This window comes from Euleptes europaea, chromosome 4 (genome assembly GCF_029931775.1).
Source record: "Euleptes europaea isolate rEulEur1 chromosome 4, rEulEur1.hap1, whole genome shotgun sequence".
Lineage (NCBI taxonomy): Eukaryota > Metazoa > Chordata > Lepidosauria > Squamata > Sphaerodactylidae > Euleptes > Euleptes europaea.
Window position 1 is genome coordinate 9122118 of NC_079315.1, and position 284547 is coordinate 9406664.

Here is a 284547-nt window from a genome sequence, read left to right on the forward strand (position 1 = left end):
ACAGGCTCTGCTTCTGTTTTTTGAGGGGGTTAACCTTCCCCCTCCCATGTTTTTTGTTTTGTTTTGTCTTTTTTAGATTTCAGATTTTTCTGCAAACCTGGGGCTTTTCTTAGGTTTATAGAAAGAAATTCCTTTCTGTTCATGGCCTCAGTCTCTGGATTTAAGTATGCGTAGATGGGACCATGTTGAGAATGAGATAGGATGATGCTATAAGGATGCTGTTATCCTGTCTACTTGCCCAGTGCTATTCATAATTTTATAAACCCCTGTCTTGTTCCCATTTCTTCCTAATGAGGTTTCTAAAGTGAAAAAAAAGTCCCCATAGACCAGTGATGGCGAACCTTTTAGAGACCGAGTGCCCAAACTGCAACCCAAAACCCACTTATTTATCGCAAAGTGCCAACATGGCAATTTAACCTGAATACTGAGGTTTCCTCCCAGCTCGGCAAGGGGCTGCAGGGAGTCCAGGGAGGGGGGGGCTTTGAAGGGCTAGGCAGCGTGGAGCTCTTCAAAGCCTGGGCGGCGTGGAGTCCAGGGAAGGGGAGGCGGCTTTGAAGGGCTAGGCAGAGCGGAGCCCTTCAAAGCCGGGCAGCGGGGAGTCCAGGGAAGGGGGGGGGCTTTGAACAGCTCCGTGCTCCCTTCAAAGCCCCAGCCACCCCCGCCCACAGAGAGGGCTCGACGTGCCGGACTTGGCACGCGTGCCATAGGTTCCCCAACACGGCCATAGACTGATTTTTTTTTTGTCCGATAAGAATGTGCTTCAACCCCTTAAATACCAAATCACCAGAAGCTTCTTCTCCTAAGCACAGATAATTTAGATCCCCACCCTGGGTGGGTAAAAAGCAGATGCTAGGATAAACCATAGTTTGTGGACAACGGCTTCATTAAGCTCTTGTTTTAGTACAATGTTTAAATGCGGGCTGACCAGCAAGCTGTGGTTTGTGATGTTGGACTGCAGAATTCCTTGTTTGTTCAATAGCGCTGCCCTTCTTAGGCTCCTAGAGAGAGAGGCAGCAGAAATTGTTGCCTCTCCAGCTACTTTCCAGCGACGCTCCATCCCTCTCTCCTTCCCTCTGCCTTTTCTCCACGCCCCACCCACTAGTGAAGACTCACCAAGCAGGACTGCATTTCAGATGCTTCGGCCTCCCCCATGGGAAAATTTTTAAAAGGTAGCTAGGCTAGGCCCTGAATCGGATGTTCCAAGCTAGCCTGATCTTGTCAGATCTCAGAAGCTAAGCAGTATCGGTCCTGGATAGTACTTGGATGGGAGACCTCCAGGGAAAACCGGGGTCGCTGTGCAGAGGAAGGCAATGGCAAACCACCTCTGTGAACTCTCTTGGCCTTGAAATCCCTATGGCAGGGGTGTCGAACTCATTCGGGAGGGGCCGTGGCTCAGTGTTGGAGCATCTGCTTGGCATGCAGATGGTCCCAGGTTCAATCCCCGGCATCTCCAGTTAAAGGGACCAGGCAAGTAGGTGATGTGATAGACCTCTCTGCCGGAGACCCTGGAGAGCCGCTGCCGGTCTTGAGTAGACAATACTGACTTTGATGGACCAAGGGTCTGATTCAGAATAAGCCAGCTTCATGTGTTACAAGGGCCAGGTATGACATAAATGTCACTTGGTCTGGCTGGGTTATGCCTCACCATCCCAGATCAGGACATGGTGTGTGTGGCTGTGTTGGCTGGCTTGCAGGCCAGATAAAAGGTCTCAAGGGGCGCATCCAGCCCGTGGGCATTATGTTTGACACCCCTCCCTACGGGGTCGCCATAAGTTGGCTGCGACTTGTCGACACTGTACACACACACACACACACAGTCACACTAGAGATGTAACATTTCTGGAAATCTTTAATTGGGGGGAGTTCCGTGCAGGCGGGAAAAAGGGAAATTTGGGGGGGGAAATAGAAATATATGCAGTACTTTTCTATCAAACCTAAGCTTCTTTTACTGTTTGATTAAAAATGCATCGTTTGTAACTTGGCATATAAAACTGTACAGTTGGGCGTATTTATGGGATTAAAAAGTATAGATCTCTAAATTTTCTGTAAGCAAAATTGCAGGCATGCTCAGTACGTGAGAAAGAATTGCAAACTGCCGCACCCTGTCCTACCGTAGCACATTCAGATTTACTTTTTGCTGTCTGAGAAGTAGGAAAAAATACAGTGCTGAAGGTAGATGAAATTTTTTGTCATAAACAAAAGAAAGTGTATTAGTTGGGCAGAAACTCTCTGAGCCACAATAGGCTGCCAGCATTTTTGGAGATAATTCACAGTGGGTAGCCGTGTTAGTCTGTTTGCAGTAGTCAAAAAGGGCAAGAGTCCAGTAGCAGCTTAAAGACTAACAAAAATATTTTCTGGTAGGGTATGAGCTTTCGTGAGCCACAGCTCACTTCTTCAGATACTACATGATACTACATGAAAACGCTGAACTGTTCAATACTGTGTTATTATTAACCGTATTATAGTATATTGTTGCCAAAACTTAAGTTGAAACAAAAGCATTTTGAAAATATTGTATATGTCTAGTGTAAGATTTTTTCCCCCTCCTGTTCCTAAAAATTTCAAAATTTTCCATTTAAAGTGTCCTTCCAGTTTTTCATGCTGTACATTGGGAATGAGTGAAATGTTTGCAAAATAGTTGAAAAGAGAAAGCATTTCATGGGAAGGGGCCGTGGCTCAGTGGTAGAGCATCTGCTTGGCATGCAGAAGGTCCCAGGTTCAATCCCTGGCATCTCCAGTTAAAGGGACTAGACAAGTAGGTGATGTGAAAGACCTCTCTGCCGGAGACCCTGGAGAGCCGCTGCCGGTCAGAGTAAACAATACTAACTTTGATGGACCAAGGGTCTGATTCAGTATAAGGCAGCTTCATGTGTTCTTGTGTTCCAGTCCTCAAAATTTCCAAATTTTTCCAATGGAAAAATTTAAAACAAAAATTCTCAAGCTTTTTCATACTATTTAGAGTGTGAAGAACCATGCCATAAAAAGCATTTTACTCTTAGTATCTGGGAGGATTTTCTTTTAATTATTCACTGTGCCAATTTACTTTCTAATGAAGGACGACTCTTTCGCCCAGTAATTACACTCCTTGCTTCTGGAAAGTTCTGGGGACTTGGCGCACAGTCCAGTGTGCTTCACACTCTCTTGGACTGCGGCCTTTGTCTTTCTAAGTGATCTTGCTTCGTGACCTGGCATGTGAACACTGAACCACACAGAAATGTCCTCATTTAGTAGTTACCGCTGGTATCTCTAAGCAGGAGTAACTGAGCTGTTCAAAAGCCATAAGGGCTGAATTACCAGACGTTTTTGATTATGCCCCTGGATTTTACAAAGGCTGCATTTAGCCACAAATAAATAATTTGAATTGTTTTATGTCAACCAGCTATTATTGTTCACATGTGCAGAAACTGCATGAATTGGAAATTTTATCTGAATCTAATTTAAATGGGTCTGGACGATTTAAATGAATCTGCCTTGCCCCATCAGGATATATGTAGTTCAGTTCTGCATCCCTATATGTGGTTTTCTGCATTTATTTGTTTTACAGAATATATACCACACTTTTCTGCCCTCATCAGGGCCATCGAGGCAGCGGCAAAATTAAAAACACGCATAGTAAAATCACATCTTAAAAAAACCATTAAACCCAACAAAAACATGTTATTAAAACAGCCAGCTTGCATTTTGATGACACATGAACACATGAAGCTGCCTTGTACTGCATCAGACCCTTGGTCCATCAAAGTCAGTATGTCTACTCAGACTGGCAGCAGCTCTCCAGGGTCTCAGGCAGAGGTCTTTCCCATCACCTACTTGCCTGGACCCTTTAACTGGAAGGGCAGGGGGTTGAACCTGGGACCTTCTGCATGCCAAGTAGATGCTCTACAAATTGAGCCACGGCCCCTCCCAAATGAAGGAGGGCACTTTTACAAGCACATGAACACATGAAGCTGCCGTCTACTGAATCAGACCCTTGGTCCATCAAAGTCAGTATTGTTCACTCAGACTGGCAGCGGCTCTCCAGGCTGGGGTCTTTCACCTGCCTAGTCCCTTTAACTGGAGAAGCCAGGGGTTGAACCTGGGACCTTCTGCATGCCAAGCAGATGCTTTACCACTGAGCTCCAGCCCCTCCCCATGACCACTCACTCGGTTTGGAAGGATCCGTTTGATCCTCTATACACCCAACTTCAATTTTTCATCATCAAAAATTTGATGTCATCCACAAACTTGGCTACCAACTGCTTTATCTCTGGCACCAGATCAAATGAGTTAAAATAAATAAATAGTATTGGTTTCAGTACATGCCCTTGGGGAAGCCTACTGATTTCTTCCTTCATTGTGGAAACTGTTAATTCAACCTCAGCTTCTTGAACCAATTTTTGCTGTGTCCTCTTATCTCATGGATGCTGGATTGCTCCTAGCTATAAGTTTGTTTGTTTGACAGACTTAAAGGATGTTTAAAGTTTGCAGTGCAAGATTCACCTTTGCAAAGCCGTGCTGATTTTCTGCATTTAGAAGTGGGAGAGAGTGAAACCAACACTGGAGGTGCCCATGGGCACCATGTTGGGGACCCCAATCTAGTTTGTACCTTCTGATACAGATTACCTGTCTATGCAAATGTGTTTTTTTTGGGGGGGGGGGGAAGCTGAGCCTCTGTTTTGCCTGTCTACTGCCCTTGTATAGTTCTAGAGATGCAACAGTCACTTGAGTTACTTACTTATCACATGTTTTCTCGATTAAAATTTATTTTAATGTTCCCTGCACTTCCTCAAAGGTGCTTGGGATGACAATATTATTCTCCTGTCAGGAGCTGGCCATGAGGATGGTATGCGGTAGTGCAATTGTGCTGCTTCCAGGTGCTGTTGTGCTATTCTGTCCAAGGCCAGTCTATGCCCCGTGTTTAGTCTTCATAGATTCCCATACTGTGGGAATCGCCAAGTACTCCTTCCTGCCTCTGGGAGGGGGGTTGCCTGGGTTACCAGTTATCTCCTTTTGCTCTTCCATATATGCTGTGTACCTTGCCTTTGCCCCTTACTAGTGTCCTTTTGAATATGGCTTCTGAAACCTGTCAATTCTAACCAATAAAACTGCTTTCGTGGATTTGCTGTCTGCTGAAATCTGTTTATGGGTTTGCCGCAGGGCTAGAGCTTACATTAGGATACTAGTCCTATCCTTACTTGCTGACCTTGGCTGGAGCCCTGGAGGGTTCGCCTAGACACTCGTCTCCTCGGTTTGGGGCACAGGACGAGCTCCCCGAGGACCCCGACTTTCTGCATGCCGTCTTGGAGGAGGCGCAGCGGACTTACGCGGAGTCCACCCGGCTGGTTGGGCTGGTGATTGATCAGAGGGGTCGCCTGGCAGCGGCCACCCCCTGGAGGACTCAGGACGCTGATGTACGGACCCACAACGATCTTTTGGGACTAGATACTTTGCTGGAGGAGGCCCGGTTGGCGCAAGAGGACTTTGCTCTCCTAACTCGGTTATTGGCTTAGCTTGCGCTCCGCGGGGCACAACAGGAGTCGGCCGCCTCAATCCAGGGACCCGAATTCTGTTTCCCAATGGTGGGAGCTCAGGGGGGTGACGTTCCACAAACTGTTCCGGATCCTGCCCTATGCCGCCGGGAAGCACAGAACGCTGCCGCCAGGAGAGTCCTGGTTCTTGTGGATTTCACGCCGACCACGGCAACGTCAGCCGACGTCGAAAAGATACTAATTCCTGAATTCGGTCCTGCCTCTGCGGACCTGGCTCAACAGGTCCAACCGCTGTTGGGCCAGCACAAGGAAATCCAAATGCTCTTGGAGCAAGCGGCCGAACCAATTGTGACGGCTGCCGCCGCCGCCAAACTCGAGGCGGACCGAGCGCTCGCTGATCGGAGGCGGGCGGAGGAGCAACTGGGCGACGGCAGGAACTGGAGCATGGTTGAAAGTCAGCGGGGGACTGGACTGGTCTTTCCCCTCGTTTTCTTTGTGCTCCCCGGAACCTGGCCTGCCCCGGGAAGTGGCGCGCAGGCAACTGCTCACCTTTGCTCCTGATGTACAGGAATATTCAGATGAGGAGGACTTGTATGCAGAGGAGGGCGACTGGAATACGAACTACCGAGTCACCCAAGCCCGACGGACTGGGGGGGCTGAGGAGGAGATCCATGCCTTGAGGTTTCAAAACCGAGAACTGTTGGATCGTATGGCCCGTATGCAGGACCAAATGGACGTGTTCATGTGTGAGTACGGTCGCCTACAGTGAGCTCAAGTGGCGCCTGCACAGGCACTGGTCCCGGGCCAACAACCCCCCCTGGCCAGCAGCCTCTGATGCAGCCGGCTCCAGGGCAACCTGCGGCGCAACCGCCTCCGGGGCAGCCGGCCCCGGTACAACCGGCTCCCAGGCAGCCGGTCCTGGGCAACCACCGGCACCACCCCCTGTGGTCCCGGTCGTGCAGTGGAAGCAACCCCGTTTGCGAGTGACATTCGATGGCTCCGCGGACGCGTTGCCCTGTTTTCTACACCAAGTGGACAGTTACATGAGAGAACAGGGGCATACCTTTCCCACGGAAGACAGCCAAGTAAGGTTTGTTTCCTCACTTTTGGCTGGAAAGGCTGCAGAATGGATGGTCCTCCAGTTTGATACCCGGGCCCACTCCATACGGTCGCTTAATGAATTCATGCGACCGTTAAGGAGACTTTTCGAGGATCCGTTTCAAGGGGAAAAGGCCAAAGCGGCCCTCCTACAACTCCGTCAAGGATCCTCCTCAGTCCCCCTCCTCCATTTTATCATCATGATAGGTAGGTGAGGATGGGGGAGAATAAATGGATGCCAAGGTTCATCCAGTACATATTACAACTATTAGTTTATTATTTATTTAGTACATGCTTCCCCGCCCTTCCTCCCATGAGACAAGTGGGGATTTGAACCTGGCTGTCCTTAGGCCAACACCCTAGCTACTGCACCACACAAACAGTTCCTTGAAGGGATGGAAATTGCTTGTTAAATGTGTATTTGGGGGTATATAAAATTAAAATGCAATCGAATTTTGTGTCCTGTTGCTGTGTTACAAGTGGGGTGCCTTTACCCTTCAGCTGTGACATGTTAGACAAGGGACTTGTCTTGGGTTTAAATAAAAATAAATAAAAGGCTGTCTTCCTGCACACAAGGCTGTGTGCCTGGCTAATGCAAGCCGGTGTCGGTCCCGGTTTTTAAAATCACCCCAGTAGCTGGTGTGGATTTCATTTCCTGGTGCGAACAGGAGGGAGTCTCTTGGACATTAAACTCACCCCGCTTGTTCATTCTCTGCATCTCTGCAACTCATGTGACCTCAACTGGGGTCGCAAGGGTAGGGAGTGTTTAGCTGTTCCCTGTAATTAAAATTGGCCTTCTCGTCATTTGCCATAAAGTTCTTACTGTGTACAAGTAAGACCTGATAAGGTTGTTCAAACAGTGCTTTGCAGCTCTGAAATTCTGCTTCTTTATCAGTACTTCAGGGCAAGTTACAGACCAGCGGAGCAAAGGCGGAAAGAGTATCCCTGGTCAACAAAGGAACTTGGAGTACATAAGCTTCAGAGGGAGGAGTGGCAACTTCTGTTAGACTGGAGTTCAGGTTCACTGTGCTGTTCGCCACTTATTACCCCCTGAGGCAACTGGAGAGGTTTAAGAAAACAAAACCAAAAAACTCCCAAGCGATCTCAACATACGGCCAGTGCTTGATAAGCCATGTAATGAAGGACAGGTCCAAAGCTATAGGCCTGCTTCAACAACAGGCACCTCTAAGGGGCTGTAGCTCAATGGCAGAGCATCTGCTTGGCATGCAGAAGGTCCCAGGTTCAATCCCTGGCATCTCCAGTTCAAGGGACTAGGCAGGTAGGTGATAAGACCTCTGTCTCAGACCCTGGAGAGCCATTGCCGGTCTGAGTAGACAATACTGACTTTGATGGACCAAGGGTAAGGGTCTGATTCAGTCTAAGGCAGCTTCATGTATTCATGTGAACCCAGAGAATTCCTAGCATAACAGGTATTTGTAGTGGGCTCGTATTTGGATCTGCCCTCTAGTTCCTAGAATTCAGTGTTGATCAACCTGTACGGATGGTGAGACAAAATTTCAGGCCTGAAATGCCTGAGAGAATCGACTTGAGCTCTAGTGTCCAACTCTTAAGATCTTACTGCTGGTAGATTTGGTGGGATACTTCAAGCTTGGATTTCCACCACATACACACACTAGTTTTGTGTAGCAATTAAGAACATAAGAAAAGCCATGGTGGATCAGACCAAGGCCCATCAAGTCTAGCAGTCTGTTCACACAGTGGCCAACCAGGTGCCTCTAGGAAGCCCCCAAACAAGACGACTGCAGCAGCATTATCCTGCCTGTATCCCAAGGCATCTAATATAATAGGCATGCTCCTCTGATCCTGGAGAGAATAGGTATGCATCGTGACTAGTATCCATTTTTGACTAGTAGCCATGAATACCCCTCTCCTCCATGAACACGTCCACTCCCCTCTTAAAGCCTTCCAAGTTGGCAGCCATCACCACATCCTGGGGGAAGAAATAGACACCACTGTACTAATGTCAGGAGGAGTACAGGAGCGAAGTGTATACAAAGTGCAAAAAACTTTATAGACTACCAAAATGACATAACATTACAGCTATACACACTATATAGCAATCTCTATACTATACTATTGAGATTGCTACACTATAATCCTGACCCCATGTGGGAAGTGATATCTCTTACCCTTTGTGGGAAATAATAATGATTTGGCACTTTTTGAAATCTTACCCGTTATGGGAGAATATTTCAATGAATGAATGTACAAGAGGACGTTGAAGGACTGATGAAGATCTGTTCATTGTAAACTCGAAACGATCGTCTCCTCGTTGGGAACCTCGTTGAAAATCCTTTGGATACCATTTCTCCTACAGTTAAGAGAGACTTTATGAACATTAGCTGTGACACTTTTTTCCACCTTGTACAATCACGTTGTTTGTCTTAGTTTGTATGTTTCTATTTAGTAGTGTATATAGTGTGTATAGCTGTAATGTTAGGTCATTTTGGTAGTCTATAAAGTTTTTTGCACTTTGTATACACTTCGCTCCTGTACTGAGTTCCTCATCACCACATCCTGGGGCAGGGAGTTCCACAATTTAACTATGAACTTGAGGGAGTTGATGAACACTGCCTTCCACTCAGTCAAATCTCTGTTCTGTCGTAAGAACATAAGAAATGCCATCCTGGATCGAACCAAGTCCCATCAAGTCCAGCAGGCTGTTTACGCAGTGGCCAACCGGGTGCCTCTAGGAAGCCCACAACCAAGACTGCTGCAGCAGCATTATCCTGTCTGTGTTCCACAGCGCTTAACATAATAGGCATGCTTCTCTGATACTGGAGAGAATAGGTATGCATCATGACTAGTATTCATTTTATCTAGTAGCCATGGATAGCCCTCCTCCATTCCCCTCCTAAAGCCTTCCAAGTTGTCAAGGTCAGTATTATTTATTGTGATCGGCTGCAGCTTTCCAGGGCCTTAGGCAAGAGGTCTTTCACATCACCTACTGCCTGATTCTTTTTACTGGAGACGTGGCCTGGGATCGAATCTGGGACCTTCTGCACGCAAAGCCAAGTTCTCTACCACTGAGCCGCAGCCCCTCCCCATGGTGTTAACCTTGTAAGGCAGAACCGAAATGAAAGCTGCTGACTTTTGTTATAGTAACAAAGAATTGAAATTATAGGACGCTTACCTAGGAGGAAATCTCCTTTTTGACTCCTGTCTTCTTTTCTAAAAACCTTGTTTAGAAACCATGACGACTTCAGGGAAAGAGAACTTCCGACTGAAGAGCTATAAAAACAAGTCTTTGAATCCCGATGAAATGCGTCGCCGGCGGGAGGAAGAAGGCCTTCAGCTACGGAAGCAGAAACGGGAAGAGCAGGTAAGCCTGAGTTTTTCTAAAAAGGTTTGGCTGCAAAGAGATGACTAACATTAGGCTCCAAGGTAGAGTGGAGATTTTGTTGGTGTGTGCTTGCAGCTCTACTGTGCTGTGGGTCCCCTGACTTAGGGGACCAGATGTGTTGTTCCGGTGTGTATCGGCATGTGTATCGGGCAACTCGGTTATGGTCAGAGCACTTCCTTTTGGAGTCACAGATCCTCAAGGCCTCTGGCGCGGTGAGGAACCAATTAGTTCAGTCCGCTTCCAGGTACTTGCGGAGCAAAACAGATTCCAAACCCCTGTGGGTTTTGTCCTCTGACCAGCAGTGTGGTCGAATTGTAACAGCAGCAGGTTGATTTGGGTGGTCGATATGGTGGCAGTCCCTCTGCCGCTTTGGCGCGGGCAACTTTTCCTAGTACAGACACTGCAGCCGTAGTCTCTTAAGTTCAGAATTGGTTGACTGTGCATTTATGGATTTGTAATCTTTTTATTATTATTATATAGAAGGGGGTACAGAAGGGATAAAAGGAAAAGTAGGGATATCAACAGTGCCATTAATAAGACAAGAAGGCAAAAGCAAATCAAGCAGACTGCATTGCCATGTCAATTAGTAGCCCAAGTTATTGAAAATAGCTTTGACATTGCTGATCATATCATCGAAAAATAATCGCCTTATTGTGTCCATCAAATATATTTACTATCTCTGCAATCAAAACAATTATCTAGTTAAATTTCACTGAGGTTAGTTAGCATCTACTCTTTTATTGTTATTTTGGTTAAAATTCAACCTCAACATATTTATAAAATAGTTTCCTTATTTCATAGAACTGCATGGAATTTGTAATCTTGAGATCGATCTGTGGCAATGAGATCCATCTATGTGTATTTCACACCTTCCTTTCCCTAGATTTAACAGCCAATGGATATTAATCTACCATTTAAAAAGGGGGGAGATGAAAATTAATTTTTTTCTTGACACCATAAAGAGAAAAGTTGCCACATCTCTCATGCAATTCACTGATCTACTTGACAGCAGATAATGCAATACCCGCTTCTCATAAAGTGTCGTTAGCTGTTTTATCCAGGGAGTGATATGTTTATTTCATACAGTATTATTTTGTGGACATGCTAAAATAATGTGGGCTAGGGAGTCTACTTGATCCGGACAAAACAGGCATTTTGCGTTCTTCTGTGATAATGTTATCGAATCTCCTTTGCGTCTCAGCTGACTCTAAGGAATTATACCTTGCCAATAAGAAAGCTAGTTTAAATTTATGGATTTCTCACCAGTGGAAATAGTCTGGCAAGGAAAAGGTCCTGTTAAAGGGGATGTGGAAGAAGCGAGGTGAACATTTGCGATTTGCATCCTTAAACACTAAGGACCAATCCTCACTTAAGATCTCGTTTTGCAATTGTTTACAGCTTGCTTTCTGAATACTAGTCCTTGCGGCTTTCAGTCGCTCTGTTTGAAGGGGGAAATGTGTAATTGCTGTAGACCTGTGCTTCTGAAACCTGCTTACCTTCATGGAGTGATTTGCTTTCTGAAGAGTTCCTCTGCATAGCAGGAGATTCTGGGGAATGTTTGAGTGTGCCCTAAAATGCACTCGGTATATTTCACGTGCAGATGAGTGTGGGTAGGCTACATGCTCTATGTAACTCTGCTTCCTTCATTGTTTAAGTGGACGTCCTTAATAAGCGCTCACAGCCACTACTTTCTTTTTTCTCCCCAATTTTTTTTAATTAAAGTAAAAAATAAAACACGTACATACCCATACACGCAAAATATCATATCTTCCAAAGGGAATATATATTCAGAGCCATTCGTTATGCTTCAAATATCAAATTGATTCTTTCTTCCTTTTATCATTACTGCCTATATACTGTTGATTATTATTTTATCAATATTTTAACACAAGTTAAAATCGATCTATCTGCTGCTTGCAAGCATCTGCTTTATGCTACCCCTCTGGTTACTGCATTCTCAATGAACTACTAATATTAACCTTCTAATTATCTAACACCCTACAACAGTAGTATAATTAGACATAATCAGTATACGGTTTCCGTTTTCTCCTAAACTCCTCCTCAGGTGTTCTGTTCACCAAATGATTCCATTTTGCCATCGCTGTATACTCTGAGCAACTACTTTGTTCTGTATCCCTGCTCATTCGGTTAGCCCCCCAAAATGAGAAATGTGTAGTCTGTATGCTGGTTGTTAAATTCTGATCCTCAATTATGACCTGCAGTTGTAAAATAACCCTGGTTCTGCTTCTCTCCCTCTCCCCTTCCAGTTGTTTAAACGCAGAAATGTTGCTACGGCTGATGAGGAAGCGGAGGAGGAAGTGATGTCAGATGGCGGGTTCCACGAAGCCCAGATGAACAACATGGAAATGACTTCTGTGAGTGGGGCAGATGGATGCCCAGCAACTCCATTCGGGGCTGTTTTTAGGGGGGCGAGTGTTTGTCGAATGCCGCGAGATTGCTTTATTTGTTTGCCAGATTTACGAGCTGCTTTTCAAAACGGAAGGCCGCAGATCAATTATATCCATAAAAACCTCAAGTAGCGAGCTGAGAGCCACTGCATAAAACAAGCAGAGTCGGAAAGCTTGGTCAGCAGCTCGGTAGATATCAGTCCTGTTAGCGGAAAGACCCAGAAAGCAGAGAAACTTTCACTCCTTGACAGAATTCCGATAGAAAGAGGTCAAAGGATCCTTTTGGGCCAAATATTCCAGAGTTCTGGAGTGCCTGCAGAGAAGGCCTTGTGATATGTGGTCATTAGCCTGACCTCTCAAGAGAGGTACAGTGGTTAGGAGCAGTGGACTTCAATCTGGAGGACTGGGTTTAGCTCCCCCGCTCCTCCACGTGAGCGGCGGACTCTAATCTGGTGAACCGGGTTGGTTTCCCCGCTGCTCCACATGAAGCCTGCTGGGTGACCTCGGGGTAGTCGCAGTTCTCTCTGAACTCTCTCAGCCCCACCTACCTCACAAGGTGTCTGTTGTGGGGAGAGGAAGGGAAGGCAGTTGTAAGCGGGTTTGAGTCTCATTAAAAGGTCGAGAAAAACTGAGGTATAAAAACCAACTCTTCTTCTTCCTCTGCGAGCTTGAACCTATAGCCGGGCCTATCCAGGTCATTTCAGTGGACCGCGGTGAAAGTGGGAATAGTCCTTCTGCGAGAGATAGCTAGTTGGCATCTCTGGTCCTGAGATGCTTTGATTCAGTAGCAGTGATGCTGGTATCGGCCTGGAAGTGCAAATATTGGGTCCGGTTTTTAAAGTGCAAAAATGTCTTTGGGACAGTGTTGCTGTTCTCTCTGTTTATCTTAAAGAACACTGCTTTTGAACCTATTCATATAAAGGACCCACCCCCCATCCCCCTGCCTTCAGAGGTTAGGTGGTGGTGACTAGAGACAGGGCATTTTCTGTGGTGGCACCTCGCATTTGGAATTCCCTCCTCCTTGAGGCTCGTCTGACGCCTACTTTACTTCCTTTTAGACGCCAGGCTGAAGCACATCTTTTCCCCAGGGGTTTTATCTATTTGAATTAAAAAGCTGATACAATATCCAAATTCAAAAAGCCAATAAGATAATTTAATTATCGTATCAGCTTCTGGAATTAGGGGTTTTATCTTATCAGCTTTCTAATGGCTCATGTTTTGATGCTGTGGTTTTAATTATAAGCTGCCCCTAGCAGGACTCTGAAGAGGCGACGTAGAAATATTGTAAATAAATAAATAACCCTTGCCCTTGGACGCTGAGCAATATTTTTGCCTTTGAATTTGTGACAAGAGGGTCTTAACTTCCCCTTCTGTGATTGCAGAGCGCAGTGATCACCGCTGATATGACCGAGATGATTTTTTCCAATAGCCCCGAACAGCAGCTCTCGGCTACCCAGAAATTTCGAAAGCTTCTCTCCAAAGGTGAGCGTTGCCCTTCGTAAATTCTGCCATCGTCTGTGGGCCATAGAGTTAGGCCGGGGTGGGGGGCAGGTGCCGGCGTGCCTGTCCTACTCCTCAGCTCTCAGTTTACGACTGCAATCAAGAACCTGTGCACAAGAGGAGCATGGCCACCCTACCAGGTTGGGTTGTGGGAGGAGGGGGGTTCAGTATGTTTGCTCCCTCTCCGCGTGCGGAATACATCAGATATACAGACACGTTCTGACCGCTTAGGTATTTTCCATGTCCTTTTAAGTATTTTCCCCAGTAGAAACAACTAAGCTATTATTTATTTAAGCCTGTACGAGGAGTCCCGTGGTGCAGAGTGGTAAGCTGCAGTACTGTAGTCCAAGCTCTGCTCACGACCTGAGTTTGATCCTGACGGGAGTCAGTTTCAGGTAGCCGGCTCAAGGTCGACTCAGCCTTCCATCCTTCCGAGGTTGGTAAAACGAGTCCCCAGCTTGCTGGGGGTAAAGGGAAGATGACTGGGGAAGGCACTGGCCAACCACCCCGTAAAAAAAGCCTGCCTAGTAAATATCGGGATGTGACATCACCCCATGGGTCAGGAATGACCCAGTGCTTGCACAGGGGACCTTTACCTTATATGCACAGGGACCCATCCTGCACACCCAAGGATGATCAAAGTACTTTCGTGTTCCTTACCCCCTTGTTCGATACATTTGACAGAATGACAGAGAGTGCAAGAGCCCTTTCCCATCAAGGCTCCAGCTCTGTGGCATGGGCTTCCTGAAGAGGTGAGGGGGAGCCCTCATTGAAAATCTTCTGCAGGCTCTGCAAGGCTTGCCTGTTTGCCAGGGCTTTTGCGGGAGCTTCAGTTGGAAGGCATCTTTTAATGGAGAGAGGGGAGATTTAGGGTTTGTCATTTTATTTTTGCTTTTACACTGAAAATGTTTTTTAACTGTTACTGTCATCTACCTTGAACCACAAGGAGCCCCGTGGCGCAGAGTGGTCAGCTGCAGTACTGCAGTCCAAGCTCTGCTCGTGACCTGAGTTCGATCCCGATGAAAGTTGGTTTCAGGTAGCCAGCTCAAGGTTGACTCAGCCTTCCATCCTTCCGAGCAGTGCCAGATTTACATATAAGCTAAACAAGCTATAGCTTAGGGCCCCACTCTCTTGGGCCCCCCAAAAAAATTTAAAGGGAAAAAAACCTGGATGTACATTTCCAAAATCAACAATTACTTTGATAAAATACATATTTTGTTATGTGCAAATAGCTTTAGATACCTATTAGGTCCATAAATTACCATATAGCATATATTCAACACAAAAAACAGTGACAATTTGTTGTTGACAAAGGACAGCTGGACATATAAAGGGCCCCATTACCTTCAGTAGCTTAGGGCTTCATCAAACCTAAATCCGGCCCTGCTTCCGAGGTCGGTAAAATGAGGACCCAGCTTGCTAGGGGTAAAGGGAAGACGGCTGGGGAAGGCACTGGCAAACCACCCCGTAAACAAAGTCTGCCTAGTAAAGGTTGGGATGTGACGTCACCCCATGGGTCTGGTTCTTGCACAGGGGACTACCTTTACCTTTGCCTTGAACCACAAGGAAAGGCGGGATAGAAATGTTTTAATAATAAAATAAATCCATTGATAGTCCCCCAACTTTGTATTTTTGCTTGAACCCACCTTTCGGATTCTGGCAGGCACGCATTTTCTGCTGCGTGTGCCGTCTCCTGAAGTCACTTCCTTTGGAAGGGTTGCTGAGTGATCTGTGCCTCCCTTAGAATAAGCGTGGCAGACACCGCAGGAAGGCCCTGGGCCAATAAACAGGGCATAGAGGCCTCCAAGGGTCACCACTGGCCAGTCACTGTGTGAATCAGGCCGCTGGACGAGATGGAGCCCTGGTCTTATCCAGCAGAACGGCCCTTCCTGTCGTCAAAATACTTGAAGTGCTGACGCTGATTACTCGGTGGTTACTTCTTCTTATGCAAGAATTACTTCTTCTGCAAATGCATAAATCCATTAAAAGGGTGGGAACCGTTCTGATAATATTCTTGTTTCGTCCCTTTTTAACAGAACCGAATCCTCCCATAGACGAAGTGATCAGCACACCGGGGGTCGTGGCCCGGTTTGTGGAGTTCCTCAAACGAAAGGAAAACTGCACTTTACAGGTGTGTCATATGTAGACACCCCCCCAACAATTTGTTGAATGGACTTTGGTAATGAAGAAGTTGGTTTTTATATGCCGACTTTCTCTGCCTTTTAAGGAGAATCAATCTCCTGCCTTTCCCCTCCCCTTACAATCTCCTTCCCTGCCTCTAAACCACAACAGACACCTTGTGAGGTAGGTGGGGCTGAGAGAGTTCAGAGAAGACTGTGACTAGCCCAAGTTCACCCAGCTGGCTTCATGTGTAGGAGTGGGGAAACCAACCCTGTTCACCAGTTTAGACTCCGCCACTCATGTGGAGGAGTGGGGAATCAAACCTGATTCTCCAAATTAAGAGTCCACCGCTCCTAATCACTGCACCACAGCAAAGAGGGATTGGCTTAAGTAAAGACTGTGGGATCTTGCAGGGAGGAGTCTGTTTGTCATTTTTAGTCCCTCTTCCTCTGCTGAGCTCAGGATAGCATCGCTCCACTCTTGTAGTTCAACTTAAACTAGACCATGTTTGTTGGAGAAATTCTGTGCAGTAAGGCCTGTTGTTCTTTGGTCATGGTCAGGAGCAGGAATCCTTCTGTGAATGTCTGTCTGTTTTTATTCCTTCACTCAGGGGATGGTGGTTTAAAAAACCCTCTCTCACTCCAGTGTGGTGTAGTGTTTAAGAGCAGTGGTTTGGAGCGATGGACTCTAATCTGGAGAACCGGGTTTGATTCCCTACTCCTCCACATGAAGCCAGCTGGGTGACCTTGGGCAAGTTACAGCTCTGTTAGAGCTCTCTCGGCCCCACCTACCTCACAGGGTGTCTGTTGTGGGGAAGGGGAGGGAAAGCTATTGTAAGCCGGTTTGATTCTGTCTTAAGTGGTAGAGAAAGTCAGCATATAAAAACCAACTGTTCTTCTTCTAAATAAATATTGTCTGGAAAGGACACACGACAGTGGTGTTGAATGCGCCTGCGGAATGAGAGTTTGGCCATCCATGTGGCCTGGGCATTAGTTACAGCCAAGTTCCCTTATGCCTTATCCTGCATCCACCGCTCAATCGCACAGACCTTGGAATGGAAGCCGCATGTCCTCTTGACAGTTACTGAAGGATGGTGTGGTGGTTAAGAGTAGTGATTTGGAGCTGTGGACTCTAATCTGGAGAACCGGGTTTGATTTCCCCACTCGTCCACATGACGCTAGCTTGGTGACCTTGGACTGCAACATCTTACCCCCTCTATTGCAGTAAGTCTTACAGACAGCTCACAAGCCGGCGTGGTGTAGTGGTTAAGAGCAGCGGACTCTAATCTGGAGAACCGGGTTTGATTCCCCACTCCTCCACATGAGCTGTGGACTGCAGTCTGGAGAACCGGGTTTGATTCCCCACTCCTCCACATGAGTGGTGGACGTTAATCTGGTGAATCCGGTTTGATTCCCCACTCCTCCACATGAGTGGCGGACTCTAATCTGGAGAACCTGGTTTGATCCCCCACTCCTACATACATGAAGCCAGCTCGGTGACCTTGGGCTAGTCACAGCTCTCCTGGAGCTCCCTCAGTCTCACCTACCTCCCAGGGTAGGTGTCTGTTGTGGGGAGGGGAAGGGAAGGTGATTGCAAGCCATTTTGATTCTTCTTTAAGTGGTAGAGAAAGTCGGCATATAAAAACCAACTCCTCTTCTTCTCTTGTGTCTGTGTTTCCAGTTTGAAGCTGCCTGGGTCCTGACGAACATCGCCTCTGGGAATTCCCTCCAGACGCGGATTGTGATCCAAGCCGGAGCAGTCCCTATCTTCATAGAGCTGCTGAGCTCAGAATTCGAGGATGTGCAGGAGCAGGTCGGTAAAGGACACGATCTCAAGCGAGCAAAACTTTGGTGGGGAGACAAGGGCTGTTTATGCAGGACTGTTTCCCCACGGTCACCTCCGCCAACTGCTCCAGTGCTTCGTTTTGATGATGTATGCCTTTCCTGACCGTCAGAGGTCACCTCGCTTTCCCCACGTTTTCCGGATTCTGGCTAAAACAGCATCCAGAAAACAGGCAAAATGTGCAGAAAAGCATGGGGAGAGCACTGACGGTCAAAAGGAATAGGAAGCCCCGAAGCAGTTGGCAGGGGTGACCGTGAGGGAAACAGCCCTGCATAAATGGCCAAGGATAAAATAGGCCTGGATTTGCGTAAAGCCCTTGTCCGTCAGAGGAAAGTAAGAATGAGTGCCTGTTATCGTTCCTCATTGAGCACAAGTCATTGGGCTTCTTCCTGCCCCTCGTTTCCAATCTGATGAGCCCTGTCCTTCTGGTCATCTGTTTGGAAAAGCAGACTGTACGAAGCCGGTCTGGTTTTTTTGATTTTTTGTGTGTGTTAACGTTTCTGTGCTATGATTCTTTAAGAGTGATGCTTGAAGTGGTGCACCAAATCAGAATCTAAAGCGACAAAGTTATCATCACGGAAGTTCTGGCAGGCAAGCTGTGCTCGTATCCTGCCAAGAAAATGGCTTCTGTGAGGATTCCTCAGTATTAGGAAAGACTGGCCCTTGAAGGCCCTGTGACGGGTTTCTGCTACTGCATGGCCCCTCTCCCAACCCGAAGGGCACAGATGTTGTCCCCAGCTGTGGCTGGTCCCAAGATAGCTCTTTAGAAAGCCCCAGGCGTTGTGTAATCTTCCCTGTATCATAAAGTGTCTTGGCTGGGGGGGAAGGAAGGGGAGGCCAGCATTCCAATGGTTCCATTGCGATCCTCAACCATAGGCCTGGCAGAACATCTCTGCCTCTTCCTTGGGAGGTGGTGAGCTCTCCTTCCCTGGAGGTTTTTAAAGCAGAGGCCAGATGGCCACCTATCAGCGGTGCTGATTCTATGACCCTAGGCAGATCACGAGAGGGAGGGCATCTTGGCCATCTTCTGGGCACGGAGTAGGGGTCACTGGGGGTGTAGGGGGAAGATTATTGTGAATTTCCTGCATTGTGCAGGGGTTGGACTAGATGACCCTGGTGGTCCCTTCCAAGTCTATGATTCTGTTATTCTAGCTCTACCGTTGATCCTAGGTGTTTTGCCATGCATTTGGCTGTGTAAAAACAGTTTGCTTGAGGGTATTCTCAACTTTCCCAAACTCGTAAACTGTTTAACGCTGTTCTGGCTACCACAGAATCCTCACAGCGATCGGAAATAGACCCAAGAGTTGCTACTGCAGAAATAGCTGTTGGGTGTACGGGGAGATTTCCCCCATCCCTTCCTCCTCCCCAGCCCCCAAATTCTGCAGTACTTTGAACAAGAAGCCGTGCTGACCTGTCGGGCAGTTCCCGTGCCTTTTGCTGCTTGCGGGACTGCACAGAAGACTCCGGATGAAGAGCAGTTACTGGGAAGCGCAACTCTGTTTTACTTCTGATACCTGTTATGCTGAATAGATTCAGGAGCAACTGACCTGTGTTAATGTTTGGCTTGCAAAGAGTTGGACAGAGGAGGGAGAGATTGTGCAAGAAGGGGCACGCCGGAGACGCCGGTGGTGTGCAGGAGTTATCATTAGTTCTGGCGTACAGTGGGCGGAGGCTTCAGTGTTGGGGTGCGGGGATGCTGTTGAGGTGTGCTCTGTTTCAGCGACTCTGTCCCGTCTGCTTCTTTCGACAGGCCGTTTGGGCTCTCGGCAATATCGCAGGCGACAGCACCATGTGCAGAGATTACGTCCTGGATTGCAACATCTTACCCCCTCTATTGCAGTAAGTCTTAACAGACAGCGTACAAGCCAGCATGGTGTAGTGGTTAAGAGCGGGGGACTCTAATCTGGAGAACCGGGTTTGATACCCCATTCCTCCACATGAGTGGTGGACTCTGATCTGGTGAACCAGGTTTGATTCCCCGCTCCTCCACATGAAGCCTGCTGGGTGACGTTGGGCTAGTCACAGCTCTCTTAGAGCTCTCTCAGTTCCACCTACCTCACAGGGTGTCTGTTGTGGTGGGCGGGGAAGGAAGGTGATTGTTGTGGGGGGTGGAAAGGAAGGTGATTGTAAGCCGGTTTGATTCTTCCTTAGAGAAAGTCGGCATATAAAAACCAACTCTTCTTCTTCTTCACTGAGGCAATGTACACGGGATTGCTGTTTGCCGCTACAGCCCTATCCTGATCTGGAAGGGTGCATGTGTGTTTTCTGTGTGTTGTTCCTTCACAGTACGGTACAAGCACTGAAGAACTGGGTACCATGTGCAAAGTAATAGAGCCAGGCACAGACAGGCGTGGCTGTCTAGTCAGCTTTCCATAGGCTCTTTGCTGGAATACACGCCATTGGGAGGAATTTAGGTGGAGAAGTATTTGACCAATTACCATTCCTCCCCAGTGATTTGCTGCAGACTTAATCATGCAAATAGGGTTCTCACTAAACACATTGGGCCCCCACCTACTCTGGGTTGTTTTTTTATTTAAAAACTGCTGCTGATGGGGGGGGGGATGCAAAATGTTGAGAAGAGCGTATCACTATGCAACCGCGAGAACCGTATTGAAACTTCTTGGGAATTGTATCTCACTCCGTCTTCTTAGGGGAGGGGCTGTGGCTCAGTGGTAGACCATCTGTTTGGCACACAAAAGATCCCAGGTTCAATCCCCCGGATCTCCAGTTAAAGAGACTAGGCAAGGAGGTGATGTGAAAGACCTCTGCCTGAAACCCTGGAGAGCCACTGCCAGTCTGAGTAGACAATACTGACTTTGATGGACCGAGGGTCTGGTTCAGTGTAAGCAGCTTCATGTGTTTTCCGTGCCTCTTGAAACTCGGGCGGACGAGTGCTTCCGTAAAGGCCAGTGCTCCCTGAAGCAGCACATTCCTGCAACGCTTATCTGTTGATTCAGCAGATGAGTGGTTGAGCCAGCTGCTTTACTGCATGACTTAACAAGGTTCACAACAAAGCACCAACTTTGTCCTGTTCGTTGCGGAGCTTTTCTGCTGGCGCAAAAATGGGGGTATCTTTGTGGGGATCCTTTTATGTGATGAGGCAAGCATTGCTTATTTAAACATCATCTTACAAAATGAGTCTGGGTTACTAAAACACTTGAGTAGGAGAGAAAAGGATGGTTCACCCTCCGATTCCATCCTGACTAGCTTGTTTAAGCTATTCTTTTAAGCACAATTTCACATCAGAAAGTAGAGAGATGGTACAGAAGAAGAGCTGGTTTTTATACCTCAATTTTTTCCCTACCTTTAAGGGGTCCGAAACCAGCTTACAATCACCTTCCCTTCCTCTCCCTACAACAGACACCTTGCAAGGTAGGTGGGACTGAGAGAGTTCAGAGAGAGATTGTGACTGGCCCAGCAGGCTTCTTGTGAAGGAGAGGGGAATCGAACCCGGTTCACCAGATTAGAGTCACCTCAGTTCTTCTCCATTCGCACAATGCCATTCATCTTGCCGTGGTTTTGCTGGAAAGCATTTTCTTCTCTTTTCAGATTGCTTTCAAAACAGAATCGTCTTACCATGACTCGGAATGCAGTGTGGGCGCTGTCTAATCTTTGCAGAGGGAAGAATCCTCCTCCAGATTTTGCCAAGGTGGGAAATAATACCTGTAAGGAGCTGAGAAGCAGAGATGTCCTGTTGTAAGGGGGTGGGGATTGTAAGCAGCAAAGTCTCCTTACGTCCCAACATCAAACGGGATTTAATCCAGGCTTACTATTTCGAGTCCTGATTTGTAAGCGAAAGTAGCTTGTTATTCTGTTCGAACCTAAAACTATGGTTTGCCTTGAAAGTGGGAATTAATCATTAGCTCAGGGGTGTTGAACTAATTTGTTACGAGGGCCAGCTATGACACAGATGTCACTTGGACGGGCTGGGCCATGCCTTGCCAGCCCAGACCAGGACTGGGGTGTGTGTGGCTGCCTTGGATGGCTCACTGGCCGGATAAGAGCTCTCAAGGGGCTGGATTAGGCCCCTGGGCCATATGTTTGATGCCCCTGCATTAGCTAGTTGTAGGACGAAGGAGGCGCTCGCGAGCTTTGGGGATCCTTTCAAGCTGTGGCCGTGACAGAACCATTATTTGCTGTTATGTCTGACCCATGTCATTGCGTGTTCTAGGTAAAGTAGCATACTCTGTGTGCTTAAGAATGACCCACTCCTCCTTTCCTGGCGGGAAACCGGTTCAGGAATATCCTTTGAGTAGAATCATGCTTTCTGGGTAGAGCATCTGCTTGGCACGCAGAAAGTCCCAGATTCAGCCCTCAGCATTTCCAGCTAAAAGGGCCAGATATTAGGCAATGAGAAAGACCTGTCTGAGATCCTGGAGAACCACTGCCAGTCAGCCTAGACAAAAAACTGACCTCGGTGTTAAAAAAAATGCGTAACTTGGATAAAAATGCTAGTAAATGTTGGTATTGTGATTCAGCTGGCGCAGATTTTCTACACACTGGTGGTTCTGCAGTAGAGCCCAAACATATTGGATAAAAGTGATTGAAATCATATCCAACGGTCTTGATATTGCTATTACAGCAAGACTGGAAACAATTTTATTAAATTGTTTTCCAGACAAACCAAAGGATATTCAAGGTATGTTTCTCCATATGCTAATGGCTTCTACAGTAAATCTAGGGAGATATTGGAAAAGCAATAAATTCCCTGTCTTAAATAATTGGCTTTGCCAAAGAAACCTGTGTTTTAATTAAGCTGACGTATTATAATAACGACAAAAATACAGAAGAACTGGACGCTTGCTGGAATTCAACAATTTCAAGGATGGAAAAAACACTCCAGTGTGTAAATTGTAGAGAATTAGTGATGTAATAATCATGTGGATTTTAGATAATAGAGTATTACTTTGTTTTTTTGATAATTTGTATCATTAGTATTCAATTATTTTAGTAATGTTTTTTCCTTTTCTTTTATTGTAAGATTAATGTTTATAATAATTTTTTTTTAACAAACTGACCTCGGTGGGTCGAGGGTCTGATTCCATACAAGGCAGCTTTGTGTGTACCGAGTCCTCTGATTCATCACATCTCTCCATTCCTTGCAGGTGTCTCCCTGCCTGAGCGTGCTGTCGTGGCTGCTCTTCGTCAACGACACGGATGTCCTGGCCGACGCGTGCTGGGCACTCTCGTACTTGTCCGACGGCCCCAACGATAAGATCCAGGCCGTGATTGATGCGGGAGTGTGCCGGAGACTCGTGGAGCTGCTGATGTAAGGACTTCGGGGCCAGGCGCATTGTGTCCCCTCTGCCTTGAAGGTGGTGGCCTCTTCCTTGCTAAAACGGGATCGGCCGCCACCTTTGTCGCTCGCTTCAGCGGCTGGAGCACGTATCGTTCCTCCGGGCCAAAGTCTTGTTGCTTGAAATAGCTTTTTCACTATACAAACCTCTCTTCAGGCAACTTCCCCCCCCTTTCTCTTTGATTGTGTTTCCAGCGTGCGTTTCTACTAGTAGTCAGTAAAAAAAAGGATGTAAAAACAAGAAACTGTGGCTCTGTCCAAAAGCCAAAAACTTACCATTCCTGAGGGCTGTTTTACTGAAACATAATATTTGGAAAAAACCCTGTCCTGCTTGCCCGCCAGGTCTTGCCTCTGTCCAGCTGAGCTTGCAGAACAGGTAGTAGGTGATATGAAAGATCTCCACATAAGAACATAAGGAAGGCCCTGCTGAATCAGACCAAGGCCCATCAAGTCCAGCAGCCTGTTCACACTGTGACCAACCAGGTGCCTCTAGGAAGCCTGAGACCCCGGAGAGTTTCTGCCAGTCTGAGTAGATCCTACTGACATTGACGGTCTGATTCCATAGAAGGCGTTTTCACATGTTCAGCGCTTGCATTGGACGAGACCCAGAAAAGCAGAAATACGAAAGGGAGGCAGAACTGAGGGGAAAAGACATGGTGAATACAGAACATTGAGAGGAGCATGCTAGTGGTGAGGGGCAGCGACCGTCCCAAGAGAGCATCCCACTCTGCAAATAATAACTTATTGATGGTCCCCAGCCCGAAGAGTGTCCGGCTGTCCTGACGTTTGGAGCCAGCATGGTGTAGTGGTTAAGAGCGGTGGTTTGGAGCGGTGGTGTCTGATCTGGAGAGCCGGGTTTGATTCCCCACTCTTCCGCATGAGCGGTGGAGGCTAATCTGGTGAACTGGATTTGTTTCCCCACTCCTACACATGAAGCCAGCTGGATGACCTTGGGCAAGTTACAGCTCTCTTAGAGCTCTCTCAGCCCCACCTACCTTACAGGGTGTCTGTTGCAGGGAGGGGAAGGGAAGGTGATTATAAGCCGGTTTGAATCTCCCTTAAGTGGTAGAGAAAGTCAGCATATAAAAACCAACTCTTCTTCTGCCCTTTCCCCAGCCTGGTGGAACTCCCACTTCAGCCAAACGAGGGCCCTGCGGGATTTGATACAGTTCCGCAGGACCTGCAAAACCGAGATGTTCCTCCAGGCGTACAGTTGAGGGCAGCAACGGTGTCTGATCACAGCTGGCCTTCCTCCCCCACCCCGTTCTTTTGTTCCACCTATTGAATCTAAGGGGGGGTGTCCCGATTGCCACCCCCTGGCTCTTTATGGACCAGCGCGCAAATAATAGACGCAAATAGGTTGCTGATAATCTTATGTTAGATTTTTATTGAGTTTTGTTGGATTTTATGTTTTGTGCTGTATTTCTGGTGGACGTGAGCTGCTCTGAGCCCTGCCTTGACCGAGAGCAGGGTGACAAATTCAGTAAATAAATTAATAGCTGGCTTCCTGCTCCATCCTACTCCCATCTTATTGCAGCCTGCCTCACCTTCTCACCTGACTGCTAGTCATCAGTACTGATAATGTAAACGCCATCTGGATTATTGGTCTTAAGCTGTTTGATTTTGGGATATTATAAATTTTCATTAGTAACTATTTTATTATTTTGATATTGTTTTAACTAGAATATTGCTGGATGTGAGCCGCCCTGAGCCTGATCTCTGTCGGGAAAGGGCGGGATAAAAATCTAATAAAATAAATTTAGACAAGCTTATTTATTGGCAAGGTGTAATGCCTTACACTCAGCCGAGACACAAGGAAGATAACAATAAAATTATTGCAGAAGAACGCAAATGCCCATTTTGTCCAGATCAAGTAGACCTGTCAAGTAGATCCATGAATTGCGTGAGAGATGTGGCAACTTTTCTCTTTATAGTGTCAAGAAAAAATTAAATTTCATTTCCCCCCCCCCTTTTTTTTAATAGTGTGAAATGGTAGATGAATAGCCAATGGCTGTTAAATCTAGGGAAATAAAACAAATAAATTGTCTACAACAATGAAAGGGAATGGTCCTGTTTTCTACATCTTGTAAAACGGGGCCGTAATTTTTTGCACAGCGTTTCTGGTTTGTCGGAATCTGTTTATTCCGGCCTGAAAGGTTGCTATGGTGCGTGAGTCCCTTGGGCTGACGCCCTCGTTCCTTTTGTCCTTTCAGGCACAACGACTACAAGGTGGTGTCTCCGGCCTTGCGAGCAGTCGGGAACATCGTGACGGGAGACGACATCCAGACCCAGGTATTGACCCCAATGAGCGTTTGAGGGTTTTGGAATTGGCAAGTGGTACTTGGCTCGCAGCAGGAAAGGGGCTGTGGCTTAATAGTTGAGCATCTGCTTGGCATGCGGAAGGTTATTTCTCTGTTGCCTCAGGTATCACTAGCAGTCAAAGGTCTTGACGATCCTTTCCTTTTTCAGTCTGACCTCTTTGGGGATCTGCTACTGTGTGCCCCCAGTGATTCCTTTCGGCTTTCTGCTCCCCCCCTCCCCCCCTGAGTTTCCTCTTTAGGGAGCCTTTCTGCTCCCGTTGGTTTCCTTTTCCTCTGAGGCCAAAGCGTGCGGGGGATTGGGGGGGGGGGTAGACCTCCAAGCTCAATCTAAACTCTTTCTTTCTTTCAGGTGATCCTGAATTGTTCGGCCCTGCAGAGTTTATTACATTTGCTAAGCAGTCCTAAAGAGTCGATTAAAAAGGAAGCCTGTTGGACAATATCAAATATCACAGCTGGAAACAGAGCCCAGATCCAGGTAACTGAGCTGGTTTGCTTGAGCGTTTATCTCCCCGGCCCCCACCCAAGGTTAAACTCAAACCCTAGTCCTGCATTCAGTGTGATAGCTTGAGAGACTTTAAACATTTTTTTATTTAATAGTATGTTGCATCCTTTTTTGTTGTTACAAAATCCATATATCAAAACAAGTAGAAAAAACATTATTATAAAGCATGTCCGAATCTCTGAATTGAAGCATAAAGTCTCAAACTGATAATGCCCAAGGCTGCATTGATTCCTTTGGCTTGATGTGATTCCAATAAATTCTATAAATAGGGGCCCATCTTTGTGTGAATAGTTTCTGTGCGGATAATCTCTTCTCTTTGCCTAAATGTTGTGATCTTATCTATTAACATAATATGCCAACACCTCCAGAGCCGAGACTCGACAAAAGGGCTAGTCTTTTGATTCCAGTGCTCGGCCGCCAACTTCCTTGCTGCTAAGATCAAATTATTTTAAAAGTACCCGTGTTTTTTCTCCAGCTTGCAGGCCCATCTGACCAAATAAAAATGAGCACCAGAGTACATTCCACCTCCTCTTTTCTTATGTCACTCAAAATGCTACAAATCTTTTGCCCAAAACTAGAAAGTCGCCAGTCAGTTGCACCATAAATGGATAAGGCAGGGGGCGTCGAACTCACTCTGTTACAAGGGCTGGATATGACATAAATGTCGCTTGATTGGGCCGGGCTGGGCCTCACCTGCCCAGATTGAGAGCGGAGGGGGGTGTCTCCCTCGGTTGGCCAGCCTGCAGTGGGCTGCCCAGCCCATATTGGGAGTGGGAGGGGTGGCTGGCTTGCGGGCCGGATAAGGGCCCTCAAGGGGCCAGATCCAGCCCTCGGGCCTTATGTTTGACACCCATGAGATAAAGGATCTGAGCTGAGAGACTTTTCATGTGTCTTAGAATCATGGAGTTGGAAGGGACCACCAGGGTAATCTAGTCCAACCCCCTGCACAATGCAGGAAATTCACAACTACCTCCCCCCACCCCACCCCCAGTGACCCCCTACTCCCTGCCCAGAAGTAGTACAGTTTTCAACAAACATGAAAAACTGAAGCTCTAAACTGAAAAGCTTCAGGAGAATATCTTTTATTCCCACAAAAAATATATTAGTTAGATTAGAGAGAGATGTTCAGGAGAATTCTCCTGTGGTCATGGTAATCTGTGCTGCATCCTTTTCTGATGGGCTGGAGGGTGTGACTTAAAGGTCCGGGGATGGAGAAGGGCTTTCTGAAGCTTGTGGCTCAGTGGTAGAGCCTCTGCTTGGCATGCAGAAGGTCCTAGGTTCAATCCCCGGCATCTCCATTTAAAGGGACCAGGCAAGGAGGTGATGTGAAAGACCTCCGCCTGAGCCCCCGGAGAGCCACTGCCGGTCTGAGTAGACAATACTGACTTTGATGGACCGAGAGTCTGATTCAGTAGAAGGCAGCTTCATGTCTGTGTTGAAATGAACTCCAGGGAGGGAGCAGCCTTTAAGTGAGGAATCTTTAAATTTGTGTTTGGACTGTGTCTTACTTTTCAGACTGTCATAGACGCCAACATTTTCCCAGCCCTAATAAATATTTTACAAACTGCTGAGTTCCGGACAAGAAAAGAGGCGGCATGGGCCATCACCAACGCGACCTCTGGCGGCTCTGCTGAGCAGATCAAGTGAGTAGGTAGCAGAGCTGTCCGGGAAGGGCTGGATGGGAAAGGTCTCAGGAGCTACTTGCTATTGCCGTCGGGTGTCTGAATTCACTCTGAATTCACTCTACTTAAGGAAGGATGGACTCACATTCTAGCTGTATCTGAAGAAGCGAGCTGTGACTCGCGAAAGCTCCGTCCCCTGCCAGACATTGTGTTAGTCTTTAAAGTGCTACTGGACTCTTGCTCTTTTCTACTGCTACAGGCAAACACAGCTCCCCGTGGTGATCTAGCAGTGGAATGGCACTGTGCCCAGCATTCATAGAATCATAGAGTTGGGACCACCAGGGTCATCTGGTCCATCCCCCTGCTCAATGCAGGAAATTCACAACTACCTCCCTCCCCACACACCCTCAGTGACCCCTACTCCATGCCCAGAAGATGGCCAAGGTGCCCTCCCTCTCATGATCTGCTTAAGGTCATAGAATCAGCATTGCTGACAGATGGCCATCTAGCCTCTGCTTAAAAACCTCCAGGGAAGGAGAGCTCACCACCTCCCGAGGAAGCCTGTTCCACTGAGGAACCACTCTAACTGTTAAAAAATTCTTCCTAATGTCTAGACGGAAACTCGTTTGATTTAATTTCAACCTGTTGCTTCTGGTCCGACCTTCCGGGGCAACAGAAAACAACTCGGCACCCTCCTCTATATCCAAGCCCTTCCAAGGACTTGAAGATGGTTATCATATCCCCTCTCGGTCTTCTCTTCTGCAGGCTAAGCATACCCAGCTCCTTCAGCCTTTCCTCATAGTCTCCAAACCCCTCACCTTCTTCGTTGCCCTCCTCTGGAGACGTTCTTCCCGGTACCCCCGCCCCCCAGCACACCTCCCTTGAGCCGCTGCCCTTGTAACTGTTCCAGATTCTGCATGCTCTGAAACGCGATGTCACCAAGAGGTCCATCGCCAAACCTTCTAATTAGTCCGCCTTTCTTGAACCCCTTGGCGTTTACTTGACACTCTGCGGTCTCTTTCAGGTACCTGGTAGAGCTCGGCTGTATCAAACCCCTCTGCGACCTCCTAACGGTCATGGACTCCAAGATTGTGCAGGTGGCACTCAATGGGCTGGAAAATATCCTGAGGCTTGGCGAACAAGAAGCCCGGCGCGGTGGCACTGGAATCAACCCATACTGTGCTCTCATTGAAGAGGCCTATGGTAAGAAGGGGTGGGGGTGGCAGCCGTGGGGCCGAGAGAACATCGAGCAGATTGGCTTTTATGTCGGGGGCCCGAGGGTCTGTCGGCGTTCTAATTATTAGAATCGTAGAGTTGGAAGGCACCACCAGGGTCATCAAGTCCAACCCCCTGCATAATGCAGGAAATTCACAACTACCTCCCCCCACAGACACACCCCCAGCTACCCCTACTCCATGCCCAGACGATGGCCAAAATGCCCTCCCTCTCATGATCTGCCTAAGGTCATAGGATCAGCATTGTTGACAGATGGCCATCTAGCCTTTGCTTAAAAACCTCCAGGGAAGGAGAGCTCACCACCTCCCAAGGAAGCCTGTTCCACTGAGGAACCGCTCCAACTGTTAGAAGATTCTTCCTCATGTCTAGGTGGAAACTCTTTTGATTTGATTAGTCCTTGTTCATTATCCCGAAGCTGAGGGAAGCGTGTTTCCCAGCAAACGCCGGCTCAGGTGGAAGCAACGTATTTCAAAGCTTTTCATCCATAATGTTTCGCTTCCCTTTGTGAAAACTGGTGGTATAGACTCGATCACCTTTTATTTTACAGTTTGTCGTAGCCTGTGTGCATTTCTGGGGTTTTTTTTCTCCCCCACCCCCCCTCAAAACATGAGCAAGTTGCTGATTGAAACCTGGAAAGGACAATAATGCTAGGAAAAGCTGAAGGCAACATGAGATGGATTGACTCAAATCAAGGAAGCCACGATTCTCAGTTTGCAAGAACTGAGCAAAGCTGTCCATTTATGCAGGGCTATTTCCTCACGGTCACCCCGCTGACCACTTCGGGACTTTGTTGTGATTGTGCTTGCATTTTCCAACCATCAAAGGTTGCCTCGCTCTCCCCCTGCGTTTCCGCCGTTTTGCCCCCGTTTTCTGGATTCGTGTTTAGCCAGCATCCAGAAAACGCGTGGGGAGAGCGAGGCGACCTCTGATGGTTGGGAAATGCAAGCATAATCAAAGCAAAGCCCCGAAGTAGTCGGCGGGGGGACCGCGAGGAAACAGCCCTGCATAAATGGCCAATGAGGATGTTCTGGAGGTAATTAATTCGTAGCAGCTTGACAGCACGTAACGCACACAATTGTGGCTGCTTATGCCCTTTATCACACACAGATTTTTTTATCTTTAATCATTCTGCTGGCTGACAAAGCATAAGACCCTCGGAATGCATAATAATAATAATAATTTATTAATACCGTCACTGACCAGTAAAAACAAACAACCATACAAGGAAACAACAACAGCCACAATAGATAATATGAAAACCACAACAGGTACTACTGTGACTACAAATAATTTAGGACCCTCGGAATGCATTAGCGTTGGTTGCAATGCTTGAGGGCTTGCGGGGTGTGTTCTCTTGTGCCTCCTTTTTGGAGCCTTAAGTAGCACCTGCAGTGCCTGGAGCCACGGAGAGGTAGGGATACGTGGCTGCTGTGGGACCTTTTGCCTCTGGAATCTAAACTGGATTGTCCATGGACAGATTTAGGCTGTGTCCTTGTCTGCAGCGAGAATGGGGCGTACGCAGGGCTGATTCCTCTGCGTTTCCCTGGCTCATCCACACACACACATTCCACTGTAAGGTTTTCGGAGCTCAAAAAAGTAATTGACATAAATGCTGTAGTGACCAGCTGCAGTGATGTGTCAGTTACGGATGCTGAGCTAGGATCGTGTTAATTACACTTGGTAGTTGACATATCAGTAGGGCTCAAAACTGGTAATTGATATGGCAACTTCAGATGACTGGAGCAAGGAAAATGGCACCAATGTGGCCGGGGCCTTCAAACAGACACACCTTCATGCCCATGCACGAAGAAACCTCCAGTTTACAGCCCTGCCCCAGGATGTGGTGATGGCTGCCAACTTGGAAGGCTTTTAGAAGGGAGTGGATATGTTCATGGAGGAGAGGACTATCCATGGCTACTAGTCATGATGAATACCTATTCTCTCCAGCATCAGAGGAGCATGCCTGTTATATTAGGTGCTGTGGAACACAGGCAGGATAGGTCTGCTGCAGTTGTCTTGTTGGTGGGCTTCCTAGAGGCACCTGGTTGGCCACTGTGTGAACAGACTGTTGGACCTGATGGGCCTCGGTCTGATCCAGCAGGGCTTTTCTTATGTACTTATGTTCTAGATAAGAAATTGGAGGGAAATGTCTGTGAGGAAGGGGCTTCTATTGACCATACAGGTTCAGGCAGCCTTTATCCCCCCTTTTTTTGGGGGGTGTCGTCTTGTTCTAGATTTGAGAAGGCTTTTGTGTTTCCCTTTCAGGCCTGGATAAGATTGAGTTCCTGCAGAGCCATGAGAACCAAGAAATCTACCAGAAGGCCTTCGATCTCATTGAGCACTACTTTGGGACGGAGGAGGAAGACAGCAGCATTGCCCCACAGGTGGATCTGGGCCAGCAGCAGTACATCTTCCAGCAGTGCGAGGCTCCCATGGAAGGCTTCCAGCTCTGAGCTTGCCCCACCCCGCTCTGTGTTGCCGTGCCCGGCCAGTCCGGTCGTAGAGCCCCCAAGTTGCCCGTCGAGTGGCCCCGTTTTCCATACACCTGTTTGCGCTCTCTTGCTTGCTTTTTTGCGCACACGCTTCCTTAAACACATCTGGGAAACAATTTTTTGGCTCTTTTTGTCACGGGATACCACTTTGGGTCAGGGCTCACCGCAGTTGCTCTGTTTTCCATCTCTCTGGAGCCGGGGGCACTTCCGTGAGTGACAGGATGTCCATCTTTCCCAGCAGAGTACACACTAAAGCGATGTAGTTCCCGTTTCCGAAGCGAGGGTTGGAGTTTCTCGTGTGTGTGTGTGTGTGGTGCAGTGTTTTTTCAGTCAAGACGGGGAGCTTTGAGAGACATCTTTCCCGCGCCCTCTCCCGGGTGCCCGCTTCATTTAGAGGGGTTTAAGAGAAGTCTGTCGATGCTGCCACGGGAGGTTTTGGAGGGTGGCTTTTCCCTGTGTGCGTGCGTGTGCGTGTGGCAGCCTGGGAATCCTGATAACATATAAATATACCTATGATAACTTCATGGATATTGCAATGAGCTCTCTGTTCTGACGTTTGTGGCCACCACAAAAGCAGCTGCTCCGGTTATTCGGAAAGCCGAACGGTTGAAAACTGTTCTCTTGTAAGCTGACTCTTGCGTGCCACTGGTTTGGCTGCACAGGATTTGTGCAGTCTCTTCAGACTGCCCGAGGAACTGAAAACTGGTCTCTCTTTTCCTTCCTGGTGGTGCCAGCCCCCTTTCCTCTTACAAGGGGTGCCCTTGATCAATTTGGGGCGGAGGAAACGTCCTCCTTGTTTCCCACGACGTGAAGCAACTCTCCGTGTGCTCAGATTGGCTCGCGGTTTCAAAAGTCCTCCTGGGGAACGTCATTACAGTCGAGAAATCTCCCCCCTTGAGGTCTGCACCCAGCTCGATAGAACAGGGCTCTGTACATCACCGTTTGTTGTAAACTCTTAATATACTAAGTGACGGAGGGCGAAGGCGGCTCCCCTGGGTTGCATCCGCTTCTGTGGACTGTAGTTCTTAAGTTGGGTCAGAAAGGACACCGGAGCATTGTGCGCTGCAAAGCCCCTCTGATGGAATCTAACCCACCTAAGCAAGGTCTGCCGTTCCCATCTACACTACAAACATTTCCCCTGAAATGGGCCCTTCTAACCTCCTATAGTACACGTGATTTCTGGTAAAACGTCCACACTTCAGTAACTTCTTCCCACAACCAACAGCGACACGGCATTTCTTCCGTGTTATCTGGAGAATGCATCGAGTCTGCCAGCCCTCCATGTGCTTGCGGTGAAGGCACTGGATACAAATTCTGGTCGTTTCAGTCTACTCTCACGCCAAGGCCAGCTGACCTTGGCGGCATAGTCTTAATTTGACACGGGCACCCGCCGTTTCAGCAAGATGATCCGTTCTCCTGCAAACACGCGAATTCGGTGGAAGGTATTTGAACTTCTTTCGCCAGCTGGACCTTCCAGAGCAAAGACTTCTCCGATGCGAAATATCGGACGCCCATAATCAGTTCTGTTGTCAGAATTGCTGGAGGGATCCTCCCACGTGACAGTGAACCCAACAAGCCAATCGGGAGAGTGACGCCTGCAGGAAAATCCACTTTGTCGGACATTTAGAGAGTCCTGTCTGATCAGACAAGAGTCTGGTCTGATCAGCGTCCTGTGGCCTGGCTCTTCCGTTCTTCCCGAACAGTTTGCATCTGCGTCTGTGCACCGGGGGGATGGTTTCATGGGCGCCCCCCTTCCATCCACTGTCATTGAGCAGCCTCCAAGAGACTTTCTTCAGTGCGACTGGATGCTGAAGAAACACCTTGGGGGCGTAACCCGTTGTTGGCCTCTCAAGCGGACTTCAATCCTTTGTGAATTTAGGGTTTTGAAATTATCGCTGAACAGAAACAGGAGGGTTTGGGGGTTTTTTGTTTTTGTTTTTCAAAATACCGCTCCCAGTAAGTTGGGGGGAGGGGGAAATGTTCTTGCCCCCACGTGTGGGCCAGAAGCCGGGCTTTCATTTCCCAATTTTGGCTTTGGTGACGCAGCACGACGTATAGCTTATGTGGTCCCTGATGGGCTGGGATTGGCTTCTGGTGTGTGTGGGAGGGAGAAGCCCCCCGTTTAAAAGAAGAGGTGTCGAAGGGTCAGAATGGGGGGGGGAGAAGCAGTGATAAACAGGGTGTAAACTGCACGAAAAAGGTAAGCGGGGGGGTTGGAGGGTGGTTTCACAAAAACGTTTGCTCCGAAATTTGTTGTGGTTGACCGTTCGGAGCAGTACTATTTAAAGCTTAGTTGGGTAACTTAAGAAAAGAATCTCAATGTTGCCTTTACATCCCATAGTAAATAACCATGTTTCTTTCTTGAAGGCTGGTAGAAGCACTGAGGAGTAGCGATCTTGTTTCAGCTTCCAGATTAATTTTTTTTCTTGGCTGGATTTTTTAAAGTGTAAATTACCGATCTATGACATGTCATTTCTATATAAGATTTGTTTTAAATCATGTACTTTATTGGATAGTATTGGGGAGGGTGGGGGAAAGCTACATATTTTGTAAGCCAGCTTCAGTGAAGTGTGTGTATGTGTGTGATATAGAAATGTCTCACATACACAACCACTGATGGGTGTGTGTATATGTGTGTGCATACATAGAATATATATGCACATACACACTCCAGTGTGTGCGCTAATGTGTATGTATATATGTATATTTACACACATCCTATATCTTTCTCACACGGAAAGTTGTTTTCTCCCAGGCTCGTGAGAACGTGGTGCGTTTGTGTTCCTGCTAGGAAATAATTGACAATTCTCTCTTAAAGGGGTGAATTAAACCGTAAACACATTCAAATGGAATGGCATCTTCTCTTTTTCTGAATGGAGACCTCCTGTTGGTGCTCTGTGTGGGGGCGTCAGTGGCGTAGGGTGCAAATTGGGAGAGTAGCCCATATAGCCAAAATCTGCATTATATGGGAAACTGATGCAAGAGATTTCTGGTTGGTGGGTAGGCCCCAGGGCAGGGGGTCCCCAACCTTTTTGAGCCTGCAGGCACATCTGGAATTCTGACACGGCGTGGTGGGCGCAGCAACCAAAGGACTGCCACAAAACGGCTGCCGCAGGAGGCGGAGGTAGCCACAAAAATGATTGCCACTGCTTAACTTCAGTAATACAGCGTAGATCCTTGTTCTGCAGTGGCAGCTGCTGACAAAGCAACATTAAAAAAAAATCTGCACAGCCAATCAGAAGCCTTGCTGAGCAGAAGCCCTACCTGGCCCCAAACCACTTCCTTACAAGCACTCGGCGGGTGCCAGAAAAAGGTGTCTTGTCACTTGTCAGGGATGCTCTAGGCTGATCCTGCATTGAGCAGGGGGGCTGGACTAGATGGCCTATCATGGCCCCTTCCCACTCAATGGCCGCCAGAGCTCCCACAGGCACCATGTAGGGGATCCCTCACCTCAAAGAACGTGGCATGGGACACTGGAGGTCTTATCGATGGGGATAAGTACAAATCTTGAGTTCTGCCTTCAGGCTGATCAGATTGGCTGCTGGGATGGATGAGAAACTAGTCTTGGCACAACAGAGGGGTTGTGTATCCTGCTAACGTTGCAGACTGCATGGCGGATAATAGTTGCTCACTAACGTCACTACTGCCCGTTGGGGAGGGGCCGTGGCTCAGTGGTAGAGCAGGGACTTGGCATGCAGAAGGGCCCAGGTTCAGTTCCCAGCATCTCCAGCTGAAAGGACCAGGTAGGAGGCGATGCGAAAGACCTCTGCCCGAGACTCTGAAGGAGCCGCTGCCGGTCTGAATGGGCAGTACTGACTGATGGACCAATAGTCTGATACTGAATCTCCAAAAAAGCAGACAAAAAAAACAGCTGATCTGTGACACCACGATGCAGTCTACGGATTAGATCAGTGGTTCTCAAACCTGAGCGGCCCAAATAACCCAGTTTAGCCTGAGCTTTTCAGAGCTTGGAAGCTTAAGCAGAGTCGGACACAGGCTAGTATTTGGATGGGAGACCGCCAGGGAAAGACGGGTTGCTACGCAGAGGAAGGCGATGGCAAAACCACCTCTGCTCCTCTCTTGAAATACCCTGTGGATGGGATCGCCGTGAGTCAGTTTGTGACGCGGGGGCACCTCCTCCTTCTCAAACCAGTGCCAACGTGGTATAGAGGTCAGTTTGCCAGGCTAGGTTCTGGTAAATCCAGATTCGGATTCTCACTCTGCCATGGAAACTTGTTTGTTGGGTGACCTTGGGCCAGTCACGCTGGGAGCCAGCGTGGTGTAGTGGTTAAGGGCAGTGGTTTGGAGCGGTTGGACTCTAATCTCGTAGCGCTCTCTCAGCCTCACGGTGTCTGTTGGGAGGGGAAGGGAAGGTGATTGTAAGCCGGTTTGATTCTTCCTTAAGTGGTAGAGAAAGTCGGCATATCAAAACCAACTCTTCTTCTAACTTCTGCATAGTGTAAATAATCTCAGCTGCTAGTGAAAGAGTTGCTAATGCTGTTTAAAATGAAGCATTCTTTTTAAAAAACTTCATTTGTAGGCCATCTTTCGCCCCAACAGGGACCCAAAGCGGCAACACTGTTCACATCTCCTCCGATGTTTAATCTCACAACAACCCTATGGGGTAGGTTAGGCTGTATGTGTGAGAGAGACAGGCCCAAGTGTCTATTGCAGAGTGGGGATTCGAACCCGGGTCTCCCAGATCCCAGTCAGACACTCTTAACCACAATCAGGAGTATGTGCCCTGCCGTCCAGGTTGCGTTTCCTTCCTCTTGCATGGCAATTAACATGCATGACTACAGGCATGCTTTGGTAAGACAATAATAGCTGGAGGAATATGCAGAAAAAGCAACCAAAATGATCAGGGGGCTAAAGAAACTGCCCTATGAAGAGCGGTTGAAACGTTTAGGGCTGCTTAGCTTGGAAAAGTGGCTAAGGGGAGACATGATAGAGGTCGAGAAAATTATGCACGGTATGGAGAGTGGACAGGGAGAAGCTTTTCTCATCTCATAATACAAGAATTTAGGGTCATCTGCTGAAGCTGGAGGGTGAGAGATTGAAAACAGATAAAAGGAAGTATTTTTTCACACAATGCATAGTGAAATTGTGGAACTCCCTGTCCCAGGAGATGGTGATGGCTGCCAACTTGGAAGGCTTTAAGAGGAAAGTGGACATGTTCATGGAGAAGAGGGCTATTCATGGCTACTATTAAAATTAAAAATGGATACTAGTCATGATGCATACCTGTTCTCTTCAGGATCAGAGGAGCATGCCTATTATATTAGGTGTTGTGGAACACAAGCAGGAGAATGCTGCTGCAGTGTTCGTTTGTGGGCTTCCTAGAGGCACCTAGTTGGCCACTGTGTGAACAGACTGTTGGACTTGGTGGACCTTGGTCTGATCTAGTATAGCCTTTCTTATGTTATCTTCTTTCAGGCAAAAGTAAGACTCCGTGCACTGGCTGCTGAAGCCATCCTTTAAGGCTCTGGTTGTTCAGTGGAAGCTGCCTTTCAAACCACCACTTCCAAGGAGTTGTGGCATTGGTCCAGTGCAGTAACATCTACCCACCAGGTCTGCCAGGGACTGATTTCCAATCTGAATTGTCACATGGGCTGCTAGCTGTAAGAACTGGAGCAATGTGAGATCCAAGTCTCAGCAAGGAGGCAGTTTAAAAAAATAATCTCTTCCAGGACTGCAAATCTCTAGAGAAATACTACGGTGAGGTGATGGACGAGAAACCAAACTGTTACTTGCAAATGAGAAGTTAACCTGATCTACCTAACAGCAAAAACATTCCACTGAACCAGCATGTCTTCCATGCGGTACTAATCCTGAATTAACTCACTCTTTGGGAGGGACAGTGGCTCAGTGGGAGAGCATCTGCTTTGCGTGCAGAAGGTCCCTGGTTCAATCCCCAGCATCTCCAATTAAGGTTCAGGTAAGTAGGTGATGTGAAAGACCCTGGAGAACCCCACTACTCTGAGTAGACAGTACTGACCCTGATGGACCGAGGGTCTGATTCAGTATAAGGGGCTGTGGTTCGGTGGTAGAGCATCTGCTTGGCATTCAGAAGGTCCCAGGTTCAATCCCCGGCATCTCCAGTTAAAAGGGCTAGGCAAGTAGGTGATGTGAAAGACCTCTGCCTGAGACCCTGGAGAGCCGCTGCCGGTCTGAGTAGACAATACTGACTTGGTTGGACCAAGGGTCTCTATCAGTATAAGGCAGCTTCGTGTGTTCATGTGGGTTTGCATTTTCTCAGCCTGCACAGGTAGCTCTAACATTAGGCTATCCCGCTACAATTTTGAAACGTAGAGCAGTTTCAACATTGGCATTGTGAGGACTTCCTTTTCCCCCAAAGCTCAATCATAGCCCCTGGCTGAAGAAAGATGTGGGGTACAAATGGAGGTAAATAAATAGCTGCCAGCTATTTCCTAAAGCAAGGGCTTCTGAAAATCTCAGGGTTAACAGCAAGGGCTTTTGGGATTCTTACCCTCACCAGAGTAAAGCGACAATTCACCATTGCAACCTATTGCAGCGTGGTGTAGTGGTTAAGAGCGGTGGACTCTGATCTGGAGAAGCGGGTTTGATTCTCCACTTCTCCACAAGAGCGGCAGAGGCTAATCTGGTGAACTGGATTTGTTTCCCCACTCCACAAGAAGCCAGCTGGGTAACCTTGGGCTAGTCACAGCTCTCTTAGAGCTCTCTCAGCTCCCCACCTACCTCACAGGGTGTCTGGCGGGGAGGGAAAGGGAAGGTGATTGTAAGCTGGTTTGAGTCTCCCTTAAGTGGTAGAGAAAGTCGGCGTTGAAAAACCAACTCCTCTTCTACTGTGCAAAACATTTGCTTCTATGGGTAATATTGTATGAACAAGCAATAGAGCAATATACATAAATATTCCTTTACTGTTGCCACAGTGCATGTTTACATAACTGGATTAAAGTATGAGAGGAACCACATGGTGTGAAGATGTCTCCGCTTCTCGCTCAAACAAACCAAGCTTAAAAACATTTTTTCCTCCAGTCCAGAGCAATTCAGTACCTTTTGCAGGCCTGCCGGGTCGACAAGGCAATGTTTTTTTTTTTACGAGCTACTCGAACATTAATACGCTTGTAAGTGAACATAAGGGCAGTGGATTTAATGCCTGAGCTCAAAGCCCGGCTGCCTTCACATGCTATTAAGGGGTGCCTGACACATCCAAACTATGAAGTCCTCAAGAAGGGATGGGACTTCAGGGCTATTACAAAATAATTTCTGTTTCTGCAGTACGGGAAGCAGCAGGTTATGCCCCAGCATTCTTGGTTAGGGCTTTGCCGCTGCGCTCTCGGCCTCTTGTCTCCAGCGAGCTTTCTTCTCCAAGTTCTGGCTCGTCAGGGATTCGTGTCTTGCAACAGCCTGCGGGAGAACGGGCAAGTAAGACTATGGAACTTTGCGGGAACGGCATCTTGATCGCAGGGCATTTCGGCTCAGAACCCACCCTTATGCTAAGCAAGTCTATGGTGGGATAACGCTATCAAGCATTCCAAGAAGAATAGTTGGTTTTTATTATGCTGACTTTCTCTACTATGGAAGAATCAATCTGACTTACAATCGCCTTCCCCTCCCCAAAACAGACACCCTGTGAGGTAGGTGGGGCTGAGAGAGTGTGACTAGCCCAAGGTCACCCAGCAACCTTCATGTGGGAGGAGTGGGGAAACCAACCCGGTTCACCAGATTAGCCGCCGCTGCTCGTGTGGAGTGGGGAATCAAACCTGGTTCTCTGGATCAGACTCCACCACTCCAAACCGCCACTCTTAACCACTACACCACGCTGGCTCTTTTAACAAGGGGCATTCTAGCCTTACATCTTTTTGATTTTGCAGCTACAGACCAACACCACCAGGAACATCTAGGGAGGTGGTGGCAGAAATAAGAACTAAACGGGATTCCTACTTCATAGCCCAGTCTCCTTAGCTGCCATATTACATCAGCTCTTTTGATAAAAAGGCAGATATCCCGCCCCCCTTAAGCCAAAACGCATTCAGTTTAGTCGGACAGGTTTATTGCAGACACTAGAACATGTTGCATCACGCTTCAAGCGTTCTCCTTGCCCCCGGATATGCTTTAAAGAATGTCACAGAACGGGGGTCGTTGTTGCGCGCAAGAGAAGGATAAATTCCGGCTCTTGCCGGTTCATCAGTCTTTTTGTACTCGCCTGTTTTCCTGAAATGACCATGACTATGCAGCCCACGATGGTCAACACGATCATCACGTAGCCCATCCTCACACGCATCTTGTTCCTTGCGGCGTCGATGATTTCGAACCTGAAAAGAACCAAGACGACGTCAGGCCCCTGACTGCTTAGGCAACCGTGCTGGTTTGCTTACCTTAGGAGGAAGACCCCACCTAGAATCATAGAGTTGGAAAGGACCACCAGGGTCATCTGGTCCAACCCCCTGCACAATGCAGGAAATTCACAACTACCTCCCTCCCCACACACCCCCAGTGACCCCTACTCCATACCCAGAAGATGGCCAAGGTGCCCTCCCTCTCATGATCTGCTTAAGGTCATAGAACCAGCATGGCTGACAGATGGCCATCTAGCCTCTGCTTAAAAACCTCCGAGGAAGGAGAGTTCACCACCTCCTGAGGAAGCCTGTTCCACTGAGGAACCGCTCTGACTGTTAGAAAATTCTTCCTAATGTCTAGACAGAAACTCTCTTGATTTAATTTCAACCCGTTGGTTCTGGTCCGACCTTCTGGGGCAACAGAAAACAACTTGGCACCATCCTCTATATGACAGCCCTTCAAGTACTTGAAGATGGTTATCATATCCCCTCTCGGTCTTCTCTTCAGGCTAAACATACCCAGCTCCTTCAGCCTTTCCTCACAGGACTTGGGGCGAAAACGCATGGTCGCTTTAGCCTCCTTTATTCCGTTTCAGCCAGGATCAAATGCACGTTTGGCGAAACGCATGCGTTCGATCCTGGCTGAATCGGAATAAAGGAGGCTAAAGCGACTATGCATTTTCACCCTTGGTCTCCAGACCACTTACCATCTTCGTTGCCCTCCTCAGGACACATTCCAGCTTGTCGACATCTTTCTTAAATTGCAGTGCCCCAAACTGAACACAGTATTCTGGATGAGGTCTGAGCTGCAAGTTAAAGGCTAAAAAAAAAAAGGGGGGGGGACTTTCCTAATCCATCCCTGGGCAACCGCGTTGGCCAAATAGGACACACAAGCAGGGGTATGGAACAGAAGACTTGGGCCAGGAACCACTCACGCTCCTTGCTATACGCACATATAGACAGCAATTATTTTGGCATTTCATTCTCTGACCATAAGGAAATGGTGTGTGTAAATGTAAAGGCAATAGTAGGACCCCGAACCCACTCCCTCACCTTTACCTCTCAACAGCATCCTTCTTGTGGGTCCGTCTCGTTCAGCAACCTGCCTCCCACAATGGCCAACGTGGTGAAGAGTTGGTTTTTATAGAGTCAGAGAGGAAGCCTGTTTGCCTATTTGATGCATCAGCCAGCGTGGTGTAGTGGCTAGGAGCGGCGGACTCTAATCTGGAGAACCGGGTTTGATTCTGTGACTAGCCCAAGGTCACCCAGCTGCTCATGTGGAAGAGTGGGGAATCAAACCCGGTTCTCAAGATTAGAGTCCACCACTCCTAGCCACTACACCACGCTGGCTGATGCATCAAATAGGCAAACAGGCTTCCTCTCTGACTCTATAAGCCTAAAGGTCAAAGGGCGGACAGGCGCAACGTTTGGCCCACTCCCCATAGGTGAGATGAATCAATAAGCTGGGGTGTGTGTGCTGAGCCTTGAGGGCATCTAGGGCAGTTTGTCCCTGTCCCCCCCGCCCCCCGCTTTCAGAAACAGACACATCTGGGGTGAGTATGAAAGCAGGCACTTACGACATGGTTTCTGGTATGTCTTCTGCTTTCTTGTAACGGCCCGTCCATAGCAAAAACCTCTTGTCCCATTCAGAGGGCTTGTGTCCAGGCAATCTGAAGGAGGGATCTGTGGAAAGCATGGGGTGGAAAATAAACACCTGAGTAACACCACTCTGTGCCAGGCTTGCGCTGCAATTGAACATATGACCACATGAAGCTGCCTTATCCTGAACCAGACCCTCGGTCCATCAAAGTCAGTATTGTCTACTCAGACCGGCAGCAGCTCTCCAGGGTCTCAGGCAGAGGTCTTTCCCATCACCTGCTTGCCTGGTCCCTTTATCTGGAGATGCAGGGGATTGAACCTGGGACCTTCTGCATGCCGAGCAGATGCTCAACCACTGAGCCATGGCCCCTTCCCCTATTTTGCTGGCAATGTTGCCCAGGCACAGGGACGCAACTGGCTTTGGATTCAGAGAGTACAACTTGTGCCGCATGTCACATTCAAGAGGCTGGAGAGGAGGTGGTGGATACAACAACTGCAGCAAACTGCCTGGGTTTGAGAAACCAGCATGGTGTAGTGGTTAAAGCGCTGCACTACAATCTGGGGTAGGTCACAATGGGTAGCTGTGTTAGTCTGGCAATATCAGTCGAAAAGAGCGAGAATTCAGGAGCACCTTAAAGCTAACAAAATTTCTGGCTGGGTAGGAGCTTTCCTGAGCCACAGCTCACTTCTTCAGATACAGCCAGAATGTGAATTATTACAATGAAGCTCAAGACAATGCATTCTCCTGGATTGAATAGAGAGCTGTGATTCCTGACCTGTTACCAATGCTGATATCTCCGCGCCCACTACCCCTCTGCATTCCACACCTAATCCAATCATGCCTGCTAATGTCATTTACTTGCTTTTGACATTTTACATTGCCATTGTGTGTCTAATTCACTCTTCTGTACTTAAGGATAGACCGACTCACATTCTAGCTGTATCTGAAGAAGTGAGCTGTGGTTCACGAAAGCTCATACCCTGCCAGAAATTTTGTTAGCCTTTAAGGTGCTACTGGACTCTTGCTCTTTTCTATTGCTATTGACAGACCAGCATGGCTACCCATCGTGATCTACTTCACAGGGTTGTTGCGAGGATAACACAGAGGAAGGGAGGAAAATGTTGTAAGCCACATTGGGTTCCCATTAAATCAATAAATATCTAAATAAATAAATCTGAAGTGGAGGGGCCATAGCATCTGCTTGGCATACAGAAGGTCCCAGGTTCAATCCCCGGAATCTCCAGTTAAAGGGACTAGGCATGTACGTGATGTCTGAAAGACCTCTGCCTGAGAGCTGCTGCCAGTCTGAGCAAATAATACTGACTTTGATGGACCGAGGGTCTGATTCAGTATACGGCAGCTTCATGTATGTGTCCCCCGCCCCGCCCCCCAGTATTAAGCAAAATGGCTTGGGTAACACAATGCCAATCAACGGGGAGGGGGAGGTGATGCAAAAAAAGAAGGAAAAGAGACAAGGGCATACACAAAATGAGCAGGCATGAGCACTATTACCAGGCTGTTGCCCTTAAGAACTATCAGCTATATAACAATTAAAAAAGGAAAGTTTATGATAATAAAAGCGGCACTCGAAGAATGCATTTAAAGGCTATTTCTGGCTGGAGTGATCTGAAGAGATCTCCAGCTGTGTTGCTTTGGGAACCGGAAAGATTTATTTTTTTTAATATGAGAGAAAAGGGACTTCACCGGATGGAAAAGCCAGTAAAATTCCCATAGCAGCTACTTACTGTGTTACAAACGGCCTTTTTGCTATTTTTAAAAAAAATATTAAGAAAATGCTGGTCTACGACTGTAACAACAATAAACTAAACTATTAAGCACAAAAACATGCTTGTTAATTGTTGCTGCAGGAATCCAGCCTGTGGTTTTGAAGGAATACTCAAAACACTTTCGGAGTAGCTCTAAGCAGAGTGAAGCACTTCTAAGTCCGTCGACTTCACTGGACTGAAAGGTGTCACTCTGATTAAGATGGTCACCCGGCGAAATACCATTTTCCCACCCAGTGGGTGTATATTTTAATCCGGATTACGACTGTGGAGCGTTGCGCAGGCATTTGCCGAGTGACGCAACATCTGACCCGCTCCGTCGTCCCTGCGCCTGTAGGCCTCACAAAAGTAATCCACGGCTTTGAGCAACAGGGCAGGACTGTGGACGGAGAGGAAAGTACAATGTCCGGAGGCAGCCAGAGGCCGGGTGCAGGGGCCTGGGGGCACAGAAACACTTTCCCCATCCTGCACATTAACCAAGTCAAAGAATGCTGGCCAAAAGAGCTTCAAAAACTATCCAGCATAGCGAGACCCTTAAATTCACTGGCTAATAAATCTTCCATGAATGAGTTTTGAGTGGCTGGCGTACAGCGGGGAAGCCCCACCCCCAAAGGATACTGCCAAACATTTCAGGAGCACGACGCTTACCAACGACAACAAAACCCCTGGATCTTTCAAAAGGGAAGGAGTTCTCATACATAGCATAAAGCCCTGCGAGGAAATCAAAAACCCCACGTATATATTTGTATGATTATCATTGTAAGAATTAATTTAAGGTCTGTATGAGTGTTAGAAAGCTTGAATAATCATGCAAATTAAGGGTTTGTAAAGTTAACCTATTAAAGGAGGGAAAATAGATCGGTTGCACTGGTCCCTTAGCCTGGTTAGAGAAGAACCAATCAGACAGCAGGGACAACGTAGCAATCCTACTGACCCTTTTAGGAAACTCCAATAAGAGCCAATCAAAAGTTACACTTTTCAATTCCCCTTCAATTTATAAGTAGAACTAGGGTAGCCAGCTAAAAGGAAGACTCTGCAAACCCCACCCCGAGAGACAAAAATATTCCAAGCAGCAGAGTGTACTGGGGTAAGGTGGGGAAAGGGACCGATTTTTGCTCCATTCACCCTTGAACTCCTTCCTTTTTTTGAATGAATCATTTAGCACATCATCTTAGAAACTGAGCCTCCTGACCTCTTTCTGCAATATAACCCCCCACTGTTTGCAGCTCTGGGTATACATACCTCTGCCAACTGAATTCAGAACTTCATGCACCTGACGAAGTGTACTGCAGATCACAAAAGCTTCTGCCACAATAAATGTGGTTCCACAAAACTCTGTTATTTTGGCTGCTGACATCTAACGCTGCTAGCCCTCGGGAATAGACCTCGATACTTGGATCAAGCAACGCAAGGTTGGTAACTGCACAACCGCAACCACTTCCTGAGTGATGAAATTGGCAGACCCGAACACAAGAAGCTTCCAGTCCACAAAATTTCACTCACAGGGAGAATTTTAAAGTAAGATGCCCAGAAGCTACATCCTGCATTTATATGTATATGCAACCCTCCTGCCATATGCAAATATAAAAAGGCCAATTTGGGGAGGGGTGTGTGTGCAAAGTTTTTAGAAAACTACCTAGGGGTAGGTGGCACACCTCAACAGATGCCTGGGGCAATTACAACCAAAATGTTTACAGGTCTGTTTTCTAGTGCCCTGCCTCAGCCAGTGCGGCACAGTAGACTAGGGCAGGGGTCTGCAAACTGCGGCTCCCGAGCCGCATGCGGCTCTTTGGCCCGTTGAGTGCGGCTCTCTGAACATGGTTTGGAGCCCCTGCTCTTGTGCCCGCTTGAGCCGGCAGTCGGGCTGCGGAGCCAGCATGCCTGAGAGAGCGAGCGCGAGAGAGCAGGCGAGCGGGCGCGCTGTCTCTCCCCCCCCCCCCGCCGTGGAGAATGGCCAGGTCCCCCTTTCCCTTGCCCTCAATAGTTGGGAGGCTAAAGCCTCCCCTCCCCTCTAGCTGCGCGATTGCTGGGCGGGCGGCTCGGCAGTTCCTGCCCCCCCCCCGCCTATCAGCTGTTGGGCGGGGCAGGCTTCCTTTGGTAGACCTAGCCTCTGGCTGAGTCCCATTGGGAGGCCATGTCTACCCACTGGCTTTCTTGGCGGTAGACCTGGACTCCGAGGAGGGGGAGGCCAGGTCTACCAATTGGCTTCTATGGGCCTCCGGAGGCCAGGTCTACTGCCAAGAAAGCCAATGGGTAGACCTGGCCTCCCAATGGGACTCAGCCGGAGGCCAGGTCTACCAATAGGCTTTTATGGCGGTAGACCAGGCCTCCAGGCAGGGAGGGGGAAATGGCAGGGACTTACAATTTAATTTTTATCAATAAATAAGATCACTAAGTATGATATCAAGTTTTATTCAGTGTACCTATAGTTTAATTAAGGCTTAAAACTTTAATTCAAGTTTATTAAGTTAATAAACAGTGTACCTATCTATATAGTTTAAGTTTTAAGAAATTTGGCTCTCAAAAGAAATCTCAATCGTTGTACTGTTGATATTTGGCTCTTCTGACTAATGAGTTTGCCGACCCCTGGACTAGGGAGAAGCGGGTTCAAATCCCCACTCACCATGATATTTACTGGGTGACTGTAGATCAGTCATTCTCTCTCCACTCAACCTACCTAGCAAGGTTGTTGTGCAGATAAAGTAGCGGGGGAGGAGAACCACATACACCGTGCTGAGCTCCTTAGACAAAAGGCAGTTTAAAAAACACTCTAACTAAAATGCATTAATGTTCCCCAGGCCAGAACATTAAAACCGGCAAAGCCGGTTAAGCTAGTGACCGTGGTGGAATGGGGGCAGAGGGCTTACAGTGCATTCCTAAGGAAAGTTACTCCAGTCTAAACCCATTCATTTCAGTGGGGTTACACTGGAGTAACTCCCCTTAGAAATGCACTGAAAGTGTGTCTACCTGGCTAATGGCAGATTTCCAACAAGCTCTTATCAACACAATGCCGCCTAGGGCTGAAATCCTATACAGACTGAGTTAGGGATAGACCCCCTGAACCCAGGAAGTCTTACTTCAGAGTAAACCCTTAGTTTGATATTATGCATATTATCAAGGGCAACTTATTCTGGCTTACTCGAAGTCCCACTGCTTGTCTTTGGAGCTGCACCTTCCTGAGGTTTACTGCACAGCCTTCTGTTGATCGGCCAACGCGTTCCTTTAGTCATCCGCAGAAGAGAAAAGGCGTGTTTGTCCAAAAGCCTAACAACTTTACCTAGGGAGGGGAAAAAACATATAAAAGCTTTGAGAAGTGGAGAGAAAAAAATGCAAACCCTGCAGAGAGGTATAGTGGTTTGAGATCGTAGACTAGGATCCGGGAGAGGAGGCCCTGCGCAAGGGCAGAGAATCTACTTTGGAAGCCAAGAGTCCCGGGTTCAATTCCTGCCACGCAAAAGGTCCCAGGTTCAGTCCTCAACATCTCTAGTTTAAAAGATTAGGCAGCAGAGCTCAGAAGAGCTTTTACTTTGGCAAGAAGGAATGCCCTTCCTTCGGCTGTTTTGGAGGGCAGAGATAACAAAGGGCCACACTGAAATAGAACATGTAGATGCTCACGTGACAACGCTGAACCTCTTGAACATATTATTGTGGAGCGCCCTATATTTATTGAGCTAAGGGCCAATTTAATTACGTCTTTATTTTAAAATCTGGAAATGTCGAACTAGGCATCTGGCGGTACGACGCAGGTGACGTGACTATTATCGGATATAAATGATCCTGTTAACTCTGTCTGGCAAAATTTATAAGGGTAATAATAGAAGAATAACACGAACTAGACATGTTTTTGTTCCTTTGCTTTCTGCTCAAGGCTATAGCTGTATGAACAGAGATAACTAGATAACGCAGAGCAAGAATCCAGTAGCACCTTAAAGACCAACCAAGCTTCAGCTGTGGCTCACGAAAGCTCATAACCCTGCCAGAAATTTGGCTAGTCTTTAAGGTGCTACTGGACTCTTGCTCTTTTCTACTGCTATTGACAGACTAACACGGCTACCCATCGAGATGGGTAGGTAGACAGGTAGGTAGGCAGGTAGAACAAGTGAACAGAAGGGAAAGACCCCCATATCAGAGGAGAAAAGACTGGGAAGGGGCTGTGGCTCAGCAATAGAGCATCTGCTTGGCATGCAGAAGGTCCCAGGTTCAATCCCCGGCATCTCCAGTTAAAGGGACCGGGCAAGGAGGTGATGGGAAAAAACTCAGCCTGAGACCCTGGAGAGCCGCTGCCGGTCTGAGTAGACAATACTGACTTGGATGGACCAAGGGTCTGATTCGGTATAAGGCAGCCTCACGTGTTCATAAACCAGGAGTCCGGCTCAGCAGAAATTTCACGCGGCTTCATGCGAGGCCTGAGTTCAAACAGCCCTTGTGGCTAGGAAGCTGGCTGGGGGCCCTTGGAGGCCTGTCTGCCTGCCTCTCTTTCTCACTCTCGCTCGCGCAGAGCCTCACCTACCTCACAGGGTTGGTGTGAAGGGCAAGCCAAACATCTCGCCTTGAGCTCCTCGCCGGGAGGGGCAGGGTTCAAAAGGCTGAGCATGCACGCGCTCTGGATCCTTAATCTGGAGCCCCCATGCAGAGGCGGATCTGCTGTGAAACTAATGAAGCTTAAACTTCAGGGGCCCCCGAAGCAACTTTTTTTTTATGAGTGAATTTCTCAACAAAATCAATGGAGTTTTTGTAGCGATAGAATCATAAGCCAATGGGTGGAAGTCCTTAATATTGACCTTAGAATATGCTCCAACACCCGTTTCGTATGGTCTCAAAACGTCCCTGTAATTGCCAGAAGCTATTCACAGCCTACATTTGGGCAGCGGGATCCTCAAATCCTTCGTTGGTGCTCGGCTTAATAGTTCTGCGGTTTTATTTCATCGCCGTATGGCCCCATTTTCAAGGACTCCACCCCACCACCCTGTTCTCCACCATTTGGATCATTCCCAGTGGGTAGCCGTGTTAGTCTGTCTGCAGTAGTAGAAAAGGGCCAGAGTCCAGTAGCACCTGAAAGACTAACACAAATATTTCCTGGCAGGGTATGAGCTTTCGGGAGCCACAGCTCACTTCTTCAGGTACAGCTAGAATGTGAATTCATACCCTGCCAGGAAATATTTTTCAAAAAGGGCAAGAGTCCAGTAGCACCTTAAAGACTAACAAAAATATTTTCTGGTAGGGTATGAAATATTTTTGTTAGTCTTTCAGGTGTTACTGGACTCTTGCTCTTTTCTGATATTGGATCAGACCCTCGGTCCATCACAGTCCTGTTCTTATCTGCATACACCTGTTGGGTACACCAAACTACCGGTCGGACTGGTTAGCTAGAATGTGAATCCATCTAGAATGTGAATTCACATTCTAGCTGTATCTGAAGAAGGGAGCTGTGGCTCACGAAAGCTCACATCCTGCCAGGAAATACTAACTAACTCATACCCTACCAGAAAATACTCTGCTAACGCTGCTGCAGTCGTCTTGCTTGTGGGCTCCCTAGAGGCAATGTGGCAGTGTTTTGCCAAGATAGCTAACCAATCCAACCGGTAGTTTGCTATACCCAACAGCTGTATGCAGATAAGAACAGGACTGTGATGGACTGAGGGTCTGATCCAATATCAGAAAAGGGCCAGAGCCCAGTAGCCCCTGAAAGACTAACGAAAATATTTCCTGGCAGGGTGTGAGCTTTCGGGAGCCACAGCTCACTTCTTCAGATACTGCTAGAATGTGAATCCATCTGTCTAAGTAGAGGAGAGATGGATTTACATTCTAGCTGTATCTGAAGAAGTGAGCTGTGGCTCACGAAAGCTCACACCCTGCCAGGAAATATTTTCGTTAGTCTTTAAGGTGCAGATAGAGATCAGTTCACCTGGAGAAAATGACTTAACAGAACTATTTCCTGGCAGGGCAGGAGCTTTCGGGGGCCGCAGCTCCCTTCTCCTCCACCGCTGGGGCCTCGAGGTCCTTGCAAGGCCCTTTGCACCTTGCTGGAGGCGGCCCTGTCGTTGCTGGTTGCAGGGGGGGGGGCCAGAACAGCGCCAGGCTGGGGGCCCCCGTGGCGAGCCGGGCCCCCGTGGCGAGGGGGCGGGGAGGGGGCCGGCCCTGGCTGGGAAGGGCCCCAGGCCGCATCCCCCTCCCAGGCCCGCCGTGGGGGTCGCTCAAGGGCGGAGGGGGGAGGAGGGGGAGGAGGAGGAGGAGGGGGGAGCCGAGCACTCACCGGCCGCCGCGCGCCCCGCCATGGCCCCGGCCGCCTTGGCGCAGGCGCGCGCGGGGAAGGGACGCGGGCCCGGGCCTGGGCGGCCTTCCCGGCTCGGAGGGCGGAGTCTGCGGCGGGCCCGCCCACGAGCGCGTGTGGCGCCGCCCCTTTGCTTGCTGCAAGGAGCTCCCGGCAGGGGGCGCGCGGCGCGTCTCCCCTGCAGTCTCATCATTAGGCGCAGGCCGAAGAGACTGGTGGCCGTGGGAGGCTGCTGCATTGGATCTGAAGAAGGGTGCTGTGGCTCCCGGAAGCTCACACCCTGCCAGGGAATATTTTCGTTAGTCTGTCAGGGGCTACTGGGCTCTGGCCCTTTTCTCTGAAGAAGTGAGCTGTGGCTCCCGAAAGCTCACACCCTGCCAGGGAATATTTTCATTAGTCTTTCAGGCACTACTGGACTCTGGCCCTTTTCTACTACTGCAGGCCGACTAACACGGCTACCCACTGTGAATTAAAGACAGATGGATTCACATTCTAGCTGCATCTGAAGAAGGGAGCTGTGGCTCCCGAAAGCTCACACCCTGCCAGGGAATATTTCCGTTATTCAGGCGCTACTGGACTCTTTGTTGGTGTTTGGAAGAAGTATCAGACACCCCAGAGGCGAGTGAATACCGCAGAGTCAGCACGTATACAAAAGTGCTATTTTATTTCACAGTGCCAAAGTGCTTCGCAAAGCATCCACTTCTCACAACCCACACACAAATATATACATGATACACTTATATACATAACTGGCACAACCTGCCAGCCAATCAACTGTTGGCTGCCTTGTCTCCAGGACCGTCTAGCTCAGTCCAGTGCAAGCCAGTTTTTCTGCTCAGTCATGAGCTGTCATGTGACATCACCTGGCTGTCACTTAGATTTTTTCTATCTGCTTCCCATGTGCAGTCTTACATGTCAACACTCTTGCCCTTTTCTACTACTGCAGGCCGACTAACACGGCTACCCACTGTGAATTAAAGACAGATGGATTCACATTCTAGCTGTATCTGAAGAAGTGAGCTGTGGCTCACGAAAGCTCATACCCTGCCAGGAAATATTTTTGTCAGTCTTTAAGGTGCTACTGGGCTCTTGCTCTTTTCTACTACAACAGACTTTACTATAACTTTTATTATAACATCATCAATAACATTGACAAGCACATACAAAAAGGCCCATTTCTTCCAACAGGATACCTGAGAAGGAACATGTTGGAAGCCTGTTAAGAAATAAAATTGTTGGTATCCTGGGAAGGAACCTTATGAAGGATCCTTGGATATGGATTCTTTAATGTGAACTAAGAGACCTGGAGGGCCCAGGCTGGCCTGATCTTGTCAGATCTCAGAAGCTAAGCAGGGTCAGCCCTGGTTAGTATTTGGATGGGAGACCGCCAAGGAAGTCCAGGGTTGCTGTGCAGAGGGAAGGCGCAGGCAAACCACCTCTGTTAGCCTCTTGCCATGAAAACCCCAAAAAGGGGTCGCCATAAGTCGGCTGCGACTTGACGGCACTTCACACACACACAAGGTGCTACTGGACTCTTGCCCTTTTCTACTAACGCTGCTGCAGTCGTCTTGCTTGTGGGCTCCCTAGAGGCAACGTGGCAGTACTGCCTTGTCTCTCTTTCTGTTCTGCCCGTAAAAGCGGCGGTTCAGGCCCTTGCTGGAATGTTGGTTCAGGCCTCCACTGGAGTATTCCTTGAGTAGGCTTCGGCTGGAATGTTCTGCTCGCTCTCCTCTCCCCGTTTCCCCCTCCCTCCTGACCTTGGCTTCCTGGCTTCTGCTAATGAGCTCCTTTGATGTATGTTCTCTAGTCTAGCCTGGTACTGTTATCACCGCATTCCCAAAACTTGAAACTGACACCTGCAATGTAGTACTGTTTATAGTCGTGCACTTTTGTAATGGTAAGCACTTGCAGCTCGGACCGTGTAGGGGGCCTAGCCATACCTGATGCTTCTCAATAAAGTTACCTGCTTCTCAGATGGTCGTCTGAGCGAGTGATTTTGTGGGGATTGCCCAGGGAGGCTGGAAAGCCTTACATTGAGTCCCTTGCTCCAGCTCCTGCTCCTGTACCACGTTTGGACAGCTATGGCAGGAAACGGGGATGACAAGAAGGATGGAGACAACACTGTGCCCGAGAAGCCCGATCCTGACCCTTCGGAAGGGAAGTCGACTGGGAAGACGCCCAGTGGAGCTGGCTCTGGATCGGGCCTGGGTACAAAGCCCAAGACGAGCCCGTTGAGTACCTGGCTGGAATCCCCTCGAAGTTGGTCGCTTTCGAGGGACAAAACGCGGTCTCGGAGGACTGCTTTTCCTGGGGGTTGTGCATTAGTCACTGTTTCTGAGCCTAGCCTACCTTACAGGGCTCTTGGGAGGATAATAAAGATGAGAAAATCATGTAACCTGCTCTGAGCTCCTTGGAGGAAAAGGCGGATAAAAACGTACTTGAATAAGTAAAATCAGAAATATGGCTATGTTCAATCCCTTACTCTGTTATAGCAGAACACAAGCAAATAAATTGGGTGAAAACACATGGGAGGTTTTGCCTTGGATTTTCCACTCTCTAGATGCTATATATAATTATATTAGGTGCTGTGGAGCACAGGCAGGGCAATGCTGCTGCAGTCGTCTTGCTTGTAGCTTCCTGGAGGCGCCTGGTTGGCCGCTGTGTGAACAGACTGCTGGACTTGATGGGCCTTTGTCTGATCCAGCGTGGCCTTTCTTATGTTCTTATGGATGGGGAAAATGTGCACCTAGAAAGCGGCAATGCCTCCCATGCTTAAATGGCCTTACCCTCTCATTGCTTCGGGGAGTCGACACGTGTGAATGGCATAGTGGGGGTAGACCCGTGTCTGTTTTGGAAGGGGCCACAACCTTCTCCCTGAGAGAGCTGGCCTGTCTGCAGAGAAGGACAGAAAAGGGAGGCTCCTCAGCATCCTTGAACACGTGAAGCTGCCTTATATTGGATCAGACCCTAGGTCCATCACAGTCCACAAACTGGACTGTTCTTATCTGCATACACCAAACTACCGGTCGGACTGGTTAGCTATTTCGGCAAAACACTGCAACATTGCCTCTAGGGAGCCCACAAGCAAGACGACTGCAGCAGCATTGTCCTGCCTGTCTTCCATGGCAACTAATATATTCGGCATGCGCCTCTGATCCTGGAGAGAATAGGTCTGCATCATGACTAATATCCATTTTGACAAGTAGCCATGAATACCCTTCTCCTCCATGAACGTGTCCACTCCCCTCTTCAAGCCTTCCAAGTTGGCAGCCACCACCACATCCTGGGGCAGGGAGTTTCACAGTTGTGTGAAGAAATACTTCATTTTTGTCTGTTTTGAATCTCTCGCCCTCCAGCTTCAGCAGAGGACCCCACATTATAGTATTATGAGGGAGAAAAGCTTCTCCCTGTCCACTCTCTCCATACCATGCATAATTTCAAAGACCTCTATCATATCTTCCTGGAACAGATCAATTCCAAAATGTGATCTGTAGTCTGATGTGTTGCCGTCCATTCTAACCACTTGGCATTTTACGACCTCATTCTCTTGTCAGGCCCAGTTCCCATGGAAGACTTCCAAATTAAAACATGCAGGATCATACACAGCTCTGCAAGAAGAAACTATTTAGACCAGTGTTCAGTAGCAGGAGGGCCAGAGGTCTAGCCAGCCCTACCTATGGCTCACCTACCTGTCTGACCAAAAAACCCTGGAGCTACAGTGGGACAGGATGAGGGGTAATTGCTGTGCCTTTCTGTAAGCAAGAAATATGATTTCACAGGAACAGAGAAATACAGGTCCGGTCTACCTATCTCAAGCCTTTTCTTAAAAGTTTAGAAATAAATATGTCCAAAACCAAGCGACAGTTAACAGGAACAAAGGAAAAAGATCAATACAAGCCGACACCTGCCTCCCCCTCCGGAGATTAAGAGCCGGCCAGTATTTAAAATGTATCTCCAACACATCAGAATGTACAAGATGTACAAACAGACAGACATCCAGCAGAATGAAGCAATAGGGGTGGATTGAACCACTTCAGACTGCAGTGAGGGGGAGGTCACATTTCCCCTTCTCCCTTACATAGGGAAAAACACTTGTCTACCTTTATGCACAAAGTTGGCAAACTAGAATCGTCGTCCCAGATGTGCTAGCTGTCGGAGGGGGGAGTATGTACAGGGATTTTTGTTCCCCATGGGGACATTCAAAAATTGCCTCCCACACCCATTCAGTCTGTAGTACCATCCATTCATTTACTGTGGCTGGCATGTTCTGGATTTGCCGGCAGCAATAAAGCTGCAATGCTCTTGGCTAGAAGCTGCTGGAAGGCAGACTCTGGCGGCTTTCCAAACAGCCTGTGACAGCTAGCTGCTCTTTTGCTCTTTCTCCTCTTTGGGGGTGTGGGGGAGGAGGTAGTTGTGAATTTCCTGCATTGTGCAGGGGGTTGGACTAGATGACCCTGGTGGTCCCTTCCAATTCAATTGGAGTGGCGGAGTCTGATCAGGAGAACCGGGCTTGATTCCCCACTCCTCCACACGAGCAGCAGATGCTAATCTGGTGAACTGGATTTGTTTCCCCACTCCTACACAAGAAGCCAGCTGGGGGACCATGGGCTAGTCACAGCTCTCTTAGAGCTCTCTCCGCCTCATCTCCCTCACAGGGTGTCTGTTGTGGGGAAGGGAAGGTGATTGTAAGCTGGTTTGATTCTTCCTTAAGTGATAGAGAAAGTCGGCATATAAAAACCAACTCTTCTTCTATGATTCTTCCATTCCCATACACCACTCAGGCAAAAGGACTCAACCGTGGGACTGCGTGGTCCAGCGTTGTTTCTTTTGTGCTGAGATGCCACTCCTGGGAAGCGGCCCGGCCACCTCCAGAGCAATATCCTCAAGCACAATGGAATTCCAGTGTGCCACCTAAATACACGCAGCTTCTTTCACGGGATGCAGCCGTTTACAAGAAAACCTGAGGAGGGCGGGTTTTGGAGAGGGGAGAGACTTCAATGCCGTAGACTAGAGCCCAATTGCCAAAGCTGCCATTTTCTCCATGGAACTGATCTCTGTTGCCTGGAGATCACTTGTAATAGCAGATCTCCAGCCAACACCTGGAGGTTGCTCCAAATCTAACACAGATCAACCATACAAAGTGTAGCTAAACAACAGACTGTATTATACAATAACATTGACAAGCACATACAAAAAGTCCTATTTCTTAAGCATAAAGACACAAAGTTGTGGAAAGTGTAGAATTTGCATCCAACAAAGTCACAATATTCCAAGGTTGATTCCAGGTATTACTCAGTCCCAAGGCAGGGGATCAAAAGTGAAGAGGAAGACGGCCGTTTCAGTTCTTCATCAGTTCCGCTTCACCAGCCTTATACATCCCGTCTCTTGTGTGTGTGTGCGTTTGTGTGTAAAGTGCCGTCAAGTCGCAGCCGACTTATAGCGACCCCTTATGGGGTTTTCAAGGCACGAGACTAACAGAGGTGGTTTGCCAGTGCCTTCCTCTGCACAGCAACCCTGGTATTCCTTGGTGGTCTCCCATCCAAATACTAACCAGGGCTGACCCTGCTTAGCTTCTGAGATCTGACCGGATCAGGCCAGCCTGGGCCCTCCAGGTCTCTTAGTTCATATTAAAGAATCCATATCCAAGGATCCTTCATAAGGTTCCTTCCCAGGATACCAACAATTTTATTTCTTAACAGTCTTCCAACAGGTTCCTTCTCAGGTATCCTGTTGGAAGAAATGGGCCTTTTTTGTATGTGCTTGTCAATGTTATTGATAATGTTATAATAAAGTCTGTTGTTTAGCTATACTTTGTAGGGTTGATCTGTGTTAGATTTGGAGCCACTACATTTATACTCGGGGGTGTCTATTTTGGCTTACCACCAGGAGGTTGGCAACCCTAAAATACTAGCCAGGGCCGACCCTGCTTAGCTTCCCAGATCTGACCGGATCAGGCCAGCCTGGGCCCTCCAGGTCAGGGCACGTGTGAACCTCTCCTTTGGCTGACCTTGCGCCCAGTTCCCTAAAGCGCCATCCGGGCAGGGACGAGGAGGCCACGCCCCCTTGCCCCGCCCCGCCCGAACACGCCGCACTCTGCCCTCCCGGAAGTCCCGTTCCCCCCTCTTTCCCGCCCTTTAATCCGACCCCCCGGGTAGGCGGAGCTTCCGGCCCGCCGCGCCTCCTGATTGGACGCCGCCGGGGCTCTCCGGCCTCGCCAAGATGGCGGCGCCCAGCACCCACCTGAGCTGTGAGGATTTCGCCGAGTTCCAGGTAGGGGAGCGGGAGACCGGCGCGGCCTCCCGCCGGGGGGCCCCGCGTTGCCGGGGGGCCGGGGCTGCCCTCCGCGGCCCGCTTTTCCTCCTTTCAGGCTGGAGGTCGCGAGAGGGAGGAGAGAAGCCGCCTGAACCGGGGCCGGCTGAACAGCATCATAGACCCCCGGGCAAGGCGGTGCACTGAGGCCCTTCCCCACACAACCCCTCACAGGAATAAAAATGGAAATGCTTGATAAAATTGAAGATATATTTATTGGTACTTCCTTTTTATATATATATATATATATATATATATATATATATATATATATATATATATATATATATATATATATATATATATATATATATATATTATTACTATATATATATATATATATATAATTTTCATGATATTAAACAAAACAAATACAGTAATAGCCAAAAAAATAAAAAATAAAATACAAAAGAGTATCAATTCTAGTTGTACAAAGTTATAAAGTTCAACAAAGCAAAAATACCCTTTTGACCCTCCACCCGCCTTAAAAAGTGACCCATCACCTGACCTCCGCAGAAGTGCCTAAACAGTTTGGAAAGTTGTCAATAATAATAATAATATAAAAGTAAATAAATTTGTTTCTATAACTCACTAACTAAAATAGTAAAATCCATTTTTGCCAGTTTGTCCCAATATGTGATGGCCTTTGCCCAAGTTTTTAAAAATTCTTCCATATCTTTACCATGTAGGAATTCTGTTAATTTGGCCATCCTCATATACATCCATAGTTTCTCTCTCCAGTCACGAATTGAAGGTTTATTCATTTGCTTCCAAACTTTAGCTATTACAATTCTTGCAGCAGCAAAACTATATTGACAAATGACCCTATCATTTCTACCCATTTTTTCTTGTGGGATTTCCAATAAACAAAATGCAGGTTTTCTTTTTACTCTCATATTAATCAAATTATTAGTTTCTATAATAACTTTTTTCCAATTTTTTTTATTTTTTTTACATATCCACCATGCATGCATAAATTTATTGGTACTTCCAACAAAATCAGTGTTTAGTGAAACACATGCTAAATATGTGAGACAGCAAGGTAGACTTTCTCAGAATGTGGAGGATCCACTTAAGTATTTTGGCTTAGTAGTTTGTGATAATCTTTTCCCTTTTCTGTAAATGCACTGTACATATATTGAGATAGCAAGGGAAGTCTGTTGCTGGGCAGGATAACTGTGTGTGAAGGCAGTGGGTGAAATGTCATGGAGTGTCAGAGTGAACAATAAACAATGATGGGAGAAACTGGATGAAACTGCAACTGTACTGAGTTGCCTTTCTGTCTGAAATACAATCAGATATGCATAACTTGTTGATGTATCGTCATAACTTGAATTCGGATAAATATCTCTTCCCCAGTATAATCGGGACTCAGAGATTTCTGCCCATTAGGGCCTCTAAGTCAGCAGCTGCAAATAAACTGTTTTTCTTGATAATGGTCTTGGGTCTCTCTCCCCTCCGAACCCCCGTTTACCACATCATATGCATTGCCCAATAACAAATATTTATAGTTTAGTATAGTATTTATTTATTCACTGACAGCAACTAACAACATACATAGATTAGCATGGGCCCCTGTGCTTGCAGGGCCCCCGGGCAACTGTCCAGCGTGCCCATGCGTTCAGATGGCCCTGGCCTGCGTTAAGATGGCCCTGGCCCTCTCAGGGAAGGGCGGGAGCCGAAGCGCTGCTTCTACCCCATCTTGCTTTCCTTCCTTGCTTCCTTCCTTCGTGCGGACTTGCAAGGGCTCTTTCTCTCGGTAGCCGCTCTCCAGCCCCCCCCCCCAAACTAAGGAGATGAATGATGAATTAATATATGGATGAGGATCGCCATGCTTACTTCTTTTCGTTTGGTTCTGAGACAGCAGTGAAACTGGAAAAATTACGGGTGCAAAGCGGGGTCAAGTGAAGGAAGAGAAAATGATTAAATCCATGCTTGTAGGCTAAAATATACAGGATGATAAAAAAGGAATGTTAATTGGACAGCAAAGCAAGGAGAGTCCAGGATAACAGTTAATTGGGAAAACCAGAGCAAGAGCCTCAAAGGAGGAATGTTGATTAATAGTGGTTAAACACTAACCTGCATGCAAATGATGGGCTCCAAACAGAACTGTTTGTAACCAATAGTATTGCTTCGAATGTAGTGTAATAGAGCCAATAAGAAATAAGTAACATGTTGTATAAACCAATAACTAATAAGTAAATGCTTTGTAACCAATAGCAAGTAAAATTAGAGGATGAATAGTTAATGCATCCAAGAAAATGAATAACGAGTCTGGCAGCTGCAAATAAACTGATTTCTCGAACTCCGGTCTGAAGGGTCTCTCTGTTCTAGCCCCATTGTGCCGTAACAGTTCATTTATGCACGCGAGTTTTTGCCTTGGATCTGCCATTTTCTGGATGCACATTTCCCCCATCTGAATTCCCAAAACTCAAAAAATAAGCCCCGCCCCCATGCAGAGTTTTGAGAAGTCAGATGGGGGGGAAAGTGCATCTAGAGAGCGGCAGATCCAAAGCAAAACCTCCCGTGCATAAATGGCCGTAAAGGTCCCCTGTTCAAGCACCGGGTCATTCCTGACCCATGGGGTGACGTCACATCCCGACGTTTACTAGGTGGACTTTGGGGGTTACCGCATTATGTATTCCCAGCGATGTATTAAGAGTTTGAAAATGTTATAAAAAATACTGTTCGCACTTTGTTTGGCCCCTTTAGCTGTGAAGACATCTTCCAACCACTTTTTAGCCGTGCCATCCAAAAACCCTTTCAAAGCGATGTTTTTTATAACTCTTACTACATCACTGGGAATACATAATGCGGTAACCCCCTTTGTTTTACGGGGTGGTTGGCCAGTGCCTCCCCCAGTCATCTTCCCTTTACCCCCAGCAAGCTGGGTCCTCGTTTTACCGACCTTGGAAGGATGGAAGGCTGAGTCAACCTTGAGCCGGCTGCCTGAAACCAACTTCCATTGGGATCGAACTCAGGTCGTGAGCAGAGCTTGGACTGCAGTACTTCCACTTACCACTCTGCGCCACGGGGCTCATAATAAATGGCCTTACACTCTGGTATTCTCTCCAGTGGGGGAACAGAAGCTGTTTATATCGGCCTCCTCCATTTTATCCTCACAACAATCCTGGGAGGGAGGGAGGATAGGTTGAGAGTGTGTGCCTGGCTAGGGTTGCCAGCTCCCGGTTGGGAAATACCTGGAGATTTTGGGGGTGGAGCCTGAGGAGGGCGGGGTTTGGGGAGGGACTTCAGTGGGGTATACCGCCATAGCGTCCACCTTCCAAAGCAACCATTTTCTCCAGGTGATCTCTGTCGCCTGGAGATCAGTTGTAATAGCAGGAGAAGTGGGGAAACCAATCCGGTTCACCACATTAGCCTCCGCTGCTCATGTGGAAGAGTGGGGACTCAAACCTGGTTCTCCAGATCAGAGTCCACCGCTCCAAACCACCGCTCTTAACCACTACACCACGCTGACTCTCTATTCCTTTATTAGCAACCCTATTCCTGGCCCAAGTCCATCCAGTGATCTTCCATGGCAGAGAGGGGATTCAAACCGTGCCCCTGCCCCCCAAGATCCTAATAGGGCACTCTAAACACACGTTTCTAATAGTAAACTGCCTGGCCCTCAAAAGCCATCCAATGGGCCACCCATATATGACGAAGGGGTTCCCTATCTAATAGGGTGGGTAGGGAACTCAAGTTTGCAGAAAAATGGGACTAGGTATATTCAGTGGGAAAAGAACTAACTTCTTCCTCTCTCGTTCTCCTCCAAAGCCTGATGAGAGTGGTTGAGTGTTAAAGGAAAGGGGAGGGTTTGGAAGTACTAGCTTTCTTCAGACCTGGCAAACAAAAAGAATGCTTGAGGGTGAGATTTTGTAGAACAGGAATGGGGTTTTCTAAACTTGCTGTCTCCACACACACACACACAGTTCTTTGTTGGATCCCAGCTTGATATTTATGATAAATGCCATATATGTGTCACATTTCATATATGTGAAGTAACATGATCTTGTTGGATTTTTTTTATATGCTGACTTTCTCTACCACTTAAGGAAGAATCAAACCGGCTTACAATTACCTTCCCTTCCCCTCCCCACAACAGACACTCTGTGAGGTAGGTGGGGCTGAGAAAGCTCTAAGACAACTGTGACTAGCCCAAGGTCACCCAGCTGGCTTCATGTGTAAGAGTGGGGAAGCCAACCTGGTTCACCAGATTAGAGTCCGCCGCTCATGTGGAGGAGTGGGGAATCAAACCTGGTTCTCCACATTAGAGTCCTCCGCTCCTAACCAATGGTCTTAACCACTACACTACGCTTGCTCTCCATGTTGCATTCCTCACAGCTGCCCTGTAATGTAGATCAGTAGTTGTTTCCCATGTGGTGGGTGGGTATCTTGGATTGGGGTGGCTGAGCCTGAAAAATCGTGGTGTACTAAGGCCATGGCTGAGGTGAAATTGTGGAAGACATAGACATCTTGCATTGCTCAGCATGGTGAGCAAAACCACTGTATTACTGCTCAGGCTAGTGGTGGCTTGTTGAATATCATTTTCTTTACACAAGGTTTCCTGTTAATCCCCTGGATAGTTTGGGATTTTTTAAAAAGTGTCTTTGGGTTGGACCTTCTTCACACATGCATGCACACCACTTGACTTAATTCCCAGTAACATGCCAGAAGGGTAGGTGCATTAGTCTGTAGTAGTAAATAGGCAAGCTGTTCAGTGGTTCCTTTAAATGCTAACAAAAGTTGTTTCCGCCTAAGCTTTTGTGAGTCAGCTCACTTCATCAGATGTGTGGGATGATATAAACTCTGACTTACAAAAGAATAAGGTGTCTTTAAGGTGTTAGTGGACTCCTTGTTTTATTTTCCCAATAGCATGCAACTCAGTGGGAACTGACTTCACGGACTGTGCACACCAGGGGGCATCAGTTACGTGAAAAGTTCTTTCTGTGATGGCGCATTTGTAGTTACGAGCAAAAGAAAAGGGTCTATCTCGCTGGCAGGGAAAATGTGAATTAGGTGTGACTGTAATTTAATGCATTAAAATATTCATTGATGAAACTTCTCTGCAGCAGTTTTGTTACTGACGTCAATCCTCCACCCTTCCAACGTGCTGTCCTTTTCATTCCTTGTGGTGCAGCTCTGTAAGACTCAGAGTTGCCTATTCCTTCTTCATTTAAGAGCAAGCGCCCCTGCCTGTCAGCTCTCTTCAGAAAGCTTCTGCCCTTTCCCCTTCTCTGTTTAGCTGAATCACTTGGCTTTTGGACTGGTCTTGTGCTGAGAGCACAGATGTGATTAAACAGCAACAACATTAGCCAGGACAAACAGCTGTATAGCTTAGAGGAGGGGAAGGGTGAAATGGCGCCTCCTGATACCTCTACCAGCACATGAGAGGGCTGTTGTTGGGCTACCCTCTTCTTGCCCTTCACTGCATCCCCCAACCTGTGCATCAGTTTGTACATGTGGATCCTTCAGTTGCAGAAATAATATTTCTGGGAGCTGACTGCTAGGGGAAAAGGACTGTGAGGAAAATCCATGCATTCTGTGCCAATGGCTGGATCCATCCCCTTGTTTTGGTAATCATTGCGATTCTCTTGCAGGTTTTGTTGTTTTTTTATGTTAATATTTTTAATAGTTGGCTGTTCAGGTGGTCAAGAGTTTGTTTGTCTCTCTATCTCTGGCTCTCTCTTTGCTTTTTACTGGTCATGTTTCAGTCTGAAACACAAGCTGCTACAACTTTATTGAATGGTTTCCTAACTAGTCCCCACCCCCCTTCAAGGCTTAAGTTCTGGTTCCACGAAGGTTAAAAATAACATTTGTTACTCAAGTCTTAGAAATACTGAGTACAGCTTTTCTCCCTTTTTTTCCTATTCATTCTCAGCTTAAAAAATAATATCTTTCTCCCCCCCCCCCCCATAGGAGCTGCTCAGGGTGATGAGAACGATTGATGACAGAATAGTTCACGAGTTAAACACGACCGTTCCAACCGCTTCTTTTGCGGGAACAGTTGACGCTAGCCAAACTTGTAAGGAACTTTACCAGTCTGTAAGTATATTGGTGGCATTTCCATCCTGGGTGTTTGTTTAGTGAGCACTATCAGACAAAGGGCAGGGTTTAGCATCTCCATTGTCCCTTTTTGTCCTTGCCCTATTCTCTTATGTGTCTGCCCTTTGCGTTCCCACATTACCAGGGTTAGCCTAGTAGCACTGCACACAGGTGAAGCGGTGGGTTCTCTTGCTTGCATTTGTGAGCAGGAAGGGAGAGAAAAACGGTGCAGAGTAAGGAGACTTGCACCGTATTAATTACATCAGGGGTGTCAAACTCAGTTGTTACAAGGACTGGAAATGACATAAATGTCACCGGGCCATGCCTTTCCAGCCCAGATTGAGATGGGGGTGGGTGGCTTCCTCGGCTGGTTCATGGGCCGGATAAGAGCTCTCAAGGGGCTGTATCCAGCCCGCGGGCCTTATATTTGACACCCCTGACTTACGTGTTTGCGGAAAGCTGTAATTCCTGTGCCCTTGGAAAATGCAGCCTTCATCTATTTATGGCTTTATTTAATTTTGATTAGGATGATTGCATTACTTGTTTGTGATTTCCCCCCCCCCCCCGTTTATTTAGTTGGCAGAGGCTCACACGAGTAGAGAAAGACTCATCAAGAATTGCATTGCTCAAACTTCTAGCATAGTAAAATCTCTCCAGGAAGAGAGGAAGTCGTCTCTGGAGGACATAGCCTTATTAAAGAAGCTCAGGAAAGAGCAGACAAAAGTGAGTAGAAGAGTTCTATGACTTTATTTTTGAATGTTGCATGTGAAAAGAACACATGTGATAAAAGTAATGAGAAAAATACCAAGTAGTGGCTTCAGATGAACATGACCATAATTCCTTGAGGCAGGGGCGTGGCTAAGTGGAAGAGCCTCTGCTTTGCATGCAGAAGGTCCCATGTTCAATCCCCACCATCTCTGATTAAAAGAATCAGGTAGTAGGTGACGTGAAAGACCTTGGGACCCTGGAGAGCCGATGCCAGTCTGAGTAGACAGTACTGACCTTGATGGACCAATGGTTTGATCCAGTATAAGGCAGCTTAATGTGTGTTCAGTATTGGGCCTTGAAGATACCCTTGAAGATAATTATCCTTGAAGATAATTGGCAAACTCCGTTATTTCCATCACTTTCCTGTTTCTAAGTAAACAGTCACATGAAGCTGCCTTCTACTGAACCAGACCCGTGGTCCATCAAAGTCAGTATTGTCTACTCAGACCAACAGCAGCTCTCCAGGGTCTCAGGCAGAGGTCTTTCACGTCACCTACTTGCCTGGTTCCTTTAACTGGAGATACCGGGGATTGAACCTGGGACCTTCTGCATGCCAAGCTGATGCTGTGCTACTAAGCCACGCCCCCCCAAAGCAAAGTCCTTGTTTGTTGGGTTAAAGTATATTGACAGGTGACCCACCAATTTATTTGGGCATTTATACGCTGCTTTTCTCCTCACCGGGGGCTTAATGTGACTTACACAAAGCCAGAAAAATATAATTTAAACGAAGAGGAAACAAAAATATACAAGGCAAGCTCTTGGACTGGTCTTAGATCCACTGGGCAGCTAACTCATGGCAGCAGACTAAGGGCCAGGAATCCTTCGCATATTGCTTGGGTATCAGGGAGCCCAGAATTCATTGGACTGAATAAGGCATGTAGCAAGGGAGCAGAAGAAGAGCAGGGCCTGCCGCTTCTGAGGTCTTCCTGGTTCCCTAAGCACATGACGTCAGGAGGAAACGGCTGCTGGGTTCAGAAGAGCGGCGGGCAAGCAGCAACACAATAGGAGCTTCCACTGTTCATTTTAAAGCAGAACGCTTCTCTCTCTCCCACAGTTGAAATTAATGCAGTCAGAGCTGAACGTTGAAGAAGTGGTAAATGACAGAAGCTGGAAGGTATGGAGGTCTCGTGGCTTGGGTTTTGGGTGTTGGGTTCATGTGTTGCAACACTTTAAGAACGTGGTGCTTCCAAAGGAGACAGTGGTGGTGGTACAGTCAGAACTGGGTTGCATATTGTTTGTTTCTTTAGACAATTTATTAACCTCCTTCCCCCCCCCCCCAGGAAGACCCAAAGCAGCATGCAAAAGCACTTACACATAATTTGAGTGAATAGTTTAAACAAGCAAATGATAACTATATAAGGAAAACATCTCCTGAGTTATAACACTTCTGGCAGGGTGTGAGCTTTTGTGAGTCACAACTTGCTTCTTCAGATACCTTTAACCTTATCTGAAGAAGTGAGCTGTGACTCACGAAAGCTCATACCCTGCCAGAAATTGTGTGAGTCTTTAAGGTGCTACTGGACTCTTGCTCTTTTCTGCTAATACAGATAGACTGACGTGGCTACCCATCGTGATCTATCTCCTGAGGAATATAATTATATAAGGAAAACTCCTAAGTAAATGTTGAATGCCACATAGCAACTCAGCAATGGCTGTAGACTGCAAGCCTCAGGCATAAAAGCCCTTTGGTTTTAAATTGTGGAACTCCCTGCCCCAGGATGTGGTGATGGCTGCCAACTTGGAAGGCTTGAAGAGGGGAGTGTTCATGGAGGAGAGGGCTATCCATGGCTGCTAGTCAGAATGGATACTAGTCATGATGCATACCTATTCTCCCCAGGATCAGATGAGCATGCCTATCACATTAGGTGCTTTGGAACACAGGCAGGATAATGCTGCTGCAGTCGTCTTGTTTGTGGGCTTCCCAGAGGCACCTGGTTGGCCACTGTGTGAGCAGACTGCTGGACTTGATGGGCCTTGGTCTGATCCAGCAGGGCTTTTCTTATGTTCTTATGAGGTCCTGGCTTTGCTTAGGTTATAAGCATCAGCAGACAGGAAGAAGACAGACATTCTGCGGCTGCTAATATGCTCCTCAAAACTCCCTTCCCTCCTGTATTTGAACAGATTTCTGTCTTGCCATTCTGCCAAAGTGTCCAAGGTAGATAAAGCACTGGATTAAAACAAGAGCGCGTGCATGATCAGAATGTTAAATAAACCCCAGTTCAACCTAACAGCAGCAAGAAGTGATCACCAGCTTCCTTCTCTGCACTCCCCTGAGCAAGGCTGATTTAAGTGGCACTAAGACATAAGAACATAAGACGGCATTGGGCTGATCATAAAAACATAAGAAAATGCTGGATCAGACCAAGGCCCATCAAGTCCAGCAGACTGTTCACACAGTGGCCAACCAGGTGCCTCCAGGAAGCCCCCAAACAAGATGACCCAAGCAGCTTTCTCCTGCCTGTGTTCCACAGCACCTAATATAATAGGCATGCTCCTCTGAGACTGGAGAGAATAGGTATTCATCATAAGAACATAAACAAAAACCTGCTGGATCAGACCAAGGCCCATCAAGTCCATCAGCCTGTTCACACAGTGGCCAACCAGGTGACTCTAGGAAGCCCACAAGGAAGACAACTGCAGCAGCATTATCCTGCCTGTGTTCCACAGCACCTAATACAATAGGCATGCTCCTCTGACCCTGGAGAGAACAGGTCTGCATCATGACAAGTATCCATTTTTACTGAAAAAACAGAAGAGAGGATGCTAAAGAAACGTACCCAGGAAGACAGTTTCAGAGGGTAACTATGTTGGTCAGTGGTAGAAGAGCCAGATTCGAATCCAGGAGCACCTCAGAGACCAACAAGATTTTCGGTGTCTAAGTTTTCGAGAGTTAGAGCTCCCTTCATCAGGTACCATCTGACCAAGGGAGCATTGACTCTTGAAAGCTTATACCCTGAAAATCTTGTTGGTCTCTTAAGGTGTGACTGGAGTCAGACCTAGGAAGGGCATTCAAAAGTCTGGGTGCCATCACTGAGAAGTCCTTGTCTCATCCTTCTTGGCAGTCCATGTTAGGGACCTCTGGGTGTGAAGAAGAAGAAGAGTTGGTTTTTATATGCTGACTTTCTCTACCACTTAAGGGAGGCTCAAACCGGCTTACAATCACCTTCCCTTCACCTCCCCACAACAGACACCTTGTGAGGTAGATGGGGCTGAGAGAGCTCTAAGAGAGCTGTGACTTGCCCAAGGTCACCCAGCTGGCTTCATGTGGAGGAGTGGGGAGTTCACCAGATTAGCCTCCGCTGCTCATGTGGAGGAGTGGGGCAATCAAACCTGGTTCTCCAGATCAAAGTCCACCGCTCCAAAGGCCAGCACACATGTTTAGTTAAAGCTCAAGGAAATATCTTCCTGGGATCACCCCACTTCTGATTGCAGCCAGAGGAGTGTACATTTGAAGCTTTCCCCGGGTCGAAGATCCAGTGCCTATGGAAAGCTATCAAGTTAGGAAAGAGGTTTGCAGCCCCTGTTCTTCTCCAGGCTTGTAATTGACTCAAATGGATCTTTTACTTGATATTCTGTTACTAAGTTTGTCTGCAGAGTGAGATACCCAGCAAATTTTTCACTTATGTTAACAGTGCTTATTTCAAGACCCCCATTTTGTCTTGGCTTCTTAGGTATTTAATGAACGCTGCCGAGCTCATTATAAGCCTCCGAAGGGTCAATGAAGCAAGTAGGGAAGCTTCCCCAGAAAGTAAACTTCAATCATGCCAAACATACTGGAGAAGAGATGCGGAACAAGCTACATGGGACCTTTTAAGAAAGAAACAAAAAACAGACAGAGCAACTGGATCCATGGAGTTCATCCCAGTGATTGATTTTTTGTGTGCTAATTAAGATAATCTAATTGCTATTTTGTACAAGATGTATGGGAAAAACATTTATTAAAAAAATCAGAGGGAATGTGATGTCAGCATATTTTGTTCCACATTCCCAGGTATTTATGAAGAAGAAGAAGAGTTGGTTTTTATATGCCGACTTTCTCTACCACTTAAGGAAGAATCAAACCGGCTTACAATCACCTTCCCCTCCCCACAACAGACACCCTGAGAGAGCTGTGACTAGCGCAGGGTCACCCAGCTGGCTTCGTGTGGAGGAGTGGGGAAACCAATCCAGTTCACCAGATTAGCCTCCACTGCTCATGTGGAAGAGAGGGGAATCAAACCCAGTTCTCCAGATCAGAAACCACCGCTCCAAACCACCGCTCTTAACCACTACACCACATTGGCTCACTTACTATTTACTTCATTTATACCCTGCCTTTCTCCACAATAGGGACCCAAAGCAGCTTACCTTGTACTCCACTCCTCCATTTTTATCCCCAGAAGAAAAAGGTAGCAAGAAAAGATGGAGAACTGCTCCATCCTATCCTTGGCCTAAGAAACTGCCACTGCTGTAGTTTTGGCCTGCAGAAATGCACAGTGGTTGAACATGGCTCAACTCTAGTTTTAACCTAGCTAGGCTTTAGAATCAGCAAAGGTTTTAAGAGATTAGTACAGTGGAAGGCTATCATATTACAGTACAATCTAAAAAGCAGGGATATGTTGTACCTATGTTCCAGTAATGATCTATGAGCCAGCCATCCTGACTGGCAGCATGCACACAAATTCTATATAAAGGATGGTGCCAAATAGTTTTCTGTTGCCCCAGAAGTTCGGACCAGAACCAACGGGTTGAAATTAAATCAAAAGAGTTTCCATCTAGACATTAGGAAGAATTTTGTAACAGTTAGAGCAGTTCCTCAGTGGAACAGGCTTCCTCGGGAGGTGTAAGTGCTCCTTCCCTGGAGGTTTTTAAGCAGAGGCTAGATGGCCATCTGTCAACAATGCTGATTCTATGACCTTAGGCAGTTCATGAGAGGGAGGACATCTTGGCCATCTTCTGGGCATGGAGTAGGGGACACGGTGTGTGTGTGGGGGGGGAGGTAGTTGTGAATTTCCTGCATTGTGCAGGGGGTTGGACTAGATGACCTTGGTTGTCCCAACTATGATTCTAGTTCACATCTAGCGTTTCAGATGATGCAGTTGTAGGTGTTTTGACGTTGGATACTTGCTCAGTTGGGACAGTTAACCAGGTAGGGGGCACTTTAAATGAGTTGATGTGCTACATGAAGAAATACTGATACTCTGGCCACACCCATTCTTTTATATCTGCAGACAGGAAGGAGACAGAAGCTGTTCTGCAGCTGGCAAGATTAATTTTCTGAATCAATTGTGGCCTTGCGATGGCTCTCTTTAGAATGTTGTTTTAGATTGTCTGGTTAAGAGAGGCGTGCCCAATGGTCTTGAAGCAGAAAATTTGGTTTCAAAAATCACTTAAAAGTATTGCAATCTTTAAAATGGCAACATGGGATTGAAACGCTACATGAACCTTTGAGCCTTGTGTGGTTTGATTTTGGCAAAGGGTGAAAATGTGTCTTCCCAAAGGCCAGTAATAACCAGTAACCTGAATTGCATTTGCATTTATTTATTTAAATCCCACTTTTCTCCCCCACAATTGGGACGCAAAGTAGTTTAATTAATTTAGTTAGTTAGTTTTAAACCCCGGCCAAGGCCAGGCTCACGGCAGCTCACAACAAAAAATCCATACTATGAATACAATAATACATTAAAATAATTATAAATCACCAAATTTAGTCTAAAACCAATAAAATTCCAGTCCTGAATTTATATAATAATAATAACAAGTGGCGTTCATTTGTAGCATAAGCTCACAACAGGGCCTACGAACAGCCAGAGCCTCCCAATATAAGAACATCGTTCTCCATTTTCTCACAACAACCTCCCTGTGAGGGAGGCCAGGCTGAGAGTTTGCCGCAGGCCCAAGGTCACCAAGCGAGCATCCGTAGTGGAAGGGGGGATTTGAACCTGGATCGCCCAGGGTCCTAATCCATAGGGTTGCCAGGTCCCTCTTTTTCAACAGGCGGGAGATTTTGGGGGTGGAGCCTGAGGAGGGCGGGGTTTGGGGGAGGGGAGGGACCAATGCCATAGAGTTCAATGGCCAAAGTGGCCATTTTTCTCCAGGTGATCTGATCTCTATCGGCTGGAGATCAGTTGAATCAGCAGGGGATCTCCTGCTACTCCCTGGCAGTTGGCAACCCTACTAATCCACCATTCTATCCACTACACCGCCCTGACTCAGCCATGCCCGTGCAAAGGGAGACGTTGCTCAATTCTGTTTGAGAAAGCAGAACTTCAAGATATAACCTCTCCCAGCTGTGTGTTGAGCAATGTCGGAGGAACTGCTATCCTGTCCCAAAAAGCTGCCGTCATGGGCCTGGTTGTTCAGGTGAAGCTAGTGGGTGAGTCAGGAGGACTCCACACCCTCTCTTGAGTGCCGCGCACCACAAAATAAAAATTGTCATGTTGCATATTTTCCTATTATCTGCATGTTCATCCAGAGACAATTATTATTGTAAACCAATGCAGCAAAAAACATCTGTTCTTTTTACTGTCTACCTGTGCGGTGGACTTCCCCACCCCTGGATGAGTTAAATTCAGAGGTCACATGACGTGCGTGGGAGTATATAATACCTGATGCGTCGGACGAGTTCCCGAAACAAGTTTTGCTGCCGACTTGACTTCTTCGCAGGGCTTTCCAGCCACCTCGGAAAGCAGACGCTCTCACCATGATGCTTGGAGGTTTAACCCCTACCAAAGCAGCGACTCCGGAGATTCAACAGCTGGCGGACGAGGTGAGCAAAAAAAAAAAAAAAAACCCTGGAAAAAGGCTCGGCAGAACGGAAGATAATGACTTGGTCTTTCGACAAAGCTGAATTCTGAAAAGAGCAGCAGTGTTTATTTCACACTGTATCCAGGAATTGCCAACCTGGACACACAGGGCTGCCTAGGGTTGGCAGCCTCCAGGTACTAGCATGAGATCTCCTGCTATTACAAGTGATCTCCAGCCAACAGAGATCAGCTCACCGGGAGAAAATGGCCCCTTTGGCAATTGGACTCTATGGCATGGAAGGCCCTGGGGTACTCTGGAGGGCTCAAACAGGTGAGACAAAAATCCTTTAAAAAGATGCAATCCCCCCTCCCATCTAAAAAGGCCAATAACAAAGCTAGGAGTTTGAATAGGGTTGCCAGGTCCCTCTTCACCACCGGTGGGTGGTTTTTGGGGTGGAGCCAGAAAAGGGTGGGTTTTGGGGAGGGGCGGGACTTCAATGCCATCGAGTCCAATTGCCAAAGCGGCCGTTTTCTCCAGGTGAACTGATCTCTATCAGCGGGAAGATCAGTTGTAATAGCAGGAGATCTCCAACTAGTACCTGGAGGTTGGCAACCCTACTGACAAGTGTTTGCACAGCCTCTGCTTAAAAAGCAACACCGTGACAGCTTTGGAGGGCAAAGCTGTCCCCACTGAATTCAGTCCAGGAGGGGTGTGTGGAAGACAAGAAAAAACAGTATAAAAGGGTGCTCCTTAGGTTTGTAAAAGAGTAGGAACCAAGTACATTTTGAAGTACACAGGCCAGTCTTTCATGGGTAGGGTTGTCAGTAGGGTTGCCAACTGCCAGGTAGTAGCAGGAGATCTCCTGCTAATTCAACTGATCTCCAGCCGATAGAGATCAGATCACCTGGAGAAAAATGGCCACTTTGGCAATTGAACTCTATGGCATTGAAGTCCCTCCCCTCCCCAAACCCCGCCCTCCTCAGGCTCCGCCCCAAAAATCTCCCCTTGGTGGTGAAGAGGCATCTGGCAACCCTAGTTGGGGAGGGGAGGGACTTCAATGCCATAGAGTCCAATGACCAAAGCAGCCATTTTCTCCAGGTGAACTGATCTCTATCGGCTGGAGACCAGTTGTAACAGCAGAACTCCAGTTGGTACCTGGAGGTTGGCAACCCTACTCCCACATCATCATCCCAGACTCTTAACCATTACACCACACCATATCCTGTCTGTATATCTTTTTCCTTTGGCTACGGTTTTCTAACAGTTCTGCGCTTTTCTAAGAAACTAAGACAAGGGTTGGTCTCACAGTTCCAACCCAGTATTATTGTCAAACTCTTCTAAGTTAATTTTAATTTTTAATTCCAGGTGAAACCTCAATTAGAAGCAAGGGAAAACAGGAGCTTCCCTATTTTCACCGCTGTCGAGTACAGAACACAGGTGGTTGCCGGAACAAACTACTTTATTAAGGTTAGTGCTGTAAGGGAGGGATGACTGGGGGTTTGAAATGGGCTTCTATAAAAACAAAAATTCATGGCAGAAGGGGGGAAAAAACATTCTAACTTTATTTATTTGTGCATCTTTATACCTGCCTTTCTTCTACAGAAGGGCCCAAAACAGTTTGCAGAAAAATACTAAAATATATTGGAACCCATTTAAAAAGTTAAAGCAAATACATCTTGGGCTGGGATCTGGTCTACTAGGCTGCCTAACCCAGGTCTCCCTGGTAGGGTTGCTAGGGTTCCCAGGTCCCTCTTTGCCACTGGCGGGAGGTTTTTGGGGTGGAGACTGAGGAGGGCATGGTTTGGGGAGGGGAGGGACTTCAATGCCATAGAGTCCAATTGCCAAAGCGGCCATTTTCTCCAGGTGAACTGATCTCTATCGGCTGGAGATCAGTTGTAATAGCAGGAGATCTCCAGGTGGGGGTTGGAGAGCTCCCAGAATTACAGCTGATCTCCAGAGATCAGTCCCCCTGGAGAAAATGGCTCCTTTAGTAGGTGGACACTATAGCATTATACACCGAGGTCTAGGGTTGCCAACCTCTAGTTAGTAAGCAATCAAAAATCAACACCTCTGCACCATTACCTAAGGTTAGAAAATTAGTACAGAAACAGGCTGATAACAATGTGTAATAACAATAGTATATTGAATGTAACAACGTGCTACCAAGCCAACTGCTACAACTTGTATCCCATTTGGGAACGTGGAAACTGTAAATTTGTCTGTGCAACCTTTTTTCAACGGATATCCTGATGTTGGAATAGATAAGCTAAGAAATACACATGGTTGCTATTTTGTCCCTAAAAGGGTGATGCTTAAAAGTCTAAAGAAAATTTTTGAAGCTACAGAAGCTTATATTGAAATGAGTACATTTTGACATCAATATATAAACGGGACTGAGGAAGAATTGAAACGATTGTATCCCTTTCTACCCTTCTTCACTTGAAGACGTCGACCTCGGATTGATTGTTACTGTACCAGGACTGAGAAATGCTGGCTTGTCAGCCCGTTGTTATATACCCAGGACTGAAAAATACTTTGTTGTATATATGCAATTGGCTTGGTAGCACGTTGTTACATTCAATATACTATTGTCATTACACATTGTTATCAGCCTGTTTCTGTACTAATTTTCTAGCCTCTAGTTAGTAGCTGGAGATCTCCTGCTATTACAACTGATCTCCAGCTGATAGAAATTAGTTCACCTGGAGAAAAGGGCCGCTTTGGCAATTGGAGTCTATGGCATTGAAGTCCCTCCCCTCCTCAAACCCCGCCCTCATCAGGCTCCGCCCCAAAAACCTCCCGCCAGTAGCAAAGAGGGACCTGGCAACCCTACCGAGGTCCCGCCCCTTCCTAAACCCTGCCCTCCCCAGGCTCCACCCCCAAATCTCCAGGAATTTCTAGGGATGCCAGCCTCCAGGTGGGACCTTGGGATCCCCTGGAATTACAGCTCATCTCCAGACAACAGAGATCAATTCTGTTCCATGAAAAGCTACCCATTTCCACACTCGAAGACTTTATTAAAGGGAAAGTACAATTGTTTTCTCCAGGCCTGTTGGCCGCCCTGGATGAAAATGATAGACCGTAGATTCAGGATACATAAAAGAAAGCACTTCTTCACAAGACGCATAACTAACTGGTGGATGACAAGAGATGCCAGCAGCCTAGGGTTGCCAACTTCCAGGTGGTGGCTGGAGATCTCCCACTATTACAACTGATCTCCAGGGTTTTGTTGGGAGCGCAAATGGTGTAGGAAAGAATTATGATGAAATCCATTAAATTGCAGACTTTGTTAGTAATTTGTCAATAGCAATGGAACATTTGGCTAATGAAACCACAGGCATAACCACATTATTGCACCAAGAGGTATCCTCTATTAAGACCGGTTACAAAATAGATTAGCTGTAGACATGCCTTTAAGTGAGCATGGTGGAAACCTGTGTATACATTAATCAGATATGCTGCTCCTTAGCTGACAACCAAGGGAAAATTGGAAGGGACCAAGAGAAAATAGCCAACCTGGTACATGACCTACAAACAGACAGGTTGAAATTAAATCAAAAGAGTTTCTGTCTAGACATTAGGAAGAATTTTCTAACAGTTAGAGCGGTTCCTCAGTGGAACAGTCTTCCTTGGGAGGTGGTAAGTGCTCCTTCCCTGGAGGTTTTTAAGCAGGCTAGAATTGTGCAGGGGGTTGGACTAGATGACCCTGGTGGTGCCTTCCAACTCTATGATTCTAGGATTCTAAAGCTGATAGAAGATCTCACCCCAAGTTGGGACTTGTCTTGGATGACTTTTTGACTACCAAATATGGGTCGGCTCAGATCATTGTTCATTATTATCTGTTTTATTGCAGTTATAGGCTTTATGGTTTGTTGGTTTTTGCAGTGCATGCCTGTAATTTCAGTTGCCTGTCGCTTACTCCTTCGAGTATTCAAAGAGGATAATATCACGGTATCGCAAGCATCTCCCAGAGAACAATGAAGGATGAACCAATAGTTCATTAGTTTTGAGATATGGTTCAAAGGGAGTGGGGCTGATACGAAAGGCACCCGAGCCCAGACTTTTATTAGTATATTAAATCAATGTTCTTTAAGCTTAAAAGAAAGACTTTTCCCATTCTTAGGGGCTTTCTGGTAGATGTTAGTATATGATAGGCAATAAAGGCTAAGATGTGAATTGGGAAATCGCCATGGGCAGCCAGACAAGTAACAGAAAGAACAAGAAAACATTGCATTTCAAAGGAAAACATAAAAGCTCCAGGGTTTTTGAGAGAACATTAGAGATAAGATAACCGGGAGCCCAGAGCTACCCAGAATGTACAAGACAGAAAGTCTTCTGATAAGGAAGTCCTTATTATTTTATTACAGAACCTTCCTGGGATAATGCCAGAAGGCTGCTTCTCAGAGCTATTATACCAAAAGACCCCATATCGTGCCAAAGTTCCCATTCCCGTCTGTAATGTTAAAACTTTGTATGTTTGTGTAATGGCACGCAATGTTGTAAACGCGATAACGTGATGTGAATGTGATAACGGCTAGATGTAACTAGTGATGAAAGGATGTACCAGTATATGTCATAAGTGCCTTATTTGGACAAATCAATAGGGTATATTGTGTGTGTTAAGTGCCGTTAAGTCGCTTCTGACTCAAGAATGATAGAATCAGAGTTGGAAGGGACCACCAGGGTCATCTAGTCCCACCCCCTGCACAATGCAGGAATTTCACAACTACCTCCCCCACACACCCCAGTGACCCCCTACCCCGTGCCCAGAAGATGTCCAAGATGTCCTCCCTCTCATCATCTGCCTAAGGTCATAGAATCAGCATTGTTGACAGATGACCAACTAGCCTCTGCTGAAAAACCTCCAGGGAAGGAGCACTTACCACCTCCTGAGAAAGCCTGATCCACCGAGGAACCGCTCTGTTAGAAAATTCTTCCTAGTGCCTAGATGGAAATTCTTTTGATTTAATTTTAACCCGTTGGTTCTGGTCCGACCTTCTGGGGCAACAGGAAACAACTCGGCACCCTCCTCCGTAGGACAGCCCTTCAAGTACTTGAAGATGGTTATCATATCCCCTCTCAGTCTTCTCCTCTTCAGGCTAAACATACCCAGCTCCTTCAACCTTTCTTCATAGGACTCATGGCAACCCTATGAATCAATGTCCTCCAAAATGTCCGATTTTTGACAGATATTAGAAAGAGCCAAAGTAATGTTTGGGGCTACTGCTTTGTGCTGCTACGCAGCAGTCAGCCTTTATTTGCGCAGATAAATCTTTTTCTGTTTCACCTCGGTGGTGTTATTCATTTGGGACACAGCACCAAAGCCTGAATCCTCAACCCCCAAATTAGTGTGGTGCAGCTTACATACTTAAGAGATCACTTCTCTTTGTGACTTATGATGTCAGATTGTAACTGATCCTGGCTATACATCAGACTAGAAAATTGAGACTAGACGTCTGGGCTGATGGTCTTTTGCTGAAACCTCTGATTCTGAGACTGTTTAAAAGAGATCTGCACCAGACATCTGGTGTAGTGGTTAAGAGCGGTGGTTTGGAGCGGTGGACTCTGATCTGGAGAACCGGGTTTGATTCCCCACTCCTCCACGAGTGGCAGAGGCTAATCTGGAGAACCAGGTTGGTTTCCCCTATCCTACACATGAAGCCAGCTGGGTGACTTTGGGCTAGTCACAGCTCTCTTAGAGTTCTCTCAGCCCCACCTGCCTCATAGGGTATCTGTTATGGGGAGGGGAAGGGAAGGTGATTGTAAGCCGGTTTGATTCTCCCTTAAGTGGTAGAGAAAGTCGGCATATAAAAACCAACTCCTCTTCTCTGATCATCAGACATCAGAGGCAGAACGGACCTTTAACTTAGCGGAAAAGTTCCCATTGGGCCACGAGCGAGTTCAGCCAGGTTCAATCTCCTCCATCTCCAGTTAAAAGGATCAGGTAGTAGTAGAATAGTTGGTTTTTATACCCCGCTTCTCCCTACCGAAAGGAGTTTTAAAGCGGCTTACAATAATCTCCGCCCTCACCAAAACAGGCACCTTGTGAGGTAGGTGGGGCTGAGAGAGTTCAGAGAGAACTGTGACTGGCCCAAGGTCACCCAGCAGGCTGCATGTGGAGGAGTGGGGAATCAAACCCTGTTCTCCAGATTAGTCCACGGCTCATGTGGAGTGGGGAATAGAACCCGGTTCTCCAGATTAGAGTCCACTGCTCTTAACCACTACACCACGCTGATGGTGACTAGACACACCTCTGCTTGAGACCCTGGAGAGCTGCTTCCAGTCAGAGTGGACAATACTGATCTTGATGGACCAATGGTCTGATTTAGCATAAGGTTGCTTCCGATGTACATATATGTATAATTTTGAATAATCCCCCAAACAGGCTACTCTCCTGCTTTTTTTCTACTCCTGAGGAAATATTTTGAGGTTTCCACATACACAAAAAATAGGCAAAGTGTTTGAACCTCAAATATGATGGTGTAAATGAATCCCTCCTAAAAAGATACAGAAGACTTGTTAAAACTTTAGTTTCTTATCCAAGCCAGTCAGGTTAATTGAAAACTCTTCATAAACCTTTTTTTAAAGATTACACATTTAGCCAGATACATCCGTTTTTTCTTTTTATGTCACCCCTGTTGCTGATTCTCTCTCCTGCTCTGGACATACTTGAAGCTTAAGTCATGGTCTGATAGGATTGTTAATGTGAAATCTGCTTAATTGATTAAGAACACTAAATTCATTCTCTCCTGTACAGATTGACGTGGGTCACGGCGTTTATGTCCACGTGCGTATATTTGAACCCCTTCCATGCAACGATACGGAAGTCTCCTTGACTAGTTACCAGACTGGCAAAAAGGCAAACGATCCCCTGGACTACTTCGGCTAGGAATCCTCTCTTGTCTTACGCTCTTCTTTATGTGCGGAACAAAACTGCCGTGACAAAGTCAGCAAATGCTTAAAAAAATAAAACAAACCAGATTTTGAAAAACGTTGATTTATGATTGTTTTCTATTCGGCAGAAGGACTTCTCTTAGCACGTTAGTCACAGGGTTGTGAGTGGGAAAACGGGGAGGGCTGCAACGTTCTCTGCGCCACTATGTTATTCCAGAGAAAACCTGGAAGTAACATGGGGTAGGCGGAAGGAATCACTGGAAACTCTATGGCAATCATAGTTTCCAGCGATTCCTAGAGCTACCCTCATGAGAAGTGACATAGTGGGACAGAGGACTTTGACAGGGATTTTAACTTTTTTGTCCCACCACCTCTTGGAGCAGTGATGGGCAACGGGGGTGGGATATCCCCCAGCCCCATTGGGGAGATGGTAAGTCTTGTTAGTATAATGACTTTTGTTTTAAGGGCTGGAGAATGCCTGTCTTAATATGCATTCTCGCATCCCCGGCTTGAACCAGAGGGAATCACATTCATTTCTCAGTTGAACTGCCTGTCCAGTTCTTTTACTTGGATCAAACAGTGCAACTCTACTTAGACGGCTTCTGATCTCTCCCTGTCTTCTTTTACAAATTTGTCAGCCATGGTTTCAGCCATTTCTGAGAGCCAGCATGGTGTAGTGGTTAAGAGCGGTGGACTCTGATCTAGAGAACCAGGTTTGATTCCTCACTCCTCCACTTGAGCGGCAGACTCTAATCTGGATTTGATTCCTCACTCTTCCACATGAGTGGCAGGTGATAATCTGGTGAACTGGATTGGTTTCCCCACTCCTCCACATGAAGCCTGCTGGGTGACCTGCTAGTCACACTCTCTCAGCCCCACCCACTTCACATGGGGGTCTGTTGTGGGGAGGGGAAGGGAAGGAGATTGTAAGCGTGGTGTAGTGGTTAAGAATGGTGGTTTGGAGAGGTGGAGTCTGATCTGGTGAATTGGATGGGTTTACCCACTCCTACACACGAAGCCAGCTGGGTGACCTTGGGCTAGTCACACTGTCTCAGCCTCACCTACCTCACAGGGTGTCTGTTGAGGGGAGTGGAAGGGAAGGTGATTGTAAGCCAGTTTGATTCTTCCTTCAGTGGTAGAGAAAGTCGGCATATAAAAACCAACCCTTCTTCTTGTAATAGGTATCTTCTCCGTTGCTTGAAACAAACCTTTCAAAATCACTCACTGCCAGGGGATGGAATGATAGCCATGAGCTTTAAAGGAGATTAGACAGATTTGTGGAGGACAGGTCTATCAGTGGCTCCTAGCCAAGATGACTAAAGGGAACCTCCATGTTCACAAGCAGTAAACCTCTGAATCCCAGTGCTAGGAGGCCGCATCAGGAGAAGGCCTCGGCCCCTATGCCCCATTTCTTGGCCCCTCAGGCCATTGTGTGAGGCAGGATGCTGTACTCAATGGACCACACGTCATTCCAGTTTCTTCTCCTTTTCACTGCACATACACAGCAGAAAAGCCGGCCCTTTTATGCAAAAGTGTATAAAACACAGCCAGCGTAGTGTAGTGGTGAAGAGCAATGGTTTGGAGCAGTGGAGTCTGATCTGGAGAACCGGGTTTGATTCCCCACTCCTCCGCATGAGCGGTGGAGGCTAATCTGGTGAACTGGATTGGTTTCCCCACTCCTGCACATGAAGCCAGCTGGGTGACCTTGGGCAAGTTACAGCTCTCTTAGAGCTCTCTCAGCCCCACCTACCTCACAGGGTAGGGTGTCTGTTGTTGGGAGGGGAAGGGAAGGTGATTGTAAGCAGGTTTAAGTCTCCCTTAAGTGATAGAGAAAATCGGCATATAAAAACCAACTCTTCTTCTTAAAAACCAATTAGGGTAAAGGATTCCGCTCCCCCAGGGATGCCAGAGACAGCCCCCCCCCCCAAAAAAATAACACACAGAGAATAAATGCAAATCAAACGTAAAATCATTATTGTGAATATAATTATTACCGTAGTTTGCAGAATCAGTACCATCAGTACATAGCTAAGGCATTTCAGAAATAAATCATAGCTGTAACATGATTGTATAGGGTTGCCAACCTCCAGGTGGCAACAGATCTCCTGCTATTTTAATTGATCTCTAGATAACGGAGATCGGTTCCCCTGGAGAAAATGGCTGCTTTGGAGGGTGGACTCTATGTCGTCATTCCCTGCTGAGGTCCCTCCCCTCCCCAAAGCCCCAGGTCCCACCACCAAAACTGGGGTTTTCCCAACCCAGAGCCGGCAACCCTAGGAATGAACAGTAATTTTTGCTTTGGCAAAGTAAACATTGCTTTGAAAAGACAGACAGCGCCCTAGAAGTAAGAGAGTTCCTCCTGCTTTTCTTTGTTGCTTTGGTAACTGGTCAAGGCCGGAGGTTTCTTTTCATGAGGGAGGCTTTTGTGAATTCTTAAGTGAAGGTACTCGTCTTTGCCAGTTTGGACCTGAAAGGGAACAAAAGGAACCCGTACATCATGTGGAGCGAAACAGAAGAAAGTGGAGAGGGCGTCCTCAAATGGTGCAGGTCTCATGAACGCCCAACTTCCTCCGAGTTTTAATGTGGAGAGTGTGAGAGGTGTCCAGTCTTGAGGTTTCCCTCCATTTATTTATTTATACCCTGCCTTTCTCCCCAACATCATTCTCTCCTCCATTTTATCCTCACAACGGCTCTGTGAGGGAGGTTAGGCTGAGAGTGTGTGACTGGCCCAAGGTCACCCACGGGCTTCCACAACAAGAGTGGGGATTTGAACTTGGGTCTCCCAGACCCTGGTCCAACTACTACAACACACACCTATAGGCCTTGTACGAGGGGACCCCGACAGGGGCATGTGAGGCCTCAGTACTGGAAAAAGGGGGGCTCCACAGCACTTTGTTGCTCCTCGTAGAAGCACAGAGTTGGAAGGGACCACCAGGGTCATCTAGTCCAACCCCTCCACAATGCAGGAAATTCACAACTACCCCCATACCCCAATGACCCCTACTCCATGCCCAGAAGATGGCCAAAAAAAAAAACCCTCCAGGATCCCTGGCTAATCCTCTTCTATCCCAAGCGAGAGAAGACAAGTGTCACCTCATCAGCCCTTTCCTGTTTTCATTCCACTAAATAATGGCACAAATGCCTATTTAGCCACTGCTATCCTAAGCAGTGTGTGAGAGATCCCCCTCTCTGAGTTTGCTTCTCCAAATCAGTTGCTCAGACGTTGATACAGAAACAATAGATTTATTGAAGCCTTCAGGAGATGAGACAGGCACAGGTAGAAAGTTGCAAGTGAGGGGCTATACGGGTTTACAGAATATATTGACTCCAGGGCACTGGGGCACTGGGGTTCACACTTATTGTTATGGGAAGTTACAAGCTTGGCATAATACAAAACATCAGACGGATCCCAGGAAGTCTGGTGCGGCTATCACACTTCCAAGGCCGCACCGGCCTGAGGGAGTACTGGCAGGAAGAACAGCGGGGGGGGGAAGATACATGGGCCATCAGGCCTGGCGCCTGAGACCAGAAGGTGTGAACTGCTTTTACGAGTTCACTGATAACACCGCAGGTGATGGAAAGCAGAGACACAAAGACAGAGACCCTCACATTCTGCCCCCCTTAAGGCCCCCCTCCGAGAGGACGAGGCTTATCGGGATAAGCGAGGTGGAATTCTCGGACCAAGCGAGGAGCTGCCATGTGGGGTGCGGCCACCCATTCGTCATGAGCGGAGCCAAGGTTTTTCCAGCGAACAAAGTAAAACAGTTTCCCTTTCTTCCATTTGGAATCTAAAACCTTGGATATTTCCAAATGGGTATCCCCTCCTACTACGGTAGGAATCTCATGAGCGGGAGGGGGGTGGAACTGGGGAGCTGCTACATAAGGTTTGAGGAGGCTTATATGGAAGACTGGATGAACTCCCTTGAGAGTCTTAGGGAGACTCAGTTCCACGGTAACCTCGTTGATCACTCTGGTAATGGGGAAAGGTCCTACATAACGGTCGCTCAGTTTTTTGCAGGGGCGAAGAGAGCGGAGGTTTTTGGTGGACAGATAGACTTGCTCCCCCACCTTGAGTTCCCATCCCGGAGACCGGTGTTTGTCTGCTTGTTCCTTGTACTTGCTTTTTGCCCTTTCCAGATTTTTGAGCAACCATGGCCAGGTGGATTTAACCACCTGAATCCACTCCTGAAGATCAGGGGTAGACTGGAGCTCTGGCGAGACGGGGGCAGAACCGAAAGGGCCAAAATCCGTCCCGTATATAACTTGGAAGGGACTAAAGCCGGTAGAGGAATGAGGCGCATTGTTGTACGCATATTCGGCAAATGGCAGCAGGTCGACCCAGTCGTCCTGGTGGAAATTTACATAGCAACGCAAATAACATTCTACTACCGCATTTACTCGTTCCGTTTGACCATCCGTTTGGGGGTGATAGGCGGAAGAAAGGCCCTGTTCCTCCACTCCCATTAACTTTAGGAAAGCCCGCCAGAATTTGGCAACAAACTGGACCCCCCGGTCGGAGAGGACCTTCCTCGGGATCGAGTGTAGCCTGAGGACGTGCGTGATGAACAGTTTAGCTAAGCCCTGGGCTGAAGGAAGACCTGCACATGGAACGAAATGAACCTGTTTGGAAAAGAGGTCTGTGATAACCCAGAGAACCGTTTTCCCCCGACTTGGAGGTAGGTCGGTGATAAAATCCATGGCGATGACTTCCCAGGGACGGGAGGGGTTCTCAAGCGGTTTGAGAAGCCCCGGGGGTTTTCCCATCCGTTTCTTGGCTGTGGCGCAGGTGGGGCAGCTGCGCACATACAACTCAACATCAGATCTCATACCGGGCCACCAGAATTGCCTTCGAACCAGGTGAAGCGTTTTCACGAAACCAAAATGACCCGCTAGCCTGGCCCCATGTACAAGCCCCAATACTTCTTTGCGAAGGGAAGATGGGACATATAGTTTCCCCCCTTGCACCCACCAAGTGTTGGTTCGTTCCAAGCCAGTGGGGAGGAGATGGTGCTCCTCCTCCTGTAAGGAGGCGTCCCGGAGTCGCTGTTGGAATGCTTCCGGGATACCTTTGAGCGTAGGGGGGGTCTCCGGTTGGCGGGCTTGGGATCGGGTGGTGACGGCCAAGCCAGGGACTTCCCCTCGCTGTTCGGGAGTGAACAGGGAGTCGACGGGGCGATCGAAATCGTTGCGATACTGGGGAAGTCGTGACAAAGCATCAGCTAGGGCATTTTCTTTGCCCGGGACATGTTTGAGGGTGAACCGGAATTTTGCAAAAAATTGGGCCCACCGAATTTGTTTGGCATTGAGTTTTCTAGCTCCCTTGAGAGCCTCAAGATTCTTGTGATCTGTGCACACTTCGAACGGCAGCTCGGCCCCCTCCAAGAAGTGTCTCCATATGGTAAGGGCATGTTTGACCGCTGCTGCCTCCTTCTCCCAAATGGCCCAGTTGATTTCGGACTGGGAGAACTTCTTGGAGAAGTAGGCGCATGGCCTCAACCGTCCCCCCTCATCCCTCTGCAATAGGGCCCCGCCCATGGCTACATCCGAGGCATCCACCTGCACCACGAAGGGCTTGGTGCAATCCGGGTGAGCCAAAACGGGTTCGGATGAAAAAAGTAGCTTTAAACGTTCAAAAGCTTGCTGGCACTGGGGAGACCATTGCAGACGGGCTGAGGGGAGTGCGGCGCTAGCCCCCCTGTCCTTGGTACGCAACAGGGCAGTGAGGGGAAGCGCAACTTGGGCAAAGTTGGGAATGAAATTCCGGTAAAAGTTGGCAAACCCCAAAAACTGTTGAAGTTGGCGGCGGGTAGTGGGGGTTTCCCAGTCCCGCACCGCCTGGACCTTGGCGGGGTCCATTTCCAACCCTTGGTGGGAAATCACATACCCCAGAAATGTAATAGAAGGTTGGTGGAATTCACACTTGGACACCTTAGCATACAGTTTGTGCTCCCGCAGCCGCTGGAGCACTTCTCGCACTAGGCGCACATGTTCTTCCATGGTCTCAGAGTAAATAAGAATGTCATCGAGAAATACCACCACCCCCCGAAACAGTAAATCATGCAAAACTTCATTAATTAATTGCATAAAGACACTCGGAGCCCCCGAAAGTCCGAACGGCATGACCAGGTACTCAAACATCCCAAAACAACTGGAAAAGGCCGTTTTGGGTTCGTCTCCTTCTTTGATGCGAATGCGGTGGTAGGCTTCTACCAAGTCCAGTTTGGTGAAGATTCGGCCCTCCTTTAATTGTGCTAGAAGGTCAGGAATAAGAGGGAGGGGGTATGCATTAGACTGGGTGACTGCGTTCAGTCTGCGAAAGTCAATACACAGTCTTAAATCTCCCGTCTTTTTCTTTACAAAGAAAGCTGGGGCTGAATAAGGAGCCTTGGAGGGGCGTATGAAACCCCTCGCCAGATTGACATCCAGATAGTCTCGCAATACAGTCTTTTCACTAGGGCTCATGGGGTAAACCTTTCCCTTAGACAGTTTGCCTTCCCCTACAATCTCGATGGCACAGTCCGTTTCTCTGTGGGGAGGCAGTTCGTCGCACTCTCTAACATCGAAAACATCAGTAAACTGCGAGTACTCAGAGGGTAATTGAGGAGAGACTGGGGCGGGGGACCCTACCAGTGCGGCGGCTGGAGTTCTGAGTACCCGTTCCTTGTCATGCAACCCACAGGGGTTTTCGGGGAAGGAAAGCACCCGTTTAACCCAATCAATGGAGGGATTGTGTCCCCTTAACCAGTTCATCCCTAACACCACAGGGGTTACAATAGGGGCGATGGTGAAATACAACCGTTCCCAATGTTCCCCCACGGACATAATCACGGCTGCAGTTCTGTGGGTCACAGGGCCCCGTTTAAAGTCACTCCCGTCCATTTGGGAAAAACGGAGGGGTCCCGGAAGCCGCTTGCGCCGGACACCCAACTTCTTGGCAGTTTCCTCATTTATCATGGTGCGGGCACACCCCGAGTCGACCAACGCGGGGACCTCTAACGGGGGACCCCCTTTGGGTAGGGACAGATGAACACGCACAAATACATTGTCCTCTTGGGCGCTTACCATCGGTGGAGCTCCTTGCACAACGATAGGGACGGTCTGCTGCGGAGCCCCCTCTACAGCAGACCGACGGCGTTTTGTGCCGGCTGTTCCCACTCTTCCTCCTCGCTGGAAGAGGGGGACGGGGTGGTGGCTTCCGGGGAGCCGTCCGAATCAAAGACGGTATTTGTAATCCGGGACCCCGATGGGACCGTAGAGTCGGATGCCCCATCCTGGGGGCGCGCGTGGAGAGCGGAGGGTGCGCCGGAGCGCCGGCTCAGTGGTCCACTTCCGCGGCGAGGCTGGCTGTCGGCGGCCGGTTTCGTCGGCTCGGTCTGGGTCTGGCGGGGGGGGGTCGGACGGCCTGAGCGAGAGGGGCATTGCGATGCAAAGTGACCCTTCCCCCCGCAGATCAGGCAGACGCCGGCCTCGAACCGCTTGCGGCGTTCCGCGGCCGAGAGACCCCCGCCACCCCCTTGCCGGAGTTCCCGGCCACGGTCACCTCGGGGCCTGGGGTCTCGCCCAAGCCGTTGCTTGGACAAGTTCAGGAGTTGTTTGCGATTCTCGATGTCAGCAGCATGGCGAACCCAACCTACCACATCCGGGGGGTTCCCTTGCATGAAGGCCCAATGTTGGAGGTCTGGGTTGAGACCCTCCCTGAAACATTGTACTAAGGTAGCTTCACTCCAGTCCAGAATTCGGCTAGCCAGTGACTGGAACTCACTTGCATACTGCGCCACCGACTTAGTCCCTTGGCGCAGTTGCATCAGGGAGGCTTTAGCCCGCTCACCCAGAGTCGGGTCCTCAAAACGGTTTCGGAGTGCTACCATGAACTCGTCCAGGGTTCGCAGCACCGGCGAGCGGAGTTCATACTGCAACACCATCCAGGCAGCCGCCTCCCCTTGCAGTAAGGAAGCCACGTACTGCACCCGGGACTCCTCAGAAACGAAGGTTCGGCCTTGTTCCCGCATAAAAATGTCTACTTGGACCATAAAAAAGGTCAACTGGTCTCCCGACCCGTCATACGTGACTTTCAGGTCCCGACGGGCCGGGGGGGCAGGGGTTGCGGGCGGAACTACCGGCGCCCCGTCTGGGGGAGCACCGGCTGGAGGTTGCAACTTCAGCGCAACCAGGGCCGTGGCCATCTCACCCATTACGCGTTGCATGGTCTCCATCTGCTCCTGCATAGCCCGGCGGTCTTCCTGCCACTGCTTTCGTTCTTCCTCCATGAGGGCCTCTTTGCGGGCCGGGTCCCCTTCGAGTCCCGTGCTGGGGAAGGCCAACCGGCGATCCTTCGCCGCAGTCCGCGAGAGCGACCAGCCCTTGGGGGAGTCCAGCCAATAAGTAAGCCCCCGGGGACGTTCGTCCCGATCTTGGTCGGGGGCGCGACCCTTCGGTTTCTTTGGCTTGGCTCCCTCCTCCTTCGGGTCCGGCTTCTCCGGCTCGTCCGGTTCCTTGGGGGCATCGGGGTTAGGGGTGGTGTCCTCGTCGGCTGACATTCTGTCCAAGGCGGTACAGCTGCAGTCCGAGAGGCAAGGACTTGCAACTTAATGTGAGAGATCCCCCTCTCTGAGTTTGCTTCTCCAAATCAGTTGCTCAGACGTTGATACAGAAACAATAGATTTATTGAAGCCTTCAGGAGATGAGACAGGCACAGGTAGAAAGTTGCAAGTGAGGGGCTATACGGGTTTACAGAATATATTGACTCCAGGGCACTGGGGCACTGGGGTTCACACTTATTGTTATGGGAAGTTACAAGCTTGGCATAATACAAAACATCAGACGGATCCCAGGAAGTCTGGTGCGGCTATCACACTTCCAAGGCCGCACCGGCCTGAGGGAGTACTGGCAGGAAGAACAGCGGGGGGGGGAAGATACATGGGCCATCAGGCCTGGCGCCTGAGACCAGAAGGTGTGAACTGCTTTTACGAGTTCACTGATAACACCGCAGGTGATGGAAAGCAGAGACACAAAGACAGAGACCCTCACACAGTGCTTCTTCACCGTGTAATTTTAGGATCAGATCTATGAAGGGAGGATGTCAGATCGTCACATTCCCCGGGGTGACAAATGAACTCACAGGAGGCAGTACTGGGACTCTGGCACAGAGGCTGTACTTCAGAATTGCCCAAGAGCTTTCACACATCCTGAATAATGCACTTTCCATCCACTGTAAGGATCGTTTGCAAGGGGATTTTGCTGTCAAACCTTGCTGCAAAGTGCCCTGAAAGTGGACTGAAAATGCATTGTTCAGGGTGTGTGAAAGGGCCCCAAATGAAAAACGGGTGATGTAAGCATGAGTGAGGCCAAGTTCTCACAGAGGTGGTCAGCCTGGCTTGGCTTTATGACTTTAGGTTGCAGCCAAGAAGCCACATGAATGAGCTGTGTGGATCACACTGGTGCAGAATTATTTTGCCCGAGTGTTTTCATGGTTGCCATCCACAGGGAACTTAATTTTCACAGCGGTTCTCTAGACCGACTCCACTGAATTCACCACGGATAAGAGCAACGTGGAAGACAGAACCTCAGGTAGATAGTATTGGTCAAAGGTGGTACCTTCACGAAGTAGTTTATTCCAGCGACCGTCTGGGTTTTATACTCCACTGCGTCGAAGACCTCGAAGCTCCTCCCTTCTTTCTTTTCCACCTCTTCCTTCACCTGAGGAAACAGACAAGGGGGAAAGGGTTTTCTTTGCTTATCAAACTATTAATACCTGGAAACTGGTTACCTGTTGGTTTCTGGGCTCAGTACGTAATCCTGATTTTTAATGCCTTAATTGTGTTTTCCCACCTACAGTCCACCCCACTTTAAGACCATTTGGGGATGACGGACGCTGTTGTAGGTACCCCCCATTTGGTGGGCAAATTCATTATTATTTACTTCATTTATATCCTACCTTTCTCCCCACATCAAGGACTTTTGCTTAATACTACTGGCTGTATTGAATTCTTTCCTGCAGAAGGGGCGTGTGGCCAGGTTGCTTCAAGTTTTTAGAAAACGAGCGGTAAAATCCTCCCTTTTTATTATCCAATAAACAATTAAAGCAACAATTAGCAGTAAAAGAAAAATCAGTAAGAATAAAAAGCAGCAGCAGAACAGGTCAATTCATGTATCAGGAGCTGGAGGTTATTTTAGGAGCCAGGTTCTGGCAAAAAAAAAAAAAAAAGTGGAGAAAAGAGATATAATAGTAAACTGCCTAGCTCCTGAACAGATGACCAAAGCTACCTAGTACGGCCACACAGAGACAAAGGAAAGGCCTAGAGCTACGGTAGTTTCCCAGGTATGCAGAAAAATATGACCTTGTAAATTAATCAGAAGAGGGAAAATTTAGTAAATGGGCCTGATGAGGCCTAAATATGCTCCAGAAGGGCTGGAATATTGAGAGCAGCCAAGTCAGTTAAAGGGAACCAGGAGAAATGTTGGGGATGAGAAATGTTGAAATCTTGGAGATGGGAGTTCCAAATTGTTTTTTATATGCCAGACATTAAACCCTAAATACGCTTGAAAATAAACCTCCCCATGTCGACGGTGTTTAAAGCAAGGAATTTTAGCACCGGGTCCTAAAATTTAGATTCAAACAAAATGCTGCTTGCACTTGACAGAAGCAGAATTTCCGTATTAGCTGACAGGAGTGCAAACGCAGCATCTTTCAAGAAAGACTGTCCACGTGTTCAGAGTCATGGGGAAATGGAGCTGGGGGCTGAGTCATGGAGAGAGCCGGGAAAATGAGTCACGGAGAGAGCCGGGATAAATAGGGAAATGAGAAATAATTTCTGCAAATGGACTTGAAGACCACTTTGTAAATGTACTGGCCGATCGCCTTGGCTCGGAAGAAGTTAGATATTCTGATGCAGAAATTCAGATGTGGAGAAAGCGAGGATGGCAACGGCGTCTGCTAATTTCATCCGTGTCTAGCGAAACGCCCCAAAACAAGACAAGCCTGCTATGACAACTGATCTCCGGCCGATAGAGATCAGTTCCCCTGGAGAAAATGGCCTCTGTGGCCATTGGTCTCTATGGCATTGAAGCCCCTCTCCCAAACCCCGCCCTCCTCAGGCTCCGTCCTAAAAACCTCCAGGTATTCCCCAACCGGGAGTTGGCAACCTTAATGCTTCTCCTTCCGAACTGACAAGCTCCCCGCTTGCAGAAAGCCAGCAGGTCAGGCCTTGCCCCTTTAGGAGAGACTTAACGGGGTGTGGTTGACCTTCCCGATCCTCCAGGCCACCAAACGTTTCAGCTGTCCATTTCCACAAAGTCTCCATGAAAGGGACAAAGGCGGGTTTCCCCCTCCTCCAGGCCTGCTGGCAACCCTATTTGCATGCCTTGCCCCTTTTTTCCCATTTAGAGGGCATTCTTCTTCAGGGAGGGGCTGTAGCTCAGGGGTAGAGCCTCTGCTTGGCATGCAGAAGGTGCCAGGTTCAATCCCCGGCATCTCCAGTTAAAGGGACCAGGCAAGGAGGTGGTGGGAAAGACCCCGGAGAGCCGCTGCCGGCCTGAGTAGACAACACTGACCTGGATGGACCCAAGGGTCCCCCCCCATCTGACGTGCCCACCCCTTTGCACGCGTGGAAGGGGCTTCAAGGCGACCTGGGGTCGTTCCCCGGGGAGGGGAGGGGAGGGGAGAGGGCGGCCGTCCCTCCTCCGCCCTGCTCCGGGCGGCCTTGCCCGGGCGTGCTGGGGGCTCACCGCTTGCACCAGCTGCTGGATCTCCGCCGTGGCCGCCCTGGCCTGGCTGCTGATCCCCCCGCACAGCATCGCGGCCGCGCAGCGCTGCACACGCCCAGCAAGACCCCCGGGACAAAAGCAGCGCGGCGGTGGCGGCGCGTGACCGTCGGCGGGCCGGGCGGGGCTGCGGGCGGGGACAAGGAGGGACGGAGGGGGGCCGGCGGGCGGGCGGGCGAGGGGGCGTCGACGGGGCCGCCTCTTCCTCCTCCCAGGCCGGCCTTGAGGAGCGGAGGGGCGGCGGCTCGCTTTGCTCTTTTGGCAGAAGTCCCAGAACAGACAGACAGACAGACAGACAGATGGCTGGCTAGATGGATGGCTGGCTAGTTAGACAGACAGACAGACAGACAGACAGACAGACAGACAGACAGACAGACAGACAGACAGACAGACAGATGCTGGCTGGCTAGATAGATAGATGGCTAGATAGATGGCTAGATAGATGGCTAGATAGATGGCTAGATAGATGGCTAGATAGATGGCTAGATAGATGGCTGGCTGGCTGGCTGGCTGGCTAGATAGATGGCTAGATGGCTAGATAGATGGCTAGATGGCTAGATGGCTAGATAGATAGATAGATAGATAGATAGATAGATAGATAGATAGATAGATAGATAGATAGATAGATAGATAGATAGATAGATAGATAGATAGATAGATAGATAGATAGATAGATAGATAGATGGCTAGATAGATAGATGGCTAGATAGATAGATGGCTAAGATAGATAGATAGATGGCTAGATAGATAGATGGCTGGCTAGATAGATAGATGGCTTGCTAGATAGATAGATAGATAGATAGATGGCTGGCTAGATAGATAGATAGATGGCTGGCTAGATAGATAGATAGATGGCTGGCTAGATAGATAAATGGCTGGCTAGATAGATAGATAGATGGCTGGCTAGATAGATAGTTAGATAGATGGCTGGCTAGATAGATAGATAGATGGCTAGATAGATAAATGGCTGGCTAGATAGATAGATAGATGGCTGGCTAGATAGATAGTTAGATAGATGGCTGGCTAGATAGATAGATAGATGGCTAGATAGATAGATGGCTAGATAGATAGATGGATGGATGGATGGATGGATAGATAGATAGATAGATAGATAGATAGATAGATAGATAGATAGATAGATAGATAGATAGATGGCTAGATAGATAGATAGATAGATAGATAGATAGATAGATAGATAGATAGATAGATAGATAGATAGATAGATAGATAGATGGCTAGACAGACAGACAGACAGACAGACAGACAGATAGATGCTGGCTGGCTAGATAGATAGATGGCTAGATAGATAGATGGCTAGATAGATAGATGGCTAGATAGATAGATGGCTAGATAGATGGCTGGCTGGCTGGCTGGCTGGCTAGATAGATAGATAGATAGATAGATAGATAGATAGATAGATAGATAGATAGATAGATAGATAGATAGATAGATAGATAGATAGATAGATAGATAGATAGATGGCTAGATGGCTAGATGGCTAGATGGCTAGATAGATAGATGGCTAGATAGATAGATGGCTGGCTAGATAGATAGATGGCTAGATAGATGGCTAGATAGATAGATGGCTAGATAGATAGATGGCTAGATAGATAGATAGATGGCTAGATAGATAGATGGCTAGATAGATGGCTAGATAGATAGATGGCTAGATAGATAGATGGCTAGATAGATAGATAGATAGATAGATGGCTAGATAGATAGATGGCTGGCTAGATAGATAGATGGCTGGCTAGATAGATAGATGGCTGGCTAGATAGATAGATAGATGGCTGGCTAGATAGATAGATGGCTGGCTAGATAGATAGATAGATGGCTGGCTAGATAGATAGATAGATGGCTGGCTAGATAGATAGATAGATAGATGGCTGGCTAGATAGATAGATAGATGGCTAGATAGATAGATGGCTAGATAGATAGATAGATAGATAGATAGATAGATAGATAGATAGATAGATAGATAGATAGATAGATAGATAGATAGATAGATAGATAGATGGCTAGACAGACAGACAGAGACAGACAGAGACAGAGACAGAGACAGACAGACAGACAGACAGACAGACAGACAGACAGACAGACAGACAGACAGACAGACAGACAGACAGACAGATAGATAGATAGATAGATAGATAGATAGATAGATAGATAGATAGATGGCTAGATAGATAGATGCTGGCTGGGTAGGTAGGTAGGTGATGGATGTATAGCTGGCTGGCTGGATAGATAGGTAGATGCTGGCTGGGTAGGTAGGTAGGTAGGTGATGGATGGATAGCTGGCTGGCTGGATAGATAGGTAGATGCTGGCTAGGTAGGTAGGTAGGTAGGTATGGATGGATAGCTGGCTGGCTGGATAGATAGGTAGATGCTGGCTGGCTGGCTGGCTGGATAGATGGCTGGATGGATGACTGGATGGATAGATGGATAGATAGATGCTGGCTGGCTAGATGGATGGATGGGTGGCTAGATAGATAGATGGCTAGACAGACAGACATAGATAGCTGGCTGGCTAGATAGATGGCTGGCTAGATGGCTGGCTGGCTAGATAGATAGATGGCTGGCTAGATAGATGGACAGATAGACAGACAGACAGACAGACACAGATGCTGGCTGGGTAGGTAGGTAGGTAGAGGCTGGCTGGCTGGCTGGCGCCAGTCATTTTTGCTCCCTAGGCAAGGCTAACTACTTGTGCCCCCCATTGGTAACCAATATTTAAAAACAAATGTCTTGTAGAAAAAATAAAGCACAAAAGTTTTTATGAGACATTATAATTCATTATATTCCATAGCACTGTTGTGGTACTTACCTTAAAATAAAAAATATATATAAATTGTCGGTTGCATTTCCCCCCAGGTTTAAAACTGTGCCCCTAAGGCCAGTTCTGCGCCCCTCTGAGGTCTGTTCCCTAGGTGTCCGCCTTGTTCGCCTAATGGTAGCACTGGCCCTAGATAGACAGACAGACAATAGACAGATACACAGGTAAAACAAAGGTTAAACGGCAGAACTCCCAGCCCCAGGATGTGGTGATGGCTGCCAACTTGGAAGGCTTGAAGAGGGGAGTGGACATGTTCGTGGAGGAGAGGGCTATCCATGGCTGCTAGTAAACATGGATACTAGTCGTGCTGCATATCAAGGGTAAAAGGGTGTTAGCCAGATGCCAGCTGCAGCTCTAGCCTTCCCCCAGGAGCCTAACCCAAAGCCAAACTCACCCTCGTAGGTGATGCTGAGCTTCCTCTCGTCCTTCGTTTCCTGCCCAACAAGGCCTCGGCAGAGAAAAAGAAATACTTCCCGGTTGAATCTGTTCTTCTTCTGGGGGTGTGAGACAAGTTCACATATGCTCTCACCAGTCCTTCACCCTCCGCCGGTCCCTGAGCAACCAGTTCCCATGCGGCTTTTCTTACTCCCAGTTCCCATGAGGTGAGCCAGGACTTCTACAGCGTAGAACGACCAGGGCACACCAGGATCCTTCGCGTGGTGGACTCCAAGCTATGCATTGAGAGGACCAGGGTCTTTTCAGGGGGCTTGCTTTTGAATATGCCCTGAAGAAATCTGTTAGTGAGTGAGCTGCTTCCGTTTTGATTAGGCGGCGACACCTCCAGGAGGCAGGGGTGGTGGTGGGCTGAAACAGGTAACCTGTGGCTGAATCCACCGAGAAAGAAACCTGCTATCTGCGTAGCCACACCATCATATAAGAACATAAGAAAGGCCCTGCTGGATCAGACCCATGCCCATCAAGTCCAGCAGTCCATTCACACAGTGGCCAACCAGGTGCCTCCAGGAAGCCCACAAACAAGACGACTGCAGCAGCACCATCCTGCCTGTGTTCCACCACACCCAAAATAATAGGCATGCTACTCTGATACTAGAGAGAGTAGGTATGCAGCATGACTAATATGCATTCTAACTAATAGCCATGAATACCCCTCTCCTCTATGAATATGCCCACTCCCCTCTTAAAGCCCTCCAAGCTGGCAGCCATCACCACATCCTGGGGCAGGAACTTCCACAAGTTTATACAGGCGTCTAGTTGGCTGCTTTAGGACAAAGCTTCTTAAACTGTGGGTCACGGCCCTAACTGAATGCGGGGGGGAGGGGTGTCGCGAAAAATTTGGCGACGGTAAAAGAATTGTTTTAAAATAACTTTCTTTATGATTTATTATCTGTATACCTATTTTATATCCCCGGGTTCACGTAAAAATTTCTCGGGCGGAAAGGGGTTGTGAGTGGGGAAAAGCATGAGAAGTCCTGCTCTAGGAAATTGAACACGGGAATAGATGGTCCTTGGTCTGATCCAGCACATCAGTTCTTATGGAACGTTTTCCTAGGGAACGCATTGACCTGTTGTTGGGTTATTTTTAACCCAAAAATGGGGGTACTGTCGCGAGAATTTTTTTGTATTGAACATTAGTTCATATTAAAAATATTAGTTTATATTAAATGAGTTTGGGTTAAAAATAACCACACTTATATCTTAATATTATAACCTATAGCCACACGAAGACCTGACTTTTTAGCTGACCCCAGTTTCCAATTTAGGGCCTCTGATCTTAAAGCAAATTGCAGGCTAGAGGCTAGTTACCCAAAAGAAAACACACCAGGATGCTTGTAATTGTTTAAGGAGAGAACGAACATTTGGTCCGGCAGCAATCTATCTGCTAAATTGGGGGAACTTGTCACAAACAAACAAATTGTCAGAGACCCTGTTGAAAATAACATTCTGGGAACAGAAAGCTTCAAAGCAAAAACATGGCAAGCCTATCTCCGGGAAAACATGAAAGGAGGGCTGTTGTAAAAATCTTTCTCCCACAGTTTTACCTATAAAAGAGCCTCCCAAAATCCTGGTATTTTGTCATTCTAGGGAAAGAGATCAGGCTTCCCAGTTGTTGCCATCTCTCTCTCTGGAATTGACCCAGAGGCCTCTGTAATTGTTTGTCTGTAATTGTTTGTCTTGCATGTGTGTAAGTTTTGTTATATTCTGTCATATATATATATATATATATATATGTGTGTGTGTGTGTGTGTGTGTGTGTGTGTGTGTGTATATAGTTAAGTATTGCTTTTTCTCTTTGCTTTATATTTCCTTGTAAGTATAATAAAGCTGCATGATTTACTTTATCTGTTCTGTGTGCTGTGTAAGAGTGTTTCTCCAGATCTCTCTGGGTTGCTTTTTGGTAAGTGAAGCAGGCAGAGAACCATGCACAACGAACTAAGGTTTTTGCTAAGCTTTGGTGAGTAGGCTAGCAGAGATTTTCCATTTACATCAAGGACCGAGGGAGAGGGCAAAAGGGAAAAATTCTTCCAACACCTGTCCTTAGAATTCAGCTTATGTTTCATGGGTAGACTTACCTTATGGTTTGCTACAGTATATAGCTGCATTGCAGAACACAGAGAAGGGCCTTCCTCCCTCCACCCCCGCACTACCCTTTTCTCAACTTGAAACAGTCAGGGGGCTTTGCCATCGGCCGTCCTAGAAGGCAGATATAAAAAAAAATTCCTCTTTCCGAGAGAGTCTGCCCGTGCAATGGTGAAGAAATTGAGACCCGTGAACACGTCTTCTTATACTGCCCTCTCCATCATGAGTCTAGATCTAAGACTATTCAGGAAACTCTAAGAAAGAATTCAGGGCTACCTGATAAAATCTGTGTCCAACGACGACTGGAAGATAGTAACACGCAAACTTCGAGATGTGTGGCCAAATTTTGTGCTGCTATATATCAGGCCCGAAAGGATGTAATGTACAAATAGGTACAATTTGATGGATAAACGTTTTAGAAGCTAGCTTGCTTACCTTTTTATTGATATATTTTATTTTGTGGACTTTTCGATTGACTGATACTGTTTTATTACAAATTTATGTTACTCTTGATTAGATGTGTTTTATTTTTGGTCAAATGACCGTAAAATAAAGATTGATTGATTGACAGTCAGGGGGCACTTTTTGGAGGAAGAAGAAGAGTTGGTTTTTATATGCCAACTTTCTCTGCCACTTAAGGGAGAATCAAACTGGCTTACGATCACCTTCCCTTCCTCTTCCCACAACGGAAACCTTGTGAGGTAGGTGGGGCTGAGAGAGTATGACTAGCCCACAGTCACCCAGCTGGCTTCGTGCGGAGGAGTGGGGAAACAAATCCACTTCACCAGATTAGCCTCCGCCGCTCATGTGGAGGGGTGGGGAATCAAACCCGGCTCTCCAGATTTAAGTCCTCCACTCCAAACCACCGCTCTTAACCCACTGCACCACGTCGGCATACACTAATGATCCACACGGAGCCCCCAAAGTAGGATAAAAGGCACTTCTTTATTTACTCTTGTATCCTCTTCTCAGCAAAAAGGCAGCTTCTTGTCGGCTGAGGCTTTGCTGCCATGAGAAAAAGATGCCCACCCCACACACACACACCCACACACCAGGTCCACCAAGACCTCCCCCTCCTCACAGCACCACCGTTCTGAGGAGGCTCCGCTGCAAGGGATCCTCGCGGGCCGGTTTGATGGAGCACTCGGACGCTTCCTCTACGTTGCCGCAGCACGACCAGTGGGGAGAGCCCGGGTGGCCTTTATGCCCGTGACCGCAGCCTTGGTAGCCTCCTGCCCCATCAGAAAGAAAGAAAGACATTTGCTGGAGACGGTAACCACTGTTGCCTGGAGACAGACTTATGAAGAAGAAGAAGAAGAAGAAGAGTTGGTTTTTCTATGCCGACTTTCTCTACCACTTAAGGGAGGCTCAAACCGGCTTCCAATCGCCTTCCCCTCCCCACAACAGACACCCAGTGAGGCAGGTGGGGCTGAGAGAGCTCGAACAGAGCTGTACCTTGCCCAAGGTCACCCAGCTGGCTTCGTGGGTAGGAGTGGGGAAACCAACCCGGTTCTCCAGATTAGAATCTGCTGCTCACGTGGAGGAGTGGGGAATCAAACCCCGGTTCTCCAGATCAGAGTCCACCCCTCCGAACCACCACTCTTAACCACTACATGCTAGCTCTCAAACATGCAGTCAGGGGGCCGCATCCCGCTACTTTGTGCATGGGATGTGGAGTTTCCCTGCATCCCTCTCGGTTCCAGCTCTTCCGACACGCGGAAAGGCCATTTCCAGGTCCGTGGACCTGTGTGGAGGAACAGCCACGAGAGTTGTGGGGGCCAAAGTGGGAAAGGACATGGGGTGGAATTGTTTCTCCCTCTTCTTGAGCAGCTGTGTAGGGTTGCCCATTCTGGGTTGGGAAATTCATGGAGATTTGGAGGTGGAGCCTGGGGAGAGGAGGGGGCTGTGGCTCAGTGGTAGAGCATCTGCTCGGCATGCAGAAGGTCCTAGGTTCAATCCCCGGCATCTCCAGTTAAAGGGACTAGGCAAGTAGGTGATGTGAAAGACCCCTCCCTGAGACCCTGGAGAGCCACTGCCGGTCTGAGTAGACAATACTGACTTGGATGGACCAAGAATTTGATTCAGTATAAGGCAGCTTCATGTGTTCATAACCATGACGAGATGACAGAATCTGCCCTCCAAAGGTGCCATTTTATCCTGGGGAACTGATCTGGTTTTGGAGATCAGTTGTAAATCCAGAAGATCTCCAGGCCCCACAACCCCAAAGGGGTTGATTTCGCCCCCTTGCCCCTCCTCACTCCAGATCACCCAACCCACGTGGTCATTCCTCTCTATGGATCCCAAAAGGTCAGAAATTATCTTTTCGGAGATCAGAAGGCGCTGCGGAAATGGAGAAGAACATGGGGGAAAACCTCCATGCACAAGAGAGTTGGATACTGCCCAGGAGCTGGACCAATAAAGGGGGAAAGGAACTAAATATGTCTCTTATCTGTGCAAGGACAGGCAGAAAATATTATGATAATAGTTAGCATTTATGTAGTACTTCAGAGTGTTCAAGCAGCTTCACATTCAGGTTAATTTCTCTGAGACACGAGCATTGTAGATCAGTATTTTTATCCCCATGTAACAAAGAGAGGGAAGTCTTGTAACAGACAGCATTGTGGATGCTGGACAACGCGCACAGAAAGGTAGTGAGACTAAGCATGGCATCCCTGTCCACCACCTGTGACCAAGTGTGCTGGCCCTGCCCAAAGTATGTGCAGTCTGTACATGCACAGACGCTCTGCCAACATGAAGTGAATGGGCTTAGGCATGGGTTATACAATAAAAGGTTATACAATATAAAGGTTATGTCAATACAAAATATGTATATATTTGTGTTGTATGTTTACATGGGCATGCTGGTTTGGTAGGCTATTGCAGGGCCTTATATATGTTATTGATTTTAACCTGTAATAAATATAGACATATTTTGTATTTATATAATCTTTATATTGTATATCCTTTGGCATTGGATGTTGATTTTTTTCTTGACCTTTGGGTACTTAATTCTGTTGTTTTTAGGGTTAGGTTTCCCCACCCCCCTTTTTTGTTGGTGTAGCTTCTCCAGGGAATATGCAGTTATTTCAGAAGTCCTTCAAATGTGCACAAATTCTGTAGCCTTGGGCGAAACGCATATAGAATTTCTATTCTGAGAAATAAAAATATATTTTTACCTATTTTGCGCCACTGGCCTTGGCCTTATCTTTATCTCCTCAAAAAGGTTGGGGACCGATACTATGAATGATACTAACAAATACTATAAACAGCTATCGGTGATACCTCCTTTTTGAGAGGATTTCTATTCCTACCCCCTACCCTGTTTTAAACAGCAGTCTCTGTTGTTACCAGTTAGCAGTTCTCTTACAAAGGGACTGCTGAATTACAACTAATAATGAAGCTCTAGACTATGCATTCTCCTGGACTTAATAGAGATCTGGGATTCCTGTCTCACTACCAATGCTGATTTCTCCACACCCAGGGCCGGATTTAGGTTTGATGAGGCCCTAAGCTATTGAAGGTAATGGGGCCCTTTATATGTCCAGCTGACCTTTGCCAACAACAAATTGTAGCTGTTTTTTGTGTTGAATATATCTATATGGTAATTTATGGACCTAATAGGTATCTAAAGCTATTTGCCCATAACAAAATATGTATTTTATCAAAGTAATTGTTGAACTGAAATACAATTAAGAAGAAGTATATTAATAGTGAAATAATTATTATTTCCTTTAAAAAAAATTTGGGGGGCGGGCCAAGAGAGTGGGGCCCTAAGCTATAGCTTGTTTAGCTTATACTTAAACCCGGCACTGTCCATACCTACAACCCCTCTGAATATCACACCTAATCCAATCATGCCTGCTAATGTCATTGACTTGCTTTTGATATTTACATTGCCATCGGGTGTCTGAATTCAATCTTCTCTACTTAAGGACAGATGGATTCACATTCTAGCTGTACCTGAAGAAGCGAGTGGTGGCTTACGAAAGCTCACACCCTGCCAGAAATGTTGTTAGTCCTTAAGGTGCTACTGGACTCTTGCTCTTTTCTACTGCTAGTGACAGACTAACACGGCTACCCATCTTGATCAGTCTTCATTGTTACTGATGTCTAATGGCGCCGGAAGAACTGACATGACATTGCTCACAGGCCAGGCAATTTTTCCAGTGGGGTAGGGGGAGACTTACCAGGCATGGTCCCCCCGCAAGCGCACCGTGCCGCTTTTTTCCCGCCGCTGGAGCAGAATGTGCAGCAGTGGAAAAGGCCGAGGTGTTGACGGAACTTGCTCTTCACCGCCATGGTGAACGGGGATCCCTGGGGAGGACAAGTTGCCACAGGGACAGGTTTGCATCCCACAAGCCACGCTGAAGGATGACTTCATCGACTGGGACAGTTATTATTGCAAGTAAGCCTCTGCAATCATCTTGAGAATAAAGACGGCTAAGAGATAAAATTAGCTGAAAAAACATTTGCTAGCCTTAAGCAGAAAAGTGTATATAGAAAGACACCATAGAGCCATTGTTCGAAGAATGCATAGGACATAATCACTTTTTTTTTTCAGCCTTGATTTTATTTCCAGCCTTTGTTTTCTTGAAGTATAGTTACCTGCACGTGTTGCCCTCTGACAAAGATGCTGATGGTGTATTTGCCTGGCTCCTCGGGGGTGTAAGAAATGTGGTATGTCCCATCTTGGTTGTCACGCACGACAGCCTTGGCCACACTGGAGAAGACAGAGAGGAAGCCGGTCATCGGTTTTCCATGCAAAAAGTGGGTTTGTTAAGCCCCACGTGCAGGAGGTTTGTTTAGATCGGGATATTGGCCCAACACAGAGGGCAGAATTCATGGGCCAAAATCTTCCCATTCATTTGACACATCTATCAGGGAAGACCCAGCAGGGAATCTGGGAAACCTGGGTTCAAATCCCCCCTATAAAAGGAACCCCATGGGTAACCTTGGGCGTTGGGTTCTCCACTGGTAACAACAGCAGGGTATAAATGTCTAAATAAATACAAGATAGCTAGATGATGCCAGTGTATACAATCTCATCTGCTTATTATGGCAAGGTCTGATGCACAGAAGGAGAACACAATTTCAATCTGCCCCCAGCTTCCCCATGGGGGAAGCATTGACAAACATGACTCTTCCTTAAATGGTTCAGCCCATTCTACCACCTCATTCTCTTGCATGAGCCACGCACCCCCCAGGTGCGCTTTGTTGGAAGCGTAATACCCCAGACGGCTGTTATTATCACATATGGTGGACCCGTCCGAAGCTACGGCTGTATTGGAAAGCTATTTATCAAGAACGTCAAAAGATGTTTCAACAATAATTTCCCTTAGATCCCAAGTATATGCTGCTCGGTATTATACCATCAGAACTATCTCCGCAACTTAAAAGATTTATTTAAATATGCTTTCACGACCGCCAAAACAGTTTTAGCGAGGAAATGGAAACAATCACTTCTTCAAGATATAGCAGAATGGAAGGAAAAACTGATGGAGTATGCTATTATGGCAAAAAATGACCTTTATGATCAATACAAGTAACGATGTGAAACGTGAGCAGTTTACTGCAAAAAAGGAAACTGTTATACTGAAGGTTGAAACTAACAATAATAATATAATGAAATAGACACTAACAAATGTTAACTGATGGGAGTATGCTACTATGGCAAAAAATGACCTTTATGATCAATACAAGTAACGATGTGAAACGTGAGCAGTTTACTGCAAAAAAGGAAGGTTGAAACTAACAATAATAATATAATGAAATAGACACTAACAAATGTTAACGGTATTTAGGTTGAATTTAAATCTAGAGAATATCATTGAGATTAGAAAAGGGTGTAGAATTGCAGGGCAATGTAGTCTGTATGATTTATTTTGGTATTCAATTTTCTTTTCCTCACACATATAATTGTAGGTTGGATATATTTTCTTTCTTCTTCCCCCTGTTCCCTTTTTGTACGCTTCCTTTATGTAATAAAATAAAATTTAAAAAAAAAACCACACAAAATAAACAAAGAAGGTGCGAAAAAGGCCAACACTTTGCATACAAACACGAACACCCCAGTGGAACAAACTACCAACCCGTCTTTTCCGTCTTTGTGGGAAACGGTCACTCGGACTGGCTCTCCTCCTCTCTCCAGCTGTTCGCCTGACCCATCCTTACACAGAAGGGTTAAGGCGACCGGCTCACTCTGACGGGTGCCGCCAACATCTGAAAAAAGCAGAGCAGAAGGGGAAGATGCATGCCCAGCAGCAACTGACCCCTCCACCTCCCTGCACGACCACGTCCAGCCTGCCTTCAGACTCTCAAATTGGATGAAGAAGAATCCACCGGAAGAACATGAACAGAAATGGCAAAGATTTTACAGAAGACACACAGTGAATCGAAGTTAGAACTAAACTGAATATAGTTACGATCTCAGAAACCAGTAAGACTAGTAAGAATAGTTACTATGAAAAATGTTATTGTGATATTTTGATTAATAAGTTTTGACATAGCCTAAAATAGAAACTAGATCAATAGAACAGAAATCAAAATTTATTAGACAGCGATAACACAGTGATAAAAATGTACAAGACCTGTCCAAGACGCCAACCCAATAAGATATTGTATCTGTTCCTCACCCCTTTTTTTTCTTCCCCATTTCTGTATACCCCCAAAAATAATAAAATATTTATTAAAAACAACAACAACTCAACAGCACATCCGGTGGGAAGATTGGCCTCAACAGTCCCCTTGCCTGGTATTAACTTAACGTTATCAATATTTATGTTAGATGATGAATAGAATCTAGGGAATTTAAAACAAGCTAATTTCTTGAATGTTTGCTTTGCTGGTCAATCACCGTAATAAATTGAAATTGAATTGAATAGAATCTAGGGAATTTAAAACAAACCTTTTTTATCAGAATATATGGAATTGAAGAGGAATCAATAATCATTAATCTTGATATAATACTTTGCATTATCTGTATTATAAAAACAAAGTTTGAATAAAAGAGTAAGTAATCCATTTGAAAAATAATCTAATGTGGCTAATCCTTGATAGGAAGTATAAGGTAGATAGGAGGTAACAAAATTGTATGGCATTTGACCTTTGTCAGCGTGGTGTAGTGGTGAAGAGCGGTGGTTTGGAGCGGTGGACTCTAATCTGGAGAACCGGGTTCGATTCCCCACTCCTCCACATGAGCGGCGGAGGCTAATCTGGTGAGCTGGATTGGTTTCCCCACTCCTCCACACGAAGCCAGCTGGGTGACCTTGCGCTAGTCACAGCTCTCTTAGAGCTCTCTCAGCCCCACCTACCTCTCAGGGTGCCTGTTGTGGGGAGGGGAAGGTGATTGTAAGCCGGTTTGATTCTTCCTTAAGTGGTAGAGAAAGTCGGCATATCAAAACCAACTCTTCTTCTTCTTCTTTTCCTCCTCTCCCCAGAATATGAATAGCTTGTTTTATGTTAGGGAAGCATATTGTAATGTATTGTTTAATATTGTGTTATGTTGTATGATATTTTTGTATTGTTTTGTCTTGTATTGTACGTAAATGGGAAAATTTAAAAAAACCTAAAGAACAAACAAACAGTCCCCTTACCTTTCCCTTGCAAGACACACTTGGTCGGGTCAGCAGCTCGGTTGAGAACGGCCCCAAACATCTCGTAGCCGTGAACCAGGCCCGCCTTCTCGTGAGGAGAGAACTGGATCTTGTCGTCGGAAACCGGGTGGGGGTGGAAGTCCACGCTATTGAGCCTCCGCAGCCGGTTCTCCACCACTCCTTTGGTAAGAAGGATCTCGAGGTCCGAGCCGCCGGCGAGCAGACGCTGGGTGAAGTCCACTCCGGTCTGCATATCCAGGAGCAGCTGTTCCAACTGGGCTTTCTGCAAATGCAGTTGGGTCTCCCGCTGGACCTTCAGCTCTTCCAGCGACCGCAGCAGTCTATCCCGGTGCTCTTCGACGGCCCTCGCATACCCGTCGGCGAAAGCGCGGATCTCCAGAGCCACGGCTTCCGCTCGGCGACCGAGGCTCTCCCAGACCCCTTCGATGCGGCTCAGGGCCCCCCGCAGGGCTCCTGCGTGCCCCTGGGTGGCCTTCAAGAGCTCCCGGATTGAGTCCCCGTGCTTGTGGACGACGTTGGCGGCCAGGTTGCACGGATGCTGCCGGTGGGCCCCGACCACGCACTCCTGGCAGACGGGCGAGTCGCATCGCTCACAAAAAAGCTTCAGCTCCTCGGAAGGGTGGGAAGGGCACTGGATGGGCTTCTCCAGGCGGGTGAAGCCCTTCAAATCCTGCAGCTCCACGATGGCGTGAGAAGCGGTCTTCTTCTGCCTCCTAAACATATAAGATATCAAGCTGAGCTTAGAAGGGTACAGGACTGCCCTAGGTAGCAAAAAAAACGTCTGAGGTTCAGGACAGACAAAAGAAAAGACTTTCGTACCACAATGGGCAATTAAAATAAGAACGTTAAGAACATGAGAAAGGTCATGCTGGATCAGACCAAGGCCCATCAAGTCCAGCAGTCTGTTCACACAGTGGCCAACCAGGTGCCTCCAGGAAGCCCACAAACAAGACGTCTGCAGCATTATCCTGCCTCTGTTCCACAGCAACTAATATAATAGGCATGTTCCTCTGAGACTGGAGAGAAGAGGTGGGCATCATAAGAACATAAGAAACGCCCTGCTGGATCAGACCAAGGCCCATCAAGTCTACACAGTAGCCAACCAGGTGTATCTAGGAAGCCCACAAACAAGACGACTGCAGCAGCACCATCCTGCCTGTGTTCCACAGCACCTAATACAATGGGCTGGCTCATCTGATCTTGGAGGGAATAGGTGTGCATCATGACTAGTATTCATTTTGACTAGCAGCCATGGATAGCCCTCTCCTCCTTGAACATGTCCCTCTTAAAGCCTTCCAAGTTGGCAGCTATCACCACATCCTGGGGCAGGGAGTTCCACAAATAAATGAATGGATAGGATAGGATAGGATAGGATAGGATAGGAGGATGGATGGATAGGAATATCCCTGCTGGATCAGACCAAAGCCCATCACGTCCAGCAGTCTGTTCACACAGTGGCCAACCAGGTGCCTCTAGGAAGCCCACAAACAAATTCATGAAGGATAGGTCGGTCAGTGGCTACTAGCCGATAGTGACTAAAAGGAACCTCTAGGGTTGCCAGCTCCCAGTTGGGAATTACCTTGAGATTTTGGGGGTGGAGTCTGAGGAGGGCGGGGTTTAGGGAGTTCAATGGGGTATCAAGGTGGGGCTGAGAGAGTTCAGAGAGAGCTGTGACTAGCCCAAGGTCACCCAGCAGGCTTCATGTGGAGGAGTGGGGAATCGAACCCGGTTCTCCAGATTAGAGTCCGCCGCTCTTAACTACTACATACACACTGGCTCTCGTGAACATGGAGCCTCTCCTGGGTATTATCTCATTTGCCAAAGAAGTGGGCGTTAAAGGCAGAAAAGCCACCCACACTGGAGCTGGCCCTTTCATGCTGGGAGGGTCCGGGGGGTGGGACACCCACTTGTGAGCCTGGCAGCAGAACTGGCAGAGGCACACCCGGCAGGCTTGGCACCGCTTGACGGCCTCCCCGTCGACGCAGAGGTCGCAGGCAACGCCCAGGCCCGCCCCCTGCAAGGCCTCCAGCAGCACCCCGTTCAGGGCCAAGTGGTCCGTGGGCAAGCCTTCCACCCCGCCCGGCGGCAAATCGACTTCGGCATCGCAGACCGGGCAGAGGATGCTGAGCGCCGGCGGCGACAGGTGGTTCTGCTGCTGGCCCCAGAGCCACGACCCATCCGAGCTGGAGTCGGAGTCTTCGCGGTGCCAGGCCAGGTCGGAGAAGGGCTCCAGCCGCCCCAGGCACGCGGTGCAAAAAGTGTGCAGGCAGGGCAGGATCCGGGGCTCCAAGAACAGCTCCCCGCAGAGAGGGCACCGGCTGCGAGACGGCACCTTTGGCGCGGCGGGAGCCTCAGGCGAACCGTCCCGCTCGTCTTCGCCCCGAGAATCTGACATCTCCTGAAAGACAAAGGGTGTTAAAAAATGGAACCCCAAGGAATTGATTTGGGATATGACCTGAAAAGGGTTATGAAAATAATGCTGTTTGTTCTGCACCAGACAAAGTGGCTTTTCTTTGGTTGACCGCCATTCTTCTATCACACACATGAACACATGAAGCCGCCTTATACTGAATCGGACCCTCGGTCCATCAAAGTCAGTATTGCCTACTCTGACCGGCAGCGGCTCTCCAGGGTCTCAGGCGGAGGTCTTTCCCACCATCTACTTGCCTAGTCCGTTTAACTGGAGATGCCAGAGACTGAACCTGGGACCTCCTGCATGCCAAGCGGAGGCTCTACCACTGAACTATGGCCCTTATCCATCACAGAGACGGTAGTAACATTTCTTTTAGCTGCCATGAGAATTCGGGGAACTAAGGCCATTTATGCAGGGTCATTTTGATGCTCACTCAAAGCTCTTTTTAAAATACGACCTTTAAAATGCCTATTCACAGTGCCAATGCAAATGGAGAAATTCCACCACCACCACCACTCGCCTGCTCCTTCGTTCCTTCCATTAGCAATAGACGTTTGCATAGCTAAGCAGCGGCTGTGATTCTTCATGCTTCCTTGAGTGGATGCTTCGAGGCAGGGGCGGAGCAAACACAAAAGGTTGCGTTAAAGGGGCTCTTAAGAAATGCGAAGCAGCTATGCGCCAGCTTCGCAGTCACTTCCTGAATGGTGGCTCAGCATGAAAAAATTATATACACACACACACACACACACACACACACACACACACACACACACACACACACACGGGGCCTTCAGCCTAGAACACGCTGCTAATTACCAAGCATAAATGTCCCAAGTGTAACTTACCCTATAGCTACCATGAATGGATTTGTCAAGGGAGTTTTGTCACCCCAAGCAAGATAAACTCTTGCTTGGTCCATGGCCATAGGGTTGCCAACCTCCAGGTAATAGCTGGAGATCTATTACAACTGATCTCCAGCCAATAGAGATCAGATCAGTTGGAGAAAATGGCTGCTTTGGCAATTGGACTCTATGGCACTGAAGTCCCTCCCCTCCCCAAACCCCGCCCTCCTCAGGCTCCACCCTCAAAATCTCCCAACCCAGAGCTGGCAACCTTAATTGGTTAGCTAGGCCCAAGCCAAGCCCTTGCTGCACTGGGAGGCATAGTCTGGACCCGGTGGCCGGCAGGCTGGGCCCAGGAAGGCTCGCCGGTCGCCTGTGGTGCCTCACTGCAGCCCCAAGGAGTCGCTTTTTCATCCGCGGCTGATTTCAAAGCCACAACATTTTTAAAAGACTTCAAAGGGAAGCTTCAACGTGAAAAGGCTGAAATTGATTTTATCGCCAATGTTGATTCCACGAAACTTCAACTCGCTTGGGCTGGGATTGCCTACTAGACTAGAAATAGGGCCAGTGACTAGAAATAGGACCAGTTCTAAGTATTTTTGTCTTCCAAAGCCAGCCCCCTCCCTTCCGCTCCCGGGTCAACCCCTGTGGCAACTGGGTTGCCAACCGCCTGGAGGTGGGGGGGGGGCAAAATTCCCATCCTTCTGATAGAGCACTGGTTCCCAACCAGGGGTCCGTGGACCCCCAGGGGTCCACGAGAACTAAGTTAAGGTCCGCGAAACAAAGTTCTAAACCCATAATAAATTAACATTTTCAATTAAAACTTCTCTATTATAAAAATATATATTCAAATATTATTCTAAGTTTAATGTTTAACTAACAGTTATGATTAAAGTTTATTTTCAAATTCCTGGAATTTTTATTTTGAACCTTGGGGTCCCTGCACCGAACAAAAAAGTCCTAGTGGTCCCTGGTCAAAAAAAGGTTGGGAACCACTGTGATAGAGGCTTCAAGGGACGTCATTTGCCAGGTTGGGCAATTCGCCTCCCTGTTGTGAAGAGCCTCCCCTGCCCATTTCCATGCAGGGCATTTTTTCCCAGGCCTGTTGGCAAACCATAACCGGCAATTCAGTTGGGACCCCGCGAGAAACAGGGACCCTCTTGGCTGGCGCTCCCCCCAAACAGTCACTGCTGGTGGGGGGGAGGTGTGGTCCAAGAGAGGAGGAGGAGGAGGAGGAGGAGGAGGAGGAAGAAGAAGAAGAAGAAGAAGAAGAAGAAGAAGACCCCTCTCCTTCCAGCCCAGCAAGGCCGGATCGGCCAGACCCCCCCGGCCTCCACCCGGTCGCGCCTCCGCTCTCCTCCTGGCCGCCGCCGGACTCCCTCCAGCCCCCGCCTGCAGCGCGCCCCTCGCCCCGGCGCCGGGCTGCTCCAGCTCCGGTTGCTTCGGCACCGCTCACCCTGCGGGGCTGCAAACCAGCTTTCCCGGGCGCCTCCGTGCAGATCGGCCGCCCTCCCTCCTCGGAGGCTCCGGCCGCCCCCTTCTTGCCTCCCGTCCGTCCGCCCCTCCGTCCTTCCCGGGCTCGCCGCAGAGGGCGCGCCGCCCGGCCAGCTGCGCCCTGCTTTACGCACGGCCGCCGGGAGCGCCTGGGAGCGTCCGCCAGCCCTGCCCATTGAGGCCTGGACGGTGGCTGGGTCAAAAAAATAATAAAATTAAAAGCTTTTGGAGAAAAAGTTATTGTGAGGGTCCCTGACCTCCCTGTGCAAATCCCATAAAATCACTTGTTCAGCCAGGCATATAGAAACAAGGTTCTTTTATTGGAATCTACAGAAGATACAGTCCACACACTGATAAAAGTTGCAAGTAAGCCAGTCTGCTCAACTACAGAATTATATCCCCTACAGGGGAGCAAAAGGTCACACCTATGTTATGGGAAGCTACAAGACAGATGGGCACGGTACAGACATCAATCGTCCCCAGAGAGCTAGTTAGGGTTATCTACTTCCCAAGGCCGGAATTGGCAAGAGGGAGTGAACCAAAGCGCGGCCAGGGAAACACAGCAGGGGAGGCACTCGTGAGACATACCAGCCAGGGCTTGACAGATATGGTGCCTGACACCGGGGAAGGCCAAATGGTCTGAACTGCTTTTACGAGTCCAGTTGGGAGGGGGGAATTGGGATAACAGCACACAAAGACATACAGATCCTCACAGTTATTAGGGAAACTAATAATTGGATTAACGGGAGAGTGAAAAGAGAACCTGCCTTCTGTCTAATGGGAGTGCCGCAAAAAAAAAAAAAGCCTAATAATGATAGGGTTCTTTGTCCATATAGTTTTGCTGCTGCAAGATGGCTCAAGTTTGGAAGCAAGTGAATAAACCTTCAATTCGGGCAAAGAGAACCTGCATTTTGTTTATTGGGAATGCCGCAAAAAAATATGAGCAACAATGACAGGGTCCTTTGTCCATATAGTTTTGCTGCTGCAAGAATTGTAACCACTCAAGTTTGGAAGCAAGTGAATAAAGCTTCGATTCGGGCAAAGAGAACCTGCATTTTTTTTAATTGGGAATGCCGCAAAAAAATATGAGTCGCAACGACAGGGTCCTTTGTCCATATAGTTTTGCTGCTGCGAGAATTGTAATCGCTCAAGTTTGGAAGCAAGTGAATAAAGCTTCGATTCGGGCAAAGAGAACCTGCATTTTTTTTTATTGGGAATGCCGCAAAAAATATGAGTCGCAATGACAGGGTCCTTTGTCCATATAGTTTTGCTGCTGCGAGAATTGTAATCGCTCAAGTTTGGAAGCAAGTGAATAAACCTTCGATTCGGGCAAAGAGAACCTGCCTTTTGTTTATTGGGAATGCCGCAAAAAAATATGAGTTGCAATGACAGGGTCCTTTGTCCATATCGATTTGCTGCTGCCAGGATTGTAACAGCTCAAGTTTGGAAGCGAGTAAATAAAGCTTCAATTCGTGACTGACTGGAGAGAGAAACTATGGATGTATATGAGGATGGCCAAAATAACAGAATTCCTACGTGGAAAAGATGTGGAAGAATTTAACAAAACTTGGGCAAAGGCTGTCACATACTGGGATAAATGGGCAAAAAATGGATTTTACTATTTTAATTAGCGAGTTATAGAAACTAGTTTTAATATTTTTATATTTTGCTGTTAATAGATATTTTTAAAACTGTTTAGACACTTCTTCGGAAGTCGGGTGATGGGTCACTTTTTAAGGTGGGTGGAGGGTTGAAGGGGTATCTTGGTGTTTTTTTTTTTTTGGAACTTTATAATTTTGTAACCATGAATGTATTAATAAGTATATATAGGTACTCTTTTTGTATTTTCTTTTTTTAATTTTCTTTTTATTATTATTATTGTATTTGTTTGTTTTGTTTGTTATAAAAATAAAAAAAAATATTAAAAACAAAACAAAACCCAGCCCTGCCCAGAGACCTGCTGCGGCCTCTGAGCGGGGAGGGGTGGCAGGCAGTGGCGGACCCACATTTCTGGGGCCCTGAAGCTTGAACGGTAACGGGGGCCCCTTTGCAACCAGCAACGATAGGGCAACATCCACTTGGGGGTTACCACACTTGTTTTCCCAGCGATGTATTAAGAGTTTGGAAATGTTATAAAAAACACTGTTCGCACTTTCTATGGGGGTTACCGCACTTTGTATTCCCAACGATGTATTAAGAGTTTGAAAATGTTATAAAAAAATACTGTTCGCACTTTCTATGGGGGTTACCGCACTTTGTATTCACAGCGATGTATTAAGAGTTTGAAAATGTTATAAAAAAATACTGTTCGCACTTTCTATGGGGGTTACCGCACTTGTATTCCCAGCGATGTATTAAGAGTTTGAAAATGTTATAAAAAAATACTGTTCGCACTTTCTATGGGGGTTACCGCACTTTGTATTCCCAGCGATGTATTAAGAGTTTGGAAATGTAAAAAAACATCGCTTTAAAAGGGTTTTTGGATACCGCAGCTTTGGTCGGAAGACGTCTTCACAGCTAAAGGGGCCAAAAAAAAGTTGCTTCGGGGGCCCCTCCGGGATTAGGGGCCCTGAAGCTTAAGCTTCATTAGTTTCACAGTAGATCTGCCTCTGGTGGCAGGAGTTGGTGGGCCTGGGGTTGGCAGCCTCCAGGTGGTTAGCCAAAATTAGACACTTCTGTGTACAATGTAGTTACAACCAAAAGAACACAATCAGGGAACCCATGAATCTCAGGGAACCCTACTAGCCTTGTGAAGGCAGAAGGACTTTAATACTACCCATGGGGAGTTTGTGAAATGGAATTCTGTAGAACTGAGAACCAATACCAACTGGAGAAATCAGGTGGCAGAAGAGGAACTGAAGAAGAACAGAAACGGCCGTCTTCCTCTTCTGCCTGACATCTGTGAAAAGAAAAGATGAAAAATTATATAACAAATTAGTACTATAGATATGGCATAGAACTGACAGAGAATACTTTCTGTATCTCTTTATTGGATGTACTTACCTGCAATATTTAGCGTTTAAACCTGTTGGTTTAAGAAGAAGAAATTTCACTGGTTGGAGTGTTAGTATATGCTATTGTTAAGATTAGATAGATATAGGATTTGTGATATTGAACTTTGTTGAATTTTGAAAATTGTGTCTGTGTTTTTTTGGTTGTAACCTCCAGGTGGTGGCTGGAGATCTCCCGGGATTACAACTGATCTCCAGGTGACAGGGATCAGTTCACCTGAAGAAAAATGACCACCATGGACTTCATTGCCATAGAGTCCAATGGCCAAAGCGGCCATTTTCTCCAGGGGAACTGATCTCTATCGGCTAGAGATCAGTTGTAATAGCAGATGATCTCCAGCTAGTACCTGGAGGTTGGCAAACCTACCTGGAGAAAATGGCCCCTTTGGAAGGTGGACTCTATGCCCTTATACCCCATTGAAGTCCTTCCCCTCCCCAAACTCCACCCTCCTCAGGCTCCACCCCCCAAAATCTCCAGGTATTTCCCAGCCTGGAGCTGGCAACTCTAGGTGGGCCCCAAACCCCAACCACCAGGTACTGTAACAACTACTCACTGTACTAGTAGCAAAAAGCTGAAGAAGAAAGAACTAGCACAACTCAATTATAAATCAACAATTCATTAACAAGTGCTACAAATGAAGCAAAACCACCACTAGGTGTACAATATATACAATTATTTACAATGGAAGTACAATAAAGGTACAAAGAGCTGGATAGAAAAGTCCAAAAGTCTTATCCAGGGCAATTCTTCTGATCCAAAGTTGATCAGTAGTTTCAATATAGTTGGCACGAAGTCCAAACAATTCCAAAGCAGGAGGAAACGCTATTCCGGATATTTTTTAGCGCTTTCACCAAAGCACAGCTTCATCAGCCTCTCAGTGTGTTTGAAGCATACCAATAGGGAGATATATAATCCAATCTATTTTTTCTTTTTCTTTTCAATTCGTTCAAACAGATTGAACGTATTATTATTTATAAGTTTCTTTTTGCAATTTTTAAGTTTTTATAAAGGATTTATGGCTCCCAAAGAAAGGGCTGCTAAACCTTCTGAGTCAAGTAGTAGTAGTCATTTAGGATTTGTAGTCTCTGTTGATAAGTTTTTGTTGATAGTTGATAGTTTTTGTTGATAGTTAAGGCAGGGGTGGGGAACCTTTTTTCTGCCAAGGGCCATTTGGATATTTATAACATCATTCACGGGCCTTACAAAATTATCAGCTTCAAAATTGTGTGTGTGTAAAGTGCTGTCAAGTCGCAGCCGACTTATGGCGACCCCTTATGGGGTTTTCATGGCAAGAGACTCACAGAGGTGGTTTGCCAGTGCCTACCTCTGCACAGCAACCCTGCTATTCCTTGGTGGTCTCCCATCCCAATACTAACCAGGGCTGACCCTGCTTAGCTTCCGAGATCTGACCAGATCAGGCTAGCCTGGGCCATCCAGGTCAGGGCAGCTTAAAAATTAGCCTGCTACATTTGGTCAAACATTTAGCCAAGAGGCATGACCAGAGATGGCTCCGAGTGTCTGCCACATAGTTTCTCCACAGCCAGGGTGGACAAGGGTTAACACAGTTTCTTGGGTGGTCCTAGCGGCTCCATAGACTCTTCTGCAAGGGTGGGGGGAAGGTTCCTTTTCTCTGCAAAACAACTCACATCCACCTTGAATAGAGGCTATTCTTGTCTGCGGGAGGGGGCAGATCTCCAGTCTTAGATCCTTCTGAGCGAGAGATCTGCCAGGACCCACGAAGGGCCAGACCAAATGATTTCGCGGGGCCTTATCTGGCCCCCGGGCCTGACGTTCCCCACCCCTGATTCAAGGCATCAATATTAAATAATAAATATAAGTAAGACATTCATAATAAACAAGATGTTCATAGATGAATAGGGAGCCAGCGTGCCGGATATTGTCTCAGCTTTTCCTGATTATTTCAGCAAAGGTTATTGTTTAGGGTCGAGCCACCTGGGGGTTGGCAACCGTAATCGTAGCGGGAGTGGGGGCTGGCGTGCAGGGCCGAGGCAGGGCTCTGGGGAGGGGGCTGCAGGTCACACCCCGTAGGCGGATCAGGGTAAAAGAGTCAGGATTTTTGTTCAGCCTTCGGCCGGCAGTTTCTCCCCCTTCTTTTTTTTCCTGCAGTCAACAGGTGACACACCTGAGCTCAGCCCTGCTGCAGGGTAAGCTCATTATTTCTCCTCTCGGAATCAGACGTGCTCTCCTGCAAGAGGCTCGGCAGCGCAGTTGTTAGTGGAGTGGGGCAGCGCTTGCTGGGGTGGGATTCTGGAGCGTCAGGGTAGGGATTCTCGCTCCACATCCAGATGGCTTCCCTCCTGGTCCTTCTCTGTCCCTTGCTTCTCATGTTGCCTACATACCATGCAGGTAAGCAGCAACAAAAGGGATCTTTCCTCCTTCTGTTCTCTAAATCAGTGTGCGTGTGTGTGGGTTAAATAGGAAGTAGAAGAAGAGTTGGTTTTTATATGCCGACTTTCCCACTTACGGAAGAATCAAAGCGGCTTACAATCACCTCCCCTCCCCCTGTGCGGTAGGTGGGGCTGAGAGAGCTGTGACTGGCCCAAGGTCACCCAGCTGGCTTCGTGTGTAGGAGAGGGGAAACCAACCCAGTTCACCAGATCAGAGTCGGCCGCTCTTGTGGAGGAGTGGGGAATCGAACCCGTTCTCCAGATCGGAGTCCACCGCTCTCCACCACTTCGCCACGCCGGCTCTGTTCCTGAACTTGCCCCCCCCCCCAAGCAGCTACCTGACCTTAAACTGTGTTCCCTTTCCCACTGACGACGAAGTACATTGCTCTCCAAATATAGCGGACGTGACGGGACTCCTCAGCACTCCGGGTGTGTGGAAATCAAAACCCGGAGGAGGTTGAATCACTCAATCGACCTTTATTGGCATATACTCAGAAACACGATGTAAGCAGAACACAAAATTCACTGTCCATACATTTTTGATTTAAATATGGTTTAGACTTTAGTCCTTTTATTGACAACATCCATCAAAAATTCCGCCCCCTTTAAAGTGACTTCAGGAATAGTATCATGCCACAAAAACCGGCATACAGAGAGGATTCTTGGCTAGATTTCATTTTATCAGTCAAGGGTAGTTTTTTTTTTTTTTTACGAGGGCCGTCATGCAGGTGTCAATTTATGATTATATGCTGTAGCGTATCGTGTTGTCTCAAGCCACAGACACATAATCTTTTCTCAAAAGTAATATTTTTAAACCCGCCATTTAGTACCGCCGAAGGGAAGGCATTCAGCCTGGCGAGCATAAATGCCTTCCGTTGAAGGGGTCCCTCAAGTATATCAGCTGTAATCCCCCATATTTAACTTGTAAACCGAAATTAAGAGGGGAGCATGTAGGTGGAGTAAATGGACACATTTTCTTGTTATTCATGGTCTAAAATTCTTTGTTTGATAGTATTGAATGCTGATTTTTCATCTAACATTGACAGGTCCTCTAAGGCAATTCCCAGGTGACCAAGTTTGGTTAAAATGGTGGAGAACCAGTTAGCTTTATAAGTGTCTTTTAGCAGGTGGGACATAAGAGTTGCTTGATTTACCCTGAAATGGATTTTCAGCCAATATTTAAAGGTTAAGATCCAAGCTCTGTTCTCCACTCAATTCTGGCCTGTTTCTAGGCATAAAGTCATTTTCTTTCATGGGGCTGAACTTCTTGATGAGCCTTCCATCCCGAGTATTACTGGGACTTTGGCTGTGACTAGGGTTGCCAACTGGCTGGAGATCTCCTGCTATTGCAACTGATCTCCAGCCGGTAGAGATCAGTCCCCCTGGAGAAAACGGCCGCTTTGGCCATTGGACTCTATGGCATTGGAGTCCCTCCCTTCCCCAAACCCCGCCCTCCTCAGGCTCTGCCCCAAAAACCTCCCGCTGGTAGTGAAGAGGGACCTGGCAACCCTAGCCATGGGGTCCCCAGGCACCACTTGGGGGAACTTAAGTTTTCAGCTATCTAGTAAAGTCAGGGCGCAAGTGAGATTCGAACCGGGGCTCCCCAATTCAAGCGACTGAATTTTCGGCCGGCCGTTCCGTTTCCTAGACGCCATGCCTGAAATAAAGGCCCGTCCCTTCGACAACATCACCCTGCCGTGCCGCTTCTCCTTCGTGGACGGCATCGACGGCTTGTCCTTCACGTGGGAACGGGAAGACATCAAGGAAGAGCACGAGGTGGAGGATAAGGATTTTTACAAGTTTTTCGTGGCCCTCCAAGACTTCTACCAGTTTTACCCAAAGATGATATACAGCTTTGCGGAGAACACGGAGCAGCCGGACGAGCGGAACTCTCTGTACGAAGGGAGAATCTGGGTGGACGATGACGAAATTTCGGAGGGCAACCTGGACCTCGTATTGGAGCAAGTGCAGTTTTCGGACGAGGCTTTCTACATCTGCAAGGCCAAGAACTCCAGGGGGGCCGGGCAGAGGAAGGTGAAGCTCATTGTGGAAGGTAGGAGGAACCTTTGCACGCTCTTCTGGCGTTGAACGGCGCGATTCGAGACCGGTAGCACCTCCGAGATCGGCAGGACTTTTGGGGCATAAGTAGAGTTGCCAACCTCCAAGTAATAGCTGGAGATCTCCCGCTATTACAACTGATTTCCAGCCGATGGAGATCAGTTCCCCCGGAGAAAATGGCCACTTTGGCAATTGGACCCTGTGGCATTGACGTCCCTCCCCTCCCCAAACCCCGCCTTCCTCAGGCTCCTCCCCAAAAACCTACCGCAGGTGGCAAAGAGGGACCTGGCAGCCCTAACCATGGTGCCCCATCCTGAGTATTACTGGGACCTTGGCTGTGACTAGGGTTGCCAACCTCCAGGAGAGCTCCAGCTGTTACAACTGATCTCCAGCTGATAGAGATCAGTTCCCCTGGAGAAAAATGGCCGTTTTGGCAATTGGGCTCTATGGCATTGAAGTCCCTCCCCTCCCCAAATCCCGTCCTCCTCAGGCTCCACCCCAAAAACCTCCTGCCGGTGGCAAAGAGGGACCTGGCAACTCTAGGTATAAGCCTTTGAGAGTCAAACTTGCCTTCATCAGTAGGGTTGCCAACCTCCAGGTAGTAGCAGGAGATCACCTGCTAATTCAACTGATCTCCAGCCGATAGAGATCAGTTCCTCTGGAGAAAATGGCCACTTTGGCAATTGGACCCTGTGGCATTGACGTCCCTCTCCTCCCCAAACCCCGCCTTCCTCAGGCTCCACCCCAAAAACCTACTGCAGGTGACGAAGAGGGACCTGGCAGCCCTAACCATGGTGCCCCATCCTGAGTATTACTGGGACTTTGGCTGTGACTAGGGTTGCCAACCTCCAGATCTCCAGCTATTACAACTGATCTCCAGCTGATAGAGATCAGTTCCCCTGGAGAAAAATGGCCGCTTTGGCAATTGGACTCTATGGCATTAAAGTCCCTCCCCTCCCCAAACCCTGCCCTCCTCAGGCTCCACCCCAAAAACCTGCTGCCGGTGGCGAAGAGGGACCTGGCAACCCTAGGTATAAGCCTTTGAGAGTCAAACTTGCCTTCATCAGTAGGGTTGCCAACCTCCAGGTACTAGCTGGAGATCTCCTGCTATTACAACTGATCTCCAGCCGATAGAGATCAGTTCCCCTGGAGAAAATGGCCACTTTGGCAATTGGACTCTACGGCATTGAAGTCCCTCCCCTCCCCAAACCCCGCCATCCTCATGCTCCGCCCCCCCCCCAAATCTCCAGGTAATTCCCAACCCAGAGCTGGCAACCCTAATCATGGTAGATGCAGCTGGCAGAAACCCTCCCGTACCGTTAGTACTATTCAGGAAAAGGGTGAAGTTATTGCAGCGTACATCTTTCAAGCAACTCTGCTCCTTGCTTCAGGCCTCCCGGAGCGATTCATCCCCAAGCTGCCGTTAGGGAATCCCTAATTGTTTTGTTTTTTTCCTCCCTCCCCTCCCACTGAAGATGCAGAGGAGCCGCAGGTGCAGTTCAGCACCGTCAACGACACCCTGGTGGCCAAGTGCATCTCCTCCGGCTGGTACCACATGCCGAAGGTGACCTGGCGCAACCGCCGGGAAGAGAACATCTCCAGCTACGCCGTCACAGAGATCCTGGAAGAGAAGCAGGACGGGTCCCACCGGGTGGTTTCCATCTTGCACTACCCCGTCTTGCTCCATGAGATCTATACTTGCCATATCGAAGAGGAAGATGTGCTCAACAGGCCTGTGAGGTCTATCCACAAAGTCCCGAGTGAGTCCTTTGGCTCGGCAGCGTGGTGTAGTGGTTAAGAGGCAGACTCTAATCTGGAGAATCGGGTTGGATTCCCCTGCTCCTCCACACGAGCGGCGGATGCTAATCTGGTGAACCAGGTTGATTTCCTCACTCCTCCACGTAAAGCCAGCTGGGTGACCTTAGGCTAGTCACAGCTCTCTTAGAGTTCTCTCAGCCCCACCTACCTCACAGGGTGTCTGTTGTGGGGAAGGGAAGGGGATTGTAAGCCAGTTTGATTCTTCCTTAAGTGGTAGAGAAAGTCGGCATAGAAAAACCAACTCTTCTTTTTCTTCTACCCCATAAGCCAGGCAGGTGGAGTATACAACCAGGCTGGCTGGCAGAGGGAATTGGATAGTATTCCCCCCACCCTGGAGTCTAGCAGGTCCCCTGCTTGTTTGTGTATAACTATACTAGTTAACTAGTTGCTAACAAGCAAGGGTCCCATGGAGCAGAGTGGTAAGCTGCAGTACTGCAGTCAAAGCTCTGCTCAGGACCTGAGTTCCATTCCCAACAGAAGTAAGTTTTCAGAGAACCAGCTCAAGGTTGACTCAGCCTTCCATCCTTCCGAGGTCGGTAGAATGAGTACTCAGCTTGCTGGGGGTAAAGTGTGGACAACTGGGGAAGGCAATGGCAAACCACCCTGGAAACGTAGGCCATTTGTGCATGGGAGGTTTTGCCTTGGATTTGCCCCTCTCTAGATGCAAATTCTCAAAACAAAAATATGCCCCCATGCATACATGGGAGGTTTTGCTTTGGATTTGCACCTCTCTAAGATGCAAATTTTCCACATCCAAATGATCAACACTAAAAAATAAGCCCCCATGCAGAGTTTTGAGAATTCACATGGGAAAAATGTACATTTAAGAGAGGGGCAAGTCCAAGGCAAAACCTCCCATGCATAAATGACCTTAGTCTGCCTAGCAAACGTCGGCATGCGACATCACCCCATGGGTCAGGAATGACCCGGTGCTTGCACAGGGGGACTACCTTTGTTTAACAAGCAAGATATGCTAGAAAGATACAAAACAACAACCAGGCAGGGTGGTACTTCTGTAGACGGTGTTCCAAGACTGCATTTTCTTCTTCTTGTTTCCCCCAGAGAGAAAATACCACAATATGTACAACCATTAGAAATTCAACAGCTGGGATCCGCCGAGGCAAGATACTGCTGCCGCTTCTGTCCCATGAATTCGTCAGCTTTGCACAGCATATGGATGTAGCAGAAGAGGGGAGGATAAACTAGCGTAGATAATAGACAGGGCAGAAAAAAATCTCCCTGGTGAGGGGGAACAGATCATTTGAATGCGAACGTGAGCTTGGATAAACACCTGGAAAAGGAAATGCTTGCATCAGCGTCCAACTCTGCATCCCCAGTTTTGCACATCAGAACAGCCAGCGTGGTGTAGCGGTTAAGAGTGGTGGTTTGGAGCAGTGGAGTCTGATCTGGAGAACCGGGTTTGATTCCCCACTCCTCCACATGACCAGCGGAGGCTAATCTGGTGAACTGGATTTGCTTCCCCACTCCTACACATGAAGCCAGCTGGGTGACCTTGGGCTAGTCACAACTCTCTCAGCCCCACCTACCTCACAGGGTGTCTGTTGTGGGGAGGGGGAAGGTAAGGTGATTGTAAGCCGGTTTGATTCTCCCTTAAGTGGTAGAGAAAGTCAGCATATAAAAATCAACTTTTCTTCTTCTAAAAAAGTCTTTGCTCCTAAGACCAAATAAAGCCAAGCAAGTCGGCGCTGCCAATTTCAAAGATTCTTTTCATCCACATTTGTGTGCCTGGGGAGCTGTTCATGCCCTGGGGCTTTGGTTTGATGTGCTGGCTTATTTGTGAAGCAGCATCCTTGTGAACTCATAGGGGCGATGTTGCCCTAGCGTCGCCTCCCATAAAGCAGAATGTGACATGGCCCTTCTCTTCCCTAGAAGTAAACACAAATCACACACCTGCAGTTTACATTCGGAATGATTCAAAATAGATAAGCCACAGCTCATCACTCATACCTGGTTGTATTAGGATGGGTCAAATCAAGGTCACTCCGATAAGACTTTTCATACAACTGTATCAGCTAAACCTAGATGTCTAAAACTGAACATCTTTGAAACGGGAAAAGGAGCGTCTCCTTCTGCTCTCCAATTTGTAAAAAAGGTAAAGGTCCCCTGTGCAAGCACCGGGTCATTCCTGACCCATGGGGTGACGTCACAAATCTATGGTGACACCACACTTGGAATATTGTGTACAGTTCTGGTCACCACAGCTAAAAAAGGATATTACAGAGCTTGAGAAGGTGCAGAAAAGAGCAACCAAAATGATTAGGGGACTAGAGCAACTGTCCTATGGGGAGCGGTTAAGATGTTTAGGGCTGTTTAGCTTGGAAAGAAGGCAGCTGAGGGGAGACATGATAGAGGTCTATAAAATTATGCATGGTTTGGAGAGAGTGGACAGGGAGTTTTTCTCCCTCTCCCATAATACTAGAACACGGGGTCATTGCTAAAGCTGGAGGGTGAGAGATTCAAAACAGATAAAAGGAAATATTTTTTCACACAACGCATAGTTAAATTGTGGAACTCCCTGCCCCAGGATGTGGTGATGGCTGCCAGGTTGGAGGGCTTTAAGAGGGAGTGGACATATTCATGGAGGAGAGGGATATTCATGGCCGTTAGTTAGAATGGATACTAGTCATGCTGCATACCTATTCTCTCTAGTATCAGAGAAGCATGCCTATTATTTTGGGTGCGGTGGAACATAGGCAGGATGGTGCTGCTGCACTCGTCTTGTTAGTGGCTTCCTAGAGGCACCTGGTTGGCCACTGTGTGAACAGACTGCTGGACTTGATGGGCCTTGGTCTGATCCAGCAGGGCCTTTCTTATGTTCTTATGTCTCATCCCGACGTTTCCAAGGCAGACTTGTTTACGGGGTGGTTTGCCAGTGCCTTCCCCAGTCATCTTCCCTTTACCCCCAGCAAACTGGGTGCTCGTTTTACGGACCCTGGAAGGATGGAAGGCTGAGTCAACCTTGAGCCGGCTCCTTGAAACTGACTTCAGTTGGGATCGAACTCAGGTTGTGAGCAGAGCTTTGTAACACGATGGTAAAAGAATAAAATCAGATACACACTGGTACATCAGAGCAAACTGGGCTGTTGTTTTACGGTTTATTTATATTACTGTCCAAAGATACAAACCCTAGAATATTACAAATAAAGAACAAATCAATTTCACACCGCTGCAATATCATTGAATCCAAGAGATACGAACTTAAAACGATGGATTTACTATGGACTTCCTGCTTCTTAGTGGAAGATTCTCTCCTTGGAAAAGTATGTAGAGAGTGCATTCCATTCAGGCCCCCCACTAGGAAAACAGGAGTTTAGAAACATTTTGCTTGGTCTTTGCCCAGCTGATACAGGGAAGTTGGAAAAATTCCAATATAATGGCAAGTAGATCCTGACTTGGCAATCCATATGCCGCTCCCAAAAATTAGAATGTTCTTACCTACAATACAGAACACAGCTGCTTTAACTTGAGAGAAGATGAAGGAATTGGAGGTTTCCCGACTCTTTGTCTTAATGGGAAATGTTGGCCCCAAAACCTATTATAAGGAGAGATCTCATGTACACAGATGTGTTCTAGGCAAGGGCTATCTGGAAAACAGACGCCAGTCCTCCCACAGAAATTTGGTTTGCCTGAAATCCCAAGGAGAATTTGCATAAGAGCATTCCCCAAAGCAACCCACAGCCTATAAAATGGGGGAAAATAGGGACGGTTGTAGGTATTCATGAAGCGCTGGTGAATCAGGCCAGAAATAAGCGACGCTGTCCAAGGCTCTGCCTTGTGTGGAAGAAAGTCACCTCCACAAGCCATCTGGAGCTCCAGCATGAACCCTTTGCCCCTAAAATCAGCTTGCCCTCCAATGACGCCACCGTTAAAATAATCTTTGGCCCTTCTAAAAACTATTGGCTTCAATCCACAGAAATCTCCACGGATGGATTTCCACACACGAAGCACCACTTCCTCACTCCTGCTGCAGCCCAAAATGCTGCTTCCGGAGGGTCAGGAGAACCCTTCCCCGCCAGGAACAGAATGAGGGGTAGTTAGAAGTATGCAGCAGGGTGGGAGAAACTGGCAAAAATCCCCCCTCCCCTGGAAATCCTCCACTGGATCCAACCTGCTAACTGCACACAGTAGTTTTCAACTGCAGATGTCTCCATTTTGTGTTCCATAGGATATGTCAGAGATGAGTCTCGAAGAACAGTTCTAGGAACTGTTTTCTTTGGTATTCAGCTCAGAAGCTGAATCTCTTGTGGGCATCCAGGCCCGAGTTAAACAAGTCTGCGGCCTCCTGTGGGGCAGCTATTCGCAAGCACAACAGAACAGAGAAAGTGGCCCATGGCGAGCCATTGGTATGAGAGGTGCCCTTAATGCCAACCGGATCAACTTCAACGGGGCGACGTTAGGAAGTGTTCACACAAGCTTGAAGTAGGGAGCCGAATTCATACTGCTGCACTCCCAAGCAGATACCCATGTTGTTGATTACAAATATTGAATTGGGATGGAGACATCCAAGACTTCAGTCTCCATTCGCTGGAGATACGGACAAAAACTCTGACCGAGAAGCACACAGCGCGGATGCAGAGGACTCCCGACATACCAGCAGAATGCGCCAAGAGACGTTTTCTAGATTCTAGCACAAAAGGGCTGGAGAACTGCATGAGAATGTTATAAAAACCCGTTGAACGCCGAGATGGTCTTGTTGGAAGTGGGGCTACCTGACGTGCATCGACAAGGCAAACCAGCCTTCTTCTCTTTGCTTTTCGGCCTGCGGGAATGAACAGAAAGAGGGCAAGGTCAGAGGCATTCCCAGGACGGCTTCTTAATGAATGAGTTAGGTTTTTCCAACAGCCACGTACGTCAATACTTAGCCAGTGCTGCTGATTGTACAATATGGAATACCGGCGTGGATCAGCAAGAGTGCAGGAAACCTAAAGAAATGACTTCCCCGAAGGCGTAGATGTCGCCATCTCAGGTCACATGAAACATGAAGCTGCCTTCTACTGAATCAGACCCTCAGTCCATCGAAGTCAGTATTGTCTACCCAGACTGGCAGCAGCTTTCCAGGGTCTCAGGCAGGGGTCTTTCACATCACCTACTTGCCTAATCCCTTTAACGGGCGATGCTGGGGATTGAACCTGGGACCTTCTGCATGCCAAGCGGATGCTCTACAACTGAGCCACACCCCCTCCCCAGGGTCCATGACAACAGAGGCAAAGCCAAGACCCAGTACTTGGGAAAGGTGCTACGTCTTGCAAGTTGTATGCGATTGTACTAGTTCTTACCACTTGTCCCTGTTCAAGTGTGGCGAGATTCTTCGTCTGCGCCACTTGGTTTCTTTGTGTATTGTTTATATTTCTTGCTCCCTGACCTGGATGGCCCAGGCTAGCCTGATCTCATCAGATCTCAGAAGCTAAGAAGGGTCGGCCCTGGTTAGTACTTGGGTGGGAGGCCACCGAGGAAGCCCAGGGTCGCCACTCAGGGTCAGGTGACAGCAAAACACTTCTGAACTTCTCTTGCCTTGAAAAACTCTACGGGGGTCACCTTGCGTGGGCTGAGACTTGAGGGCACTTTCCACCACCATCACAGTGTGAAAACCTGGCAATTGAAGAACATACCGCCAGGCATCAGGACTCCACGAAGAGCGAACCCTCCTCGCTGCCCTGGGCAACCACATGCAGAAACTTCCCACCGCAGGAGTAGGAGGAGACACCTTTGTTCGCAGCAGACTTACCTTCACCCTGCGACTGTCAGGTATTGGTGGTGCATTTCCCAGAGCAGCACTCTGCGGTAGGCTCATCTGGCTTGAGGCGCCTGAAGACCTGTAGGCACAGGGATCAGGAAGGAAAGGGAAGAATTTGATCTTTCCTTGCAAACCCCCTTCCTGTTCAGTAGCCCGAGGAGAGAAGGTGGGCCAGGTTGATCCTGACCTCACCCAAAGACATAGCTGGCCAGCCTCAGAAGTACAGGCCCAGATAGACAACAGCAACGCAGTAAAGGCCGGCAGGGTCAACCTTTATTCAGTTACAGGAATGGAAAGGATCCACAGCGTTGTGAAAGAGCACTGGCTCAGCATGCCAATGAGTTCAGTCCCTGCTCTGGCACAGGAGTACAGGAAGGAAGTCTGGAGGAGACCTCTGCTTAGAGAACAGGAGCATTCCGCAGGCAAGGTGCCACCACGGAGAAAGCCCTGTCTCTGGGTCTCCTCCTGCCTCACCTGTGCAGGTGGGGGAGGGGTACAAAGAGTATGAAAACATAATCTTAACTGGGCTGGCTGGACGATACCGGGGGAGGCGGTCCAAGCAGGTTTAAGGCTTTCAAGGTAAGAACCAGCACTCTTGAGTCGTGCCCAGAAACGCACGGGTGGCCAGTGCAACACAGAGGTGACACAATATGCCTGAAACCAGCCTCCCCAACAACAACCCAGCTGATGCATTCTGGAACAACTGAGGTTTCCAGACAGTCTTCAGTGGCAGCCCCATGTAGAACACATCAAGTAAATTCTGTGTTATAGGGGGAAATGTTTTAACATATATGAAAACAATTATGCCAGATAATTGCCAAGTGAACGTTGTGCCGAGTGGGAATCGCAGCCGGGGTCTCCCGGTTCTGGACCAGCATTCTAATTCCGCGCCAGACTGGCTCTAAATGGAGTTTAAAAAGTCGTCACCTAATTAAAAGGCCTGCAGACGGCTCCAGGGACCTTCCATCGGCCTCCATAAAAATGTTATTTTTGTTGGTTTCTGCTGCATTAATGACAGAATTAGCAAGCAGCTCATGTGGCCAGGAGGAAATAGGCATAGGAATCTTTCCAAGACAGACAGGACTTACAGAGGACTCTCAAATGGGAGGAAAAAAGTCCTGCCTGCCATGAACCCACGAAGCTGCCTTATACTGAATCAGACCCCTGGTCCATCAAAGTCAGTATTGTCTACTCAGACTGGCAGCGGCTCTCCAGGTTCTCAGGCGGCGGTCTTTCACATCACCTTACCTCCCTAGTCCCTTTCACTGGAGATGCTGGGGATTGAACCTGGGACCTTCTGCACGCCAAGCAGATGCTCAACGAACAGCCACATCTCAGAGTGGCAGTCACTTTCTGTTTGGACAGCCAAAAGCCGTGATCATTCACAGCTTGTAAAAGCCAAATGAGGGCTATAAATAGAACATTTCACATGTTGGCTTATTTTTAAATGGTTGTGTTCTTTTGCCTTGTCTGTCAAGGTACTTCTCATCTTACGCAACTAGACTTTACCTTCTTGCACTGGTCCCACTGGCAGGGGAAGGAGTATCTTCTTTAGAACTGTCCAGAGTTTCTGCCACTGGAATGGTCACCTCAATTTTCCTCTTTCCAGTTTCTTAAAAGCAAGCAAAAACAAACAAACAAACCATGAGTCTCAACCACTGGCTACTGAATTACTAGAAGGCAGTTAGTTGCGGCGGCGATGAGAACACGTCACAAACCGTTTAGAATGTTTTAAGAATGGAGTACTATTCTGGGATTTTTACAAGTTGAATGACTGCCAAGTGAAGACAGCCAGCATTAGAACATAAGAAAGGCCCTGCTGGATCAGACCAAGGCCCATCAAGTCCAGCAGTCTGTTCACACAGTGGCCAACCGGGTGCCTCCAGGAAGCCCCCAAACAAGTCAACTGCAGCAGCATTGTCCTGCCTGAGTTCCACAGCACCTAAGATAATTATATATAATTATCATAAGAACATAAGTAAGGCCCTGCTGGATCAGACCCAGGCCCATCAAGTCCAGCAGTCTGTTCACACAGTGGCCAACCGGGTGCCTCCAGGAAGCTCACAAACAAGAACATTAACAAAACAAGCCCTTATGTTGGCAACTGGTAATACTGAGGGGTCTTTCATATGGTTTATCTGCCCTGAGTTTGATGCTGTTGCGAAGTGGTTTTTTTTTCTGGCTTCTCCAAAGCATCATGGTGTATTCCTGTACACTCCCCCCCTGGGTGGATTTCCCCAGCTTTTCTCCTATCTTTCTCAAACCTGCTTTGCTGTGAAGTTTTGAGAAAGACTGCAGACAAGCCTGGGTGGCTGATATGAGGGTGGATACATTTAGATTTTTCTGTCCTCCGTGGAAGCCATTTCCTCCCACCACCACCAGGGAGCTTTTCATTTATTTATTTTTGGGTCAGCACTAGAATATCATTTTATCAATATGCCATTGTAACACTAGATGTAGCATGTTCTCTGAATTTTCAACCTTGTTTTTAAAAAAACTTTTTACTTCACCTTGTGAGGTCATGCATTCACCCTTATATCTCCACAAGGAAAAGGGCTACAGACATTCCTTCCCACACCCCGAATCAAAGCTGGGAATTCAGAGAATCTGATATCAGCGCAACAATATATTAGTATAATGATATTCGTGTGCTGATTTTTTAAAAATACTGCAAAGGCCCTAGTGGCTTAGGGAAGAGAGGTTGGCCACTTCTGGGGGACTGGGGCGGGGAAACTATGGGGAAACCTGCCATGTGGAAGCCCCACTGCTGCCGTGCTTTATCTGCAGCTGCACCAGCAACGGGCAAACCACAAAATCCCCTCCTTGCGTAGAAGACACCTGGTCTGTGCCTCTTTCAGTGTTGGGTATTTACCGCTCAGGTTTGTGGAAGGCGACGGGATCGGTGAAATGGGTGGTGAGACGGAGACGAGCGTGGCCAGTTTCTGCTGGCTGATCAGCTGCAGCAGTTTGCTGCGCGCTTCGGCGCTTTGGCGGTTCAGCTCTGCTATTCGCTGGTCCAGGCTCTTTGGGGGTGCTTTCGAGCTGCTCGCAGCTTGGCTGGCTTCCTAAAGGGACATTCAAAAGGATGACTGAAGACACATTTTAAACCGGTTAGCCTGTACACTTATTTCTTTGCTGTGGTTGGCATGCAGAGTGCATACAAAGAGACTGCTAAACGATCTCTTGTGGATTGAGACAGCGTACAAAACATTAAGTACAGTAATGAGGAATTATCACCAGAACGGGAAAAGATAGGTATTAAATTAACAGAATGTTTCCATTTCAATTTGTGTTTTAATTTTTGTTTGTGAAGCATGAATTAATCTGCAAGTGCCCCAACTCTGCCTTTAAACCGAACGTCTCTCTCAAGATGGCTTTGCGCTTGCGGCAGGGAAGCCATCAACATCGCTTGGACGTGCGAGTGTGATGGAATATCCACAAAAAGTCCAGCCTCAGGAGATATATGTTGCCTGACCATTTGCCATACCAGAGAAGTGGTCAACCTGACTGGGAGCAGAACCTCACAAAAGCCCCACAGGCAGGCAAACATTGTGGGGCAGGCCAAAGACTGGGAAGGGGTACTAAAAGATGAGGATGCTAAAGGGAGTCCAGATGCAAAAAGAAGAGAGAGCATTATGTGGGAGTGTTCAACAGTTTAATTCGAGCCAGAGGGCCAATTCATTGCCTGTAGTTTAAGCACACCTAAGGCTAGCCTGATCTCGTCACATCTCAGAAGCTAAGCAGGGTCAGCCCTGGTTAGTATTTGGATGGGAGACCACCAAGGAATACCAGGGTTGCTGTGCAGAGGAAGGCACTGACAAACCACCTCTGTTAGTCTCTTGCCATGAACACCCCAAAAGGGGTCGCCATAAGTCGGCTGCAACTTGACGGCACTTTACACACACAATTTACTAAGGCGAGCCTGTAATACCAACAATATTTTCACAACAACATATCCAACAGAAAAACTAACATAGCTCTGTTTTTGACATTCTTGTAGGAAATCAAGTAAATGTAGATACCATTTTGACAAAGAGTTAGTGAAACCAGTTACCAAAGCAGGGCATCTCATCCCACAGCTGTATTATTAATGATAAGATTGCTATACTTTTATGATGTGCTATTTATAAACTGTGTTATTTTGAACCCTGGGATTCAAAACCATTACACACAGCCATATCATTCAGGATAAGATTGTTAAATCTATATGGTATTTATTACTCTGGAATTTTGGAACTCACTACAATTGCTTTGAATGATACAATGATCATTAGTGTGGATGATATAGTTTACAGTAAAAAGCTTGTTAAACCAGCAAGTTAATCACCTTACATGTGCCTCTTTGTTACACGGTGATTGTGCATTGCAATTACGTATGGTTTTCTCCAACCGTGTAAATCCCTTCGTATGTTCGTGTAGTTTAAGCACAACGTGGCAAAGAAAAAATAGGAAGTGCTGGTATTCTTATACAAGGCACCACATCCAGAACAAAGGATCCAGCCTGGATTATCCATTCAAACTGGATCAATTCAGACTAGCAGAGATGCCACAAAATAATCATCATCACAGGATGATTTATTTAATGATGAAGTATTCTCCGTGTGATAGAATAGGGAAATGAGGATGGCCCTGCCTAATTGACAAAAGACAATTCCTCTTACAAAAAGGACACAAACATGGGAGAGCGCACGCACATTTACAGCAACCAAGACAACCACAACTCTTCACCCGCCAACCAGTGGGGCAACATTTTAACCTTCCAGGACATTCAGTTGCTGATTTAAGAGTTTAGCAGTTCTCTTACAAAGGGGTTTCAGAGGGAGATTTAGAAAGCGGGACTGCTGAATTACAACTAATGATGAAGCTCAAGACAATGCATTCTCCTGGACTGAATAGAGACCTGGGATTCCTGTCTCATTACCAATGCTGATTTCTCCACGCCTACTACCCCTCTGCATATCACACCTAATCCAATCACGCCTGCTAATGTCACTTACTTGCTCTTGACATTTACATTGCCATTGTGTGGCTGAATTCACATTTCTCTACTTAAGGATAGGTGGAATCACATTCTAGCTGTACCTGAAGAAGTGAGCTGTGGCTCACAAAAGCTGAATACCCTGCTGGAAATTTTGCTAGCCTTTAAGGTGCTATTGGACTCTTGCTCTTTTCTACTGCTATTGACAGACTAACACGGCTACCCATTGTGATCTTCATCCTTTTCTTATCGAGACTGCAGCAGGATTTACATAGCCAGCTGCACCGCCAGGTACACCTTTACCTGCCCTTCTTTGCCTGGGGCATTCCACATCGGGCCTGGCTGCTCCAGACTATCTCCTGCCTCTGGTTGAGGCTGCTGGAATCTGCTCAGCTGAGCTCGGATCACGGAGTTCTGGAATGTGAGCTCGGCGATCTGCCTCTGCAGGTGATCATCCTGTGGACATGTCGTGGGCGGGCCTGGATTTAGCCTCTCCGCAAACCCACCCGGGCCTGGACTTGCCGCTGCTGAGAAGGCGCTCTTAACAGGCTGGCTGTCGGCCTGTAGAGAGATCTGCGGGGCTCTGGCGGCGACGGGAACTCTGCCCTTCTGGGGGAAAAGGGCAGCGTCCTCCTGCATCGTTGGTGGTTGGCCTGAGCAGTCGGCCCGTAGAGAGCTCTGCGGGACTCCGGTGGCGACAGGAACTCTGCCCCTCTGGGGGAAGAGGGCATCGTCCTCTTGCATCGTCGGTGGTTGGCCTGAGCAGTCAGCCCATAGAAAGCTCTGCAGGGCTCCAGTGGTGATGGGAGCTCTGCCCCTCTGGGTGAACAGGACACCATCCCCCTGCATCATCAGTGGTTGGCCCGAGACAGAAGACCTTTCTTCTTGGTCTGACTCTCTCCCAGAGGATTCTGTGGGGAAGACAAAAGAGGTAGGAAACACCTCGACCATGTGGTCTTTAATCATACACCAGGGTTCTTTAACCAGGCTACATAAAGGCCAAACCGGGTGAGATGCTGGCATCCTGTGAGTGGTGAAGAAGAGGGGTGTTTCTTACGTCATCAAGTCCACAGACTACTCTGAGGATATGTTAATTAGTGGACTCTGTAATTCTCCAGAGCCTTTCTTTGTTTCCCCGTTCTTACAATAAAACCACAAAACTTAAATATGACCCATATGACTCATATTTATGACTTAAAATATGAGTCCACCGCGCATGTGGAGGAGTGGGGAATCAAACCCGGTTCTCCAGACCAGAGTCCATCGCTCCTAACCACTACACCATGCTGGCTGAAGTACCCTGACTTAGTAGGCCGAACGAACTGCACTGAACTTCAAAATGGGTAAGGGCTACAATCATCCACTTACAACTGCCCAACTGACTTTAGGACTAGATGCAACATTAAAGTGGCCCAAAACAGTTATTTATTTAGAGAATTTATATATTTGGACCCCCCCAGGGAGTAAGATCAATGAAGGTTTACCAGGAACGGTCATGCCATCCATGCAGCCTTCTTACCATCCTGAAGAGGCAGCAATGCCTGGCTGCTCTTCTGCTGTGGCAGAGATAACAAGATGGCTGGCCGGATTAGAGGAGCCGATAAAACCTGACCGACCCCTGCGCCGTCTGGAGGATTCAGCAACGTTGGGCCTTTACTGGGAAGGTCTCTTTGCGAGAGCTCGGGCATCTTTTCCCCTCTGAAGGTATCTGTCTTGGGTCCAAAATAATTTACAAGAGGTTTTCCTGGCAAAAGAGAAGGATGATGAAGAAGAAGAGTTGGTTTTTTATATGCTGACTTTCTTTACCACTTAACGGAGAATCAAACAGTCTTACAATCCCCTTCCCCACAACAGACACCCTTGTGAGGTAGGTGAGGCTGAGAGAGTTCTGAGAGAGCTGTGACTAGCCCAAGGTCACCCAGCTGGCATCATGTAGAGGTGTGGGGAAAACAACCCGGTTCACCAGATTAGAGTCCGCCGCTCATGTGGAGTAGTGGGGAATCAAACATGGTTCTCCAAATTAGAGTTCAATGCTCCAAACCACTGCTCTTAACCACTACAACCACACTGGCTCTCAATGTGCTGCATTGAATCAAAAGCCTGGGAAAATTCTAGGTCAGATCCTATACAGCTGTGGTTGGGAGAGAGGCCGTGGTGCTGAATTTCTGCTTATCCCCCTTTCTGCTGCAGCCCCTAAGCTGCAAGTTTTCAAACAGCTGAATTAGGCTGATTCTCAAAACTCTCTCAAATGCAGCGAAACAGACTCCTACCCTGAACGGCCTCTGGGCTCCGGATCGAGAGCCCTCCAGTCTCTCCAGGGCTTCTCGTTCTGTTCGATTCTGCAGCGGGGAGCCCTTTAAGCGCACGGGTGAGTGAAGTCAGCTGCTCGTCTGTTACGAACATGTACTGCAGAAGCTTGCTCTAGAAGGAAAAAGGAGTGAAACAGACTCTGATCTGCGTTCGTTTGATTACAGGAAGCGTACAAGTAGCATGGCAGGCATCTCCCATCATCTGTTATTTCCACAAACCTTAGAAAAGCAGTGATTTTTTAAATCTAATGGACAGTCCCAATACATACATACGTTTTCTTCTGCTACGCTACCAGGGGTGTCAAACATAAGGCCCGCGGGCTGGATCCAGACCCTTTAGATCTCTTATCCAGGCCGTGAGCTAGGCAAGGCAGCCACATACCCCCACTCTCAGTCGGGGCTGGCAGCCCAGCCCGACCAAGTGACATTTATGTCTTATCCGGCCCTCATAACAATTGAGTTCAACACCCCTGACGTAGGCGTATCAGACAGACTTTCTGGACTGTACCTCTAGAAAGCAAAAACAATTATCAAACTCCTTCTTGGTCCCCGTAGGATAGGATCATGTAAATCCTGGAGCTGGAACGTACAGCTCTGATTGGAATGTCAGACTCTACCAAACCAGAAAAAGCCCTTTTTACCCCTAGAGGTGCAGGGAAAGAGTGCCCGTATTGTCAGCCACAGAACCCTGCTGCACCTGCCACCCCCAGATTTGGCCTTATTAAAGTCTGTAGTCCTTAATAAAAACATTACACTGGTAAACAAAGAGATCCTAATAGAGGAAGAAGAAGAGTTGGTTTTTATATGTTGACTTGATAAAGGTCTATAAAATTATGCATGGTTTGAGAGAGTGGACAGGGAGAAGTTTTTCTCCCACAATACTAGAACGCGGGGTCATCCGCTGAAGCTGAAGGGTGAGAGATTCAAAACAGATCAAAGGAAGTATTTCTTCATGCAACGCACAGTTAAATTGTGGCACTCCCTGCCCCAGGATGTGGTGATGGCTGCCAACTTGGAAGGCTTGAAAAGGGGAGTGGACATGTTCATGGAGGAGAAGGGTATTCATGGCTATTAGTTAAAATGGATACTAGTCATGAAGCATACCTATTCTCTCCAGGATCAGAGGAACATGCCTATTATATTAGGTGCTGTGGAGCACAGGCAGGATGGTGCTGCTGCAGTTGTCTTGTTTGGGGGCTTCCTAGAGGCACTTGGTTGGCCGCTGTGTGAACGGACTGCTGGACTTGATGGGCCTTGGTCTGATCCAGCAGGGCTTTTCTTATTTTCTACCACTTAAGGAAGAATCAAACCGGCTTACAATCACCTTCCCTTCCCCTCCCCACAACCGACACCCTCTGAGGTTGGTGGGGCTGAGAGCTCTAAGAGAGCTGTGACTAGCCCAAGGTCACCCAGCTGGCTTCATGTGGAGGAGTGGGGAAACAAATCCAGTTCACCAGAGTAGCCTCCGCTGCTCATGTGGAGGAGTGGGGAATCAAACCTGGTTCTCCAGACCCGAGTCCACCGCTCCAATCCACTGCTCTTAACCACTACACCACGCTGGCTCTCTAATATAGGTAGCACAGATTTCCTGGTTAAATCTTCACTACCTGTAAAGCGAGGTTCTCTTCTCTCACGAGGAGGATTTCTGCCGTCAGAGCATCGATGAGTGCTCTCTGTTCGCTCACTTCCCCTTCGAGCTGTTGCCTGTCCAGCGCTTCTTGACGCAGCCTCCCCTCGTTCTTTTGTGCATGTGGAAGACAGAGGGTGAAATTGTATCTTGAGACACACACCAAAGTTTTAGCGGGATAGATAAGCTCTCGAGTGGAGGTCAGCTCCCAAAGCTAGAGGTGGTGGCTTCCCCTCCTGCGTTTCTAGAGTCCTGGCTGGGGACTCAAAACATTACAGTACTTAAAGTTGAGCACTTGGGTCACTTGCAATATTCAGAAAAATCATTATCAGAAAAGGAGCTAGGCCAATTAAAAAAGCGTCAGCAGACTCACCTTTCAAAAGTCATTCAGTCAAAGCACCCAAATTCAAGCAGGAAAACAAAAACTTAAATCAAAGATCCAAACTAAAAGAAACACTAAACGCAACTCAATAAAAGCAGCAATTTTAAAAAAATCTTATTAAAATAGCAATCATATCAACCTGGAAATGCTTTCGACCAGCCATCCCTCTGACAGACAAAGCAAGTAATGGGAACTGGAAAGTTTACATTGGGCGAAAACGCACGGTCGCTTTAGCCTCCTTTATTCCCTGTTTCAGCCAGGATTCAGCCAGGATCAAATGCACGTTCGGCGAAACGCACGTGTTTGATCCTGGCTGAATCCTGTCTGAAACAGGGAATAAAGGAGGCTAACGCAACCATGCTTTTTTGCCCAATATTGTATGACAATGTGGACGCCACTATTACTAAGAACACCCTGCTCCATGGATCGTATGTTTCTGAATAATGGCACAGAGAGCAATCGAATTCACTGTATCTAAAAAGACAACTTCAGGAGAATTACACATCTTCAAGGTTGACAATGAGGAAATTGTCGAACGCTTTCTATTCCTTGGCTCCATCATCAACCAAAAGGGAGACCGCAGCCAAGAAGTCAGAAGGAGATTGAGACTGGGAAGGGCAGCCATGAAGGAGCTAGAAAAGATTCAGAAGTGTAAGGATGTGTCACTGGCAACCAAGATCAGGTTAATTCATGCCATCGTATTCCCTATTACTAGGTATGGGTGTGAGAGCTGGACGTTGAAGAAAGCGGATAGGAAGAAAGTAGATTCTTCTGAAATGTGGTGTTGGAGGAGAGAGTTACGGATACCGTGGACTGCCAAAAAAACAAATCAGTGGGTTATAGATCAAATCAAGCCTGAACTGACCCTAGAAGCTAAAATGACTAAACTGAGGCTGTCATACTTTGGACATATTATGAGAAGAGTCACTGGAAAAGACAATCATGCCAGGAAAAGTTGAAGGCAGCAGGAAAAGAGGAAGACCCAACAAGAGAAGGATCGATTCTATAAAGGAAGCCACGGCCCTCAATTTGCAAGATCTGAGCAAGGCTGTTAAGGATAGGACGCTTTGGAGGACATTGACTCATAGGGTCGCCATGAGTCGGAAACGACTTGACGGCACTTTACACACACAAAAAGACAAGGCCGTGACCTGGAGAGCCCACCTAATCTGGTCTCAGAAGCTAAGCAGGGTGGGCTTTGGTTAGTACTTGAATGGGAGACCCCAAGGAAGTTTAGGGCTGCAATGTAGAGGCAGTCAATGGCAAACCACCTGTGTTCATCTCTTGCCTTGACAACCCTACTACAGGGTCGCCATAAGTTGTCTGCAACTTGACAGGGGGGAAAAAAGACAAGCCGGTATCTCAGGGGTGGGGAACGTCAGGCCCGGGGGCAATTTAAGGCCCACGAAGCCATTTGGTATGGCCCTTCGTGGGTCCTGGCAGATCTCTAGCTCAGAAGGATCTAAGACTGGCGATCCGCCCCCCTCCCACAGACAGGAATAGCCTCTATTCAAGGCGGATGTGAGTTTGTTTTGCCGAGAAAAGGAACCTTTCCGCCCCCCTTGCAGAAGAGTCGTTAGCTATGGAGTTGCTAGGACTGCCCAAAAAACTGTGTTAACCCTTTCCCACCCAGGCAGTGGAGAAACGTGTTCCCTCTCTACTACAAGAGGGCTGGGGGCAGAAGTGGCTACAATGGAGGGGTTAAAGGAGGCAGGGCCAGAATGCGCACGGGGGGGGGGGGTGTTCTTAGCCAGTGTGTCCTCATTTCATCCCTGCAGGCGGAGGTAGCAGGAGCCGGCTGTAGAATCCGGCCCCGACCATGCAGAGCAGGAGCAACTCTGGCGTGCAGCTGGAAGGCTACTGCTTGGGGCTTGGTCGGCTAATTTTTAAGTTGATAATTTTGTATGGCCCGTGAATGATGTTATAAATATCCAAATAACCCTTGGCGGAAAAAAGGTTCCCCACCCCTGCTGTATCTGATCATTAATCTTGTGAACATATATTTAAATTTCTCCAAATTAGATGCTTCTCCCCCAAATCAGTGTAGTGCTAAAGCACAGTGGCCGGCCAAGCAAAACCAAGGCAGCTTGCACACGTCGTTTTTGCAGCACCGAGGCAGCTTGCACACGTTGTTGTTGCAGCTACACGCAGCAGGTCACGCGGTCTCCCCACCTCTTTCAAAAAGCGCATGACTCGGCACAGGGCGTTCACCAGCGAGTAAGTAAATCCAGAGAGTCCGTGCCCGTTGGGGGCTTGCTGGAGCTCATGCCCAGTCCACTGGGCGTAGTCGTCCATTTCCTGCTCCACATTGCGCATCATCTGGTTCAAGACATCGAGGCTGGACATGCGGCCACTCGAAACCGGGGCTGCGTTTGAGCGATTCTTCTTCTGTCGGGCTGGTGTCAGTGTGGTTTGCGCTTTCTTTACTGGGTGGAGGGAAGCATTTTTATTCTCATTAGTGCTGTAGACATCAGTAGCTTATTTGCAGCATTTGACAAATTTACAGCCACCTCTCCGGAGACCTGCTCGAGGCAGCTTACAAGTAAAACAATAGCACCATTAAAAACAGGTTGGGCTCAGGGCAGGTAACCTTTAAAGAACATCACAAACTACGAAATCTAAAAAGCTTGTTTAAAGTTCCAGCGGACAGTTTTTGTGTTGCCAAGTTCAGTGTTCATATTGCAGTTGCATACTACAGTCACACTGAAATAACAAATCATTTGAAACAGAACTGCAAAGAGAGCCGGTGTAGTGCAGCAGAAAACAGCGTCAAATCTAGGATCCCGGAGACCTAGGTTTGAATCCCCACCCTACCGCGGAAGCTCACTGGGTGACCTTGAAACATAACATAAGAACACAAGAAAGGCCATGCTGGTTCAGACCAGCTGGATCAGACCAGGCCATGCTAGATCAGACCCGAGAGTCAGTGTAGTGTGTAGTGGTTAAGAGTGGTGGTTTGGAGCAGTGGACTCTGATCTGGAGAACAGGGCTTGATTCCCCACTCCTCCACATGAGTGGCGGGTGCTAAACTGCTGAACCGGGTTGGTTTCCCCACTCCTCCATATGAAGCCAGCTAGGTGATCTTGGGCTAGTCACAGCTCTCTTAGAGCTCTCTCAGCCCCACCTACCTCACAGGGTGTTTTTTGAGGAGGGGAAGAGAAGGTATTTGTAAGCCGGTTTGATTCTTCCTTAAGCAGTGGAGAAAGTCAGCATATAAAAACCAACTCTTCCTTCGTCTTTTTTGGCAACCGCCAAGTGTTCTTAGGAAGTGGGCGGAGTCGGGTAGGGCTTTTAGCCCAGCAAGTGTTTGAATGGCTATTGGAGGTGTTTTTTTTTTAAGTGGCAGCAGCTGCCACCAGGCACAAGAAATTTCACTGTGTGACTGAAATCAAGATATGGCAACCATTTTGTGGCTGGCTCCGCCTCCTGTGGCAGCCATTTTGAAGCAGCTGCGCCCACCATGCAGCGTTTGAATTCCAAATGTGCCCACAGGATAAAAAAGGTTGGGGATCCAAGGACTATACCATATTGCCTTCCCTCCAGTGCCTAGAAAATTAGCAGAAAGAAGGCCGAACCCTTCTCCCTGAAAGGCTTACTTTCTGCAGGGAGGTGCATCTCAATGGAAATAACAGAAAGGGGGGAAAAACTCAACCTTAGCAAGACCGAGAACCTAAAAGTTGAGCTGCAAATATATACAAAATACTGATATTGTTTATTATGAGGTGTACACTCAGTTAAAAATATTAGGCCCCCAAATTAGGCTGAATTGCTAATTTACGAACATGGCTGATTATAACTATATGTAAATGACCAATAGGCAACCAGACGCATTCCGGCCTATAGGGCCTTCTTCAGTGGTCATACATACATTTCCACATTTTAGAAACACATCCTGAAATACATATAAAGCAGGGGTGGGGAACGTCAGGCCTGAGGGCCATTTAAGGCCAGCAAAATCATTTGGTCTGTCCCTTCGTGGGTCCTGGCAGAAGGATCTAAGACTGGTGATCCGCCCCCTCCCACAGACAGGAATAGCCTCTATTCAAGGCGGATGTGAGTTTGTTTTGTCGAGAAAAGGAACCTTTCCCCCGCTTACAGAAGAGTCATTAGCTATGGAGTTGCTAGGACCGCCCAAGAAACTGTGTTAACCCTTTCCCACCCAGGCTGTGGAGAAACGTGTTCCCTCTCTACTACAAGAGGGTTGGGGGCGGAAGTGGCTACAATGGAGGGGTTAAAGGAGGCAGGGCCAGAGTTCTTAGCCAGTGTGTCCTCATTTCATCCCTGCAGGCGGAGGTAGCAGGAGCCGGCTGTAGAATCCAGCCCCGACCATGCAGAGAAGGAGCAACTCTGGTGTGCTGCTGGACTGCTATGCCCGGCTGGTGCAACCGACCATCCTATGCCACCAGGTGGGCGAGTGCCTACCTGGTTGCCCACGCGGGGGGTGGGTTCATCTGGGCAGCTGCTTGCTTGGGTCTTGGTTGGCTAATTTTTAAGTTGATAATTTTGTATGGCCCGCGAATGATGTTGTAAATATCCAAATGGCCCTTGGCGGAAAAAAGGTTCCCCACCCCTGATATAAAGGTACGCGAAAAAGTAATTGTCTTCTATATTGTGTGGCCCATTGTAACTTATTGGTGTCAAGACTGGAATAGTCACCATTTAAATTGTCTCACACTAAGGTCTCGTAATGTATTTCCTGTCTCATCAGGATGTGTCTATCATCAATTAATGATAAATTGATCAGCCTAATTCTCGGGAGCCCCGTGGCACAGAGTGTTAAGCTGTAGTACTGCAGTCAAAAGCTCTGCTCACAACCTGAGTTCGATTCCGACGGAAGTCGGTTTCAGGTAGCCGGCTCAAGGTTGACTCCGCCTTCCATCCTTCCCAGGTCGGTAAAATGAGTCCCCAACTTGCTGGGGGTAAAGGGAAGACGACTGGGGAAGGCACTGGCAAACCACCCCGTAAACAAAGTCTGCCTAGGAAACGTTGGGATATGACGTCACCCCATGGGTCAGGAATGACCCGGTGCTTGCACAGGGGACCTTTTCCTTTTACCATAATTCTCGGGAGGTGCATTTCATCCTGAGATCCCCCAACCTGCACCCCAGTATGAGGCTCACCACCTCAGTACGACAGAGGCCTCAGCCATGCCCGAGACCTGGGAGAAGGCAGATAACGCCTTCTGAAACCCAGATCAGCCGGGAGGGAGGAGGGCCGTTTTACCAGCACGCTACCTTTTGCTGAAAGCTGCTTCTGCTTCTTCAGGTTGGCATTCAGCACTTGCTGCACAATGTATGTGATGTCGGCAACTTGGTCTTCGTTCACAAGTCTTGAATGGACTCTCCTCACGACATTGGTAGCGTTAAGGGCTAAAGGAGACGAAAAGGATGCAAGAAATCTCCATTAGAAGGCCACAACACTGCAACGTGTCATGGGGGAGGAAGTGTTTTGCTCAGTTTAGTGTACAGCTATAAGAAGTGTTGGTTTTTATATGCTGACTTTCTCTCCCACTTAAGGAAGAATCAAACCGGCTTACAATCACCTTCCCTTCCCCTCCCCTCCCCTCAACAGACACCCTGTTTGGTAGGTGGGGCTGAGAGAGCTCTAAGAGAGCTGTGACTAGCCCAAGGTCACCCAGCTGGCTTCATGTGGAGGAGTGGGGAAACCAACCCAGTTCACCAGATTTGCGTCCGCCGCTCGTGTGGAGGAGTGGAGAATCAAACCCGGTTCTCCAGGTCTGAGTCCACTGCTCCAAACCAACGCTCTTAACCACTACACCACGCTGGCTCCAATCTATCCTTTCCCTTAGATCAGGGGTGTCGAAGTCATTTGTTACAAGAGCCGGATTTGACATAAATGTCACTTGGTCGGGCCAGGCCATGTGTCTCATAAAATTTAATGCCATGTACCGGAGATACAAACTTTATAGAAGACCCAAGCAAAGCAAATTAATGATTTTTTAAAAAAACTTAAAATACGAAATGCTTAAAACAATAACACTCTTAAAGTATTTTCTTTTTTTTTAAACAGTTGCGATCATTGACACCTTGGAAATGGGGTGTGTGTGGCTGCCTCGTGGGCCAGATTAAAGCTCTCAAGGGGCCGGATCTGGCCCCCAGGCTGTATGTTTCACACGCGTGCCCTAGATCATCTAACCACTGAAGTTTTTGGGGGTGGGGTGGGTGGAGAGGGGTTAGAGTTAATTAAACTAGAGCGAACCTGTACAGTCCAGTGATGAAAAGTCTCTTGTTGGAGTCGCTAACAAGTTTGGTTCCTGCGATGAGGTAGTGCTTGTTTGTTGTTTAACGGCTGTTTCTTGGCAATCCGTCACAGAGCTCTTCTCCTGCGGAAGGTGAAGCACCCTATGGAAAAGGATAAAGATGCAGAGCAAATTTAGGAAGATTAACTGCCAAGCATAGAAGAGGTTATTACCTAAGGGATGCACCCCTTTTCAGGGGGCCCCACTATTGCTTTTGCCCCATAAATAGCTATGCACAGAAATGTGCAACAAGCTTGTATTAGAACAAATGGAAATTATTAAATAACTGCTCTGCCCAAACCCATCCAAAATGTTAAAACCAGCACCAAAACTAGATTCAAGGTTAGAATCAACACACATTAAGCAACAAAAAGACCCCCACAATAAAAGCAGAAAGCTGTAAAACTACAAAATAAGCAACAAAAACAACCTCAATAAAAAGTGCACATGAGCATAAGAAGCTGTCTCATACTGTATCAGACCACTGGCCTATTAAGGTCAGGACTGCCTAATCAGACTGACAGCAGCTCTCCTGGGTCTCAGGCAGAGGCCTTTCCCATCACCTACTACCAATCCTTTCAACTGGAGATGCCAGAGATTGAACCTGGGATCAGACCAAGACCCATCAAGTCCAGCGGTCTGTTCACACAGTGGCCAACTAGGGGCCTCCAGGAAGCCTACGAACAAGATGACTGCAGCAGCATTATCCTGCCTGTGTACCACAGCACCTAATAAAGTAGGCATGCTCCTCTGATACTAGAGGGGATAGGTGTGCAGCATGACTACTATTCATTTTGACTAGTAGTCATGGATAGCCCTCTCCTCCATGAACATGTCCACTCCCCTCTTCAAGCCTTCCAAGTTGGCAGCCATCACCACATCCTGGGGCAGGGAGTTCCACAATTTAACTATATGTTGTGTGAAGAAATACTTCCTTTTATTGGTTTTGAGTCTCTCACCCGCCAGCTTCAGCAGATGGCCCTGCATTCTGGTATTATGAAAGAGGGAGAAAAGCTTCCCCCTGTCCACTCTCTCCAAACCATGCATAATTTTATAGACCTCTATCATGTCTCCCCTTAACTGCCTTCTTTCCAAGCTAAACAGGCCAAAGCGTTTTAACCACTCCTCATAGGGCAGTTGCTCTAGCCCCCCTGATCATTTTGGTTGCTCTTTCCTGCACTTTCTGAAGCTCAGGGGCATAAGGAAGAAGGGACTCTCCCAGATACTCTGCACTGCACAGCTTAGGCAGAGAACGGGGTTACTTTACTTTTATTTCAAGCTCATCTGACCAAAGATCTTGAGCGCAACATACATAAGATAAAAACAAAATTCATAACATTATAGAATGTTAAAATATTGTAGACAATATAACTTTAAAATCTTGGGATTCATAAATCATTTCAAAATTACAAATATAACAATAAATAAACAGCTTAAAAGGGAAGAACGGGTTTACTGTAGTGGTATCATGGAGATTTCCAGAGAATTCCCAGGCATGAGAGAGGGAGCACAGAGGGAAAGCAGGAGAGCTGAGTCAACAGATGAAGTGTTAAGGAGCCACTGGCAAAGTATTTATACAAGAGTATACAAAGTATTTATACGGATGCCAAAAAGATGCACGAGACCTGTTTGCATCAATGCTGGATCCAGAGTTGAAGGACGTGTCTTGGATGTCCTCACCCCCGAGCGGCAAGCTTGAAGAGCCTTCCTCTACTTCGTTGAGAGCCTTCCGGAAAACAGACAGAACATCTCAAACACCACAGGGGAGCATTTCAAATGTAACATATTCCATGGCTGTATTTCATAAGGTGAAAAATGATCTGGGTCACCCTACATGTAGCCCAGCTGATGTGGGGGGGGGGAGCTATCTTACCTACTACGAAACTGAAAAGAGAGAAACCAGTCCAGTGCTAGAATGAACTCAGTGTCTAAATATTGCTTTTTAAAATATTTATATATTTTATTATCTTTATAAAGGGATACAAAAAGATTTAAAAAAAGGGAATGAAGGGAAAAGGGTCAAATCTATTTCTTCTTCCGAACATTACACAGTCTAAACTGTCGTCAAATCAAAATAACATCAATCGTCATAAGCATATAAACATTACTATAAACATTTGTTGAGTGGTTTCTAAAGTAATTCTCTAAACTCATTATTTTTTAGTAAATATTCATGGTACGTGAATAATGATCATACAGAGGTTGCCATTTTATTTTAAACTCGTCCATTGAGTTCATTTTTTACAAGTGAGTTAATCTAGCCATTAATGCAAAATCAAAAAGTTTACTGCTCCATTCTGTAGTTGCTGGTATTATATTAGATTTCCAATATCTAGCGTAGATGATTGTGGCAGCAGAAGTTGCATATTGGTCTAAATATTGCTTCTGATGGATTCAGCCTGAAAAAAAGCTAAGCTTGCATTAACTGGGTTGTCTGACCACTGATAAAGATTACAGACGCTATCTGCATCTTACGGGTAATGCCCCGGCACAGTCTTGTAAGGATCCTTTTATTATTATTATTAATATTAATATTAATATTGGGATACAAAAAAAGAGAAAAAGGGGGAGGGGAAAAACAGAAAGAAAATTCAGCAGATATATCAACGTGTCTGTGTCCAAGCTACAATACAATAATACGTTTTTTGCCCCCATCGCTAATGTTAAACTTATCGGAAGGATCATTGGATGGTACTTAATATTCAAGTCATTCAAATCAAGTATTGTAAGGATCCTTGAATGCATTGTACTTAAATCCAATGTTACATTTGGTTTCGTGATTGGTTTTAGCTGGTTTGTGAGGAGCAATTTTTTGTTATGTCAGATTCAGACACCTTTATTGACATAGTAAAATAGCAACGAGGGAGATATGTCATTTTCGAGGGCTGTTCCCCACCCCTCACTTGGCTGGGAGACAGGAAGGACTTAATAAATCTCTAAAGAGAAAGAGGAAGGTGTGGATTTTATCGAGTCGCGGCCAACTGACACAAGCATTTCAGTGGGCTTTGACTGGAGCGGCGGCAGCAGAAGATCTTATCGTTAGACCCACATTTGATGGCTCATACAGAAATCACATTACCTGGGGATCCATGACAGACTCGCTGAGAATGGAGAGCTGCGTGGGGGGATCCAATTTTTGCATGATGGGTCCTTCAGCGGATTCCGTGTCACAGTCAGGAGCCACCGTCACATTTGGGAAGCCTGGGAGATGGTAAAAGAAGGCTGTAAAACACTGAACATTTACTGGACTGGGGACTTAACTGGGGTCCTTTTAGGGCACAGTCGAAGTTATGCTTATTACATCGGATCGGACATGCAGACCGCTTCCATGGAAGCCCCAGCTATCTTCCCCAGATGCACAGAGAAATACTGTGTCGAATTCCAGAGGGGCAGCAGTGTCTTGTGGCACATAAAAAGCAGCACATTTATTGCAGGGTAAACCCCACTTCCATCAGACACATGAACAGACAGGCACCTCTTGGGGGTGGGGAACGTATCAAGGGCTTTATTCTGTTGATTTTAATGTTTTAACAAAACTGCACTGTGTTAATGGCCAAGCCTCACTTCACTTAGCAAATTTCACCTAAATGCCTGCGAGGAGCATCTCCAAACAAGTCCTTCACCACAGCCATGGCCTGGTCAGATCTCTCAAGGACATCCTGCAGATGGTACTGATCAGAGAGGATCTGAAAGGGACAGATCACAGGGTGGAAAGTCATACATTGTACTTTCAGCTTGTTTCCCTTTTACTCAAATACTGTTATCATGTTAGGAGCATCAATATCAATATATTCAGCTGGCAACAGCATCCATGAAAGGTTACAACATTAAAACAATCATACAAAAAGCCATAGTACATATACATTAAAACCAATACATATCAAACCATATTTAACAGCGTAAAATGACAGATGGCGCTCAATTAGAGAGTAATAGCTGCTGAGAAGCACAGCAGTCAGACGGTCCCCCCTAAAGTTCATGAAGTGGGCAAAACAGAAAAGGGGGGAAGTAGGGAGGCCAGGGCAGATGACACCCATGGCTGTCCTCAGTTGTAGCCCTGGTGGAACAACTCCATCTTACGGGCCCTGCAGAACTCTTTGAGATTCAAAACTGATAAAAGGAAGTACTTCTTCACACAACGCACAGTTAAATTGTGGAACTCCCTGCCCCAGTATGTGATGGCTGCCAACTTGGAAGGCTTTAAGGGGGGAGTGGGCATGTTCACGGAGCAGAGGGGGAGAGGGGTATCCATGGCTACTAGTCAAAATGGCTACTAGTCATGATGCATACCTATTATCTCCAGTATCAGAGGAACATGCCTATTATATTAGGTGCTGTGGAACACAGGCAGGATGCTGGTGCTGCAGTCGTCTTGTTTGTGGGCTTCCTGGAGGCACCTGGTTGGCCACTGTGTGAACAGACTGCTGGAATTGATGAGCCTTGGTCTGATCCAGCAGGGCTTTTCTTATGTTCTTATTATAATTACCTTATAGATAATTATAGTAGGTGCTGAGGGACACAGGCTGGATAATGCTGCTGCAGTTGCCTTGCTTGTGGGCTTCCTGGAGGCACCTGGTTGGCCACTGTGTGAACAGACTGCTGGACTTGATGGGCCTTGGTCTGATCCAGCACGGCCTTTATTTTGTTCTTAGGTCCTGCAGGGCCTTGAAGTTACTGGGAAGGGAGTTCCACCAGTCGAGGACAGCCACACACTCCTAGGGCTGGGGACCACCAAGAAGTTGTTATCAGTAGAGCGCAATGTCCTTTGGAGGTGTACATGCCATCTTCGGTTCTTCTGAGAGCTGTTCCCTATGGCTGATTCTGTGAACTTCGGCAGATCATGAGAGGGAGGGCAGGAAGGTTTGCATCAATGTTTGGCTCTCATGGCCCTTTCTTACATGCCCAGGGAAATGTCAATCGCCACTTTGGGGTCAGGAAGTAATTTTCCTCCAGGCCAGATTGGCCAGGGATCCTGGAGGATTGGGGGGGGGGCATCTTCTGGACATGGAGTAGGGGTCACTGTGTGTGTGTGGGGGGGGACGTAGTTATGAATTTCCTGCACTGTGCAGGGGGTTGGACCAGATGATCCTGTGGTCCCATCCAACTCTACGATTCTAAGATTCTGTGATTCTAGTTGGTGATTGTGGAAAGTGGGGTCCAGTCACAGCTAACTTACAGGAACCCCTGTGGGTTTTTCAAGGCAAGAGACAATCAGACTTCCTTGGTGATCCAAGTACTGATCAGGGCCGACTGTGCCGACTGTGCTTAGCTTCTGAGATCTGATAAAATCGGGCTAGTCCGGCCCATCCAGGCTGTTACATTATAATTAGCTTAATTATGTACTTGGGGAAGTAGGCAAAGTATACAGTAAGTAAGTATTTATTGTGGTCCTAGACCAGAATGCTATTATATACATAGAATTAAAGGGGTTACATAGCTTGTAAATATAAATGTCATGACCTCAATCAATCTCCATATGATCGATGATCATTCATCATCGCTAAAATATATAGTAAAATAAAACTAAAACAGATAAAAACAAGTAAAAGGAAGATAAACAATATTATCTGCTTATGATCCTTCTTGAACCTGTGCAGACCACAGATTTCCTGATCTTTAAAACCAGCCAGACAAGGTATACTATAGCCACGTGGCACTTTCAGTTGATAGGAACTGCCAGCATGGCTCTCCACAATCCGTGGAGTGAGCACAACGAGAGACCCACATGATTGTGGTGCACAGAAAATACACTGCGCACTTTGAAAGAAGCTGCTAACTGTGAAAGCCGCAGGGCATCCTCCCAAACCTTACCTCTCTCATTAGGGCCAGCTTTCTTTTTTCCAAAGACTCGGGAACTCGTGGTCTCTGCTTCTTCCATTTGCTTTTTAAGGCATTCTCTTCCAATTCCAAACGTGCCAGGGCCTTGTTCTTGGACTTGTGCATCTCATGGCGTCGTACCTGGTTGGGGTAAAGGACATTCTCCTCAAACGTCCGACCTAAGGGACATATTATAGCGATGCTACAGGTGGCACACGATGGCTAGGTGGCTTCCTACGCTGACTGCCTGATATCTTAGGAACGAGAATCAAGTCAGCCAGTCGCAGACATAATTTCAGTGGCATTAGAAAGCAAAAAAGCTCCCCATCACCGGCCAAGGAACAGACAAAAGAGCCTTTCCCATCATCAGACCATTACTCAAAATAAAGGGAATTAAAACAAAAACCAAGTTGACCTGTAGCTGATAAAGAGGTTAAGATTATGCTTTAAGTAAATCCTATGTAGTGTGCTAAAGCTTTCCAAGTTGGCAGCCATCACCACATCCTGGGGCTAACTATGCGTTGTGCGAAGAAATACTTCCTTTCATCTGTTTTGAATCAGATAAAAACATTTAGGAAGATTGGCAGTAGACATGGGGAAGGCTCATTACAAAGGACCAGGGCAGACTCAGGTTTAAATAAACGATAAAGCCATTGCTACAGACAAGCCCAACTGCATCATTCTACCTAGCACATTACCAAGGCGCTCCAACTTACCAGTTCCTCAGGAGTAGCACGGTGCACAGTGAGGTCGTGAACAGTGGCCTGCGACAAAATACATCACACGTAAGAGCAGAAGGGCCCAAGAGCAACCAACAAATAACAGTTTCTAAGTATTCACCTAAGTGCTGGTTCCCGACAACCCATCGCACTCCGAAAGGATTAGAAAGTCAGTTGTAAAATCACCTGACCAAAGCAAGGCTTCTTTCCAAGCAAACATCACTGCGCTACAAGGTTTACATACTTTTCAGCAAGCAGTTTTTAAAAATACAATATAACTTCTTGCTCTGTTGCCTTACTATTCTGTTTCAGGTGTTATTTTGTCAGCAGTGATGGGTGGTATGTGTCCCAGCCCCTTCCTCACAGACCTGTGTATGTGTGTAAAGTGCCATCAAGTCACAGCCGACTTATGGCAACCCAGTAGGGTTTTCAAGTAGGGAAAACCAGTAGGGTTTTCAAGGCAAGAGACTAACAGAGGCGGTTTTGCCATTGCCTTCCTCTGCATAGCGACCCTGGTATTCCTCGGTGGTCGCCCATCCAAGTACTGACCCGGGCTGACCCTGCTTAGCTTGAGATCTGAAGAGATCAAACTAGCCTCTGGCCTGACAGACCTAGGGGTTTTTAACCACCCGGGAGCCTTATTATGTGGGAAGCATTTGGAACTCCCTGTCCCAGGATGTGGTGATGGCAGCCAACTCGGAAGGCTTTAAGAGGAGAGTGGCCATGTTCATGGAGGATAGGGCTATCCATGGCTACTAGTCAAAATGAATAGTAGTCATGATGCATACCTATTCTCTCCAGTATCAGAGGAGCATGCGTATTATATTAGGTGATGTGGATCACAGGCAGGACGGTGCTGCTGCAGTCGTCTTGTTTGTGGGCTTCCTGGAGGCACCTGGTTGTTCAGTGTGTGAACAGACTGCTGGGCTTGATGAACCTTGGTCTGATCCAGCATGGCTTTGCTTATGTTCTTATGATCAGGCTGGAAAGTTGGAACTTTGTGCACATTTACTTGGAAATCAGCTTCCCCAAACTCCATTGGGAGGCGTTCCAAATAAACATGGACCGGAACACGCTCCAAAGACACCCATATTGGACTTGAATCTAACTATTTTGATTTGAAACCCTCACCTCTTTTATACTTTTGGCTCTCAGGGAGAGAAATTAACAAGATACTCCAGATCATAAACAAACAGGCACCATATAGACTAAGAAATATTAATTCTGGGACCTCGTGTTGCATCTGAAGAAGCTGAGCGGCCAATTATCACTGTTTATTTCACATCCAAACAGGCGCCTCTTCTTCCAAGGACAGTCTTCATTAGGTCTGTCCTCTAGTCTGGTTTCTGCTTGCATCCAGCCATTAGCCAGAAGCTCAATTCCTGAGTAGCCACAGAGAGCTCCCCGCAGCCGGAAAAAGGGCTGCTCAACGAAACTAGGCTATCCAAGGTGAATTAAAGGGGGTGAGCTGGAAAAAGGGAGAGCAGGGGCACCCCACCCACACATGAAGCTGGATAACAAAAAGTGTTGGGTTACCGCTTGGGAGAAAATTGCATTTTTGCAACTATCCCCTCTCCTTAGGATTGAGCTGCGAGTGACCTTGGGCCAGTCAATGTTTCTGAGCGGAGCCTACCTTACAGGGCTCTTGGGAGGATAATACAGACGAGAAAGAAACTTGTACACTACTCTGAGCCTCTTGGAGGAAGGGTCGGATAAAAACGTACTGAAGAAGTAACATCAGAAATATGGCTCCTGTTCGATCCCTTACTCTTGAGGGTTGCCTGCTCCAAGTTGGGAATGACCTGAAGATTTTGGGGTGGAGCCTGAGGAAAGCGGGGTTTGGAGAGGGTAGGGGCTTCAATGCCATAGAGTTCAATGGCCAAAGCCGCCATTTTTCTCCAGGGGAACTGAATCTGTCGCCTGGAGATCAGTTGTAATAGCGGGAGATCTCCAGCCACCATCTGGAGGCTGGCAGTCCTCCTTACTGTTATTGCAGAACACAAGCAAACAGCATCTCCCGCTCCACAAACCTCTGGGCACAAATGCAAGCAAAACGCCTTTGCCTCTACGGAGGATCTGCCCATTAGCAGCCAAATGCAGCCACTTTTGCATAGATCCCTGCTCGTTCCTAGCCTACCTTACAGGGTTCTTGGGAGGATAATACAGATGAGAAAGAAACTTGTACACTGTTCTGAGCTCCTTGGAGGAAGGGACGGGTAAAAACGTGCTGGATAAGTAAAATCCGAACTATGGCTATGTTCAATCCCTGTTATGGCAGAACTGAAGCAAACAGCATCTCCCGCTCCACAAACCTCTGGGCACAAATGCAAGCAAAACGCCTTTGCCTCTACAGAGGATCTGCCCATTAGCAGCCACTTTTGCATAGATCCCTGCTCGTTCCTAGCCTACCTCACAGGGTTCTTGGGAGGATAATACAGACGAGAAAGAAACTTGTACACTGCTCTGAGCTCCTTGGAGGAAGGGACGGGTGAAAACGTGCTGGATCAGTGAAATCAGAACTATGGCTATGTTCAATCCCTTACTCTGTTATGGCAGAACTGAAGCAAACAGCATCTCCTGCTCCACAAACCTCTGGGCACAAATGCAAGCAAAACGCCTTTGCCTCTACAGAGGATCTGCTCATCAGAAGCCAAGTGCAGCCACTTTTGCATAGATCCCTGCTCGTTCCTAGCCTACCTTACAGGGTTCTTGGGAGGATAATACAGACGAGAAAGAAACTTGTACACTGCTCTGAGCTCCTTGGAGGAAGGGACGGGTGAAAACGTGCTGGATCAGTGAAATCAGAACTATGGCTATGTTTAATCCCGTACTCTGTTATTGCAGAACACAAGCAAATAGTATCTACCGCTCCACAAACCTCTCGGCACAAATGCAAGCAAAATGCCTTTGCCTTTACAGAGGATCTGCCCATTAGCAGCCACTTTTGCATAGATCCCTGCTCGTTCCTAGCCTACCCCACAGGGCTCTTGGGAGGAGAATACAGACGAGAAAGAAACTTGTACACTGCTCTGAGCTCCTTGGAGGAAGGGACGGATGAAAACGTGCTGGATCAGTGAAATCAGAAATATGGCTAGGTTCAATCCCTTACTCTGTTATGGCAGAGCTGAAGCAAACAGCATCTCCCGCTCCACAAACCTCTGGGCACAAATGCAAGCACAACACCTTTGCCTCTACAGAGGATCTGCCCATCAGCAGCCACTTTTGCATAGATCCCTGCTTGTTCCTAGCCTACCTCACAGGGCTCTTGGGAGGATAATACAGACCAGAAAGAAACTTGTACACTGCTCTGAGCTCCTTGGAGGAAGGGACGGGTAAAAACGTGTTGGATCAGTAAAATCAGAAATAATGGCTATGTTCAATCCCTTACTGTGTTATGGCAGAACACAAGCAAATAGCATCTCCCGCTCCACAAACCTCTGGGCACAAATGCAAGCAAAACGCCTTTGCCTCTACAGAGGATCTGCCCATCAGCAGCCAAGTGCAGCCACTTTTGCATAGATTCCTGCTCGTTCCTAGCCTACCTTACAGGGTTCTTGGGAGGGTAATACAGATGAAAAAGAAACTTGTACACTGCACTGAGCTCCTTGGAGGAAGGGACGGGTGAAAACGTGCTGGATCAGTAAAATCAGAAATATGGCTTTGTTTAATCCCGTACTCTGTTATTGCAGAACACAAGCAAATAGTATCTACCATTCCACAAACCTCTCGGCACAAATGCAAGCAAAACGCCTTCTTGCAAATGCACAAAAGGCTCTTGCTCACGCGCAGCCCCTTCTGCACAGGCCCGCTGCTTGTTCACGTGCAAAAGCGGCCAGTGCACACGGGGCAGGGATTCCGACACGGGGCAGGGATTCCGACACGGGGCAGGGATTCCGACACGGGGCAGGGATTCCGACACGGGGCCCCCCTCCCCCTCCCCCTCCCCCTCCCCCTCCCCCCTCGACTCACGTCCCACTCCTGCCTGGCCGGCGGCTTCCTCCTTCGGGCCTTGGGGGGCTTCCAGCCGGCCGCCGCCGGGAAGCGGCCTCCTCTTCGCAGGGACATGTCCGGGCCGGGGGTGGGGGAGAAGGGGGTCACGGGAGAAGCGCGGCGAGAGCAGGCCTCAAGCCCGCCGCTAGGCCGCGCGCGCGTCGCCTTGGCAACCCCGCCTCGCCCGCGGAGGCCCGGCTCAGCCCGGGGCCTGGCCCGCCCGCAGGCCCCGCCCTCCCGTCGCCTAGCCCGGCCTGGCCTCGGCCGAAAGACCGCGGCTTGGGGGTGGGTGGGTCGCATCGCGTTCTGTGAATACCGTGGAAATAATGGGAACCCAGGAGGCTGTGTGTCTTGGATCCATGTTTTGTGCCCTGGAGATCGAGGAAGGGGGTGATTTGACAGTGGATGGTGGGGGATTCCACGGGCAGGCCCCCAAGGCCTGGGGAGCGCCATGTTTTGCCCCAGGGTGGCATCATAGAGTCGGAAGGGGACTGATAAGCCCGTATTATTGTATCAGTTCCCAATGACAATAACACAGTAGGAGGTTGAGAGTTCAAAGCAGTTTGTTTATTAGGCCCAATATTATACACACCGGGTGAAAATTGCCCCAAAGGCGCAGGACAATTCACACAAACATCAAAGGAGTGCAAGCACGGATATAATCTTTGGTAATGGGAGGTACAAAAGACATGGCGTCAATACATATAACCAATAATAGATATTTAAGGATTTGAATACCCTATTAGAGATTCAGAGGCGTTACATAGAAATGGTGATCTCATTCTCACTAATGAGCAGTGAAGACCCTCATGGTCAGGTGCTTCTCTATTTCATCCTAAATTACTTCAGTTCTTATCTTGGACCCTGGCAGCTGCCAAGGCTAACTAAGAGGGTTCCTAGCTGGTTCTTATCTCTGAAAAACAAGCTTATGCAAGCATACTAAGGCCATCTATGGATTCTTTAATTAGCTTCTAACTAAGGAGCAACAGTGGGCCTCTTATACTTGAGGCCTGTAACATATGCAAGTGCTTGGTGTAACTATACAAGCCACCTCTAATATGCTGAGCGTGGCATGTTCATGAGTGCAGATATACTTTGAGTACAAAGAATATATTTCAAATCAAAGAATACATTTCCAATACATACATTTCCCATAGCATATAATGATTTCAGGCATTACAGGACCACCAGGGCCATCTAGTCCAACCCCCCCTGCACAATGCAGGAAACTCCAAACTACCTCCCCCCTACACCCCCAGTGACCCCCCCCCCGCTCCATGTCCAGAAGCAGTGCCGGATTTACGTCTAAGCTAGACCAGCTATAGCTTAGGGCCCCACTCTCTTGGGCCCCCCCAAAAAATTTAAAAGAAAAAAAACCCTAGATGTACATTTCCAAAATATAAGCTAAAAAAACAAATAAAGTAAAACCTACATACAGCAACAGTGTTATCATTTTAAGTTAGAGCTTAATAATTATTTCACTATTAATATGTGTGTTAAGTGCTGTCAAGTCGCTTCCGACTCATGGCGACCCTATGAATGAAAGTCCTCCAAAAATGTCCTATCTTTGACAGCCTTGCTCAGATCTTGCAAATTGAAGGCTGTGGCTTCCTTTATTGAGTCAATCCATCTCTTGTTGGGTCTTCCTCTTTTTTTGCTGCCTTCAACTTTTCCCAGCATGATTGTCTTTTCCAGTGACTCTTGTCGTCTCATAATGTGACCAAAATACGACAGCCTCAGTTTAGTCATTTTAGCTTCTAGGGTCAGTTCAGGCTTGATTTGATCTATAACCCACTGATTTGTTTTTTTGGCAGTCCACAGAATCCGTAACCCTCTCCTCCAACACCACATTTCAAAGGAATCTATTTTCTTCCTATCAGCTTTCTTCACTATTAATATACTTCTTCTTAATTGTATTTCAATTCAACAATTACTTTGATAAAATACATATTTTGTTATGTGCAAATGGCTTTAGATACCTATTAGGTCCATAAATCACCATATAGCATATATTCAACACAAAAAACAGCGACAATTTGTTGTTGGCAAAGGACAGCTGGACATATAAAGGGCCCCATTACCTTCAATAGCTTAGGGCCTCATCAAACCTAAATCTGGCCCTGCCCAGAAGATGCCCAAGGTGCCCTCCCCTTTATGGTAGTGTTGTGCCTAGAAAAATGTCACCCCGGGTAGATCTGATCAAGGATAACGCATTGGAGATCAGGAATTACTTTTACAGCTTTTTACTATTTAAAGGTACCAGTTTAAATATACAAGCTGGGGTCAGATCTCTCCAGCCGAGACCAAAAGACAGTCACACTGCAGAAAGAATCACCTTTTCATTTTGAATTGATCAAGCTTTATAGACTTCTAACAATAAGGATACATTTTCCTTTTTCCCATGGCATCATTCTTGGCTATTAAAGTGGGTTACCGCACTTTGTATTCCCAGCGATGTATTAAGAGTTTGAAAACGTTATAAAAAACATCGCTTTAAAAGAGTTTTTGGATACTACGGCTTATAAATGGTTCAAGACGTCTTCACAGCTAAAGGGGCCAAACAAAGTGCAAACAGTATTTTTTATAACGTTTTCAAACCCTTAATACATCGCTGGGAATATATAGAAAGTGTGAACAGTATTTTTTATAACGTTTTCAAACTCTTAATACATTGCTGGGAATACAAGTGCGGTAACCCTCAAAATCAACAAGTCAGCAACTTTGGCAGCGAACGATTCTCTAATTGTTCATGCGTTAGGTCCGAACAGACAGTTCCCTTTCAGGGAACAGCGAAGGTCCCTTTAACGCGATAACAAGCTGAATGCCAGCAACTGTTACTTGCTGCAGTTAGAGGAATGTGTGCGTGCTTTTATGCAGACTGAATGAATAGAAAGCAAGAGGAAAAGAGAGGAAGGGGGCGGTTCTTGACACGCATTTATCTACATGGGTGTCATGTCTAAAAAGGAGGATTCCTGCACCTGTTTATGTACACAGGGGCAGTTTATAGTGCCACAGGTAAAATACCTTTATTGTGGGCACTTCAGTAGTGCCATAAAGCAGTGGATCTCGGTGTGTGTGTGCTTTTCCCCCTGGTGTCATCCTGATGTCTGCGGACATCTCTCAATGTGTGAGCATCTGCTTTTCATGCAGAAGGCCCCGCTTTCAGTCCCTGACGTCTCCAGCGAAAAGGATCAGGTAGTAGAGGAGGGGAGGTCAGAAGCGGAGTTTGCTGGGAGACTGAAATATCCTCACACTGGTTTTCAAACATTGAGAGTTTAAACCGCAGATCACATGAAGCTGCCTTATACCGAATCAGACCCTCGGTCCATCCAAGTCAGTATTGTCTACTCAGACCAGCAGCGGCTCTCCAGGGTGTCAGGCGGAGGTCTTTCACATCCCCTACTTGCCTAGTCCCTTTAACTGGAGATGCCAGGGATTGAACCTGGGACCTTCTGCATGCCAAGCAGATGCTCTCCCGCTGAGCCATGGCCCCTCCCTCTCCTCCAATGTGATCTGGCCTTCATGCATCAGCAGTGTCATTCTGCTCTTTACACGGGACAAACAAAGCAGCCAGACTCTGCGTAAAAGAATAAATGGACAGAAGTCTGAGATTAAAAATGGCAACCTTTAGAAACTTGCGAGAGATGGTTTCGGTCTCCTGGGACATCCTGTTTGTGACCTGAAAGTCACAATTCCTCTTCTATGCAACTGGAAAGGCAGATTCCATCCTGAATGTGCTCAAATGGGATTTGTTGAGATGCTTCAAATTCTCTCCCCCCCTCCCCAGTTTGACCAAAGATTTGGGATTTCTCACTTATCACAAGTGTGACCTACCTAAGCTAAACTTGGGACTCTGACGCGGAAGCCAAGCGGATTGGCAGCCTGTCCAGAATAACCATCAGAAAGTCCTCTGCTACTTAGAAAAGTTTAGTTTATTTTACAGTGCAAAGATATAATACAGATACTTCTTTCACACACTCCGCTCATAGCATCCCACATAGAACTTTAGTTTCACTCCAATATATACACCTGGTGGACGCAGCCACCAATCACAGTAGATACCTAATCATCCTGACATTGCTACTGCATTGCATCAGCCACCTGGCTATAACTGGATCAGGCCAGCTTTCTCTAGCTCCCCAGGGACTTTCCAGGCTGATTGCATCATCATTAGATCTAACTGATCTAACCTGCACCTGTCAAACTAAACTGACAGACTTGTAATCTTACAGCTGTTACGTTGTGAACAGTCTCTGGGGGTCAGGCGGGGGCATCCTGCCAGCAGTGGCAGGCAAGATGGATACGGAAGAGGAACCCCCATGCAGAGTTTTGAGAATTTGGATGGGGAAAACCTGCATTGAGAGAGCGGCAAATCCAAGGCAAAACCTTGCGTGTATAAGTGTACACAGTAAAATCCACCTTCAAAGTGCATCGAAAGTGGATTGAAAGGGCATTATTTGGGCTGTGCGAAAGTGCCCTGTGGAGGCCATTTATGCAGGGTCACTTTTGAAGCTCGTTCAAAGCTCTTTTTAAAAATGAGACTTTAAAAATGCCTATTCACGGCCCCGACACAAAAAGGGGAAATTCCACCCGCCCCCCACTTGCCTGCTCCTTTGTTTGTTTGCATAGCCATTAGCATGTGCATAGCTAACGGCACCGCTGCTGTTTTGCATGGTTCCCTCTGGTTATTCTTTGCAGGGGGATTAAGTGGTCTCTTTTGTAATGCGAAGCAGGTCTGCTCCCGGCTTCCCAGTCGCTTCTGGAATGATGGATCAGCGTGCAAAATTCAAAAAAATCTGCGGGGCAATTCAGGCTGGAACGCACTGCTAATGACCATACAAAAATGGCCCAAGAGTCACTGGAAAAGACAGTCCTGCTAGGAAAAGTGGAGGGCAGCAGGAAAAGAGGAAGACCCAACAAGAGATGGATTGACTCAATAAAGGAAGCCACAGCCTTCAATTTGCAAGATCTGAGCAAGGCTGTCAAAGATAGGGCATTTTGGAGGACTTTCATTCATAGGGTCGCCATGAGTCAGAAGTGACTTGACGCTGGCACTTCACACACACACACACCTGCAAGGCACGGGCCGAACTCTCCTGAGATGTCTCATGGAGACGTTTGCAGGAGGCTGTGTGGAAATCAGGACAATCCAGGAGGATCCGTGACTTGTTATTGAGCCATGGAGGTGGAAATTGACGAAGTGGGTGATTTTACAGTGGATGGTGGAAAAGTCCATATACAGACCCTCAAGACCTGTGGGGCTCCATGTTTTGTGCCACGGTGGTGCACTAAAGCGCTGGATCTCTGTGGGTTTTTTCCTGGTGCCATCCTGATCCCTGGGGTCACCTCTCAACGTGTGAGCATCTGTTATTCATGCCGAAGGCCCCGGTTTCCACCCCTGACGTCTCCAGCGAAAAGGAGCAGGTGGTAGAGGAGGGGAGGTCAGAAGTGGAGTTTCCCGGGAGACTGTTAGATATCCTCACGCTGGTTTTCAAATATCGAGATTTTAAACCGCAGACATTCTCCAATGTGATCTATGCCTTCAGACACCAGCAGTGGGATTCTGCTCTTTAACACGGGACAAACAAACCAGCCAGTCTCTGCATAAAAGGATAAATGGCCCAAGCCTGAGATTCATAACGGCAACATTTAGAAACTTGCGAGAGATGGTTTCAGTCTCCTGGGACATCCGGTTTGTGACCCGAAAGTCACAATTCCTTTTCAGTGCAGCTGGAAAGGAAGATTCCATCCTGAATAGGGATTTGCTGAGATGCTTCCAATTCTCCCCCCCTCCCCAGTGTGACCAAAGGCTTGGGATTTCTCACTTATCACAAGTGTGAACTACCTGAGCTAAACCTGGGACTCCTAACCCATTATCTTGTGAACAGTCTCTGGGTGCCAGGCAGGGGCATCCTGACAGCAGAGACGGGCAAGACGGATACGGAACAGGCATCCCTGTATGTTTAGTTCTGTGTCAGGCTATTTCTTCTCTTGTGGCAGGTGCCAAAGACCAGAGCCAGGGAGGGGTCACCACCACTGCCCCCCACCCTCCCCTGGGGCCTGGCCTGTCACCAGGTGGAGGAAACAAGATGGGTTCTTGGGGGGGGGGAGGAATATCTGGTACTGAGAGGTGCGTGGTTATCTCCGTTCTTGATCGCCCTGACGGGTAAAGATATCGGTCAGCAGAAGTGCACCGACCCACCAGTTTTACTGATAAAAAACAGCTGACGGAGGCACTGTGAACAACACAACACAAGGCAGGATAAAATTAAACACATGGTAAGATGCCCCTTACTTGTTGTCATTTCTCACGCCTTTAGTTTGATCACAGCTTGTTAGTCATAGTGCCTCAATAAATTCACAGCCCCGGACTTCCTGTAGAGCGTTTGGTCCGAGCGCCATTGTTTCCTGGGGGCTCCCAGGAGACACCAAGAGTCGTTTAGATTTGGAGTGCAAAAAGCACTCCAACTCGGTCCTAAATAGTGGATCGGGAAGCAGGAAATTCCCCTGCAGACTTCAAGAGCGGTTTGGACTCCCATATTCTCTGAGAGAGCTTTTATTAAGCCTCTCGTAGATTTGGAAGTTGTCCCCGCCGGCACATAGGGGCTACCATTGCCACGGACGACTCTTTGGATTATAGGCTTTGACCTCCTCTATACATTAACATCAAATAATCTATGAAAAGAACAAGAAGCCTCACCTTTGGAAGTCAGAGTGAGTAAAAAGACACTTTTTGCCTTTATCTTGATTGAGAAGACCTGAATGACGATAAAAACACCTACGAAAACCGGCGACTCCCTGCCCAGCGTAACGAGACTTTTAAAATAAACAAATGCCATTAAATGAACTGACTAAGACCTTATCAACTTGATCAGTGAGTAGACGCAATAAAAAGGACTTTTGAATGACTTTACAACTACCAATTAAATGCTTTGAGGGGAGGGAGGGAGACGAAAACCTCCCTCCCCCACTTCCGGCTCTCTTTGATTCAATGTCCAGCCACGTCGCCTCTTAAGACCGGAAGATAACAAGAAGGGCTTTGTTACCATCGAAAAGACAGGGCAGATTGGAAGACTTGAAGTGAATCTCCCCGGTGTAACCATCAAATCGTTCCTACCACCTAACCACCGAGAGGAGACGACGCAGGGTCTATGATACTGCAGTTTCCTGTCTACTTTCTTTTCTTTATCTGTGCTGCTTTGAAGCATAATTGAGGATATCTTGAAAATTACAAAGCCTGTTTATATATAAGAATACAAGCAGATATGTCAAACAAGAGGATGGAAGAGATGTTACTCAAACAAATGGACATGTTTGCAGTGCAACAAGATTTAGTCTTTGAAAAACAACAAGTGCTCTTACATCAAGTATTTCAACTAGCTGAGGTGATGAATATCCTATTTAAATCAATTAATGGAAAACTGGACACAATTATTGAGGAGATCCACGATATGAAGACCCAAGATATGACAACAATTATGTCAATGGAAAAAAAAGATTCTACTAAGGAGATGACGATTGAATGCTATGTGGAAATGGTGATAAAATCTGGAAAAAATGACAATGAATTAGAACAATTTATTTTTAAAGAGGTAGCTGCAAGTGACCAGCTGGCAATGAGAGAGAGCAACATGAGAGAATTCAATACCTCTACAATCTACTTGTCTGAGTTACTGCTGACAGGAGGAACATTATTATCCCAAGAAAACACTTCCTGGCAGCCAGCGATGGAGGGAGACATGACGAAGGATTTTACCAAGAAGCTGCTGGAAATTTTAACAAGAAGCCAATGGATACAATCACTGGGATCTTCTTTTACATTTTCAGAGGCCAGAATTGCAGCTACTATACTGAAAAACGGGGGGTGGGGATTGTGAAATAAAGAAGGACTGGCAGATCCCCTCCCAAAACAAGATAATGGCTAAAATGATGCTTATTTTTGGGGTGTAAGGGAGGCACGGTGGATTTACTTTGATGAATTTCTAATGGGAAAATTTGTTTATGTATTGATCTAATCCCTTTATTATAGAATAATAGAATGTTATATAGAGACAATGATGATAATATTATAACTAGGTAGGACTTGAAATTGCTTATAGAAGTAGTATAGATAGCTTAAAGCAAGTCTGTATGAGAGAAAATAAGGATTAGAAATTAATTTGAAATGCAAAAGTGTTAACCAGTAGAATTAGTGACTGAAGAAGATGCGGGGAAGTCACATATAGCAGATAGCATTGAATATTATAGATAACATATTCTCAGTAATAGCAATGAACTTTTTTTTGTTACAAGCAGTTACAACTGAATACATTGTTGAGATATGTTTATTTTTGTTGAATTGTAGAAAATAATAAAAATAATTAAAAAAAAAATTCACAGCCCCCACCCCTCTATTCGCTCAGGTGAATGAAAACCCCATGGCTGTCCCGAGTCTTTGGTGACACCACTCCTTTCCTTCCCTTCCCAGGGTAAACTGGTATTGTTGGAGAATTATGATTGCCAGGTTTGACAGAGCTAGAGCCTCACCCAAACAGACGCAGAGAGAGATCCTCTTAGAAAAATTAGATTTTTATGTATCGATACAGGGAGAAGTCAGTTTCCTGAGTTCTCAAATCATTTTAGCTCTTGTAAGACTTATATAGACAGTTAAAGGTTACATGTCATTTTCACAAAAATCCTGACGACGTGTGACACGTGCCATTTTGGCAAAAGTCATTTCTGTGTCTGTAAAAATCAATATTTTTCTAATGTTTAAACAGAAAACTATTTACCTTTCATGTATTTACTCAAGAGGTTTAGGGTACAGAGTACACTAACCCCTGTCATGATTATCTATTGAAGCAAACTTGTGTTTTCTTTAGAAGTGTATTTTTGATGCTAAGCTGTATGTGTGCCAATAGCTAATGGCAACTAATATCTGATTTTTGGAGCAAGACAGCGAAACATTTTTTTTTTTTGCTTGTGTGTGTGTGTGTGTGTTAAATGCCATCAAGTTGCTTCTGACTCATGGCGACCCTATGTATCAATGTCCTCCAAAATGTCCTCTCTTTTACAGCCTTGCTCAGATCTTGCAAACTGAGGGCTGTGGCTTCTTTTATTGAGTCAATCCAACTCTTGTTCCTCTTTTCCTGCTGCCCTCAACTTTTCCTGGCATGATTGTTTTTTCCAGTGACTCTGTCTTCTCATAATGTGACCAAAATACAATAGCCTCAGTTTAGTCATTTTAGCTTCTAGGGTCAGATCAGGCTTGACTTGATCTATAACCCACTGATTTGTTTTTTTGGCAGTCCAGGGTATCCGTAACACTCTCCTCCAACACCACATTTCAAAGGAGTCTACTTTCTACCAGCTTTCTTCATCATCCAGCTTTCCCACCCATACCTAGTAATAGAGAATAGGGTGGCATGAATTAACTTAATCCTGGTGGCCAGTGACACATCCTTGTACTTGTTTTAAATTCCTTAATTTTCTCCCAACAGTGTCACCAGCTGCCACCAGCAACTCAGAGTATACTTCTTGCTAACTAGGGTGGCACACTGAGCAATCTACCTGCCCTGCCAGGTACAGACTCCACCTAGTTGCAGCACCTGTCCACTTTCAACCACGAGCTCAGAAGGGGGCAACCCCTCCCAACGGCACCATTTCGAGCTTTCGTGCTCCAGGGATGGTGGGCTTTCCCCCGCCCCGCCTCTCCCCATTACTACAATTAAGGTGGCAAGACCCAATAGGAGGGGCTCCAGAGATCAGGATCTAACCATCCAAAGTATAAGGACGTCTAAAAAACGAATAAAACGAGTACCCATGGTCTGTCCAAGCATTCCGGCCGAGCAAGGGAACAAAGAAAAGGTGAAAAAAGGACATCCCCTTTTTCCAGTTGACACTTATCTGTGGCAGTTTAAAGTCCAGCGTTATCTTAGTTCTCATGTTTGGGACTTCTGCATGGACAAAGTGGAGTCCCTAGGTAAATGTTTCGTCCTTCATGGCTTGTGCTTCCTTGGTCAGAAGGTGGAAACTAAAAGGAATTTCTTCCTCGTGTGCTGGGAATTTGTAATCTGCTCTAGGGAGTCGATCCTCCCTTGGGGTCATATGGATCTCTGCATTATAAAGAACTGGGGTGTCCCCATCAGGGCTGGACGGTGCTACTTTTCACACACGTATGACATACTGCCATGTCTGGCCAGAAGGCAGCCAGAAACGAAAGGTAAACAGACACCAGATTCTCTGTGCCAGAGAGAGTTTCTCTGGCACAGAGAAACAAACACAGGGAAGTGTTGGAAGCATCATGAAAAGAATGAAATGCTTCTGTGCCAGAGAAGATTCGGTTTCCCAAAACGCAGGTCTCATCCAGGCATCTTTCCTGATGCTGTTTTCTGCCTACAAAAGAGGACGGCTTTCAGAGTTGGGACTTTCAAGAAGAAACCACATCACAGCCTTTCTGGAAAGAAATAAGCACCCTCCCCCAGGAGCGAATACCTTTATGTTTACAGACTTTCAGTGCTAAGACCTGGGTCTCCGGGCAAGGATATGGTATTCAGAGCAAATGCAAGCAACTGTGAAAACCCACTTGGCTGAAGCCCAAAGACGGGTGTCCTGATTTGGAGGCAAACTATCTCCAACTCTACTGGGCACGGGTGAGAGGAGCCCCGGATTCTGAGCTAGAAGAAGAAGAGTTGGTTTTTATATGCCGACTTTCTCTACCACTTAAGGGAGACTCAAACTGGCTTACAACCACCTTCCCTCCCCTCCCCTCAACAGACACCCTGTGAGGTAGGTGGGGCTGAGAGAGCTATGACTAGCCCCAGGTCATCCAGCTGGCTTCATGTGCAGGAGTGGGGAAACCAACCCGGTTCACCAGATTAGCCTCCACCGCTCATGTGGAGGAGTGGGGAATCAAACCCGGTTCTCCAGATCAGAGTCCACTGCTCCAAACCACCGCTCTTAACCACTACACCACGCTGGCTCTCGTGGAGGGATACACAATCATCGACTCATAGAGCTGGAAGGGGCCAGCCAGTCCAACCCCCTGATCAACATAGGATGAGAACAGCCATCCCTGCACCGAAGGCCAGTGTCAAGGCCTTTCTTGCCTTATGGTTGGGGCCAACCCCCAGCCTCCCCCACCCTCCCCCACCCTCACCTGGGCCCAGCCTGTCACCACCATGAGGAACTGGCTGAAAAAAACAAGGAGGATTGGCAGGCTTAGGGGGTTCCTACCTCTGGGCCGCTAAGCCATACTCCGGAGCACATCGAGGACAGGCAGCTCATCCGGCTTCTTGATCACCCTGGGGTTGGGGGGTAAGGGGTAGTTGTGGGATGGAAGACACAGAGAGTCACAGGAGTTAACAGATAGGAATCAAACACTCTGGGTACATAAATAACCCATTACAAACACATTGTAAAACTGAGTGCATGTTACATGAATACATGATGAGATGACTATGTGCAGACTGCTGTAAAACTGGCAAGGGGGTCCTCCCCAAAGCAGACCCCAGCCCACGAGGAGAGAGGTCCCTCGTCTACAAAGCCTTCCTGGAGTCGCCACGACACCCTTTCCCGGACAACCAAGGTCAGTGTCCAGCACGAACATCCTTGAAGTGCCTGGCATGGGGTGAAAGGGAAGAGAGGAACCAGCTGGGGACAAGGCAGAGACCGTCTGTGGCTTTTCCCAACTCAATGGAGCTCTTCCCCCCTCCCCTTTGGGGCTGAGCCCCCAACCCTCAATAGAGCAGGCCCTGCTGCACACTGCCGTCTCTTGGACTGCGATGCCAAAAGCGTACTGCTCTGCTTTTTGCCTCTGCAGGGTGCTGCCCACAGCTTCTTGGGAGGGGTGGGGAGGAGAAGGCATGGGGCAGAGAAAGAAAGCCTCGAAGATGATCCTGGGCGAGCCCCTCGATCCTCTGAACAGTATACAGGGGACCACTTCAAAGGGGCCGAGGAATAAGGGGGCTGAATGTGGCCATGGAGGAACTCCTTGTTCTGAGGGGAGGGGAATAGGAGGAAGGAAGGTCCTTGTCAACAAAAAAGAGCAAAACAGGAGACCCCACAAGGCACTGCCACTCTGGGTTGGAGACTCACCAGCGAAAGGAGCCTGGTTCCTCTCACTCTCTTTGCTCTGCTGGAAGCTGACCGGGCCGCACCTGAAATTCTCGTGGACCAAGTGGCTGCTCACCACAGAGTCGGACGTCTTGAGGCTGCTGTGGTTCCCCCGTGATGCTGTGAAGGGAACAGAAGAGGCTCCAGATAAATCCTTTGAGGGCACAGGAGACTCGCTAGCCCACTTGAGAGCTTCCAGAGAGGCTTCCAGAGAGCTTCCCAGCAGACAGCCTCCACATTTATAGGGGGAGCAGAGAAAAGATGCACAGGATCCACACAGCAAGGGCAACCTCTCCCTCTAGCTGTGATGGAGCTACTCAGCCTGGGAGGCAAGGACTGGAGGGAGAGCATCAGTGGAAGGCAGGAAAGGATTCACCCCCGGCCTTGTGCTGGGTGGTCTCTCAGCTGCCTTTAGAGCCTGCCCCCCCTTTCCCTCTGTTCTGGCTGCTTGTGTTTCACCTCACAACATGCACAAACTCTACACACACACACCTTTCCCTGGTCCTCCCAATCCCTCACCTCAGAACTGTCAAAGATGAGTTAGTAGCAGGGAATCCAGTCTTCGCTGAAGCTCTCGTTCTCCTGAATGTCTGGCCAGAGGGGGAGTGGAGTACTAAAGAATCTACACTTCCAGTTCCTTTATGCCTTATCAAATATGCTGTCATGCGTGAGTTTGAAAGGTTGCTATCATGATTCTGACATGATGAGGGCCCACTACGAATCCAGTAATCTATTGTGTTAGTATCATTAATGTTCCATAGCCCCGGACCTGTGTCTTGGATTGCAAACTCCTTTACTGTTACAGATTTGGGTATTTCCTCTTGTAAAATGTCACCACCAGCAGCAACAGGCAATGATGGTATGTCTGCTGAAACTGGATGATTGGTAGCAGGAATGGATGTAGATGTGGATGCTATATCTGAAGGAATGGTATGAGTGGCTGTTGTTGCACCTGAGTTGAGCCGCGATGTTAATTTTGGAAGTTTTCCTATTTTCTCCTTCTCCTCTGCAGCTCTCTTCCTCTTCTGTGCTCCACTCAAAACATTACGTTTCATTTCTGCTGAAAGGGTTATTCATCTGGAAATATATATCTTAAATATTTAGTATTTAGTCCCACACCAGTCCGATGTAGGGTTATATTATATAAGTGTGCTTGCAACAAGACCTAAATATTTAAACATTCTGCTGCCATAATGAACGTGTCATTCCTTTAATTGTACGAACAGTCTTTATTCTTAATACAAACTCTCTACTGTGTGCTGATTCACAAAAGTGCTGGACAAGACCTAGATCTAGCTTACTGGCATAGCTAGGGTGTCTGGCACTGATCTAGCCTCATCTATGTATAGGTCTACCAGACTACATTCAACAGTTTTCTCAACTTGCACAATTAAAAAGCTTATCCATTCATATATTCACAAACTATCAATACCTGGTTATTAGTACTGCACCATAAATTCATAATCTTAAATAACCACTACATGATTACCATACAAGTGTTCAATGTTGTGATTGAATCTCAGGTTCAATCACTAATAATTTATGCATAGCCCTATACCTGGGTTCATATACAATGTATAAATATATCCAATAATCATGTCATTGCTATTAATAGTACTACAGTAGGTCTAACGTTACTAATGTTAACTGAGTTTAAGTGACATAACATATACGCTAAATTACGTTATACAGCACGAGATCCATACACATAGGCCTACATGCAAGTGAGGTGGCACTGTGGCAGAGGTGACTGCAATATTAACCCAGGGATACTAAATCAGAGACAAATCACAATGTCCATTTGTAACACAATAACATTGCAGCAAATATTATTTTATAGTTTAGTATAGTCTAGACTACTGTGTAGTAGTATTTATTTATGGCAAGTCACTTAACATACACAGATTAGCATAGGGCCCCTATGCTTGTGGGGCCCCCGGGCAAGTGCCCATTGGGCCCATGCATTAAGATGGCCCCCAGCTGCCCGGTTCCCATGCGCCATTCTCTTCCTCACCTGTAAGCTGCCGGAGGGGGGCAGCATCCATGCTGGGTGGGTCAACGCAGGCCCTGCTGAACCATGCCTTGGGTTGTCTCGCATCTGCAGCCAGTCAGGGGCTCCGTCGGTTCTGCAACAGCTGGCCCAAAGCCTTCTGGGACAGTGACAGGAACGAAGGGCCACGGGGGGTGGGGCAAAGCTGGCCCCCAGGTGAGATTGCGAAGCAGCAGCAGACGGGAACATTAACCGTCAAGGTGAGCTGGGACGGTGCTTGAGGGGTCATTCCCCCTCATGCACTCACAGCCCAGCCACAGATTGGCAAAACCTGTGCCAATCTGAGCTCTGTGCCACCTGGAAGGGCACCCTCCAATTCTGACTTGGCCCCCCAGAAACTTGTCACTCTTTGGAGATACTGGGAGAAATTTCTTTAAGGAAGGAAGAGCTGGGGGGGGGGCACGAAACCAACTCTAAACTGATCACCCTGGAATTGACTACTGATCGCCCCCCTACTCGACCCCCCCCCCCGAAAACTTCTCCATTCCATCTCAGCTTTCAGTTGCAAGCCCCAGAGTGCAACAGAAGCTTTTCCCGTGGGAAGGGTCAGAATGGGTTTTGAGTGGAACAGTTTTCACAAAGGAAGAAACCACCTTCAGCAGCTCCAGGGGACCCTGAGCCGAGCTGTGGCTCTGTTTACTTCGCTGCTCTCTGCTTGGAGCAGCTGCTGAACAGCTTCGCAGCTGCGCATTAATTCTGCTGCTTCCGTTTCATTTCCTTCTCCCTTTCAAGGCGCTTTTGCATCTGTGAGGAAGGTGAAGCTGATGCTGCTCCACACAGTTAAATGACATGGAGGGAGGAAAACAACTCCCATCAGGCTGGGTGAACGTGTGCATGTGCAAAGGATGAGTGAAATACTGCCGATTTCACTGTGTTTTTGAATATGCAAAAACGTACCTGGCAGATAGTCCTGAGATGCTCGTGAATGGCCGAACTGCTTGGCAATCCATCAGCTCCCTGCTCCAATGACCAAGCAGATCACGAGCTGAACTAGGGAGCGTCAGAGCCTCCCTACTTAGGGGTGACCAGCCCAGCAGACTGGAACCACCGCTTCAAGCCGTGGAGCATGGGTGAAGAGTGGGCACATGGAACGCCTGTCGCAAACCAGAGAAAACTGGCCATGCTTCCCTTGCGGATCTGGATTTGCCCAGTGTGCTGCTCTGAAAACAAGTGGGTCAAACTGGCTGAGTCGAAAGAAGAACTCATTGAGAAGCCACCGAAAAGCAACTCACGGGTGGGGCGGAGAAAGGGGCACCAGCTGGGGAGCTTCAGTTTCATTTCTGTCCCCCTTTCAAGCCCCCTTTGCATCTGTACAGAAGGTGAAACTGAGGCTCCTGCATATGATTAAATGACATGGAGGACTACAATTCCCATAAGGCTGAGCGAAAAGGCGCATGCGTGAAATACCCTTGACGATAACACAGGATGAAACGAACACCAAATGGTAAGCCGTTAAAAAATACACTATTCACCATTACTGTCTGACAGATGTTTTCTGTATACTTATAATATTGGCTGCTATACAGTGAGCAGTGACGACAGATCTACATGAGAGGAGGGAACCAGGACTCCCATTCGGATGTGTGAGAACATGCCTAGGTGAAATACCGCTGACCACATTGTCAGAATATGCAAAAATCTTACCCAAAGAAAAGGTGCCAGCAGCCCATGAACAGCAAAACACTTTGGTGGAGACTCTGCTCAAAACCAGGGAGCAAAAGAGAACTGAACACCCCCACTCTTACCACAGGAGGGGTCCTCCATGTCGAAGACGCAGGGCGGGTTGTCGAGAGGAGGCCCCCCCTTTTTCCAATGGATGGGCCTCGTCCACTTGATCCGCTGTTCCGATCCCAGGTACTGACCCACCACCTGTGGGAAGAAGAGGTTGGATTCAGATCACAGATCCGGGGTGCCCCTTCCTCCACATGTGTTGCAACTCGCCAGAATCCTAGACAAACGGAAAGACTCGGAGGCCCAGGTGTTACATCTCCCAGGTCCCCCAATCCCACTCAGGGCTCTCCGGGGCATCTTCGGTGCACCCAAACTGATGCAGAAACCAAATGGTCTGCTTGGGGGCCCCTCCCCACTTACTATGGCCAGTACTTTGCCCCCCACACACCTGGTATTCTCCACTCTCCACATCCGCCATGCTCCACAGGTCGAAATCAATCCCTCGGTCATTTTCACTGTCAATGCTCACTGTCCCAGTGACGCCTGGATGGGCAGGAGAGGCACATTGTTTCCACGACACCCCGGGCACCAGTGGACACCCATGAACCATGGCTGAGATTCCCTGGCTGAACAGGCTCTGGGGCATTTCTTCTATGAAGCCAGCCCCCCTCCCGCCTCCCCCCTCTCCCACTTTTTCCTGGCGTGTCTTAGCCCACTTGCTGCCTCCCACCAGCCCCCCTCCCCAATTTCCTTGCAGTAGCTAACTCAACCTCCCCATTTTCCACCCTCTCTCCATCCCATACCCTGGATTTTCAGGCCCCTCATCTTTTCCAGGATGCGGCGGGTATCCCGCTTGTTTCCACCATCACGCAGCGTCTCGTTCAGGGCCCTGAGATAAAGCAGCAGCCCGTCGTGGAAGCAGGCGGCCATCATGCGCTCCTTCTGGGGTGGGACAGCGAGAAGGAGAGAAGCATTAAGGGAGTATCCTGTCCCCCCACCCATCTCCCCTGTCCTGGGGGCATCCACGACCTTGGGCTGGGAAGTCCCAACCAGGGGGACCCTCTAGACACAGCTGTGGTGGTGAAGCCACGAGAAGTGCCACGTGGTGGCCCCCGATGAACTCAGGGGCATGATGAGAGTCATTCCACGGGCAAGACAGCTGGAAGGGAAAGGAGCAAGTGAAGGGCGGGCTCCCCTGGAACGAGAGCTCTGGCAAGCTCAAGCCATCACTAGTCCTACAAGAAGGAAACATGGTGGGGATCCAAGAAGCCTGTTTGGGTGAAGAGAGAACGCCATAATGAATGAAGGAAGAAAAAGGAAGTGTTCAAGAAATTGAGGGAAGGAAGGACATCTAAAGAAGAGTATCTGCAGGTTGCCAGGCACTGTAGGTCAGCCATCAGAGAGGCCAAAGCTCACAGTGAGCCGAGGCTGTCCAGGAAGGCTCACTACAACAAGAAAAGCTTCTCCAGGTATGTGAGGAGCAAATGCAGTGTAAAAGAGGCAATAGGCCTCTTGTTGGGTGAAGATGGAGACACTCTGATAGTCAATGTCCATTTTGCCTCAGTGTTTTCCGTGAAGAAGAGAACAGGCTCGTCTACAGATGGCAGTAAGCAAGGCACAGCATTCAAACTGCCAGTGTGCATGGACAGAAAGGTTGTTGAGAAGCACATGGCTGCATTGGATGAATACAACCCCCCCCCAGCCCAATTTTATGCACCCAAGAGTCCTCAAAGAACTTTGTAGAGAGCATGCATCATCTTCCAAGCCTCTTGATTAACAGGAGATATGCCACAAGACTGGAAGAGGGCAAATGTTCCCCCAATTTTCAAAAAAGGAAGGAGGGATGACCCTGGGAACTACAGGCTAGTGAGTCTGACCTCTGTCCTAGGGACAGAGGAACTTGAGCCTCCGGAACCATTCCAAGCCAGGGGACAGCGGGTGGAGGAGCGAAAGGAGCACCACCTACCAGCGCGGCTTCTTCATCTTGGCACCGGCGCGTTCAATTTTTCCAAACCGGAATTTTAAAACTTGGGACAGCACAGGGTTAAATGGAAGCAAACTAAGCCATACGTTTAAAGCCTATGCTTCTATGATGGGTTTGCTCGAACATCTGGGAGCCAGAGGGCTCCTTAGTGGGTCCAAATGAGAATTTTAAATTGTGGAACTCCCTGCCCCAGGATGTGGTGATGGCTGCCAACTTGGAAGGCTTGAAGAGGGGAGTGGACATGTTCATGGAGGAGAGGGGTATTCATAGCTACTAGTTAAAATGGATACTGGTCATGATGCATGCCTATTCTCTCCAGTCTCAGAGGAGCATGCTGAGTATGTTTGGTGCTGTGGAGCACAGGCAGGATGGTGCTGCTGCAGTCGTCTTGCTTGTGGGCTTCCTGGAGGCACCTTGTTGGCCACTGGGTGAACAGACGGCTGGACTTGATGGGCCTGGGTCTGATCCAGCAGGGCTTTTCTTATGTTCTTGTGTTCTTCATTTTCTCCTTGGCTGGGGCAGGGGTCAGATGTTGGGAATCAGGGGGTGTCTCTTTTTCCATGGCGGTCTGGCAAACACGAAGCCTCAGGCAAGCTCAGATCTGGCACCCCCCCCCCCCCGAGAAAGGAGGCCTGGGATTCACCCTCCTTCACTTATTTTTATATGGGGGAAAGTCCTGGACTACAACGTCTAGTTGGGTGAGGGATAAAGGAAGGAAGGCCAGTCCAGACCTTTGGTGAGAAGAGCGAACCCTGCACCACACAGTGAAGGTAGAATAGTGGGGCAGTGTATGGGGGGAGCGGCAAGGGAACATATGAGCATGGGGGGGCCAGAGGTCAGCCACAAGGCTAAAACACACAGCGCAGCAGGCACAAGGGAAAACACATTCAGGACAATAACCAAGAAAGCCAGATAGGAAACAGCAGGAGAGGTTTCCCAGAACACACAGCCACCAAGGAAGCCACTGCAAACCCCCTGGGCGATCAAGGACTAGGCAAACGTTTTGAGCTTAGGGCTGTTTAGCTTGGAAAGAAGGCGGCTAAGGGGAGACATGATAGAGATCTATAAAATTATGCCTGGTGTGGAGAGAGTGGACAGGGAAAGGCTTTTCTCCCTCTCTCATAATACCAGAACGCGGGGTCACCTGCTGAAGCTGGAGGGTGAGAGATTCAAAAGGAAATATTTCCTCACGCAACACATAGTTAAATTGTGGAACTCCCTGCCCCAGGATGTGGTGATGGCTGCCAACTTGGAAGGCTTTAAGAGGGGAGTGGACATGTTCATGGAGGAGAGGGGTATTCATGGCTACTAGTGAAAATGGATACTAGTCATGATGCAGACCTATTCTCTCCAGGATCAGAGGAGCATGCCTGTTATCTTGAGTGCTGTGGGACACATGTAGGATCATGCTGCTGCAGTTGTCTTGTTTGTGGGCTTCCTGGAGGCACCTGGTTGGCCACTGTGTGAACAGACTGCTGGACTTGATGGGTCTTGGTCTGATCCAGCAGGGCTTTTCTTATGTTCTTATGAGCCGGAGCCACCAAGCCAACCCCAGGGACCCACCTGCAAAACAAGGACATGGGTGCCCCCTCCAACCCCCCAGCAGAGGAATCTCCTGCGTCGTTTCTTTGTGTTGAGAGAAGATTCCCAAGGCCAAAGGTGAGGCATGATTCTGGTGCCAGAATGCCAGCTGATCTCTCTCATCCCGCTTCTGACACAGGGCCTGGCATTCCATCCCATAATAACACAGAGCACAGAAGAAGGTAGGCAAGAAGGCACAGGAGGAAGGCAGGGTGGGGTGTATGGAATTACCCATGAGTCATTGAGCGCCACACCGAAGTCTCTCTGGGTACGGAGGACCCGCTGGCTCTGGAAACGCCAGTATTCAGGGGTTTGGGGCTCATGGGGAGTGATCACCAGCACCGTCTGTAAGAAAAGAAAACGGTCATGGGCCCTCTGGGGGAAGGGTCTCTTTCGAGAGTCCCAGGGCAGGTCTGGCCAGCTCGGAAGACACACCAGAAGTTGTGCCAGGCCGGGGTCCTGTCAGGGCTGGTCTCTTAGGAGGCAGCAAAGACTCTCCCTCTCCGAACGGCAGCCCTCTATGTCCTCCTCCCACCTCCCTTTGGGCCAAGAGAACCTGAGCCACATACTGTTGTATCAACGCACAGAACATAGGCCAGAAGCTCCACTCGGCTTCATCAAGGTGGGACCCTCTCTTTTCCTGCTGGCCTTCTCCAACGCCCCCTCCACAGGCCCATCCAAGGCAGATCCCAAAGAGCCCTATCTGAAGGTCACACACCCCCTCCTTATTGAGGGCGCTGAGGCTCCGTCTGAAGGAGCCCAGAAGCAAACTGCCCCATGTTTCAGGGCAAAGAGCCTGGCCATGGTGAGCTACTTGCAAGGAGAAAGATCTCTGCACAAGCTCAGATGTACAGCTGGACTCATTCTTGCTGCATATCTCCTGAGGGTCCTGGCTCAGCACATTAAGCTGTGACCCTCCCACATGCCCTCAATCTTGCACTGCAACACAACCAGGGAAGGCGACGTTCTTTGGGAAGATTCCAGCCCCCATCCTCAGCTCTCTTGTTTTCCTCCCCTTCTCTTCCTTACCTGGAAGGCCTCTCGGAGGTCTCCCGCATCCTGGCCCTCCTTGCTCTGCCAGGGCTTGGGTGCCTGGTGATGCCCCTCAGCTCCCAGGCTTTCCCCAAAGAGGTCCAGGTGGAAGAAGACGTAGTCACCATTGGTCATGTCCTGAGCCTGCGCCAGGCGCATGATCTGCCACAAGTTCTCCGGCGACCCAAGGATGAAGACCACTGAGGAGACACCACACCGGCCAGAGGAGGATGTGTCAGACTCAAGCAAGGAATGGAGGCCAAGAGGCCGGAGAGGGAGGGGGAACATGCCCCCATCCGCACATGAAGCACAAGGTTTGACTGAAGCAAGATGTGGTGCAGGGATGTCCTTCCTTTGGCTCCTCGTTACATGGGCATTGCAGAGCCATCTCCCTTCTCCAGTCCTGGCAGCCCGGTGCCCATCAGTATGTCCCCACCCCCACCCGTCAATGAAAAAGAACATTTCCCCAGACTGCACTTTAAAACTCATGGACCGAGCAGTTCATGGTGCTACCACGGAGAGCTCCTTGCGACTTTTATATGGACTCCACTGAAATTCATTGCAAAGTCACACATCTCAATGCCCACAGACTTAACCTGAGAAAACAAAGATCCAGTGCTTCGTGGCGCCACCATGGGGCCAAAAAACATCGACCAAAGGCACAAATCCTCATGGCTCTTCATGATTTTTACACTGAGCCCCACAAGATACACAGGAAAATTACAGCTCACACGGATGGCCACAAATTGCACAATAAAAACATGAATTGGATTCTTTGGCCAGGGCCTCGGTGCAAAAAACATGGATTCCAGTTGTTACAGGCTCAGAAACCAGAGAGTGTGTATTTCCTTCTTTACCTGCTCATTGACTGAATTATTAACTGCACACTGTCTGAATTATTAAATGCAAAAGTGGAGTTGAAAGCTTTGGGAAACCTCCCGGAATTATATACAGGGCAATATGATGCCTGGAAAAGCTGCTCTTATCTGCAAGGACACTTCTGGGAAGACTGCCAGAGGTTCTGTACTCAGTCAAAGTGGCAGGACGCCACTGTTATAGAGGGGGAAAATGTATATTTTTGGTCAGACTCAAGCCTCCTGATACAAAATAGCGATACTGAGAGTTATAATTGACTGTGTAAATAACTTTATAATGTTATAATTAAACTTCAGTCTCAGAGATGAGATACACTCAACATTAATGTCTTTATGGCCTGAGCTGTCAAATCTTCTCAAGAAGCTTTTGCTTTGTGATTTTGTGATTTGTGCCCTGCTATGCAATACTTTATGTTCATTTAGAACAGTGGTTCCCAACCTTTTTTTGACCAGGGATCACTAGGACTTTTTTGTTCGGTGCAGGGACCCCAAGGTTCAAAATAAAAATTCCGAGAATTTGAAAATAAACTTTAATCATAACTGTTAGTTAGACATTAAACTTAGAATAATATTTGAATATATATTTTTATAATAGAGAACTTTTAATTGAAAATATTAATTTATTATGAGTTTATAACTTTGTTTCGCGGACCTTAATTTAGTTCTCGCGGACTCCTGGTTGGGAACCAGTGATTTAGAAGTTATATTAAGTTAAGATAGTAGACCTTAAGTCAAAATTGTCAGTAAGATAATAGTTAAAAAAGATGATAACAATAAAAGTTAGATTAAATTTTTAAAAAGGTAAAGGTCCCCTGTGCAAGCACCGGGTCATTCCTGACCCATAGGGTGATGTCACATCCCGACATTTTCTAGACAGACTTTCTTTACGGGGTGGTTTGCCAGTCTCTTGCATGAGATTAAGGGGTCTCGAAGATCTATTAACTTGGTATGTATAGGTAACCGCATTATACATCAGATAAAAGGTATTTGAATCAAATCTATATCCATGTTTTTAAATAAAACTTGGAATCACTATGCTAGAGTTAATTTGTATCCTGCTTTGCTATTTGTTATTCTTGTTTCCACAACTAACATATTTTTTCTCTTATATTCTGCTTACAATAAAAATAATTTACTGTACTGTAGTTTAAATTCAGAACTTTGTGTCCTGCTTATTGTAGGTGATTAAGCGGAATAAGATAACTTCTCTTCTCAGGAAGGGGTAATTCTAAGAGCTTAATCACTGGGCAGCACAGACCGCTTCAAGGTCATGGAGCCTCATGAATTCACACTATTTTTACACAAGCCCTGTTCACAATGGATACACTTACATTCCAGGTGCACAATGTACCTCATTGTTCTTTGTATGTGCGTTGAGTGATTCTTATGGTACAGACAATGCATGTACAGCTGAACGTGTGGTACAAACAGGGCTGGTGCCAGTCACTTTTGCACCCTAGGCAAGGCTAACTACTTGTGCCCCCCCACACCCCATTGCTAACCAAATTTCAAAAACAGATGTCTTGTAGAAAAATAAAAGCACAAAACTTTTTATAAGACATTATAATTATATTCCACAACACTGTTGTGGGAAAGGTAGTCCCCTATGCAAGCACTGGGTCATTCCTGACCCATGGAGTGACATCACATCCTGACATTTACTAGGCAGACAATGTTTATGGGGTGGTTTGCCATTGCCTGTCATTTACACATCACCCCCAGCAAACTGGGTACTCATTTTACTGACCTTGGAAGGATGGAAGGCTGAGTCAACCTTGAGCCAGCTGCCTGAAACTGACTTCCGTCGTGATCGAACTCAGGTCAAGTCGCATGAACATATGAAGCTGCCTTATACTGAACTGGACCCTTGGTCCATCAAAGCCAGTATTGTCTACTCAGACCGGCAGCGGCTCTCCAGGGTCTCAGGCAGAGGTCTTTGACATAGGCCATTTTTGCATGGTAATTAGCAGCGTGTTCCAGGCTGAATTGCCCCACATATTCTTTTGAATTTTGCATGCTGAACCGTCAGTCCAGAAGTGACTGCGAAGCTGGCGCATACCTGCTTCGCATTACAAAAAAGCCCATTTAATGTGACCTTTGCTGTCTGCCCCAAAGATTCCCCCTCAAGGAACAATGCAAAACAACAAATGTGCATACTTCTCCTTATGAGTCGGCATTTTTAAAGTCGCCTTTTAAAAAAGAGCTGTGAGCGAGCATCAAAACTGACCATACAAAACTGGCCATCACCTCCTTGCCCAGTCCCTTTAACTGGAGATGCCGGAGATTGAACCTGGGACCTTCTGTATGCCAAGCAGATGCTCTGGGGACAGGGGGCCACTGGTGGCCTCCCAGAGCTGACAGGGGGAGGGAAGTGAGGTGGTGCCGTTGAGGCGAATGGCTGCACGCTCCCCTCTGGGGATTGAACATGGGGCCTTCTGCATGCCGAGCAGATGCTCTGCCACTGAGCAACGGCCCCTCCCCATGAGCAGAGCTTGGACTGCAGTCCTGCAGCTGACCACTCTGTCAGTTGCATTTTTCCAAGAAATGAATCTGTTTAAAACTGTGCCCCTCGGGCCAGTTCTGCGCCCCTCTGAGGTCTGCGCCCAAGGCGACTGCCTAGTTCGCCTAATGGTAGCACCGGCCCTGGCCGTACCACTTTCCTTTAACTACTCACCCCAGCCGATGTCAGCCATGTTGCCAACCTCCAGGTACTAGCTGGAGATCTCCTGCTATTACAACTGATCTCCAGCTGATAGAAATCAGTTCCCCTGGAGAAAATGGCCACTTTGGCCATTGGACTCTATGGCATTGAAGTCCTTCCCCTCCCCAAACGAGGCCCTTTTCAGGCTCCGCCCCCAAAACTGATCTAGAGAACCGGGTTTGATTCGCCACTCCTCCACATGAATGGTGGACACTAATCTGGTGAACTGGATTTGTTTCCCCGCTCCTCCACACGAAGCCAGCTGGGTGACCTTGGGCTAGTCACAGCTCTCTTACAGCTCTTTCAGCCCCACCTACCTCTGTTGGGAGGGGAAGGGAAGGTGATTGTAAGTCGGTTTGAGTCGCCCTTAAGTGGTAGAGAAAGTCGGCATATTAAAGAAAACCCCAAAACCAACCAACCATTGGTGGGAGGTTTTGGGGGTGGAGCTTGTGGAGGGCGGGGTTTGGGGAGGGGAGGGACTTCATTGCCGTAGAGTCCAATTGCCAAAGCAGCTAATTTCTCCAGGGGAACCGATCTTTTTCGGCTGGAGATCAGTTGTAATAGCAGGAGATCTCCTGCTCGCACCTTGAGGTTAATGAAATAAATACGTATGCTGACTCAACAAAGTTAATGTAACAACAGCACCGGCTCTAACTTCTTTAAAATAACTTAAAGTTGCAATTCACCAAAAATTCAATATCAAATAATTAAGGTCAGTTCTTAATTACTGTATTGTTATGCTTAAAGAAAACCAGGTTACTTCACCAGTGGTATTACAAATTTCCGAAATCGGGGTACAAATCCCAGATATGGTTCCAACTCAAAATTATTATAAGGTTGCTACACCAAAAGCTAACAGTATCAGAACTGAATCAAATTCAAAATAAATTTCAAGTCCATGGACGTCTCGGTCCAAAATCACAATCCAGGTTCAATGTAACAGTCCAAAGCACAGTCCAGTCCAAAACGGCACTTCTGGATAAGTGGACGTTTCACAATATGAAATTGCTTCTTCAGTTGTTTGTTCCTTTCATCTTTGCCCCGCAGGGTTTTCGTAGTGCAGGGGTCTCAAAACTGCGGCTCCAGAGCCGCATGCGGCTCTTTGGCCTGTTGAGTGCGGCTCTCCGAACGTGGTTCGGAGCCCCTACTCTTGCGCCCGCTCGCTCCGGCAGCTGGACTGGGAAGCCGGCGCGCCTGAGAGAGAGCGAGCGGGTGAGCGGGCGCGCTGTCTCTCCCCCCTGCTGTGGAGAATGGCCGGGTCCCCCTTTCCCTTGCCCTCAATGGTAGGGAGGCTAAAGCCTCCCCTCCCCTCCCCTCTAGCTGCGTGATTGCTGGGCGGGCAGCTCAGCGGTTCCTGCCCCCCCCCGCCTATCAGCTGTTTGGCAAGGCGGGCTTCCTTTGGTAGACCTGGCCTCCAGTTGAGTCCCATTGGGAGGCCATGTCTACCCAATGGCTTTCTTGGCGGTGGACCTGGACTCCGAGGAGGGGAAAAAGTCCCTCTTCAGAGGCCAGGTCTACCGATTGGCTTCTATGGGCCTCCGGAGGCCAGGTCTACTGGCAAGAAAGCCAATGGGTAGACCTGGCCTCCCAATGGGACTCAGTCGGAGGCCAGGTCTACCAATAGGCTTTTATGGCGGTAGACCAGGCCTCCAGACGAGGACTCCGGACGGGGAGGGGGAAATGGCAGGGACTTACAATTAAATTTTTATCAATAAATAAGATCACTATTAAGTATGATATCAAGTTTTATTCAGTGTACCTATAGTTTAATCAAGACTTAAAACTTTAATTAAAGTTTATTAAGTTAATAAACAGTGTACCTACCTATATCGTTAAAGTTTAAGAAATTTGGCTCTCAAAAGAAATCTCAATCGCTGTACTGTTGATATTTGGCTCTTGTGACTAATGAGTTTGCCGACCCCTGCCGTAGCGGATTGTGATTTTGGACCGGGACGTCCATGGACTTGACATTAATTTTGAACTGGATTCAGTCCTGATACCGCACCTGGAGGTTGGCAACCCTGGCTGACGGGGGAGGCGAGGCCGCGCCGTCGAGGCTCCCCTCGGGCCGGACTCACCTCTCCCGTCGGCCCGGACGAACCGGACCGCCTCGTCGGGCCGCTCGTAGAAGAGGCTGCAGCCGGTGAAGTCGGGGCCGGGCGGGAGCCGCCGGGAGCCGTCGAGCAGGGCGTGGCGGACGAGCCGGCCCCGGAGGCCGGGGCTGAAGGCGAAGGCGGCGCGGGGGCCGCCCAGCTGAAGCGCCGGAGCAGCTCGGGCCCGAAGGCGGACAGCTCCCGCCCCATCGGGGCGGCGTGGAGGAAAATCGACGGCCCCGTCCTCCGAGGGGTGGAGGTCGGCGGTGAGCAGCAGCAGGCGCCGGCGCCGGGCCACGTCGTCGTCGGGGCCCCTGACCGCCCCGCAGCCGGGGCCGAACAGCAGCGCGTCGGGGGGTGGGAGACCCGCAGCTCGACGGCCCGGAGCAGCGGCAGCTCGTCGCCGCAGGCGCCCTCCTCCTGCTCCAGGGAGGCGTAGACGGGGCGGACGGCCAGGCGGACGGCCCGCCGCCGCCTCCAGGGCCAGCTCCACGACGGGGCCCCCGCGCGGCCGGGCCCAGGGGAAGCGCAGGGGGTCCTCGGGCAGCAGCGCCCCCAGGGTCACCTCCGTCGGGGCGTCGGGGGGCAGCAGGGCCAGCAAGAGCAGCAGCGGCCGGGCCATGGACGGGGCGGGAGGGCGGACCAGCTCTCGCCGGGGACCCCCTGCGCCCCTCCTTCGGCTGCAGCGGTCCAGTGGGGCGGCCGCCCTGCGCCCCGTCGGATAAAGAGTCTCCCTCCGCCCCCCAGCGCCTCCCCCTGGATTCCTGGCAGTGGGGGCGGCACGGAGGTGGGGGGAGCCCGCCCCCTCCGCCTCCAACCGCAGGGCGCTCCCAGGCGCAGGCAGGGGACGGGGATCGGTGTTTTACCTTCTCTACCTACCTACCTACCTACCTACCTACCTACCTACCTACCTACCTACCTACCTATCTGCGGCAGGTGCCAAAGACCAGAGCCGGGGAGGGGGCGCCACCTCGGACCCCCCTCCCCACCCTCCTCTGGGGCCTGGCCTGCCTCCAGAACAGGCAGGGGGGACAAGATGGGTTCTTGGGGGGTGGGGGGAGATATCTGGGACTCCGAAGCGCTTGTTAATCTGCCTTCTCCATCGCCCTGATGGGGAAAGATATGGGTCAGCAGAAGTGCGCAGGCCCACCGGTTTCACTGATAAAAAAAACAGCTGATGGAGGCACTGTGAGCAACACACCACACAGCCGGATAAAACGAAATATGCGATAAGAAGTTCCTTCCTTACCTGTCATCATTTCTCCAACCTTTAGTTTGACCACAGTTTTGCAGTGTGTTGGTCATAAAAGGTAAAGGTCCCCTGTGCAAGCACCGGGTCATTCCTGACCCATGGGGTGAGGTCACATCCCGACGTTTTCTAGGCAGACTTTGTTTGCGGGGTGGTTTGCCCTTGCCTTCCCCAGTCATCTTCCCTTTACCCCCAGCAAGCTGGGGACTCATTTCACAGACCTCGGAAGGATGGAAGGCTGAGTCAATCTTGAGCCGGCTACCTGAAACCGACTTCTGTTGGGATCGAACTCAGGTCGTGAGCAGAGCTTTTGACAGTACTGCAGTTTAACACGCTGTGCCACGGGGCTCCTATGTTGGTCATAGTGCCTCAATAAACCCTTAGCGACCTCGTGGCCCCTAGGGATTGGTCTCCCCAAACCCCTTCCAGAAAAGTAGACTGGGGTGTTTAGTGCTGCCTCCCGAAGTAGGGGAGGGGGCTGGGACCCCCCCAAGACCTCTGCCCAAGCCTCTTTCCATTGGTTGCCGCAGGGCATCCCCTGCCACCGCCACCCTCGCTCCTGAGTTTCTCTCCCTATTTCTGGACTTGCTCCCCTCCCTCCTTGGAGGAGGCTTCTTGATATTCAAGTAAATGACGGAAGAATTGGAGCAGCTCAGGGGCTTTTTTCTAAGATTGACTGGGTTCAAATGCCTGCTTAGTCATGAAGCTTCAGCTAGTCACCGTCTCTCAGCCTAGCCCAGTGGTCGGCAAACTCATTAGTCAACAGAGCCAAATATCAACAGTACAATGATTGAGATTTCTTTTGAGAGCCACCTAAAAGCAGATGCTCCACCACTGACCCACAGCCCGTCCCAAACGGTGCAAGTGCAGACTTCCCCCCCTCCCGGTTCCCAAGTCCCCCCCCAAATAAAAGGGCAACCGAGGCTGGCTGCCCAACCCTTGTAGCCCCCCCACTGCTGCCACCCCCAGGAAGGGGGCTCCTCTCTGCCCCCCCGCCCTCCCCCTGGCGCTGGGCATTGGCAGGCGGTCGGCCTCCTCCTGCCTTGGCCCGGGCAGGGCTGGGCAAGGGGGCAGCAGCGTCCCCTGGTGGGAGGGCAAACGGGCTGGGGCTCCTTCCGACGGCGCGTCCTGCCGCGGGGATGGGGCGCCGCGGCAGGCGGGCGAGTGGGCCCTTTTCCCCACTCCTGTCCGGCTGGGGCCCCTGCGGCCAGGAGGGTGTGGAGGGGCAAGAGCCCTGTGACAGTACCCCAGAGATCTCCCGGTAATAATTGGCTTCCAGACTGCCAGGGAAGGAATTTCTGCCTAGCTACAAGCCTGCTCTGTGTACTGGGTCACTGGGCTAAGAGTCATGGAGTGTCAGAGTGAACGATAAACAATGATAGGAGAAACTGGGTAGAACTGAACTGTACTGCGCCGCCTTTCTGTCTGTAATGCAATCAGATATGCATAACTTGTTGATGTTGAATATGCAAGGTTGTCATATTAGCTGTGGCAGGCAGAGTTAGATGTAGGGGATCTAACTCTGCCTGCCACAGCTAATATGACAGCCTTGCATATTCCAACAGATGTATCGTCATAACTTGAATTTGGATAAATATCTCTTCCCTAGTATAATCGGGACTCCGAGATTTCTGCCCATTAGGGCCTCTGAGTCAGCAGCTGCAAATAAACTGTTTTCTTGATAATGATCTTGGGTCTCTCTCCCCCCACCCCCGAACCCCTGTTTTACTGCAACAGCCCCCTCCCCACTGAGCATCAGGGCCACCTGGGGCTGCACCCCTGCCCCCTCCAGGAAGGCCTGGCCAGCCTGGGAGGCCTCCCTCCCAGGGCTTTGCTGGGCCTCGGCGGAGGGTGGGCGGCTGGCCGGCAGTGGTGGGAGTCGTCAGCGCCTCCTGCGAAGAAGGGCCAGCCAGCCAGCCGAGGAGACCTTTCCTGAGGAAAGGCACGGTGGAATGCAGCTGACCTGAGCAAACGGAGGCTGGGACCGACCCGCTCCACATGGTCAGAGGCCAGTTGCGGGGGCGGGGGCTGCTCCAGGCCCCTCCCGGGAAACGCCGCGTCTCTTGGCCCCGGCGCAGAAACAGCCCGCGTGGTGGAGGAGGAGGAGCCCAGGTGTCCCCAATCAGGGGTGGGGCGGTGGGGGGAGAGGAGCCGCTGAGCCTCTGGACGGGGGGTGGGGGGAGGCGGGGAGCCGCATTCAAGGTGCCAAAGAGCCGCATGCGGCTCGGGAGCCACGTTTTGCCGACCACTGCCCTAGACTGCACTTTAAAACTTTTGGACTCTGCAATTCATGGTGCCATGACGGAGAGCTCCTTGTGACTTTTATATGGACTTCACTGAAATTCACTATAAAGTCACACATTTCAATGTCCATAAACTTAACCTGAGAAAACAAAGACCTAATGCTTCCTGGCACCACCATGGGGCCAAAAACATCAACCAAAGCCGCAAATCCTCATGGCTCTTCATGAATTTAAGCCCCATAAGACACACAGGAAAATTACAGCCCACATTGATTTCCGCATATCACACAATAAAAACAAAAACATGGATTCCGGTCATGGATCCTCAGAGAATCATAGAATCATAGAGTTGGAAGGGACCACCAAGGTCATCTAGTCCAACCCCCTGCACAATGCAGGAAATTCACAATTACCTCCCCCCCTCCCACACCCCCAGTGACCAAAAGATGGCCAAGGTGCCCTCCCTCTCATCATCTGCCTAAGGTCACAGAATCAGCATTGCTGACAGATGGCCATCTAACCTCTGCTTAAAAACCTCCAGGGAAGGAGCACCTCCCACCTCCCAAGGCAGTCTGTTCCACTGAGGAACCACTCTAACTGTTAGAAAATTCTTCCTAACATCTAGACATTAATTCATACTATTTTTACACAAGCAGATCTTCGCATACAGCCCCCAAAGTTAGGCTGTTATATCTCCCCTCATCTCTGGGGACATTTCCGCGCATTTTTCTCAACCAAATCAGACTGTCATACTCTTCCAACGACCCAATTACAAAGTCAGAAAACTAATAAAACAATTAAGATCTGGTAAGGCCCCCAGTGGTGACATGATAACCCCAGAGATGATAAAGACCAATATAGACTGGGGGGGGGGGGCTGAAATGCCTGCAGGCCTCTTTACCCACATTAACCAGATAGTCTTCATCCCCCCAAGTTTAGGAATTTGCAATTGTTGTCCCAATATACAAAAAAGGAGACCCTGCACGTTATTGTCCCATTAGCCTCTTCGACATTGTTAGTAAATTCCACTCAAGACACTTTTACTGGAAACGTCTTGACTGGTTTGACAGAGAAAATGTATTGATGGATGAGCAAGCAGGGTTTAGAGCTGGACGTTCTACGATAGACCAGTGCCTAATACTTCACCACCTGATTTGTTGGTTGCATTTAATGTATACATAATGCCATTTTTTTAAACAGAAGAAACCAACCTAGGTCACTCAACCAAACAAGCCAAGAATGGAGGGCATGGAGGACAGCTTGCCTGCTTGACAGGCAAACCGCAACATGCAGAGCTACAAGTAGCATTGCCAACCTCCAGGCACTAGCTGGAGATCTCCTGCTATTACAACTGATCTCCAGCCAATAGAGATCAGTTCCCCTGGAGAAAAATGGCCGCTTTGGCAGTTGGACTCTATGGCATTGAAGCCCCTCTCCTCCCCAAACCCTGTCTTCCTCAGGCTCTGCCCCAAAAATCTCCAGATATTTCCCATCCTGGAGCTGGCAACCCTAGCCCGGCCCCCTCCCCTCTTGCTGCCCTCCTAGGCCGCCTCCTCTGCCTTTCCCTGCCCATGCGCACAAGGAGGGGGAGGGCAACAGGTTGCAATGCCCCAGAAGTGCAGGGTGGGGAGTGGGTAGGGTTGCCAAGTGCCCGGTGGTGGCGGGTAAAATCCCGCCAATCCACCGGGCTGCCCGCCGACCAGCTGAGGGCCGGCAGGCAACTCCTGCATGCGCACGCACATGACGCGCCCACGTCACTTCCAGGTTTACTCGGAAGCGACGCGCTTTAGCAACCTCTACGGAAACTCTATGGAAACCACAGAGTTTCAGCAGAGATTTGTAGAGCATCCGCGTTGCTTCCGAGTAAACACGGAAGTGATGTAGGCGTGTTGTGTGGGCTGTGCGAGTGCATTGCGCCGAGCGCGGGGGGTGCATTGCACCAAACGCGGGGGTGCATTGCACCAAACGTGGGGGTGCATTGCGCCAGGCGAGCGTGTGGACTGCGCCATATAGAAAGGCTCCCGCCGATGGAGCCACGCCACCTGGTAAGCCTAGGAGTGGGGACAGGGTGCTGCTGCCAACCTCCCGGGGCTGATGGGGGAAGCAAGTGGGCCGAATTACTGCAGGCTCCCGTTGGGTCAGATTCATTGGCCCGGATGAACTGGGCGGCCCTGTCCGGCTGGTCGTAGATGTGAGTGCTGAGGGTGAAGTTGGTGTTGGCCCACAGCCATCGTTTAAACTCCGGAATGAAGCCAGTTGTGATCCTTCCATAGAGCTCAGGACTGAAGGCCAGGGCGGCGCGGGAGGCCCAGTTGAAGCGTCGGAGCAGGAGGGACACAAAGACGGCAAGCTCGGGCCCCAGCGGGTCGGAAGACACCCTGGTGATGAAATGGATGGCCCTGTACATCGAGGTGTGGACGCCGGCCGTGAGAAGTGGCAGCCCCAGGTGATGGGCCAGACCAACCACTTCGGCCATGGCCTGCTCGCAGCCGCTCTCAAACAGCAGCACGTCGGGGTTGTGCGAGATCAGGAATTCGATGGCCTTGCGCTGCGCCACATTTTTGTCACAGGCGGCCTTCTGCTCAATGGACGGTGTGGACGGCCAGGCCGGTGCGGAGCAGCTCCGGCTCCAGCACCTCCAAGGCCAGGCCCAGGGCATAGCGCAGGTGGTCCTCCGGCAGCAGCACGCCCACGGTCACCTCCGTCGGGGTGACGCTGCCGTTGGGGGCTGCGGGGACAGGAAAGGCTCCAGAGGGCCGGAGGGCGAGAGCCCCGAGGAGCACCAGCAGCGTGGCCATGGACGGGGCGGACGGGGGAAGCTCTCAGCTGGGGGGCTCCGTGCTCCTCCTTGGGCTGCAGCCACCAGCTCTGTTCTGTGGGGCAGCTGCGCTGCGCTCCATCTGATAAGGAGCCTCCCCGCCCCAGCGCCTCCCCCTGGATGCCTGGCCAGGGGCGGCACCGAGGTGGAGGGAGCCCTCTCCCTCCGCCTTCACCCGCACTGCTCTCCCAGGCACAGGCAGGGAGAGGATCTGTTCTTACCTCCTCCTCCTGCAGTGTAGAGGCCAACCTTGTAATGCCCAGATATAAGGGCTGGTATAAAATACTATGTACTCATATGCACACACATGGAAGCTTTGGGGAAGTTGGCACCCGGGAGCCATGAACCAACAAATCATGCTCTCTGTGCCTGGTACGGCCTTTCACCAGTAGAAAGCTCTGAATTACCTTCATCCTTAGGAATGTGTTTTCTACTTCCAAGATCACTTGCTTAGAGACGCCTTCGGGCAATATCTATAGGCTATGCTAATTAGAGTGGAGTAGACACCTAATGTGCATTGGTGCTTTTGCGTATCAATCTGCTTGTCAGCAGCCGTGGGCCTGCCCCATGCGAATGCATAAATGATACTAAGCTTCCTTTGTTTCTCTGATGAGTAACTCTGCATCTTATTTGTGGGTTATTTTCACCCCAGGTCTGTGTTTAGCTAAATAAAGAACTGTTGCTTTTAACCTCCTCCTAGTTGTCTTTATTGGACTCTATAAGACAACCAGGCACTTCAACCTCTCCTGAGATGTCTCATAGCTGTGCTTGCTGGAAGCTATGTGGCAATCATGGGAATCCAGGATGATCCATGCCTTGGATCCATGTTTTGTGCTGTGGAGATGGCCCAGCTCATGGAAATCAATGAAGTGGGTGATTTTACAGTGATGGAGTTGTCCCTATACAGGACCTGCGGGGATCCATGTTTTGTACCATGGTAGTGGATCTCTGTGTGTGTGTGTTTTCCCCCTGGTGTCATCTCGATCCCTGCGGTCACCTTTCAATGTGTGAGCATCTGCTTTTCATGCAGAAGGCCCCGGTTTCAATCCCGGATGTCTCCAGCGAAAAGGATCAGGTAGTAGTGGAGGGGAGGTCAGAAGCGGAGTTTCTTGGGAGGCTGAAATATCCTCACACTGGTTTTCAAACATTGAGATATCCTCCAATGAGATCTGTACCTTAATATGCTAGTAATGTCCTTCTGCTCTTTACACGAGACTAACAAATCAGCCGGACTCTGCATAAAAGAATAAATGGACAGAAGCCTGATTAAAAACGGCAACATTTAGAAACTTGCGAGAAATTGTTTCGGTCTCCTGGGACATCCGGTTTGCGACCTCACTGTCACAATTCCTCTTGAATGCAACTGGAAAGGCAGATTCCATCGTGAATGTGCTGAATTCGTTGAGAGGCCTCAAATTCTCTCCCCCCTCCCCAGTTTAACCAAAGACTTGGGTTTTCTCACAAGCGTGAACTAACTTTGGGACTCCCCACCCATCACAGCTGCTGTCTTGGGAACAATCTCTGTATTTTTTCCCCATCACAGTTTAATTTTGTATAATTCCTCCTCTACTTTCCGCATTTCATGACCCTCCTGTCTGTTGCTTTGTTTCATATTACGTAAGATGACTGCAGAGTGAAGATCCCCTCATTGCCTCCGAAGACGAGGGCTCCAGTCCACAAACACTCAACACAGCAATAAAATGTTGTGCCACAAGTGAAACGGATGGACACAACCACCCACTGGCAGAAATAAGCAACCCCCCACCAAAGAACCCCCCACCTTCGTGTTCGCAGACTTTCATATTTAAGGTTACCTTTGGACCAGGGATTTGCTTTTCAGGGCAAACTCTAAGGAATACTTTGGAGTTCCCCCTGATGAAGGCAGGCGGTATGGGTTGGGGTTTCCTGCCCTGCACAGATGTGAATAATCATAGAATCGTAGAATCATAGTTGGAAGGGACCACCAGGGTCATCTAGTCCAACCCCCTGCACAATGCGGGAAACTCACAAGTACCTCCCCTACACACACCCAGTGCCCAGAAGATGGCCAAGATGCCCCCCCTCCCATGAACTGCCCAAGTTCATAGAATCAGCATTGCTGAGAGATGGCCATCTAGCCTCTACTTAAAAACCTCCTGGTAAGGACATTCTCTTCCTTTGTTAAGACAGACCCTCTTGCGTGTTGGGGGTGGGGGGCTATGTGCAGGAACTGCTAAATGGACGCGCAAAAGCTTCACACACACAACAGAGACTGGGAACACTTAATGCTGGAGAAGCTTTACAATTTGGAGCCCCTCCCCCAAACCTCCTGCCCCTTTCCTAGTGCAAGCAGGATTAGGCCCCCACTCTGCCCATGGCAAAGGGCAGAGGAGTGCCGGAGGCTGGCTTAGCTCCCCCCATCTTATAGCAAGAGAGTAGATGTGTGCGTGTGTGCAAGAACGGCCTCTGGCTGTTGTACACCTTCTGCACCATCTTAGGGGGGAATGGAGCAGGCAGGGAGGTGCAGAGGAATGAATGGATGGTGTGTGTGTATGTGTGTGGGGAGAAGAGGCTGAACTGGCAGTGAGGGGGCAGAGAATGCCAGAGCCTGCAGAGCGTGAGTGAGACGATGTGGGTGCCAGGCCAGGGGCATCCTGCCAGCAGAGGATACAGAACAGGCATCCCTGGGTGGTCAGCCCAGTGTCAAGCTATTTCTTCTCTTGAGGCAGGTGCCAAAGACCAGGGCCAGGGAGGGTCCACCCACCCTCCCCTGGGGCCTGGCTTTTCACCAGGACAGGCAGGGGAAACAAGATGGATTATTGGGGGGGGGGTATCTGGGACTCAGAGGTGCGTGTTAATCTGCGTTCTTGATCTCCCTGACGGGTAAAGATATCGGTCAGCAGAAGTGCACAGACCCACCGGTGTTACTGATAAAAAAAACAGCTGATGGAGGCTCTATGAACAACACACCACAAGGCAGGATAAAACTAAATACACGATAAGAAGTCCCTTATGTGTTGTCATTTCTCACGCCTTTAGTTTGATCGCAATGTGTTAGTCATCATAGCGCCTCAATAAACCCTTAGAGACCTCAGGGCCCCTAGGAATTGGTCTCCCCAGAACCCTTCCGGAAACATAGACTGGGGTGTTCAGTGTGACCTCCCCAAGTGGGAGAGGGGGCTGGGACCCCCCTCCGAGAGCTCTGCCCAAGCCCTACTCCCTTGGTGGCCACAGGACATCTCCGGCACCCCCCAAGTCTCGTCTGTTTCTCTCCCTGTTTCTGGACTTGCTTCCCTCCCTCCTTGGAGAAGGCTTCTTGATATTCAAGTAAGTGACGGAAGAGCTGGAGCAGCTAAGGGGCTTTTTTCTAAGATCGACTGGGGGAGGCCTGTGTTCAAATGCCTGCTTAGCCATGAAGCTTCAGACAGTCACCCTCTCTCAACCTCGCCTACTTTACAGGGTTGTTGTGAGGATAAAATAGGGTATCTCCCCGTGAGTTCCATGGAGGAAGGCAGAGTACAAAGGTGAGAAACTGAAGGAAAGACAGACAATTCTGTATCTTTTCTCCTTGGAGAATGCTTTTCTGTTCTCTGAGCATCCAAGGTTTTTATTAAAGATATTACAATGGATAGCAAAGGTCAGTCAGTGATTACTCAATGGAACTAAAACAAGGCATACCAAGATTAATGATTAATGAGATCAAATGGAAAGAAAGACAATGATACATTCTATCTTGGAGTCAGCATCCTTAGAGCAAACATCTGGTTGTCTGGAACCTTAGAATGAGTGGATTAAAAGAAGCTAATCCTTTTAAGGTTGCTACACTGGGGTGAGGAGGTGACCAGTACAGAAAGTGGACTTTGACCGGGAGCTTTCCATAGACCTAGAGTTTGTTGTAATCAGTATTTCAATGGCAAGAATCAGGGTTCTGTGGAACCAATATTAAAACGGCGAGGGTGTGCCCTGCCGCCAATTAATTAAGTTTCAAAAACCCCCTACAAGAAATGACTCACAGGATTAAGGCACCGGCCAAGAAAACAAGGTTCTGTTTCAGGGGGGCTTGCTTCTGGGTCTGCCCTGAAGAAATCTGTTGGTGGGTGAGTTGCTTCCATTTCCCTTAGGCAGAGAAATCCCCTTTCCTTAGCATGAGGTAGGGGAGCGGGTCGGAAAAGGGTAACCTGTGGCTGAACCCACTGAGAAAGAAACCTGCTATCTGCCTAGCCACCCCCCTTCATTAGCACATTTGGGCCCAGGCCTCCCTGAGTCAATCTTAGAAAAATCCCCTGTGCGGCACTAATTCTTCTTTCCTTTTCCTTTCCTTTTATCCCTTAGAAGCTCCTTGATCAATTGATCTTGAGCAGCATATATCTAGTGTTGGAGGGATATAAGGATTGAAACAAATCTTGCCACTGACAAAGTAGCCTTGGGGTCCCTATCGCTTAGTAAAAAAGGCATTATGTCGGTCACAGAGGCATTGGATTTGTATATTAAAAGGGGGGACATATAGTGCGATCGAAGTTCCTCGTAAAAGCGGCATTGCAAAAGTTCATGGGCTAAGGAGTCAATAGAGCCAGAAGAGCAAGGGCAGATCCTGTCTGAGTAGGGTATATTCAGAATTCTGCCCTGCATTACCATAGAAGGGTTAGCATTCAATCTAGCCAAGCAAAAAGCTCTGCAGAGACGAGGAGTTGTCAGATAATATGTATAGGCAGGCAGACCACGTGGAGGGGATATTCCGAAGAACTGGGATGAACAGACGCGACGAGCACGAAAAGTAGTGCTGTTATAATCGAGCTCTTTAATGCACTTTTTAATTTTGGCAAAAGCTTCAGTTTTCCCAAGATCTGATAACATATCCTGCGAGAAGCCCAGCAACGCCAGTTTCTCATCTAAGATTTTTTGCCATGAGGATTTGAAAGGGTCATGCTTCAGAGAAGCTAGGAACCCCTCAGTGCTAAAGCACAGTTTAAGGCAGTGGTTCCCAACCTTTTTTTGACCAGGGACCACTAGGACTTTTTTGTTCAGTGCAGGGACCCCAAGGTTCAAAATAAAAACTCTGAGAATTTGAAAATAAACTTTAATCATAACTGTTAGTTAAACATTAAGCTTAGAATAATATTTGAATATATATATTTATAATAGAGAACTTTTAATTGAAAATATTAATTTATTATGGGTTTATAACTTTGTTTCATGGACCTTAATTTAGTTCTCGCGGACCCCTGGGGGTCCACGGACCCCTGGTTGGGAACCAGTGGTTTAAGGTGTAGTTTAAAGGCGGCCAACCACACCCTAGCTTCAAGAGACCTTTGGCCAAACTCGGAACGAAGAGTGACGCCAGCAACACATCGAGGGGCATTTAGGGGTTTTCGTAAGAACTGAAGCAGTGGACGATCTATAGATTCATTGATGAACTGTGATCCAGATGGCCACACCAAAGAGGACAATTGGGGTAATTGTCAGGTTAAAAACCTGAATACCCCTGGGATATATTTGCCACCTTTGGTGTGAAAAAAGTTGACGGTAGCACCAACCCCAGGTTTAATTTTGTTGGGCACTGCACTAATTCTTGTGTCACTTATTTGAATCTCAAGAAGCCTCCTCCAAGGAGGGAGGGGAGCAAGTCTAGAAATAGGGGGAGAAACAGCTGGGACGCAGGTGGGGGGTGGGGTGGCAGGGGGTGTCCTGTGGCCACCGATAGAGAGAAGCTCGAGCGGGGGTCTCAGGCGGGGGTCCCAGCCCCCTGTCCCACTTGTGGAGGCGGCAGCGGCACTGAACACCCCAGTCTACCTTTCTGGAAGGGTTTTGGGGGGAACAATTCCTAGAGGCCCTGAGGTCTCTAAGGGTTTACGAAAACAGTGTTGCTGTATGTAGGTTTGATTTTATTTTTTTATTTTTTTAATCTTATATTTTGGAAATGTAAATATTTGAATTAATTGGTTCTATAGAATAGATACATATTGTTTATATCATATAATTGTGAGAATGGATGATGGAAACTATTGTACTATAAAAAACAATAAAAACATGTTATAAAAAAAGAAACTTGCTCTAACACAAAACACTGGCTGTATGGAGGTTTTATTTTTATCTTATGTTTTGGAAATGGAAATATTTGAATTAATTGGTTCTATAGAATAGAGAAATATTGTTTATATCATATAATTGTGAGAATGGATGATGGAAACTGCTGTACGATAAAAAACAATAAAAATGTTATAAAAAAAAGAAACTTGCTTTAACACAAAACACTGTGGCTGTATGTAGGTTTGATTTTTATTTTTATCTTATATTTTGGAAATGGAAATATTTGAATTAATTAGTTCTATAGAATAGAGAAATATTGTTATATCATATAATTGTGAGAATGGATGATGGAAACTACTGTACGATAAAAAACAATTAAAATGTTATATAAAAAAAGAAACTTGCTCTAACACAAAACACTGTGGCTGTATGTAGGTTAGATTTTTATTTTTATCTTATATTTTGGAAATGGAAATATTTGAATTAATTAGTTCTATAGAATAGAGAAATATTGTTTATATCATATAATTGTGAGAATGGATGATGGAAACTACTGTACTATAAAAAACAATTAAAAATGTTATATAAAAAAGAAACTTGCTCTAACACAAAACATTGTGGCTGTATGTAGGTTAGATTTTTATTTTTATCTTATATTTTGGAAATGGAAATATTTGAATTAATTAGTTATACAGAATAGAGAAATATTGTTTATATCATATAATTATGTGAATGGATGATGGAAACTACTGTACTATAAAAAGCAATTTAAAATGTTATAAAAAAAGAAACTTGCTCTAAGACAAAACACTGTGGCTGTATGTAGGTTTGATTTTTATTTTTATCTTATATTTTGGAAATGGAAATATTTGAATTAATTGGTTCTATAGAATAGAGAAATATTGTTTATATCATATAATTATGTGAATGGATGATGGAAACTATTGTACTATAAAAAGCAATTAAAAATGTTATAAAAAAAGAAACCTGCTCTAACACAAAACACTGTGGCTGTATGTAGGTTTGATTTTTATTTTTTTATCTTATATTTTGGAAATGTACATCCAGTTTTTTTTTTCCCCCTTTAATTTTTTTTGGGGGGGCCCCTAAGCTATAGCTTGTTTAATTTATACGTCAATCCGGCACTGCCAGGACGCGAACCCGCGTCCCGCTGGGGCTTCCGAAGCCGCTGGCCGGCGGGGCGGGGTCGGGCTGCGCGGCCCCCGCGTAAGAGTCCTTCCCGGCGCTGCGCCCGGCGCCTGGCCCTTTAAGGCTGGCTCCGCCCCCTCCCGCGACCGGCTTTAGGGGGCGTGGCGCGATCCCGGCAGGGGAGAGGCGGAGTCTTCGCGCGCCTCCATTGCTGGGCAGAGGAGGAGGAGGAGGAGGAGACGCGGCCTTGCGAGCCTGGGAGGCGCGCAGGAGCTCCGGGTGGGTGGAGGGGGACGCGGCCCCGATCCGGGGGTCGCCCTCTGCCCGGGCTCCCCCCCCACCCCCGCCGCCGCCTTCCTCTCCGGGGTTGCTGGGCTGCAGCCCCGCGACTTGTTTTGCAACGCTTTGGGGACGCGGCCGAGCCGGGGAGCGCTCTGAGCACGTGCAGAGTGGCCCTTTCGCTCTTGCGGACGGCTTTCTTCACGCCAGGCAAGGGCGAAGGGCCACTCTGCACATGCTCAGGGCGCTCCGGAGTGAGCCTCAGCCGCCATGTGTGTTGTCATGTGTGTGTTTGCTGCGTTCGCCAGCTTCGCTTTTAAGGCTGTGCTTAAGCACGTAGTGGGGGGGCCTGATCCATTATATTAGGTGCTGGGGAACACCGGCAGGATGGTGCTGCTGCAGCCGTCTTGTTTGGGGGCTTCCTGGAGGCCCCTGGTTGGCCCCTGTGGGCACAGACTGCTGGACTTGGTCTGATCCAGTAGGGCTTTTCTTATGTTTTTATCATAATTATAATATATATAATTATATTAGGTGCCGTGGAACGCAGGCAGGATGGTTCTGCTGCAGCCGTCTTGCTTGTGGGCCTCCTAGAGGCACCTGGTTGGCCCCGGTGTGGACAGACTGCTGGACTGGATGGGCCTGGGTCTGATCCAGCAGGGCTTTTTTAATGTTCTTATCATAATTATAATATATATATATAATTATATTAGGTGCCGTGGATCACAGGCAGGATCATGCTGCTGCAGTTGTTTGTGGGCTTCCTGGAGGCACCTGGTTGGCCCCTGTGGGAACAGGCTGCTGGACTGGATGGGCCTGGGCCTGATGCAGCAGGGCTTTTCTTATGTTTTTGTCATAATTATAATATATATATATATATAATTCGGTGCCATGGAATGCAGGCAGGATGCTGCTGCTGCAGCCCTCTTGTTTGGGGGCTTCCTGGAGGCACCTGGTTGGCCACTGTGGGAACAGACTGTTGGACTGGATGGGCCTGGGCCTGATCCAGCAGGGCTTTTCTTATGTTTTTATCATAATTATAATATATATATATATATATAATTAGGTGCCATGGAATGCAGGCAGGATGCTGCTGCTGCAGCCCTCTTGTTTGGGGGCTTCCTAGAGGCACCTGGTTGGCCCCTGTGGGAACAGACTGTTGGACTGGATGGGCCTGGGCCTGATCCAGCAGGGCTTTTCTTATGTTTTTATCATAATTATAATATATATATATATATATAATTAGGTGCCATGGAATGCAGGCAGGATGCTGCTGCTGCAGCCCTCTTGTTTGGGGGCTTCCTGGAGGCACCTGGTTGGCCCCTGTGGGAACAGACTGCTGGACTTGATGGGCCTCAGTCTGATCTAGCATGGCCTTTCTTATGTTTTTTATCATAATTATAATATATATGAATGCAGGCAGGATAAATGCTGCTGCAGCCCTCTTGTTTGGGACTTCCTGGAGGCACCTGGTTGGCCCGTGTGAGCAGACTGCTGGGCCTGATCCAGCAGGGCTTTTCTCATGTTCTTATGATGCACACCTATTCTCTCCAGTCTCAGAGGAGCATGCCTGTTATATTAGGTGCTGTGGAGCACAGCCAGGATGGTGCTGCTGCAGTTGTCTTGCTTGTGGGCTTCCTGGAGGCATCTGGTTGGCCACTGTGTGAGCAGACGGCTGGACTGGATGGGCCTTGGTCTGATCCAGCAGGGCTTTTCTTATGTTCTTATCCAGCCTTTGTGTTTGTGGGGGGCGCATATTCCACTTGGCTTGGGAGCCAGTGGGTCGGTAATGGCTGCACTGTCGGAGCATGACTTAACCCCCGCCTGCCCTGAAGCTCACTGAAAGCATTGGAGCAATTCTGTTTGCTGGGTGTTTTTAAAACCCCCGCTGTTTCGCCTATGAGTTCAGGGTAGCTTGTGTGAGTTGCATCTGTTTTATCCTCCCTGCAACCTGTTGAGGTAGGCTTGAGCGTGAGAGAGAGACCGGCCTGAGGTTACGCAATGTTTAATTGCAAACAGGGACTCGAACTTTGCTCTCCCTGGGCCTAGTCCAAACTGCTGGACCATGCTGGCTTTTTCTTCCAGCCTAGCCTACCTGCCAGGTTTATTGTGGAGGTAAAAGACAGGAGACCCAGCAACTAGGTCCCGGGGTCCTTAAAGCAGGGGTGTCAAACTCATTTGTTACGAGGGCCGGATACAACATAAATGTCACTTGGTCTGGCGGGGCCATGCCTCGCCAGCCCAGATCGAGAGTGGGGGTCTGCCTCGCGAGCCGGATAAGAGCTCCCAAGGGGCTGGATCCAGCCCACGGGCCTTATGTTTTTTTAAATATATATTTTATTAACAATTTTAAACATTGCAAACACTTAAACACACATCCACTTACAGATTAGAACTTCTTCCTAGGAGATTGGTGAACAGTTATGAGTAAACCAATAAGTGATCAAGAATACTGAATTATACCATGTTTTACTTAATAATTAACTGTTCTAAATTGCATATAAATCATATAAGCCTTTTAGTCTTCTATTCTACCAGTCTTCTGATTCATCAAAGCTCTAACTTCTAACATTACAAGCCATCTCTAATACTCCTGCTTTTAATCTTCTCTCCCTGCTTTGGCTCTACTAAAATTTCTTATCCACAATTTACTACCTACTTTCTCCATCTAACCTTAAAACCCACGACACCTCATGTACAGATATTTTATACTTTCAGATGAGCATAATCCCACGGGCCTTATGTTTGACCCCACCTGCCTTAAAGGATGAGTGGGATAGAAAATGTGACCAACTTCATTTTTCCCTCGTTCCTTAAGGAACTAGTCGCTACCCTAAGCAATTGCGGCCATGTAGTGCAGAAGTGTGGTTATTCTGGATTAATTCACTGTTTAAATGTGGCATCGTGCTGGGAAACGAGGGTTGATCTGCACCTCCCTCATTTTGTGGGTTCCCCTATCGCCTTTTGGAAATCTGCCCGGTTGCTGGTTGGAGCAGAAACCTGTCGGGCCGGGTTGTCTTACCCAGCGGGCAAAAGAGAGACGTCATCCTGGGCTGGCTGGGAGAAGCGGCAGCCCCCGTCGTTCTAACGATCCTGTGTTGGCTTCTTGTGTGCCCAGGGTGAAGGCGGGTTCCGGCGCGGCCTTCTCCCGTCCCCCGCCATGGCGATGAGGGAGCTGGTGGAAGCGGAGTGCGGGGGCTCCAACCCCCTGATGAAGCTAGCTGGCCACTTCACCCAAGACAAAGGCCTGCAGCAGGAGGGGCTCCGGGGACCCCTGGCGTGGCCCCCCGCGGCTCCGGCACATGAGGGGGTAAGTGGAACTAGGCGGGAGAGCCGGATGGCTTTTGGAGCCGGAGAGACTTTGGGCGTTGCCTGACCATAGGTGAGGATAGTAATTCCAGAGAGGGTGTTTCTGTTTGCCACTGCTCTTCGGTAGTTACATTAGGACAGCATGATGCTGCCTGATACAGAATAAGACCATTGGTCCCTTAAGGTTAGTCCTGTTTACTCTGGCGGGCAGCGGCTCTCTGCAGTCTCAGGTTATGATCTTTCACATCTTCAGCTGGGGAGGCGCAGTGGCTCAGAGGTAGAGCCTCTGCTTAGCATGCAGAAGGTCCCAGGTTCAATCCCCGGCCTTTCCAGTTAAAGGGACTAGGCAAGCAGGTGATGTGAAATACCTTTGCCTGAGACCCTGGAGAGCCGGTCTGAGTAGACAATACCGACTTTGATGGGCCAAGGGTCTGATTCAGTATAAGGTAGCTTCATGTATTCAATATGCCCAGGCTGGGTTTTGGGGAGAGGCTGTGGCTCAGTGGCAGAGCATCTGTGTGGCATGCAGAAGGCCCCAGGTCCAATCCCTGGCATCTCCAGTTAAAGGGACTAGGCAAGTAGGTGATGTGAACAGACCTCTATCTGGGACCCTGGAGAGCTGCTGCCGGTCTGAATAGACAATACTGATTTTGATGGACCAAGGGTCTGGTTCAAGATAAGGCAGCTTCATGCGTTCATCAAGGGTTGCCAGCTCTGGGTTGGGAAATACCTGGAAGTTTTGGGGGTGGAGCCTGAGGAGGGCGGGGTTTGGGGAGGAGAGGGACTTCAATGGGGTATAATGCCATAGAGTCCACCTTCCAAAGCAGCCATCTTCTCCAGATGAACTGATCTCGGTTGCCTGGCGATCAGATGTGACAGTGGGAGATCTCCAGCCGCTACCTAGAGGTCACAACCATGGTAGCACTGTAGCTAAATGAAATTAACAATGAAATTGACAGTCTCTTCATATAAACAATGATGTGATATTCCACTACAAAAATGACCCTATAATAACACACATGTTTCCTGACATACAGATTCCTATGTGCTATGTAGGGTTATGTGTGTGAGTTAAGTGCCGTCAAGTCGCTTCCGACTCATGGCGACCCTATGAATGAAAGTCCTCCAAAATGTCCTGTCTTTGACAGCCTTGCTCAGATCTTGCAAATTGAAGGCCGTGGCTTCCTTTATTGAGTCAATCCAACTCTTGTTGGGTCTTCCTCTTTTCCTGCTGCCCTCAACTTTTCTTAGCATGACTGTCTTTTCCAGTGACTCTTGCCTTCTCATGACGTGATCAAAATACAATAGCCTCAGTTTATGTACATAGTGTAATATACAGAGTTATGTACATAGTGTAATATAAAGAGCTACGCTGATGCAAAAGAATCTATGTACATAACCCTACACCGCACGTAGGAATCTGTATGTTGGGAGACTCTCTTGCGTGTTATAGGGTCATTTGTGTAGTGGAATATTACACCTTTGTTTCTCTGAAGAGACTTTGTCAATTTCATTGTGAATTTCATTTAGCTACAGTGCTAACCATTGTCGTAATCACCTGGAGGTTGGCAACCCTGTTCGCATCACTGACTACCAGATCCTTTTTTTTGGCTGGAGAGGCCGGGCATTGAACCTGGAACCTTCTGCATGTCGAGCAGACGCTCTGCCTCGGAGATAGAGCCACACCTCCCCTGAGACTTATGAGGGATTACTGGCAAACGTTAAGCATCGTGTCTATTTTTATAGTTCCGGAGCTTTGGTTTAAGAGCAGAAATAGCCAGCTGCACGCCCGCAGGTGTGCTGGAGCGATGCGTGCCTCTTCTAGCCCAGTGGGGCCCTCCGCACATAAAAAGCGAGAATGTGGCAACCGGGGGGGCCTATGGAACATGGTTTTGTTTTGAGGGGCATGTCCTTCTTCTCTACCATAGAAAGAGTGCGGTTCTGCCAAAGCCAAAGCACTCCTTCTGAGCTAGCAGCGCTTCACCTGGGGCATCATGGAAAGGCACCCCTAAGATTTCTGCAGTGATGCTCAGGGTCCAGCGCTGCCTGGAAGAAAAGCCCACATGTCTGACGGATGGTGCTGTGGCTCAGTGGTAGAGCATCTGCTTGACGTGCCGAAGGTCCCAGGTTCAATCCCCGGCATCTCCAGTTAAAGGGACTAAGCAAGTCGGGGATGTGAAAGACCTCTGCCTGAGACCCTGGCCAGTCTGAGTAGACAATACTGATGGACCGAGGGCCTGATTCAGAATCAGGCAGCTTCACATGGGGAGGGGCTGAGGCTCAGTGGTAGAGCCTCTGCTTGGCGTTCAGAAGGTCCCAGGTTCAATCCCCGGTGTCTCCAGTTAAAGAGACTTGGCACGGAGGTGATGTGAAAGACCCCTGGGTACCACCAAGGGTCTGATTCAGTAGAAGGCAGCTTCAGGTGTGTTCTGACCTGGCAGGCCCACTTCCCAGCTCAAGTGGCGAGGCCCCGGAGATCGTCTCTTTTGGCACTGGGAAGGAGGCCTGCCCGCTTAGCCCGGGTGGGCAGTGCTAGGACTTCCCTGGCCGAGATATTTATGGGTGGGATATGAAGTGATGTCCTAGGCGGGGGTGGGTAGGTGAGATATTTAACTGGCGTTGCAAGCTGCCATGAACCACGGGGAAAGGAGGGATGCAAATGTTTTAATAATTAAAATAAATAAACCGTGGTTTTAGCCGAAGGGTCTGCCTTCTCCTCCCTTCCCGGTCTGACCAAGTTAGTAATTGCTCATTTAAGTAATGAGTGCTTTTAGTATTGAGGGTGGGAGAGCTGCCAAGTTGGAAAGCAGCACAAAGGATTTCCATGCATCTTTGGGCCCAAAGTAAAATCTTTCATTATGAGAAGCCTAGTTCCCTTGAAAGTTCCCCCCCTCCTCATCACGTGCTGCCAGATCCTTTTCACTAGAGATGCCAGGGATTGAACCCTGGATCTTCTGCATGCCGCTCCCTGTCACCCCTCCTCCCATCCTGCTGTGTACACGGGGGCAAGGTATTGCATAATAGGCAGGAAAGAAGATTGTGTGGTTTGTGCCTGTTATGTTGTCCTGGAGGTATTGCAGTAACTCCAGGAACGGTGTGCTGGGAGGGGCTGTGGCTCAGTTTGCAGAGCATCTGCTTGGCATGCAGAAGGTCACGGGTTCAGTCCCCGGCATCTCCAGTTGAAGGGACTAGGCAAGAAGGTGATGTGAAAGACCTCTCTGCCTGAGACCCTAGAGAGCCGCTGCCGGTCTGAGTAGACAATACTGACTTCGATGGACCAAGGGTCTGATTCAGTATAAGGCAGCTTCATGTGTTGTCAATGCTATGCAAATCTGGCAGGACAGGAAGCTGGAGGAGATGCGCAAGAGGAGATGCGCAAGGGCAGTTTCAGACAGGATGGAGTGGCATGGAGAATAGAAAGTGAACCCCTGTTGTCTCTCTGTCCTTTGAGATGGCTGTCCTAACTTCTGCTAACGCCCCCTGTTTCTCTTCTGTAGGTGTCTAAACCTCTTGGAAGAGCCTCAGAAGATGAGGTAAGATTTTGTTCTCTGCATTTGCTCTTTTCCCCTTTTTCTCCTCCCTCGTCGTATTCTGTATGGACTCCTACTGCCATCTCATGCGTGTGCACACACATTCCCTCTCTCTCCTCTCTTCTCTTTCTCTCTTGTATATTATTGAAAGTATTTCAGGATCTCATAGAATCATAGAGTTGGAAGGGACCACCAGGGTCATCTAGTCCAACCCCCTTCACAATGCAGGAAATTCACAACTGCTTCCTCCCCCACACCCCCAGTGACCCCTACTCCATGCCCAGAAGATGGCCAAGATGACCTCCCTCTCATCATCTGCCTAAGGTCATAGAATCAGCATTACTGACAGATGGCCACCTAGCCTCTCCTTAAAAACCTCCAGGGAAGGAGAGCTCACCACCTCCTGAGGAAGCCTGTTCCACTGAGGAACCGCTCTGTTAGAAAATTCTTCCTAATGTCTAGATGGAAACTCTTTTGATTTAATTTCAACCCTTTGGTTCTGGTCCGACCTTCTGGGGCAACAGAAAACAACTTGGCACCCTCCTCTATATGACAGCCCTTCAAGTACTTGAAGATGGTTATCATATCCCCTCTCAGTCTTCTCCTCTTCAGGCTGAACATACCCAGCTCCTTCAACCTTTCCCCATAGGACTTGGTCTCCAGACCCCTCACCATCTTTGTTGCCCTCCTCTGGACATGTTCCAGCTTGTCTGTTAACATCTAGATCTGTTAACATCTAGGCCGATCCTTCCGGCAGATGGCAGAGATGACTTTGTCATCATTTTGAGAGGTGTTGTCTTCCTTGACTTGGTTGCTGGCATTCTCTGTAGCGGCCCTGAACCTCTAGAACGGCCTCCCCAAAAAGGCCATCCTTACATCTGTTTAGATTGCTTCTTGGTTGAAGGTTGTTTTTTTTTTTAAGTTGCTCTGGAGGCCGCAGAACGCTCTTCTGTTTATTGAGGCAAAGATTTCTCCTCTTGGGATTGACAGACTGGTTACTGTTGACTTCACTACAACATATGGTTCTGGCGGATTGTTATATGCCTCACAGTCTATGTTTTGTAAGTCTTCTTGAGCTTGGAGAGAAGGCAGGAGGTCGATGCTTGAAAACGATAATCGCTTCTCTTGCAGCTGGTGGCGGAATTCCTTCAAGAGCAGAATGGCCCGCTGTTGTCTCGCGCCCCACAGACGTTCAAGATGGACGATCTCTTGGCTGAGATGCAGGAGATTGAGCAGTCCAGTTTTCGGCAGGCCCCTCAAAGAGGTGAGATCCTAGTAAGGTCAAGGTGTGAGTGTGACAGAACCTCCCTCAGGAGAAGGGGGGTGGATCAGTCATTAGCCATATTGTCTGTTGTTGTTTCTTGTTGAGGCGTGTGTGTCTTTCAGTGGGGTGGGGGGGCGCTTAATGGGTTTGGGAAGAAAGGTAGGAGAAGCAGGTTCTCCTGCGCAGTGGTGGTTTTCTCATCTTGGCAGGTAAAGGGATGCTTGCGACCTAACACGCCCGCTCTGTCCTCTTGTCTCCTGTTCCACAAACACCAGCGTGGTGCTGTGTTTAAGAGCGGTGGTTTGGAGCGGCGGACTCTAATCTGGAGAACCGGGTTCGATTCCCCACTCCTCCACATGAGCGGGTGACTCTAATCTGGTGAACTGGGTTGGTTTCCCCACTCCTACACATGAAGCCAGCTGGGTGACCTTGGGCTAGTCACAGTTTTCTCCGAACTCTCTCAGCCCCACCTGCCTCATAACGTGTCTGTTGTGGGGAGGGGAAGGGGAAGGTGATTGTAAACTGGTTTGATTCTTCCTTAACTGGTACAGAAAGTCAGCATATAAAAACCAACTCTTCTTCCTCAGCTCCAGGGGTGGCGGCCCTGGCTCTGTCGGAGAACTGGGCGCAGGAGTTCCTTGACGCTGCTGACAGTACGGTTGACGTTGCGGCGGATTATAATGAAGCTGACTGGTCTCAGGAATTCATCGCGGAGGTTACAGGTGAGTCTGGTGTGTGGTGCACTGTCAACCCTGAAGCTGTTACTCGCAGTGGAGTCCTAAGCAGAATTAAGTGTGTTGACTTCAACGGACTTGGAAGGAATTTAGCTCTGCTTAGAGTTGCCCAGTCATTGCCTTTATTTCTCTTCAATGTGCCTTAAAATGCGTGAAGACCCTGTCCCCCACCTTCTCAGTGTATTCGGTGATGTAGGTGTGGAGAGAGCCAGTGTGGTGTAGAAGAAAAGTTGGTTTTCATGTGCCAAATTTCGCTACCACTTAAGGAACAATCAAACCGACTTGCAATCACCTTCCCCTCCCCGCAACAGACACCCTGTGAGGTAGGTGGGGCTGAGAGAGCTCTAAGAGAGCTGTGACTGGCCCAAGGTCACCCACGTGGCTTTATGTGTAGGAGTGGGGAAACCAACCCCGGTTCACCAGATTAGCCTCTGCTGCTCATGCAGAGGAGTGTGGAATCAAACCCACTTCTCCAGATCAGAGTCCACCACTCCAAACCACTGCTCTTAACAGCTACACCACTCTGGCTCTCAGAGTACCGGAATAGACTCTGGGAGACCCAGGTTCGAATCCCCACTCTGTCATGAAAGCTTGCTAGGTAACCTTGAGCCAGTCACACACTCATCTGCCTAGCCTACCTTACAGGGTTGCTGTGAGGATAAAATGGAAGGGAGAGCAGAATACTGTGAACCACTTTGGGTTTCCATAGGGGAGAAAGGCAGGCTATAAATGAAGTAAATAAATAAATAAGATGATACTGATGGGGAAATGCCATGAACTTAACAAGCTGCCTTATACTGAATCATACCCTTGGTCCATCAAAGTCAGTATTGTCTACTCAGACTAGCAGTGGCTCTCCAGGTCTCAGGCAGAGGTCTTTCACATCACCTACCTGCCTAGTCCCTTTAACTGGAGATGCCAGGGATTGAACCTGGGACCTTCTGCATGCCAAGCAGAGGCTCTACCACTGAGCCACAGCCAGATCCTTGCGGGTGCATCATTGGTGGTGTGAGAAGGTTCACTTTTATTGCCCCTCTGCCTTTTCTTAGTTCCTTTTTTGAGAAACCTGATCTATTCCTTGAACAAAGCTGTTGCTGACCAAATATATTTATATAGCATCCTTTTAAACATTCAGCATGTACAGGGAAATAGCTTGCTTTAATTTCTCAGCCTTTTTAAACTCTCGGATGTCCCTGTGACCCCAGTATCCCACCTGAATCTGCTAGTGCAACTTGAACCAGTTGGTTCTTGCTCTTCCGCGGTGGCTGGCTGCAGCAAACCGTTGCTTTCGTTGTTCTTGACGGCAGTCTTCTCGAAGCCCCAATAACCAATGTGTCCTTGCCTTAGTGTTGGCCTGGTGTTATCTTCCTCCACAATCAGAGGGGATATAATAAACATCTTCAAGTACTTGAAGTGCTGTCATACAGAGGAGAGTGCCATGTTGTTTTCTGTTCCCCAGAAGGTCGGACCAGAAACAACGGGTTGAAATTAAATCAAAAGAGTTTCGTCTAGACATTAGGAAGAATTTTCTAACAGAACGGTTCCTCAGTGGAACAGGCTTCCTTGGAAGGTGGTGAGCTCTCCTTCCCAGGAGGTTTTTAAGCAGAGGCTAGATGGCCATCTGTCAGCAATGCTGATTCTATGACCTTAGGCAGATGATGAGAGGGAGGGCATCTTGGCCATCTTCTGGGCATGGAGTAGGGGTCCCTGGGGGTGTGAGGGGGAGGTAGTTGTGAATTTCCTGCATTGTGCAGGGGGGTGGATTAGATGACCCTGGTGAACACATGAGCACATGAAGCTGCCTTATACTGAATCAGACCCTTGGTCCATCAAAGTCAGCATTGTCTACTCTGACCAGCAGCTGCTCTCCAGGGTCTCAGGCAGGGGTCTTTCACATCACCTACCTGCCTAGTCCCTTTAACTGGAGATGTCGGGGATTGAACATGGGACCTTTTGCATGCAAAGCAGATGTTCTATTACTGAGCCACGGCCCCTCCGTGGTAAATGAATCTTTCAATCTTCCTTTAATTTGTAAATTTACTAATATTCCTGTAGTGTCAATATGTGCCAGATTGGATCATCATCCTTGGAAGCTAGAGCTTGGGAATTGGTTTGTTAGTTATTCCGGATATTAGCTCTAATAAAAGCAAATCCTTTCAAATTTTCCTCGTCTTTTTTGACTCCAAACTTCCTCTCATCGGTTTAAGTCCTGACATTATTCAAGGACTTGGTCCTACAACTGTTTCCTTAATTAGGAAACGTGTCCAGGAGATGGATTATTTGAGTACATGTTTTTGTGCCTGCAGGGTTTGTTTTTCCTTCCCTTCCAACTCAATGATTCTGTTCAGCCTTGTATTCCAGGCCCTTCTGATCCTTATTGCTTCACTGTGACTTCCATTCCAGTGGCTTTTCATCCGTCTGAAAATACGGAAAGCCAAACAAGGCGCAGTTATCTCTGCCAAATTGCTAGCCCAAATCACTTGGAGCTGTACTGTCCTGTGTTGGATTTTGCATTTTCTGGCCCTTTGTCCCAGCTGTAGATTGTTGGGAAATAAGGCATCCTGAAATAACTAGCCGTGTTGTGTGACCGCTAACTTGTTCTGTTTTAAATGGAACTTTGAACCCCAGTGGACTTTGAGTAGATCCATGCCACTGTTTTTGTTGAAGTCTGCAAAAATAGCATTTAGCATTGTTCTCATCGTTTCACTTGCGAACTGTCTTAACCAGGTGTTTCTCTCTGACGGATGATAGTGGATAGGACATTCTCCCCCCTCCCTAATTTGGGATATTCAGAAATGCCCAGGTTCCTATGAGATAACATTAAAATATGATTAAAATAACTTTAAAACAGTCTGACCACCAAGAAGCTAGTAATTAAATACGTTAAGCTCCCTTATTAAAAATAGCTTTAGCTCCGATTTTCTTGGCCGCTAAAGTAAAGAGTGACACTTTGTAGTAAACATCAGGGTTGGCATCTGATAGGAAGAAAGAGCAGCTTCTCTGGATCCAAAAAAAGATTTAGGCCCTTTCAAAACGCTCTGAGAAATTTAGGTCTCGGCTCTGTGTAGAGAGGATAGTAAAAAGGTGCAATGAATTGCAATGCCCAGGTACCTCCCTCCTTCCGTTTCAATTATTCTCCATTTCCCCAAAGATCCCTTATCGGAGTCGCCTGCCAAGTGGGCGGAGGAATATTTGGAGCAGTCAGAGGAGAAGTTGTGGTTGGGCGAATCGGAAGACCAAACGCTGGCCGATAAATGGTAATTTCTTTCGGCTTCTTCTCACACCGGCATGGTGAGGTTTGAAATGTGATGGAATCCCATTCTGACGCTAAGGCGGTCCTCTCCTCTAGAGTTGGTAGGTAGAGAGCAACTAGGAGATCTTCAGTGGCCAGAACTGCAAAGGACGGGCAAATATTAAATAATATGTCCTGAGATGCCGATAGAACAGCCGGGACATTTAGGAGAAGCATTGCTATGGTGGATTGACTCAATAAAGGAAGCCACAGCCTTCAGTTTGCAAGATCTGAGCAAGGCTGTCAAAGACAGGACATTTTGGAGGACTTTCATTCATAGGGTCGCCATGAGTCGGAAGCGACTTGACAGCACTTTACACACACACACACATTGCTGTGGTGACAGATCTGTCCCTGACTGTTGTTGGGTATGGGGAGGGACAAGCAGCCCCATATCTCTTGCTAAGAATGTATATATCCAAATGTTAATGTTTTGTTTTCCTTCATACTTGAGTACTTATTTTTTGGGTTTTTTGTAAGGGTAACCTTTTTTCCTTTCCCTCCCGTCATAATGTTAAAGCAGGTACGCAGTCAGTTGGCAGGATCTGGCTAGTCAACCACTGTTCCCAATACAGTCTTAGGATTTTTTTTTCTTTAATAGAAACTTAGAATCTTTCCACTTTCTTCCTGAACCGACTTTGCGCTTTCTGATTGCAGGTACGAGGAATACCAGCCTGAAGATGACCTTAAGAAAACAGCCAACGATTTTCTGGCAAAAGTGGACGACCCCAAACTGAGTAATTCTGAGGTAAAACACACACACCCAAAAATGTCTTTTTTTTTACAGCAAAGTTGACATACTTGTTAAGCCAATGTGCTGAGTGTGAGAACAAATGTTATTTTTTTCCTCACTTTATGGGTGTGTGAGAAGATGTGGTCCCTCACTCCTGTGCTGTGGATGTTGGCGACATGCCAATCCCACCGGTTATTTTCTTTTCACTCATCTTTTGAACGAGGGCAGGGTGTCAGGTGATGACTTTATCACATCCTTTCCCTGTAGGCAGATCAAAAAGACAACAGCCCCCCACCGAAGAATAATAATAATAAAAAGGATGGTGTAAATTTTCCCTTGAAGGTGTATTCCCCCCCCCCACAGAAGTGGTCACTCACAGACATATAGGCCTCCCTATGTAGAAGGGGGGGAAAGATACAGTAAATGTACTGTGTATTTTAATTTTTTTTTAAATGTACTGTGTAAGGGCTTCACAGTGTCATGCAGTTACACAAAATGGCATCCTGTGAAGGATGCCAATTGCTTTAGGTATGGAGAGACGGTGAGGTGAAACTGCTTGGCATGCACTGAGCTTCAGTCTAGGGCCCCGTTTGACTTCGGCGTGGGTGCTAGATTGGTATAAAAGAGGGCCAGTGGGAAGCAGCAGACTGAGGGCTAGCTTTGGGGCAGGAAGGCCTCGGTTTGAATTTTCATACTCCGCCCCGAAGTCCACTGGCTATCTTTGAATTAGCCACTCTCAACCCGATCTATTTCTCAACCCGACCTGTTATTCAGTCTCACCCCGATCTGTGTTCATGGGGATAAATGTACGGCTGTGCCATCTTCCTTGGAGGAAGGAAATGGGCGATAGAAATCTGGCCATCTGTACATTGGGAGCTTGCCACCTACCTACCTACAGCAGTGAATCTGAGATGGGCAGGCACACGCTGGCTTGGATCGAGCCAGCTTCTTTCACTCCATATTTGCCCAATTTTCCTCCTCACCGCAGCCTGGATCCCACATGGTGTTTATTCATATGGGTCCCATGATCCCCGTCGTAGCCTCTTTTTGGTGGTCAAAGAGATCCCTTCCTCTCTTTTACACCAGCAGGAAGCCTGGCTAGATGCAACCCACCCCTTCATGGAAGGATGGGTATCGTGTGTTAAGGGGTAGAAATTGGAGACCGCTGGATCCACTTGACACACCTCTGCCAACCCCTGGAGGGGATGAGAAAAGTTGCTGGCAGGCCACGTCTGGGCCCTCCAGCATTACCTTGTTTGCACAATAAACCTCCCCAATTAAGAACATAACATAAGAACATAAGAAAAGCCATGCTGGATCAGAACAAGGCCCATCAAGTCCAGCAGTCTGTTCACACAGTGGCCAACCAGGTGCCTCCAGGAAGCCCACAAACAAGACGCAGCAGCACCATCCTGCCTGTGTTCCACAGTACCTAATACAATAGGCATGCTCCTCTTTTCCTGGAGAGAATAAGTGTGCATCATGACTAGCATCCATTTTGACTAGTAGGCATGAATACCCCTCTCCTCCATGAACATGTCCACTCCCCTCTTCAAGCCTTCCACGTTGGCAGCCATCACCACATCCTGGGGCAGGGAGTTCCACAATTTATGCGCTGTGTGAAAAAATACTTCCTTTTATCAGTTTTGAATCTCTCACCCTCCAGCTTCAGCAGATGACCCTGCATTCTAGTATTATGAGAGAGGGAGATAAACTTCTCCCTGTCCACTCTCTCCATACTATACATAATTTTATAGACCTCTTCTCATGTCTCCCCTTAACCGCCTTCTTTCCAAGCTAAACAGCCCTAAGCTTTTCTAGCTGATGACCATATGCCTTTAAGCACCCGCCACTTCCCTCCATGTTCCTTCTGCCCCAGTTCAGCTGAATGTCCGTCTCCTGCCTCGTTGGCTCGGCCCAGTCTAGGGTCCAGGCTTGCCCAAAGAGCAACGAGAGCGTCACAGTGTCTCTTTCTTCATGCAGTTCCTAAAGTTTGTCCGCCAGATTGGAGACGGGCGGGTGTCCATCGAGGCCAACCAAGTGACCATTGCCCCCAGAGACCAGGATCAGGCAGAGCAATGGGCAACTGAGTTTATACAGCAGCAGGTAGGATTCCCTGGCTGCGTGGTCTGCGTAGCCAATAAGCTAGTTCCTTGACAGTGCCCAGCCAAGGAGGGGGGCAGTGTGTTGGGGTCCGGAGCCACGAGCGTGTGCAGAGCGCATGCACAAGCGGGTGCAGAGCAGTACCTCGGAGCACAGGGGAACCTGCCACAGCACAAGCTTTCCTGTAGCAGTCAGTCCTAGTATCCTGAATCCAGCTTCCAATAGGTGTGTGGACAGTCCGTGCCTTGCTGAACAAGAGCCAGCTGAAGAAAAAGGGGGGGAAACTCAACCTGAAAGTTAGGGGAAACCAAAAGGGTTGAGCTAAACACTATTTAATAAAACAACAAATCTGTTTTTATTATGGAGTGTGCACAATTGTATTTAAAAACACGAGGCCTAAAAAACACATGCTTCCTAAAAAGCTCAAACTTAGTACAAATATTGCCAACATATGCACAGTTGATGTTAGTACATAAAAGGACTAAAATCTGACCAGACCCGTTTCGGCCTTTTAGAGGCCTTCCTCAGTGGTCGTACATACACAATTTTGCAATACACGTCCGGACATATACACAAACATACAAGGTAAAAAATATGTACAAGCCTTCTATTCTGTGTGGCTTTATGTAAAAATGGTTAGTCCGTGTATCTTAAAACTTGGCTCACGGCTCACACCTTGTCCAGTGTTTCAGGATGTGTATTACTTCAACGCTCTTGTGAAAAATACATAATAAAAACAGATTTGTTTTATTAGATAGTGTTTAGCTCAACAAGAGCCAGATCGGAAGGTGTGTTTTGCTTTCGAAACGTTGTCCATTATTCGGCCGTGACACTTCTGACCGCCTTCTGCCATGTTCTCCCTGTAGAATGCGTCTGAAGCCTGGGTTGATCAGTTCACGCACGCCGGGGACACGTCGGGCCTGGACGCCGAGTTCGAGCAAGCCAAGACGGCTGTGGAGGTAATTTGCTGTCAGGCAGGTGGGGCATGAAACCCCCCCTCCCCGTTTTTTAAAGAATTTTTATTATGTTCCATAAAATCATATATAAGCTTTTCAACAAATACTTAAAAGTAACTACGTAAATAATATCATTCTTCTTTTCCCTATTTTTTCCTTACTCTAAAAGGTGGTAGTGCTAAATATACTAAAACGGCTTAATATTTATGTATTTAATATATTTTCCTATGTATCCCCCACCCCTCTTTCCCTCTGTATCCCACTTATGACTTAAAATCAATAAAAGATATTTATAAAAAAAAAAGTAACTACATAAACATTCGTATCAAGATATATGTTTGTTGAAAACACATTATTTATAAAAGATTAAATAAGTAAAAACTTCCCCTTCATCCACCTCCACCTTTCTATTTGCTTGTTTGGTCTTTTGCAATTAAAATTCTAATCCTAATGTTATTTTATATTATGTCTAACAATAACTTTCTTATTGCATACTAATTTCATTTTAACCCAAGAAAATAAAAGGAAAAACATAATATATTGTTTAAAAACTTTGGTTATTAAATATTATGTGTAATAATAAAAAAACTTAAATCCCATCTTTATACTGAATAGTTTGTTTTAAGTATTGCAGTTTTTTACCAATACCCTATTGATCAGTGGATTAGAACAAAGAATAACCTTGCAATTTCCCCATGTAAGTTTCAGTCTCACAGTAAGCCCTCCATACCTCCCATTCGCCCATAAACTTTGTCTTTTTGGTTTACCAAAGCTGTAAGTTGTGCCATTTCCGCCATTTCTAACATCTTTTGTATCCAGTCATTTTTGTCTGGTGTCTCAGTTGATTTCCATTTAGCTGCATATATCAGTCTGGCGGCTATGGTTGCATAGTGGGTCATGAAACCCTTCGAGAGCAGTGGGGGGCATCGCTCGCTTTCCTAGGCAGGGTCAGGCACCGTGATAAGGGACCAGGGCAGGGCTGGCAGGGATCGCGGGGGAACGAGCAGCCCTGTTGAGGGAGTGGCAAGAGGGCGTCCAGTGTCTTCCTCCACTCCTGCTGCAGCCACCCCAGATCATTCTCTGACGGCCTGATCACAGTGAAGCCCTCAGGCGGTGAGCTGCATGCCGAAAGTGGAGGCTGCGGAGGAACGATTGAGTGGGAGCCAGGTGAAGGAGCTGGGTGACCTGAGGCCCTTCTCTTCGATGAAGGCCAGAGAGGAACACTCCCCCCTCCTTCTTCACAGGGAGATGTCTGCTCCACGAATTTTGGAACTTTGACTCTGAGGGGATGGGGATAGGGTTGCCAGCCTCCAGGTAATAGCTGGCGATCTCCTGCTATTACAGATGATCGCCAGCAGCTCCCCTGGAGAAAATGGCCTCTTTGGCCATTGGACTCTATGGCACTGAAGTCCCTCCCCTCTCCAAACCCCGCCCTCCTCGGGCTCCGCCTCCCCAAACCTCCCGCCGGTAGCGAAGAGGGACCTGGCAACCCTAGATGGGGACCTTCCTGACACTTCTGTTTTCCTTCAGTCGGATGTGGATTTCTGGGACAAACTGCAGGCCGAGTGGGAGGAGATGGCCAAGCGGGACGCAGAGGCCCACCCTTGGCTGACGGATTACGAGGACCTCGCCAGCTCCTCTTACGACAAGGTACCGGCGCCCTGAGAATGCTGTCTGCAGGTCTCTCGGCCTAACCTCTTTTACAAGCAGCTCTGTGAGTCTCATGACTCCAGCATGGTGTAGAGGTTAAGAGCGGTGGTTTGGAGCAGTGGACTCAGATCTGGAGAACCCGATTCGATTCCCCACTCCTCCACATGAGCGGCGGAGGCTAATCTGGTGAACTGGATTTGTTTCCCCGCTCCTCCTCATGAAGCCAGCTAGGTGATCTTGGGCAAGTCACGCTCTCTCAGCCCCACCTACCTCACAGGGTGTCTGTTGTGGGGAGGGGAAGGGAAGGTGATTGATTGTAAGCCGGTTTGAGTCTCCCTTAAGTGGCAGAGAAAGCCGGCATATGAAAACCAACTCTTCTTCTGATCCGGGCCCTTCCTCCAGTCCTTGAAAAAAGTAGGAGGTGTTGTTGGTGGGCAGGGGGTCAGTCTCTTCTGACAGGGCTGCCCCTGATATGTTTAGAAAAATAAGACAAACTGTTGCTCCCCTTCCCTGATAGGGATACCAGTTTGAAGAAGATAACCCGGTCCGTGACCACCCACGTGCCTTTGAAGAAGGCCTGAAATGCTTGAAGCAAGGGGACCTTCCCAACGCCGTGCAGTTCTTTGAGGCTGCGGTGCAGCAGAATCCTGAGCATATGGAGGTGAGTGAGGAAGGGGAGAAAGCTCCCTACTAGGGCTGTGCACCATTCCCCCCCTCCCTCGGTCCTTTTTGGGTTTAATAGACCCAGAAATTATCGAAAAATCAGAAAAAAGCCAAATCGGCATATCGGCTTTTTGGAAAAAAAAATTTTGGGTTTATTAAACTCAAACCCAAAAAAATTCCAGCCGCCTCCAACTCCACGTGGGTCTCGGAGGTGGCAGGTGGAGGAGGATGTTGGGATTTAAAAGCCGCCTGTTCCCTCCACCCCCACCCCCCATAACATTTTTTGTGTTAGGCCTGGCAGTACCTGGGAACGACGCAAGCAGAGAATGAACAAGAACTTGCAGCGATCAGCGCTCTCAGGCGGTGAGTCTTCCGCTTTGGGTGGGCTGGCGTAGGGCAACCGTGATATTGTGCCTTTCTTTGACCGCCATATGGCAGTTGTCTCCGCTCTTGTCCATAGAAGAGTCTGAAAATGTAATGCCTCCGTCTGGACAGCGACACTGGTCAAAATCCCTCAAATCCACCTTGTAAACCTGCCGTTCCCATGAAGCTTTTGGCTTAAGCGTCTCAGCCCTCCACAACAGAGAGCCAGCGTGGTGTAGTGGTTAAGGGCGGTGGACTCTAATCTGGAGAACCGGGTTCGATTCCCCACTCCTCCACATCTGGAGAACCGGGTTGGTTTCCCCCACTCCTCCACATGAAGCCAGCTGGGTGACCTTGGGCTAGTCACAGTTCTCTCCGAACTCTCTCAGCCCCACCTGCCTCACAAGGCTGCCTGTTGTGGGGAGGGGAAGGTGATTGTCAGCCACTCCGATTCTCCTTAAAAGGTAGAGAAAGTCAGTGTGTAAAATCTAATTATGTTTCTTCTCCTCCTCCTCTAACTATCTATGTAGAATTCTATTTATTATTACAGGGTTTCTGGTTGGCCACTGGAGATCTGATTGGCTGCGCAAATTTCTGTAATGTTGCTTCAGTAGCAGCTGCCACTATGTTGTTGGTTTTTATTCTTTTTCTCACTCCTCTTTCCCTGTGTATTTTTTTAAAAAAATTACTCCTCTTGTGCCCTGAACTTGGACTTCCTTTGTGTGTGGCTCTCTCTCTCATGGTAGCCATTTTGTGGTTGGCTCCATCTCCCATGATGCCCACTATCTTGTGGGGTTTGAATTACAAATGTGCCTACAGGCTGAAAAAGTTGGGGACCCCTGTTATAGAGCAACAAGTCCCTGCCCTATGGATTTTCTAGCTATTGTTCACCACAAGAGTGCCTTAGAGGAGAGGAGAATGATAGTGGTGAGGGTCCCCAGGGGAGGAATGTGCCTTCAGTTCCACAGCATGTGGGGGGTGAGATCTCAGGGGTTTGCTCACCTTCATCCTTTGCGACCCTTCCCTCTAGATATGTGTGTAAGCCTATGTATACATGTGAGAGCCAGCATGGTGTAGTGGTTAAGATCGGTGGTTTGGAGCGGTGGAGTCTGATCTGGAGAACCGGGTTTGTTTCCCCACTCCTCCATACGAAGCCAGCTGGGTGACCTTGGGCCAGTCACACTCTCTCAGCCCCACCCACCTCACAGGATGTCTGTTGTGGGGAGGGGAAGGGAAGGGGATTGTAAGCCGGTTTGATTCTCCCTTGAGTGGTAGAGAAGGTCGGCATATAAAAACCAACTGTTCTTCGTCCTTCTTCCTCCTTCTTCTTCCTCTCCTTCTTCCTCCTTCTCCTCCTCCACCACCACAAGGGGGGCATTAGAGGAGAGGAGAACGATAGTGGTGAGGGTCCCCAGGGGAAGAATCAGATCAGCCTTTCAGTTCAGCAGCGTATGAGGGATGAGATCTCAGGGGTTTGCTCACATTCATCCTTTGAGACCCTTCCCCCAATATATATGTGTAAACCTTTAAAGTGAATTTTAAGAAGGTATGTGACCTATTTTCCCTGCACATTTGGTCTTGTTCTGGTAACAGTGCCCTGTAGAGGGAGGTGGTTTTTGTGCCGGCTGGATGATGGGTTGCCTGGCAACAGGGCAGGAAAAGAAGAAAGTGAACTCCAAGAGGGAGAAAGAAATGAGGCGTTTTTTTCCCTGAGGAGCAGGAGGATTTTCTCTGGAAGAAGGCCCAAGCCTCATGGCAGAGTGATCCGCCACACCTCTTTTCCAATGTGAACGTTACAGGATGATTTCCTTTCCTCCTTTGCTCCTATGACCCAAAGGTCCTGAGCAGTTATTTCTTAGGGGGAGAAATGTATTTGTATGTGGCCATAGGCCTTCACAAAACATCATCCACAAAGTAATACAATATTAAAAAAAAAAGACATGTACAAGAAAATAAAATCTAGTAGGGTTATCATGGATACGAAGCACCAAAACCAACATCATTTGTGGGATTCTGCTCTAGAGCTAACTACCTTAGCTCTTATTTTTCTAGCTGCCAGAGCAAACCATGATGTTCTATGAGAAATATACTCATTGGAGTCAAACAGCAAGAATATGATTTTCTCCTTTTCTGAGTGGAGGCTTGTACCCACTAGTAGCCCATCCAGAAACTTAGTCCTGGGCTGTGCATAGAGTGGGGAATGGAGTAAATAATGGGGTAAATCCTCCTGCACACGGGTATTGCAGATACACAAGCGTTGATCCTTGGGGATTTATTTGTACTGCCTGACTAAAACAGCCGTTGGCATGGTTTCAAAGCGTAGAGCAGAAAACGCTGCTCTAAGGTTTATTTCTTATGGGAAAATACGATGGAGAGATATTTGGCCACAGCCAATGTTATGTTTGGGTCTCCGTCCATCAGCCAAAAGGGGACTATTTTGTTAGGGGGGCAGGAATTTTCACCAATATGGGGATAACCCATTTATCTCCTTGGTGTTTAAAGAAGGGGGCATTCCATCCTCTTATGAGATAACGTGTCAATTTTCTTTGAATTGCATGGGCAAAGTCTGCCAGAATATGGCAGATTTCTATATCTTCCGTTTAATACTGCTGCGGGTGCAGCGTTTAAACGGGCGAGCATCAAGGCCCTTCGGAAGGATGATTACGGTTATGGAATGTGCTCCTCTCAGAAAAGATCGCTCTGGTGTCGATGTGCCGATCATTTCCCTTGGTGCCTGCGTTTGCCTCGTAGGTGTCTGGAGCTGAGCCCTGCAAATCTCACGGCGCTCATGGCTCTGGCGGTCAGCTTCACCAACGAGTCGCTGCAGAAGCAGGCCTGTGAAACTCTGCGTGACTGGCTGCGTCACAAGCCGGCCTACGCTCACCTGGTGGGGAAGGAGCCTCCAGGAGAAAGCCAGGGCCTTGGGCCTTCCAGACGTATCCTGGGTTCCCTCTTAACGGAGTAAGTCTGGGGGAGATAGCCAAGTGGGTGTGGCGGTGAGGGTTGCCAACCTCAGAATGAGTAAATTAACAGACAGCTTGTGCTGTAAGCATGCAAAAGGTAGAGAAAGCATGGCAGCTATGGCCAGATATACAGACTGAGTAACCATTCAAATCGCAAACGTGTCAAGATGTGTATGTTTTTAAACAAATCAGTTATAATAACGCAACTGGTATATTGTCAATTCTTAACATGTATAAACTCTCATGTGGTGTAAAAGGTAAAGGTCCCCTGTGCAAGCACCGGGTCATTCCTGACCCATGGGGTGACGTCACATCCCGACGTTTACTAGGCAGACTTTCTTTATGGGGTGGTTTGCCAGTGCCTTCCCCAGTCATCTTCCCTTTACCCCCAGCAAGCTGGGTCCTCATTTTACCCACCTCGGAAGGATGGAAGGCCGAGTCAACCTTGAGCTGGTTGTGTGTGTGTGTGTGTGTGTGTGTGTGTGTGTGTGTTAAGTGCCGTCAAGTTGCTTCCGACTCATGGCGACCCTATGAATGGAAGTCCTCCAAAATGTCCTATCTTTGACAGCCTTGCTCAGATCTTGCAAATTGAAGGCTGTGAGCCGGTTACCTGAACCCAACTTCTGTTGGGATCGAACTCAGGTCGTGAGCAGAGCTTGGACTGCAGTACTGCAGCTTACCACTCTGCGCCATGGGGCTCCGTATTCTTAACATGTACAAACTCTCATGTGGTGTATGTACATAAATATAACCATAAGAGTCCAGAAGAAGAACACTGAAACTTGTGTTACAATGAGGTTGACTCCAACAAGAAAGAGCTTGGGTTGGTTATGACAACTGACGAAAGTCTCAAATGCCAGGTATCAAAATGAATACAGAAGAACCCAGGTAACGATGCAATCCAGTGTGAATTTCAGGTAGAAAGGAAACTATATACGAAATAAAGAAGCACAATGAAGCAGAACACGTTTCCGGTACAATCCTGTTTCATGCCTCCTTCCTCAGTTGCGTTTAAACTTTCAAACTCCAGGGATGTACATTAACAACCTTCCCGGAAATCGCATATTAGCTCATCTCCGAATGAGGCCTGGAGTTCTCTTGGAAACACAACTGATCTCTAGACTACAAAGATCTGTTCTTTTTATATATATATAGAACTCTTTATTTTAACTTTAGTTTTTAAAGCAATAACAACAATAAAAATACAACAGCAATAGGTTAAACGTCCTTGTACAGTTGAGATTTGTTCCAATACTTGGTTCCAATATACGTTCCAATATTATACATCGGTGCTTTTTACAGAAATCGTACCATTTGTTGTATTCACTTAGCTGAACGTAATAAATGCAAATCATACAATAGTTTCGTGGGCATCATTTACTTCATGACGCCCCCTTCTCCTCAAATTCTAGAAAATGCAGCCATCTAGTTTGTAGTTCTACGGGCGTCATTTACTTCGTGACGCCCCCTTCTCCACATATTCTTGAAAAGGCAGCCATCTAGTTTGTAGAGCAAGATAAGTTATTTGCTACTTTGAGTTGTGAAGCAATCTTATATAAAATTAAAAGGTTCCACACCTTCTCATACCACTGCCCAGTAGAAGGCATCTTTGCTTTTTTCCAGTATGAGGGAATCAGAAATTTGGAGGCAGCTTTGGAGAGTGGACTCCATGGCATACCATAGAGTCTAGGAGAAACGGAAGTCTAGAATGATATCCCTGCTGAGCTCCTTCCCATCACCAAACGCCATCCTCCCAAGGCACCAAATTTCCAGGAATTTCCCAGGTTGGAGTTGCCAACCTTGGGGCAGTGGGGAAATACAGATGTGTGTGTGAGGACGCTACTTTGCTCTTTCCGTCCTCCCCAGCTCACTCTTTGTCGAAGTGAAGGAGCTGTTCTTGGCAGCGGTGAGAAGCAACACCTCCACCGTGGACCCCGACGTGCAGTGTGGCCTGGGCGTTCTCTTCAACCTGAGCGGCGAGTATGAGAAGGCCGTGGACTGCTTCACCGCGGCGCTGAGTGCACGCCCAAACGTAAGGGAGGAGCAGGACCGCTGGGAAGGAAAGGGGAGGAGGACCAGGTCTGTGAAGTAGGGCCTAGTTCTCGTTGACACGATCTCAGCGCGCCTGGGCTTTTACGCCTTCAGCGACAGGTGGGCTTGCATGACTGAATGCATCTTTAGACAACAACCACCTGAATCCCTCCTTATAGAATGCTAGCCTATCAGGAAAAAGGCTAGGGTGGAACCCTTTGCCCTGAGGTGCTAGCTCAGGGGTGTCGAATTCATTTGTTACGAGGACCGGATATGATATAAATCTCACTTGGCCGGGCCATGCGTACCATAAAATTTGATGTCAGGTGTACAAACTTTATAGAAGACACAGGCAAAGCCAAATAATGATATCATTTTTAACTAAAATAAGTAAGGGCCAGTAGTGGTTAAGAGCAGGGGGGGGGTCTGATCTGGAGAACTGAGTTTGATTCCCCGTTCCTCCACATGAGCGGCAGAGGCTAATCTGGTGAGCCTCCACATGAAGCCAGCTGGGTGACCTTGGGCTAGTCACAGTTCTCTCTGAACTCTCTCAGCCCCCCCACCTCGCAAGGTACCTGTTGTGGGGAGAGGAAGGGAAGGCGATTGTCTGCTGCTTTGAGACTCCTTAAAGGTAGAAAAAAGCAGGATATAAAAACCAACTCCTCCTCTTCTTCTTAAACCGTATTGCATGCTCAAAACAGAGGAGACTTGAACAGGGGACTTCCTAGTTTGTAGTTCCTACCATTGGCACCATTGTGCTCTTCCACTACTAGTGTGCATTATAAAAAAATCTAGGAGAAATGGAACCAAAGTGTAAACGGACTGTGGTTCATTCGGGAGGGGCTGTGGTTCAGAGGTGGAACATCTGCTCCGTTTGCTGAAGGTCCAATCCCTGCCATCTCTAGTTAAAAGGATCAGGTAGCCGGAGATGTGAACGACCTTCCACCAAAACCCCAGAATGCAGCTGCTGTTCAGTGGGAGCAGTACTGGGGTTGATAGACCAGTGGTTTGTCTCAGTACAAGGCAGCTCCGTGTGTTCAAGGGCTTGTGGTGTCTCCGTGTAAGGACATGAAGTTCAAGTGAAGTCAGTTTGTGAAGCCTGTCCTTGGCCCTTTCTCTAGGACCACCTCCTGTGGAACAAGCTGGGTGCCACCTTGGCCAACGGGAACCAGAGCGAGGAAGCCGTCGCAGCGTACAGGCGGGCCCTGGAACTACAGCCGGGCTACATCCGCTCCCGTTACAACCTGGGCATCAGCTGTATCAATCTCGGAGCTCACAGGTGAGGGAGAATTGGTGAGAGGTAAGCTAGGCTCTCTGAGCATCTGGTCCCCTTCTCACAAAGTGTGTGTTGTGGTGGAACCACCATGAGTTTTCTTCCTTTCTCTCTTTCTCCTCCCCTTAGCAAAGAGGCATGTTCCTTGCTTAGAGCCATAGAGTTGGAAGGGACCACCAGGGTCATCTAGTCCAACCCCCGGCACAATGCAGGAAATTCACAACTACCTCCCTCACCCACACACCCAGTGACCCCCCCCCCCCACTCCATACCCAGAAGAAGGCAACAAAAACCTTCCAGGATCCCTGGCCAATCTGGCTTCCTGACCCCAAAGTGGCGATGGGCATTTCCCTGGGCACAAGAGCCAAAGACTGACATAATCCTTCCTGCCCTCCCTTTCATGATCGGCCCAAGTTCACAGAATCAGCATTGCTGACAGCTGGCCATCCAGCCTCTGTGTTAGTGGTCAGGAGATGCCACCCACCATGGGAACTGGCTTAACTGTCACCACTCTGTCAAAACACTTGGCCACACTGCCATTTGGAACAAGTTTTGGGGAAGGGACTAGACCAAGTAAAGAAGGCTCCTGTGCACACCCAGGCCTGAGAAATGAGCTGGGGGCCGAGCAAACTGGATTGGCCCTTAGCACAGAGAGCACACGGGTGCCTTAAGAACCTTGTTGGCTGGTCACATGTTACCTCTCTGGCCCCTCCCTGCCTCATGAAGCTCTGTACTGCTCAGGAGCATCTCCCATTATCTGTGCTTCCTGCAGTAGCTTTGTGGCTTCCCTGGTGAAGGGGCCCAGAGCCAGTGTGGCAGCCTCAGTTGCCAGTGCATTAGCCCCAAATAGTTCTGTAGCTTCAGGCGTGTCTGAGTTGTAGGTCATTTATGCATGGGTACTTTCACTCGTATTTGCCCCCGGTCTGTCTCGGTGGTTCCTTGGAGTTATGCATGAGTTTCCCCTCCATTAGAGATGTCGTCGCTGCCAGCCCTCACAAATCCTGGGACTTCCCGTTCCTCTGTTAACCCAATTCTTCTCTCTCCCCTGAGCTCAACCTGGGTGAAATCCCTGTGCATAAGGCAAAGCGTGGGACACGCAAGCTTGGCTTCTCGCACAGCCAATTACAAAGTAGCGTGTAAAGAGGTGGGGATAAAAATGCTTCCTGCTTCCCCGGAGCTCTTTCTGAGCAGAAGAAAGTCTTTTTAAAAACCGAGGCTTGGATTTCTCCCCCCCCCCCTTTCAAATTGCTCTGTTTTCTGTTTTTTGTTCTTAAAATGCTGTTTTATGTAGCAGTTGGGTTTTTGGGGGAGGCGGGGATTTTTTCTCACAGTGAGCTCTACAAAGCAGCATTTAAAGGGGCGGGGACTTGATTTGAGCTTGGAGGCTGCTGGTGCAGAGATTCCCAACAGGAAAGTGTTGGTCCAGCAAGCAATGAATCTCAGGTAAAACTCCCATGCATAAACGACCGTGGAGGCCTGGAGGATAACGGATGGCACCGATTGAGGGCTGGGGGCCTTGGGACTGTTGCCCGCGTCTCCATTTGGGGCACTCTGTGTCTCTGGACCTCCCCCCCCCACCCGTCACCAGCATGGTGTAGTGGTTAAGAGCGGTGGTTTGGAGCGGTGGACTCTGATCTGGAGAACCAGGTTGGATTCCCCCACTCCTCCACATGAGCGGCGGGGGCTAATCTGGTGAACTGGATTTGTTTCCCCGCTCCTCCACATGAAGCCAGCTGGGTGACCTTGGGCTAGTCACAGCTCTCTCAGCCTCACCTACCTCACAGGGTGTCTGCTGTGGGGAAGGGAATGTGATTGTAATCCGGTTTTAGTCTCCCTTAAGTGACAGAGAAAGTTGGCATACAAAAACCAACTCTTCTTCTACTACTACTACTTTGCTGTCTCCACAGAGAGGCCGTGGAGCACTTCCTGGAGGCCTTGCACATGCAGCAGAAGAGCCGGGGGCCCCGAGGGCAGCAGGGCGCCATGTCCGACAACATATGGAGCACCCTGCGCATGGCCCTGTCCATGCTGGGCCAGAGCGATCTCTACTCGGCGGCGGACTCCCGAGACCTCCCGGCCTTGCTGCAGGCTTTCGGCCTCCAGCAATGACTCTGGGACGGGCTCCCCTGCGAGTGCGGGACGGGCCCTTACCAACGCTGATCCTTCTTTCTCTCCCAGCCTCCCTCCGGGATTGCACAAAGGTCGGTCGGCCTTCCCCACCCCAGGATCCCAGAGCTACATTCACTTTCAGTCTCGGTTTCAGCCCAGGGCAAACTTCCCCTTGTTTTGTCCTGGACCCGACTGAAGGGTCCACTTCCTCTCCCCTCTGTCGTGTCCAGCAAATGCGGCTAACTGGCCTTGCTTGGGCTTCCAGGTTTGCACTCTTCAAGGGAAGCAAATCCAACAATCAGGAAGGCGTTCTGCACCGGGGGGGGATCACAGCATAGAATGGCGGTGCAGCTCCGTTATATCGCTGTTCTTGCACTGACCTTCCATTTGGGGGTGGGGGGCCTCTAGGCACAGGGGAAGCGGCCTGGGTCCAAGTTTCTAAAATGGCAGGGGCCCAGTTGTGTGTGGGGGGGGGGGGTGCCCTGGGCGCTTCTCCCTGTGCGATGGTTCTATTTATGGGTCCTTTTTCGAAGGGTTAATTCATGATGTGGAATTCTGGCCCCTTCCACCTTCCCAAGTGCTGCTGACTTGAAAGGTGCGACACTCAATGATTAAAAATATTTCAGGAAGCAACGGTGTAGCGTCCTCTCAGTAATGGCGAAGAGGGGGGGAGCGTCAGCTCCATTTCCCAGTGTGAGCAGGAATGTATTTAGAGGAGGGGTGGAGCGGAAGGAGCCAGGTGTGGGTCAACCAAAGCCCACCGTTGGAGAGAGAAGCAATTGCTATTATGTCTTAATTATCCTCACTAGTAACGTAACAAAACAAAATACAGAGGAACACAGGCCAGAACTAAGGAACGGTACCACAGCAAAAATGCGGAAACATGCCACACTGCCAAATATTTAAACAGCATTTGTATGCATATCCTCGTTTTTTTAATGTAAGAATAATACCAGGATGCACCATTGCAGTGGAAGAATTTAGGCGCATTAATTTGAAAAGTTGCTATCTTTAGCATGTCCGGCATACAAGTAAGGACACCTTGAAACAAAAGATGTCCCAAACTGGTCAGCTGCCGTTTAAAGCATATGTGATTCTAGTTGGGCAGTTTAAGGAACAATTGGTACAACCAATGAAGATGCCAGATTTTGAGGATGCCAGGGGGTGTCTTTGCCACGAAGCAGCGAACGCGGGTCTGTTGAGGGAGGGGAAATCCCGATTGTTCTGCGCCGTACCGGGCTCTTCTGGCACATGAAAGGTAGCCCCAGAAGTCAATCTCACAAATAGCCCATCGAGGGGGGGGGTCTCATCATGACAAGCGAGCGGAGCATTTAGCAGAGCCAGCAGGGAAGTTGAAGCATCCCCAGTTCTTAAGATGTTCTTATTTGTACGTGGAATGTGCAGGCTGACATTTGACGCTCTCTGGCATGCAGACATTTAGAAGTCTTCATGAATTATAGCAGGGGAGGAGGGTACACTTGGTTGGGATAGGCCGACTCTCCACTCTGCAGGCAGGTAGGGCAGATGCAGATGGATTGCAGGGGCGTCCAGGTGGAGGTGGATCTTTCGGTCCGTGCCCGGCCCACTCCGCAGCCAGGACCTTCCTCCAAGCCTGTTCTGCCCAAGCCTTTCCTTCTCCAAATGACTTCTTCCAGTCATTTTTACAATGCCCATGCACCTCAGGGGCTTCTTTTCTTCACTCTCACACCCGGCCTCTGTGCTTGCCCGTCGCATTCATAATCTTCCACTGCATTCATGTGTCTTGCATAAAAGATGATCAGACCTACAAATCTGATTTAGATATATTTATGCAGCGGTGAAGCACGAGTGTTTCTGGCTAATTGTCCTTCGGCTGCTCGGTTCTTGTAAAGTCAAAGGGGATTGGGTCCCCCCCCTCTTTGCAAACTTCCTTTCTCTGTGCAATTGGCTTTTTAAACATGTGCATAATTTTTTCGCCCCTGAAACAAAGCGGGGAGGCCTTACGAAAGCAGTCGCGTCTGCCTGCCTCTACTCTCGTTTAACTCTTCACAAGCCCGCTTTCCTTCTCGTTCTGGCATTTTGGTCTCTGTGATTTTTTTGCTGTTTTTTTTTTAAAAGCAGCCGACGTCAGTCAACTCCGACAGGTAGATGACGTGTTTCGAGTGCTTGGGACCCCTCGGAAGCACTTTACAAAACGCTGAGCATTCTCACCGCCTTGGTAATAATCCTTAATCCAAGGCCGGTCCGATGTAGCCTTAAGTTGCAGAAGTAGCGTGGGGGCCGAGATGGTGGGAGAAGAGGGGCAAAGGCTTGGCTAAGCGTCGGTTTCACGGGGATATCTTGAGAGCTGCTGCTGTGTGGCAGCTAAGCGGTGGTAAATGATTGATCCTTGTCGGCGCGGCTAGCCAAGGGAAGGAGTAGGCGCTCCGCCTCTGGCGCTCGCTTCCTGCCCAGGTCCTGCTGCAGCCTCCCTCGACATCTGTGAAAATGTAGTTCAGGGGTAGCCGGAGGCACCTCTTAATTAACGATTCTTTTGCCATTTTGTTCTTGTAAAGAAAAAAGGGGGGATTGGGTTCCTCTGTGCATATGATCGCCCTCTTCTGTGTAATTGGCTCTTATAAATATATGTATATGATTTCGTTGTTGTTGGGGGGGGAGTGTTTTTAAATTGTAAAATATTTTGTATAAAAGAAACCTGCCAAAATAAACGTTTCGCTTTGTGCATCGACGTGGCTAGAGCATTGGCATCTTCCTTGTTTCGGCTTGTTATCCGAGTATTCAAAGGCAACCTTCGTATCCCCTCCACAACTGACCGGTCACAACTTCAGCAGCCTCTGCCTCTCCCCCTTTGCAGTCCAGACCAGAGGTTCTCAAACTTTTTGGTACGGTGTCCCGCTTGGAAAAAAGAGCACTCTCAAATCAATAAAGCTGCAAACGTCTCAGATCCGCTTCCACAGGCTTTGAGCCCCATTTTTGGGTTGGGGCCCTCCAGTTGGGAAAAGGTGGTGTTGACTACTCTGGCAGAAGTAGAGAACATGGACCCTGTTTTTCTCTCTTTTTGCAAAGCATTGCACGGGCTTTTAAGAGCTGCTTTCTGACGGCTGCCACAGCTCCCTGACCAGTCTTGGTTGGGCGAATTTTTCCTTTAAGACCCTCTGTGCCCATGGGTGACCCCGTTGGTGTTTTTCCTGTTCTTTTGGGAGGAAATTGCCCTCCTCTTTAAGTTCAATGTATGGCTTTGTTTTCCTTTTCTTGGGTGTTCTAACCATTTAATAATAGAAGAAGAAGAGGAGTTGGTTTTTATATGCTGAATTTACCACTTCAGGGAGACTCAAACCAGCTTACGATCACCTTCCCTTCCCCTCCCCACAACAGACACCCTGTGAAGTAGGTGGGGCTGAGAGAGAGCTGTGACTAGCCCAAGGTCACCCAGCTGGCTTTGTGTGCAGGAGCGGGGAAACCAACCCGGTTCATCAGATTAGCCTCTGTGGAGGAGTGGGGGATCAAACCCGGTTCTCCAGATCAGAGTCCACCGCTCCTAACCACTACACACCACACTGGCTCTCATACAGAAGAGAATAGCCACACGAGAATTTCAGCAGGTCCTGTTTCTCGCCCCCTTCCGACTCGCCATCTGCCATCGCTCCTGGTAGACAAGAATCAAGTTCTGTGATGCGTTTGGTCATCCAAGAGACTGGCAACTTTAAAACCCGCTGGCTGACCTGGTAGGCTTGAACCCCTGAACCTCTTACTTTTGCAAGGAAACGGAGACTGCTGCATAGTATTTGGGATTGCTGATATTCACCAATTAATGTTTTGATGCCGTCTCTTTAGGAGGCTCGGAGTCGCAAGGGAAGGGGTGTGTTGGATGTGGGGAAAGGGTGGGCGCACACAGGGGAGGATTGGGGCTTTGGTGCCTTAAAGAATTGTGCAGAAGAGGGAAGTTGAACTGATATGGATGAAGAAGAAGAGTTGGTTTTTATGTGCCAACTTTCTCTACCCACTTAAGGAAGAGTCAAACTGGCTGACAACCCTTCCCACAACAGACACCCTGAACACATGAAGCTGCCTTCTACTGAATCAGACCTTTGGTCCATCAAAGTCAGTATTGTCTACTCAGACTGGCAGAGGCTCTCCAGGGTCTCCGGCAGAGGTCTTTCACATCACCTACTTGCCTAGTCCCTTTAACTGGAGATGCCAGGGATTGAACCTGGGACCTCCTGCATGCCAAGCGGATGGTTTTAACTTGGTAAAATGTTAGCCATTGTCACCACAAAAGCCCCAACAGCAGAAATACAATCTTAGGCACGTCTCACAGAGTGCAAATTGCCTGTTCTTTCTGCCTGCAAAGGGAATTCGCACAGGCCAATCTGCGGTAGGAAAGGCGCTCTATGTAGTACGGAAGTCACTCAAAGACTGCGGTGTCGTCTCCTTTATTATTCCTCCTATTGAGGGCATAAGGAACAGCAAGATCTGGTCTACCTTTTCCACGTATATACAGGGAGCAGTACCTGTCACTTTAAATACTTCACAAGTTCAGGCCAGTGGCTGTACAGGTGCAATTTATTGCGCATGTGTCCATGGGGACTGGGGGATCAGCCTCCCACAAGTCCAACCATGCATCCTGATGTTGTTTTTTGCGGCAAAGCAGCGAGTCCCATCCCCCTTGTTGTAATGTGGGTAAGCAGTTTTACATTTCAAGGGAAACTATTATACATCGCAAAGGAAAAAGGACAATATACATCAATGTAAGAGCAGAGCATGTTTATAGGAACCACTCAGGGACGCTTGTTCACCAGGAAGCTGGTGGTCTGGAGCCCAGTCGTGGGAATGGCGGTAGCGCAACGTTTCTGCGAAAGCCCAGCTGGGAAAGTCCAAAGATTTCCTTCTCCTATTTTTCAATGACCACCATAGAGTTTCACTAGAAGGGTCACTAGACAGATGCTTCTTGGAAAACTCCCCCCCGCCCGCCGCTGCCCAGTATGCCTTTGGAGGTGACTTTAGTCTGCTGACTCTAAGAAGTGGTGGGCTCTGTCATCAGAAAAGCCATGCTGGATCAGACCAAGGTCCATCAAGTCCAGCACACACATATCCAGTTCTTTCCCCCACTCCAGAGAAAAGCAGGGGGGACAGATTCCTCTTTCTTGGATTACGAATGGACGGCGTTCTCTATGATGGAGTCACTGCCTACAAAATCCCGCAAATACGTCGCCGGCGGAGGCGGCTGCTCTTCTTCCACCCCCTGTGCTTCTTGCTGGGTTTCCCCCACGACTGACTCCTGGGTGTTGGCGTCTGGGCTGGAGGGGGTCTGGGCGTTGGGCTCGATGGTTAGTGGGTCACTGGACCGCAGAGGGAGCAGAGCCTTGTGCCGCATGAGGCTGTCGTCGCTGTTCTGGGCCTCCAAGGAGTTCCTGTGTTTGGCGTTCCGGCTGGCCACCGCGTTCTTCTGGTGCTCCTCGAAACTGAGCGAAAAGGTGACCGTCCCCCCGCCAAAGCTGACTTTCTGCTTGCATCCGTGTGGCTGCTGCTGCTCCTCCGTGGGGGCGGCTAGGGCAAAGGGCTCTTCGTGGTTGCTTTTGCTGCTGATGGACGAGGAGGGGGTGGAGCCCGTGGAGCCGCCGAGGCTGTTGGACCTCTTGCGGGACACGTTGCTGCGCCGCAGGGTGGCCCGGGCCGCCACCTTGAAGGCATGGGCGGCGGTGCTGCAACGCACCTCTTCGATGGTGTTGCGGGAGGGCTTGAAGAGGATGATGTAGACCTTGTTGAAGAAGATGCACGCCAGCTGCCCAAAGCTGGCGGCCAGGATGGCGATCACCTCCACGGCGGAGACAAACTTGCCGTAGGTGCTGGCGTAGGCCGGGATAAACGATATCCAGACGATGAAGAAGATCAGCATGCTGAAGGTGATGAACTTGGCCTCGTTGAAGTTCTCGGGCAGCTTGCGGGATTTGAAAGCAAAGAAGAAGCAGATGGCGGCCAGGAGGCAGGTGTAGCCAATCAGGAAGCCCAGCGCCATCAGCGAACCTTCGTTGCAGGTGATAAAGATGATCTCGTCCTCCATCTCGTGGTTCCGAAAGCTGGACGGGGGAGCCGTGTAGAGCCAGATGACGCAGATGACGATCTGCACGAACGTGCACAAGAAGACCAGGAGGAACTGGAGGTTGAGGCCCCACCACTTCCGATGGAGGCTGGTGGGGATCTTGGCCTCAAAGACCAGGAGGACGCGGTTGGTCTTCACCAGGATACAGGAGATGCAGAGGACAAAGCTGATACCGAAGGCGGGCTGCCGCAAGCGGCAATTCCAGTCCTGGGGCTCGCCGATGAAAAAAAGGGAGCTGGAGAAGCAGCATAACAAGGAGAAGAGGAGGAGGTAAGAGAGTTCGCGGTTTGTGGCCTTGACAATGGGGGTGTTGCGGAATCTGGTGAAGACGCCCAGGACGAAGGAGGTCAGGAAGATGCCCAGGACAGCAAACAGGGTGAGGGCGATCCCAAATGGTTCAGTCCAGGACAAAAACTCAATTTGCTTGGGAGTGCAGAAGGTGTGGTTTTCATTGGACCAGAAGTTTTCAGGACACTTCTCACAAGCGCTGGCGTCTGCAAGAAGACAAGACATTCGGTCAAGGGAGGGTACGGAAAAGTCTGAAGGGCAACCTGTCCCTTTCAGAACCTTCTGCACACAACCTGTTTTGGATTGACCAATCTAAAAGAACGGCTTTATGGGTTCGGTCGACAGCCGAGCATTAAACCAGAAGGGCGCGATCCACTAGGGATTCTCCTGCACAAGAGGTAGTGCTCTTGCACCGCAGCTGTTCATTTCCACGGGGCTTGCGCAGTAGAATGGGGCGAAGGTGCTTAACACAAATGACAGATTGGATAGTTTGGGTTGCTGAATGTAAATTTGGTCCCTTTTTCGATTATTCAAAAAGAAAAGAGAGGGAGGGGGTGATTTTCTTCAAGTGCAGGCTGAATGTTAGAATTTCCTTTGCAAAACAGAAAAGCCAGGAAAAGTGGAACTCTCCCAGGCCTGTTGCTACAGATCCATAGTGTCTCCTCTGGATAACACGGGATGGTTTGCCCACTGACCTCGATACCCAGAAGCGATTGTCCCATTATTTAATATATACCCCAACGGATAGGGTGTTAGCGGAACACGACCACTTCCCCCATATACTCTCCCTGTATAGCGCTATAACGAAACATTTCCATCCCGCGTACATTATGTATAGCTAGAGATGAAAATGTTTCATTATAATGCTATACAGGGAGAGTATATGGTAGAATCCAGCGGATATAAACCAGTTCATATAGAAGTATAAAACAGAATGATTTCATAATGGTTAGTTTTATTATGTAAGTTTAAGGTATTTATACCTGTGTTCGCTTCGGCAGCACATAAACTAAAATTGGAACGACACAGGTATTTATACCATGAGAGTGAAAGATGGAATAACAAGCAGTAAATTCAAGGTTATAAAGCAGTAAGTTCAGTGTTATAAAGTCATAATGGTACATCATAGGGAAGAAAGGAAGAGCGAAACAAAACTGTATATTCACCCAGTTAAAGCTTGTTTTTGTATATTTTAGACTTTGTGCATGTATTGCGTTGTCTGTGTTTCTTTTTGTTATGTACGTCACGTTTGTATGCATGTTTGCAGCTATGAAATAAAAATTTAATTCAAAAAAGGAAAAGATCACTCCCCCGGCTGACCTACCTGTTCATAGAAGCGAACAGCTTCCTTCCATCCGCTCAGAGCCCATTTCCCCCCCTTTTATACACACCCCAATCTCAGGAAATATGCCTGGAATTGGGCTTCTCCTCTGAAGCCATGGGCAAGGTGGTTCCCATGGCCTGTGCTGTTCTCTTTCCTTATCCTGGCTCCCTGCTTTTGTCCTCACGCCCCCTCTGCCACGGGCCGGAGATGTTGGGGATGACATTTCCTTTTGGGTACATTTTGTGTGACATTTCTACATTTGGGGGGCAGATGAAGCCCTCCCTATTTGATTTTAACAAGTTTTAGATTTTTCTTCGGACACGGGCGTTCCCTTGGGTTGCCAGGTCCCTCTTTGCCAACGGCGGGAGGTTTTTGGGGCGGAGCCTGAGGAGGGCGGGGTTTGGGGAAGGGAGGGACTTCAATGCCATAGAGTCCGATTGCCAAAGCGGCCACTTTCTCCAGGGGAAGTGATCTCTATCTTCTGGAGATCAGTTGTACTAGCAGGAGATTTCCGGCTACTGCCTGGAGGTTGGCAACTCTAGTGTTCCCTAATTTCCAAATGGTCTCATTATGCAGCTGTTTGCACCTTTGAGATTAGCTGGGTTTTTTTTTCTCCCGAGCAAATCGTCCGTAGGCCATTCACTTCGTCATTGTTCTGATCCCTCATTTTGGGGGCACAAAGATGGAGTCGGAGCCTCTAAAAGACACGAGGCAATTCCCAGTCCCATGCCGGGGTCCCGCCACTTCAGACTGCAGGCGGATTCACGTGCTAGGACACCCCACAGAGAAAACCCACCTGTTAGGGAGAAGGCAAGGTAAGGCAACAACTCGGTCATTGGTCATTTCCTATCTGCAGAGGGTTTTTCCCTGCATGGAGTATTAGGGCCGCCAGGTCCCTCTTCGCCACCGGCGGGAGGTTTTTGGGGAGGAGCCTGAAGAGGGCGGGGTTTGAGGAGAGGTGGGGCTTCAATGCCATAGAGTCCAATTGCCAAAGTGGCCATTTTCTCCAGGGGAACTGATCTCGATTGGCTGGAGATCTCTCACTATTACAACGGATCTCCGAGTGACAGAGATCAGTTCCCTTGGAGAATATGGCCGCTTTGGAAGGTGGACCCTAGGGCATTATACCCCATTGAAGCCCCTCCCGTCCCCAAACCCCACCCTCCTCAGGCTCCACCCCCCAGGGCTGCTTTCTCGGTCTGCATCGGCACCTACCTGTTTCATCGCTGATCTCCCCATCAGTACATTCTACGCATTCAAAGCAACAGGTTGGCTCTCCCTCGATGATGCCTTTCCTCGTTCCTGGCTGGCAGTCCCGGCTGCAGTTCGAGAAGGGCACCTGCAGGGAGGCAAATAACCTGGTTAACTTGGGAGGGGCATGACGAAACAGGCAGAATTAAGGTTGCCAACCTCTGGGTTGGGGAAATTCCTGGAGATTTGGGGGTGGAGCCTGGGCAGAGCGGAGTTTGGGGAAGGGAGGGACCTCAGCAGGGTATAATGTCACCGAGCCCACCCTCCATAGCAGCCATTTTCTGCAGGGGAACCAATCTCCGTAGTCTGAAGATCAGCTGTAATTCCAGAAGTCCTCCAGGTCCCACCTGGAGGAGGTCAACCTTATTTATTTATTTATTTATTTATTTATTTATTACTTTCAATTTATATCCCGCCCTCCCCAGCCAAAGCCAGACTCAGGGCAGATAACAGCACGAAAACCAGCCTACAGGCACAATAAACAGTCATTAAAACTCTAAAACTTAGGCAGAGTATTCAATGGTTCTCCATCATCAGGCTCCATACTGGACTTGTCACATGGGTCCCAGGGTTTCCAGGTCCCCTTTCGCCATTGGCGGAAGGTTTTTGGGGTGGAGCCTGAGGAGGGAGGGGTTTGGGGAGGGGAGGGACTTCAATGCCGTAGAGTCCAATTGCTGAAGCGGCCATGTTCTCCAGGGGAACTGATCTCTTATTGGCTGGAGATCAGTTGTGATAGCAAGTGATCTCCAGCTCGTACCTGGAGGTTGGCAACCCTAGGTGGTCCTCGTCATATAGTGGAGGGATAGGTATGTACCCCTTCCCTCCATGAATCATACATTGTCCTGAGCCCCATATGGAAGCCTGCACTCACATGGGGTAGACACACATGGTTTTTCCGTCTCCCCCAAAAAGGGGAGGAGGGAAAAAGGCAAAGGTCTAAGCAAGTTGGTTTGTGCACCTATGGATCTTTTATGTGGGAGGGAGAGGTAGGACTGCCAGATCCAGGTTAGAAAACTCCTGGAGATTTGGGGATGGAACCTGGGGAGGACGGGGACTTTAGTGGGATACAATGCCATACAGTCCACCCTCCAAAGCATCCTTTTTCTCCAAAAGAACTGTTCTCTGTAGTCTGGAGATGAGCTGTGATTCCAGGGGATTCCCAAGTCCCACCTAGAGGCTGGCATCCCTAGGGAGAAGGCACACATCCTCCTTCATCACACAAGAAATATAAACAATCCCTCGGGGTCCTAGATGGATCTGAGTGAATCAACGTACCGGTCTTGGTACCAATGTGGACTTGGAGCACACGGTCAGCAAGTAATGCTGGCAACAAATTCCAGGGAGGCAGCCATGCCAGATCATTACAACAGAATTAAAAAAAACAAATTGTTCTTTATAGCAAATAATGATGTAGATCTGCAAGGACCCTGATTAGGGTTGCCAACCTCCAGATACTAGCTGGAGATCTCCTGCTATTACAATCGATCTCCAGCCGATAGAGATCAGTTCCCCTGGAGGAAACGGCTGCTTTGGCAACTGGACTCTATGGCACTGAAGTCCCTCCCCAAACCCTGCCCTCCTCAAGCTCTGCTCCAAAGACCTCTGGCCAGTGGCGAAGAGGGACCTGGCAACCCTAACCCTGATAGTCACATGCTGTAATAGTGAACCTGTTATACTACTACTGACCCATACGATATATATGTTTTGTGTGTGTGTGTGTGTGTGAGAGAGAGAGAGAGAGAGAGAGATATTTTAAAATTTCCAGAGTGTACCATTCTAGGAAACCCTGCAGTGGTTTACAGGGAAGAGAAGCCAGAAAATTACTTTGGCCATTTATGTTAGCAGCACGTTCCCGGCTGAAGCGCCCCGCAGCTTTTTTAACGTTTTGCACGCTGAACAGTCATCCAGGAAGCAATTGTGAAGCTGGTGTGGGATGTGTAAGATTTTAATTAATTTAATTCTAGCATATTAGAAAAATGTTATTTTTCTATTATATTTGTAAGCTGTGGTTATTTATATAAGTCAGTAGAAAATAGTCCTGTCTAACTTAAACTGAACAAAGCAGGTGATCTTTCGTATCTGGTACAGGATATCACCAAATAACAGATGAGATCATATACATGTGACCACAAAATGAGATCAGAGTTAGGGTGGATTTGAGAGGAGGAGATATTCAAATCCTCTTAGAACAAAGAACTCTGGAAAAGTATAAATATGAGAACTAGGCGGAGTCTGTTAGGAGACTTTCACTTTTGAACCCGAAAAGGGCTGAAATGTCTTCCTCTTTTGCCTGGCAAAATAAAAAAAGCTTTTTTCTCCCTTTGCTTCTTAAACCTGGTGTCGTCTCTACTTTGTGATAATAAATCTGGTCACAGAGGAGAGTGTATATTTACATCCAACAGATTTATGGCACCCCAGATGGGACATCTGGTTGTCAACTGCTCACAGATGACGGGTGTCGAAGTTTTGTAGGACAGGTGCACCCGGCGATTTCGCTGGTCCTCAAGCTTGGCAGACACAGCATCTGGGGGTGAGTGCAATTGCAGAGTCCCACTTTTAAACCGACCCAGGAGAAGCAACGGGCTGGAGGTAAGGAACCGCGGAAAGGAATTACGGGACCTTAATGGTGGGGCAGATCTTAGAGGTAAGCCCTTCTAAGAGGAGAAGGCAGAAGCAACGCCACCATGGATAAGGGGCTCAGTGGGACGCCACTGAGTTGGAATGGTAACGGGGGCTGTAACAGAGGGTTCAGCCAATGGTATTTTATTGTCAGTGTGAAAAGCAAGAGCAGGGATTGTGGAATCCTGTGCTGATCCGGAATTTTTCCAGTTGCCTCCAGGGCACTGGAAGAGGTAAATGCCTAGAAAAGGGAACGTAGTGTTTTGTCTTGTCCAGCGTGATTTCTTATATGTCCTCTCTTTCTGTGAAGTATTTTATAAAGATTATGTGATTATTTGACAAATGTTAACGTGTTTATTTTTTATGGGGCCAGCCTGGGATACTGGACGGCGTCAGCCAAAAGGAATTTCCCTCCTCCCTTCAAACTGTGTTGCCGAAAGGAAATCAAATTGTTTGAGTAGTCTGGTTTTGTTGTGTGTGTTGTTGTTGTTTTCTGTTGAAAATCTGTTCTTTGCTGGGAGAAAAGTAATCTGGTTGTCTTCTTTCTGAGGAAGAGACTGGAAGAGAAAAAATCCCCCATGCCCCTCCTTTCTCCGCTTCAAAGTGTTTCTGTTCTTCTTTCTCTCTCAGACTGGTCGTAAATCAAGGCAGAAATACTGTTTTGTTAACAGAAGATCCTTTCTTTCTCTGAAATTTAAAATGTGAAACAAAGTTTAAAAAAAAAATGGAATTTTAAGTTAACTCTGACTGAACCAGCCCTCTTGCTGAACGCAGGAGGAGGGGTCAAGTCAAAAGTGTTTGGAATTTGGAAAGCAGAGTCTTGTGAACTGTATAAAACTTTATAAGAAAAGAAACAGACTGGAAATGCTTACAGGGTGGAAAGGCAATGTGTATTAATATGAGGGAATAAGTAAGTTATGAGAAAGTTAGAGCATGTTTTGAGTGTGTTGTGAAGGGGCAAGTGTTGTGGCTTAAGAGGGCTGAGGAAAGGTGTTATATATGGTTGGGAAAGACTTTAAGAGAGGAAAGCAGAAGGGTTTATAAAGAGAGAGGATAGTTATGGTTATTCAATGAGATGGATATTGGTGATGCTAGGTGCCTGTTTTCTCCAGGGACGGAGAAATCATGTTAATATATTAAGTGTTTTAAAACACAGTCAAATTAAAGCCAGGGTATTATTGAAGGCTTTCACGGTCAAAGTTCATTGGTTCTCATAGGTTATCTGGGCTGTGTAACCGTGGTCTTGGAATTTTCTTTCCTGGCGTTTCGCCAGCGGCTGTGGCCGGCATCTTCAGAGGAGTAACACTGAAGGACAGTGTCTTTTTATTTTATGTTTTTCTGTTTTTATGTTGTTATAACATAAAAGTGGCATCATTAATAAAAAAAAAAAAAGGTATATATATTATTTGTAAACGAATGCTGTAAGTGCAAGATGACAATGCAGGCCAGTTGAACATTTCACCCATACAGGTAACCTTTGACTGGGAGTGTAAATGCCAGTTAAAATTACCAGTAGTACAGCAGTTGCTGACAAATGGGAGACAACCACCCTATTCTGGCATTGCCAAAGCCAGGTAGAAAAGGAAAGAGAAGAGGATGGAGATTAGTTGAGGATTTAAAGGAAATTAATGAGATTGTTCAACATGGGCATCCAATGGTGTCAGATCCTCACACTTTCCTGTACACCCCATCAGGACACCATGTATGGTTTAGTGTGACAAATTTGAAAAATGCCTTTTTAGCATTGCACTGGATGCCAACTCTAAGGACCTGTTTCTCCTGAGGTGAAAGAATCCAGATAATCTCTGCAAAAACAGAGAAGCTGGTGTTAGAGGGAGCGATCTCATTGCTGAATTTCTTAAGACAGAAAGAATATAGGGTCTCAAAAGAAAAACTCCAAGTAGCCCAAAGGGAAGTAATTTATTTGGGACACAAAATAACACAGGGAAGACTATTTATCGCATGCCACTCCCTCAAACTAAGAAACAGCTAAGGTCCTTCTTGGAAATATTGAAATTTTGTCATGAGTAGATAAAAGAATATAGTAAACTAACCAGAGACTTTATAAAAATATGCCATGATGAGGAACCAGAAGTATTGTAGTGGGAACCTGAAAATGCACATAAGTAAAAAGAGCTAAAGCAAGCTTTGATGACAGCACCAGCTCTGGGTATCCCTGACCTGCAAAAAGAGGGTTGCATGGCGGGGGTCCTTACACAAACTTGTGGGCTAACTGAAAGACCTGTAGCTTATTTATCAAAACAGCTGGATCCAGTGGCACAAGAGTGGCCTCCATGCTTGAGGGCAGTAGCTGCAACTGCCCTGGCTGTGAAGGAAGCAAAAAATTGACTATTGAACATCCAATCAGAGTGTTTTGCCCTCATGCAGTGACTATTTTGTTACAATGGAAAGGAGCCAAATGACTTACAAAAATCCTGCTAGTCTGCTGCCTGTAACAACTGACTGTCTACAGACTGTAGATATGTGCACCATGGCACGGGTAGATGAGCCTATCCACAACGCAGATCTCGAAATTTGGATTGATGGATCTTCTCGAGTGGTGAGTGGAAAAAGGCAGAGTGGATACAGCCTGGTGACTGAGTGCAAAGTGCTTGAAGCAAAGCCATTACCAGCGTCATTTTCAGCACAAGCAGCCGAATTATATGCATTGAACCAGGCCTTACTTAAAGCAGCAGGTAAGACTGTGAACATTTATACTGACAGCAAAGATGCTTTTGGAGTTGTACAAGCATATAAATACATCTAAAAAGAACAAAGAGTCCTGACAGCTAGTGGGGAGCTGTAAAGCATGGAAAATTGATTTTACAGGTTTTGGACAATATTTAGTTACAGGTGACAATAACATCAAACTGGACATACCAAGGAGGCCAAAGGAAATTGCAGAGCTGATGAAATGGCAAAAGTGACTACAGCAAAATCAACATCCTGTGATATGGTAATGACTTTAACCCCAGTTTTTACACTACCACCTACAGGGCCCTGCACTGAAGAAGAAAAGGAACTGGATGGCAAAAGTAGGGACTACAGAAACAAGAGGGGGGTGGTTGAAAAAAAGAAAAAGAAAAAAAAGCCTAAGGGTACACATCACACACATCCTCACACAATTACACTAGAATAGTCATCTGGGGAACAGGGTTAACAGAAATATTCTTGCAATCATACAATGGAAAGGGCATCTATCAGAAAACAAAACACATAGCAAAAGCATGTAACATATCAAAGGGTATATGTAAACAGAGGGGGTTATTTGTTAGGGAAGTTATAGAACAGTTTAAAAAAAAAATGAAAATAAAATATAGTTTTTACGTGGCTTGGCGACCCCAGTTATCAGGGACAGTAAAAAAAAATGAATCAGACCCTAAAAAGAAATGTTAATTAAAATTTGTGTAAAAAAACTAATTTAAAATGGTCAGATGTATTGCCTATCACACTGACACGCATCCGTATATTATCCCGGGGGCCACACAAGTTGTTGCCCTTTGAGGCTCTGTATGAATGTCTCTTTTAGCATTTTTAAAATCAGGGAACACCCAATAAAGAGGTTGGAAACAGATATATGAAAAACTATACAAAAACTTTAAGTGCAGCTTTGAAGGAAACCCAAAAACTGGCTTGTGTTGTACAACCTCTCCCCCTAAACTCTGTTGTCCATTCTTTTTTTAATAGGAGACTGGGTGTTTGTAAAATCTTAAAAGCATACTACTCTCCAGCTCAGGTAGACGGGTCCGTTCCAAATTCTTTTCACCACAGATGTCGCAGTGAAGGTAAAAGGAAAAGGAAGGCTGGGTCCATTAATCCAGATGCAAGAAAGTGCTACCACCGTGTGAGGCCGAGATCAGAAGGGCAGTAGATGACGTCGTGGCAGCCAAAGCCACTGCAACTGGAGAAAGAGCTCAAGTGCAAGAGGCTCGAAGTGGTTGGTCGAACCTGCAGGCGAACTTAATTTTTATTCAAAAATCAACAAGACTTATGATTGAAAACTTGGAAACCAGAGCACAATTGTTAGCTAAAGAACAAGAGTAGATGTTTGAGACTCTTTTAGAAAGCCATTTTGATGTATTATTTGGTCCTTTGGGTTAAGAAAAAGTGGCTAGGGAAACATTGTGTCTACATTATTGTTTTAAAATTGCAAGTTAATATAATAGAATGATCAAGATTCAAAATAATTTTGATTTTGATCATGAGGGGGGACTGTGGGATGTGTAAGATTTTAATTAATTTAATTCTAGCATATTAGAAAAATGTTATTTTTCTATTATATTTGTAAGCTGTGGTTATTTATATAAGTCAGTAGAAAATAGTCCTGTCTAACTTAAACTGAACAAAGCAGGTGATCTTTCGTATCTGGTACAGGATATCACCAAATAACAGATGAGATCATATACATGTGACCACAAAATGAGATCAGAGTTAGGGTGGATTTGAGAGGAGGAGATATTCAAATCCTCTTAGAACAAAGAACTCTGGAAAAGTATAAATATGAGAACTAGGCGGAGTCTGTTAGGAGACTTTCACTTTTGAACCCGAAAAGGGCTGAAATGTCTTCCTCTTTTGCCTGGCAAAATAAAAAAAGCTTTTTTCTCCCTTTGCTTCTTAAACCTGGTGTCGTCTCTACTTTGTGATAATAAATCTGGTCACAGAGGAGAGTGTATATTTACATCCAACACTGGTAAATACTTAAGTCACATTTCTTAAGTGCCCCTTTAATGTGTCCCTTTGTTTCTGCTCCGCCCTCGCCTCGAAGAATCCCCTCAAAGAAGCATGCAAAATCCCCAGCCGCGTGTTAGTTATGCAAACGGAGGTTGCTAATGGAAGGAACAAAGGAGCAGGCGAGTGAGGGTGGGGTGGACTTTCTCCTTTTGCCGTGAATAAGCATTTTAAAGGTCGCATTTAAAAAAACAGCTTTAAGCGAGACTCAAAACTGACCCTGCATAAATGGCCATTGAGATCTTGGACATATACTGAATCGCCACAAGATGGTGGTGGAGGACAAAGCCGCAGAGTTGAATGAGCGGTCTACGGTTCTTAGCGCTGTCAAGGAGAGACCAAAGCTGCAAAAACTTATCAACCCAAGTACAACATAATGAGGCCATTTCATTGACCGGTAAACAGCAGGGAGCTGATCTTGTGTGCCTGTTGCAGCCTTCCTTTGAAAGAGTTACTATAATTTCCAGGTAAGAAGAACCTGGATGGCCCAGGCTAGCCTGATCTCGTCAGGTCTCAGAAGCTAAGTGGGGTCAGCCCTGGTTAGTATTGGGATGGGAGACCACGAAGGAAGTCCAGGGTTGCTGTGCAGAGGAAGGCACTGGCAAATCACCTCTGTTAGTCTCTTGCCATGAAAACCCCCCCAAAAAGGGGTCGCCATAAGTTGGCTGCGACTTGATGGCACTTTACACACACACAAGAAGAATACAAGACAACAGATAGTCTTTAAATGATCAGCCTGGGGTTCTTCTGGGGTTTTGGGGGGGCGGAGCCTGGAGCGGGCAGGGTTTGGGGAGGGGAGGGACTTCAATGCCATAGAGTCTGATTGCCAAAGTGGCCATTTTCTCCAAGGGAACTGATCTCTATCGGCTGGAGATCAGTCGTAATAGGGGGAGATCTCCAGCTAGTACCTGGAGGTTGGCAACCCTACCCATAAGGGGGTCATGGGGTCCCCCCATGAGTTTCACAGAGCCCCACTTGTTATTTCCTAATTTAGATACTTCATACTTTCAATACTTAATATTTAAATTGTGTTGTTATCCTCAGTTTTAAAACAGTAGGGTGAATACGCCCTCCCCCACCCATCCAAAATATAAATTGGGTGCTCTGCTATGAATAGATAAATGTGGTAACAAAGAAGGGGGGGTCAAAACGGCCACAATAAAGGCTTTAATGATAAGGCCTCAAAGTATTTTAAACAAACACCCTCTTCTCTGGAAGAGTAATCTAAAAGATGTAAGAAGAAGAAGAAAAAGAGTTGGTTTTTATATGCAGATTTTCTCTACCACTTAAGGCAGAATCAAACCGGTTTACGATCACCTTTCCTTCCCCTTTCTGCAGCAGACACCCTGTGAGGTAGGTGAGGCTGAGAGAGCTCTAAGAGAGCTGTGACTAGCCCAGGGTCACCCAGCTGGCTTCATGTGGAAGAGTGGGGAAACAAATCCAGTTCACCAGATTAGCATCTGCAGCTCAAGTGGAGGAGTGGGGGAATCAAACCCGGTTCTCCAGATCACCGCTCCAAACCACCACTCTTAACCACTACACCACGCTGGTAAGGAGAGATCATAAAACAAATGCACATTTAAAATATACAATGAGTTACAACCAGTGATGCTGCACATTGTATTGTTTTCACAGGAAAGCATAATGCACAGCCTGCGAAATGCTATTTTGCAGAATTTTTTAAAAAAGGATGACAACTGTTTTTGTGTGTTGTATGTTCTTACGTGTAGCACCAGAGATTTGCTTTTAAAGTTTGTGGCTGCTTTGGAGGGAGACCCCTGCCGTTCTACCTCCCCTGAATTCCCTCCCCTCCCCAAACCCCACTGTCCTGACACCACACCCAAATCTCCAGGAATTTTCCAGCCTGGACCTGGCAACCCTAACCTCTGTGGGAAAAGGACGGTAGAGAGCCAGCGTGGTGTAGTGGTGAAGAGCGGTGGTTTGGAGCGGTGGACTCTGATCTGGAGAACCGGGTTCGATTCCCCACTCCTCCATATGGGCGGCGGAGGCTAACCTGGTGAACCGGGTTGGTTTCCCCACTCCTCCACATGAAGCCAGCTGGGTGACCTTGGGCTAGTCACAGTTCTATTAAGAGCTCTTTCAGCCCCACCTACCTCTCAAGGTGTCTGTTGTGGGGAGGGGAAGGGAAGGTGACTGTAAGCCGGTTTGATTCTCCCTTAAGTGGTAGAGAAAGTCGCCATATAAAAACCAACTCTTCTTCTTCTAATTGTAAATTGGGCTGATGGGCACCTCTTACCTCCTTGGAGAATCCACTCCACAGAATCTTGTTCTCGCTGATAAAGAGCCTTTCTCCCTTCTTGGCATAAACGTTGTAGTGTCCGACCTCCTCAAAGACGATGGAGCCATCTTCTGGGGACAGGTGCCAGTTGATAATGGAGTAATTCCCTATGAGGCCCCCAGACTCATCGAAATCCACTTGCTCCCCCATGTTATTCGTGAAGTTCAAGTGCCGCAGATGCTTCAGTACCTAGAGAGAAGGAGACAGAGACATGCTGAAACCTGCCGCCGTTGATTTTTGTGTCTCCTGGAAGACCCAGACTTTCCTGTGCCAAGAGGGAAAGCTTTGAAATTCATGAAGTAGAGCAATAACATAGGATTAGTTGCTGCTGCTACAGTAGCCACTTCATAGAAATCATTATATTTACTTTTGAAATCTGCTATATAATGATATTTGTATTTAAGAATATAACATAAGAACGTAATAAAGGCCATTCTGGATCAGACCAAGACCCGTAAAGTCCAGCAGTCTGTTCATACAGTGGCCAACCAGGTGCCTCCAGGAAGCCCACAAGCAAGACGACTGCAGCAGCACCATCCTGCCTGTGTTCCTCAGCACCTCATATAATGGGCATGCTCCTCTGATCCTGGAGAGAATAGGTAGGCATCATGACTAGTATCCATTTTGATTAGCAGCCATGGATAGCCCTCTCCTCCATGAATATGTCCACTCCCCTCTTAAAGCCTTCCAAGTTGGCAGCCATCACCACATCCTGGGGCAGGGAGTTCCACAATTTAACTATGTGTTGTGTGAAGAAATCATTCTGTCAGTTTTGAATCTCTCATCCTCCACCTTCAGCAGCTGACCCTGTGCTCTAGTGTTATGAGAGAGGGAGAAAAGCTTCTCCCTGTCCATTCTCTCCAAACCATGCATGGAATAGTGTGCAGAGCTCTTCAAAATTACTAGTCTTATCTGAGGTCCAATCTAATGATAACAGTCATCACAGGGACATTTCTGTTTTCACGTGACATATCAGTTCATTTCAGAGACTTATCACATGCATTTGGGCCTTTTATGTCAAAGATAGGACATTTTGGAGGACTTTCATTCATAGGGTCGCCATGAGTCGGAAGCGACTTGACGGCACTTAACACACACACATGCACAGGTTGTTTCCGTCATGGTCACACACACCCCTAACTACTTTGAGGCTTCGTTTTCATTATGCATGTTTTCTCCGGCCTTTAGAAGTCACTTTGCTCTCTCCCCATGTTTTCCCAGCCTTTTCAGGGTACTGTTTAACCCCGAGGTTAATGTCTGCTTCGAGCCCAAACCGATTGCTACTCCTGTGCATAGTTTTAGTTCGGGTTTGTCTGCTGTTGGCGGTGCTGATGTGGTATCGGTGTCAAATGCTAATGACCCACCTGGGTGTGCGTTCACATGTGTATATTTCCCTTACGCGAGATGGGAAGAGAACAGACAGCATGCTCTGGTCTGCGTTAGAGGAATAAAAATATATCAACCCCCTTCCCTTCCCGTGTGCTTCTCACATCTCCCCCCTTCTTGTACCACCGTATGATTTTAGAAAGGTGACCCAGGAAGTGGGGGGGGGAGACGTGTGTGGGGAGGTTATAAAAGAAATAAATGAAGTGATGCAGAGATTTCTGGATTGATTCAATAAAGGAAGCCACGGCGTCCAATTTGCAAAACCTGAGCAAGGCTGTCAAAGATAGGACATTTTGGAGGACTTTCATTCATAGGGTCACCATGAGTTGGAAGCGACTTGACAGCACTTAACACACACACAGAAAGATAGGGAGAAAAACTGATAGGAGAATACACTGAGTACTGAGTCTGAGGATGTAGTGTAAAAAATTAAAAGTAGATCCCATGCTGTAAACTGAGGTAAACTTAGCTTTCCTGCCGATCAGCTGTTTTGTTGATTCAGAACAGGTAGAGACCTTTGTAGCTGCAAAATGCAGATCTTACCTCATCTGCCTGCGATCTGGAGTATTCAAAATATACAGCTGCTATGGCTATGTGTTACAATAAATTGTTATATTCATACAAAACAAAGCAAGGTGCTGTTGCCTTAAGTATAACAATTTTTATACTTGCCTATTAAGGAGCAATCACTTTGGCTGCAAGGTTAAACCAGTAATTAAAGCTGCCTTCCCCACTTTTTGGGGTACAAGAACCACCTGTACTAAGGACAAGTTAAGGAATGTGAACTGGACATAGCTATGCCAAGAAGCACAAACGGCTGTACAATGCAGAGAAGGAAGAAGCCAAACTGAGAGAGAATCCTGAATAGCACCCTGTCAATCCCCACTAGGCTTGCTGCCACTACATATTTGTGAGTTGTTGGGATGTTGTTTTTTAAACTTAAGCCTTCACCAAGACAGAAAAGCAAACCAGAAAACAATGAATGCAAGGGGTTGGCAAAAATATCTTCTGGATTCTCAGTTTAAAAAAAATCTTGTGAAACCAGGATGTCCATTCCAGGGTGAATGGCTGGCATGCAAGCAAATTCAGGTGCCAGAACACATTTGCTTCAGTAGAAGAGGCTATTTCACTCTCCAGCTTCACCCCTTTGACATGGCAGCCTAGGAGATAAAAAGGCCTTCCAACTCCTGCCCCAATCTGGCAAACACAAATTGCCCACCTACCTTTAACTACAACAAGCAATGAAGGCGCTGTGGCTCAGTGGTAGAGCCTCTGCTTGGCATGCAGAAGGTCCCAGGTTCAATCCCCGGAATCTCCAGTTAAAAAGACTGGGCAAGTAGGTGATGTGAGAGACCTTTGCCTGAGACCCTGGAGAGCCGCTGCTGGTCTGAGTAGACCACACTGACCTTGATGGTCTGATTCAGTAGAAGGCAGCCTCATGTGTTCATGTCTGGGGAAGGGCCATGGCTCAATGGTAGAGCATCTGCTTGGCATGCAGAAGGTCCCAGGTTCAATCCCTGGCATCTCCAGACTGGGCAAGGAGGTGATGTGAAAGACCTCTGCCTGAGACCCTGGAGAGCCGCTGCCGGTCTGAGTAGACCACACTGACTTTGATGGACCGAGGGTCTGATTCAGTATAAGGCAGCTTCATGTGTTCAACCCCCTCAGGGTCACCAATAAATCAGCTTTTAAAAAACGGGTTCCTTAAACAGCAATCTGCTCGGCAGAAATGAAGTAGGTGATGCTTTTCCCATCACTTCATGCCAGGAAAAAAAACATCAGCGGCTTAATTTCCGCAAATCGGGCTGCAGCTTAAGGCACAGAAGCGAAGAGGGCAAAGAGTTAAACAAGCGCAAAAATTCAGTTGACTCTTAAGAATTATGACCGCTATTCAGATTTTTTTTTAAAAGAGCAAACATAGCCAAATCCAGAAATCAATATAGCTTTTTGACTGGAGACTATTATACAACACGTTTGACATGACGTTCGTGGAACTGGAGGAACGTCCCTTTTATCGGGCTTATTGGGCGCCGGGTACTGATTCACTTTGCCATCCGAGCATAGCTAATGCATATTCGCATAATTCTGATTCCCGGAATACTTGCATTGCACAAAAACTGGATAAGTCAATAAGGCAATGGAGATAAGACTCGCAGAGCCAATCCCCTGTGGAAAAAGACATGCGGTCGGAGAGCCTGCTGCTCTTAAAACCACCATTTCCTTATTCGCCGTTCACTAGTGATGATCAGGAAGCCAAATAATCAATGGGCTGTTCAGCTGTTTGCAACCTGATTGTGCGCGGTTGAAGAAACTGGCTACCTTCCGCGGTCAGACGCCGACTCCCAGCTGATGAAGGATCAGCTGGGCATTGACATCTGAGCTCCTGCGGAGGAAATTTCCATTGAGGAAACCACATGCAGAGAAATAGCACTAGCCCCGGGGGGGAGGAGAAATAGGGTTGCCAGGTCCCTCCTCTCCCCCAGCAGGAGGCTGTCCTTGGATAGCAGTGTGCGTGTGTCACTTCCGGTTTAGGACCGGCACTGCCGCCTCGCAAAGGGCCTTCACCTCTTGGTTTGAGTGGTAAAGCGGCCCTTTACCGCTCAGACTAAGAGGTATGCGGCCCCTCGCGAGGCGGAACGTCCGGTTCTAAACCAGAAGTGGCACATGCATGTTTGCCAGCCGGCCCTCAGGTGGTCGGCGGGCAGAGAGGTCAATTGCCGGGGGTTTGCCTGCCACCAGCGGGCACCTGGCAACCCTAAGGGGAAACCAGGAGCCAACTCCAAACGGATCAGTTGGAAGTCGGGTTCTTCCGATCTCCCGTCCTGAAAACATTGCTGCACCCCAGACAGAACAGGTTTTTTTTTAGGTTTTTTTTTTTTGGGGGGGGGGGAAGATTAGCAGACAAAAGGAGAGAAACCAGCTCTTTCTCTCTTCCTTTTGCAATGCAGAGATTGAAAGCAACGCAGCTTTCCCCCACTCAGTCTGGGCAGGAAGGAAGAGAAACAAGCTCTTGCTCCTCTCCCTTTCATACATTCACAGTGTGGCCATTTTGCTAAGGGAATGGATCAGAACCCCACATCCCCCAATCAGCTGCAAGTCGGCTTCCCACCAACAACTGCAACTGCAAACTTGTTCAACAACCGTTCCAAGTTGCTCGATGCAATCCGAGCATTTCTTGACCAGCTGTTCAGGAGGTGAATGGAATCACCCAACCAGCTGTCTCAGATAATGACCCAATTGATAGGGTTGCTGACCTCCAGGTACTAGCTGGAGATCTCCTGCTATTATAACTGGTCTCCAGCCGAGAGATCAGTTCACCTGGAGATAGGGTTGCCAACCTCCAGGTACTTGCTGGAGATCTGCTATTACAACTGACCTCCAGCCAATAGGGATCAGTTCCCCTGGAGAAAATGGCCGCTTTGGCCATTACACTCTATGGTATTGAAGTCCCTCCCCTCTCCGAACCCCGCCCTCCTCAGGCTCCGCCCCCAAAACCTCCCGCCCATGCCTTCGAAAACAGTCTCCAATATAACTCATATGAATCTGTGGGGTTTTCCCCAATGGGTGGTATGGGTCAAGGAGGCTATATGTGTCCCATGCTTGGGTCAACAAAAATACCTAGACCTCCACATCCAGAGGCAGTAAACTTCTAAAAACTCAGCGCTAGGAGGCAACATCAGGGGAAGGTCCTGGCCTCTATGGCTGCACCCTGTTCATTGCTCCTCCACGGCACGGTGTGAAACAGGATGCTGGACTAGATAGACCACTGGTCTGATCCAGCACGGCTCTTCTTCTGTTCTATGAAGTGACTGACTCCAAGCACTCTTTGAGCATGGGCCTGAAAGGGCTTGTGGGAATGGATATCCTGGTAGGAGGTGTGGGGAGGAGCTGTGGCTCAGAGGCAGAGCCTCTGCTCGGCATGCAGAAGGTCCCAGGTTCAATCCCCGGCATCTCCCGTTAAAGGGACCAGGCAAAGTAGGTGATGGGAAAGACCTTCGCCTGAGACCCTGGAGAGCCGCTGCCGGTCTGAGTAGACGATACTGACTTGGATGGACCGAGGATGGCCTCTTTGGAAGGTGGACTCTATGGCATTATACTCCACTGAAGTCCCTCCCCAAACCTCACCCTCTTCAGGCTCCACTCCCAAAATCTCCAGGTATTTCCCAACCCGGAGCTGGAAACCCTACTCATAGACTTTGGTGGTGCATCTGTTTCGGAAACAGGTTGCCAATCTACTGGGACCATTGGTTTAGTTTCTAACAGCTCTTTTTATGTGCTTATTTATACCATTATTATTGTTGTTGATTATGATGCTGTTGCCATTTGCTAGTTTTCCCCCCCTTAAGGTAGGACCCTTGGCATCGACCAGAGTATGTGCCTTCTCCATAGCAGCTCTCACTTTATGGCACAGGTCCCCTGAGGAAGTGAGGGAGGCGCCATCTTTAGAAATTTTGAGAAGGCCCTTTTAGTTGCCAGAACTTTTAATAAGTTATAGACGGAAGGCATTTTTGAAAGAGGGGATGGAGGGAGCTATCGGAGGCTTTTTGTTTCTTGCATCTTCTGCCTTTCCCCTTCTGTTGCTGTCTTCCCCCAGCCAGCAGGGTTGCCAGATCCCTCTCCACCACTGGCAGGAGGTTTTTGGGGCGGAGCCTGAGGAGGGCGGGGTTTGGGGAAGGACTTCAATGCCATAGAGTCCAATTGCCAAAGCGGCCATTTTCTCCAGGTGAACTGATCTCTACTGGCTGAAGATTTAGTTGTAATAGCTACTGCCTGGAGGCTGGGAATAGGGTTGCCATGTCCCTCTTCACCGCCGGCGTGAGGTTTTTGGGGTGGAGCTGGGGAGGGGAGGGACTTCAATGCCATAGAGTCCAATGGCCAAAGCGGCCATTTTCTCCAGGGGAACTGATCTCTGTCGGCTCAAGATCAGTTGTAATAGCAGGAGATCTCCAGCTACCACCTGGAGGTTGGCAACCCTAGTTGGCAACCCTACCAGCCCGTGAAAGCTTTTTTGTTTCATCTGGCATTCCTTCAGCGATCCCTCCTTCCTGCTTAATGTTTGGTTGTTTTTATGTATGTGCATTTTATTGTATTGCATGTGTATCTTAACTGTTTGAATAACGTGTTTCGGTTTGGTTTTGGGGGTTTTGCAGACGTGGTTCTATGATGCATGTTTTTAATCTGCTAGCTACCTTGGTGGCCCTGATGATGTAAATAATTACTAAAAGTAAAACTAAGTAAATAAATCTGATATCGCAAAGACACTGGAAATCTCGCTCTCTTATCTGTAGGGCTGCCAGGTCCCTCTTTGCCACCGGCGGAAGATTTTGAGGCGGAGCCTGAGGAGGGCGGGGTTTGGGGAGGGGAGGGACTTCAATGCCATAGAGTCCAATTGCCAAAGCGGCCATTTTTCTCCAGATGATCTGATCTCTATCGGCTGAAGATCAGTTGAATTAGCAGGAGATCTCCTGCCGCTACCGGGCAGTTGGCAACCCTATCTCCTGCTAATCCAACTGATCTCCAGCCGATAGAGATCAGATCACCTGGAGAAAAATGGCTGCTTTTGTAATTGGACTCTATGGCATTGAAGTCCCTCCCCTCCCCAAACCCCGCCCTCTTCAGGCTCCGCCCCCAAAATCTCCCGCCGGTTGCGAAGAGGGACCTGGCAACCCTAGCAGGAGATCTCCTGGTACTACCTGGCAGTTGGCAACCCTACTTATCTAAAGGAAACTAAACCCTCTAGGGCCACCCCTGGAACTTCTTATTGTTTAGGGAAGACAGGGTAGTCTTGCCAATTGCCCGGTGGGAACAGGCAAAAGCCCGCCAATCCACTGGGCTGCCCACAGACCCTCAGCTGGTTGGCAGGCAAAAGAGGGCCAAGCAGAGGGGGACGTGCGTGATGCGCCGACTTCCCTTCTGGGTTTATCTGGAAGCGACGCAGACACTCTAGCAATCTCTGCCGAAACTCTATGGAAACCACAGCGTTTCGGGTGGAGATTGCTAGAGCGCCTGCGTCACTTCTGGGTGAACCCGGAGGGGACGTCAGCATGGCACGCGCCCCTGCACCGCTCCCGCTGGTGGAGCAACCCTAAGTGGGAAACCTGTAACAGGATAAATCAATTTGTCCAAGAGCAGAGGAAATACAATATGTTGTTTCCTCTTCAGAAGGAAATATACCCCTGGAGAACCCCTCACTGGGTATATTATAACTAGGGTTGCCAGCTCCGAGTTGGGAAATACCTAGAGATTTTGGGGACGGAGCCTGAGGAGGTTGTGGTTCGGGGAGGGACTTCAATGCCGCAGAGTCCAATGGCCAAAGCAGCCAATTTCTCCAGGTGAACTGATCTCTATTGGCTAGAGATTAGTTGTCGTAGCAGGAGGTCTCCAGCTAGTACCTGGAGGTTGTCAACCGTACCTCAACCGTATGCCGGGCGGAATAGGTCCGTCTCGCAGGCCCTGTGGGATTCTTTGAGCTCCGTCTTGCAGGGCCCCGGTCTCACAGGAGAGACTATTCCAACAAGCGGGGGCCAGGGCAGAAAAGGCCCCGGCCCTGATTGAGGCCGGCCGGATACTCTTTGGGCCAGGGACCACCAGAAGATCGGTATTAGAAGATCAACGGCTTCTCCGGGGAACATGCCTTCCGCTACACAGTGGAGATCTGTGAACTGTGGTGGCAGCTGATGCCAAACTGACGTTTTTAAAAATCTGGACCGCCAACCCAATGTCCAATGGCCCGTCGGGAGCCGTGCTGGGCAAAAGCCTTTCTAGCTCCACCCTAGGCTTGCCAACCACCAGGTGGGGGCTGGAGATCTCCTGGAATTTCAGCCAATCTCCAGACTACATAAATATCTTATTATTAATAATCAATTAATTAAAATATTTCCTTCCACTTCTTCCGGAGAAAACGGCTGCTTGGGAAGGGGGACTGCGTGGCATTATACCCTACTGAGGCCCGTCCCCTCCCTAAACCCTCAAATCGCCCAGTGTTTCCAAACCCAGGGTTGGCACCCCTCGGTTTAGCCTACCCATCAAGGCAGCTTGGGTTGCTACTGAGTTCTCTCTCCTTCTTTCTCCAGCAGGAACTCGGTGGAAAAAGAATGAAAGCAATGAAGTACAATTTCCGTCACTCGCCGCGGAGGTAATCAGCGCTCCCTTCCCTTTGCGTTAGCGGCCTCCCCGACCCTAACCTTGCGCGTGATAAATGACGTTGCCCCTTCCTGCTATCAAGCAGGCGCTCGGCACGGTGTCTGCCTCTGGAGCATGCTCGGACAGCAAAGGAAGGGGCCGTGGCTCAGTGGGAGAGCCTCTGCTTGGCACGCAGAAGGTCCCAGGTTCAATCCCCGCCATCTCCAGTTCAAGGGACTAGGCGAGTAGGTGATGTGAAAGACCTCTGCCTGAGACTCTGGAGAGCTGCTGCCCGTCTGAGTAGATGGTCTGCTTTTGATGTACCAAGGGGTCTGATTCAGTAGAAGGCAGCTTCATGTGTTCAACTGATGGACTCTTCCCTGAGCACATTCTTTCCCCATCCTGCACACTTTGCATTGGGAGAGGGGCTGTGGCTTAGTGGGAGAGCCTCTGCTTGGCACGCAGAAGGTCCCAGGTTCAATCCCTGGCATCTCCAGTTAAAGGGACTAGGCAAGTAGGTGATGTGCCTGAGACCCTAGAGAGCCGCTGCCGGTCTGAGTAGACAATACTGACTTTGATGGACCAAGAGTCTGATTCAGTATGAGGCAGCTTCATGTGTTATTACTGGGGGAAGGGCTGTGACTCAGCGGTAGAGCCTCTGCTTGGCATGCAGGAGGTCCCAGGTTCAATCCCCGGCATCTCCAGTTAAAGGGACCAGGCAAGAGGTGATGTGAAAGACCCCTGCCTGAGACCCTGGATAGCTGCTGCCGGTCTGAGTAGACAATACTGACTTTGATGGATCGAAGGTCTGGTTCAGTATGAGGCAGCTTCATGTGTTCAGAGAGGAGTTCAGCTCCTGTCAATTGGAAGAGAGTGTGTGAGCCAGGGAGTTCCCAGATCAGCAGGGGTGGTCTTAGCGATTCTGGGGTCCTGGGTTCAGCCCACTTTGTCCCCACCGTCACATAACTCAGGCCCCTGTGAGTCTTGGTTGCTGTGGTGGCAGGGGGAGCAGGGAGTGCCCAGTGTGACAACAGATGCTACATGAGCCACAGGCAAGGAGGGCAAGCAATGCACTGACGCATGGGCGCAGCCTTCTTCCCTGAGCAGCTGCAGCCTGGTGCACCAGCCAGCCAGCAATGAGGAAGAAACTGGGAAATAGAGGAGAAAGGGGCTCTGGATGGCACTTGCCCATCAGCCAGTGGCTTGGCATGGTTGGCTGTCTCTACAGGTTGGTGAGTGGGCAGATGCCGACTGTTAGGGCTGCCAACCTCCAGGTAGTAGTTGGAGATCTCCCGCTATTACAACTGATCTCCAGCCGATAGAGATCAGATCACCAGGAGAAAATGGCTGCTTTGGCAATTGGACTCTATGGCATTGAAGACCCTCCCCTCCCCAAACCCCACCCTCCTCAGGCTCTGCCCCAAAAACCTCTTGCTGGTGGCGGAGAGGGACCTGGCAACCCTAACATGCATCGACATAGGGTTGCCAGGTCCATCTTCACCACTGATGAGAGGTTTTTGGGGCGGAGCCTGAGGAGGGCGGGGTTTGGGGAGGGGAGGGACCTAAATGCCATAGAGTCCAATTGCCAAAGCGGCCATTTTCTCCAGGGGAACTGATTTCTATCGGCTGGAGATCAGTTGTAATAGCAGGAGGTCTCCAGCTAGTACCTGGAGGTTGGCAACCCTATAGTGACAGGGCAACCCTATAGTGACAGGGCAAATAATTTTGCTTGAAAATGTTAATAAAAATATTCTTTTTTTAAAAAAAGACTGAATTGGGTCCCTGCTGTGCTTTTTACACAGAGGTTACCCTGGGGAGTCCAAACTGCAAGTCCCCATGGCAAACACATGTAAAGCGTAAGGTGTAGTTTGGCCGTAATGGACTCATTAACTGTCCCGGAGGCTCCCCCCCTCCCCTACTCTTGCCCTGAATGAACTGAGCCTCAGCGAAACGCCGCTGAACGGATTCTTTGGCATTTATGTGGCTATCTTTAGTTACAAAACACAAATGACATGTGCTGAAGAGCGAAGGGAGTTGGCTAATCATTGACGGGCTGTGACCTATAAAAAGCTGCAGAAGTCACACCGTGATAAGGGGGAGAGGATGTGGATTTTTCAGAGGGCTTTAAAAAAATATCAAGAGGAAGGTAATAGTGATGCTTCGGTAGCCCGGGCTAGCCTGATCTCGTCAGATCTCAGAAGCTAAGTAGGGTCGACCCTGGCTAGTGTTTGGATGGAAGGCCTCCGATGGAGAGCGGAGTCGTGACGCGGACGCATAGAGTCGTAGACAGGGTTGCTGTGTCCTTCTTCGCCACCGGCGGGAGGTTTCTGGGGTGGACCCTGAGAAGGGCAGAGTTTGGGGAGGGGAGGGACTTCAATGCCATAGAGTCCAATGGCCAAAGCAGCCTTTTTCTCCAAATGAACTGATCTCTGTCATCTGGAGATCAGTTGTAATCGCGGGAGATCATAGAATCACAGTGTTGGAAGGGACCACCAGGGTCATCTAGTCCTACCCCCTGCACAATGCAGGATATTCACAACTACCTTCCCCATACACACACCCAGTGACCCCCCCACTCCAGCGCTTACCACCTCCTGAGGAAGCCTGTTCCACTGAGGAACCGCTCTGTTAGAAAATTAGTAGTAGTGGATCTCCAGCTATTACCTGAAGATTGGCAACCCTACTCATAGAATTGGAAGGGGCTATACAGGCCGTCCAGTCCAACCCCCCAGCTCAATGCAGGGTCAGCCTAAAGCATCCCTGACAAGTGTTAATCCAGCCGTTGCCTGAAGACTGCCAGTAGCAGGCAAGCAATGGCAAACCACCTCTGAACAACTCTTGCCTTGAATACCCTACGGGGTCGCCATGAGTTGGCTATGACTCGACGGCACTTTGCACACATGCACACAAGTCGCCACCCGCTCTGTCAATCTAACATGCTGAGGAGAAGGGCATCTGCCTCATTGCCCATCTAAAATTGTACTTAGCTATGCCTGAGGTCCTTGCAGCTGTGGAGGGATAAGATAAGCCCCCCCTTCTACCAGAAGTTTTCTCCCTCTCTCATAATACTAGAATGCGGGGTCGTCTGCTGTAGCTAGAAGGTGAGAGACCCCTCACCATCTTTGTTGCCCTCCTCTGGACATGTTCCAGCTTGTCTACATCTTTCTGAAATTGTGGTGCCCAAAACTGAACACAGTTAGACCTCTAGGTGAGGTCTAACTAGAGCACAGTAAAGTGATACCATCACTTCGCATGAATCGACCCATAACCGGAGGCCAGGTCTACCCACAGTTTTCCGAAGGCAGGGAGACCAGATGACTTGGCCTCCCGGAGGAGGGATTGATGGATTGATTTCTCCGGGTGGGGTGGGGGGAAGGAGCAGGTCTATCTACCCGCTCGGATGACCTGGCCTCCAGCAGATGGCTTTTCCCAGAGGCCAGGTCTTCTTGGATGACCTGGCCTCCCAGAGGAGGGATTGCTTGCCTCTTTCTCCTGGGGGCCAGGTCTACCCGCTCAGTATTCTCACCCACGGGATTCAAAACAGATAAAAGCAAGTATTTCTTTACACAACACACAGGCCGTTTATGCTTGGTAATTTGCAGCTCGTTCCAGCCTGAAGTGCCCCGCATATTTGTTTGAGTTCTTCATGCTGAACCATCATTCCAGTAGTCACTGCGAAGCCCCCGCATACCTGCTTCGCATTTCTTAAGAGCCCCTTTGTGTGTGTGTGTGTTAAGTGCCGTCAAGTCGCTTCCGACTCATGGCGACCCTATGAATGAAAGTCCTCCAAAATGTCCTGTCTTTGACAGCCTTGCTCAGATCTTGCAAATTAAGGGCTCTGGCTTCCTTTATTGAGTCCATCCATCTCTTGTTGGGTCTTCCTCTTTTCCTGCTGCCCTCCACTTTTCCTAGCATGACTGTCTTTTCTAGTGACTCTTGTCTTCTCATAATGTGACCAAAGTACGACAGCCTCAGTTTAGTCATTTTAGCTTCTAGGGTCAGTTCAGGCTTGATTTGATATATAACCCACTGATTTGTTTTTTTGGCAGTCCACGATATCCGTAATAGTCTCCTCCTTCAAAGGAGTCTGCTTTATTTCTGTCAGCTTTCTTCATTGTCCAGCTTTCACATCCATATATAGTAATAGGGAATATGATGGCACGAACTAACCTAATCTTGGTGGCCAGTGACACATCCTTACACTTCAGAATCTTTTCTAGCTCCTTCATGGCTGCCCTTTCCAGTCTCAGTCTCCTTCTGATTTCTTGGCTGCAGTCTCCCTTTTGGCTGATGATGGAGCCAAGGAATAAAAAGTCTTCAACAATTTCTATTTCCTCATTGTCAACCTTAAAGCTGTGTAATTCTCCTGTAGTCATTAATTTTGTCTTCTTGATGTTCAGCTGTAGTCCTGCTTTGGAACTTTCTCTTTTAACTTTCAGCAGTAGTCGTTTCAAATCCCCTTTAACGCGACCTTTTGTATTTGCTCCGGCCCCACCTCGAATCATCCACTCAAGGAAGCATGAAGAATCACAGCTGCAGGTTAGCTATGCAAACAACGATTGCTAATGGCTATGCAAACGAAGGAGTAGACAAGTGGGGGTGGTGGAATTTGTTTGACTTTCTCCTCTTGCATCGGGATCGTGAACAGGCATTTTAAAGGTCAGATTTTAAAAAGGAGCTTTGAGCGAGCATCAAAATCGACCCTGCATAAATGACCATAGTTAAATTGCAGAACTCCCTGCCCCAGGATGGCGTGATGGCTGCCAACTTGGACAGATTTAAGAGGGGAGTGGACATGTTCATGGAGGAGAGGGCTACCCATGGCTACTAGTCAAAATGAATACTAATCATAGAATCAGAGAATCATGGAGTTGGAAGGGACCACCAGGGTCATGATACATACCGGTATTTATTCTCTCCAGGATCAGAGGAGCATCCCCATTATATTAGGTGCTGTGGAACACAGGCAATAAATCATAAGAACATCAGAAAAGCCCTGATGGATCAGACCAAGGCCCATCAAGTCCAGCAGTCTGTTCACAAAGTGGCCAACCAGGGGCCTCTAGGAAGCCCACAAGCAAGACAACCGCAGCAGCATTATCCTGCCTGTGTTCCACAGCACATAAGATAATAGGCATCTTCTTCTGATCCTGGAGAGAATAGGTATGCATCGCCTAGTCCTTTTAACTGGAGATGCTGGGGATTGAACCTGAGACCTTCTGCGTGCAAAACAGAAGCTCTTCCACCGAGCCACTGGCCCTCCCCAAAGTGTGAAGCTAATTGCAGGGTGGGGGGTTGGCTGATGGTTAACTTCTGAGGGATCACAGAGTTTGTTGACATTTCCACTTGGAGAATTCTTTACGCTTGGATGTTGCCTCTAAAGGCGGAACTACGCGTTGTCAGTCGGATCTTGCAAAAGCATTCCACGGAGCGGAGGCGTCTTCCGCTGACGGAACGAGCTCTTCCCCGATGCAAGACGGGAGCGTTTTGCTTCCACTAGCGGAACACATACGTGGGATTCGACCTGACGCTTCATTGCAGGCTCTTTTTTACGCACATTCAAAATGTATTTAGCAATACAGCTGCAACAATGATAAGGGAAAGGCCATGGCTGGAAGAAGTTATTTAACTCTCTTCTGATTCTCCTGCTGACACTTGCCACCTGAAAGCTGCTTTTAATAGCTTTGCTCAACCCCCCACCCACCCCGGGCCATTTGATTTGCACTTTGGGTGCTGTATTCAAATCCTGCCTCAGCCATGACATTTCACTGGGTACCATCGGGCCAGTCACTTCAAGCATCAACAATCTTAAGAACATAAGAAAGGCCCTGCTGGATCAGGCCAAGGCCCATCAAGTCCAGCAGTCTGTTCACACAGTGGCCAACCAGGTGCTTCCAGGAAGCCCACAAGCAAGACGGCTGCAGCAGCACCATCCTGCCGGTGTTGCACAGCACAGAGAAGCCAGAAAATCTCAAGCAGAGATGCCAAAAGATCAGGGCCACAATAGAAAGCTGTTGGAAAAGTGCAAGGCTACAGGCTTTGTATAGAGCACTAAGCGATGATGAAACTGGGAATGCCTGAACGCTTAATGAGCGACAGCTGGTCTGCATTAAGATAAGGTCTATTTAGGCAGGCAAGGAGCTCAGGATTATGTAGAAGCAACTCATTCGCTTGGAGCCACTGCGTGTCTCTGTTATTCTCTGGACTCCTGGACCTCTGTTACCCTGACCTTGGAACTGAACCTGACCTTGAATTCGGATTGCCCCTATGCTTAAGAAAATAGGAAAGGTCCTGCTGGATCAGACCAAGGCCCATCACGTCCAGCAGTCTGTTCACACAGTGGCCAACCAGGTGCCTCCAGGAAGCCCACAAGCAAGACGACTGCAGCAGCATTGTCCTGCCTGTGTTCCACAGCATGGCTCCTCTGGTCCTGGAGAGAATCTTGAAGGATTGTTTGGAGGTGGGGCAGAAGGGTGTGATAAAAATGAAATAGAGAGATTAAGATCTCCCCACCACCACACAATGCCAATCTTCCCCACAAAAATCACACCCTAGCAGGCGCATTGTAAATGTAGAAGTAAATTAAAAAGGACCACAACCCTACATGCAATATGAGCGGCAAACCCCAAGGTTCTCTGGTTTTGGCCTTTTTGGCAGACATTTTTGTCCACACGCCTCCCTTTGCAACATCGTTTTCTGTTTTTCTAGATTAGTGCCATCCTGTTTGGCATTGTCCCACCCTCAGCCATTTTGCGATGGTGCCCACTTCCTGCTGGCAAAGTTCCACATCTCTGCAAACTCTACAAAACTCAACTTTTGAAGTTGCCTCCCCCTGGAGCCACCCCACTGGCTTCCCCTCTCACTCAGCACTACCTCCTCTAATCCGCAACAGACATCCAAGCACAGGAAACCATTCCCAGCTCAGCAGCCTGGATTTCTTTTAGCTGGAGACGAGAAAGACCAAACCCGAGACCTTCTAGGCACAAAGCACACCCTTTACCCCTTGCGAAATGCAACTGGAAGCAACATGGATACTGGACCATTCTAGAAAATGCATTGTCAGGGGAGTCTGGCTATTGATTTCTAGAAAGGCACATGTCAGTCCGGGAAGCGCAAAGAGTGTTTTATTGAGATTAATGCGCTGAAAGAACAGAGCGCTTCCAGGATGCCCACAAGTTTCTCATTAGCTGCACCCGATGACACCGAGTTTGAACTACCCGCATGATGACGGCCTCCTTTGGAGGCCCTGCATGAATGAGTTGCAAGCTCATTTCCTACCGTCTCTCCGTGTTTAAACAAAGAAGCGCTCTCACAAACAAGGAGTTCTTGTTTTGCGCATGCAGTCATGAACCTGGGGGTGAAGCAGGCTGTCTAGAGATGACCCACCACCCCAATCACTACAGAATTTGTGCAGGGAAGCTTCCCCTCTTGGCACTAATAACCATCCCACTACTAGTGGGAGAAGGCGCATACACCCTAGGGCTGCCAGCCTCCAGGCACTCGTAGAAAAAAACAGCAAGGAGCTCAAAACATGAGTGCAAGAATTGTATTGTTAATAAAAATGACAAAACATTAATCACAGTGTGTAAGTGAAAAACACCACCAAAGTGCACAAACACAATACATACAATTACTCTACTAGCCGAGTCATTTATGCAATTACTTGCAGTTGTTCTAAACTTTAAATAGGGAGTACGATTCGCCAAGTGAAACTGAGAATCGGAGAACACTGCTCCCGCATTCGATCCCACACTTTAGACACCCCATTAGTCAGCCATTTTGTGGAGAAAAAACATAATGCTGAAGATCTTAGATTTTTTGTTCTATGGGTGTACCGTGGTCAACAATACAACATCAATAATGTGCAGAAAATTCTATTACAGAAAGAAGCATCCTTCATACAATTATTCAATTCCCTCAGTCCCAACCGACTGAACACAGAACTGGATTTATCTTGTTTTATATAAATCAACTGCAATTTTCCTTTAATGACCATTACTCTACATTTACATCCTTATTGGTCATTGGCATTTGGCACACACGTGAGACTAAATCTACTTAGTGACGTTTCTCACCACTACAAGGTGAGGTTAAGACTAAAGCAGACTAAAGCAGACTGCTATAGAGATATATGTATGTTTTAACTTCTTTTGGTTCCCAATACTGCTATATTAATACAATATATAATTGTGTTTAGTAGAAGCAACTTTGCTTACTATAATTATATCTTCTGTCAGGCTGAAGAAGCCCCTTACGGGCGAAAACGTGCTAAAACAATCCGTAAGCCGTTCCAATTCCCTTTCTGGTGTTGAAGATTTCCTCACAAGCCATTGCTTCTATCATTAGCCTATTAGGCAACAACTATCCGTGTCGTTTGTATCGCGACTGAACTTTAGCAATGCCAAGTGCATGAAAGAAGAATGATTAACACAGAACCTTTGTATATAATTATTGTGTTAGATTGTATGAGTCTTTATCGTTGTATGTATTGTGTTTGTGCACTTTGGTGGTGTTTTTCACTTACACACTGTGATTAATGTTTTGTCATTTTTATTAACTTAATACAATTCTTGCACTCATGTTTTGAGCTCCTTGCTGTTTTTTTCTACGACTACTTACCTTACAGCACTGGTGCGTATTTTCTCTAGTCAACCTCCAGGCACTAGCTAGAGGTCTCCTGCTATTACAACTGATCTCCAGCCGACGGAGATCAGTTCACTTGGAGAATATGGCCGCTTTGGCAATTGGACTCTATGGCATTGAAGTCCCTCCCCTCCCCACACCCCACCCTCCGCAGGGTCCGCCCCAAAAATCTCCTGCCGTTGGCGAAGAGGGACCTGGCAAACCTAGCCTAGCAATGTCTGAAAGGCTCCAACTGGATCATCGGGCCTTTCTCGTGAATGAATTTTAAGTGTGCTTTTTTCTTAGCAACAAAAGGTCGGCAAATCTGTGAAGGGATTGGCCTATCAAGAACTATTAGCCTATTTACAAAAGCAAAAAGAATCAGTGGGGGAAAAGGGGCTCTCTCTTTCATCAGCACCACTGAGGAGCCCTGCTGGATCAGGCCCGGTTAAACCAGCGTCCCATTTTGCACATCTGGCCAGATGCTTCCGGGAACCCCACAAGGCAACCAGCCTCCTCCACTTTTGCCTTCCCTGGCAATCAAATGTATACTGCCTTGAACCATTGAGGTTCCATTGCCAGCCATCACATCTAGCAACGGCTAACAGACCCATTCCCCACGAATAGGTCTACTCCTCATTAAAATCCACCTAAGCCAGTGGATGTAAGCGTCATACCTTGTGGCAAGAAATTTAATTATTTAGCTGTGTGAAGAACTCCCTTCTGTAGTCAGGCCAGAATCGATATCCATCAATGTCACGTTAAGGCTTGCCAGTTTCCTGAAAGTACCTCTATTGCAAACAGCTTGCTGGACTAAGTAGGGCTTGATCTGATCTAGCAGGGCAGCTCTTATGTTACTGTTAGTTATGACAGCTAGATGGAACCTCCACTTGCAGAGGCAGTATACCCTGCTTGTGAGCTTCTCAGAGACATCTAATTTCCAACTCCAGGTTGGAAATTACCCAGAGATTTGGGATTGGAGTTTGAAGAACTGAAGAAGAGTTGGTTTTTATATGCCAACTTCCTCTACCACTTAAGGAAGAGTCAAGCCGGCTTACAATCCCCTTCCCGTCCCCTCCCCACAACAGATACCCTGTCAGGTAGGTGGGGCTGAGAGAGCTGTGGCTAGCTCAAGGTCACCCAGCTGGCTTCGTATGGAGGAGTGGGGAAACAAATCCAGTTCATCAGATTAGCCTCCGCTGCTCATGTGGAGGAGTGGGGGAATCAAACCCGGTTCTCCAGATCAGACTCCACCGCTCCAAACCACCGCTCTTAACCACTACACCACCCTGGGCGAGAAACTGGGAATCCATTATTCACAACACCCGCACTCCCTGCCCCTCTTAAGCCTCAAGGTCAGCATACAGAGGATGGTGCCAAGTTATTTTCTGTTGCCCCAGAACGTCGGACCAAAACAAACGGATTGAAATTAAATCAAAAGAGTTTCCAGCTAAACATTAGGAAAAACTTTCTGACAGAGCGGTTCCTCAGTGGAACAGGCTTCCTCGGGAGGTGGCAAGCTCTCCTTCCCTGGAGGTTTTTAAGCAGAGGCTACACGGCCACCTGTCAGCAGTGCTGATCCTGTGAACCTGGGCAGATCATAAGAGGGAGGGCAAGAAAGGTTGCATCAGAGTTTAGCTCTCATGGCCCTTTCTTACATGCCCAGGGAAATGCTGATCATCACTTTGGAGTCAGGAAGGAATTTTCCTCCAGGCCAGATTGGCCAGGGAGATCCCAAAGGATTTCCCCCCGGCCATCTTCTGGGAATAGAGCAGGGATCACTGAGGTTGTAGGGAGGTAGCTGTTAATTTCCTGCATTGTGCAGGGGGTTGGACTAGATGACCCTGGCGGTCCCTTCCAGCTCTATAATTCTAAGATTCTAATCTAGCCCAGGGCCTGAGAAATTCAGGAGTCAGGGCGCCATGGCACTTGGAAATTTCATTGTGGCACCTCGTATTTTCAGTAGGGATTTTACTGCAGTGTCTTTTCAGTAGAATCATAGAATTGGACGGGACCACCGGGGTCCTCTAGTCCAACCCCCTGCACAATGCAGGAAATTCACACACCCCACACCCCCATTGACCCTTACTCCATGCCCAGAAGATGGCCAAGATGCCCTCCCTCTCATCATCTGCCTAAGGTCACAGAATCAGCACTGCTGACAGATGGCCATCTAGCCTCTGCTTCAAAACCTCCAGGGAAGGAGAGCTCACCACCTCCCGAGGAATCCTGTTCCACCGAGGAACCGCTCTAACTGTTAGAAAGTTCTTCCTAATGTCTAGACGGAAACTTTTTTTATTTAATTTCAACCTGTTGGTTCTGGTCCGACCTTCTGGGACAACAGAAAACAAGTCAGCACCCTCCTCTATATGACAGCCCTTCAAGTACTTGAAGATGGTTTTATTGCAGTGTCTTTTCAACGATCCTCAGGAGAAGGATAACGCTTATTCACGTGAGGGACAGAGGTTATCTTTTGCTGTGATGGCAGCTTGGGTCACCCCATTTTAATCTACACTACGACACTTTTGTTATAGCTTTTTAAAAGTGACAATCAATTTGGAGGAGTTCAGGATTAGTTGTTGTAGTCGCAATAATTCGAAACCATGGTCGCTGAAATACAAGTCCTTAGAGGCTAAAAAATAAATCTAGTTCTTAAATTTTCAAGGTGGCTTCCAAAGCCAAAGAAAATGTGTCCTCATTCAGACCTATAGTGTGGACAGCTGAGGATACTGCTTGCAGCGAAGGTTACCAACATCCAGGTGGGGCCTGGAGATCTCCCACTATTACAACTGATCTCTAGATGGCAGAGATCAGCTCCCCTGGAGGAAATGGCTGCTTTGAAGAGTGGGCTTTATGGCATTATACCCCGCTGTGGTCCCTCCCCTCCCAAAACCCTGCCTTCATCAATTTCTGCTCCCAAAATCTCCAGGTGCTACCCTACACACAGCCCTAGACTTAGCCTGGCCTCAGCAGGCTAACTCCTGCACCCCACCCTCCATTTAGCATTATGAAGAGAAATGTTCCGAATTGCTCAGTACCCAGTTTCTCCCTGGATTCCAACAATCTGTTTCTTTTTAGGACCGGGAGCCAGTTTCTAATCCATTCCATTTTGATCAAAGGGAAATTCAATAAGAAGAGGGGCAGGAAAGGAGGCTCTGCAAAAACTTGCGATGTCGCTCTGCAGAGAAGAGCCAGAGTCCAGTAGCACCTTAAAGACTAACACAATTTCTGGCAGGGTTTGAGCTTTCCTGAGTTACAGCTCTCTTCTTCAGATACAGCTAGAATGCAAGTCCACCTATCCTTAAGTAGAGAAGAGTGAATGGCAAATATCAAAAGCAAGTAAAGGACATTAGCAGGCATGATTGGATTAGTTGTGATATGCAGAGGGGAAGTAGGCATGGAGAAATGAGTTAATCCATTCTAATCCATACGTTTTTCCGTCCACCCCCACCCCCGTCTGCCTCAGTTGTTCCTTGGAGTTATGCATGAGTTTCCCCTCCATCAGAGATGACCTCACTGCCAGCCCTCACAGATCCCGGGACTTCCCATTCCTTTGTTAACCCAGTTCTTCCCTCTCCCCTGAGCTCAGCCTGCATAAGGCAAAGTGTGGGATGCGCAAGCATGGTTTCTCTCACAGCCAATTACAAAGCAGCATGCCCAGAGGCAGGGATTCAAATCCTTTCTGTTTCCTGGCAGCTCTTTCTGAGAAGAAGAAAGGCTTTTTAAAACCAAGTCTTGGATTTCTCCCCCCTCCCTTTTCAGATTGCTCCGTTTTTTGTTTTATGTTCTTAAAATGCTTTTTTATGTGGCAATTGGGTTTGGGGGGAACTTTTCTCTCACTACCGCCAATTACGAAGCAGCATTTCAAGGGGCGGGGATTCAAATACTTCCTGATTTGAGCTTGGGGGACTGCTGGTGCATAGACTCCCAACAGAAAAGTGTGGGTCCAGCGAGTAACGAACCTCAGGTAAAACCCCCATGCATAAACAACTTATGTGGGGTAAAGATTTCAGGCAAGACAACAGAGTTGAGAAGCTCCTCTGAAAAGCCCATGTTTCCCACTGAAAACCGCAGCCCATCGGCTGCATTCTGTAAAACGGGTGGGGAAAGTCAGGCCCGAGAGCCGTTTAAGGCCCGTGAAATCATTTGGTCTGGCCCTTTGGGGGTCCTGGCAGATCTCTAGTTCAAAAGGATCTAAGACTGGTGGTCCGCCCCCTCTCGCGGACAGGAATAGCCTCTATTCAAGGCGAATGTGAGTTTGTTTTGCCAAGAAAAGGAACCTTTTTCCCTCTTGCAGAAGAGTCGTTAGCTATGGAGCTGCTAAGACTGCCCAAGAAACTGTGTTAACCCTTTCCCACCCAGGCCATGGAGAAACGTATTCCCTCTGTACTACAAGAGGGCTGGGGGTGGAAGTGGCGACAATGAAGGGGTTAAAGGGGGCAGGGCCAGAATGCACGGGGGCGGGGGAGCGAGTTCTTAGCTAGTGTGTCCTCATTTCATCCCTACAGGTGGAGGTAGCAGGAGCCAGTTGTAGAATCCGGCCCTGACCATTCAGAGCAGGAGCAACTCTGGCATGCGGATGGATGGCTACGCCCGGCTTGTGCAACAGACCATCCTGTGCCACGAGGTGGGCGAGTGTGCCACCGGTTGGATGCCTGCCTGCTTGCCCGTGCCGTGGGGGTCATCTGGGGCAGCTGCCTGCTTGGGGCTTGGTTGGCTAATTTTTAAGTTGATAATTTTGTATGGCCCACGAATGATGTTACAAATATCCAAATGGCCCTTGGTGGAAAAAAGGTTCCCCACCCCTGCTGTAAAACAACAAAAGTCAGAGACAAGAATCCTTGAATTACACATAAGGCGTCACTCCACCCTCAGAGGGATTTGTATGTTAACATCTCACATAAAATGATGTATTTTTTTTTACACGTGTGCAGGCACACCTCTCCAAAGGGTTCATTCCAGGTGACAAGTGATATCATATCCCCACAAAGCAACCCAACAATCAAGTGTGTCTGTGAATCACACTTTTTGTTGCCTATTGTATTAGGTGCTGTGGAACACCGGCCGGATAATGCTGCTGCAGTCATCTTGCTTGTGGGCTTCCTGGAGGCCCCTGGTTGGCCACTGGGTGAACAGACTGCTGGACTTGATGGGCCTTGGTCTGATCCAGCAGGACCTTTCTTATGTTCTTATTATAATTATATTATATATTACTATATTAGGTGCTTTGGAATACAGGCAGGATAATGCTGCTGCAGTCATCTTGTTTGTGGGCTTCCAAGAGGTACCTGGTTGGCCACTGTATGAATAGACTGCTGGACTTGATAGACCTTGGTCTGATCCAGCAGGGCTTTTCTTATGGTCTTATGTTCTTAGGGCCTCCATTCTGTTAAAATACCACATGGACATCCCATGTTGCAATAAAAAACTTACCTGCCAGGCCTCCACTTTCTTGATATCCGCACATGACCCATTGGTGAACAGACCTTTCCCAGGGGTACACGTGTATATATCCTGCAAAGCATGAGCGATGGAATAGACGGCTAGGTACACATTGTAAGATATCCGCAGGTGAGTATAATCCATGTACGGAGTCTCCACACTGGTGATGTTTTCCGCCCCAGTGCACGGGGGTCGGAAGGCTGCCGTGCCGTTCCCGGCTCCAGCGCCTTCTTCGCGGCCCTTGTGGAAAGCAGCACCCCCCGGGTAGTTCTTATTACCCTCCGGCAGGTAGCAGTTAAAAGTCTCTTCCCAAAACTCCTTGATAAATCCATTGTTGGCTGATTTCTTTGGATGCACCTTCTGCAGAAACTCGCTGAAGCCGGGGATCTGCCCCGCCTTCAGCGCGAACCCAATGGTGCCCCCCATAACGTGGAAGAATTCGGGCATGGCGATCAGCGACGAGCTGGCCCATGCCTCGCTGGCTAGCCAAATCCGGCCGGTGATGTTACGCGTGACAATCTCTTTGATGAGGGGCTCCAGATCCGGGGCGCTGGAGAAGACCACGATCACCTTGGCCGTGGAGTTCTGGATGACCCTCACCACTTGTTGAAGCTGGTCCTCTGGCAGATACTGGGCGATGAGCTCGCTGAAGTCAATGCAGATGTTCCTTTCTTCCGTCTCTTCCCGGAACTTCTCGATCCCCGGCCGGCCATAATTGTCGTCCGCCGCGATGGTGCCCACCCAGTTCCAGCGGAAGTACTCCACAATGTCCGCCATGGCGGTGGCCTGGTGCTCGTCATTGGGGATGGTGCGCAGGAAAGATTTGTACTCGTTCCTGTTGCTCAGGAGCCGGCTAGAGGAAGCGTAGCTAACCTGGGCGAGGGAAAAGGGAACAGACGACAATGAACGGTTATATGAAGTAAAAAAGTTTTAAAAGTCAGACCCCCCCAAAAAAATTCGGAGAGGTTGTGTTTGTTCACTTCTTATGATGCTCAATAATACACCAAAGCCAATTACAGATCACACCAAATCACAGTTTGTACTTCCAAATGTACAACAAACAAATCATGATTCATTCGAGCTGCTGACTTTTTTCATTTTTCATCCTCAGTTTCAAAACTTCATGTCTCCAGGGTGAGGAGAAAGAGGAGAAGGAGGAGGAGAAGGAGGAAGAGAAGGAGGAGAAAGAGAAGAGAAGGAGGAGGAGGAGGAGAGAAGGAGAAGGAGGAGAAGGAGAAGAAAGATAAGGAGGAGGAGGAGAGAAGGAGGAGGAGGAGGAGAAAGAGGAGGAGGAGAAGAAGGAGAAGGAGAAGAAAGAGGAGGAGAAGGAGGAGGAGAGTTGGCTTCTTATACCCCAATTTTCTCTACCATTTCAGGAGACTCAAACCAGCTTACAATTGCCTTTCCTTCCTCTCCCCACATCAGACACCTTATGAGATAGGTGGGGCTGAGAGAGTTCGGAGAGAGCTGTCACCCAGCAGGCTTCCTTTGGAGGAGTGGGGAAACCAACCCGGTTTCACCAAATTAGAGTCCGCCACTCAAGTGGAGGAGTGGGGGAATCAAACCTGGTTCTCCAGATTAGAGTCCACCACTCCTAACCACTACACCACACTGGCTCTTGTGCGGAGGCCAAACAATGATTGGAATGTGGGCTGGTCAGTTAAGACATTACACCACACCAGAGTTAGGAAGAAACATGGTTTGCAAACCCGTATCAGACAATGGTTTCTGATTCTGGTTTGCCAAACTCAAACAAATACAATAAAGAGGGAAGACACAAAACCATATCAGCTTGAAGAATCCTTAAGATCCTGAGGACACGTGCCCCAGGGCAGCAAAGTGAAGTAACGTGGATTGTCCCAAATGATTCTTCTAGAACAGTCCAAACATCACAACACATCTGCCCAGCTGTCGCTTTGGCAGCCATGAAGGAAGGGTAACTCAGTATACTTCTTCTCAATCTAATACAGACAGGCACAAATTAGATCACTGATCTTGAAACCTGTCCCTTTTCCCTACAAATGTAAAATTACTTGACATTTTGAAGCCACAGTTATTGGTTTTTTGGAGGGGGGTAGGAGAATTAGGAGCCCTGTGGCGCAGAGTGGTAAGCTGCAGTACTGCAGTCCAAGCTCTGCTCACAACCTGAGTTTGATCCCGACGGAAGCTCAAGGTTGACTCAGCCTTCCATCCTTCCGAGGTCGGTCAAATGAGTACCCAGCTTGCTGGGGGTAAAGGGAAGATGACTGGGAAGGCACTGGCAAACCACCCCATAAAACAAAAAGTCTGCCTAGTAAACGTCGAGATGTGACGTCACCCCATGGGTCAGGAATGACCCGGTGCTTGCACAGGGGACCTTTACCTTTTGGGGGAAATTGAAATATATGCAATGCTTACTGTCCTATAAAGCCTAAACTTATTTTAGTGATTTAACAACATAAGAAGCATCATTTCTAATTTCTCATATAAAATAATATTTTGAACATTTATGGCATTTTGAAGTATAAATACTTGAATTCTCTGTAAACCACAGTATGTGCATTCAGACAGCATGCCAAACCATAGCTACAGTTCTTAGTCATGATTTGGTATGGTGTCTGAATTGAGTCTCAGGGTAGCCTCTGCAAAACCATTTCCCCTTTAAAAAAAATGCTCCAGAGGGGCTACTTGTAGCAAAAAAAACCCCAGAAATTAAAGTGTTAACTTCTATATTTCCTGCTACTGGCTTTACACTTTCTCTAGCATTCCATCTACTCAGGTACAGACCACCTTGAACTATGCAGACAAAAATGTGATGTATAAACCGATTTTTAAAATAATCTTGAAAATGCGTTGCCCTTAGGAAGTAGGGTTGCCAGGTCCCTCTTCGCTACCAGTGGGAGGTTTCTGGGGTGGAGCCTGAGGAGGGCAGGGTTTGGGGAGGGACTTCAATGCCATAGAGTCCAATGGCCAAAGCGGCCCTTTTCTCCAGGGGCACTGATCTCTATCGGCTGGAGATCAGTTTTAATAGCAGGAGATATCCAGCTAGTACCTGGAGGTTGGCAACCCTAATGGGAAGGTGTCATTTGAGTATGTTACAGTAGGCCATGGAGTATGAGACAGTAGGCCAGTCAGTTAGTGAGAGGGGAGTAATTGACAGAAACTTTCAATGTCTCTTGCATTTTTTTTCCTGCTCTCCTAGAAGAAATTTATACTTTGGTTCCCACCTCACCTCCACCCCCCAGCAAAAAAAAAAAAAATTAAGAAACTAAGGCATAATCTAGATTAAGAGGAAGCTGCCATTGCAGGAACAGAGACACTGAGGTAGGGTTGCCTCTTTGCCACCAATGGGAGGTTTTTGGGGCAGAGCCTGAGGAGGGTGGGGTTTGGGGAGGGGAGGGACTTCAACGCCATAGAGTCCAATTGCCAAAGCGGCCATTTTCTCCAAGTGAATGGATCTCTATCGGCTGGAGAATAGTTGTAACAGCAGGAGATCTCCAGCTAGTACCTGGAGGTTATTCAATATTGCAATCCAAGTTCTACTTATAATAGTACCTGGAGGTTGGCAACCCTACACTGAGGCCCAGAGAACTAGGAGCAGGCAAGGGGTGACTTTGGTACCGGCGTACTTTGGGACAGAAAGCAACATCCCTCAGGCAAGAAGAGAGCTAAAAGAATCCCCTCTTCACTTGTCTTCTGAGATTCCTTACACGCACTGTCCTTCAAGGCTCTAGACACACAAACCCACCAAGAACCTCGGGTCTACCCTATATTCCCCAACATCAGGATATTTGCCATCAAGTTGTAAAAGACATGATTGAAATTAGACCATAAAATATCTGATGGGACCAAAATTGCCCACTTGAGAACACTCCTTTCCTGGGGGGGGGGGGGCGGGGAAGACAAACCAACCCTTTTATGCAGACCATATAGCTACATATGGGTCCCACCTCTTTTTTTGTTACGCACACACACACAATTTATATCCCACCATGTCACAGTCCTGCCTACAAACCTAAGAGTATGTTACACTGTCCTATCATCGGTAAAGAGTAAAGAGCATCTTTCTGTCTGTCTGACCAACGGCTTCTACTATTTAGCCTTTCTATATGTCTAGTTGCCAAGGTCCTAAATTTTATCCCGGGTAGTCGGCCGAACAACGATCTTGTAATGTTATGCTTTCCCCTTAAAGCATTTGTAATCTGCAGCTGCTAATATAAGAGGGCTTGCTCTGAATTAGAATTCTGTTCGCACCATGTCTTGACCTGGAATCAGAGAAAGGGAAGTGAGTGAGCGAATATTTGCAAAGCAAGAGCAAGATATTCAGTGGACGAACTCCCAGGGCCAAAATTAATACATTTTTTTCAGCTAAGCTTAAGGGATGGGTAACATCTAAAGCTGAACACCATACAGTGAATTAAAACCAGCCCTTATCGATTTATCTCCAGCAATGCAGCGTCACTTGGGAAAGGGCCACTGTAAGGAAGACAGGATCTAGATCTGTGCTTAGGAAAGCCCATAACTAGAAGAAGCAGCATTGGTTTTTATATGCCGATTTTCTCTACCTTTTAAGGAGAATCAAACTTGTTTACAATCACCTTCCCTTCCTCTCCCCACAACAGACACCTTGTGAGGTAGGTGAGGCTGAGAGAGCTCGAAGAGAACTGTGACTAGCCCAAGTTCACCCAGCTGTCTTCGTGTAGAGGAGTGGGGAATCAAACCCGGTTCTCCAGATTAGCTTCCGCCGTTCATGTAGAGGAGTGGGGAATCAAACGCTGCTCTCCAGATTAGAGCCCACCACTCGTGGAGGAGTGGGGAATCAAACCCAGTTCTCCACATTAGAGTCCACTAAACCACTACACCATGCAGGCTCTCAACTAGCTGTGGGGACAAAGCAGAGGCACAGGCCATGAGGGAATGGGCCATACGAATGAAAAGGATGCTCCAGAATCTCCTATGCCAGCCCAGGGGAGTTTAAGTAGTGCTCTTACCTCATACGGGGTATAGCAAGATTAAAGACACAACATATGTGGACACTGGGCCAAGTGAGAACCAAGTTGTCGGCACTGACTGCGGGCGAGGGGGCTCAATAATGGGTCAGGAATCAGGATTCCAGTAACTGCCTGGCCCAACTAATCTCAGATGCCAGCCATGCAACTCAGACACCAAGCTGAATGGATGCTCATTGTCTCATGAACTGGACAGCCCTGAGCAATAGCAGGGATACATTTTTTTAAAAGCATGCAAAACTGCATATATATTACAATCAGCATGGTGTAGTGGTTAGGAGCGGTGGACTCCAATCTGGAGAACCAGGTTTGATTCCCCACACCTCCACATGAGCGGTGGACTCCAATCTGGAGAACCAGGTTTCATTCCTCACACCTCCACATGAGCGGCGGACTCTACTCTGGTGGACTGGGTTTGATTCCCCACTCCTCCACATGAGCGGCGGACTCTAATCTGGAGAACTGGGTTTGATTCCCCACTCCTCCACAGGAAGCCTGCTGAGTGACAGTTCTCTCCAAACTCTCTCAGCCTCACCTACCTTACAAGGAGCCCCATGGCGCAGAGTGGTAAGCTGTAGTACTGCAGTCAAAAGCTCTGATCATGACCTGAGTTCGATCTCAGCAGAAGTCGGTTACAGGAAGCCAGGTCAAGGTTGACTCAGCCTTCTATCCTTCCAAGGTCGGTAAAATGAGTACCCAGATTGCTGGGGGTAAAGTGTAGATGACTGGGGAAGGCAATGGCAAACCATCCCATAAACATCGTCTCCCTAGTAAACGTCGGGATGTGACATCACCCCATAGGTCAGTAATCACTCAGTGCTTTACCTTTAAATCTACCTTTACCTTTAAATCTAGCTATGGGTGCATGTGTGCCTATCCCATGTGTGCCTATCTGGCATACAAAGTAGTGATTACGAATTCAGTACCTGAGGTATGTAAAAAAGACCCAAAAGATTGGCTACAGCAGTAGAGATACCAGAGCCGGTTGCTCCTACCACTGCGATCGTGGAGGGAATGTGCTCCGAACAATTGCAGAATTCATCCAGATTCAGGGAATCAATCTTGTTCTGGGCCACAAAACTCAGCGTGGCTTCCAGGGCTTTGGAGACAGTGTTGCACGTGTCAAATATGCTGTACCCAAGGGTCATGTTGGGAAGAAGAGTCGGGCTGCTGTTGATCTCCTCGATGGCAAAGATCATCGCCTGCAGCCAGCGGAAACCACGGAAATTATATCTAGAACAAAAGGGAGAAATTAAAATTCACGCAGGAGGGAGAAAGAGTGAAACAGAGGCGACGGCGTATCCAAGATAAGAAAAGAAAAACAACATGGCCAAAAATAATACATCCGTCTTCTAAAGAGACATGTGTTTGCTCAGCAGGATAGTAATCCCAACACAACAGGGCCAAGGGCCATTTCCCATAGGGGTGTGCATAACGAAATCCCTGAGACAAAAATATACTCAGAAATTGCTGGTTCGGGTCATCACCATGATTTTCTGGAATGGTAACACAAATCTGAGATTCTTAGGCATGATGAAAAACCCCTCCCGGATCAATCCATGTAGGCTTTTGTCTTCGGATGCTGCTCGCCGGCTACAGCATGAGTGCATGTTTTTCTTTGATTCTACTAATTTCCCAGACAATGGCATTGCTCCCTTCCAATCGGATCATTGCAAGGGAGGAGCATATTTATCTTCCAGCCTATCAGCTTTGGAGACAAGCCACAGAAAGCTGCAGTTCTCTTTCCCTCCTTCCTTGTCAAGAGGTGCCTGGCAACCCTATGCCAGCTTTTGTAATGGGTACGTCACCACCAGGTATTCCTAGAGCTACCCATTGTCACATCCCAGTTGTACCAGGAAGTGACACAGTCACGTCACACCCAGGAGTGACGTCAGTGACATCACCAACATCACACACCCTCTCATGCCCTCTTGCGGGTTTCTGGGCTTGGCCTGGCAACCCGAATCACCTGGTTGGAACAACTATATAATTCTAGGTGATACGATCACCATCTTCAAGTACTTGAAGGGCTGTCATATAGAGGATGGGGCTGAGTTGTTTTCTGTTGCCCCAGAAAGTTGGACCAGAATCAACAGGTTGAAGCTACATCAAAAGAGTTTCCGTCTAGACATTAGGAAGAATTTTCCGACAGTTAGAGCGGTTCCTCAGTGGAACAGGCTTCCTTGGGAGGTGGTGAGCTCTCCTTCCCTGGAGGTTTTTAAGCAGAGGCTAGATGGCCATCTGTTGGCAATGCTGACCCTATGACATTAGATCATGAGAGGGAGGGCATCTTGGCCGTCTTCTGGGAATGGAGTAGGGATCACTGGGGGTGTGTCGGGGAGGTAGTTGTGAATTTCCTGCATTGTGCAGGGGGTTGGGCTAGAGGACCCTCCCAACTCCATGATTCTATGAAAACATCCCCACAAGTAAGTGAGAATGTAAAAGTCAGAAATGCAGCTATGGTGGGAAGGTGTACATGGAGGGGACATGGGTTAGTAGTAAGGGACATTAGTAAGGGACATGCTTTATGTGCAGAAGGCCCCAGGTTCACCCACAGCATCTCCATTTGAAAGGATTCAAGGCAGCAGGCCTTGTACTAGGGTTGTCAACCCCCTCGTAAGAAAACAATTCTATCCTTGATGGATACAATGAAATCTAGCCAAGAATCCTCAGTATGCCCGTTTTTATTGAATGATTCTATGCCTGAAGTCACTTCAAAGGTGTTGGAATTTCTGATGGAAGTTGTCAAAACTAGGACCAAAGTTTAAACTGTATTCACATTGAAAATGTATGGACAGAGAATTTGGTGCACTGCTTATGTTACGTCGCTGAGTATATGCCCATAAAGGTTGGTTGGTTGATTGATTGATTGATTGACTAGGCTAGATTGGCCCAATGGTATGACCCAGTTTAAGAAATGTTCATGTACTAGGGTTGCCAACCTCCAGGTAATAACTAAACTGTTCACTGTGCGATACAAGTGGCTAAGCAAAAACAATCAGCACTCGGCTCAGTTCTAAACATATATTCATTGGACAGACAATACAAACAAATGTGCTACAATATCTACAAGTGAACAATCGTCAAACAGGAAAATATAGTACAACAAATGTGAAAGAACAAATCTATATACAAGAAATCTATGTCAAAAGTTTTCCTGTGAGTCCTTAGGACTTTCCACCTATAGTAACAGTCTTTGTAAGTGCTGGTCCTCGTGATAGAAGTAGCAAGTCCTGCTCTTTCTTATGGTAAGTCCGTGTCAAGAAATGGACAACTTAATCCGCTGGACAAGAGTGCTGCGGAAGCTCCAACGGGACCAAGCTGGCACTGAATAACAAACGGAAACGTCTTCCGGGTAATAGACGCTTTCACCAATAATGGCTTCTGCAGCCACTCCAGCAACTCTCTCCCTCCTTCTTCAGGCCCAGGGAGAGAGTTGCTGGAGTGACTGAGGAAGCCATTATTGGTGAAAGCGTCTATTACCCGGAAGACGTTTCCGTTTGTTATTCAGTGCCAGCTTGGTCCCCGTTGGAGCTTCCGCAGCACTCTAAGGACTCACAGGAAAACTTTTGACAGATTTCTTGTATATAGATTTGTTCTTTCCCATTTGGTGTACCATTTTTCTCCTGATGGTGATTGTTCACTTGTAGATATTGTAGCACATTTGTTTGTATTGACTGTCTCTCCATTGAATATATGTTTAGAACTGAGCCGAGTGCTGATTGTTTTTGTTTAACCTCCCAGTAATAGCTGGAGATCTTCTGCTATTACAACTGATCTCCAGCCGATAGAGATCAGGTCTCCTGGAGAAAATGGCCGCTTTGGCCATTGGACTCTATGGCATTGAAGTCCCTCCCTCTCCAAATCCTGCCATCCTCAGGCTCCGCCCCAAAAACCTCCCGCTGGTGGCGAAGAAGGACCTGGCAACCCTATTCATGTACAGTACTTATCACGGCAGTACTATCAAGCACACTGGGAAGGTATGTCTAAACTGCATGTCATAGTTAGAGAAACAAGCCACTTCAATCACATCTGGACTGAGCCGAGTGCTTAGACTGCTTGGCAACCCAGGAACTTAATTCCCATTTGGTAATGATAAATGTACGAGGCCTGTAGCAGGAAACATGGACATTACACACACTCTCTTGAGCTTACCTTATGCACTCGACAGATTCGGGCCGAGATTTCAGATCCTGGTGTTTCGCAGCCACTCCAAAATGAATGGGGAACAGGCCCCCGAGAATAATGTCTCCTTTCTTCTGTGCCCTTTGATTGGGTCCATAGGCCGAGGTATTCCAAGTCAACGCAAAGAGGAGGAAACAGAAGCGATATAAAGTCATCGTTCCTCTGGTTCGCGCGGGGATTACAAGACGCAAACTTCAAAACGAGTGTAGATGAAAATGGCTAGGCCAGACAACCTCCCGCGGATGTTGGCTCTTCTGAATACCGCACACTCGGGATTCGGTGAGCATGCCTGGAACACGGTGAGCCACAGGAGAGTAGCCCTAGAGCTTGCGACTGCTCAGACGTCTTATCCATTGCAAGTCATTCGTCCAACAGCTCCCTGCATCTTCAGAACCTCCAATGTGATAGGCAGTGTCCATCTTTAAGACCTCCTACAACAAGATGTTAGAAAGCAATCTCAGATATGATTTTTTTTTTTTAGATTTCTACACTGCCTTGTGCACACAGGGTTTTACAAAAGTAAAAATAATCCTTCTCTTTCATACAAGCCCAACTCTGCTGGCTTCGTCTCCACAAGTCCAGCACAGTTTCCCCACCCAAATCCTTAGTCCATCCTAGGCGAAAATACAGAAGAAAAAGAAATACTGCACATTAAAGAGAAGATCCAAAAATATTCCACCCCTGATCTCCGCTGCGCCCACACGAACTACCTCCGTGAACAAGTAAATCTATTTTGCAGATAATCAGTGATTTCTTCACTTCCCAGCAGCCCAAATAACCCAGTTTAGCCTGAGGTTGTCAGAAACCGGAAGAGAAGAATGGTGGACCATGGTTAATCCTTGGAAGGAAGACCACCAAGGAAGACTGGGGTTGCTACGCAGAGGGAAGCAATGGCAACAAACGTCTGCTCGTCTTATGTCTGGAATGCCCAATGGATGGGGTCACCATGGCCATTTATGCTTGGTAATTAGCAGTGAGTTCCAGGCTGAATCGCTCCGCATATTTTTGAGTTTTTCACATTGAACCCTCATTCAGAAAGTGATTGCAAAGACAGTGCATACCTGCTTCGCATTTCTGAAGAGCCTCTTTAACGCGACCTTTTGAGTTTGCTCCGTCCTCGCCGTGAAGAATCCCCTCAAGGAACCATGCAAAATTACAGCCTCGCGTTAGCTATGCACATGGCGGTTGCTAATGGCTATGCAAACAGGAACGAAGGAGCAGGCAAATGGGGGAGTGGGTGGAATTTCTCCTTTTGCACCAGGACCGTGAATAGGCAGTTTAAAGGTCACATTTTTAAAAAGAGCTTTGAGCGAGCATCAAAATTGACCCTGCATAAATGGCCATCGAGTGGGTTAGGACTTCACATTATTCATTCTTCTTCTTCATTTCTCATGGTGGAATAAGCCAATTGTGTTAAGGCCCCAAAAGGGATGCATCATATTTATTTATTTATTTATTGCATTTGTATCCCGGCCTCCCCAGGAAGCCGGCTCAGGGCGGGTAGCATCATTAAAAGCATAACATACACTCACATAAATCAATAAAACAACAATAAAATCCTAAAAAAAACCTATCAAAGACGGTGCACAGGATGCTAAACGGTGGGCACCGTACAGGTGACACCCCTTCGATATGATTTATCCATGTTAGGAAGGCGGGGAGAGGCCAGAACTGATGGTGTGGTTTCTGTAGCTGTCCTCAGTAGCAGGACTGGTGGAAAAGCTCTGTCTTACAGGCCCTGTGGAACTCTTTAAGGTCTCGCAGGGCCCTGATGTTACTAGGCAGAGCATTCCACCAGGCTGGGGCCTGAGCCGAGAAGGCCCTGGCTCTAGTTGAGGACAGCCACATGCTCTTAGGGCCAGGGACTACCAGCAGATTCTCTTCAGATGATCTTAGTGTCCTTCAAGGGGTATACCAGGAGAGGCGGTCACTCAGAAAAAATAATATTTATAAATTCCAGGGAATGGAGAGGAAGAAAGAGAATGCTGCTAAACCTAGATGCAAGTAGCAAAATACATGCAGCTAAAAACGAATTTTTAGACCTCGCCTGTTTATCTCCACCTCCTTCCTACCCTATAAAGTTAAAACTCAGTAAGCTCCTTGGGGACCAATTTGTTTTTGAATTTCATTTGGACTCTCTAGCAGCTTACACTTGAGTAACGGACTCTTTTACAGCTTACACTTGAGTAACTGATTCTGAAATTGAATGGTGTGACTGAACACTTTGTATTATCTTGTTTAAATGTTTATTTTTACGTTTATTTTGATTTCAATGTATATAGTGTTACTTAAATAAGGGAAACTTGCAACTGGCAATTGGTGAATATAATCTTATGTTTAAAAGCAGAGCCCTTGTGCTGATTTTTTGGTATAACTGTGGTTAATACAGCATAGATCCATTGTTTACATTAAATCTCCAGGTAGTAGCTGGAAATCTGCTATTACAACAGATCTCTAGCCGATAGAGATCAGTTCCCCTGGAGAAAATGGCTGCTTTGACAATTGGACTCTATGGCATTGAAGTCCCTCCCCAAACCCTGCCCTCCTTGGGATCCACCCCCCCAAACCTCCTGCCGGTGGCGAAGAGGGACCTGGCAACCCTAACCCTGGACCAAGCAATGTTTTGGTCTAGGACAGTGGTTCCAAACCTTTTTTTGGCCATGCCCCACCTAAGCATCTTTAAAATCCTGATGCCCCCCCGTGACATATAATTTTTAGTGGGTTTCCCCCCTCTCCATTGTCACCAGCTGACCGCCGAGTACATTCTGATTTTAATTTTAAAAATGTGTATGTCACAACATATATTTATATACTGTATATGAGGCCCCTAGAACTATAAGAAATGCAAAAAATTCACTGTTAATAACTCATTGCCCCCCTTAAAAATCAAATTGCCCCCCTGTGGGGCGTGTGCCCCACGTTGGGAACCACTGGTCTAGGACTAATGATCTTTTATTACCAAACAAAAGCCAGACAGTGTTCGGGATGCTCATAGACTGACACCAGTGATCGTGCGGTGTCTTTCTGGGGTGGGGTGGGGAATATTTTAAGATTTTTTTTTTAATTGTAAAAAAGATCTTTTAAGGCTTTCTCTCGGTGAAGGTGATCTTTCTGCACAGCCTGGAATGCACAAACACCCGAGGGTCACCCTTCAGTGAGTATCAACCAGCTTACCTCCCTGCCAAGTCCAGGGCAGCACACGCTCCATCTCCGGGACGACGGTGTGACTTTTGGAGGCTCTATGCCTCATTTAGCCCCGGTAATGGCCTAATTGGGTTGGAAAAATGCAGGGGCAGGAGTGCGATTAAAAACCAGCTTTCGCGGTGCCGATTTAAGACTTCAGAAAAAAAGGGAAGGAAGAAAAGAGAATGTTCTCCCCCCCACAAAAAAAGGATTTCCTTCTCTGAACAGCACATCTTTCATAGAATCATAGAGTTGGGACCACCAGGGTCATCTAGTCCAACTCCCTGCACAATGCAGGAACGTCACAACTACCTCCCCTCCACACACCCCAGTGACCCCTACTCCATGCCCAGACAATGGCCAAGATGCCCTCCCTCTGATGAACTGCCTAAGGTCATAGAATCAACATTGCTGACAGATGGCCATCTAGCCTCTGCTAAAAAACCTCCAGGGAAGGAGCACTTACCACCCCCCAAGGAAGCCTGTTTCACTGAGAAACCTCTCTGACTGTTAGAAAATTCTTCCCAATGTCTAGATGGAAACTATTTTGATTTAATTTTAACCCGTTGGTTCTGGTCTGACCTTCTGGAGCAACAGAAAATCTTTAAATCTTTGATTTAATGAAGCTCAGTATTACCTGTGGATATGTTACCAATACCGTCAAAGTACAAAGAGGGACGGTGTGCGCGCGCACAGTTATTTCTAAACCCCACCAAGTGTCACGCATGATTTCCTTCCAGTGCTTTTTTTTGGGGGGGGGGGTAATCCACCCCCATTCCCGGCTCAAAGACTCCGCTTCCAGCTCTTTGAGCGGACTGTATCTATTACAGAGTTAATAGATGATTTTGCCTGGTATGAGGAATGGCAACATAGGAGGACTAGAGGAACAGGCCATTCATTGCAAACACAGCTGGCCAGCTAGGGGAGGAAACTGGGGTGAGCTCTCTGCAGCTGGAACATTCCCAGGGCTTCACAGTCCTCTGGCCGTTTGGGTACTTGATCCAGCTAGGACATTGCTTCCCATGCAGGGTACTCCAGCAACGGTGCCGAGTTGTTTTCTGTTGCCCCAGAAGGTCGGACCAGAACCAACGGGTTGGAATTAAATCAAAAGAGTTTCTATCTAGACATTAGGAAGAATTTTCTAACAGTTAGAGCGGTTCCTCAGTGGAACAGGCTTCCTCGGGAGGTGGGAAGCTCTCCTTCCCTGGAGGTTTTTAAGCAGAGGCTACATGGCCACCTGCTAGCAATGCTGATTCTATGACCTTAGGCAGATCATGAGAGGGAGGGCATCTTGGCCATCTCCTGCACATAGAGTACAGCTAACTGGGAGGTGTGGGGGTAGTTGTGAATTTCCTGCATTGTGCAGGGGGTTGGACTAGAGGACTCTATGATTTTATGACTTCCCCCTTATTTTACAATGGTCTTAGCAGGCCAAATTTCATACAAAATGCTCAAAAGCTCTACTGTTGGGAAAACCAGACACACACTCCCTAGGGTTGCCAACCTCCAGGTGGTGGCTGGAGATCTCCCACCATTACAACTGATCTCCAGGCAACTTTAAAGATACCCGAGGTATCTTTGATTAAAATGAGTTCTAGCTGGCATCTCTAGAAATGGTGTCCTTTACTCTAGGATTACTGTATTGCATGATAGTTTGTCCTTTGATAGTTTCACCATTCCCTAGGCAAGCATCTGGGAATCCCTAGGCAAGTTATTGTCAGGTGACTTATAGTAATCACAAAAACAGAATTAAAACAATTCAAATACTAATTAAAACAGAATCCCCAGGAGAGTAAAGTACAACCAGTAACATAATGCCATCATCGGCATATACACACAGCTAGGGAGGTATGGGATACCTCCCTTAGAAAGAATGCTTCATACTCCCACAAACATGATGGATAGGGTTGCCAGCTCCGGGTTGGGAAATACCTGAAGATTTTGGAGGAGGAGCCTTAGGAGGGCGGGGTTTGGAGAAGGGAGGGACTTCAATGCCATAGAGTCCAATTGCCAAAGCAGCCATTTTCTCCACGTGAACTGATCTCTCGGCTGGAGATCAGTTGCAATAGCAGGAGATCTCCAGTTACCCCCTGGAGGTTAGTAACCCTAATGATGAAGTATGGCGCTTTGTTTCTACAGGAGAGACCTGTAGATATGTGTGACTCCATGAAAAGCCATGTGGACAATGGAAGAACACAGAGAGAGGAGGAGTCAGAGAGCAGGAAGAAGAAGGAGAAGGAGGAGAAGGAGAGTTGGTTTTTATATGCCCACTTTCTCTACCTCTAAGGAAGAATCAAACCGGCTTACAATCACCTTCCCCTCCCCACAACAGACACCCTGTGAGGTAGGTGGAGGCTGAGAGAGCTGTGGCTAGCCCAAGGTCACCCAAGCTGGCTTCGTGTGGAGGAGTGGTGAAACCAACCCGGTTCACCAGATTAGCGTCCGCCGCTCCTGCGTAGGCGTGAGGAGTCAAAGCCTGCTCTCCAGATTAGAGTCCACCACTCCAAACCACTGCTCTTAACCACTACACCACACTGGCTCTCCCACCACGATACACTTTTTCTGCACCCCTCAGCTAATGTGCGCTCTTGTTACTGCTCTGAGACGGGACGAGGAGACGGCTGTAGCTCTTGCAACGTGCATTTATACGGTGTCAAAACCTGACGCATGCACACAAGCACAAACAGGCCTGGGGGGGGTCACTATCGTGCAAAGTGCTATTTTCGCCACCCGCATTCACAGCAGTGCTTTCAACATGGCGAAGAACCACCCTCTTTTATTTTGCTTCTTCACTGAGTCCTAGTAAACTGTGTGTGGGCATTTGGAGAGACCGCAAACATCTTCTCTCGCTCCTGCCCGTATCGGTTCCCTGTGTTTCTCTTGACGCAACTTCACTCCGGCAGGTTTTTCCCCTTCTGTCAGCACGACGGAGCCGCCGCACCTGTGTTTGTGTCAAAAGACCCCGATGTGTTCCAATGCTCGCTTTCTCCCACTGTGGGAGACACTGTAGTGAAGCAGAACGGAGCCCCGTTGGTTTCCAAGATAAGAAAGCCTGAGCTTGCTCTGTCAGCAAAGAGGAGATCTTGTTTGGACTCAAGCGCCGAGCCGTGCGTTTGGAATGACCGTTCAAATAACTGTGTGTGTGTGTGCAAAGTGCTGTCAAGTCGCAGCTGACTTATGGCGACCCCCTTTTGGGGGTTTTGCAAGGCAGGAGACTAGCAGAGGTAGTTTTTGCCAGTGCCTTCCCTCTGCACAGCAACCCTGGTATCCCTTGGCGGTCTCCCATCCCAATACTAACCAGGGCTGACCCTGCTTAGCTTCTGAGATCTAACCAGATCAGGCTAGCCTGGGCCATCCAGGTCAGGGCATTCTCAGTCTAATAGTCTAAAAAGTATAGCTAAAAGACCTATATATGGCTTACCCAAGTATTCCCAGTCTAATAGGCTAAAAAGTATAGCTAAAAGGCCTATATATGGCTTACCCAAGTATTCCTAGTCTAATAGGCTAAAAAGTATAGCTAAAAGACCTATATATTGCTTTCCCAAGTATTCCTAGTCTAGTAGGCTAAAAATTATAGCTAAAAGACCTATATATGGCTTACCCAAGTATTCCTAGTCTAATAGGCTAAAACATATAGCTAAAAGGCCTATATATTGCTTTCCCAAGTATTCCTAGTCTAATAGGCTAAAAAGTATAGCTAAAAGACCTATATATGGCTTACCCAAGTATTCCTAGTCTTGTAGGCTACAAATTATAGCTAAAAAGCCTATATATGGGTTACCCAAGTATTCCTAGTCTTGTGTGTGTGTGTAAGGTGCCATCAAGTCGCAGCCGACTTATGGTGACCCCTTTTGGGGTTTTCATGGCGAGAGACTAACAGAGGTGGTTTGCCAGGGCCTTCCTCTGCACAGCAACCCTGGACTTCCTTGGTGGTCTCCCATCCCAATACTAACCAGGGCTGGCCCTGCTTCGCTTCTGAGATCTGACCAGATCAGGCTAGCCTGGGCCATCCAGGTCAGGGTGTTCAAATAGCTACTACGCAGCAAATACTATATACATACAGGTTCAATTCAGACCCCACGCAAAACCGTGGCTTATTTAAACTAAGGCTCGTTTGATTGTCTGAACATGGTTGCCAACGGTTAGTTACGACGCCTCAAGCCAAGAAGTGAAGAAGAATCTTCTTTGCTCTGACGTAAAGGGGAAAGAGCATGCAGGCAGAAGCTCTATCTGCGGTAGGGTTGTCCAGCTTCACTTAGCAGCTCCTCGGAGACGTAAGGGGTAGGGTTGCCAGGCCCCTCTTTGCTACCGGCAGAAGATTTCTGGGGTGGAGCCTGAGGAGGGTGGGGTTTGGGGAGGAGAGGAACCTCAATGTCACAGAGTCCAATGGCCAAAGCGGCCATTTTCTCCAGGTGAACTGATCTCTATCGGCTGGAGATCAGCTGTAATAGCGGGAGATCTCCAGCCACTACCTGGAGGTTGGCAGCCCTGGTAAGGGGGCAGGCCACTATGACACACTGGAATCGTACTGGCAAGCTGACGTCACTTCCAGTGACACCCGGAAGTGACATCATGGCATGCTAGGGTTGCCTGCTCTGAGTGGAGAAATACCTGGAGATTTGGGGGTGCGGATAGGGTTGCCAGGTCTCTCTTCGCCATTGTGTGTGTGTGTTAAGTGCCGTCAAGTCGCTTCCGACTCATGGCGACCCTATGAATGAAAGTCCTCCAAAATGTCCTATCTTTGACAGCCTTGCTCAGATCTTGCAAATTGAAGGCTGTGGCTTCCTTTATTGAGTCAATCCATCTCTTCGCCATTGGCGGGAGGTTTTTTGGGGTGGAGCCTGAGGAGGGCGGGGTTTGAGGAGGGGAGGGACTTCAATGCCATAGAGTCCAATTGCCAAAGCGGCCCTTTCCTCCAGGGGAACTGATCCCTATCGGCTGGAAATCAGTTATCCCATGATGTACCCCCAAAAGCCAAACCCTTTGGTACTAAAGGAAGAAAAAAAATAGGATCCATGTCTTGACGAGGCTAACGGAAGGACTGAAAAGCATTTGGCCATTAGAAATTCAGGATTTGCTTACACCGAAGGGTCCTATGGCAACTGCTCACCTAACCAAGGGGTGACATCACAAGAGCGGAGAGAGTGAAACATTAACCGCCGCGAAGGAAATGGAATTTCCAGCCAGACCACTTTGGGGCCGTCGCTCTTAATAGCTACTTAGCTGGCATTATCTCCACAAATGCCCCAGAACGTCTGTACGCCCAGCATCTCTGGCACCTTTTCAATCTCCCGAGAGTCAACCCACGGTTCTGCTTTAGCACGATCCGATTCTATGACCTTAGGCAGTTCGCGAGAGGGAGGGCACCTTGGCCATCTTCTGGGCATCGAGTAGGGATCACTGGTAGGGTTGCCAGGTCCCTCTTAGTCACAGGCGGGGAGGTTTTTGGGGTGGCGGGGTTTGGGGAGGGGAGGGACTTCAATGCCATAGAGTGTAATGGCCAAAGCGGCCCTTTGCTCCAGGGGAACTGATCTCTATCGGCTGGAGATCAGTTGTAATAGCAGGAGATCCTACTACCTGGAGGTTAGTAGTAGTAAGAAAATAGACACTTCTGTGTACCAATGAGTTACTAGCAAAAAACCACAGATTTGCTCAATTTAAATGCAAAATTTCAATAACCAGGTTTTAAATTACAATGTCAAACAACAACTATATAGCTATAGAAAACCAACTAGTGAACGCTTATAACATATCCCAACAGGTATACAAGGTAAGTATGACATCTGGAATAAGAAAATATAGAAGATTAGTCCTTCTGAGACAAATATTATATTGTTGTATATTGTAGGAATTAATATTGTGATACTTACCTTGTATACCTGTTGGGATATGTTATAGCTTTCACTAGTTGGTTTTCTATAGCCATATTGATGTTGTTTGATATTGTAATTTAAAACCTGGTTATTGAAATTTTGCATCTAAATTGAGCAATTCTGTGGTTTTTTGCTAGCAACGACCTGGAGGTTGGCAACCCTAGTCACTGGGTGTGTGTGGGGGGTGGGGGAGGTAGTTGTCAATTTCCTCCGTTGTGCAGGCGGTTGGACTAGATGACTCTGGTGGTCCCTTCCAACTCTATGATTCTATGATTCCCATCCCCAGTATGTTTCTACTGTCCTCCGAGGGCCAAAGAACTTGCTTGGTACCATGAGAGACCAAATAAATGAGAGACCAAAGGGGGCTCAGAAACGCCTCCACAGGGGAAGGAAGAGCTCCAGTATTCCCCAAACCCATTATCCTTGCCAAAACAGCACGATGCGGGGTGGGGGGGAATAATTCCCTGTTTCTGCTGCTCCGTGTGCAACGAGGAGCAGCAATACTGGGAAAACTCCCCATAGCACTGTTTTGGCACATGGAAAGGGCTTGGGGGGGGGGGAAGGCAAGTGTCATTCCTGCCTCATGGTGGCATTCTCAGCGCATTTGAGCTCTCGTTTGTTTTTCAAAACCCATTCCTCACAGCTAGGGTTGCCAACCTCCAGCTTTACCAAAGCTGTCCATATTTAATTGCAAGCTTATAAGCTTCTTTTCCCATAAGGGTTATTGGCACACGGATACATTTGAAGCTTGAAAAAAGAATATGAAATGGGGACTTTACCGGAAGCCCATTGCGGTTTATAACTACTCCGTTGCCTTTGCATACTTACCAGTTGGATGTTTGGACTTTTTGCTTATTATACCTCTATTTACCTTTTAGAGAAATTGTATACTTACATTTACCTTTGGGATATTGTAACTGTGAATATTGATTGGTTTTTGTCTTTTGCTCCTTGAGCACGTATTTATTCTTATCATTGAGGTTGTTCTTTTGAATAGACCTAATTGCATTCCAGTTTGAGTTTGTGCTTTTATTGTTAGCTGTACAAGTGCATTATTTTGATTCCTAACCTCCAGGTACTGGCTGGAGATCTCCTGCTATTACAAGTGATCTCCAGCCAATAGAGGTCAGTTCCCCTGGAGAAAATGGCCGCTTTGGCCATTGGACTCTACGGCATGGAAGTCCCTCCCCTTCCAAGTTGGCAGCCATCCCCACATCCTGGGGCAGGGAGCGCCCCAATTTTGCTGGAACTCTTGTTGGTTGGCAACCCTAAGATCAGGGTTCTGTTACTTACTAGTTTCGTAATATGGTTCTGGCATTGGAAGATAAGGAGTGTTCTGATGTAACCTCATCTTATTTTTTTAAAAGGAAAATTACATGTAATTTCTCAGATTACCATGTTCCAAGGAGGAAATCCAATTGTAGGTACATCTGGTTATTGTGTGCCTTCTTGCCACGTTAAGAAAAAGAAGAAAAAGTTGGTGGTGTCTCATCAACAAAGAGATAAACAAGGTCTGTCACCTGCTCCCTTCACCAATCTTCTAAAAGATTTAATTATGAGGAAAGGAAGCATCATTTCAAACAGGGAGATATCAAAATCGTATCATTTTTATAGAGAATAATAATTTTTCCTTCCTTACTGCTGGGCCCAAATTGTTTCTGGTTCTTCCAATTTTCTCCTAATGTTTTAAATGGCAGAGTGACACATTGTCCGGTAACTAATTACAGCCGTACGGCTGGTTGACAAATGAGAACGATCTCAGTCCCTACTATTACTTCAGTTCTGTAGTTTACAACTGTTAGTAGCAAACTGAGAAATGGGCCCTTGTTGAAGAACGTGTGTGAAGTTCCCACAGGCTCAACATCTGATTTCCTTCTCTTTTCCGGAACCGAGAACCCTTAATCTGGTTTGAGTTTATTTATTTCCTATTGGGAAGGGGGGAAAGAGCGAAGAAGTGTTGAAGAAGAAGAGTTGGTTTTTATATGCTGACTTTCTCTACCACTTAAGGAACAATCAAACCAGCTTACAATCACCTTCCCCTCCCCACAACTGACACCCTGTGAGGTAGGTGGGGCTGAGAGAGCTGTGACTAGCCTAAGGTCACCCAGCTGGCTTCATGTGGAGGAGTGGGGAAACAAATCCACCAGATTAGCATCTGCTGCTCATGGGGAGGAGAGGGGAATCAAACCTGGTTCTCCAGATCAGAGTCCACCACCCCAAACCACCGGTCTTAACCACTACACCACATTGGCTCTCAAGGAGATCAATCTGTAACTGACTGTGAACAATCAATTGAAATAACCCAGTACCTTTTGGACCAGCCAGGGATAAATGGATTACAGTATACATCCAGAAGTGGGGACCCTACCTGCCCTAAAGCAAGAGATAGTTGCAAAGCTACTAGCTGATACTGATCCAAAGGTAACCCGCGCCATGGCAATTTTTTTATCTAAGGCTTTTATCTACTTCGTTTTAACTTTATACCTTAGATTTTGTATTTCTGTATGTTGGTTATGTCTGTATTACTGAACTTATTGATTTTGCTTTGCTCATGACCTGTTGGTCCGCAAGCATAAAGGACAGACATTTCCTGTTGGTACAGTGTCACCAGCTCTGGGTTGGGAAATAACTGGAGATTTTGAGGATGGAGGCTGATGAGGGCAGGGTTTGGGGATAGGGTTGCCAGATTCCTGTTCGCCACCAGCAGGAGTTTTTGGGGGCGGAGCCTGAGGAGGGCGGGGTTTGGGGAGGGGAGGGACTTCAATGCCATAGAGTCCAATTGCCAAAGAACCATTTTCTCCAGGTGAATTGATCTCTGTCGGCTGGAGATCAGTTGTCATAGCAAGCGATCTCCAGCTACTACCTGGAGGTTGGCAACCCTAGTTGAGTAGTGGGTTTTAGGAAAGAGGGCCATGGGCCATGATTTTTCTCCTGCCCACTACGGTAGTGAACAGCAGCAAAAAGGAGAAGCTGCATTTAGGGTTGCCAACCTCAAGGTGGGCCTGGCAACCTCCCTAGAATTGCAACTGATCTCCAGGAGACAGAGATCAGTTCCACTGGGGAAAAAATGGCTGCCTTGGAGGTTGGACTCTGTAGCATTATACCCTGGTGAGGTCCTTCCTCTCCCCAAACCCCATCATCCACAGGCTCCATCCTCAAAATCGCCAGGAATTTTCCAACTCAAGAGTTGGAACCCTAGTTGCATATAGACCAGTGCACTCCTTCTCAACTACTGGAGAACTATTTCTTGAATGTCTAGTTGTCTTCTTCTGCAGTATTGTAATGGCAGTTGATGGGGACAAAACCACAATTAATTGGCTCCACCGACTGTTGGCTCTGGTTCTGCTTACCATAAAGAAGGAGGAGGAAGAAGGTGAAGGAGAAGAAAAAGAGTTGGTTTATATATGCCGACTTTCTCTACAACTTAATGAAGAATCAAACCAGCTTTCAATCACCTTCCCTTCCCCTCCCCACAACAGACACCCTGTGAGGTAGGTGGGGCTGAGAGAGCTGTGACTAGCCCAAGGTCACCCAGCAGGCTTCGTGCGTAGGAGTGGTGAAACCAACCCGGTTCACCAGATTAGCCTCCGCCGCTCATGTGGAGGAGCTGGGAATCAAACCCAGTTCTCCAGATCTGAGTCCACCACTCCAAACCACCACTCTTAACCACTACACCACACTGGAGTGCCTTCTGCCCAACCAGCCCAAATAGGTGGGGAGTACGTTTGGAAGGGGGGGGGTCATAAAGTTTGAAAAAACACTAGTTTATAATAAACACGTTTAAAACCTAGCAGCGTGCTTCCTAAATCCACCATTATTATATATAACAGCACATTCAAGAACAAAATTTGATCCATCTCAGCTTTGCTGGACATTGAAAAACCAGGTATTCTAAACCAGAAGGCTTGCAAAAATCAAGCCCGCATCTCAGAATAAATTGTGGAAAGAACTACTGAGTGTAATGGTTTGTTTAGTTTAAGATTATCATGTATACAGTAAATAAGCATTTTTTAGAAAAGTAGATGAAACTACAGGAGAGTTACACAACTTTAAGGTTGACAATGAGGAAATTGAAATAGTTGAAGACCTTCTATTCCTGGGCTCCATCATCAGCCAAAAGGGAGACTGCAGCCAAGAAATCAGAAGGAGATGGAGACTGGGAAGGGCAGCCATGAAGGAGCTAGAAAAGATTCTTAAGTGTCACTGGCAACCAAGATCAGGTTAATTCATGCCATCGTATTCCTTATTACTATGTATGGATGTGAAAGCTGGACAATGAAGACAGCTGATAGGAAGAAAGTACATTCCTTTGAAATGTGGTGCTGGAGGAGAGTGTTATGGATACCCTGGACTGCCAAAAAAACAAATCAGTGGGTTTTAGATCAAATCAAGCCTGAACGGACCCTAGTGTTTTTGGATTTAACTCTTATGTACACAGAAGTGTCTATTTTTGCTAGAACCTGGAGGTTGGCAACCCTACCAGTAAGATGTAAAATGCAAGGATTTGTACAAAGTCGCTAAGCAGCTTCCAGACTTCCACTGAAGGGTTCCAAGTCAATGGAAGTGGCACATTTTATTTCCTGGTTCCCCCCCCCCCTGCAAGCTCAAATAAACAACCAAATGAGCATGGGTTGCACATCTGATGTAGCCAGTGAGGATGCTAATGAGCAGGAAATTTCTGCTTTAATCTAGCACAGAAAAAAATAATTGGGTTTCCAACAATTTCCAGATAGGAAAAGGATTAAAATAATTCTTAGATTTTTGGCACCCCATTTGTAAGGAGGCTGTGTGTTCTTTAGCCAGCGTGGTGTAGTGATTAGGAGCAGTGGACTCTAATCTGGTGAACTGGGTTTGATTCCCCACTCCTCCACATGAGTGGCGGATCTGGAGAACCGGGTTTGATTTCCCACTCCTCCACATGAGCGGCAGAGGCTAATCTGGAGAACCGGGTTGGTTTCCCCACTCCTCCGTGTGAAGCCAGCTGGGTGAACCTTTGGGCCAGTCACAGTTCTCTCTGAACTCTCTCAGCCCCGCCTACCTCACAGGGTGTCTGTTGTAGGGAGAGGAAGAGAAGGCGATTGTAAGCCGGTTTGAGTATCCTTAAAAAGTAGAGAAAATTGGGGTATAAAACCAACTCTTCTTCTTATCACAGAGCATATAGCTTTCTAAGAAATGTGATGTCTCTTGAGGAGCTTTGGGTTCAATGGACAAATTGATAGGGGGATGTCTTGGGTATGCACTGGGCTCTTGCTGACACTATAGTTCAGTGGGAGCAAAAATGGGGAGGGGAAAATTGTGTCATATGATGCTCAAGAAATTACCCTATATGTTAGCAGATAAATAGATAAATATACTATAAGACACTACAATATATATTTAGAAAAATGTAACCATACTAACTTAATCAAAATGATTGCTAATTATAGGTTGAATATGTAGAATGCTTTCGAATTTATGAGACCAAAACCGTGCTTGTTTATACCAGACGGTTTTCTCCTATTCCCTTTCCTTTTTCCATTCCCTATCTGATAAATTAAAAAAAATTAAAAAAAGAAATTAGCCCAATCTCTATGGTAAAAACCATAGAGATTTTGGGGCATTCCTACTGCATTGCTGATGCTGTGACATCTCTTACAGGTACATCACTGGCAGTGATGTCATGGTGTCGCACGACACCAGTTTACAGAGCCTCCTCCCTCAATATTCCCAGGGATTTTGAATGTCCATGGTTTTAATGTAGCAAAAATAACTTACGATACCCTTCTATAAATACCCACTCTTGGCCAATTCCCAGAAGATACCAGCATATGGATGCCAGAGATGCAACATTACAATTCATGGAAACTTGTCACATCCCAAAGTATCATACCCTTGAACAAATGTCTGGTCTGGGGAGAGGAGTTGATATTTCAAATGGAAATGAAACCTCCCTCAAAGACTGGATTTCTTCACGATCCCCAAATCTCATTTCTACTACATCGTATATGTCAAATGAAAGGAGCTGAAAACAGGAATAACTGTTTTCGACTTCTTATACGTGTAACAGACGTTAGGCATTGCACAAAGTCAAACTAGAATCCCTGCCTGCGGACTCGGAATCTAGCAAATCTCATCAGATAGACTCCTGACTATGAAAACTCAGATTTGGGAAGGGGGTTTAAATCTCCACTCCACTTGGGCCAATTAGAAGCTCTCAGCCAAACCCATCATATGATAATTGTGCAGATAAAAAGGGGAGGGACGCTATCAATGCCACCCCCCAAGAATCGGGTTGCCAGGTCCCTCTTCACCACCAGCAGGAGGTTTTTTGGGTGGAGCCTGAGGAGGGCGGGGTTTGGGGAGGGGAGGGGCTTCAATGCCATAGAGTCCAATTGCCAAAGCGGCCATTTTATCCAGGTGAACTGATCTCTGTTGGCTGGAGAACAGCTGTAATAGCAGGAGATCTCCAGCTAGTACCTGGAGGTTTCAAAAAATACCTTGTGCTTAATTAACAGAGTTAAAAAAATATACACAAGCACTGATGGCTATATAATATCAACTTACACTTTATATGAATACTAAATCATTCCAGTTGAATACACTGAGTTTTCAATCATACAGAAACAAATAATAAGTCCCGTATAACAAGATGCTGACTAGAAACGTCGCGTCATTCAGGCTAGAATAGCCGTGTGCAGATTCCACTTCAGTAAGGTAAATTAGTTGCAAGCAGATTAAAGCCAAAATGAAATGAATTTGCAAGCCGATTCTTGGCTGTAAATAATAATTTGTATGAAGGTCGTAAGTAGAAGATCCTTCAAGGAATTTTTCCTTTTGAGAAGTTATACTGGCCCGAGATAGGATTCCGGTAAAAGTCCTATTTCTCTGGGGCTTTTTCCATCGGGCTGTCAGAAGGCACGAGATGAATGTCTATCTCTGCATTAACATGATAAATTATAACGAGACTTAATAACTATAATATCAAAGAATAATACATAATTTTAACAGTAATAATTTACAAAGAGGGGTACAATACATACCAATTGCCAGTGAATAATATCACCTATTCATTTGGAAAGCTTGTAGCGTTCTCATTTAAGAGTGCGTGCAGCATTTTTAACGTGCTTATTGGAAACAGGTGCAGAATATATTAAAGAAACATCACAATATTAATACCAAACAAGGTAATTCATCTATCATTCCTAATATGCAGTTTCATAAATATTAATTTTAACAGAATAAATTCTCATAAGGCTATCAACATGAATTTCTTACAGGAAACAAGAATAATCAGAGGCTGTATTCAATCCATCAGGATGCATTGTATTAAAGATAAAAATGAAACGAGATTCTTGTTGAGATAAGATTCTATCTACATTTTGTATTGTGTAAGGTTTGGGCATATATTGCCATACAACAAAAAACTGAATATCAGTATCAGAATGTCGTATCGCTTTATAATGAGAGACCAATGGCGCCTCAGCTACATTATTGCGTATGCGAGACCTGTGCTCACCCACCCTTAATTTAATTGATCTAATTGTCTTTCCTACATAAAGTAGACCACATGGACATCTGATTAAATAAATAACATTCTTACTGTTACAATTTGAAAAATGTCTGAGTTTGAAAGAAAAATTGGTAACCGGATTTGTGAATTCTTTAACAGGTAAGGAATATGGACACATATTGCATTGTCCACATCGGTGATGACCCAAAGGCATTGTAGATTTTTTCTGTGACAAGGCATCAGTATGAATAAGATGGTCTTTTAAAGACCAAGTTTTTCTATAGCCAAATCTGGGTGGTACAGTGCAACCAGGTAAATCCTGTACCAAATGCCAATGTTTAAACAAAATATTTTGTATATCTCTAGTGTAAGTAGACTTTTGTAAGGAAGAAGTAATCCCTTGAAAAGAGCTTTGTTTTCTTTGGCTAGTAATTAGTGAGGAACGGTTTATATTATCCACCTTGATTCTAGCTCTGTTTATAACTATAGGTGGATAACCTCTTGTTAATAGAGTTTGTGTTAGGTCATCAGCAGCCTTACTGTAATTTTCATTCTTAGTTGCATTTCTGCGTACCCTGAGAAATTGTCCAACAGGTAAGTTTTCCTTGAGATGTCTAGGGTGAAAAGAATTAAAGTGAAGGAGAGCTCCTTTGTCAGTATTTTTCTTATATGGTTTCACCGATAATGTTTGGTCTGTATTTACAGCCACTGTAAGATCCAAAAAATTTATATTTTCCTTGTGCACTTGTCCAGTCTATTGGATGTATTTCTAGTATTAAGCCAATTTAGCAATTCATTAAAGTGATTTATACTGTCCAAGATCATGAAGGCATCATCCAAAAAACGAAAGTAAGTGAAAATATTTAACACAAAAGGGCAATTATTATATATATGTGATTTCTCATATGCTGCCATATATATATTTGCAATGGAAGGTGCACATGAGTACCCCATTGCCACACCCTTAATCTGCAAAAATATATCATTTTGAAACCGAAAAAAATATTTTCCAAGACCAGATCAAGCAGGTCTAGCAAAAAATGTGAAGGAGGATTTTTCTCTTGACACGCTTCCAATAATTCTTCTATGATTGCACATATATGGTCCAGAGGGATGTTAGTATATAATGATATTACATCCAGTGTAACTAAAACAGCACCCTCTGGTATGGAGATGTCCTCAATTTTGGAAATAAAATCTTTACTGTCAAGAATATAAGAAGGAGTTGCCTTAGAAAAATCAAGTACCGTATTTTTCGCTCCATAAGAGGCACTTTTTTCCTCCTCAAAAGTGAGGGGAAATGTCGGTGCATCTTATGGAGTGAATGTGCGTCTTATGGACCCTAGCCCAGTCCATAAGACGCACATTCTAGCTTGGAAGGAAGGCGGGTGGGGCGCACAGAGCCGGCTGGGCGCACCAGAACGATGCGAGTCGGCGTTCCCCGCCCCGATGGCCAGCTGGGAGGCGGGCGGGGCGCACAGAGCGGGCCCACCCGCCTCCCAACTGGCCTTCGGGGTGGGGAACGCCGGCTCACGTCGTTCTGGCGCGCACAGCTCTGTGTGCCCTGCCCTCCAGAACGACGCGAGCTGGCGTTCCCCGCCCCGACAGCCAGCTGGGAGGCGGGGGGCGCACAGAGCGGCTAGGCATGCCAGAACGACGTGAGCCGGTGTTCCCCACCCCGACGGCCAGCTGGGAGGCAGGGGGGGCACAGAGCGGCTGGGCGCACCAGAACGATGCGAGCCAGCGTTCCCCACCCCGACGGCCAGCTGGGGGGTGCGTCTTATGGGCCGGTGCGTCTAATGGAGCGAAAAATATGGTAAATAATATTGTAGGAACTGTGCTAATGGTTCTGTGATACTTTGATTACCTGATACTATAGGGCGACCTGGTGGATTTGTAAGGTTTTTATGTATTTTAGGTAATGAATAAAAGATAGCCATGCGAGGATGTTGATTAATTAAAAATTCTGCTTCTTTCTGCGTGATATAATCCATAGCCAAACCTTCCTGAATCACTGTTCTAATTGAAAGCATTACATTTGTGGTTGGATCCGGATTCAATTTACGGTAGGTATGGGAGTCACTAAATTGCCTATAATTTTCTTGTAAGTAATCGCGAGTATTTAAAAGGACGATCGCCCCGCCCTTATCTGCCTGTTTGATAGTCAAATGGGGATTACAAGCCAATTTTATTAGTGCATTACGGTCCTCTTCCGAAAAATTATTGTCCCTATATCTACATCTTTTTTCAAGTTTTGCTAAATCCTTAAGCACCAAATGGTGAAAAGACGTGATTAGGTGGCTGCAGGAGGAAGGGGTAAATGTGGAGCGTGGTCGAAAGGTTCTAAACGGAGCAGCAGATTTGCCAAAATGTTCTCTAAGTTTTATAAGGCGAACCAATTTAAATACATCAATACGAGTTTGAAAAGCTGAATATGCTGGTCTGGGAACGTACGCCATGCCCAAATTTAAAACTTGTTTCTCAGATTCAGTAAGTGTATAATCAGATAGATTGACTATGAGGTTGCTCTGCGGTGTCTGCGCCGAGGAAAATAATTGCTGTAACCTCTGCCTCTTGTGGGTCTTAAAGAGTACTCCCGGAATGAGGAGCGACTAGAGAGGCTAGAGGAATCGCTCTCCATTTGATCTTGACGGGTTGGTCTTCTGCCTGTATTTTGAGAATCCACCCCTCCTTCCTGTGTATTAAACCAAGGATAGACACTATTCTTAGAGTAATCCATAGTGTCCCGTTCATATTTTTTTATTTTATAGGACCGTACATTTTCTGTGTAAGACTTTAGGTCGGCTTCTAATTTCTTAATAAGGCTAGCTAGTTCAGATGTTTCTAAATCATCCTTCAATTTATCTTTCATCTCATCTGTTTCTTTTTTGATTTTTTTGTTTTCCATATTAGCCTGTTGTACAATAAGCAACATCAAATCATATGAGCATTTATTGAGGATTGCTAGCCATCGTTTTTTAAAATCCTCATCATTTCTAAATAAGGTTGGTGCCTTATTGATTCTTAAACCTCTCGGTATCATTCTGTTTTTTAAATAATCCCCTAAAGAGGATGCATGCATTTCATTTCGTACACCCCTTTTAGAAAGATTGAACAATTGTTCGTAAGTATCCTTTCTTATTGTTACTTTTTCTTGTAATGGAGGTACATCACTGAGAACACGTTCATGCTCTTCAGTGGTATAAGCAAAGGAATCCTCATTCCGGGAGTTTCACTTTAAGACCCAGAAGAGGCAGAGGTCTGGAAGTGGGGCTATCAGGTCTACTCTTGGGAAATCATTTTTGCATTATTTCAAAAGTTGTGTGTGTGTGTAAAGTGCCGTCAAGTCACAGCAAACTTATGGCGACCCCTTTTGGGGTTTTCATGGCAAGAGACTACAGAGGTGGTTTGCCAGTGCCTTCCTCTGCACAGCAACCCTGGTATTCCTTGGTGTTCTCCCATCCAAATACTAACCAGGGTTGACCCTGCTTAGCTTCTGAGATCTGACAAGATCAGGCTAGCCTGGGCCATCCAGGTTAGGGCATTTCAAAAGCTAGAAATATAAAATATGAAGTGATGAATAATGGCTCTCTCTCTCTCTCTCTCTCTCTCTCTCTCTGTGTGTGTGTGTGTGTGTGTGTGTGTGTGTGTGTGTGTATAAAGTGAAGTCAAATTGCAGCTGACTTATAGCAACCCCTCGTGGGGTTTTCAGGGCAAGTGATTAAGCTGAGGTGGTTTGCCCTCGCCTTCCTCTGCAGAGTCTTCCTTGGAGGTCTCTCTTCCAAGCACCAACCCTGCTTAGCTTCCGAGATCTGATGAGATCAACCTACACTATACCATTCTACATCCCAATGGCTATGCACATCCTGACAATTTAACTGACCATTACATACCAGTGAAATTTAATTGCATCAACAGAAGTAGAGTGTCCAGTTCACGCAAAGTGATGGTATCTGCTCTGGTTAGACCTCACCTAGAGTACTGTGTACAGTTTTGGGCACCGCAATTTAAGAAAGATGTAGACAAGCTGGAACGAGTCCAGAGGAGGGCAACAAAGATGGTGAGGGGTCTGGAGACTAAGTCCTATGAGGAAAGGTTGAAGGAGCTGGGTATGTTTAGCCTGAAGAGGAGAAGACTGAGAGGGCATATGATAACCATGTTCAAGTACTTGAGGGGCTGTCATATAGAGGATGGTGCCAAGTTGTTTTCTGTTGCCCCAGAAGGTCGGACCAGAACCAGAAAGGTCGGACCAGAACGGG

General features: G+C 47.7%; 10 protein-coding genes across 11 annotated transcripts; 5 read left to right on the plus strand and 5 right to left on the minus strand.

Annotated features, from left to right (window-relative positions):
• Nucleotides 1-9777: 9777 nt before the first annotated feature.
• Nucleotides 9778-31373, plus strand: KPNA1 (karyopherin subunit alpha 1). Its single transcript, XM_056849227.1, has 13 exons — nucleotides 9778-9909; nucleotides 12198-12305; nucleotides 13721-13820; nucleotides 15875-15969; nucleotides 17640-17771; nucleotides 19552-19640; nucleotides 21351-21450; nucleotides 22907-23070; nucleotides 25311-25389; nucleotides 25768-25893; nucleotides 27436-27563; nucleotides 28567-28745; nucleotides 31044-31373. The coding sequence occupies exons 1-13, from the start codon at nucleotides 9781-9783 to the stop codon at nucleotides 31229-31231; spliced, it is 1617 nt and encodes a 538-aa protein (XP_056705205.1). The 5' UTR covers nucleotides 9778-9780; the 3' UTR covers nucleotides 31232-31373.
• Nucleotides 31374-38542: 7169 nt separating this feature from the next.
• Nucleotides 38543-49253, minus strand: FAM162A (family with sequence similarity 162 member A). Its single transcript, XM_056849229.1, has 5 exons — nucleotides 49232-49253; nucleotides 46118-46255; nucleotides 41172-41277; nucleotides 39462-39570; nucleotides 38543-38662 (listed from the first exon to the last, which is right to left on the minus strand). Exons 1-5 carry the CDS (start codon nucleotides 49251-49253, stop codon nucleotides 38570-38572), a joined length of 468 nt encoding a protein of 155 aa, XP_056705207.1. The 3' UTR covers nucleotides 38543-38569.
• A 6213-nt stretch (nucleotides 49254-55466) lies between these two features.
• On the plus strand, nucleotides 55467-66105 carry MIX23 (mitochondrial matrix import factor 23). The gene is made up of 5 exons (XM_056849228.1): nucleotides 55467-55519; nucleotides 61478-61603; nucleotides 62180-62326; nucleotides 63426-63485; nucleotides 66043-66105. Exons 1-5 carry the CDS (start codon nucleotides 55469-55471, stop codon nucleotides 66091-66093), a joined length of 435 nt encoding a protein of 144 aa, XP_056705206.1. The 5' UTR covers nucleotides 55467-55468; the 3' UTR covers nucleotides 66094-66105.
• Nucleotides 66106-69052: 2947 nt separating this feature from the next.
• LOC130477165 (cystatin-A-like) lies at nucleotides 69053-75986 on the plus strand. The gene is made up of 3 exons (XM_056849232.1): nucleotides 69053-69119; nucleotides 70463-70564; nucleotides 75855-75986. The coding sequence occupies exons 1-3, from the start codon at nucleotides 69054-69056 to the stop codon at nucleotides 75984-75986; spliced, it is 300 nt and encodes a 99-aa protein (XP_056705210.1). The 5' UTR covers nucleotide 69053.
• Nucleotides 75987-78329: 2343 nt separating this feature from the next.
• On the minus strand, nucleotides 78330-87784 carry LOC130477164 (cystatin-B-like). Its single transcript, XM_056849231.1, has 3 exons — nucleotides 87716-87784; nucleotides 85586-85687; nucleotides 78330-78458 (listed from the first exon to the last, which is right to left on the minus strand). The coding sequence occupies exons 1-3, from the start codon at nucleotides 87782-87784 to the stop codon at nucleotides 78330-78332; spliced, it is 300 nt and encodes a 99-aa protein (XP_056705209.1).
• Nucleotides 87785-94199: 6415 nt separating this feature from the next.
• TRIM45 (tripartite motif containing 45) lies at nucleotides 94200-103130 on the minus strand. The gene is made up of 6 exons (XM_056849224.1): nucleotides 102643-103130; nucleotides 100715-101448; nucleotides 99212-99341; nucleotides 97728-97842; nucleotides 97310-97436; nucleotides 94200-94354 (listed from the first exon to the last, which is right to left on the minus strand). The coding sequence occupies exons 1-6, from the start codon at nucleotides 103128-103130 to the stop codon at nucleotides 94200-94202; spliced, it is 1749 nt and encodes a 582-aa protein (XP_056705202.1).
• Nucleotides 103131-112557: 9427 nt separating this feature from the next.
• LOC130476440 (butyrophilin subfamily 2 member A2-like) lies at nucleotides 112558-119150 on the plus strand. The gene is made up of 3 exons (XM_056848380.1): nucleotides 112558-112957; nucleotides 114438-114722; nucleotides 119026-119150. Exons 1-3 carry the CDS (start codon nucleotides 112558-112560, stop codon nucleotides 119148-119150), a joined length of 810 nt encoding a protein of 269 aa, XP_056704358.1.
• Nucleotides 119151-122040: 2890 nt separating this feature from the next.
• Nucleotides 122041-146691, minus strand: SPICE1 (spindle and centriole associated protein 1). Its single transcript, XM_056848384.1, has 15 exons — nucleotides 146596-146691; nucleotides 142624-142671; nucleotides 141902-142048; nucleotides 139674-139776; nucleotides 139170-139291; nucleotides 137716-137816; nucleotides 136057-136193; nucleotides 135066-135200; nucleotides 132004-132257; nucleotides 129430-129561; nucleotides 127784-127934; nucleotides 127033-127257; nucleotides 125817-126424; nucleotides 123408-123600; nucleotides 122041-122147 (listed from the first exon to the last, which is right to left on the minus strand). The coding sequence occupies exons 1-15, from the start codon at nucleotides 146689-146691 to the stop codon at nucleotides 122041-122043; spliced, it is 2559 nt and encodes an 852-aa protein (XP_056704362.1).
• Nucleotides 146692-189594: 42903 nt separating this feature from the next.
• Nucleotides 189595-213457, plus strand: PEX5 (peroxisomal biogenesis factor 5). Of its 2 annotated transcripts, XM_056847915.1 has the most exons (15): nucleotides 189595-189747; nucleotides 193244-193279; nucleotides 194408-194540; nucleotides 195128-195262; nucleotides 198426-198531; nucleotides 199224-199314; nucleotides 201283-201405; nucleotides 202269-202361; nucleotides 203889-204008; nucleotides 204526-204669; nucleotides 204964-205034; nucleotides 207786-207995; nucleotides 209864-210029; nucleotides 211150-211307; nucleotides 213209-213457. In XM_056847915.1, the coding sequence occupies exons 1-15, from the start codon at nucleotides 189598-189600 to the stop codon at nucleotides 213408-213410; spliced, it is 1938 nt and encodes a 645-aa protein (XP_056703893.1). In that variant the 5' UTR covers nucleotides 189595-189597; the 3' UTR covers nucleotides 213411-213457. The 2 variants fall into 2 exon arrangements, with proteins under 2 accessions (XP_056703893.1, XP_056703894.1); XM_056847916.1 differs by lacking the exon at nucleotides 201283-201405.
• Nucleotides 213458-218538: 5081 nt separating this feature from the next.
• CASR (calcium sensing receptor) lies at nucleotides 218539-263898 on the minus strand. Its single transcript, XM_056848666.1, has 6 exons — nucleotides 263714-263898; nucleotides 260485-260791; nucleotides 254562-255443; nucleotides 231957-232187; nucleotides 222317-222440; nucleotides 218539-219983 (listed from the first exon to the last, which is right to left on the minus strand). Exons 1-6 carry the CDS (start codon nucleotides 263896-263898, stop codon nucleotides 218539-218541), a joined length of 3174 nt encoding a protein of 1057 aa, XP_056704644.1.
• Nucleotides 263899-284547: the final 20649 nt, after the last annotated feature.

Excerpts from the sequence above, each read along its gene's own strand:
- SPICE1 (XM_056848384.1), bottom strand. The coding sequence starts at position 146,691 with ATGTCCCTGCGAAGAGGAGGCCGCTTCCCGGCGGCGGCCGGCTGGAAG. Across the intron at positions 142,049-142,623 it reads GTGCTACTCCTGAGGAACTG|GTACGACGCCATGAGATGCA; the intron begins GTAAGTTGGAGC and ends TACCCCAACCAG. Across the intron at positions 132,258-135,065 it reads GAAGCAGCTTTCAGCAAAAG|TAAAGAAAGCGCAAACCACA; the intron begins GTAGCGTGCTGG and ends CCCTCCACCCAG.
- FAM162A (XM_056849229.1), bottom strand. The coding sequence starts at position 49,253 with ATGGCGGGGCGCGCGGCGGCCG. Across the intron at positions 41,278-46,117 it reads GACAAGCAGTGGGACTTCGA|ATCCCTCCTTCAGATTGCCT; the intron begins GTAAGCCAGAAT and ends TGCTTTCCACAG. Across the intron at positions 39,571-41,171 it reads GACATACCAGAAACCATGTC|GTTCGAAATCATCGACGCCG; the intron begins GTAAGTGCCTGC and ends GGTTCTTTTCAG.
- PEX5 (XM_056847915.1), top strand. The coding sequence starts at position 189,598 with ATGGCGATGAGGGAGCTGGTGGAAGCGGAGTGCGGGGGCTCCAACCCC. Across the intron at positions 193,280-194,407 it reads GAAGAGCCTCAGAAGATGAG|CTGGTGGCGGAATTCCTTCA; the intron begins GTAAGATTTTGT and ends CTTCTCTTGCAG. Across the intron at positions 205,035-207,785 it reads GCGATCAGCGCTCTCAGGCG|GTGTCTGGAGCTGAGCCCTG; the intron begins GTGAGTCTTCCG and ends TTTGCCTCGTAG.
- MIX23 (XM_056849228.1), top strand. The coding sequence starts at position 55,469 with ATGGCGGCGCCCAGCACCCACCTGAGCTGTGAGGATTTCGCCGAGTTC. Across the intron at positions 61,604-62,179 it reads GTAAGGAACTTTACCAGTCT|TTGGCAGAGGCTCACACGAG; the intron begins GTAAGTATATTG and ends CCGTTTATTTAG. Across the intron at positions 62,327-63,425 it reads TCAGGAAAGAGCAGACAAAA|TTGAAATTAATGCAGTCAGA; the intron begins GTGAGTAGAAGA and ends TCTCTCCCACAG.
- KPNA1 (XM_056849227.1), top strand. The coding sequence starts at position 9,781 with ATGACGACTTCAGGGAAAGAGAACTTCCGACTGAAGAGCTATAAAAAC. Across the intron at positions 17,772-19,551 it reads TCGAGGATGTGCAGGAGCAG|GCCGTTTGGGCTCTCGGCAA; the intron begins GTCGGTAAAGGA and ends TTCTTTCGACAG. Across the intron at positions 21,451-22,906 it reads CTCCTCCAGATTTTGCCAAG|GTGTCTCCCTGCCTGAGCGT; the intron begins GTGGGAAATAAT and ends CATTCCTTGCAG.
- LOC130476440 (XM_056848380.1), top strand. The coding sequence starts at position 112,558 with ATGCCTGAAATAAAGGCCCGTCCCTTCGACAACATCACCCTGCCGTGC. Across the intron at positions 112,958-114,437 it reads GGTGAAGCTCATTGTGGAAG|ATGCAGAGGAGCCGCAGGTG; the intron begins GTAGGAGGAACC and ends CTCCCACTGAAG. Across the intron at positions 114,723-119,025 it reads GTCTATCCACAAAGTCCCGA|CTCAGAAGCTGAATCTCTTG; the intron begins GTGAGTCCTTTG and ends TTTGGTATTCAG.
- TRIM45 (XM_056849224.1), bottom strand. The coding sequence starts at position 103,130 with ATGTCAGATTCTCGGGGCGAAGACGAGCGGGACGGTTCGCCTGAGGCT. Across the intron at positions 99,342-100,714 it reads GTGTGTCTTGCAAGGGAAAG|ATGTTGGCGGCACCCGTCAG; the intron begins GTAAGGGGACTG and ends TGCTTTTTTCAG. Across the intron at positions 97,437-97,727 it reads TCAGAGGGCAACACGTGCAG|GGATCCCCGTTCACCATGGC; the intron begins GTAACTATACTT and ends TGTCCTCCCCAG.
- CASR (XM_056848666.1), bottom strand. The coding sequence starts at position 263,898 with ATGACTTTATATCGCTTCTGTTTCCTCCTCTTTGCGTTGACTTGGAAT. Across the intron at positions 260,792-263,713 it reads GAATCTGTCGAGTGCATAAG|ATATAATTTCCGTGGTTTCC; the intron begins GTAAGCTCAAGA and ends CTTTTGTTCTAG. Across the intron at positions 232,188-254,561 it reads AGAAAGTGGAGGCCTGGCAG|GTACTGAAGCATCTGCGGCA; the intron begins GTAAGTTTTTTA and ends CCTTCTCTCTAG.
- LOC130477164 (XM_056849231.1), bottom strand. The coding sequence starts at position 87,784 with ATGCTGTGCGGGGGGATCAGCAGCCAGGCCAGGGCGGCCACGGCGGAG. Across the intron at positions 85,688-87,715 it reads TCCAGCAGCTGGTGCAAGCG|GTGAAGGAAGAGGTGGAAAA; the intron begins GTGAGCCCCCAG and ends CTGTTTCCTCAG. Across the intron at positions 78,459-85,585 it reads GAATAAACTACTTCGTGAAG|GTCCAAACTGGCAAAGACGA; the intron begins GTACCACCTTTG and ends GTTCCCTTTCAG.
- LOC130477165 (XM_056849232.1), top strand. The coding sequence starts at position 69,054 with ATGATGCTTGGAGGTTTAACCCCTACCAAAGCAGCGACTCCGGAGATT. Across the intron at positions 69,120-70,462 it reads TTCAACAGCTGGCGGACGAG|GTGAAACCTCAATTAGAAGC; the intron begins GTGAGCAAAAAA and ends TTTTAATTCCAG. Across the intron at positions 70,565-75,854 it reads GAACAAACTACTTTATTAAG|ATTGACGTGGGTCACGGCGT; the intron begins GTTAGTGCTGTA and ends TCTCCTGTACAG.